This window comes from Centroberyx gerrardi, chromosome 15 (genome assembly GCF_048128805.1).
Source record: "Centroberyx gerrardi isolate f3 chromosome 15, fCenGer3.hap1.cur.20231027, whole genome shotgun sequence".
NCBI lineage: Eukaryota > Metazoa > Chordata > Actinopteri > Beryciformes > Berycidae > Centroberyx > Centroberyx gerrardi.
Window position 1 is genome coordinate 19,653,311 of NC_136011.1, and position 288,358 is coordinate 19,941,668.

General features: G+C 41.3%; 1 protein-coding gene across 3 annotated transcripts; it reads right to left on the reverse strand.

Moving 5' to 3' along the window:
- Positions 1-15,404: 15,404 nt before the first annotated feature.
- On the reverse strand, positions 15,405-236,622 carry grid1a (glutamate receptor, ionotropic, delta 1a). 3 transcript variants are annotated; one of them, XM_078288761.1, is made up of 17 exons: positions 236,544-236,622; positions 234,617-234,772; positions 96,733-97,017; positions 86,165-86,370; positions 57,302-57,355; positions 47,766-47,939; positions 44,791-44,952; positions 43,326-43,445; positions 34,558-34,659; positions 33,082-33,279; positions 31,668-32,002; positions 28,533-28,667; positions 23,285-23,480; positions 20,708-20,874; positions 18,774-19,014; positions 17,320-17,458; positions 15,405-16,185 (listed from the first exon to the last, which is right to left on the reverse strand). In XM_078288761.1, the coding sequence occupies exons 1-17, from the start codon at positions 236,620-236,622 to the stop codon at positions 15,773-15,775; spliced, it is 3,162 nt and encodes a 1,053-aa protein (XP_078144887.1). In that variant the 3' UTR covers positions 15,405-15,772. The 3 variants fall into 3 exon arrangements, with proteins under 3 accessions (XP_078144887.1, XP_078144888.1, XP_078144889.1); XM_078288762.1 differs by lacking the exon at positions 17,320-17,458; XM_078288763.1 differs by lacking the exons at positions 17,320-17,458; positions 96,733-97,017.
- Between the last annotated feature and the right edge of the window lie 51,736 nt (positions 236,623-288,358).

Here is a 288,358-nt window from a genome sequence, read left to right on the forward strand (position 1 = left end):
CTGCATTTTATTCGCACAAAATTGGAAACATCTGTTCACTGGAACACAGGTGGTCGTTCTAGTGTTGCCAATTTCACAAGATTTAAAAGTTGCTTGCCACCCACTTCAAATTAGTCTTTCATCTACTGCTTGTTTTAATCTATTAACTCTATAAAAATGCTGTTTTTTTGTCTGTCTAGCTTCAGAGAGACAGCAGAGACTGATCACTTGCAAAAGCAAATGCTTCACTGGCTAGCAGTGTAAATGAAAAGGGAGATATTGCTGCAGAGACACTAACAAGTACAGATTCTGTACCGTCCCATTGTACATGCGTGGTAAGGATGTAGTATAGACCTCATTAACTAGCAGTTTATTTGAATGTGATCTCAGTTCTGGCTCCCTAGTTAATCATCTGCCTTAATCTCTTCAGTGTAGAATACAGTAAAGTTAAGCTACTTGGCTTGCTAGTTACTGTCAGCAACTGAACAGCTTAGAACATTTTACATACATAATTTACATAGAAGCACTGCATATTCAATAATGTGCTTTCTTATAAAATGCTGTTGTCTTATGCTGCTCAAAGGATTTAGCTAGATATCGCTACACATCATTGTTGCAACAGTCCATGCAAACTAATTGCAACGAAAAAACCTGGAATTAAGTTCTCGTTATGTGATATCATGAGTCAACATCACATCCAAGAATGCCAAGTTGATATCAAGTTGTGTCCTTGTGGAGAACGGATTTCCCAAGGTGGCATAGAGAGAATGAACTTTTCAAGAAAGCACAAAGAAGCATCCTTACAGTTTGAGATGGGCTGTGTGCTCGACAGTGCGCGCGTGATCAATTAAGACGCACAGCTGTTAATTTTCCAATCTGTTTCAACTAAGTTCTGTGCTATAGACTTTTGCACTGTGTGTACGTTGTGTGTCGTTCTCACAATGAATCTTCCCATTCGTTCTCGGCGGCCAAGTCGCCGTGCATCCGATGAACCGTCGGTTAACAAGTAAACCGCCGGCATCTTTATCCTTCCTCTGTCCTCATGTTCGTTTGTTTTGGAATTGTACTTCAGGCGTTAGATCAAATGTGTCAAATGTCAAACGTCAAATGTGTCATGCATTCTTGTGTCAACACAAGAACACATTTTTAGAAAGACCGCATGTGAACAGTGGCAATTTTGGCTGGTGGGGCCCTGCAACACTGCAAGAGACTATAACAACATACACCTCCCTTTTAACACCAGCTGACATTTGACAGTTTCAGAATACACACACACACACACACACACACACACACACACACACACACACACACACGAAAGCAATGTCACCCAAGACTGGTATGTCAGTAGTGGTATCTAGTGATCACATAAACTTCACATGTGAAGCCTCACATACAACACAGACCAACCCATAATAAGACAATAAACTGACCTCACATCACCATTGCACTGTCCATATTCAGTCTAACAGTACAGTACGAACTCGGGTCTACCCAGTTCTTCTACTTATTCCAAACAAACCACTGTTGCTGCTTCTGCAAAACATAAAATGCATTACTTCTGTGCACCAGAGGATTTTCCGCGGGAAAGTCATACCCGATAATGGACGTTAAAAACAACATATGTAAAAACTTTAATGAACTGGGTATAGGTTGAATCAATAGAGAGGAGCAAAACAGACATTTATTTTACGTGAAAAAGTTGCAGATAGTTATTTTAGCACATTTCCAGCACACTTTGGCTTTTGTGTCTGTCTTTAGTGACAATATTTCGGAGTTGTTCCCACCTCTTCTCTGCTCCCACTCAACAGAAGTCCACACTTGCAGAAGCCCTCCACAGGAATTGCATGTCTGCCTCTGACAGAGGGTGTTTTCAGGAGTGTGCTTTACTCTCAATGGGAGAAGAAAAGGTGGCAAGACACTTTCTGTTTCTGTCTGGAAACATTCCTCTTTTAAATTCTTACACCATGGCAGATTTTTTTGCTGCATTAGGTTTCCAACAACTGAATTTGTCAGATTAACCAGAGTAGACTAAATATATAGGCTATGATATATGGATGCAGACCAGGCAAGTCTTAGCCTTTCATTTTCAACTATTTCTGTTTAAGGCTTTAGCCAAATCTGAGACCAATTAATTCACATTAGTTGCATGCTCAGTGTGCTTGATTCACACAGAGTTGATTCAATTGCATTTAACTGATTAAACAAAATTGTCATAACTGGAAAACTTTGAACTAACAATTCTTTGAAATACAGTATAGACAAATGCAATCTTGCATGAGAATGCTGTATCCTTCTGGATATATCAAAAAGCAATTATGTTGTAATTACATTTTGCTTAATGCGAAAATAGTTTGTTTCATGTGGCTAGCAATTTCAGTCATTAATCAGGTTTGGAATGAATTCTTTGGCAGCACCAATGGCAAGTTAGTGTTACAAATTGTATTTTAACATCAGAAGAGAGCTCATATTGTGTAATATCAGTGAGAGAAGAGAGATGCTGTACCCAAGGGAATATGCCTATACAACCACTTTTGCACTGGGTGGAGAATAAATGTACACAAACAAAGCCCCAACAATGTCTTTTAAGAATTTTAGAGAACGCAGTCCTTTATAGAGAAACAGATCTCCTTCGGGTTGTATTACAAAACGATAAAGGCTGCCACTGATGTATGTCTCAGTCTCAGTGGAGAGGCCGGTGTTTTTCTCTCTGAGACATTCTTTGACAGGATGAGACAGGTTGGATTTTCCTGGTAGACTGGTGAAGACAGGGACGATTGGAGCTGCCACAGCTACAGTGATAGGGAATCGATGGAGAGCTGTTATTGGACACTGAAGATAAACAGCTCACATGGATCAGAGTCACTTAGGTATCTGCAGGGAGGGAATGTTGTTAGGCATTCTGCGCTCCTTTTACTCCCAAAGCCTCAAGAGCAAGGCAGCGTGCTGCATTGTCCGTGGTCAAACCTCACAATACACATCTGAAACTGATTTTAAATTAAAATAAAGATAAATCCATTTTGTCAGAGGCTAGACATTTGATTGCTGATTGTGGGTGATTTGATGTTGTGACACTGAAATGCAACTTGTTGAGAACAGTTTCTATGGGAACCGTTTCTATTGAGAACACTTCTTATGGTTCTGTGACGCCTCTTCCACCTCAAGAGGCAGTCAGTTCATAACGAGGAAGATAATCTATGGGGACTAAATTAAAATGGAGATTTGACACTTACAAACCAATCATGCTTTGTGTATCAGTACCTGCATTTGAATGGATGGCCTGATAAATGGTGGACAAACAGGTTTGATTTGCATATTTAATGAAGGTTTTGTATTCTATTATTCATCCTAATAAATCACTGGCAGATGATTAAATCCTCTGGAGATTTAAATGGCTGATGACGTGTGGAAAGCTGGTGATTACCTTGTAAATGGATTCACTGTTTGCACGTAAATATGCAAATGGAGAAACTGGCTAGTGTGTGAGTGTTTGTATTCATGTGACCTCGTGAATAAATCTTCATGAGAATGTCAGAAATGAAGCATTTAGTCAGGAAACTGAAATTTTTAACTCACAACATGACTGAATGATCTATCTGGCGCAATTGATACTGATTGGTTCTACAGTTTGAATATGAACACAAACACCATTATAAGCACAAATTATTTTTACAGTGAGCTTATTTTCGCTTATTTTACAGTGACTTTATTTATGGTAAGTTTAAAGCCATTAATTATGAATTAGTCCTTTTTAAATTTTCCTACTCATTATTTCAGATTGTATAATAGCATTGATATAATGAAAAACTGTTAAATGCTTTAAAAGCAATTTCCAGGGAAATGTCAGTCTAACCACGAATGCAACACTCTATGCATTTTTAATCTAATAATGACAAAATAACTATTTGGTGTATGATAAACAATTTCACAATTAGATACTATTCAGTGTGCACTGGACCATGAATTTCCCTTTTTCTGTTGTGAGGGATCAACAGGGATCTCTTTGTTTATTGTTTACCGTTTATTCATAAGGATCCCCATTAGCTGTACACAAGGGTGTCAGCTATTCTTCCTGGGGTCCCACTAAAACACAATATACATCCAAAACTAATGCACAAAGTTTAAAACCAGGGTACAATAAAATAAAAAATTAGGACCACTTTGTCATGAGCCACAGCACGAAAGACAAGATTCTGACATATCAAAGGCTAAGGACAAGCTCAAACAAACAAAAGTTTGAGTGTATATGTATTGTTTATGTTTTTATCTTACGTATTTCATTTATATTTATTGTTCACGCAAACTAACAGCAATAACAAGTTATGATATGCACAGAGGCAGGTGCACTGTACAGCCTTGGGGAGCACTGCTGGGTAATACATGAACCCAACCTTCGCAGTCAACATACACATTCACATGCATGTTCAAGGCATCGTACGATTTATCATTCTCAACATATGGACTACAGCTTGCTGCTGTTAGCACAGAATCAAGAGGCAAGATCAGAACTTCTGTGCACTTTTTTTTTTGTTTTTGTAAGGTGTTGTGAAGTGAAGCACTGTGTGGCATCATTTGTGAAGATACAAAGACACAGAGACGCATAGACATAGTAATAAAAAGTGAAGACATCTATCATAATACTCCAAGTGAGGAACCTTTCAGTAAGCTTTCCTCATATACGAGCACAGAGGTCCTGTCACTTGGATTCAGATTTATGTTCTCTTTTTTTCCCCAAGAAGCATTTGGACAAAGGTTCCTGAATGAGGATGAAAGCTGTTGATGGGGAGTGGGAGGAAAAGCCTGAGGCTGCCCCATGGTGTGGATGCTGATGTAGTAATGTGCTAATGAGATCTAAGTTGTCTCCTTTCTCTGGTCTGGCCCATATGAGGGGACATCTGCCCTGCCATGGGGACTGCTGTCACAACGCACCGTTTACAAACTGGTCAGTAGGTGTGTGTAGTGTGTGTGTATCTGTATGGTTATACAGGGTATGAAAAACTGAAGACAGGGAGTAAAAAAGTAGTAAAAAAAGTAAATAAAAGAAACCTTTTGCCTGCAGTATACTGTGTCTTGCCTGTAGACAATGAATCTTAAAACAAGGTGTGAATTTTAATTATTGAGCGGAATGGTGTAAAACCCCCAAAATCCAACTCAATTCAAACAAACAAATCGACTTTGGGATGGTAATCCCAGTTTGACATTCATAATTCACCTTAAATCCACTTTGAAGTGCAACTGGCATAGCAGTTACTGAAGCTCACAGCAGTTTAGTTCTGCTTTGCTGGCAGAACTTGCATGCCGGTTATGGAGCTGATGCCTCTTCACACACACACTCACACACACTCACGCATGCACAGATGCACGCACACTCCTCCCAGTTCCCTCCACCCCCCAACCAGCCCCTTGTCTCCTCTGTAGAGGACAGACTGACTCACCCAAACTGTCAACATTGTCTTAAAATGTGGAGAACTTGGACAGTTAGAATGGAGGACTACATGTGAAAGTTATGGCTTGTATTGTATGTAAGTGTATGTGTGTGTGTGTGTGTGTGTGTCCAAAAGACAGTTAATGTGTTTGAGGACGTGTGTCTAAACATGTTGTGTGTGTGTGTGTTTGTGTGTGCATGCGTGTATGTGTGTACATGATTACATGTTCCTTTGCCTGTTTCTGTATGGGAATTGTCTGTCTGTATCACGGCATTTGTGTTTTTTTAGCCACTCCAGAAATAAATGACACTTTTGAGATTAATATTCAAGATATGCGATCATCTCCCTAGGACCATTATTCATCAGGCATCTAGAGCCAGTTTGCACTACAAGGCCTAACAGCGCTACCCAAAGCTTACCAATTATTTCTAGAACTTCTATCTCCCCAAAACAATCCATCAGATGGGCTACAGACTCAAATAGACAGATATTGCTTCTGACTTCATGTAATAAATATTTTGAATTGTCCACGGCTCTGTCAAGTCCCAGCTGGCCCTACTGTGGGAATCTGGCTCATCAGTATGTAAGAAAGCTCTTAAAGGAAATATCTGCCCGAGGGGGAGATAGAGGTTTTATGTGTGTAAAAAGTAAATACCTTTGACATTGATTCCCAAACTGTCAGAGGGTGGAGTCACTAGTTGAGTAGATGCTCAGACAAATCCAGACTCAGTTCAAAGACAAACGGCAGCTCGGTCTGCTAAGTTGACTTGATGTTATGGCAGTAATAGAGTCTTCTTGATAGGCAAACATTGTGATGAATATTTATAATCAGTGAGAAGATCTCAGTGTTGAAGTCAAGCAAGTGAGCTAATGCGCCAGGTTCATACATCATGAATATCAAATATCTTTGACAAGAACATTAGTCTTAACTTGATTCTGGGTTTGATAGGTTTTTACGTTTCATTTCACAATCAAGTCTCCTGAATGAACCTCGTCCACCGCCCAGCACTTGGACAGTATTCTATTTACTTTCTCAAACTCTACATAACATTCAGTACCATTTCTGAGTTGCATCCATCTTGCTCTGTTTGCCTCCTTGACTTTGATTTTGACACATTGACTTTCCGTGCATTCGTGCTGCCTCTACATTTTTTTTTCATGTTCTGTCTGAATGTAGGTTCAGCCTATTTATTTCCCATTTAACAACCAATGACCATCCCACTGGATTTTATTTTCTTAAAACTTTTCAAAGATATATTATTTACAACTATGGATCCATTGCAGGGAATTTGAAGTGAATTCCATACTTTATGTATATTAATTACTTTTTGAATACATATTTGCTTCACTTATTCAGCAGCCATCAATATACAGTAGTGCAATGAAACACATTAAATCTCCAGTATGCTTCTACTTGTGAGAGTGGAACACAAACTGTTGAGCAAGTTAGCAGCATTCTATCACTTTACTATGTTAATATACTTAATACTTAGTTACTTAATATACTTATACTTATTAACACTAAATTACATACATACTACTACCGTTAATGAACTAAACTGTAGTATACAGTATGATGATGTATATGTTGTAATATGTATATATGATGTAGTTTGATATATAGTGATGTTTGTTTATGATTAAGCCCTTTGAAACATGCTTGTGATAATGGGCTATACAAATGAACATGACTCTGAATTTGGCTTCATCTAAATAATAGTAAACAATGATGGCAATATATTTGACAATAAATCACCATTTTTCATGTGTCCATATTAATTAAGTTAGAAATATCAGAAAAGTGTCTGAGTAATCAGTAGCACTCACTATGCGACTCAATCACTGTTGACAAGACAACATTTTTTGAGCGACACCATTTTTTTCTGAGATTGTATTGTTCTGCCACTCCCACATCCTAACTGCAGCCATCTGCTATTGTTTTTTATAAACAAACTGATTGGAATTGGTAGGGAAGGAAACAATATGCTCCACATGAGCATATTGTTTTGTGACGTATTCCCGACTTGGAGAAAAGTACGACCCAACATCACTTGAATGCAGCGTTCAAGTACAATCTGACAACACCTGAGAGATTTGCACATAAAAGCTTTAAGCATAAAAAAATATTTCACAAGCATTCAAACTGGAATTACAAAGACAGATTTTTTTATTTCAAGGTTGGAAAACTTTCTTACAACCACAAACCTTAAACCTCATATTTGAGGTTCAAATTAATTCCTGCAAAGATTCAAAACTGAGCTTCAAACTTTCAAAACTAGTCTCAAGCTTTAAAAGCTAGGGGGGACACTACTAGGATGACAGCAAAGCAGATGAAAATAGGGGCAAACAACAATATTATGCAACTTTCCGCCTTGAGACAGGAAGTGTATTACTAGTCCTCCCCTACTCCTCAGTCAGTTAAGTTCCCGACTTGTCCCTCATCTTGATGAGCTGTCCACCTTGAAATGGCATCTAGCCTGAGGCGATAACCAGCGTCCATATAGCCCGTAGACTCGGCCCCAGTATTTATTTCACTCTGTTTCAAAAGACTGGGGAAACTCGCCTGGCTAGCCTGTGACAGAGGGGCAAAGACCAGCTAGCATGGTGTCATGTCTACGTAAGGGAGTTGGTGGGAGGGGCATTGGTGGTGCACATATAAACATGGGAGAGGTCACACAGACATTCAGGGTGCCACCACCTGACTAGTGAAGATAGCAACTGAAAAACAAACGTGGTTCTGTTATCTGAATCTTGCATTCAATAAATAACAAAAGTCATAAAAAAATAAAGCTCTTTCTCTCTCCCTCCCTTTCCTCCTTTGTGTTCTCTTTCTCTCCTTTTCTGCATCATGGCTTTTTACGGTTTCTCCTAACGTAAACACACACTGAGCCACACTCAACGAGTAGCGTATTCATTTGTACGTTATTGGGCTGTAAGAATAGGCAAGGACTCTGATGGACTGTTCATACTGTTAATTTATTCTATGTGTCCTTGTTCTATTTGAGTAAATGGAAAGAAATTCATAAAGTTGAAAAGTCTATTTAACACTACTCACCCAAATGAGGTTGCTGAAATCCTCAAAATTATAGCTCTGTTATGTATCCACATAAAGTTTGGGTTTTGACGTCAAAAAAACAAATAACGAATTCTGAACGGATAACATCCCATTCAGGAACGTTTATGAGTATCGCACCACTAACAGTGCACCGTGCATCCAGCTGCCCGCACGCATCCGGCTAGCGTTTGGCTACTTTCACTTGTGACGTGGTTCAGAATGTCCTTGTAGCCTCTCCCCATAGGGAGCTTAGTTGTTTTTATCTTGTTCCTTATTGGATGACAAAGTTTGACGGACCAAACAAGGACACGCATGATTCGCTGTGAGATTAGACAATAACCAAGCGATCGCTGGCTCCCAGCGCTCAATTCAAATGGCTTACACAACACAGCGTTTACCAGACATCTAGTCCAATCTAGTATGCTAAAGCTGGTTAAAACTGCTATTGTTAAAACTAGTTGTGAAAACGTACATCATTTTTTCATTCATTCAACCTTTATTTAAATCTCGGGAAACACATTGAGGATGGGTTCCTCATTTACAATGGTGCAGAGAATTACAATGACCAATTAAAACCAACATTATCTAAATAGAATGTCATTGGCTAATTTGACCTGGATGGTTTGGAAATAATTGTAATGTTAACAACATGGAGTAGCTGACTAACATTAGCTAACATTATAAATCAGAATCTTTTTAATGGTAGCCCTTCAGCTGATTTAACTGACTACTTTGGCAGTCATATGTTGTGCAGCCGTATTATACACAATATGGTGATTGCTTATTCAAATAGACTGTAACCAAACGAGGCTTAAACACTGGGACAATTGTCAGAGCATGACCGATTTGAGGAATGTGACTGTGTTGTGTCTGTGTCAAGGAAGAATGTGAATGATGAATAAAATTAAGAAAGCGAAGTAATGGATCTCTGAGGTCTGCTACTTTCAATTTGACCAGATGGTCTTGCAAGCTGCCACTCCAAAAATCCCAAAATAAGCAACAGTCTGTCTATCGCAGACACAGTATCCCTCATTTGAGGATGTCCAAAATCTTGTGCTTTATGTACGGCTTGAGCATATCACCCCCACTGCTTCCACTGCACTTAACAGTAGATAAATGTTTACTTTTAAAGTAGAATACCTGATTAACTGACCAGCTATAGTAGGGAAAGAGTGATATGTGGCTGTACCACAACCTGTTGATGCGCAGAAGGGAAGCACAAACTTAGAAAATATATACACTCGCTACAGGCATGGTGCACAAAGCTAACCACAGTGAAAGAGACATTTTAAATGTATTTGGAGAAACAGAGACAGTGATGGAGAAAAGAGATAGAAAGAAATAGAGAAATATTGGAATTCTGCTGGCTCCCTGAGCCATGTCTGGTATTCGGCGAGAGAGAGCCTCTGCGGCACAGGGCATAAAACTTTCATAGCTCTGTCGGGATGCTGTGTTTCTCCTGGATTATTTATCAAATAGCGAGAAGTTGTTTATCACACCGCTAATACTGCTCTGCTCAGGTAGGAGCCCAGCGACTCCACATATATTAGGCTTCATAATAAATATTAATTTGTTTTCCAGAAACATGAAGGAGAAAAATAGATGTGTCACATTCATTTGACCTAAGTGTGGAATAAGGTGAGCGCTACGCAACTCAGTAGAGAGCTCTTCCTCTGGTGTTGCCTAGAAAAACATATGTGCCATAAATGATTTAATGAAGATATTACAAGAGATGGATACAGTGCAGTGCTGTGATCCATCCATGTTGAAAGACAACAGAATTGTATTTGCAAAGACACAAAAAAACAAAAATACCAAGCAAATGCTGAGAAAACAACAGACAATCCCAGAGAAACAAGATGAGTGGCCTTGATAGCCTGTTATCAAACAGAGCATCTAGTGAGTTAATGATAGGCCTTTGCTAATTGACCCCATTGTGCTTTGGGGGCATTATTTTGGCATCACAACAAGTCATTATCTCATCCTAATTAACCCCATTACGAGCCATGCACAGGTCACTGATGGCTGTATGATGAAGAGAGAGTGAGGTGTCAGCAAGCCAGAACCTCCTGCAATACTGTTATGCCAATGGCCACTTTAGTTTGTTTGCTGGAGACTCTGCATGCCACAGGAGTAAATCTTCAATAATGGGAAGTAAGCTAAGTGGCTGTTGCTAAAGCTAACTAAATACATTATTGATCACAGATGAAACACAAGTTATGGGGTTTTCCCCTTAGGTCTTAATCTCACCAATGTGTTTTATGTGGGGGTAATGGGGAGCGCCTCGCAATATAATAACTAATAGATCTTTGGATTTAACGACTCCAAAGAGCAATCAATCAGCCACATTCAGAAATTCGAGAAAAGACACTCCTGGAACTCTTCTCTTTATGCAAGGGAAAGAAACATTTTTTTTTTTTAAATTCAGGTAGTCAGATCGAGAAAACACCTAAGTGGACAACCAAAGAGTTTAATAGGCAGGGAAAACCTTATGAAGCATGCATTATTTAACAGGAATGCACTTATGCAGCTTTACCAGTATGAAATAACACTGTGCAACACCTGTATTCCCTCAGTAGAGGCCTTTGCTTCATAAAAAATTCAACAATTGTGTTTTCTTTTTACATTGTGTTTCTTAATATAATATTAGGAATGAAGTAAAGTTTTCCTACAATATGGCTCTTTGGTTACACTGTTTGATATTGTTCAGGGCTGGTGGACTTCTTTTAGCCTCCAAGATGTATAACATAGCAGTTTCTACTTACATAATTCATTGTGTGTGTGTGTGTGTGTGTCTGTGTGTGTGTGTGTGTGTGTGTGTATTTTTTTCTTATCCGGGAAACAATTGACTAACCCACTGAATCCATCCATAGGGCGAGGAGAGTTGAGTACAGGGGAATTTTAACACTGCTGATCCAAACCCAAACTGGTTGGTGCTGGTCTACTCACCAATTCATTACAGTGGTTGAAACTGTGGAATAGGAGCAGATATTACCTATGCCATGGTTGCATAAGAGCAACTGATGACAATAACCCAGGTATTAAGTACCAGAGACCCATAGGCTTTGTAAATATGCCCTCTCTTTTTTTACGACCTCTGTTTATCCTCATACCCTTTAATAGAAACCGCTAGCATATTTATTAAAAGTTAATTATAATATTCAATTATTGCAATAGTGCCTGATGTCTGAACTTGAAGACTCAACAGGTTCTGACTTTTTTGTGTTTGTGCATCAAACCTGCATCTCATTTCTAAGTTATTTAACCTTATACCTCTGCTGCTCTTAGAAAAGATTACATTTTTTTACTAATTGATGTACCTTTAAAGAAAAAAAACACTTACATACAGTATAAAGCTTGTTTTGTCTGCAAATAGATAACAACTAGAAGTGGAAGTCCACTGCCGATTATCAAGCACTAAATGCTTTTTCGCTGGCCTACAAAAGGTGTTATAGTTGCTCTAATGGTTTATTTACTGTTGGAGTATTATTATTAAAGGAAAAGCCCATCCTAAAACATCTTTAACACTGTTAACAACACAGCTATTGTCAATGTACCTTGCATTTTAGGGACCCCCGTTTTGTTGTTGGTGATGTATTTTTCTGATTCTTGCGGATAATTGGCCAAACATAAACGATGTGATGTCAAGTTGAGATATTTCCAGTGCATCTACAATGGAGTTTGATAGCAGAAATTTTGATGTACAACATCAACAGTAAATGCCAGGTTTTGGTGTCAGCCCCTCAGAATCAAAGAGCAAAGGCTTCGATCTAGACTTGGGTTCACCAAAAAGATACAAAACTAACAAAATAACTACTGGAATGCATTAAGCATCACAAATCAATGATTTATGACAGTGTAAGATTATCTGATATTGTTAAATTTTGTGTTTATACTCATTTTGAGAGGATGGCCTTTGTATCTGAAAAGTACATGAAACTCTGAACTAATGCCAAGCTAATGTAATTAATGAAGCCTGAGAGGGTATTCCTACGCCAAATATCTCCTCCAACCATGGAAATAGAATAATTTATTAATCAAATGTTAAATCTTAATCTTAATGTTAGGGGCAAAAAAGGAAAACAAATTCCTTCTGGACAAGAAGGCGATAGCCCTGTGTGGCACTAAGGTGTGACGGGCAGGGGGAGGATAATAACCGGGACGGGCTGTGGAGGCAGGCTGGACAGACGGTCAGCGATCTGTCCCTTAGGGAGAATGAGAGTTATTTTACACCAGATTGCCGCACACTGCCCACATGAGCTAATTATACAGACCATCCATGCGAGTCGTGTACGGCACAATTGTATAATTACAAAGTCCCTGTTCCTGTGATAATGTGCTGTGGGAGAAACTGATGAGGATTATGGTTTTACAAGTCCATTAGGCGATTTTCTTGAATGTACAGTACATTATATTTTAAAAAGAGATTTCACTTAACGCGTGAATTTAGTCTGTTTTTTGAAAATTGCATTAGCTTTTATGAGGACTACTTGAACAATCTCTGTAGACAAAACTCATCTCAGTAGCTCCATTGGGGAATTGTGTTTTTTCCAAGCGTCCAAAGTGAGGCACAGCTTCTGTGTGTGCTCCATCCGATGTGGAGGTGAAGAAGGGCATGTCATAAGATGAATCCTGACATAAAGTGGTGGCAGTGGGCTGTTTGTGTTAAGGGAAGACAGGAAGTATGTCCCTGACAGGATTCAGCTCGGCCCTCAAAACAAGGTCAGTGGTTCCTCAGGGCAGAGCCATGGAAACTTAACGGCTCCGCTCAGCACCACTTCTGAGACTGACAGGCAGGGCCACAGGACGGGAAAGGTGAAGAGGGCAAATCAACAATCTCAACACACACATATGAACGCAGACAGATCCGCTAACTCAAGTACGCCCATGTGCGTGCACACACTCAAAACTTGAGAGACGCTGTTCTAAAGTCCCTCCTCCCTCTCTGGAGTCTTGAGACTTTAGAGTCACACTGTAGAGACAAGTGGAGCCACCTGAGAGAACAGGGATGTTATTTAAAGACCCAGTCCAAGTGAACGCACACATTCCTGGACATGGTGTCCAGTGAAGGGTAAGGATAAGTCCTCTGTAATACTTTCAAAATATAAGTAAAAAATAACATCGGAATCAGATCAGTCTTAGGCGAGACACAGAATAGAATGTTCTGTCCGGATTCAATTTAAGGAGTCTTGAGAGAAAGGATATTATACATTTTTTCTAGTCTCCATTATTTCTCTACATCTTCTTCATTGTTCAGTACATAGATTGTGTCTTTAGATATGTGATTTGTATTGATGTCACATTACCCTCTGCTCATCATAGAATTCCATTCACTTTGAAACTCAAGTCAAGCATCTTACAGTCTCTTACAGAAGCCTCATCAATACAAAGGCAAGATCAATCACCTGAAGTGTTCAATTTGTCCCTCCTCAATCCTTTTCATGCAACAAGGTGGCATTGATTTTCTGGACGAGTCATGTTTTAATCAAAGCTTGAAACGGGAATACAGTAGTTAGCATTGGAATTGATAGCTGTCAACTGATTTGTTACATATCTAATATCCGCTGAACACTCAGTGAGTGTTTTTGCAAGGTGTAAATGAGCTCATGTGACTGAACATGTCATGACAGAAAAAAAACAAAACAACCCATCATGATACAATCTTAAGATACAGGCTACAGGATCAAAATCTATTGTCCTTTGGGCTCAAACACCTGTATCATGCCAATGATGTCCTACGATTTGTATACTAAGTATACTAAATTTGTTGCATACTGTACTAGTCCCGTTCCTTATAATCTGCAAGTTTTTGTATTTGTTTATTGAGCTGTTCTGATCCCTCTGGTTGAGGTTAGCTTTTCTAGTTTTCCTACCTTCGAACATCGGATGACGGTTATACTGCATGTCCCTGTAATGGATTTTAAAATAAGAATGTATTGCTCTTGCGCTTATTGTTGAATGAAAAAAAAAAAAAAAGATGCCTTAACCCCCAAGGACATGCTCCTACATCTGGCACTCACTATTTTGATTCACTTGCAGCACTAAACTAAAGCTAATAAATGTTTATTTCTCTCTTTTGAGTTCACTGCCTCTACAGACATTCACGCATCTCTTGTGAGAGTTGAAACATTGAAACTAGAGCATTAAACATTAATCAGCAAACGATCCCAAAATTTGATTCAATAAATCTTTTACATGCAGTGGTTGGCTGTTTGAGGGGACGGTTGAGCGTGAGGTTCAAGAGACTGAGTACTGGCCAGAAGATTGCTCGATCAATCCTGGGTACTAATAGTAACCTGCGTGCTGGGTTTATTTGCTGGGGCTGGTATTATTTGTTGACAGAAATCAAAAGTATTACACTGATTCTATAAGATCTATGTGCACAAAAATACTTAATGGAGAAGGATGACTTGCATTGAAAGGCCACAGGCTAGGAAGATTGGCAAGAGAGTGTGGAGAGCCGTGTTTATCAAGAGCATTGCACTGTTCCTAGAGGCTTCAACCAAATAATCATGGCTTTATGCTTGTAGCAATCTCCCCAAGTACTGCAAGCAGACCTTTGCATAAATGCATGTGTGAAGAAGGTTCATGCTATATACTCATGTCAAGGCGAGATGTAAAAATAGTATTTTTATTACCTTGTGTAAAAGAGAAAAAGGCATTCTGTTATCGTGTTTTGTGTATTCAAACATGAAGACTTTCCAGCCCAGAGACACAAGAATACACAGACAACAACGTGACACTAACATCTTGAGTATGTTTTCAAGGACACGTCGCAATGTTTTTTCTATCATGTTTTTTTTTATTTTTCATATGAAACAGATCAATTCTTCCAGTGTCTTTGAAGTGTGAAATGTCAATTTTTTTTTTTATCATGAATTCTCATAGTACATTCAGGTAAATGTTCATTTGAAAGAAAACATCTTTGAACTTGGCACTTAGAAAACAACCACAAAGAATTGTCACCTTTATTCATTTAGAACAAAATTTACAAAGCCATTCAAACAGTCATTTTTTTAATACTTTTATATCCGTTTTTTAAACTCAACTTTTGAGAATATTCAAAATACACTTTTTTAATGTTGCCTGTCTCTCTCTTTGTACTTACAAATATGTACATTAAAGTCTCTTAAAGTCCTATCGTGTGTTGTCCCACTGATTCCTCTTCTCTGGTAATAAAAATCTTTTTTTGTCCATGTTTTATTTATATCTCTCCATACTGTTAGCACTCTGTGTAGCTCTGCACTGTTCTTTTTGAGCTGGAGTGTCTGTGATTGTTCTGCGTGCTCAGATGGACGTCCCGTGGCTGGGCTCAATGGCTTCTGGGATGGGTCCTCCTGGCACTGATTGGTAGGACATTGGCATGGGTGTCTTGACTGGGCTCTGCCGGAAGAGCCCCCCGTTGGGCGCCCTGTGTTTGCAGCGGATAGAGGGCATGGTGGCGCTGCTGAGGGGCAGGGGCAGGGTCCTGCCAGCGGCTGCGCCCAGTGTCCTTCCTGCCCCATGACCCTCCTGGAGGAAGGTGGTCACAGATAGTGGTGGACCCCCCCGATGGGCTGGGTAGTCCCGTACAGACAAGGCCTCCAGGGACTGGCTGGGCTGCATGCTGCCAATGTCCAGGGCAGAGATCTCGATAGACTGGCCGGGCAGCTGCTTGTGGGCCAAGTCTTCGTCCAGGAGGCTGTTCAAACGCTGGTGGACCTGCTCCAGGTTCACCTCTTTGTCCTAGAGAGAGAGAGAGAGAGAGAGAGAGAAAGAGAGAGGGTGGAACAAAAGAGACCAAGAACAAGGGGAGTGGACAGATGTTTTAGTGGAAGAAGGAATATAAACATAATCAAGTAGGTGGAGTATAACAAAGGAGTAGAGAATAAAAGTAGAGGATGAATGTATAGTAAGAAGAGTAAAAAGGTAAAAGAAGGAATTGGAACAGATAGGAGGAAGAGACAACAGGAAAAACGAGTTACAAACAGTTGTTTAAACATCAGGACCAGATAGCTACATGCAATGCAGTCTACTCAATCATAATTCAATTAAGGAAAGTTTAACACACCTCCAGTTATGTTCATTACATTGTCAATTTGAAGTATGCTAAAATTACACATGTATATTAGCTTCATTCAAGAAACCCAAATATTCAGTCAACAATATGGCAGAATTTCAAGCAGCGAACATCAAGACATTATGATGTTGAGACATTACCTTAAAACACTGACTCTCAAATGTGGGATCGTTAAAGGTAATGTCTCCATTTCTCAAATGAATCTAACAAAGATGTCTCTTCATGCAAGAGCGTTTGAGTTTTCTCAAGGTGTCCATGCACCTCAGCGACTCCATTGCATGAAGAGCATCAGTTGTTCACAAGACAGGCTCTAATGGACGCACAAAGCTAATGAATCAGACTTCATGGGACTGTGATCCAAAGGAAGACAAAAGAGTAATTAATGTGTCTTTTCATCTAAATCATATTGAAGAAACATTCATTTCAAATCTTCTTTCTCTCTTTCTTTGCATAAACAGCCATCAATGGGGCAACACAAATATGAGAGAGGAGAGGGAGAAGCCAAATATAGAGCGCACAATTCAAAATCTGATTAAATTTCACCAACAAATGTTACAGTGCTAGATATTTTGGCTACACCCTGCCCTCCAATACTGCAATTCCATCCCATTCAATCTCCATGCACCCATTTAAGTCGAGCCATACTGAAGACAGACAAGACAAAAAAGCCAAATAACAGGAGAGACCATGGGGTGAGATGACCAATGAAGTGACTGGAATCTACCCCTGCCCGGCCCCATGCCCCGCCCCTTCCGTCTGACACAGCCAATGACCATCCAGTATGTCAGGCCTCTCCTGACCTGTGTCAAGAGCCTCTGCCTCCTCCCAGTCTCTCTCTCTGTCTGTCCATATGTCCCGCCTCCCTTCCGGTGAAGCACTTGTTATGTCATTATATGTCAATGGACCAGAAACCCTTTCCAGACTGTAATCCTTAGTCACCTGCTGGAGATCATAGACAACGATACATAACCAACAGGGTCCCTTGTGTATCCGGACATTGACATATAATTGCAATAAGTCGTCACTCAGGTAAAATGGCTTATAAGTGTATAGGCTTGCAGTAGGTTTTCAGTTGAAATGGCTGTCATAATGCCTACATATGCTTGTGCTGTCAAGGAGGGGAAGTACCAATGATGCTTATAACAATTTAAGACACGTCTAGAAACACAATAATGCTGGAGTACATGACCATGACAATGTTCAAACACTTCATAGTCTAATACTCCATTACTAATCAGACAGTGAATGTTTGCTAGGCTATTGTGTGTCTAGCATGACAGCAGTATGTGGTCATTATGACAGCAGCTACAAACAAAAGACTGAATCTTAAATTAAATCAACACCAGTAACTCAAACTCTCACATGCATCCAAAACTGGCATGGGTGGAGCTTGATTTACTGTCTGTTGAGTCTTCAGGATAGGACTGGGCCTTGAATGGGTGTCTTCGTCCAGTGGCTCTTATTGCATTATTGGATTGTCAAGTCAAACAGGCAGGTCAAGGCTTAGATTATGCAGCATCTGCTTTTGCTCACACTTTAGTTTAGGGATCCATGTCAAGCCTTAGTTGTCTGGACGCCTCATGCAGAGGGGCTGCCCAGTCGATTGCAGCTACATTAAGTCAGAGCTCTAAAGTGTTAAGACTTGAATGGATTAGCTAAAGAGAGCTATTGTACAACTGAAGCACTCATTGACCCAGAAGTACAATTTCAGTATATGGTTTTGAATTTGCCACACTACGACACTATATTTACTGTTATCATTCCAACTGTGGTTCTCTCGCATTATCACAAATAACCATGATTATGAATCCCCTTGTTTGTTCAGCCAAAAATGTTAATTTCATGTTTTTTTTATTTGTTAAAAAATCAGTATGAGAGAGAATCACAGTAACTGTTTTTGAGAGAGAAGCCTCAGAGAAGTCCCTAACAAAGCACCCCAACCTCTCTCCCAACATGAGAAGGAATGAATAGATAGATCACATGATGTTTGAACTATCATCGTCAGGGCACAGGGGCACACCTATTATAACTGGGTGTACTGCAGCTCTACTAAATCGGGGCTGGCGTCAGCGCCTGCTGGATCCATAAAGTAGAGTGTGGCAGTGGCATCTCTGGGCAGGACCGGGGGGCCCGGGGGTCTGGGTCTTGACCGGGGCCTTGGTGGGGCCGGGAGGCCCGTGGTGGCCACCACGGCCCGGTTCTGGGCTAGCAGGCTTGGGCCTGGGCCCTGGCCCGACGAGTTGTCAGTGGTCACCTCTTTGGGCTGCTCTCTCCGGCAGTGGTTGCTGTTCCACCAGGTCTCCAGTGCAGCAACCAGCAGGGCCAGCAGGAGCCCCGCTGCCAGGATACAGAAGACACCGGCAAAACTGTGGAGCCGCAACGCCCTTCCCTCCGGCTGGGCGTCTGCGTGGCTGTCCAGGTCACAGCGGCCTTTCCTCGGCCACCACTTCTGCTTCAGGATGTCCAGGTCTCCTTTCTCCTGAAGCTCAAGAATCCTGGAAAGGAAAAAGAGAATGTATGTGGTTCTTTCATATAGGTGCATGACATTGTGAAATAATAACACTGGACCCTAGACAAATGCTTGAAAAGCATCAATCCAGATACAAATATAACACAGAATAATCATATTGCAAACTACAGAAAGTGGAGAAGAGAGTGGAAAATTAAGTAATTTACATGGACAAATAATGAATGAAAATTAGCGACTCAATAATATTAGGCTACTCTGCCCTGACTAGAGTTACTTGATAATACACACACTAATTAGGTCAATAGTTTAGCTCATGCAATAAAACTAATCAAAAAAAACAAAAACAGGCTTAACAGAATTAGTTTCAGACAGGAAAAACACTCTGAAATGCACACTGTTAATTTATTAGCATTGATTCTCAGCTCATTAATGGACCATAGTTGGTAGAATGCTATTAAATGCTGCAGTTCGTACAGCAGCAGAGGGGAAATATGTGATATTGACGCATTGTTGAAACAATTACTAAACACTAACAAGAGCTGTGAGAGCAGTTCTGCGTAAACAAAGGAATGGAAAACAATAGCTGCTTCAAAATAAATGAGTTTCGTATCAAGTTGTACAAGCTTTGCCACAGAGATGAGCAAATGCTACAGTCAGCCCATTAGTTAGCGTACAGAGAGCAGGGAGAGGGAAGGGAGGAATGGATGGATGCTGTGGAGGAGAATGATGACGGCTGACTGGAAACAGAAGCGAGACAGTGAATCTCTCCCACTGGAGTGGCTGGCTTTCCACACAGTCATTATTCAACCTCTTCAGCAGTGACTGGCACAGACATGCACACACACACACACACACACACACACACACACGCACACACGCACACGCACACGCACAGCGGCCACAACTTTTGACATACACCCATTTATACACTGTGAAACATCACAACCCCAAATCCCTTCACATGTTCGCCCTTTGCTTTCCATAAAAGTAATGCATTTAAGATCTTTTACCAAGGCTCTGTTAGCGATTTACAGGGTAATCAATCCATGAATCTCACATGGCGCTTGTCCTGAATTTATATTTACTTGGCAGAGAAATTTATGTGGCTCTGATTCAAAGTTCAGTGGCTTGTTTATCAATCTTTTGAAGTTGCACTGCAAATATTTTGAGAGAAACATACTTCTGGTTTTTATCTGGGCAAAAGGCAGATGGACAAAAACAATGGGCAATTTATCAGCCAATATAGACTGTGAAAATATAAAACATATCCTTGCATTGCTCAGCCCAGTCTATCTGTCCAAGAGAAATTGTGCTGCGGCTGCTAATATCTTTACATTTTAACTACATATTTCGTTGTATCTTGACAACATCATTAACATCAAAATTAATACTTCATGCAACAGATTTAAAAGTAGCATGATACAAAAACTGGGAAATGTCAGTAGATGATATCACTGTTACGATGCAATATTTGTTAACTTGATAACTAGCCTACATATGTAAAGAAATATATGATGGTTGCACACTTCTCTCCCTGACACTGACACCTTGAAGATGGCATACTGGTGTAAAATGGTGTAAAATAAACATTTTGTATGGAGAGAAGTGTGCAACTGTCATATATTTATTTACTTTGGACCGATGGTTCGCACCTTCTTATGGGTGTGCGCTTTACCGTTGAATTACTTGGTACAATAAATATATAGCAATATACGTACTTCTGAGAGAAGAGGTCCCTGTAGGGGCTGCCGTGCTGTAGGGCCATGCCGTAGCCTCTGGTGCTCATGCTGTTTCCGGTTACTGTCAGTGTGCAGTCGTCGTCTGTCAGCGCGGCATACTCCACCACCGCCATGTCCCACAGGAAGGCAAACGACTCTCTCTTTGCCTGGACAGTGCAACACAAACGCACACACACAGACACACACAGGACAGTTACATGAACGCGTGTGTGAAGCAGACTGAGACACTGGGTTAGCCGAGAAACATTCCTCTATAAGGAGGGGTTCCTGTGTAATTGACTGGTAGCTGTTTAGCTGTTTAATTTCCCGTATAGGAGAAAGAGGATCAGTTCCAGTCTGTTATGTATGGACAAGCAAAAACACATTCATCAACGTATGCATGGACTTTCACACAAATATACTAAAATATCCTCTTAAAGTTAGAATGAAATTGAAAATGACCTTTTCACCTTGTTAGCTAATTCTTCATATCATAACATACACCTAATAACAATTAACAAAAAATGTTATTTTCTCATATTTTCCCCATATTTATCCCGTTTCTACTTCCTGGAAAACAGCGTTTTTAGTGGTTACTTCATGGCGTACATAAAAATTCCACAAAATAACATCATCACAGATTTTTGAACAACTTTAACAGCAACTTTCACAGTACAACTTCAGCGTTTTACCAAACAGTGGAGCTAGGTCAGGTTACGAAATATTTAGACAGAAATTTGCATAAACTTTTTATTTTTGCTTACTCATTACACAAAATACAGAGAGATCAAAGATCAAAATTGCTGCATCCCCTGTTCTAAGTAAAGTTAGCTTTTTCTTTTCCTAGCATCACATTTCTCAGCATGCAGCATATTCTCAGAGATACACTGTTGTGCTTTAGCCTCAAGCGCACACTGTGGAGAATGTCTCGAACCACGGCAGCTGAAATCTGTCTGAAATCCTTTTAGAAAGTGAGTTTGTTTTTTCTGTTGTTGTTTTGCATGTCCTGTCCTGCCTTTCTTCCCTGTGGTGTCCCTCCTTCCTACTTCTGCAGTAAAGCTGTGCTGTCAGCAGATAAAACTGTGAACAGCCTTTTCACCTCACATCTCACTTGGCCTGCGCAGGGTCCTGAAGTTCACCCACCCGTAATAAATAAACTAATAAATAAAAAAATAATGAATGAATGAAAGAATGAATCAATTAATTAATTAATTAATTAATAAATGAATGCACACTTACTAAAATTGAAAAAAAAGGAAAAAAGAAAAAGAAAAAAGTGCACAAAAAAAATCATGCACATTCCAAACCCTCTGAAGTCTGTTATATATTTTTTTCATAATCATTCCGAAGCCAGAATGAAGTGCATACAGTAGATTATTATTATGGTTTATTGTCTATGAAGAGCACTGTAATTAAGTAATCAACTATTTTCATTTGTGAATAAAATGGCTTCTCATCAAATTTGTTTGGAGTTGGAGTTAAAAAACAATAACTAAAAAGCAAGACATTTTCCATTGATGTATGTATCTGAGCAATGCCAACTGGCCTGACTTCACCAAATGCAATTAGCTGCTCAAATAATAAGGTGGTTTAATGACAAGTGTGTATGTCTAGACTCCACTGTGTCTAATTTGCTTAATTATGGATTATTCTGTCTGTTGTGTGTCTGTGTGTGTGTGTGACAGAGAGAGAGAGAGAGAGAGAGAGAGAGAAAGAGAGAGAGCAATAGAGAGACTGTGTATGTTTATGTGCTTGTATATGTATTAAAGAGACAGAGAAAGAGAGGGAGAGAGAGAGGGCATAAAATATTCATTCCAGTAGCACACTGAGCTTGTGGTAATCAAGAACAATTAAAACAGCCGCAGAATTCAATAGATTAAAAATGTCACTTTACTCCCACACCTCTGTGAATCAGGACCAGTAATTATTTCTCTGTGAACTACAGTTTGTTCCTACCTGGTTCTGTGACACATCACGCTACAGTTGATTATAATCAAGGCATTTCCCAGCATTCAGTTCCATTTTTCAGGAAAGATATTTATTTGCAAGCATGTACAATTTGTGGACATCAAAGCAATGTATCCATGTTCTCTATCTCTGCATTTAAGCCCTGCTTCTTTTTGTGAAAGAATAGTTGAATCTATAATTAATATCTTACTTTAATGGGTCAAACTGAAATGCTTTGTTAAATAGTTTACATGACTTAAGTCACCATTAATTTGATAAATTCTGACATTTAATATTGCATATCTTCCCTGAGTTACCCACAGCCAAATGCCAAACACTGTTTAAAAATTGAGTTTTGGAGTTTTGTTTCTTTTTTCCCCAGGTGCAGCCTGTTCAAGAGGAGCCTGCATCAAACCAAAGACATAACATTGAGTACATACTGCATTTAATGTATCATTTTGTAAGGTTTTATGACCCCTGGTCTACAGCCTAATGTGCTGGTTCTTTTAACAAAGGTCAATGTTATACTGGCCAACATTCTAGGTAGTGACACACATGACTAATTACAACTAATTTCATCAACCCTATACATGTAATATGAGTTAAATGTTCAGGCAAATAAGTCGTCACCTTTTTGATGCCCTCAGATGGGCTGGAGACAGAGTTCTCGTGGCCATTATTCTTGTTGATGGTCCTCCACAGCTCAGCGAAGGTGCTGTCCTGCTCCAGGGGGTTGGTGCCTTTGGCCCGGAAATATTCGTACACGGCCGAGTCCCGCACTGTTCCATACACCAGGTCCACCTGCTTGGACAGGTCCTGGAAAGACCTGGAGCCAGGGTCACATTGCCAACAAGTTAGTTTATGAGACTTTATAGAACATTGTAATTGGAAAAGACATGCAACCATGATAATCCAAATTGAATCCAAATTGCACTTTATTTAGTCTCAAATAAAGAACTAACATGATTGAGAGCAAGAAGTATGCATATTGGGGAAATTAGAGCACAAAGACACAAAAACACAGTGCGGATTACTTTGTGTATGCCACATGAATCTGTACATGATGCCACAGCAACATAACGTGTTATAATTAGTACGATGTTTATGTCTTTTGTGCTTTTTTCACTAGCATGACTAATTGCCATTTGTCAATATTTGCTCCCATCTGAGTTGCCACATCTTATAATATATTAGCTTGTAACATGACAACCACGCCTTGTTTTCCTCCAAATGCAATCCAATCACTGACTTCAGAAGTAATTGTGAGTGAATCACAGATACATTTCTGCAATTGAAACACGGATCTAGTACAATGAGACAAATGAGTTCACACCTTATCAGGTAAACATCTTGTCCCCCATACTCTACTAGAGACAGATTAACACTCTAGGTTTAATACAGTCCCTGGTAAATTCCTGTGGGATGTGGGTGTAATGTAGGCTGATGTTATGTATTGTATGTGGGCAGCAGGCAATGTAGGCTCCTTGTGGCTGTATGTTGTATGCCTTCAGTTCTGCAAAGATAATTGCCAATTTTGTGCAACAATGTTGTTGCTAAATGGCAATGTGTCTCTAATTAGAATTTGATTCCAATGTAATTTGAACGGCAATCTGACAGGATGATTACCTACTTCCTTGAATGGTGTTGGGTTGGTACGTTTGACATGTTGGTCTATGCATTTGCTACATTTCTACAGTAAATCAATTAGATTGGAATGTGTATTGGAATGTGTACATAGCTAAGATTGTCTTCCATCCAATTACCTAAAAGGTGAGAGAATCGAATAGCTCATCTGAAGATAACGACATTACGCTAATTCAGCCATTTAATTGGCAGCCTATCTGGTGTGGCTGTAAAAAAAAACAGCATGCAAGAGAAAGAGAAACAACTGATTACAAGCTACAAGCCAGTAACTCCACTGCACTGAGTGTGAAATATTCCAATCTAATTTTGTCTAACAGCTCACATCTATGAGGGTACACAAGCACTGTGGCCTGTATGTGCACTGTGGAACTCCGGAACTATAGATTTAACGTAAATCAACACACACAGACTGAGATTCACCACCTGGAGTGGATAGAGTAGATAAAAGAGGTGAAAGGCCTTGCCTCCTCTGTACCATTGTTAGAAAAATATCAGACAATAGACAGATGGTGTCCCATTTTAAAAATCAAAGACAAAATGTAAACCACCAATAGGTGAGGATGTTGATCCATTTACAGCAGTGATTCTCAACCTTTTTCATATCAAGGACCCCTAATTTAGTCCACATTAGAGCCACAGACCCCCAGTTGATGAGATTTTGTCTCTTGGACCCAAATCTGAGAATATTTCTATTGTCAGACAGGATTTTGTCCAGAATTCCATGACTATCTGTATTGTAGGTAGAGATATAACAGAGAAACTATCATCAAAACAGTCTTTCTCTAATCGCGTTAACTTCTTGTAAATGAAATCATGCTGAAGTTTAACAATTCATCAATTTGCTGGGGACCCCCTGGAACCCCCTCAAGGACCCCTGGTGGTCCCCGGACCCCACGTTGAGAACCACTGATTTACAGGACCAACACTGTTCATCTATTTCCTTTAAAGCCCTCTCTCTGTCTTTCTCTCTCTCATTGTCGCGTGCTCGGCTTTTCTTCTCCATAGCATTGCAACATTCCCTTTGAGAAGTCAAGATCAATACAGAGAGGTCAAACCCTAGCCCTCTGTTCATTAGCTATAATGGCCCAACCAACCACATACACACACACACACAACACACACACACACACACACACACACACACACACACACACACACACACACACACACACACACAGCAATCTTTCAGTGCAGAGTAATCTTTCTTTCTTTCTTCCTCTAAGGTCTTGTATGAATGGAGCTTAACGGTAAATGAGCCCTTATAATTCTCTGCCTGGCTGCAGAGTTGGTGGCTGTAACCAGGTTTATAAATGCAATGTTGCCCTGACATGGATATGATGATTTGGCCCTATCAGCCATCATCAAAACAACAAAACCAAGGGCTAAGTTTAAAATAAAACAGTTACAGCTACTACAGCCAGCCAAAATCTTAAAGGTGTTTGTTAAAATTAGTATTGATTCATGTGATATCTTAGAGGATAAAAGTCATATGGACACATTAAAGAAAGAAAAGACTTCTCTCCCAGTCTGTTTCTCCGGTTGAGCATGTATCTCTGCATGTGTGTGCATCTGCAGATGCCTAAAGGTCACTGACACACCTGCATGAACAGCACTAACTTTGCACGTTAGATTAGTTAGAGAACTACTCTGACCTTTTCTCTCTTGCTTCCTCTCACACACACTCAATTAGAGAGAAAGATAAACGTTTCACACTGATGTGTAGTGGGGGAAAGAACATTACTCCTCATCTCACCTCTATGTCCCAAGGCATAGGCATTAAAGCCTTATTTACAAGAATATTTGTGACCCACAAAGAAAAAATTATATCTCACGCACCCAAGACTACCAAGACCCTTATAAACAAGATTTGGTGGGAGGGCCAAATAAGAATATTTCAGATTTGCTATCATTGAGTTGTTAAAAATTTAGAGACATTAAATTCTGTCTGAGGCAGTTCTTAAGAGTGTTAGTTGGGTTTGGGTCACCAGGTTTTACAGGAGGTATAACTGGGTATCATCTGCATAGAAAGAGACATCATGTTCAAATGATGTTGCCAATTGGGAGCATGTAGAGGAAAAAAAAAAAGATGAGAAGATGCTAGAATTGAGCACTGGGGGACTCCTCAGGTGAAGGAAGATGAAAGGTAGGATCTAAGCCGACTGAGTGTTGAGCCAGAGATATCCACCCAGTGCTCAAGGTGGTCTGTTAGAACAGTATGATCGACAGCCACACTAAGGTCCAAACGAATTAGAATCATGCAATCTCCTGCATCTGCTGTTAATAGGAGGTCCTTTGTTACTTTGGGAAGGACTCTCTTAGTGCTATGTAGTGGTAATCTTATAAGAATTTCTCAAAAAATGATTGTTATTATTCAACAAAGGTTGAACAGTTGAATGAGAACAGCTTCTAAAACTGTTGATAAAAATGGCAGTTTTGAGAAAGGTCTGTAATTGTTGAGATTTGAGGGATCTAGGCTAGGTTGCTTCAGGAGGGTTTAACTATTGCATGTTTAACACTCTAGTGGAACAGACCAGTGGCCAGAGAACTATATATAATAGATGAGTTACTTTAAAAAGCAACAACTATAAAAACATCTTTAAGGATTTCTGTGAGAACAAAATCACGTGGACAGAACAATAGGGTAGTTGGTTTAAAAAGGCTCAAAATGGCAGAATCTTTCAACAAATCAAATAATTCCCATTTGGGAGGGAGATCTGAAGTCTTATGTTTTCTATCTTTTTGTTAAAAAGAACCAAACACTCCCCACACTTCCCTAGGGAGGCTTAAATAGTGTATCTGTGAGAGGGATTAACAGCAGAGTCTATTATCTTGGAAAGTACCCTCGAGTTACCCTCAACAAGTTTTTGATATCAGGTTGGAGAAGTATGCCGCTCTTGCATCCTTAACCACCTTTTGACACCTGAACATATGGACTTTCATGATATCATTAAAGATTTATAGCTTGTTTTTTCTTCCAAATGCTTTCAGCCTTTCTGCATAATGAACACAGATTAGCCAACAGGTGAATCCCAGACATGCTACTCTTTAATCGAGTAGTTACTATAAAGAGAACAGAGAAGTTATGTACTGTACAGCATGTGTCTTTACTGTTCATTCTCACCATCTGGTAACAGTGTCCTCACCCCCCGCCGTCTCTTTACCAAGAGAACAACTTTAACACACGCACATGCACACTCACATAAGTCCAATGTACACACACATATAAAGTACACACATGTCCACATTCAAACAGGCACACACATACGCACACACACACACACGGCCCAGCACCTGGGTGCTGCTTAGCATTCCCGCCCTCGCCTCACATGTCCACATGTGGCTATTTGTTCAACAGTAGACAGACCCAATGCAATCAAATACCTCTCTGCCTATTCTTTGGGGAGAGAGAGCGCACCAAATTGGATTTACTGACAAATAACATTTGGACTGAGGACAGCCTACTTGTTAGGCAGTGCGTCAGAAATTACAGAAAAGCAGACCAAACACTGTGTACCAAGTGCAACTGATGAGAAATGCACACAGATGAACCTTCAGCCTACACTACCACATTTGTCCCTGTAGTTAATATGACACAAACACCTACGCATGTCAACCTGTGTTGTGCAGGATTCATACTACCTTACAGTATGTGCAGGCTCCATACTGTGCAGCATAAAAAAAGCCTGTGAATGCGACCATAAAGGAAAGCTCCTTATAAGAATCAACAAACCTGTATTGAAGCTTTGAAGAGGCCAAATAACACATTTCAAGGTTGTTTGTCAGCCAAACTGCTCGTGTAAAAGGATATAGAAGCTTGTGTTGTTTGAGGCTTTTAATGTTTAGAAAGTCCATACACTAATATTGTCCAACATTGTCCATGTGCTACAAGGAAAAGTACAGTTGAGTAGAAGGTTGCCTCTGTTACTTCAGTGAGTGAGAATGCATTCACATTTATGAATTAAAATATGATATACACCATTTGGAAGGTTTTTTTTTTACAGTGCTATGAATGCATTTGGTATGCAGTGTATATTCCCACAATGGGAAATGATATGCTTAAGACATAAAAGGACCACAGAAAAGATTAATGGACCTAGATCATACCTGGGCAAAGTAGTAGGCGTATTCGTGTATATTTTGAGTACTTGGAAAACATGTGCGGTGCCCCAGGAAGTGCATCTCACTGAGTTCAAACACAGATTTGAAAATGATGATTGAAATTGATGTGTCTTACCGCACAGCGTTGTCCATACGCGACACGGTGAGGTAGGCGGCCAGGTTGGCCGTATAGGAGGAACACACAATGAGGGTGAAGAGCCACCAGCTGCCCATGACAATTCGCAGGGCCACCGATCCCAGTATGGAGTCACTGCCTGTGGAGGAGCAGGTGCAAACACCAAGATGTACACAGGTATACACACAGACGCATCGTCACTATTATATACTGTATTGCCTCATATTAGTTACCACCACACAGGACCTCATGTAACTATCTCTTATCCTTAACCTATGGTGAATGCCAAAGAATAATGTGCCACTGTAATTGTACAAAATATTTGGGACATCTTTCTGATATTGAGTAGCAGCCTCTTTTGTGCAATTCACATCTAAACCTTCTAAAAATCCATCTGCTTCTATTTATCTACATCTTCTCCTTTGTGATTCGTATAGATTTAATAGGGGAAATCAATAAGGATAACGGTTTTTACCTGAATTCACCTCATTAGTGTACTTCATGAAAAGATTAAGTGTCTCTTATATTTTGCACATACAGTGTATATAAAGTGATCATATGCAACTTAATAAAATGAGTGACTTTTTAGTAATAAATGATGTTAGGGGTTTTTATGGCCTGTGAATTCATACATATAAATGATATATTAACTCAATAGCTGATGCAGCTATATTGCGGTTTATTTTTGGAACTTGTAGGTGAGCACCTACATATTCATCTGCTGCAGAGCAAGTTTTAGCTGAACACAGTCTCCCATCATGTTCACCTCCCATGGAACAAAACAAATCATGCTCAAAGTCTCACGGGAAGGGAGACCTTTTGACAGCGAAAGTAGCCCCTGTTAGTTCAAAACAGTAAATAATTTTTGTATCATATTTTGTGTAAATTTTAACAATCTCCTACACAAAACTGACAGAATTAACTGCATATCTTTTAAAATGACATGCCACTTTGCTTTAGAGCTGCTACAAGTCATTTTCTCACTTTGAGATAGTGTTGGAGCACTGGAGCCACCAATCTACCGGGGGCACATGGATGACCTTGGTTTCTTATTTTTTCCATCTTTTATTGGGTAAGTTGACAAACAGGCCGATCCCCCAAAAACTTGCATTCCTTTAATCAAAACCATCTAGACTGGAACGCCCTTTACACACTTGCATACTGTATAATACTTCCCAATTCTTTCCATAACTCACAACACTCATTAATCTTCATTCTTTTTTGGCCTTGTTTAACTCTCTTGCCTTCACATCTTTTATCCTCTGCTTTCCCTGTTTTCTCTGAGGGAGAAAGATGGGTTCGTCACGTTAGCCTCTCCATCTTCACTGTTCCTCTGTCACACTGACTCAGTTTCTCTCTTGCTTTCTCTCCGCATGTCCAAAAACAGCATATGAGGTGGACGAGGAAAATGTCAGCATAGATTCTAATTTTGAAGAGTAAAGCCGTAGAAATGTTATCTGAAAGATTCAGGAGTGTGAAAAGTAATGAAAACATATTTGTCTCAAAGTGTCACAATCAACACAGCTGCACCCTTAGGACAGCTTGGGGAAAAAAATGAAAGCCTTGTCGGTTGTATAGCACTCCAACATCAGTCATTTTTATCACATATGGCTTTGACTGATTTGCTAAGGTCATCCCATGTGAATTGTGCATCTTGAAACTTTTCTGGATGTTGCCCTTAGACCCTACTGCAAAAGTCTGGACCATTGTTCTTCAGTCCCTGTCATCTCTGCAACCAATTGATTAAAGCCTCTGATTATAAGGAAAACACTTCTTTCACTCAATCTCCTGGACAGGTTTGTATTATTTTAATAGAAAAAGGCAAATCAAAATCAGTGGCACTTTTCCCTGACCACCTTATGGGACAAAGCAAGGGCAATCCCCATTCAAAATAACCAGCGAGTGAGGAAAGTCAGTGTGTCTGTGGGCAGTCAGTTTCATCTGTGCTGAACTTACAACAAAGGCCAGCCAACTGTTGGAATATCATTATGAAATCATTGGGGGAATATGTCTGCCAAGTTTACGCCCTCTGACAATGCCGCACTAAACATCAGCAGTCAGATCCCTATCAAAGTGACTTACGTCATCCCATGAAAAAAATGCCATGCCCTTGAGTCAAACAAGAAGTGCCAATGGTAGAACATGAGCCAGAAAAGAGAAGGAAAAAAAAAGGAGAGAAAGAGAGAGAATTCAGCTCTTCCTAAAATATAGTGGGCGTTGGGCTTAAAAAGGCTCACGGGCAGTGGGCCAGACTTTGATAAATGCAGTTCAGGCTTTAACATCAGTTGCTGAAGTAGTCATTTATCCAAATTGGAGATACCTGGATCTCCACCAGACCTAAAGGTGGGACATTCCCCTTGACAAGGACACCTTTAGAAAATGCTAGGGTGGGCATTATGCCTCAGATTGTTTCCCGGTGCTGTTACTGTGTAGCATTCATAATGACATCCACAAATATGTTTCCATTGCATGGACTTGTTTTGATTTAAACTTCTATTACCATGTCTGTATATCTATCAGTCTAATGTGCTACTGTCTTATATTACAGTTTCATATCATGGGATTCTTTTTATAGGCATGCTGCTATACATTTGTGGTCTAACACACGTTCAACCTTCTCCATTATTCTGCTCTTCTTGTAATATGTTACACTATTTTTACAATTTGTTACACTCCTTACAACTTACATCTATAAGATATGCAGATACATATTTCTATCTAATCAGAAACATCGATTTTTTTCAACCATATAAATGGTAGCTATACTTGAACAGTTTGTGTTGTATACTGAACATATAGTTTTTACAAATGTCTCAACCCACAAATCTAAATCTCTGGAACTTGAGAATGCAGCAAAAAACATTTCTACAATTCAGTGTATCAAAATTCCTATCTATAAAATTGAGACTGTAGAAATGTCTCTAATCCCATAAAGTAAAGATTTTTTTTCAGTGGCACTGCTGCCCTTTTGTTCTGTTTTGATTCAGGGTTTTGCTTTTAAAAACTGGATAGCAACAGCCTGATCCCTTATAGTTTAGTTGGAATGAAAATCTACATACTCTTGGTCCTCGATGGCACATGATTGGTAACTGCTGTCCAGTACTATAGGTGGTGGCCACACTATACCCTTCTCACCCACCTTGTTGCACAAAGGCACCGTAGACGATCCAGATGGCGCTCTGAAGCGAAGTGGAGACAGAGGGTGGCGGGTGGCCTCCTGTGTTGTTCTGGGAACGCACTGCCTGGATGCGCCTGAGCAGGAAGATCATGATTCCCACCACAGGGATGGCGGCGGCGATGCACGCCCATACTGCCAAGTCAAATGGCGCCAGCAAGGAGAAAATGTTGATCTTCTCCTCCGACTTGCGCATCAGGATTCCCACTGAGTAGTCCAGGTAGCGCTTGCTGAAATCCACCACGCTCTCTCGCTCCGGGGTGATGGTGATGGCTGATATGGCCAGGTCGGCTCGCTGTGGGTGAAGAGTCATATGTTCTTGTTTCATTTCTCATGTGTGATCTTCTTACATTTCTCTTTCTTCTCCTAATATGTTTGAGTCTTGTGTGTGTGGTTTGATGTTGAAACTGAATCTAATGTGTTCATGAATGGATAAATCTTTAATCGTGAAATAAAAAATACAGACTTCTGTATTATGTCCACACTGCATTACCTTGCCATTTTATGTTAGAAAATATCATGGTCTATTTAAATCATTGTGTCATATAGGGGATACGATACATTTATTAGGCATATTGTGATATGTGTGTGTCAGAGTGAATGAATAAGGATTCCTGTGTTTTCTAATTATATCCCTCTGGTCAGGTTCGCAGCTCACCCAGCCACCAAGCTCTCTCTAGGAATCTATTCAACATGTACGCATAAGGTAGCTTTCAGCTTGCTCTTTTTCTAAACACACACCGCCAACCTCTTACAGGCATATCTGTAGACACAAGCTGGACCTGGTGATAGTAATCATGTTGGGATTGTTGAATTAAGCACCACATTGTTCACTCCACACCATAATCAGAGACGCTCACTTGTGGTGTGAGTGATAGGGTTCCTCTGACAAACAATAGTACAAGATTGTAGGGCTGACAGCTGTTATAGTTCACATAAGGTTACATGATAATATTTATAATTTTCTCCACAGGGTAAATTACAGGAATTTAGTAACCTCTATGAAGAAAATATAAAGGCCTTCTCTTAAAGAATGACGTGTTTATAACGACAACATCAAGGAGCATGTCTGTAAACCTTTAACAACAGTCAACAGTCTACATTAATATATTATTGTTGACCCACAACAGTATTTATCTGAAACTTTCAAAAGTTCTCAAACATTGCTGGAAATCATAAACCATTAATCTGTGATGTCATACACTGGAACAAATTAATAGTTGGAGACTGATTTTGTGGGTCCACACAGTGTTTGTCTGATCTTTTTCATCTAACAGAGCTTTATAATTCGCTCTCTCAGTTCTAAACCAGAAAATGTGGCCTGATTCCCAGAAAATTATCTGGAAATCAATTGACTGAAATCAAAAGACTAACCTTGCCAATGAGTTCTCCAATCATGCCATTCCAGGATCCATTAGGGAGCGCTGAGCCATATTTGCCATCTCCGACTTGGTAGATGTCATACTTGAAGCCCAGGATCTTTGCCAGGGCATCCAGGACGTCGATTGAGAAACCCTTGTATCTCTTAGGTTGACCCAGAATGTTCTCTGCCACCATAACAAAAGGCTCCTCCTGTTCGAATGAATATAGTACAACGGGGTAAGGGGAGTTTTTGGGAAATGCATTACTGACACAATGATAATGCTGAGCAATGTGAATGTGTGTGCATTTTGTCTTTAAGCCCACCATTTATCCTCAAACCCTGGAAGAGAGTAGAGTATATGTGTACTTAATCACAGGCGTGTCATTTATCAAGATGCTCCATAATCTCCTCGGGGAGCAGATCGGCAGCCGTGGCGAGGACGCATTCAGTCATCTTTAGAACTTTAGGGTGACACCTTTATGAAGAGCGTCTGAGGTGGTCTAAGTTAAACTTCATCTTAATAAAAAGAGTTTCCTGGGCGACTGTTGACCTGTAACACATGGCGCCATGGCGAGTGGTGATGCTTCATCAGCCAGAAATTGCCATTCTAAATTTATTGCACCCAACCGTGGTTCTTCTTTATGGGTTGGAAGTGTCAGGGCGGAATTAAATGGGTGGAGGAGGAGGAAGAGGAGGAGGAAAGAGAGAGGGTGCTGAAGAAGATGGGGGTGGGGGGGGTGGGGGGGTGGGGGGGTAAGAGAGGGGGAGGAGTGCTGAACCAGGCTGGGGAAAATGACTTGATTAAACGACACTGCCAAGAGAGAGCTGAGCAGAACTTATGTGAATAAATATGGTGCAGGTAAATCATGTGTGAAGAAGAGGAAGAACGGAGAGAAAGAGGGGGAGAGAGAGAGAGACAGAGAGTTGGAGGAGGTGGAGGGCAGTGAAGTTGAGGATAAGCGGGTACATTGTGGTGTTGAATTTAATGGCTTTCTGATGCTGTAGATTCACTGGCGAGATGGAGAAGAAGGCCTTACAAATCCCTCTTCCCAGAGAGGAATGGCCACTCACTGTGACCAAGCAGTGTAAAGTGGATTAGGAGAGGTCCAGTGCTTCAGGATCGTGTATTGCCCCTAATCAGCTTTCCATTCACCTGTGATAAGCCTGGCTTGCAGATTTTCTAAGAAATCATTGAACCTAGTAGCAACGGGACAGCATCTTGAGACTGGATGCTCAAGAGAAATTAAAAATATTGCTTTTTTAACTGTACAAACAGTCAACAGAGGGACTTTTGTGTATTTACATGTTTGGGTAAATTTTTAAACCAAAATAGAAACTCTCAAACTATTGGCTAATCTATAGGTGCTTAGAGCAATCTCATAAATACTGTATATGAATGCAAGTGCCTCTAGAGTGTGCTGCTTGTTTTCTTAAGATATTTGCCTACGCAGGTCAGGTGTTAATAGATGCAGTATACTCCAACTTACCAGTAATGTTACAATCTTGAGCGTCACTCCCTGCATACCGCTCTCTATCCGACTCTCCTTTAGGCTACCATTCAAACCACGAGTGGAATCCCAAGTTGCCAGCTAAGAGGATGAGAGAAAAAACAGACGGGGAAGGGAAAGAGAGAGAGAGAGAGAGCGAGAGAGAGAGAGAGAGAGAGAGAGAGACAGAGAGAGAGAGAGAGAGAGAGGGGCAGGGAAGAAGAGAAAGAGAACATGGGTGAGGAAAGAAATTGCAGCGGGGGCATGTCTCTGAGAGAAAAATGTACCAAACGTCTCATCAACATCAACTCATCAACAAACCTATCACTGATATAATTAAACAATCAATTATTGTAGTGGGGTCACGAAGGGGCTAAGCTATGACTAGACTAATCATCCTGTCTGACACTTTGTGACTCAATTTGTGGTGAGACTTGACACTGACTGACCAACGACCATGCAAACATCTGAGCTGGTCACCACGGCAACAAGTGTAGGCCATTAGCATGCTATCAGGATCGTCTACTCAACCGCCGCCCCTCTGAATGCTGCAGAGGGCTGCTTTTAGCCACACTTTGTGAAGCAATGTATACTTTACCAGTCATCGTACAGGTGGTGGTGGTGGTGGTGGTGGTGGTTGGAGATGATGATGAAGATGATGATGATGATGAAGATGATGATAATGATGATGATGATGATAGTGAGGAAGAGGAGAGAGAAGAGCAGGAGTATGATGTGAAATAAGTAGAAGATGAAGTTCATGCTCACGCCATGTAAATTAAACAGTGAAACAAACTGAGGACGGCACAAATATTAAAAGTTTGAGAGCGGAAAAGGTATAGAGATAAAAAATCACCTTTCAGGACGTCTAATAGGTAAATCAGACACATCAGTTTGAGTATGTCGCTGGATCCTAACTCATCCCTGTACTTAAAAACCCTCATTCCACACCGTCAACCTTTTGAGCTATGTCTCAAGTTGGGAAGCTGAAGTTTTTTAAATTCTTAATCAGTGCTGCTAGCTGGACAAAGATTTTCGAGGATCTGACGTGTCACTGGGAGTGGTCTTTGAGACTTGAGCTGACAGGACAAGAATGGTGGCCCGAGGCCGAACAGCAGGCCTCTCTAACTACAGCACACCCCGGTCTCCATCACTACACAGCCACATCCACACACCGCCCACGGACACACACTGCGCACTCCACAGCAATGAGAGAGACATGAGTGGAAAACATAGGAAGTATTTAAAAAGTTATGCAAGGGACCTTTCATCCTTTTGTTCATAGAATTACGTTTTAAGATGTTCAGATCATTTTATGTATATTTTCTTTTTATTCTAGCTATGCATTCTGGATCATTGTGGTCTTCTGACTGACAAAAAGTATTTCTACAACACTTTTTTGCTTGCAACTTGCCAATGAGCTCAGTTCTATTAAATTCAGTTTATTCAATATGTCAGCATATATTTCAGTGCAACCACTCAACCTTTTCTTAAGCTTGTGTATACTTGTGTGCAACACTTCTTCTGTAGTTTCTGACTCCACACTACCACAACTTGAATGGATGTCAAGGGAAGTAGTTTCTAATAGGGAGATACTGGACCCCTGTCTCACTTTGGCATCCTGCTGAACCATAACACAGGCTGCCAATACACCTTACTATTCTCAGTGAAAGAAGTTTTATTCATAGCGTTGAAAGACCGTTGGCCTCATGAGAAGATGGCTCTGGACATTCCATTCAACATGAAGGAAAAAAACGGTACCAGAGATCAAAACCGTGAACACAGGTACCAAGAGATATTTTTAAGCTTGAAGATTTCATCACAAGTCCTGTTCTGAACTTTGAAGGTTGATAGCTTCATGAAATATTGAGGCTCCTGCGCTCTATCACACCGCCTTGATTTTGACATAGGCTCTTGGGTTTGGATTTGGAAATAACAGGACCAGAAATCGGGAATGGAGGGGGAAGGGGTGTGGGGGTATGATATCAATTTGTCCTTGTGGTTGCAAAAGCATGGATTGGTATTCTTGTGTTCTTGGGCTAGTAGAGATTGATGATGATCAAAACAAAACAAAACAAAACAAAACAAAACAAAACAAAACAAAACAAAACAAAACAAAACAAAACAAAACAAAACAAAACAAAACAAAACAAACAAAAATCTCTATCATTGATACTAATTGCAGAATGCAAATGGAAACTTGAAATGATAGAACATTATACAATCTGGAGAAAACAACAATTATTGTACTTACACAAGGCAGTGCATGTAACAAAAGCACACAAGGCAGTGAATGGGCCAGACTTGCAATAACGTCAGAAGAAGAATATCTCACCATCAGTTAAGTCTCTTTTGTTCTTCACAACTCAACCGCAGAACCTCTGATCCTTTGGAAATACTCTTGCTCAGTTTCACAGTGACTCTGCATGGCTATGTATAGCTTTGCTGCAGACTGCTATAGATCTATCTATCTTATGTGGGTGTATATAACCTTTTTTTTTTTTTTCCCATGCAGAATGTCAATCGTATGATGTATCCCCTATGGGTCTTTATCTAAGCACTGTCTGTATGTCACTGATATGAAGATTAGCCTGTTCATGAAGCATGCTCATTGTCAACATGATACAAGCTTACATGCCTGTGTGTACCTGATATGGCTTAGCTGTGGCTACACTGTACTTTGCCCAGAACTATGTGAGATGTGATCGTTGGATGATTTGGCAGTAGATCTTGAGCAATATGTGGGTAATGACTACGGTTGTTGGCAAATACAATCTAAACGCATTTATCTGTTGTTCATCTGTGCATATGTGGATGTATGAGAGAGCAAGGCCATGCCGCGTGTGTGTTGAAGTGTGCCGCGTGTGTGTGGGGGGCAAAATGTCAGCCTGCATTGCTTCACAGGGGGCTATTTTCCCCATGAGTGGCTTCGTCCTCGGTGAAACACAGCGAGTTCTCTCTGTGCCATGAACTAAACAACACTAAAGAGGAACACTTCTACTTCACAGAGCTTTACACACCGAGGGGCCACAGGGAAGGTCACACGCTCAATACCTACAGTAAAGTCACACCAAGTGCATACAGTAACATAACATAACATAACATAACATAACATAACATAACATAACATAACATAAGACAAAAACAGCAGTAGTGGACTGGTAACATTGTGATGTTTGATTACCAGCTTTGCAAATGTAACTTGTGGAGGAATAATTGATTTAACTATCAAATGTTAACAGAAATTAAATTTTTTCTGTTGTATCTTCCTGTAACAAAAAAAGAAACATGAGAATTGTCATCTTTAAGGACTTGGCAGTAAAACAGACTGCATGTCTCCAGTGTAGAAGGATATACTGTATATAAAAGGGTGCTTACAAAGTAGCTTAGAAATGCTTAGAAATGCCTGGATGACATTGATTTCTGTCCCATAATGCCAGAAAATCTCCAAAAAACAGTTTTTCTTTTTTTCCCCCTGCTTCTTTCTTTGAAGTATGTGGTTTAAGGTTTGGATAGTATACCTATAAATATGCATAGGAATCAGTCATGAAGACTGAAGACATGAAGAGTGTACCTCAGTGAGATCAAAAGATTCAGTAAATATAATGAGCAAATAAGGACAATTGTTTCCTACTATAGGATGTCTCAGTCGACATATATAATGCCCAATTCAATAAAAAAAATATACTTTTTGAACTATCCCACAGCATGATGGAGAATGTCGAGCTAATGAGGCTGGGCAATATGCCTTTTGGAAAGCCACACAACAATAACAGGACAGCTATTTACAGCTAATGGATATGATGCCTAATACCTTAAAATAACTATCTGTAATGTGACTCAGCAAATGCCAACGACCTCTTGAATACGCCAAAGGGATGGAATCAAATAGTTCTGCATTCATAGCGCCACAATGGTCTCAATTATCTCCTAAAAATCTTGTAGAAAGCACATTGTCCCCTTTCATGGGAGCCATCTAAACTGCCTCATTAAGGACATGGAACCATAGTTTGAGCTAGTTGCAGCTATTTTGCTTCTCCATTTCCCCTGCCAGCTCACTCTGTCAGGTGCTTTCATATTGACAAGCCCATCATGCCACCGAGCTTCTTATTGACCCAGGCCCCTTTGTCTGCCTCACCAACTGGATTTACAGTACATGCATGTGTGTGTGTGTGTGTGTCTCTGTGTGTGTGTGTGTGTGTGTGTGTGCTGAACACATACGCAACATTGCAAGTACCTGCCTCATTACTGCTTATGTCCCTGAGTCTACTGCTATTGTTCCTACGTTTATGTGTGTGCACTAATACTTTATTGTAAGTGTGTATGCGTGTTATGGGCGTGCATGCATGTGTTTATAAGTGTTTGTGTATCTATGACTGACGATCAATTATTGTAGTGGGGTGTCTCCCTCTGTTTATTTTGCATGGTCCCCTTTGCATCCTTTCCCTGGGAGGAAAGGTTGGGCTGGTGCCGGTGGCCTTATCTCAACCCACCTGGAAGACAGCGATAAACAAGCTGGCCATTTGAATGAGTCAAAACAAGAGACGCCTTATCTGTCCTGATGTACCAGAGATGAGCTGGGCAGACATGCCGCCTGTCTGTCACTCCAACTCCCCACAGCAACAAGAGGCAGTGTTCGCTTTATACCGCTATGTCAGACGAAGGAGAGGAAAAGACAAATGCAGAGGAAAAGACTGAAAGACGAAGAGAAGAGAGTTCATTCCTCTGGCAAGAAGAAATCACTCAGAGAAAGCGTAATAAGAGAACTGTACCGTGAAAATGGAAGCTCTATGTTATCACATTTTTCCTCTTTCTCTCTATTCCCACATTTATTTACATCTTCCCTTTTAGATAAAATGAGCTATCCTTGAAAGTAGACCAGACACTGTATCAGTAGTTAGATCAGTGCAGTCGACAAGCAATTCTACCATTATCCTTTTCTCTGTTTCTATGTTAATTATCTTTTGGTTAAAACAAATCTATGATACATCTCTCAAAGGAGGTATTAGCAAAACAAAAACAGTAGGTCTATATACAAATAATTTTAAAATGAGCTTTTCCTTCAATTCATGAAGCGAGACGAACAAAAAACAGATAAGACGATGACGTGCACTGTAATTAATTGAAATGCTATAAAGTTGGCAGCATTTTCTCTGTATTGTGTTTGCATGATGGATGGGAGGGAATCACACGAGATGAGTAGAAATTAAGGCACGTGGGGAAATATCATCCACTTGGACCGCCGAGGTGCTCACAATGATTTACTCTGGCCAATGTGGGTCTCATCCAAAGTAGACCACAGGTAGGTTGTGTGTGCCACTGGTTTGATGGTTTCCCTTTAATGCTATCTCTTCTGAGAAAGGCTCATTCTCACCCAATCACAGTTCACCATATTACATTTTATATTACACATTACAACAAATTTAGAAGAATACTGCCATACTTGCCATACTCCATGGTAGAATAACATGTGCTATTATAAAAATGAGAAATGTAGATATTTATACATCTAACACTGTTCTCAACACTGCTCAGTTAATTATAACTGAAGGGGCATTAAGTAAGTCATAACTTTTATCAATCTCTATCAATAACCAAGGAATTTCAACATTGACAGGTCTCTAGCACATCTTACTGGATGGACAGATATAATGTGGACAGAAATATAAAAGTCATTTTTTAACAATAGAACAAGTAAGCTAGCTCACTACAGAGCAGAGATCCAACAGAAACATTTAGTTTTAGAGAGAGCAAAATATTGTAACAATAATGCTGCTTTGTTGTTATCTTTTTTGGCTTCAGAAAGAAATGTGTTGCAATACCGGTTCCTCGCTCGTAGCACCATCCTTAATGTTTGAGCACCTTTTGTAGGGTGGGGGTGGAGGGTGGGGTGCTTCCAAAACACAGTAGAGATCGGAAAATATTTTTTGAAAGACAGACATCTCATTACCTCACAAAGTAACCGTTAATTCATTGGTACTGATCAACAACCCTATCAAACTCCTGTATATTATGGTCATTTTGTGCTATGGGACACTAAAAATTGTACTTAATGCATCTTTAAATAATACAGTCATATTTACAATAATGTAGGCCGTGTTACTGTGAATACATTTGGAGAAATAACTACTGTATGATGCATGCAAGATACTTGGCTAGGAGGAACAATTACATTCAAATGAATTGACTTTTTTCGCTGAAAATCTTTGTGTAAGCTGGAAGTCATTAGCAATATCTGCTTAGAGACGAGCTGACACATCAATAAGAGCAAACTGGGAGACCAAAACAACAACAACAGCATCGATCACTCTGCAGCAGCACTGGATGGTGGAGAAAACTCACAGAAGCCGTCCAGGAAATAGTATTTCAGTCTTCATTACAGTTTCTAACCAAAAGGACGCCTCATCTAAGAGCCATCAGGCTGGGGAGAAAATGGACTGAATGCAGATAAACGATGATGGAGAGGGAGGAAACCAGGTCTGAAAAATGGGGAGAAATGGATAGAAAGAAGAGAAGAGGAGGGGGTGGACGGGAGACGAGATGAGAGGAGATAAAAGAGAGAAGGTAAAGAGGGAAAAAAATGAGTATGGCTCATAGGGTCGTATGTGGGTTGGGGGGTTGGGGGCATGTCATGATAACACTGTTACACTCCACTCGAAAGACTAACACAGCAACATGGCATTATATTGCAGAGGAAGGATGTAATGGAGTGGCCTTTTTGATGGCATACATGTTCCACAGCTAAATTGGTGCTACACAATGCAGGGCCAGGAACATATAGGAACATCCTATTATAAGGGGCCAGAGGAGAGAGAGGTACATGAGTTTGTGTCTATTTTCTCCCAGTAAATGGCTGTGCCAAGGAGTGGGCAGACATACAGATAGGCATGCCAGGCAATGAACAACAGCACTGAATGCATTTGGCATGCCATTAACTGGCCTTGCTGTCCCCTTCTGCCTCTAATGATTTTGAGATACAAGCGCTCACACACTAGTGTGCTCCCTGGCCTCTGTTCCCTGCCTGCCTGGCTGCATGGTCTCAGTATGAATGCAGTGTGGTGCACCGATGTTTGTGTGTGTTGTGGCATGTATAAATGTGTGGCTGGCTGTGCTGGTGCACCTTAATGTGTATGCATATTCGTGTGTGTGTGCCTTGCGTGTCTTTTCCCAACTAATGCTAATGGCCACATTATGATGAATTGGCTTCATGATTCCAGTTAGGCTGAGTGGTGATTAAATCTTCATTACCGCTTCTGGTCAGTCCTGCTCTACATAGATTGCCAGGAAACTCAATTCCTCTTCATTCTGCAAGAAGTCCCTGACTGAATCAGGACATCCACAACAACAAACAAATTACAGCGAAGAGTGCACAAACAAGGCACTCAATCTCTCACTTGGATTCTATAACACTCACAAGCTTCTTGGGAAATATACTCTTCTCTGAATAGAGTTCACTGGTCAGGTCACATAGCATGCTTTACTTTAACAAAAAAAAAAGTAAACTTCTGTGCTGCATTATGATCGCATAGCCACTATCCAAACATACTCTTAAAGGTTGAATTTACAGAGTGAGCTGAAGGTGGTTTGTTTTGCTCAGCCTGTTTGGCTGTAAGTGTGTCAACAGCAAAAGAGACTAATGTTAACGTACTATCCAAATACTTAGGCTTTCATCTGTTTGATACACCATTCAGACTAATATGAATACTGTCTTGAACACTGCACTGGCCATGGCTGTTGGGTCATAAATAGACACCTGTTTTCCAGTCAAGATGGTCGGTGTTGGTGAAATGGAAGACAACAGCACACAGATCTAACTACTCCAAGAGCTCCAGTAGAGGGCAGCCTCAATCCTGACACCTAACTGAGAAACGTTCAGGTAGTCTATGAAAACATTATTAGAATTGCAGGGCGTCCCCAGCAAAATAAAGAATAGCTTAATTATTATTTCTCTCTCCGTAAGTCATCACAATGGCGTGAAAATTATATTTTCACTGTAGGGGAGAGTGTGGTAAATTGACCCACCTAGGCAACTGTAGACATTTTTTGTCATGTGACGATAAATTTCGTAACTACTCTTTATGGCTGTGATGGAGGAAAGCACATGGGAAAAGTGGAAAGCACATTTTTGCACAAACTGTTACACTGTTGTGTCAATGCAAATTTAGCAAGGTCTGAAAAGATATATCATACATGTTGGTGATTTGCTAAAGTATTGTAAAATAAGTCATATTTCATGCTCCTTTGTTGGAGATGCATACCATTTCAATTGGAAGTAAACATCCTGAAATATGGGTAGATATATTTGTTTTACTTCTTTATAATATTTCCTTGCCGAGAGGACATCTTGAATAAAAAGTGGCTCATCTTACCTCACTCTCCCCTATGCACTGTTCCCTCCACACCAGAATAGACATTAAACAAGCAGTTATGTAACTCTGTGCAAAGTGTATCTACCAGCAAAAAGCTTCTCAGAGAGTTCCGTCAGACAAACTCTTACCAAGTGGTCTGTGGTCTAATGCATATCTATTTGGGACATGGCAAGGTGCCCAAACTTAAAAAAGTATTTATGACATAATGAAAGGGCAGATGAAACGACCCCTGCTGAAGCTCCAAGCTAGACCGGGGTAAAATAGCATTTGCAAATAATTCACAGTATTTGCTTTAATCTACTTGGTACACCACGAGTGCCGTCTACCACATCGGGACATTCAGAGGCTGTCCCATGCGGTGTCAATTACAGACAAGTATACCAAATGCTCTGGACTGACCCGTTTGACATCTTTTCCGAAGGTCTCACTGTAGCTGGTTCCAAGAATCTCAAACTGCACGTGGGAATTGGAGCCCTCGGCGCGGAAGTCCATCATCCCTGTCAGACCACTGATCCGTCCCTATGGCAACAGCAAGCAGAATAGTTACTGTTTGAGAGGTCATGACATAGGAACAGTATTAGTGATAGTGATGTTTCTGTTTGTTTGTGTGTGCACAGTGTGTGTGTGAGTGTGTGTGTGTGTGTGTGTGTGTGTGTGTGTGTGTGTGTGAGCGTGTGTTTGTGTGCCATAGGTGTGGGCAAAGGAAAATAGACTGTAGACATCTCTCTTGGGTGAAAGGATACACACAATGGGTGAATTTCTTTGCATATTGTTGTTTTCATCACAATTTACTGAAACTAAATGTATTCAACTAAGTCATTTTTCTGTAACGATTATATATGAGAGACATGGGCTAACAAACCAGAGCCAGACTTGTGCAATATATGTGTGGTAAATGGAAGTGACATTTTAAATAATGAACGAGGAGGAGCTTTACAACAATATGTCCTTTCACGATTGTTCTCCTCTAACATTTCTAGAAAACAACTCTGTTTATCATTCATACTGCATTATTCATTAATTGAATCATACCATATAATTCATGCAAATGACCCTTTAATTGGCGCACTCAAAAACCTTTTGTGTGTTGTTGATCCAGGCTTGTAGGTACGAGTTACCAAACAAAATTTAGATAATTCTATTCAAATGGTCTTGCTTGTTATGTAAAACCACCTTTCATAGTGAATTCTGATGGATTTTTGGAAACAGTGTGTGCTTTTCCTAAAATGAAACAAAGTTAGAGTAGCTTACAATTTCTTTTGAATGGCAACATGACTCAGATGTGACAAGAGCACTTATTTGCTCTGTTCTTCTTTTATGATTGGTTTGATCAGCTCTTTTCACACATGGGATTAAACCAGCATGGCAGTACAACCAAAGGAAAATTCCATTATAAGTTTGAAATGGATGAAATTAAATCAATGTACTGTATATGTGGGCACATTTCCATTAGAGAACTGTGTGAGTGTTACACAAGCATAAAGAGATCACAGTCAAGAATCTGTCACAGGCCTGGAATCTATCCCTCGGCCAAACACGGGGATCAGAGCTGATAATAAGCTTCCTAACAGTTATTTCACAAAGTGCTGAACTAAATTTCTGCAAGTCTCCAGCAGGGATTATATTGGATCAGTCGACTTTCAGTGGACTTCCGGATATTGTAGATGTGAGGAGCCAACAACTGAACCACACTTGACTTGTGGTTCACTATATACTCTATTACTATTACTGCTCTCATCTCATCATTGAAGCTATTATCTACCGTTGCTTTCAAAATAGTGAATACAAAAGTAATCCAAACAAACCATGAAACAAATAAATAAACAAATCAGGAATCAAATCAAAATGAATAACAAACAAATACCTTTTGTATGGTGTCCAGCATGGACCATCCTCCATTCCACGGCTTGGTGGACTTCCTCATGCAGTTGAGGCTGGCCATGCTGTGCCACTTTCTGTCCTCAAGTTTCCTGTAGAAGGCGTTGGCCAGCATCAGCACACTGTCATACAGGTAGAGGTTGGACACCTGGTGGAAGACGCGAAAAAGATAAACCGTTTCAATTGGATTTTGTTGTTGTTGTTGCTGTTGTTAGTGTTGCACAACGCAAAACAGTACACACACACACACACACACACACACACATACACACACACACGCAAAGGGTGAGTAGAGGTAAACAAGATACAACAAAGAGAAACCTCACTTGAGACAACAAATATAGGCTTTTAGGGTTGCAAGAGATAACCTTTAACCTTCTGGTGAACCATGTGAAGGCAACAGAGAGCAACATGAAAGCAGCAGTCTGCCAGTCTGCCCCTGTGAGGGTGGCTGGGAAATTAAATTCTCAGTGGGGGATAAATCCTTGTCTCTCAGGAAGACAGTGAAAAGCATGGGGACCACCGGTGAGCTGTCCCTCCTCTGTCTGACAATGTCATGGCTGCTTTTGATGAGGAGGAAAAAAGTATTACCGTATTACAGATTTACTGAAGATTTACTGAAGAGTGAAAAGGCCATAGCTGTAGAAGTCAGCAGCAGTCCACTTCTGACATTAGCAGCCCTCTTTTCCCATTTCTACACTTGCAGGAACTTTGCAGGTGAAGTTTTGGGGTTGATTTGCTGAACAATCATGGGATTTGCACTTGCTACAGCTAGTCACAGTGACGGCCTCATTCATCTTTAAAGGTACGTATGACATCTCCATCATCAGCAAAAGGCAAAGGTAATGACAGGGTAAATACAGTGATCTAACATTAAGAGGGATAGCGGGAAAGGAGAGATGATTGCTGGTTCAATCATCTTCAGTGCACTTCAGAGTTGTTGTCAGTTCAACTCTCTCCACTGAAACGTGCACCCAGTCAGCAATCATGTGTATTGCCTCCTGTCTTGGTGTCACGTTATGGATTTGATAGCTCCTCTGGGTCAAGTCAAGTCTTGCCAAAACATAAGATCCATGGAAGCAATACCAGCTGCCACTCCAGGCATTCAGTTCATGACAAGTGAAGACGTTGGTCAAAACTTCTCAGCGGTAACACACTTACCAATCAGTCAAGTTCACTTAAATGGAACTCCTGAGTCGATGGCAAAGTCCAGGTGAAATGCAACTTATTAGCTCTGGGATTCAGAGATTACACCACAGTTGACGATTTGGGGAAAAATTAATACAGGAAAGCACTCCAGTCTTTTCTGTGCTTCACTACACTGAAGAATGATGAATGCTTTAACTGCCATTACCCGATATTTAACCCTCTTTCATGTGAATTATTGAGAATCGTGGGTGCACACACCACATGGTTTTGCCATCTGTCCGGGGTATGGATGAAAAGGAATTTGAACATTTCAGTAGAGCTACAGGGAACACAGTCATTTCACTCCAGATGGATAGAGCAAGAGGACATTTTTAAGACGTGTAAGGGGGCACTCTTAACTTTCTGTTGAATGTAATGAGTGGCAGGGTGAGCAAGGTCACTGAGATGGACCAAGGAAGGAAATTGCACTGTGAAAGAGTGATAATAAAGTTGTGACAATACTGAAGGGCATATCTTCCTCACTGAACTTCATTGTCATGGTGACTTCACAGACTTCATAGAAGCCCTTGGTACACTTGTGATATCTCAGTAATTGTTTGACATATAACATTAAATTTATTAGACCGACCGCAAGGTTATTCACATTTTTTTTTTTTCATGCAGACTGACACATGGATTAGAAATACACTTTTCATAACTATCTTAACTCTTAACTAAAAATCTTAACCTGCTACTACCTCTAAATGCATGTAAATGTCATGATTTGCTATTACAGATTATATTCTATTCTGTTCTGTTCTATTCTATTCTATTCTATTCCATTCTATTCTATAAACCATTCCCCAGTTACACTGAGCTCAAGTTGTTTATATTCATGGCCATTTGAGTCACTCAAAATTACCTATTCTATTGAGCTTAATCTATATTCAATTGCATACATATTCAGTTTATATTTGTATTCACGCTGCACTTGGCAGATGCTTGTGTATACAATGCTAGTCCATGGGTGCATATATTGTATGTCACTATCGTTACAGCGTGGGCGATGGAGGAGGAACCATACTGATAACCCCTTACGGCACAAGTACCATGCGTTGAACAAAACAGGACCACGCCGTATTTGTTTTATGTTTCTGTCACACTGGCTGTCAGGGATAACAAGTGTCCCTCTTGTTAGATGTAGAACATGGATGAAACACGCTGGCTATTATAAATACTCTCCGAAAAAAAAATTGTACAACCTTGCCACTGGGGCAGTTCTCTATAAAGGTACATCCATCATACTTTTATTGTGACAGCAATATCTTTTTTGGATGTTTTACATATTTTAGCACCTTAAGGGCCGTTTTTGTGCCTTAGATTGTGAATTTTAGAGGGTACACTTAGCACATTTGAACCAAAATGTATCTCCATTCCTTTTTGAGTGTATGGCATTCTGTCAATATATGTCACAATATAAACTAGGGTTTTATAAACACACTACCAGTCAAAAGTTTGGACCCACCTTATTGAATGTTCTATGTTTTTCATTATCTTAAAGCCATTTTGATCTAAAGGCTTATGCTTAAATGCTTGAAATTTGCATCAAGACAAAGGGCGGCTACTTTAAAGAATCTAAAATATAAGACAGTTTTGATTTGTTTAACACTTTTTGGGTCACTGCATAATTCCATTTGTGTTATTTCATAGTTTTGATGTGTTTACTATTATTCTAAAATGTGGAAAATAGTAAAAATAAAGAAAAATGTGGTGTCCAAACTGTAGCACTATCATATCTATAGCTTCCACACTAAAATCTGAAACTGTTTGTACCTCCAGGGACTGCAGGTAGCCCTCCTGCGGGTCACACAGCAGGGAGGAGATGCGATGATTGTTCCTCATACAGCGGATGTTTGTGTCCCTCCACATCGGGAAGATCTGACGAATGATGGTCATCCGGCCCAGAGAGCTGTGCACCAGCTCCATGATCTCTGCATCGCTCACCTCCTGAGGATGGAGACAGCAGAGAAGGGAAAGATTTAGCTGAAGTGGCCATTACCATCAACGCAAGTGAAGTATAGTCGCACTTTTTCATCTGATATGAATTTTTGTGTGGTGCTGTATCATGACACAAACCACGAGTGTGCAGTTTTTGACAGAAGTAGTTTGCTGAGTGGAACTTTGGATGAGAAACAAAACTTCTACGGCGCTGCTTTGCCTTCTTCTTGAGCGATTACAATAGCCGATGGCACTTCAACCGCAGGTCAGGGATTTCACCAGAACCCAGAGCAATTAGATGTGAGACGAGGTGAGATAAGGTTTGTTTGGAACAGTAAAATGGTGGACAAGTGATGAGCGCTGGATTTTTGAAATGCCGACCATTTTGCTCAACTGTAGATTGAGCCACATTTTATTTTGTTTCCATTTGTAGGACGTAAACCCATTGTATTTTGTCACTGATCAACAGAAGCTTAGTTCCCATATCATTTCATCATGAACACTGGTTTGTTTAATCACTTGAACCAAATGAATCTGTGTTTTCAGTTGGTATAACAACAACGTAATCAATTATTTTAAAACATCCAAAAAAAAAATCTTATATGATTTATGTAATTTAAGAATAATGTATGTTTTATCATTCTTGTGTTTCACTCAAATTGACAAAGCAATGAAGAACAATATCCTCTTGTCGGCAATATTAGTGGATGTGACCCTTGGCCTGCTTCTGTATGCAGTCAAGCCCAGTGGAGGTCTTCCCAGTGCAGTCAGATCAATAGTCGGAGACCCTGAGCTGCCGGCTAGTCTCCAGAGCAAGACAATGGTCAATGCTGAAGCAGACAGGACGCCTCCTGGGAAATGTTAGGGTCATATACTGTCTGACAACACGGCTGCAGGGTTACCGGCGGGTCAAAACTTAACTCGTTCCGACTTGACATATCCCTTCACCACATGTGCCCGAATCCCTGCTCTCTATCTCTTTTTCTCATCAGACTTTTTTTTTGATCTCTCCCTTTTGCATTGGCCCCTCGGTTCTCATTCCCGGTCTCTGTGCTCCCTGTCCGTCTCCCTCTGTGTTAGGTTCTCTTGATTTTTCTCTCCGTACAGTTCCTCTCCCTCCATCTCTCTCCATCCTTAATGTGCTTTTTCAATCTCTTCTTATCTTGCCATCTCTCCGTCTCAGTCTCTCTCTGTTTCTCTACTTTTCTTCAGCTGGCACTCTGTCTTGCTCCCCACCCTTATTACACATCCTTTGTCTCAGTGCCCTTCTGTCTTCCATTTCCTTTTCTTGCCTTTTTACACTGGCATGCCATCTCTCATGTCCATATCTCATGTCATATACATTCAAGAAATGCAAAAATGCGTAATGGTGAACAATTTGAATTGATAATGCAGAAGGTTCTGTCTCCTAGCTACAGTATTCCCAAATCTTCCACCTGTGTACAGCATGAGTAATGCAGATAATACTCCTCAGGTAATTCTAGCTCATCTAGTTTTATCCTCATATTTCGGACTCTTGACAGTTAGTCAGCTGTAAAGTATGAATATTCATGAGTTGCCATGGCATATTAATCAGAGGAATTATGCCGCATGGTTCATGGAACCGTGACCTCACGTCCAAGCTAATAACTTCCTGTGCCACCCAGTCTGTTGTGCCACCATCACAGGTGACCTTTGTGTCATAACCTGACCTGGCAGTGACACTGACCAATGGGATACGGCTGACCAAACGCCGGCCTTTTAACCTCCCTTTGAGAGGAAAGTACAGACCATTAAGCCACAATTAGCACACCAGTATTACTTATTCCACTTGTATAATAGACACTGACAAAAAACGATCCATCACATAAAAGATATGGAATAGATACTTAAAAGTCTCCTCATGTGACATCATTTCTCATCCCACAGCACAAAACCAGTTCTAATCTGTGGGATGGGCTGGGAGGACATTTCTTTTTTTTTTATCTAGAAGTATAGCAGCATTATTACGTGATAATGATAGCAAGTCAAATGACAATATCATGTCTGAAAACAAACATCACGTCCAACAAATAGCAAGATTGCAGAGTTAATTAGGAGCGTGGATCTAACTCTTTTCAAAATCTATAATTAGCTACAAAATACACGGGGTAAACTCCTTTGAGGTCTTGAGGTACTACTCAATTGTAGAAACAACAAACACAGCACAGCCATGTTTCAATGACAGACAACCACCAAAATACATTAATCAAATCAAGTTCAGCTGACAGATAGGCTAAATTGTCCTCTTTGTGCTGCTCAGTCAACGTTATTAATCTTTCACGAGAAATAAATAAAAAAATTACCGGTAATCACTACGGAGATTTAATTAGAAGTTAAGGTGCTTTTTGAAGCTGCAGGCAACTACACTGAGAAGTGATGGGAGTCAGGGAGGAAGAAGAAAGCGCTGGGGGTAGATTAATATGACAAGAGTTGTTCTAGCCTACAAAATGGGCTATATATATACGGCTGTTTTTATGTCCTTTCAGTGCATTGCTGAGAGAGAGAGAACATTGGTTGAAAATAACCCCACGATGACTCCACACTCCAGTTATCTGTGTTATTATACAGTGATAAAACAGAATAATTGGTGTCCTGTTGTACTTTTGCAGCAGGAAAAGCAACTTCAAACATCACAATTCAAATATCACAAAAGTGCATTGTTGATTTGTGAGACTTTGGCCCGTAATATCTGGGGTGTAACTTTCAAAATGTCAACACTTATATGAAATTGAAGCTATCCTCTTAAACCTTGAACAATACTAATATTAACCCTATATAAATCACACAAAATTGAAGGGTTTTTTAATCAAATTTGTCCCAAGGACCAATCAGTCATTCCTGCTATGGCAAAAAAAATTCATAACATCAAGAATTTTACCCCAAATCACCCAAAATGAATGCGAATGACAACAAGAGAGTAGAGATATGATGATATCTTTACCTGTTTTTCACAGAGAGGGGACAAATGTGACATGTCACTCCTGTGAAATACAATAATATACTATTTGAATACTATCCACTATACTATTCTATGTATTCTTTGAATAATACAGATGTAGTCATTGTCCCACCAAGTCCCACTTTTTACTGGATTCTTGCTTAACTACTGCTGTACTTTGGCTCCATCTGCAAGAGGAAATGCTTGGAAAAATCAAGTTTGAGTGCCATCTGTATTGAACTGTATTCCAAAACTAACATAAATATAAAAGTACAGCATTCAAGAAAGCAGTTTACATTACTGTAAAAGGAAGAGATTAATGTACAAGATTTGTTAAAAAAAATGTACACTTACGGTTTTCCATATCAAAAAGCCATTAGTTCACATTCGTATTACCACAGGTGCAGAGCCTAGATGTGATTACTATTATTTGTTATAACTGCATATGGTAATAAGTCAGGATTTGCTGCCTCTGGTTACTGTGAGATTGAAGAGACTTACATGAGTTTAGGCCTCCAGTCACTTTCTTGATGATCATTCCACCTAATTAGCCTGTTATACTAATGATGATGAAGCTCGGTCTTTATTAATAATGCTTTCTAGCATTGCCAGTACAAAACAGGTTAGTTAAGTAATTATTGCACTTTGTGTAATTCTACTTTTCATAATGTCATTATGTGTTTTTGGGGGGAGGTTGTTTTTTCTCACACTGATGCAGGAAAACTCACTGTAACTGATTTTGTGGCGCTACTCTCAGGAGATTAACGTAGTTATTTTATGTAATATGTCCAATGATGGGCAAATCACTTTCATCCATTGCACACCATGAGTCACTGTTTTCTCCCCCCCAACACCATTTACTCACATTACAATTATTACAGTTTTCGGTGCTGGTACATACAGATGCATATGTATTTCTTTTGCAAATCAAAGCAGTGAAGAATAGCTATTTCTGCATGTCGTAGGTTATTCATTGCAACTTACATAATATAACTAAACACAATGTTCCACTTCAAATTTAAAAGGCTATTCAATGTACAGACAGTCAAATACAACAGCCAAGTAAAATGTACAGTACAGTGGGACTGTGAGAGAGATAAGCACGTTTCCAAACTGTTGCCATGGGTTTCTATACTCTTTCCTGGGATACCTCGAAGCACGATCTGGCAAAACTGCTTAAATGTTCAGCAAATTCAATGACTGAAGATCTACATTACACACAGGTGCTTATTGTTACACAAAGCCTATTGTTGTTGAGATCAATAACGAGTTTAGAAATGATTGAGTAATATCGGGACCTGGAATAAACCCAACTGTAGGCACATGGGTTTGATGTTGGAGTGGTTTTGGGACACCAGGACTTACTGTTGAGCCTTCTGGAGGTGTTGTGGGCCTAATTCAATGAAACATCTGTGATGGGAAGCTCCCACTTGATAACCCCAGTGACATAATCACACTCAAACATTCAACCCTGTAACATTTAGATTAGGAGGCTGGTGAATGGTGCTGCTTGTCTGATGGTCTAGTAGATTTATGACGGTGAAGCCTGATGTCCTCTGTATAGTCACCGTTTGTGGGTTAGTACATCATTCTTTTGACATCTGAATTGGGCTTCTCTATGGATGCTCACTCTGGTTTATGGTACAAAAGATCGTTACATAAAATCTTGTGTTTTGGTAAATGTCAGAACAAACCTTTTATAACTAAATGAATTCCCGCAACTAACTGAAAAGTCAAATGTTTCTTTTGTCAGATGTGGTCTCGTTTTTTTATCCACCTCCCGATCCCAAAGTGTGGTATATAGCGGAGATAGCGTCAACAGAATGGGGTTTCCATCTCAGTTGGTTGATGGGCAGTTACCCAAGACATCAGTCATATCATGGCTGTCCTCCCCGACTCTGTCTGTCACGCCAGGCGCCGCCACCTAATCCATCAAACATTCGGAGGTGTCAACGTCCCGTCTTTGAGGGAAAAAAAACAACAACAAATCCTCCCAGGATGTGCCATCCATCTAGGCCCACTAGACAGTGTCAGATGCAGACACCCTTCTGCGTGCTAGCAGCAGCACCCTGGTTTAGTGGGTGATTTAGGGAGAGGGATGCCTGCCTGTCATCTCCCTGCCCTCCACACTGCTCACATCAAGCCCTGCTGCACTATTACACTCCAATTTTAGCGCTTTTCCGTTTTTTTTTTTGAGAGGGATTATGGAGTTCTTTGTGTGGTGAGTAAGTTTCATGCCCCAAGGGTTCATGTACTCATTCAAAACCCACTGTGTAATTCTGAAAATGCATCTCAAACTCAAAATGTGTCTTTATAATCCCAGAAAAGTTTATCTTTTGGAGATAAGAGCTCTGTGTTTGACAGTAGCTACAAGGGAATATGACATTACATTACATTACGTAATTTACCGACTTACAATAAGTACATTTTGTCAACAGTAGTGAAACCAACTGTGCGTCAGTCTTCATCAGCTAAGCCTTTTAATAGGAATAAGTAGCATTCGTTGAATTTTTTTTATTTTTTTTAAAAGAAGTGTAAGAAGATAGGTTGGTTCAAGACATCTAATGTGTGATCAGCAAAGTTTAATCTATAAGTCTTTTTTATCATGATGTTGTGTCATATTGTCACATTATGTCACATCAGATTTTACTGATTATGTTACTCCCTGCACACAGAAAAATAAAGGTGGGAACTGGAACTGAAAATGGTTCTTCGGAGTGATGCCATAGAAGAACCATTTCTGGTTCCACACAGAACCTTTCAGACCAAGGTTCTTTAAAGAACCATTTCTGCACTCCTTTGCTTAGACACCTGCATTGCATTTTTGTTGTTGTTGCCCTTGTATAGCCTCATTTGCAATTGCACAATATACTGTATACTGTGGAGGGGTTTGGTTATTTCCCACCATTCCCACAATCCAATAACTAAGAATTAAGAACCTTTTAATATCCCAAAGAACCATATTTAAAGGTTCTTGAAAGGTTCTTTGTGAAGCCAGAAATGGCTCTTCTATGGCGTCACTCTGAAGAACCATTTTCGGTTCCAGTTCGAACCTTTATTTTTCTGTGTGTGGATTAGCACCTATCTATATCACAGACTTTCACATTCCCTGTGAGCCAAACTGCAGCCTCAGATCTTCAGGCGGGAGTCTCCTGGTTGTTCCACAGTCCAAATTGAAAACTAAAGTGTCCTTTGAATATCTATTTTATTTATTTTGTTCTTTTACTTCCCTTCTTAATCATTTTGCCTGTATTATCATTTCCTCTGTAAAGCACTTTGCAACTCTATTTCAAAAAGCGCTTTATACAACAAAGTTTGTTATTAATATTATCACATTATGTCAGTGTGGTGAATATAACTGTAAATATAATTACTGTGAATATAATTACTGACTCACCAGAGTGTTGGGTAAAAACTATTTTATTTGTTTTTGTTTGTCTCAAAAAGTCCTTATGCTTTATGCTTTCGAACATTCCTTATGCCTTATACTTTCACAAGCTGCGATCATACGCCCTCATCATCCTCCCCCTCCATCCATCTGACTCCGTCCTATTGTTACACGTCTAACTTGACACCTACATTCATCGCGCCACATGTTGCCGCTGGTGGAAGATTAGCGTAGCTGCTTGTCATGAGTGTTGAACGAGACGCGAGACCTCCCTCTGACTGTGTGGGGTCTCAGGGTTGGCAGGTGCCTGGGGAGCTGATGGGGCGGGCAGGCGGCTGCGGGGCCCCGAAGATTACCTGGTTAAAATGACTGTCACAACTCATACGACTCACTCCACCATGTCCGGGCAGCAGAACTAGAGCAAATGCCCATAGGGACTGTTGGCGCATACGGGGGGCAAAAGGGAACGCAGAGAGAGAGAGAGAGAGAGACGCTAGTATATTTCCCGGCAGGATTTTGTGATACAGCCTGACTAGAATATGTTCTTTTGTTTTTTTTGGTCAGGCTGTCAGGATTTTCGCCAGTTTGGAAAAGATTTTAATGAGGAGTGAGTGGAGAATTCACCAGCAGCTGCTACTAAAGGAGAGTGATTCATAACCAGTTTGCAAAAGACACAATCTATCCAAGACAATATAATAGAAACATACTACATAGTTGACAGTCTTAGTCTGATTAAGCACAGTGTATATATCTGTCCTCTCACTTGTGTGATTGGATTACAAAAAAACAAAAAAAAACAAACAAAAAATAAAACATGAATAGCCTTTGCGCCCACAGCCATGTTAGCAGCTTCTTAGAAATCAAATCACAGCTTAATGAAAACAAATTGGCTTACACTTCCCTTTGTATCCCCCTCCCCCTTTAGAGATAAGCAAGAATTATGGATAAATGATTTGCAGCTAGATACATGCTGGGATTCAATTTACACAGTGACTCTTGTATTTGTTAATAGTATAAGGATTTATGTGGCTCTGTTGGCAAAAATTGGATTTAAGCAAAAGGTGGATTAGTGAAGTGCTCTGAGTTTTTGTATAATTTTTTTCTGTACATGAAAAGCACTCTGGAGGCCAAAGTCTGCAAAACACTGCGACATGAGTGGTAATTGAATTTTTGTGTTAGTCTTTTCAACATGTCTGTGTCATTCTCCATTCAAGGTGATCCTCAGCTTCATGGACAGTTTATCTTTGGTGACAAATGACAAGGAAAGGGAGAGACAGAGAGACAGAGTCAGAGAGAGAGAGAGAGAGAGAGAGAGAGAGAGAGAGAGAGAGAAAGAGAGAGAAAGATGTATCCTTCTCTTTCTATCTTTCTTCTCTCTCTCCCTCTCTCTCTCTCCCTCTCGCTCTCTCTGATAGATACAAACAGGCACATTCTTCCCCATTAACAGTGTACCAGGGAGAGATAACTCTGCAATATGCCACACTGCATCAACCATTAAGGGAGAATTAGAAATTAACATGCCATTAGCTCATACTTTCCCAGACTGATGCTATTAAAGCAAATGTCTCGGTGGCAGTCTGTGGTAATTGACGGAAAGGCACGAATGTGTTTGTATGTGTATACTGCTTCAATTTCAAAAAAATCACAATCACTATTTTGACATCTTGTGTGAAATTATAAAAGCCTATTTTGAAATGTTTTTAGAGGTTTAAATGAAATTAGGTGATTCAAGCTGCCAGACGCACAACAAAGTTTCAACCCCTCTGGGTCTCATTAGCTGCTGTAAATCAGTATTTCTGTATGTGTAAGATGCTGAGATGCTGGGTCGTGACTTATTTAATGATTGAAACATATAAGGCAAGTATTCTATAAAAGCTGGATACTGTCTAAATTGAGATGATTAAAGCTGCCAGACACAAATATTTTGTAGACACACTGGGCCTCATTAGCTGTTGTAAATCAATATTTCTGTATACTGTATGTACTGCACGGCATTGAAAGATGCTGCAATGCTGGAGTTATTTATTGAAGCAGTTAATTTGCTAAGCAAGTTCAAGCAAGATCAGCATTTGTTCAGTATTAGAATCATATTTCAATTTTATATTTCAATTCTTTTCCCTGAATCTCAATAATACTGTGAATGTTGTCTTAACAGGATGATGATCTGAGGTACATACATACCATAAATCAAACGCATTAGTGGGGGATCAATACATTTTGTGTTTAGGATGTTGACCAGAGTTTGAGATGAAAGGTTGCTATTAGTCATGTGCAATATTTCATGAAGATGCATGGACACAGTGATGCGTGTGCATATATGTGTGTGTGTGTGTGTGTGTGAGTGTGTGTGTGCATGCGAGGGAGAGAGAGAGAGAGGGGGGGGAGAGAGAGAGAGAGAGAGAGTGAGAGAGAGAGAGAGAGAGAGAGAGAGAGAGAGAGAGAGAGAGAGAGTTGCATGCATGTCATTTGCTCCAAAGTGCTCCTACAAAGCACAGCAATGCTAATATTCCAGGTGAAGCAACTGGGAACATCCTTTTATCTAATGTCTTTCATCCAGTGCTTTTAGTACTGGGCCAATCAAATGACTTCCACTTCTTATCTCCAAATCACCCTGAATCAATGCAAATGCAGCACTGAGGCACTAAGGCTCCAGAGAGAGTCCACTGTTTTGTATTCACAAAGTGCCTCTGCATTTTACGCTGTTATAGCCACTTTAGAAGACCATTTAGGTCAATGTCAGATACTCAAAGAGCAGGTACAGAGGAGGAAAAGACACACTAACATCAACAGTCAAAAGGAATGCAATTATACAATATGAAATGAAGGCCCAGTCCCTTGGGCAGTGATATGAGTGAATATGAAAGAGTACAGAGTGACAGCATTATTGGTTTTCATCTGTTTCTGTGTGCCTTGGCAGCATATGAGAATCTGCGTTGACAGAAGAAGGGGGCAACCTGACTCCGAGGTTGAAATTCTCTGAGTCTGCTGCATAAAGTGTGTGTGTGTGTTTGTGTTTGGCCTCACCTCATTGGCATACACCCAGTGACTGTCCTTTGATGCCAGGTTAGTTTCCACAGCCTGCAGTGATTGAGGGGGGGGGGGGGGGGGGGGGGGGGGGGGGGAGAAAGAGAGAGAGAGAATTTTATGAAAAATTATGAGAACCACATAGCCTTCAATAGTCCATCTCCGTTAGCCCTCAGGTATCCCACTGTCTGCCAGTCACAGTGCCCTAACACCACTCAGTACAGTTGAAAATAACCAACCTTGGTGTTAAACGGACCATTTCATTATAGAGCTCTTCCACCTGTCACAGGACTGCACACATTTGACATCTGTCATGCTTACCTCTCAATGCATGCCTTCTCCTGCAAATTGCTATCATTAGTGTCTAAATCCCTTTCACATAAAGTGATGAAGACTGATAACTCTGTGGTGTCCTAACATATAACTGGCAGAGCACTGCTGTATGTATTTTTACTCAACAACACCATGCTCATCAATAATAGCTGGTGTGTAGCACCACACCAAAAGCTGCCAATCGATCTTCTAACCTTGGAAGAGCCATGATTTGATTTTAATGCCCCCCTCATTTCCAGATTGATCTCATCAAATTGCAAGAGGCCCCCAGTGAGTGCAAGAGCAATATTTACCTCCACGGTTGAAATGCTGCATCTCTTACTTGAAATTAAAGAGGGAGGCCATACGCCTTCAAAGCCGCCCTTAAATTCAAATGGATAGCCCACCATTGTTGATGGAGATGCCATCATACACCAAACAGCTGCTGGACTTAGTGACCCGCTTCGGATTTATTCAGTAGTGCAAAAACAACAAGATGTGTGTCCCAGGAGCCTGGAGTCAAATCATCTCACTCCTTCTAAATGTAGGCAATAGGGCTAGCCCAAAGAAAGCTGATCACTGTACTCCACAAAATACATTTTATGACACAGAATTCTAATCAATTCAAAAGTACGGGGTCGCATTCGACCGACAACAAGACATGGTCCACCTCTATCTTAAATAAGGTGCTTGTGGGTCACTGGTGAAACCATTTAGTTCAATCAAATCACATTCATACCAAGAAGTTATGGACCTCAAATTTTGAAATGTTCTCTGTAAATGAACCTTTGCCAGAAAAAATTGGGATGGGTCTATGAGTGATTTATCTAATTTAGGTGAGCAATATATCATTGGCATCATTGGAAACTTACTGATTAGAAACTTGGCCTCTTTGTCAGAAAGACAGTTGTTGTCAAGCCCATTTTGGACAATTAACTTCAAAGGATTCAAACGGATTGAAGGTTTATTTTCCATAATATTTTGCATCTCTGAACATTTCTCTTATTTTTTCAACATATGTGTATGTATTTGTGATTGCAAAATCTTTCATTAACCTCTTCTTCCACCAGTCTGCAGAAAGCATTGATTAAATGGTTTATTTGAGGAATAAAGGTGCTTTTTGATTTGAAAATATTTACTGAATTTTATAGAATTGGGGGACTGATAAATTAGGGACAAAAGACGAATGTGGAGTGTACTTGTGTTTGGGCAGTAGTTCATTTGAGGACAGGATGAAGACCTGTCTCAGGAAGCAGAATGATAATTTGGTGCACGGGTCGCTGGCCCTTTCCCCCTTCTGCTCCTGCATCCTGGGATCCTCTTATTTTTTGGATTTGTTCCAATGACCTGCTGTCGATATGAGGGTGTTTTTCTTGTGTTTCTCCAAAAACATTTGGCTGCTTGTTAAACTTCTCACAGGCTGAACTGCTCGACCAGTCACTAGATGTGTGTCTCCTGCGCATCTGCTGTGGGTCACGTGACAGCCGGGGATAAAGCTGCTCATTTTTATAATCCATCGTGTCTCTTGAATTTCTTCAACTTCATTTCCTGCATTTCGTGGTTGAATGTGTTAATCTGTTATTAATCTGGCTGGTTGGCGTTAATGAGACTCTTGCAGTCTGTTGCATTACAGAGGCATTTGGCTTCATCTATAAGGTTTTCAATTGAGCTCTTGGCAACTGCCAGTTCATATCTAGTATGAGAAATGATGATCAACATCAGATTTTTTGAACAGTGGTTGAAGGTTTCACACCATCTCTTGCAGAACTGTTATAGTTTCCTCTAATGGGTTACACTTGTAATGATAATACAATGACAGTGCAACAAGCTTAGGAACGAAAAGCAGCTCACTTAATTGGCGACTTATGCCCATAAACTATTTTATTTTTATTGTTATTCATATAGTATAGGCATTTATCATAAAGGACAATTCAAATGTGATAAAGGTAGAGAAGAAAGGTAGAGAAGAAAGGAGATATCTCACTGAACCCTCAGGCACCAGGTAGAAATATTAGTGTGTGTGTGTGTGTGTGTGTGTGTGTGTGTGTGCGCATGTGTGTGTGCGCATGCGCATATGCATTTGTCTGCAGGTGTGGAACAAAGAAAGATTTGGAGAGAAAGGAAGCCGGAGTGCTCAAGGAAGTGCTGCAGGGAGCACCTGAGGCAAAAGGTGAACAAGAGGATGGAAGAAGCAGATAGATGGAAGTGAAAGCTAAACTGTAGATTCATAGGTGCATGTGTGCGTGTGTGTGTGTGTGTGTGTGTGTGTGTGTGGGGGGGGGGGGGGGGGGGGGGGTAGGTGTATGTCAGCAAAGAATATTGAACAGTTTTTATGTCAAGATATGTAAAGGGAACCTGTGTTTTTTTAATAACAGTGTTTGAGTTTTAGCATTACGTAATTTCACTTGTATTTTTTCTATCTCTCAATGCACCAAAGTCCAAAGAGTACCAAAGTCTTTCATTTTGCAGATGGTGCAAGACTGATGTTTTCACATATATATAATCAACTCAGAATCAACTCTTCACTGAGATATTTATTTTGACGGAAAGCAAACAATAACACAGGAGAAATGTTTGCTATGATAAGAGAAATAACTTGACATTCTTTCATCAGTCAAACGCGGTTTGTGGATCTATGGCACAGGCACAACAATTCACCACAACTCCATACGTTAAAACCAAGAGAGCTGTAATCTGTACGGTGGGAAAATATCAGCGAAATCCTTTCGTGTGTGAGTAATCCATTTATTCAAATATGATAATGTCTTTTTGGTCCTTAGGAAAATGTGACAGTGGAAACTATTGTCTGCCTTGAAGAATAACCTTGATGTTCAAAAGAGAAGACAGCTCCTTGAACTGCATCCATTGTTCCAGACAAAAACTGTCAGATGCCATAATGGAGATGACAAAGTCAAGTAGTGTGGGTTAGTTACGTAATGTGTACAGCACCAGCTGGGATGCAGTGTTTTGTTGGGCTCTTGGGCACAACAGAGCCCAGCGCTTGAGAGGTGCACAACCAGTTCAACTCTTGAAATAGCTCAAGTAAACAACTTTAGTTACTCAAGGAATACAGCCTCAGTAAGCTAAATGCGGAATGAGGTTTGTGAGCTGCTCTTGAACCTCACTGCTGTGACAAGTAACATATTGTGCCTGACTGTGTTGACATGTTTAAGAGCTGCCATGACAAATTGAACACTGTGCTTAATTTATAGGTCACCACCATAAGTCAATCATTGCTCCCCCTTCCTCCCACATCAATCTGAGAGAGCTATAAATGAGACTGGCCACTCTTTTGAACTTCCTGGAATTTGAAAATACAGACTAATAAACAGGAAAACACAAAATGGACTCCCAACATTCATGGCTTGTTTGGCTTCTCCCCTATTTTTGACTGGCAAATGTGCTTTACATTTCCGCATTCAAAATGTGAATTAAGGCTTTAATTGGAATGGGCTGACACAAAACCTACTGCGCTTACAGTACTTAAGGGAGTTGCTCATTAGGATTCAAGACTAGCAGCTCTTAAATACAAAAGCCCCTGGTGTGCCAGTACAATTCCTACATTATTTTGCCTGCTCATGCCTTTCCTAATTGCACATAGGCCTATTTCACTTGAACTAAGCAAGGGTTTTCCCCCTTGCTTAAAATTTGTTATCACACCAAAGCCTCAAAATCCATTCGAGACCTTAAATGTTATCGACATCCTGGCAGTGTAAAATCAGCTTTATGTGTTTTCTTTCTTTCCATTCACTTCAGCAGATGATGTAACAGTGAAACTCTGGAGAGCAATATGGTTTAGAAGGAGGCATAGACAAGAGGCTGGAGTGACATCTGAGGAATATTCTATAATGTTGATAGAGCCGAGGCCTGGCTACAGTAAGATCTATAATCAGAGAAGCAAAGTACCCCCAGGCATGTTCTTATACAGTAGCAATGCCACAAAGACAGCCAGAAAATGCCAACTTCAATTTAAAAGCATGACAGCTGAAAAGGGATTGAGAAGAATTGCAGTTAGGGGGATTTGAAGCATATGTGAAAATGGGGGGGGGGTGAGGTTTGGGCGAGCTTCAAACAACTAAAGACGAGTCCTGGATGCAAAAACTCTCAACATTAACTTAATGTTATTCGCTTCAGTGATATTTTCAACATTTGAGTTTGACAGGCCAATTTGGAATTTTGTATTGCCACCTGTTACGCCACTTACCACATGTTCATTATGTTGGTGCAAATATTTTGAACTCTTGATGTATGTATGAACTCCATGTATGTATGTATGTATGCATGCATCTATTTATCTATCTTGGTATCTATCTACAGTAATTATTTTGAAAGAAGCCAAATAGAACTGTTACAGATCAGACCAAAAATGTAAAGTGATTTAAAGTGATTATATTCCATACACAAGTATCCTTCATGAATTAATAACAGCCTATGATTTTGAAGATAACATGGGAAAGCACATGCAAGGCCACAAATATAACTTTCTTATCTCATATCTATCTGTAACTATTACTTGTTAGATGTAACAGACTAATGATTTGTTGCTCTCATTATAACCAAAATAATGAGACCATTTTTGATAATTAAATTAATTGTGCTTGTAGTAATTAGAACGTAATCAGGGACTTTAATTCCATCAACAGTGCCATCTATATCTTGTAGCTCTTCTTATTAATAACAAGCCATTGTTAAATTACTTAAAGAGCTTTCCTAATCAATGAGTGAATACATTTAAGGTAAGATTGCTATTTAAACTGTGTTATACTTGGATTGATACTTGATTGGAACTTGGGTTCATAAGCTGTTTGCTTGCAGCATCAACTATACACCATCGCCATGATTATTTCTTCAACCTATTGTATTTCCCTTGTGCTGGAATATAGCTTGTCCTTGCAAATTTAGGATGAATCTAGCACCAACGATAAAAGACTATGCTTTGCTTATAGACACACGTACACACACACACATTATCTTATGATCACGACTTTCTCATTTGCTCACATTACAGTGTTTGTTAGATCTTGCAAGCGAAGCAAATCACCACTCCTCCCAAGCAGCATACAGTTTAGATAATGATCTAGATACAATGCATCTGCAATCAACAAACTACAGCCATGTGACAGAATAAGCACCCTGCTTCCCAGCTGGAGAAAGATTTCAACAAATGTATTTGTTCACTGACTGGGTTTGTTGTTAATTGAATGATCGCTTAAAAACTAGTGAGGCTACATTTGGTTGTAAAAGACAGCACTTTTGATGTAATTAAAGTTTTTGATTACCTTTTGATTAATGCAAGCATGCAGGATTTAATGATCATAAATGTTCTCATTAGTTTGATTGTAACCAGAGCAACAAATCTTTAGCCCTTTGCTATTTACAATAGCTGAGATAACTGCATCAATATGGATACACCCATGAATGTAGTTTGATGTACTTCAATGGCATGAAAAAGATGGCATCAGAGAGGAACAGATTATTGTAAGTTCTGTAAATGTTAATGGACATGCACACACATACACACAGAAGGATCCTTCTAATGTGTTAAATCCTGCTAAGGTGGTTTAATGCTCTAAACAAGGTTGAGTAGCTTACCTCACCATGAAGGCTACAAGATTGTATTGCTCTATATTCTATATTGTGTGTGTGTATAATATATCTATATTGATCTGAAAAGACCTTTTATCATAGTGTATTAAGATTGTCATTGTTGGAATGAGGCTCCTTCATAACCTGAATGAACCTGATTCAAAACCCTACTGGCTATAGTCTGCAAAAGATATTTGACAATACACAGCATATTAATGCATCTGGTGATGGATACACTGAGAAAAATCAAAAACAGTCTAATGGATCTGCTCATGTGGCAGCAAACATAAGGTTGTCTTTTATTAAACTGTACATGTTTCTTCTCTCTATCTATCTATCTATCTATCTATCTATCTATCTATCTACTGTATCTATCTATCTATATTGGCACGTTTGGTGTTTGTTGCCACACTTCAGAGGAGGAATAGAGAATGATGTTAGCCAAGAAAGCTTTGTATATGATGAAGTGAGGACAGTGATGCAGAGGCTGTTTAATTTTATCATCACTGAAGTACTCAGAGAATCACTACTAGTAAATGCACCATGGTTTTAAGGTCAGGTCTGGGTGCATAGCAACCAGTGGATTCTGTCTGTTTGAAGTGGGTGCCTTTCATAGAAAGGCTTAGTATTTGGCAGTAATTTGAAGAGGGGTGGACAGTGAAAAGGTTTTTTGAGCTGTCACACCTTCCATGTTCTTTCAGTGCTAGGCCCTCACAAAGAAGCCAGGGAGGAGTAATGAGGTCTGTCATAAAATATTCACAATAGTCCCTCGGAACCCCAGCCTTGCCACAGACAGTGCGCGGTTGCTGTGGAAACACACCTTCAGACCACTTCATCTGCTCCATCGACACAGAGGAGAACACAAAGGTGCCAACTGCCCTCAGAGGAGTACACCTTTAGGCTGGCACAGACAAGCATGCCTTGCCACAAACATACATGTTGACATGCACATACAGGTAATTCACACCTGCATGTCATGTCAAAACATGTCAAATATTTTGGATTCACTCATCTACCATCCTCCCATCAAGCAATACTTGATGCTGAAAAGGTACAGCACTTGATGAAACCAAGGGGAAGGCTTCTGTCACTCAGGTTATTATCTGTAACCCTTAGTGATATCCAACATCTGATAACAAATCTCTCCTGACCTTCCCCTGTCAGTATTCCAGACCATGCAGCCCTCCCCAGAAGATGGCACACGTGTGTGACATTAAAAAAGAATCACTGCTCCCATCTGCCATGCCACTAAGGCTGCGAGCTCCTCTCAGCTTGCGGTTAGCTTCCCACAGGCCAACACTAGCCATGAGTGGAATAGCTAATGCCCCCGCTGGTAGACTCACCAGTTGGCACATTAGCCTCAACATATGAACTAAAATTAGAGGTAGCCTAGGGGCGTGCTTGGCTGCCATACAGTGTGTGTATGTATTGTGTATTATCAGAATGTACAAAAGGTACAATTCACCCATTTTGCATTTTGTTGTTGGCATCTAAAATTATGAACTGGTTAATTGGTGTCTCTATATATATAATATAATATAATATAATACGCATATTCCCTCCCTGGGCTGTTATATGTGTATTGAGCTGGAATTTGTCACTGGGATTTCTGAGACTCACTAAGGGGATTAAAACTAGGTATGAAACTTTATGAATACCATAGCAAAGGTTGAAGGGCTCAGAAACCTCAGAGCAGCCTCCTCAGTTCAGGCATTCAGACAGATCATAAGGACCTTCAGGGTGAGGGTTCTAGAGCAGCCTGCTATTTTTTCACATCATGCAACTGTCATCTTGGTTGCCATGGATTTCAACACATCACACCGACATCCCTCTGTTGCTATTACATGAATTTCCCCCTACTCTTCCCTATACTCCCGCTATTTCCCCCTACTCTCCACCTGTCAAACCAGCAAAACCCCACCGACCTTCACCTGATGACATCAGTACTGCATGAGTCGCACTGTTGCTTGAATATTAGCCATTTAACAAGACTAGATGTGTACAGTGGTGGCTGGGCCACTCAGGTTCCATGGTGAATGAACTGTGTTATTACATGGCTACATTTTATTAGCCTTGATTGTACTCATCAGAACCTAATACATTTGGCATGTGATTGCTATCAATACTTTTTCCACTTTTGCATAATGCTATTAACACACTGTCCCCCTCATTTACTCAATTACTGTCAAAACAAGTCAACTGGTTAACCACTTCATCAGCTACCCACTCACCAATGCTAATTCCCTCTTACTTTTTTCCATCTCGCCTGTCACTTGCCATGCTTTGCTCACAGCAAATACAGAGAATAGAGGATGGATCTGCTCGTCAGCAGAGGCCACTGCTCCCCATATGCCTGAATTTTAAATATTAGGTACATTTTAATAATTACTGCCTAGCTAACTAGCTAGCCAAGTGGCTAGCTGACTCCTAGCAAATTATTCTATGCAATCGATCAGAAGCGCTGTTGTAATTGTGTCACAGTTAAACTCTGCTACAGGCATCACAGGTTCCTGCTGGCACATGTGCATTTCAAAATGTTTAACTTGCTTAAAATAAGACAGACCAACTCTTGGGGCAGCTTGCCACCTATATCTACGCTATCTGCCGGCCCAGCCAAAAACACACACCTTATATATTTTAAAAGCAAGTAATTCAATAAGTGTGTGACATTGTGGGCGAGCACCGGTTTGAGCAGGGAGGGGTACTGTAGCTGCAGGAGGATTCACACTTTGTTAGCATTTTAACAAGGCACGAAGGTACACAACAATACATCTTGGCAAAAGAGGAAGCTATACATTACTTTGCATTTCTACAAGGTGCCCTTAGGTAAGACTAGAACATAAAGTAAACCACTGCACCTGGGGGAAATTTATGTTGTGCATCTTTGATGTTAATTTCAATTGAATTTTTATTGCACAACTGATTGATGTAATAACCCACAGTAATTAACAGAGAAGAAACTGATTACCTCACCAAGAATTATTTTGTTGATCTGTGACTAGAGTTACAGCACAAGGACAAGCAGTTATATAGTCAATGTACTGTAAAAAGCAGCACATTGCAACACATTAACATGGATTTTATATTGAAATAACAACAACAAACACAAAACAAATGTAGTGTTATATTAGGGTACTTATTATAACAACATGTAAAAGGAAAACACACAGCATATGTTACTATTTGTGCACATTATCACATTACAGCCTTTATGTTCTGGAAAACAGGGATGAGGATTTTGTTTTCATACCATGCGGTTGTGACTGTGGTTGTGATCCTTGCATCGGATACATGAACAAACAATCTGCCTTTCAGTATTTTTCAATGAAAAATGTAAGGGAAACATTACTTGGATCCAACCCACTCAATCACTTGTTTTTTTCTATGGTCCTTTTTTTTAAAAAATGTTTTGATTGGATTCCCACTGGAGTAAAGCAACTCTTTGTTGCTGCTTTTGGTCAGGAATGATCACGGCTGAGGAGTGAGACATCATTGGTCCAGGGGACACAGTGACAGATAAATTGAATGAAAGCAGCCCTAAGGACACCTGGGCCAAATCCATAAGTTGCAAAACTCAAAATGAGGTTGACAAGCCAATAGTGGTGAAAATGAAAATCAGTAATTCATGGGACTGGATCCTGGCAAACAGATCAGAAAAAAAAGATTCTGATTTTTAAAATGTATTGGAATGCAACTGAATAATGTATGCCGTCATTCCCTAACATTAGTTGACTGATTTCAGGTGAGTGGAATACAATAATTGTTTTCCATAAAAGCACTCGGTACCATTCCAGGCCCATTAACTCAGAATAATGGATCACAGAACTCTCTTTCATACTGAACCTCACACCCTAAAAAACACATCATAAGAGAGATGTAAGTGATTTTTATTTGGAAACATATGAATAATTAAGCTGCCCCTTTAGTCATTTCTGCATTCAGGGCAGGATGGATAGCACCTTACAAAAGTGGGATAAACAGAAATCTACAAACTCTTTAATTCAAACTTCATATAATTGTGTTTTGTGAAGAATGGCCTGCAAGTGAATCCCAGCTAGTGGCTATTTCAGTTTTGTTCTACAAAAAGACTGGCAAAGTAGAAAGCTTAGACCTAACTGATTGCTCGGTTTTGTACAGCCAGAAATAGACCTCTTTTCTTCTTACAAGTTGAAATGGTTGCACAAGTGTCCTCGCCCGGCATCGCAGTATGGAGGAGTAGTTACTGTGCCTCCCTAAAGCTCGCTACAGTGCCGTGTCCTTGCACAACACTCATGGCTGTCGAAGTCTATCAATCCCTTTGCGCGCTGCAGACTTGTTTCTCACATTGCCTCCAAGGAGGTACTGCCCACCAGGTAAGAACACACACACATAGCCACACACACACACACACACACACACACACACACACATTTACGCAGACACACACTCCTGTAATCCCTGCTTTAGGCTACACAATCACACACTCATATTGCGGAAACTGCCTGAAAGTCAATACTCGAGTGAGGGCTGTCAGGAGAGGAGGGTAAAAACAAGTGAGCTGAGAAACCTGAAAAAAAGAAATGAAGGTGGTATTAAGATATGACAGCTTAGTCAGGATGTGATGAGTAGAACAGTGTCAGGCAAGATTCAACGGCGTAGCATCCACTCCTATCATCTTAGTTTTTCACTCCTTTTTTTCTTTTTTTGAACAGCTGAATGGTCTGTCCAGTGAAGTACACTGGCCTGCATTTCCTCAGGGAAATGCAGCATATGTAGGCGACATTTACTGCAATTTTTGTGAAGTTTAAAGATCAGATGCTACTAACAACAGCGTATAAAGGGGCCAGTTGCTATGCAAATTTTGCTATGCAAATTTTGAACATATATATAAAAAACATTGACATGGATTAATACAAATCTGGACTAATCAGCATTTACAGTCTTTAGCCTCTGTTGGTGCTGAATGGTGATTTCTGCACAGGACATTCTGCTGCACTGCTACTAACCAGAGAAGTTAACCTGACATTAATTCTGCCTCCTTGGAGGCTTAATTTAAGCCTTCAGTTAGTCCTGGAGCATAACTAATCATATTACATACAGCAACAAATGCAGTTATATCAAGACTAGGCTCAAGGACTCATTTAAATTAATTTTAATCTTTGACTAGGTTTAATCCATGTCTGCTTGCCTGTAGCACCTTATGAGGGAAAATAGAATTGACCTCCTTTATTTACTTTTACCAGGGCTTGACACTTCTGGATTCTCTGGAATCCACTTCTAAAAGTGTGAGCATTTGCCTTTATTAGAAACTGAAAATATCTGGGTTATAAACAGCATCTAACACAATGTGATAGACCTCCATTCCTGTCCTTGTGGTCTACAATACATTGACAAAACCAACAGACACTTGCATATGCTCATCAATGTACATCATGGAGCAATTCGTAGAAATCACCGACTTAGTAGTCACCGACTTAAGTGTCATTGGAATTGAAGGATTATATGTCTTTACACGTGTCTGAGGCGTTTGCTACAGTGTGACCCTATCCTTCTCTTTGTCCCCACAATGCAGATATTTTTGACCTACTGCAGACATTTCTCTGTACTGTATCCAGTACTGTAGAATTTATAAGTATTTGTATGTATGCAAGTATGTTTATGTAAGCATTTTCTTAACTTTGTTGTCTTTCTGTATGTATTTGGTGTTGCATATTTTTTTTTCATTTGTTTATTATTTTCTCTTTTTTGCATATCTTTCGTGGTGTACATTACTCATCTGAACTGATCACTCATCCATGCATGGTCATTTGATTATTCCTGTCTTCCAATCCCTGGTGATTCCACGGTGATTGTCTACAGCTCTAGTGACCCATGTGATGTCTCGGTAATACTGTAGGTGCAAGTCTTTTCAATGGATCTTTTACACTGACAAATGGGCAACACAAAATGTTTTGCACTTTATTCACTTGAGCACGTTACTTTATTGGTCAGATGTGCAGTAGAATGAAAATGGCACTTAAATTATCTCAGAAGTTTTTTTCGGCATATGTGAGTGCTCGCTCCCCTCGCCTCTAGACTTCAGGGGAGTAAACAGAGATGTTTTGAAGTGAAAAGACTGAGCAAATATGCTGAGACTAAAAAAAAAATATATATTAGGGTCCAGGAACAGAGTCCATAACAAATGACAAACAGGTACATCTGGGACACAGTGTAATGCTTTGTTTTTCACCTAAAAAGAGAACAACCTTGAATCCAACATTCAATAGAGCTCTATTATAAATCACTGCAATGTGCCCACTGGGTCTACATTAATGCTGTTTCTCTCCCCTTCTGAGAAATCATGGACTTCTTAGTGCTGGTGAGTATTACAGGTCAGGGTAAGTAGACAACCTCTATGCACCAAACTCTTCCTGATCAGACGTAAGTAAGGAAGATAAGTGGGCAGGCAAATAACAACCAAAGAAATAACGAAGAAATGAGGGAGCAAGAGAGGGAACGGTGGGAGGTTAGCTGGGCCAAAGATGAACATGAATCTCATCCTAATTACAACAGCACAGGGCAAGACACGTCTTCTCTGAACACCATGGGAAAGAGGAGGTGTTTGTGGAGAGTGGGAGTGTAAAAGTTTAGTTTTCATACGATGCTAATTCCAAACAGCGCTGACAGCTGAGGAGGCTACAAAGGAAGAGAGGGAGGAGGAGGTAATGGCACATCGCCAGCTACAGCCCCCTAACAATGTTAGAGACCTGGCCTATAGCCAACAACACCAACAACATAGTGTGTGCTTAATGCGTTTTTTTTTTTTTTTTTTTTTTTTAAGTGGGGTTTTATGAAATGTTTTTTTGAGCTCTGAATCAGCAGCGTGGATGCAACAACAACTAGAGGAGAGAGTGCCATTATGGCATGTATGATGCTTGTTCAAGGCCATAAGTGCTTTTACAACAGTTTTATGGACATTAATTCCCAGTAAACAACACTCTGGGGCAATTAGAGCAAAGTCTGAATGGGCTACAATGGTACAGACAATAAATTAGTGAAATGTAAATAAACCCTGTCTGCATGCCTTTTTTTTTTGTATTCCCCTAAGACCAGTGCGGTTGCATTACAGATACAAAGAGACTTTTTCCTTGAGCAGTGGTTTACTGCTTGCTCGGAAGAAATCTAATTTGCCAGTGTGCTCTGGTAGTGGCCGCAAGTAATGGTTACACTGCTTTATAGCTGGCACAAAGCTTTTCAATACACCTGAGGAGCACTTTAATTTAATCTCTCTCATCAAGATCAATAAATGTGTCTGAACTGTGACTCCTCAGGACATACTGTTCGTTAATAGGCCACAATGATTTTAGAGTGACCATTTTCTACAAGCACATATATGCATTATGGCGCTCTCTTACACTAGAAATCAACTCTAATCAAGATGGAGAGCCATAGCACTGTGGGAATATACAAAAGCAAAACCTCACATTAAGAGAAACCCAAGAGGGCCTAATACAGAAATACACCTCTCACTCACACAGCCCTTTCCATATGTGGTGAAGTGCATGAGGGGGAGTGGTGGGAGGAGTGGGGCTGCTAAAGCTGAGGAGAAGGAGGAGTTGGGGGGGGGGGGGGCGGGGGGGGATAGAGGGTGCATGATCAAAGCCTATATTTTGAAATCACTTACTTCTCCATTAGTTTGATTAATGGAGCCAGCCTCACAGTCAGACAGAGGCAAGGGCCTTGAAAAATGATGCAATTACTGCTTTTTGAATAGGGGGCTGAAAAGGCCTGTTTGAGAGAAGGATCTGGAGGAGATTCTACAGGGCATCCTGGACAGCAGACTCCCTCCTCTTCATCCATCTCTCCCCTCTGCCACCCACCCTGAAGCCCCACTGCACTACTATTACCCTTCCCCTCCCGGGCTCCTCTCATCAGGCTTACTGGCATGCTTGACTGGCCCTCCCTAAGCTGGGGCAGCATATTATAAATAGTGATTAATATGTATCTGCAGTATCTTTCAATGTTTGTGTCGCCTTCCGTTTAACATTCACATGCCGCTCTACTCCATTCCCTGAACATATTCTTTTTTTCAATATATCGCAATATGTATTTCAGTGTCTTCATATTCATGTCATTCATATGTCTATAATATCACAAGACACTCATCAGCAGCATAAGTGAGACAACAGCCATAGGAAAAGAAGGTTATGTAAACCTCTTGTGTGAACGGCTGTATTAGCGAAGTCTCAAGCGCCACTTACGGACAAAGACGTTGTAATAAAACAATATGACAATTATCTCCAAAGGCTTTGAAATCCTGTCCACCTTAATTGGGTGGAACTAATTACACATAATACATACCACAAAGGAATCCGCCACACAGATTTAGCTATATCCCCTTTCATGTTGCATCTGAAATGTTTGAATCGTGGTCATACAAATACAATAGAAGGCGCTTTATATTACCATAGGGTGGGTGGGTGAAAGAGTGGGTGAGTAAGTAAGTGACTGAGTGATTGGGTGAGTGATTAAGAGAGTGAGCAGGTGACCAAATAAATGAGTGAGCAAGTAATTGAGGCAGCACAGGATGTAAATTAAATAAAAGCAAACTGGGTCTGTACTATCTCACTGAAATGGTGGACAAAGAGAATAAAAGAAATACACAAGTCCTCCAGGAGAATCCCTTTAAAGATTTTCAAAGGATCACTCAGAAAGACCCAGTTTGTATCTGGACATGACTTGAGGTCAACTTTATAATAGATACTGCTGAAACGGTAACACTCCCCATTGTCCAGCTCTGGATGCTTTTCAAAGCCACTGTATGTGGGCGATAGACTAGAGCAGAGACAGCAGCGACTCTGTCAGTCACACTAAAGAGTGCTGATGAGCTCTATCATCCCACCACTGCTGTAAACACTGGATTAGATGCAGGCTGAGGCAGGGGGAGATAGTGGGTAAGAGGATGAGTGGAAGAGAGAAGGACACAGAGAGAGAGGGAGAGAGACAGAGAGAGAATGAAAGGGCAGTGACAGTATAGAGAGTGAAAGACGGAAAGAAAGAAAAAAAGAAAGAAAGAAATAAAGAAAGAAAGAAAGAAATAGCAGGGGCATGTACTCACTAATGTTGTGGACGAGCTTAAAAGAATTTGGAACTGGCTAAATTTAATACTTGTCAAAAACTTTATCATCCCAAACATTTACATTTTCAGCTGAATGCAGTTTGCAGTATATGGCATCTCTGCTGGAAAGTATAAAGGGCAGGGAAACCTTCAGTTTTTTCCTGTGGTTTTTAAATGCCATCCAGTCTGTGTGTTTTCGAACAATAATTACCTGCGTCTTATTCTCACTCCCCCTCTGTTGTAACTGTGATTAGATTTTGTGCTCGGTGGGGTCTCACAATTATGTCTGGGATGAGACAGCGAATGTCTCTGTTCCAACTAGCCTGGGAGACCCCTGAACTCTCAGTCCCCTTCTCTGCTTGGGGCAAAAACACAGCCACAGCCACAAGGCCAACGGTCAACCACCGCACCACAGAAGCCTGTGAGCGAGAGAGCTGAAGGAAGTGCTGCAGGGACCACCTGGGGCGAAAGGTGAACAAGAGGGCAGGTAGAGCTAAAATGTAGATTCGCCAGGGGATCCTGTGGTATGTTTTAACATCTCTAACAGTGGTTCAAATTCAAATTTAACGAAAGGTTTGATGGGGTGAATCTGTTCCAAATGTCGCAGGACTAGACTAGACTCAAATTATCTACTAGATCACTAGTAACTGCTGGCACACTGAATCAAGAGCCATCCTTGGCAGAGTGCGAAATCTAAAAATATGCGCCTCTTTGCTCATTTACACATTAGCATTTACAGTGATTCTCTCTAGAGAGCTTTTTGGGCTTGGGTTTTTCCCCAAAATCAGTTAAAGATTTAGTTCAACACTCTCATTTGCTTAGCAAATCTTCTTGTGCATTTGCAAAATCACCCACAGCCGTATGAAAAACCCACAGCCTGAAAAAGTCCTCTCAGAACAGCCAAAGTTTCAGCACTAAGCAATTAAAGACCTGTAGAAATAATAGAGTTATTAAATGATTGGGAAGGAATCCATAATTTCCATGAATACGGATATGTGGGAATCCATAATTTTTTGTAAGTTGCTACAATTTTATGAGTTGATCAAATGTCTCACTGGTTTGTTACTGTAAATTGTTTACTGTAAATGTTGTTTGATGAGGAAACTTAGATAAGACAGATACGTAATGATAAGTAATGAAAAGTGCCAGCATAAAATGATTGATGAAATTCAAGATGTTGCCATATTCTTTGAAAATCAAATGCCATCAATAGCTATCTCTTTTTTATAAACTGCACACTTCCTATGTGGATAATGTACATGTAATGTATTAATTCTACCAAGCATGTCCTGATATAGTCATGCATATTTTGAGATATGCATTGCCATATCTTGCAATGTGGGTGTTAACACAGACTTGACGATGACATCAAAGGAACATCTGAATATGCATGTGCACATGTTGCCTACTGACACATACTGTATTTGTGTAAGAGCAAAGTAAAGGAAGAAAAACAGGTAAGAAAAGGACGAAAGGACACCTGAACTTGAGTTTGTATTTATCTTCTTTCCACTGGGGCTGTAATTTAATTGAACATTTTCTCCAGAGCTTTGGACTGTGATAGGCTGTGTGTTGGGTACCAATATAGTACTTGTTTTCCAAGTGGTTGGCTTTGCAATTACCCTCAAAACTCTTACAGTATTTTGAGTCTGCCACTTGGGAATTGGCCAATAATCCAGAGCTCATAGCAACAATTTCACAGAGACAGAACTTTCCAACAACAATATTTAAAAGTTTTGGTATAATTGCATCTCATATTATACTGCAGGAAGATTAAAAGACAGAGCAATAGAGCTATCACCATTTACAGACAAAGCGGCTGTCTTTTGATACTGTATATCCAATTCTACAAGACCAATATGCATCACATTTTTTTTAATCATCAAGGCAAAAAAGATATAAATTACAGTACTGTGCACAAATTGCTGAAACACGGCTCAAGTGGCTCTACAACACAAAAATGAATCATTATCAGAGATACAAGAGTACATTCAGGTGCTACTGTTGCCTGCTTACTAAAACACTGAGAGAGCCGCTCTGCTATTGTTTGAAAGGACTTCTGACACTTGTGTACAACTCTAGAGGTCACCAGATAAATGAGATAGACTTGACTGGGTGCCTTTTATGGAGGTAAACCATTTTCCTTTCCCGAAGAAATAAAAAGTGCCCAAGAGGTTTACTGTTTCAATAATGCTAAGCATGTCTCATAATCACAAACATCAATCAAAGTTTATCACCCTCTGTCAAGACAAGAATACGTTTTGGGTGTCGCCGTTGAAATACACAAATAGAATTCATGGACGTGACTTTTTGTTCTGCGCACCTGACTGTATTAAACATTTCCTTTACCTACTGAGGCGAACCATGAAGGACAGGGTGACATTTATCTCCACCTATGTCAGTAAGTGCGCGTTCATGAATTTATGGTGCCAGTGTTTATAGTGGAGGGTGCAGGCGTTGTATTTTTAGGCTGACATGAAAATTGGATGAATAGTGAGACAACACAGTAGGATTTATACGAACCACAAAGGCTTTACTACTACGATCTGTGAAGCTGCAATGCCACTACTGTTGTTGATTGTCACCCTCATCATCATCATCATCATCATCATTATGATAATCACTGTCACCACTAGTACATCATCGTCATCAACGTCATGATCATCAGTAACACAATGTTGAAGTTATTTGCCCCATGAAGGCCCTTTCTCATATTTCAAACAGTCCCCTGACAATGATTAATGTAAAGAGATAAGCTGCCACCTCAAATACACCACAGTTTTAATTCTCCAATATTACTTATGAAAAGGCAAATTATTTATGAAAAGCTCTTTAACTCAGCAGATGATTCATTCTTCTGCAAGTAATAACAATCCATCAAGTAAAGAGCTTGCCAACTGCCCTGGTTTCAGTTTTAATACCACAGTTTGGATATACAACCATTTCTCTTGATTATTCCGCCCTCCTGTGAAATATGCACCTGAGGAGGTGGTTTCATTTAGATTTTTTTGGAGTAAACTACTTTGTTACAAAGTGCTGTGCTGTTCGGGGTTATCTACTGTACGCATAAGCAAACCCATCCTGAATATTTTAAACTCACTGCCACCGAATATTGCTGAGTTTCCCAGAAGCCCCCTGCAGGTACAATTAATTGATTATGGACAACCTCCACTTATGCATAAATGAGACAGAAGGAGCTATCTATTATTTACTTGTCAAATTGTAGGATTTACTCATCACGAAAGGTAATAATGTTGTTTTCTCTCTATACTCTATACTTTCTCCATGCTCTATGGTGATAACATTCGGTTTATTGTAGAGAAAACTGTCATGAAGTTGCTGAATTTAGTCACAGCCAAGTAAATTGTTTTGCTCCAAGCAAGGGTAGGGATTGGGAATTATTTGAAATGGTTTTTACAATGGCTACAAAACGACACTAACACTCTTAGACGACATGTTTAAGTCCACTACGCATTATGATGACCATTCTCATGTTACAAAATGCATTGCAGGAGGGCACAGACAACTGATGGTGTCATAAGAAGTAGGGAACTATAACATAATGTATGTATCTGTAAGGCAAATGGAAAGATGACAGAACAAATATAGAGAGAATAAAAATATAGAGAAACATGGGTAAACAAGCTGAAAACAAACCGTGAGAGAATGCAGAGAGAGAGAGGGAGAGAGAGAGAAAGAGAGAGGAAGTGAGAGAGAGGGAGAGAGAGAAAGAGAGATGGAGATGAAGACAAAAGTGTACAGTGCAATAAGAGAACAGACACAAGGAGATGAGGTTATGGGGGGGGGGAGGCAAGGGCAGAAAGATAAAGTGCCCGTGTGGAGAAAGACATGAAACCATTAAGATGAGAAAAATACACAGAGAGAAAGAGGGAATGTCCTGTAACAGGGAGAGAAGGGGAGAGAGAGAGAGAGAGAGAGAGAGAGAGAGAGAGAGAGAGAGAGAGAGAGGGAGAGGGAAAGAACAGAGGGCAGAGGAGGATGAGATGTAGGACAATGATAGATCGTTTTCTGGCAGGCTCAATTTGTCATGCTGTTATTGTGAGGGAAATGGAATAGAAGAGCAGCAGTGAGGGTCAGGGGGAGAGGACAGGGGGGCAGGGGTGGAGCGCTAAGCCCAGAGGGAGCAGTGCCACGGGACAGCAAGAGAGATAAACTCCCAGCACCTCCTCACCTCTGGCCTCACACGGCTGATCACTGAGGCTACAGTCCTCTGATGACTCAATCAAACCTGTGTCCTGACATACATTGGTGGACTAGTTGATATTTAAACATAAAGCCATATTGTGTGTGTGTGTGCGTGTGTGTGTGTGTGTGTGTGTGTGTGTGTGTGTGTGTGTGTGTGTGTGTGTGTGTGTGTGTGTATGTGTGTGTGTTGTCATTATGGATTAAGAATTTATTTCTATTTTTATCTTTTCACCTTAGCTTAGATTTGATTCTTTTAATGCAATGCATTTTACTTGTTCTTTTATACATATTTTATCTTTTTATCTGTTTTTTTCATCTGCCATGTATTGATGTAAAGCACTTTGAGCTGCATGTTGTGTATGAAAGGTGCTATACAAATAAAGGCTATTATTTTTGTTATTATTATTTCACTGTATCTGGGCAAACTTTAAGCTTGCTGGTGTGTTGGATGGATGTATTTTCCTCTATATGGGAAACCATCAAGATCAAGCTGTAGCACATAGCATAGCACAAATGAAAAATGTCTTTGGAACGGATTATCAATGGCGTTATCTTGCTCATCAGCCAAAGTGAATGTTTGTTGCAAATGATCTATATTGCCATCAGTAAAAGTGATTTAATTCCCATACTGTAATCATTTTCTGTTTATAAAGAGCGGGGATAATCTTGATACATGCACTCATGCTATTGTTGTGTCCTCGTTTTACTTGCACTCTCCCCTGCAAAGTGCTGGCTAACCTCGAAGTGCTGCTTTGTTTGTCACCTCCAAAAATGAAGACTCTCCCCACCTCCCCTTCCAAATGACGCCACCCAAGCAATAAAACACTGTGGGCCTTCATTAGCATTCTGCGCCTGTCTAATTGAATCTTCTGGGTGGCTGCAAGTGTGTTTTTCCGTTGCGTTTAAAAAAAATTTCAGGCTGAGAAATACTTCTGGAGCTGTTTAATTACACCTGGCCTCACTCATTAGCACTAAGGGAGGGGGTGTAGACAGGACTGGCAGTGATGGATCTGGGGAAGGAATAAGGGGTGGGGCAGTGTATGTGTGCACGTGTGTGGGCATCCTTGCATATACCTGTGTGTGTGTGTGTGTGTGTTTGTGTGTGTGTGTGAGTTGCTGTGTGCGCACAGAGGATGCAGTTGGTGCCAGCACTACGCTCCCCTGCACCAACACCATGCTCTCTGTGTCGGGGTAATGAGTCATGCTGGGATAAACACTTCCAGGTCACGGCAGCCCTTTTCCTTCTCAGAGAGACGGGAAGTCCAGGTGCCAAGACACAAGCCAAACAAATGTGAGAAAAAAAAACTCCAAAAACAAACAGACAAACAGAGCCAGGTGGAAAACTTTAAGAGACATATGAAGTGCTAAATGTATCTATAAATCACACACCTCCAGTGGTTTTCCAAGGTCTGAAAGAGCAATCCAACAGAGAGATGCACCGGCATATTTTTTCCCTCATGGCTTAGAATCGTGTAAATTTAATGCTGTACTGGGGATTTGAGTCAACCGTCTGCTGTCCTTGAGAGCTAGGATGCATTGCAAGCCAAATTTCAGAGGGATATAATGATTGAGTATTATTGTTTCTGATCACATTATATCACATCATATTAAGCTTCGCGCCATCCATAAAACTATAATATACTGTCAGAAAGTGGAGCAACAATAAACAGAGGGTAAAAGTGAGAAAAAAAAAACAGTAAGCAACAGAAAAAGTCTTGGGGACAGGAAATGAAGACAGTCTAGACACAGGGGATATTAGCTGTTACTGCTGAGAGATACAGGAGCTGCGAAATGGCTTTAGACCTGCTCCCCTGCTTGACAACAACTTGAAGTACTGCAGATAATAAGGAGGAACAAAACTTGGTTTGAAAATAGGGTAGAGAATGACTCATTACATTTCGCTCAAAATCGTGCCACATTTTTGTCCATCACATAAGTCTGCAGTGGTTTTTTGGAGCGTCAACAGCTAAAAATGGTGCGCACTCTGGCGCCCTAAAACGTAAGAGGACATCATTTTCAAATACTCGTTTTTCACCCCTACTGTTTTCCACCTGTGACTCACTGACTTTGACGAAACAATTTCGAAGGACACAGACATTTTATTGAGAGCTAACTGTCAAGAGGCATCTATGGCTTTCATGTCAAGATGATGCGCTTGAAGTGCATGTGAGACTGGCAGTCATGCATACACGTTATGGGTGTGTGTGTGTGTGTGTGTGTTTGTGTGTGTGTGTGTGTGTGTGTTGTGGCCCCGCGGGCTGTCATGTCAATGGCGCCGAATCCCCCCAGCAAGAAAAGCTATCGCCACTGTCTGTCTCCAAAGCACCCCATAATAGCACGTCAGCTCGAGCCGCTTTTAAATCACAGTACACAAACGCTTGTGACACTCAGACGGAAGAGTCCTTGGCATCAAAACACAATTCCAAGCAAGGGCAAATGTGTTTATTACATCTCACACTCAAGTGTCAGCAGGGTCCGTTTTTAATCAGCGAGTCACACGGTCTTGCGTCTTGACAAGTGAATCTGTTTCCAATGCCGGAACCTCGTCTGCCATGCAGTCAAATGAGTGCACACACACGTTCTGAAGGCCCTTCTGTGCTTTTGTGCTGTGAGGCGTTTTCTCCTGGACAGTGGGAGAGCCAAACCACTGCTTGGTAAGGCTGTAGGAATAGGAATGTCTGGTCACAGGAGAGGACGTTTGAAAAGTGAGTGGACAATATGGAAAGATGGCAGGAATTATTTATTGAAGCAAAGCCAGCATTCAATTTCACCACTGTGGAACTCTAGCTGACATTATGCTGCGGAAGGGCAAGCACATAAAAGTATGTTTCATTCCACAATTCTGCTGAATAGCAAAGACCCTGACTGAGTGTACACAAACAGCTATATTTGCTTCACTTGTCGGCCCCTCTTCCTATTGAGGTTGAACATCCTATTGTTAGTGATTTAATAATAACGACTTCAAATAATCTGATAAATACTGTAGTGTTGAACAGAATGTGTCAGGTGGCAGAGACAGACTGTACCCAGGCAGGCTAAGATTTTTTTTTTTTATTAGTATTGTTTATAACGTTTCACCCACCCAAAGTAAAGCAAGATATTGAAAAGCACCAGCTACAATTTATCACAGGGCATTAGGAAACTACACGGCACAGTACAGTAATCCACTAGCACCAGTCTGGCCAGTCAAGGTCATCTAGATTGGAGGCGATTTATTGCCTCCATGTCTTGAATCTTCCGGCTCTTCTCAGGGCCACTGACAGTCTCAGATTCTACAGAGCCTGCCTGCTTTAAAATGTGCTTTTATTCAGTACGATAAACCCAATATAATAAAAAAAATATAGAGCCTTATTTTGATCATATAGTGACAAATTCAAAAGATTTGCATTTCAATCTGAGGTTTGGTGACAAAGTTGATATTTTCTCTCAAAGACAGGTAGTGTATACTATATCCCCTATGCACCATAGTGAAATCACCAGTTCTGACATTTTTCCACTCCTGAATAAAAATAACTCCAAAATAAGCAGGGGATTCTGAGCCAAGGCTGGCTGCTGAATGTCATATTCCATTTCTTAGAAGAATCGGAGGAAAACAACGTGAAGAACAGTGTGTGTTCATGAAAATGATTCATACCGTTTTACCAAACCGGTTATTATAAGCTTCTGTGTCTGTGCTATATGTCAGCTTTATACAACAACGTCAGATCATTTTGCAGTTAGTTAGTTCTAGAGGTGGTTATAAGTTTAATAACAGAGAAGGTACAATCTAGTGTTTGTTAAATGTCAGGAAAACATATTGCCTCTCCTTTTAGCTCAATTCATTTTGTACACTGTAATTATGGCAGAAATTCATGATAAACCTTTGAAAAAGTTTTGAACTGTTTTCCAAGTCAGATGTGCAACCTGTGTAGGATTCACAGTTTCAGAGGGCTCAGATTAAAACACTGCGAATGCCTCCATGAATTCAAAGCTTACAACTGTCCATATCCCATGCCAAAATGGAATCTCTTAACAGTGTCCAGCCCTTTCCACTGGTTAGGAAATCCTCCCTTTTTAAGCAACTAGTGTCCCTCAGGTACCAGGCTTTGGCTCCAATTTCTCAGCACTCATCTCCTTTTTCTCCTCTTCACTGCTATCCCTCCCCTTAGATCCAACCACTTATTGTTTCACACAGATTTACTGCTTGTTAGAGCAGCCTGCACTTTCTTTTGTTGGAGTAGCCCCATCTCTTTGCTGTCTTTCCCTCTCTCTGTCTCCCTCTCTTTGTCATCTTTCGTCCTTCCTCCCTACTTCTCTTGCCCCCTCTCCTTCATTTCTCTTCCTCCCTCTCTAGCTCTCTTACTTTCTTTCTTTCTTTCACTCTCTCTATTTCTTCTTCTCTCTTCTACTCTCCCGCCACCCCTCACTGCATCTCCTTGCCCCTCTCACGTTCCCTGGCACCCAGCAGCAGTGCTTGTCACTCTGCTGGCTTGGTGTAGCAGCTACACAGGAGGTGGACCTCACCCGGCCACTCAGTTCCATCCATCAACTGGCCTGCCGAGCTGGCACGCCGTCCGACACCCTACATTCTGTTTCCCCTAACACCAACGACTGTCCCAGGAGCACCGAGAGGTGAAGCAATGGGGACTGAGAGTGTAAAAAAATGACACCTTTGTATGACATATCCTATATAGGAAAACTGACTTCTTATTAGTTATTAGGCTTGTAATAACTTCTAAACCATACAGAGCAAAACGACTGGTCTATCACTGGATCCCTGGAAACACATGTGCTTTCTCACTTATATGTTTGAAGTTAACTTGTAAGTTTTAGACTTCCTTTTTTTGAAAGGAATACCATTCATTTTCAGAATTCACATTCAGTACAATTATTCCTATGGCTTAAAGCATTTTAATCAATTTTGGTGAAAATGAATGACTATCTCCCAAAGCCAGAAACTGGAGAGCCAAAACACTAATTTGGGTGTCTTCAAGATATACAGCCTGGAGCTGCTCCATTGACAATTAATAGGAGAGTGACTTTGGGAACTCATAAAATGTTTCAAGTTTTTGCATCCAAATGGGCATAATTTTATATGAGTGAATTAGCAAATGTTCACTAATACAACCCATTCAATGACATAGAAATAGGATGCATGAAAGCTGAAATTTCACTTTATTGCCCTTTAAATGACTCATGTGAAGCTCCCCATCATGGAGGAAACAGAGTGGTTGGGTGTGAAGAATGAGGAGGCACTGAGCTGACAGGAGTTGCTACATCCTCTCATGGCAAAACTGAGACAGAGAGGAGATGGCAACTGTCTGGTTTCGGAGCATACAAGAGCCCAGAAATTGCAGCATAAAAGCACGGACTCCGTCAATGACCTATGCATCTTGTTCAAAGGATGAGAAGTGACTGCGGCCTGAGACCGTACAAGGGAGAGGCAACTGACACTCATGTTAGGGAAGTGAAGCAGTGTTGTACAGTGATATTGACACCGGCCCACAGGAACAGACAGAAGTCGATCTGATCAATTCATTTAATGATGCATCACTGGAGAGGAACAACATGAACACAGTCAGTGATGTTACTGAGAGAGACCTGTGATCTATTTAGTGGTCAGTTACGTACATGACAGATACATGACAAGACATGGCTCCTGCATGTCTCCATATGTCTGATAGCTGATGTAGCAATTGATGCTCGAAGACGAATGGCCTTGTAAGATATGATAAGATAAGATAAGATAAGATAAGATAAGATAAGATAAGATAGCACTTTATTGATCCCCTTGGGGAAATTCAGGGAAATTCAATTGTAGCAGGAACAGCAGGCACATCCTGAAACTATAGGTCAACTTTGGTCAGCTAACAAGACCACAGTGAGAGTGCCTTATACAATTTCACAGCAGAATAGAATAGAATAGAATAGAATAGAATAGAATAGAATAGAATAGAATAGAAGGGCCGTTCAGTTCCTCACCTCGGTCCTTTCTGTGTGCAGTTTGCATGTTCCTCCCACATTCCAAAGACAAAGACAAGGCAGGTGTATTGGAGACTCTAAATTACCCACAGACATGAATGTGGGTGTCTGTCTATCTGTGTTAGCCCTCTGATTGACTGGTGACCTGTCCAAGGTGTCTCCCTGCTGTCTGCCCAATGCATGCTGGGATATGCTCCAGCCCCCCTTTATCTTGAAAGGAATTAAGCGGGCAGATGAGATGAATGAGTGAGAATGGAGCAGAGCAGGACAGAACAGAAGACTAGAAAATAATGGATGTGAATGGACAGTAACACACATAGAGGAATTAAGAAAAGAACAACATTTAAGGAGAGCAGGCTTCTGTGATAAACAGCACCAGCACCCACACTCTGCTACAGCTTATCAACTTCACACAGCTTCACTTACAATACTAAAGTATTAGCACCACTATGAATATATTTATTCATGTCTTGCACAAATGGACAAGATGACTAACACCATTAATCCCACTAATAAACCGAATTTCTTTAAATTTCCATTACCGTCATGAAAAAAGATTTGTCGAGGGCGATGGATTTGTGATCCAGCATACTGTGGACTTCTAGTCACCATGGCAACTTTGTCACATTTTTTTCCCTCAACCTGAAAGTGTTCATGTGTAATTCTCCAGTGCATCATCATCACTCTCCATTTAGATATTAGCATATTTACGTTTACCACAGTACCACAGTCTCTCTGGTGGGTTGTGGGTAGTCTCTGTGACGATAGTTACCAAGGTATTAATGAAGCTTTGATGAATTAACAAATCTTCACCACGTTTAATATATTAACAAAGTCACAGGAGCATTAGGGAACTGTGCTGAATTTGAAGCTGTGCTTATTTCTTAGTCCCCCAGACACCTCCTGTTAATTGTATAAGGGATGATAAAGAATATAATTGGCACGATTAAATGCAATCTTGTGAGAAGAAAAGATCTGTGCACCTCTTTGGCAGTGTGTGTGTGTGTGTGTGTTTGTGTGTGAGAGAGAGAACTGTAACAGAATTCATGGGAGTACAGGGGAAGATCAAAGCGGCATGTCATTAATGAAACTTGAAAGCCTTGGTGTATTCACAACCTGTGCATTGATTTATTTGTCTATGAGTTTGTTTCAGTTTTAGAATAATTAACAAGTAAGGTTTTTGTCTTGCTGTTAGTTAAGGTCTCCTTCTACAGTATTTAATTTCCATAGATCCAAAGATTTAAATGAGTCAGGGCTGAACACTGAGGACCCACAGAGATGAACTGCAATCCATCAAGAGTAAAACCTTTCTGAAACATCTGAACATATCTCGCATCTTGCTTTGGTGTCATGTGATTCCAAGACAGCCAAGCTACACAGCTTAAGGACAAGATTACATAGCTGTCACTTGCCTCAAAGTAAGATGCCTTCTTATCCTCGAGTGATCTTTAGATGCAATAAAAATGGAAATATAGACATATTCTTTTTTTAAACTCCTTTGGAATAGCATTTCAATAAATAGCATCATTTTTTAGTTCCCCCCCCCCTCTATACTCCATCAGTAAGGCTCATCTCCCTCAAGTGAGTCAGTAATGAATAAGTCAACTTTTGGTGTCCTGAAGAAAGCTCATATTTCAAAGCTTCGGTTTATCTTTCTTTCATGGCAAGTGACATGAAAGGTTCTCCCCCATGAGAAAACACCTTCTCATGGTGCTGCGACCGAGCAAAAGCACTGACAGTGCATAGTAAAAGGAAAAAAACAAAACAAAAATGGGGCTCAATAAACCAATTGTTCCTTAAAAGTAGACTTTTAGAAGAAAGATTTTTGTGTAGGTAGCAGTCAAAGGACACTGCACTACACTGCATTTCATAAATATGTGATATAAAATACTAGAACATCCACACATAAGAATGCACAGTATACAAATCATTATGAAACACTAATGTCTTTCTAAGCGAGAAATTTATGTTCAAGATATATTTTCGTAATGGAAGACGTTTATCCTGATCGCATTCTTTACATTCTTGACATTACATTGCATATTGTATGTGCACATTCTGTATTTTCTGGGCTGGGCTTGAGATACAGTATGAATAAGCCTTCAATTTAACAAAACAATAAGTAGAGTAGTAGTAAGAGTAAGCAATAAGATACTGCAACATAGAAAAGTCATGGTCTGTTACTTTTAAATTAAATGTGTTAATGGAATGTAAGCAAAATCTACTAGTAGTAACAACTCTTAGGCTTATAGTATTTGAAGCCAACAATAGTAAAACCTTCATTTTAACACATTTTCACACAGAAAAAGCCACTCAGCTATCTTTTATATTGCAATTAGTCATGTTTTTCATTGTCTTCAATAGCGCCAATGCCACTGAAGTGTGTGCTTCAATCATGCCAGAGCACGGCATGAAGAGAATGTAGGTAACACTGTTGATCATAATCACAACACATGAATCAGTTCGTTAGCTGACTCACTGTTATTTAGGACATTTATGGCCATGGTGGTTCATCTATTATGTATTGTGTTGGGGAGGAGGAAGCTGATTTGAAACCAAGCAAGGTGAGGTGAGAGAGGAATGGCTGTGAGTAATCATCGGGGGCTACAGTGGACAGTTGAATGCATTAAGTTCCCCAGCTGCCTTGTACTATAAATAGCAAGCATTGTGTTGAAGGAGCAAATGGAGGAGGAGTTAGCGGCTACCAAGTTAGAATAGTACTCTATGAGCTCAGAAAGACGTACATTCTCAGAGTAGCCAGTTGTATTCTGGGATTCTGTATATGTGCAGAGTGCTGCCGGTCAGTGTAGCAAACAAACTCCCTGCATTGGATGTGCAGTGAAGACTGAATGAATGTTGCACTGTAAAAATAATGTTTCTGCTCTACGAAGACATATTTTTAATATTAGATGTAAGCGATGAAAAAGTCGATACCTGAAATGTGGTTCTAGGGGTATAATTCGTTACCTTAACACTCGTCCATCAAGCCTTTACCTCTATCTAATCTCTGCCCACTGCTTTGGCTTTTGGCACAATCCCACACGGGCGCCATCAGGCAGTTACTTCCTGTTTCATCACTCTTTAACAAGAGAGGGTCACTGATGTACTCTCAGTGGCCCCTAATCAAAACTGAGCAGTTTATATGCTATTTTACTATTATTTTGTTATTTTTTTCATTCGCTAGTGAAATCAATGCAATGTTTGTTCAACTCTCACATTAGGAGTCCTCAGCCATATGTGGTTCAGTGCATGGGTCATCATCTTTACTGAGTGAATGCTTGTTTACTGTGCTTGACTTTTGACTGCATCACTGCTTGTGTTATGGGTCCTTCAGTGAAGCAGGAATGGAAGAAGTACTGTTACTTTGCTGATATTTTATTCAAATAGAGGTAAAATTACTGGTGTAAAAATCTACTTGAGTAAAAATAAAAAGTAGCTCATTTAAAATTTACTCACAGTAAAAGTTACCGAGTAACTTTTTACAAAAGAGAACATTGTTGTCTTTTCTTTTCCATGCAATTCACAAAGGGTGCAAGGACAGAGTTCAAACTAGATTATGTTAATTGGATAAAAAACTGACTGTTCACAGCGAATGGCTCCACATTTGGCCAGTTTACAACTAGCCAGCTTCATAAAAAGCTACTCAATTACAATAACAAGAGTAATTGTAATTAGTTACTTCTACCCTTGCCATGAAGTAAAGTGTCAGCGACCCAGCTTACCTGGTGGATGAACACCTGCGCTCCCCGAGGGCTCATGAGCAGCACGGCCCGCCGCAGGGTGTCCCGGTACCGGTTGAGCTCCTCGGTGCGCATCGTGTTGAAGAGGTCGGTGAAGACGCGGCTGACGTTCCGGTCCACCCTCTGCAGGGAAACGTCCAGTCCCAGCCGAGACCCCTGGTCCATGAAGGTCTGCAGACCCCGGATATCTGGAGGAGGAGAGAGAAGGAGCCAGGGAAAGAGAGAGAGAGAGAGAGGGAGAGAGAATAACACTTCAGGCAGGTGCTAAGTTATACAGTACTTTATTCCCAGAGCATTTCATCAAGTCTTTAAGTGAACAACCTGTACTTTCAACACCTGCACATGCACTCAACATTTTCAGGCTTCATTCCAAATGCTTCAAGGTAGGCTCCATTCTCCGCTGCTGATCTAAAGCACGACAAAACATAACAAGCACACTTGTCTCGCTGTTTCCTGGGGTTTAGAGGATATGAAATTGGAGGCAGGTGTTGCTCTAAAATCAAAGGTGATGTGCAGCAGAGGGCTCGCACTAAGCGCACCGATCCCAGCAGCCACAGAAGGAGCAGCAGCCCAGCATGTGCCAAGTCACGCTGCATTGTTAAAGAGAGGTTAGGCAAAACCGCTACGGCAGAGTCTGTTTCTGCATCCACAACGGGAGCTCCTCTGTTAAGTTTAGGAGATGACAAAAGAGAGTGTGTATGTGCATGCGTGAGTGTGTACGTGTGTGCGGGCATACGTGTGTGTGTGTGTGTGTGTTCACATTTTCTCCTGTTGTATCTCTGGAGGTTTGATGAGTCATCTAGTGCCCCAGTGCTTTAGTGCTGAGAATAGACAGTACACAGGGGCATAGATTGGCAGACTGGCTCACGCATGCATGCAGACACACACACACACACACACACACACATACACACACACACACACACACACACACGCACACACACACATGTGTGTGTGGGTGTATTTGAGGGAATATGGCCAGGCAACTGCATGTAGTCTTTAGCTGCTCAGGGCCAAAACAGAAAATTAGGATAATAAGAAAGCCCTTGACCTGGTCTGAGCAGTGAAGCAACATATTGGTACATCGACCCCGTTTCTCAGTGTACACCTTGGGGCAAACAGAAGTAGCTCTATGACTAAGTACCATATGAGGCAAACCATAAAGAATGAGATACAACGTTCGATTTTTCTTGACGCAGTTTTATTGCAATTTATTTTTGGGTAGCATAAATACTCACAGTTGTCGCTGGATTCTCCTCTGAATAAAAATGTTCAAAGGGCAGAACAAAAGTTGAAATTAAAACATTCATCATTTTGAAGTCACCAACTCTCTTACTTCAGAACTCTTTGAGAACTCGCTCTCTCTTCCACACACATCTTTCCAGCTCTTGGGTTTGCTGTGTTCAAAGAGCCTTCCTAGTCTCTAAATTGTTTCCTGAAACCGGAGCACTGTACGGTTGCCCTTGGTACTGTTACTTTGTGTACATTAGGCAACAGCTCGACCACGGAGCAATCCTTCCTAATATTCAAACACTCAACACAATTTACAATTTAATCATGGTTCCTTCCCTTCTGTCCCTCTACTGGACCATTGCAATTAATTTTGTGTATTGACCACAATATTTAGCTTTATTGAGATGACACATGAGATTAGCTTTTTTCGGCAACTCTAAAACAAATGCTATATTGGAGAATATTGGAGAACAGACGAGAGCTTGGTCTTACATTGGAAAAAAGGACAATTAAGGTGTTAAACTGAATATATGCATCAAGCTCAAAGAATGAATCAATATCACCACTTCGTTGGACTACAATGTACTTAAAGTCTAGAATAAATCTTTTTTTTTCCTATGAAAGCCATCTCTGCCAAATATGCTACATTCCAACAGTGCATGTTTAAATAGACTATTTAATAATGTAATTTGTGTAGGCTTGTATGTATTCTTTCCAGTATAACCCAGTTCAGATCAGATTAACACAGCAGGTCTAGAGAATGAATCAAAAATGGTCGAATGTGATTCAGTGGAATCACATCGTCTCTGTTGTGTCTCCCAAATGTCAACTTTACAGTAACTACGTTTTTAAGATTGAGTTCATCCAACGGATTTTGAAAAAGTTTCATAAGCTCAAGGTGTTGTAGAACTTTCTCAACCCATAGCGAACCATGTCATCCTTCAATTGAAGTTAAACATGAAAATCACAAAAAAATTGGAGATGTGAGGTTTTCACACAACAACAGCGGTATTATACTGTTACAAACAAACAGTTTTTAATCCGATGAAGAGGCAAGGGGAGGCTACCGTGGGACAGCTACTCTAGGACCCCGATAGCAACATCTGACTTCAAAGCCAGAGTTCCAAACCCGTAGCAGGCTTTTCCACGGGGCAACCGTGTCAGCCACGGACAGGGCTGCAGAAAAGAGGATTAACGTGGAATTAAAGGTCTGATTTCTGGACATGTTTACCCGAGCGTCACTTCTGAACACAAATCTGGCTCTGAAAGTTTCAGATATCAAAAGGTAACCTCTCACTGACTCTCTCATCAGTATCTCGCTCGCTCACTACTCTCAATTTCCCCATTTCTCTTTCCCTCCCACCGTTTTGCTTTACAGTATGTGTGGATGTCAGAGAGAAAGACAGGCGAGAGAGATAGAGAGAGACGGAGAAATACCCCATGAAGTTGCTCCGACATCCTTTTCAGCTCAATCTTACCCAAGTTATATCTAAAGCAGAGGACTCCCTCATGGATTGGAGCAGTGCAGAAATGAGCATATCATGATCAAAGGGCTCAGAGGTTTTTACTGAGCTGTCAAGCTGTGCCGCAAACCAAGCGGAAAACTCTGAGAAATGGCTATGCTACCCGGCTCTGTTTACTGAATATTGAGATGAGTCTGTTAAAGCAAAGAATCTTATTCTTAGAATAATAAAGCCAGTTAATTACATGCAATATAGATTTTTCGCAAATCTGAAATGTATCAGGCAGTGAGCGCGTTATGCACTGCCACAAGAGCCATTAGAGGGAGAGAGAGAGAGAGATAAAGGAAAGAGAGAGAGAGATAAAGGAAAGAGGGGGGGCGGGGCGGGGGGGGGGGGGGGGGGGGGGGGGGGCGGTCTGAAGAGACCGATTACAACCTTTTTGTTGCAATTGCTATCCAACCTCTTTTCACTGACAACAGTTGAATGCAGACCGATACTCTGATCTCAAGCTAGTATTTTGTTTAAGATAATAATCACAGTATTCATTCTCTGATTAAAACAAGTGCAAATCACAGCAAAATGTGCAAACTCTTAAAGAGATATTTGGATATGAGTCCCGCATGCCATACTCATATTCATCCTACCAATGATCATTTTCATGAGTTGGGGTACTTGCCAAAAAGAAAGTGTTAGATTGTTAATCTCTGTACCATCTTTGTTTACATCCACCTCTCAGCTTGGTATGGGAGGAGGACAAGAAATACCATGGAAACAATATGGCTGCATTTCCTGATGGGAGAACGTTGTCATTTGTGGCCTACAGTGAAGGGCGCAAATGACGCAGTCGATAAATAATCAGAGTATGGAAGACAATGAAAATGGGACTGTCAATGACACCTTCTTTTTTGCTATAAATGTGAACAAATTAATCACAGTTGTTCTCTCAGTCAAATCAAGGCCATTCCCTTCCCATCTGTGATCAGACTCCTGCGCAAAAGAAAGGCTGCTGCCATGGTAGCATTCTGTAGTGTTTGTGTGTGGGCCTGTGTGTGTGTGCATATACATTATGTGTTATGAATCTGCCTGTGACGACAAACATACACAACACCTTAAGAGAAACACAAGGTGAAGAGAAACTTATTATGATGTTAGTAGCCTGTCTATCACACATTGTCCCAACGGCCTCTGGCACGGTGAAAGGTCTCAAAGATATTGTACAGTGATTGCATTTTTGGCATGTAACCACACCTTACAAGTCCAACAGGGACTTAAAATCAATTGCTCCAATTAAGTTTTGCTGACATGCATTTGTGACGATGCAATGCTGCGTGCTTAAAAGGGAGACAGTAGCTTATCTCATAACGCAAGACACAGAAGGGCTGAGAAACTGAAAAAAATAGGTCGAAAAATAAACCCAGCACATATTTGAAATTGGCCCCATGAGCTTGTAACTCAGCCTCCTGCATTCTACTATATTTTGTTGTTTTCCTGCTCGCATTTATCAATTATTTCACTCTTACACTCGTGAATGTAAATACCCTAAGAGCACCCAGAGGGTCTCTTCATTTCCAACAGGTAACAGGCATTTATTAGTGAGGAGAAGAATGAAGGAATATCTATTTTTCCTACTTCAAGCCATCACCGTTATAGTGATTAACATTTTCCAAATGATCCCTGATGAATTTGTCTAGATGTGTGTGAGATGAAGTACAGACAACTAGCGGAGGTAAATCGGTTTCCTGATGGGTATGTGTATCATACAGATGAAAATATGCTCCATCTCCATCGTCTTTCTCTCCCTCTCTCTCTTTCTCTTTCTCTCTCTGTGTCTCTGTGTTATGTAAAGCCAATTAATTGAAGGTCACCTGTAAATTCAGTTCCCGTGAAATTACCTGACAAGTTAGTTGGCAGTGGGATAGACCTTGTGGGCTCAATGTTACATTCATTGAGACGAAATTAAGTTGTGTGGGAAGCCTGGATCAAAACAGCGAGTACTACTTGGATAAAAGTGTTTTCACTATTCTAAGAAAGCTTATTTCATTTTCTCAGGTCATTCAAGTCATTCACTGCCCATTTTAAGAACCTTCGTCCCTCTTACTCATCTCTTTACCTCTCCCATTACTTATTACAGACTTATTACAGACTCTCCAGGATATATCCTCTGTGTTTGTCTATGTTCAGCCCCTGCCTGTGTTATAAATGTACTTTCTACATTAGGATCCTCCTCCTACTTGGGAGCCAAGGCAGCTTAATCAATCTCACACCTAATCCCAGCCTAATTCTCTCCTCCTCTAACAGAGAGCCAGCCACCACAGGGAGGGCAGAGACAGATGTAGCTGCTCCACAGTCATTAGTAAGCTCAGGTAATCTCAGCCAGGCCTGCCAAGGAGCCTACTGATGTTCAACTTGATCCACCTGCATTTAAAATTGTCCTATAGGCTTGCCTCGGTTGACTTTTACGTTCTCCTCGTTATGCCAAGCCAATTTTACAGAAGCTTTTGTTTGCAGATAGTGTCCACCCTCCCATAGAGAATCAATAGCTGGCTCTCTTTCACATACAAAGACCTGTGACTACTGTGTAAGCAAACCTTAAACAGCTTTTACAAAGACATAAAGATACTATATCTCATAGACCTTTTAAAAAGTCATTGTTATTAGCAGTACAACTAGTGTACAGGTACTCTTTGTAAAATGTGTTAAAGATGACCTTAATTTTAGTGCTGAAAGGATGAAAGGAGTCCATTTTTACCTTTTAAAATAATACCTAATTGAACAGTGAGAGGCGTCTCTCATCTAGTATTCAAGGTCCGTAGCCTACGGTTTCAATGGGTGTGAGCCAGACGGTCCGGCATGTGTGTCGGATTTTAAACAAAGTATGGTTTGACTGACTTTTTCAATTTGCTGCCATTCACCTGAACTGAGTCTACTCAAGGATACGGTTGGTTTTAAAGATAAGCACCCTGCAGGAAAGGGACAGCATGACCCTGGTCTGTGTCTGGTCATGGTCAAACACAACATGTAAAAACACATCATCCGATTCACCGCAGGAGCTCACACCACATGTTCAGATTTTGTTAATGTTATTTATATGCTGCGAAAAGACATGTGGAGACAGGGAGGCAATCTGGCCTGTGTCTGAAAGATTCAGTTTGTTTCTGAGCACGCTGACTGGCTTGAGGAGAATCACCACAGTGCACAAGGGGCTGCATGGGACTTGAAGACAAACTGAGAGAAGTTAGTTTTTCAGTGGAAGAGATGAGAACTTTTATGCTCTTGACATGCACTGAATCTATTTTGTCCTTTTCGAATAAAAAGAAGAGGCATCAGGCTACACCCTTCAGCGCTGTCAAAGAGCATGGCTGAATCATCAACAGCAGGATTGTTATGAGGAAGCAGAGAAGTGTTTGTTGTCTAAAAACTCTGACTGCCAATAATAATAAAAAAATAACAGGATAAAAAGCACGACCTATCTATTTGGCCAAGAAAGATGCAAAGAAGCATCATCTCAACATGATTAGAGGGCCTATTGGTTGGCAATGGGCTGTGATAGGATTACCATATCATTTCAACTTCTGTTTTTTGCCTCAAGGCAGGTAAAGCGTTGCTTTTCAGTCATAATACAGTGTTATCCCGCTTCTAGAGCTGCAGTAGCGCAACGATATGGAGGCTATTACTATTAGTTGTATAAGAAGTTATGGAACATGCTCTCTCACAACCCAAATGACTTGCGAATGCACAATGACAAATGGAACCAGATGAGGTGAAGCCTACAAGTTGTTTCAGTAATGTGTTTTTGATGCCACTGATGCATTGGTGGAGATTTGAACGAATTGGCTTTCCCGACACACTTCACTACACTTAGCCACACTTTGCCCCTGAGGTCAGGGGGACCAGCTGTTTGAGCTGTGATAAAAAAAAAAAAAACAGAAAAGGGTTCCTCTCGAAAACTCTCCCTATGTGCTCTCCTACCACAACACTTGTGGGCTGCTCTCACCACCCAAAACCACACTTCCAGTGTAGTTGAGTAATGCGTCTGAATTGAGCCCGAGCAGCTGAAGTTCCAGGGCATCAATGAAATGCGACAGAGATAATAATAAATGTGTAGATAAGTGTAATATAGATAATGAACTGTTGGATCATCCTGCGTGCATAATGCTACAGTGTGATGCCTGGGGCTGTGCAAATAGCTCTTCTATCTATCTGCTTTTATAGAGTAATGTGCTATCAGCAAATCGATGACGCAGCAGCCCTGCAAAACACAGCCTTATCATGTCACATCCACAAATCCATCACCCCAAGATCACTGCTAAATGTTTGATAAAGCTGCTCTAGTGTAGCAATCATGCTTTACATGACCTTGGAAGTGAAATATCCTGGTCAAATTGTCAACACTGCAAAAATTGACAGACTTGTGAAGTTATTTTGTCTTGTATCCTGACTTATCAAGCTTATTTTAGGATTTTTTTTGTGAAAACAAATTTGACTTTTTTTTTTACTTGTTTCATGACACTAAAAGTGAAATTGTCTTGGAGAAAGTTTCTTGTTTCAAGATTGTCCTCATTGTTTTATGGTGATTTATTGAAAGAAGTCATATTGGCATTGTCATATTGAAACCAGACAGATTATCTACCAGTGCAGTGAGATAATGTGACTAAAAATATCATGAAATAAGCTTAATAGGTCTAGAAACAAGATAAAATCACTGGAAAACTTGTCATTTCTGCACTCTTGAACTTGAACACTCCCTTTCCGATGGATTGTTCCTTTGAGTATTAGTTTTAATTATCACATAAAAATGGAAAAATTGATAAAATTAGAAAATCTCTCAAATCTCTGAAAGAAACAAAAAGTCTCATACATTTCTGCAGTCAGTGTTAATTACAGTGGCAGAATTGTCATATATCCACTTAGAATTAACCATTATTTAGCTGAGTAACGCAATTTCAGTTAAATGACACTGGATGGGGATACACAGACTGTATAATCACAGGTCAAAAGCTTCAGTACAGTGGTTTGTCATATCGACCGTCAATCCCACTCTCAGCATAACTGATAATACGGCTAACAAACCAAGACATTCCTTGGCAGTTTTGACAGGATGCTTACAGTTTAGCTCCAACAGCCTTCTGCCTTCCTGTTGTCCAAAATGTTAACTACTATTTGACGGTTCAGTAATGTGTTTTTGACATCACATGCTTGAGATGTCAGCGAACTCTTCGAATTTTTAGAGCATATCCTATATACCTGTGTTATAATTATGTACAGTAAGCTGTAAGCTGTGCTCATGGTTGCTAACAAAGGATAATCAATATATATATATATATATATATATATACCATATGTCGACTAATCTAGTCAGCATGCTTTTCAAACTCAGGCAAAAAAGCTGTCGTACAGCTGTGGGAGATAGCTGTGGCACTGGCAGGTATCATGAAAGGAACCTTCTTGGTGAAGGAGACATCACAGAGTCTTGTACTTCCTGCCCTTTTCACAGAGCAGGAAGTACAACAGAGAACGGAGGACGGCTTTGACAAGATCACACTCCGAGAACCTATTCTGCTCCTGCTCCTGCGCTGTGAATAGAGTTACATAATCTCATTTTTGATTATCACTAATCTGACAGCATGTGTTGAAAGTGATGTGACGTTCAAAACCGATCCGTGCTTTTGAAATATTGGCTATGATGGGGAAAGGTGATGGGAGAACCAGGAAAGAAGGCTGGAGCAGATGTTCAGAACAGCTTGCAATGCAATCCACCCTGCAATTTCCAACTATGGGGATAAAGTGACATAGAGGTCCTAACACACTACGCATCTTATTATGTGAGCCATATTAGCCTGCATGGATTTGTCTTCATTCCATTCAAAGTGTCCCATTTAGCGAGCCACTGGGACTGTTTCTCCACACTCACACGTGTAAAGTTTGAATTCAACATCCAGAGTCTTTTACAACACTAACTGCCAGCACAGCTTTGCATGCAGTACTTCTCTCTGGGCGGTGGTGTAGGTCACTGTAGTACTGCTTCAAGGCAGGCACCACGGGTATTTTGACTGTTCTGTGATGAGCATCCTAATTAGCCGCTACATTCTTTAATTAAACGAGTACTGAGTTAAACAGTGTAACACGAGAACAAATGTCAATGGTGTTGACTTCATAGCACCTAATTTAGCAGACTTAAAATAGGCTATTTTGTTAGAACTGGTATCCCATCCATTATTTCTCACCAGTAGTGCCTTGTTAAACTGAGCCCTGATGCATTAGACATAGACTCCCTCTCACAGGACTTACAGTGTAATTTAAGACTGTAGTCACTGTCCACTGTAGGGTAGTGGGCTGCTATATAAAGATTTCATAATATATGATTCACTGAATGGAAGTGTACTGAATCAAGGTAAAACTGCATGAAATCAAGGTGTGCAAGTTTGGAAATGTATATGTTTCTGTTATAAGTCATAAATAGATAGATAGATAGATAGATAGATAGATAGATAGATAGATAGATAGATAGATAGATAGATAGATAGATAGATGGATAGATAGATCCCTGTATTCCTCATTGGGGGCTAAAATCTTATCCTATCCTATCCCATGCTGGGGTTTCAATCGATCCAACACAATGCTGACTGTGCCCTTTCTACAGAGAGAGCCAGTGTGAGAAAGCCAGTCCAAGGAGAGATCTCTGTAAATGTGAAACACCCTGTCACATATATCCAGATGGAGCACCTTTAAAGTCACATCACAGTCCATATAAAGAGTAGCTGTGTAAAAGCTGAGGGTGGGGAGTGGAGACTGGGGGTTGCAGGCTGCATGGGGGGAGAGGAGGGGTTATATTCCATTGAGAGGCTTCCTTTACTGTACTATATCAACTGCAGTTTATACTGTACTGTGTATCCTTCTATGAGATTAAAAAAAAGAAAAAAAAGAAAAAAGATTTACGCTCCCTTCTAGATTGCACTCTTCTAAGTGGTAAAAAGATTAGGCAGCAGTGGCAGAGTGTCGTCTGAGGAATGCCAATGCAGCAATATACTCTCTTCATCTTTCTACCCTTGTATTCCGTTGCCAATCGTTGCCACAGTCCACAGTCCCTCGCCTAGCGCTAAATATGGGTCAAGAAAGGTCTGGCCCATGGGGGCCTGGTGGTGAGAATAATGAAATAGAAATGGAGAATATCTGAGAATACATAAAGCGCGATCTGCTCACTCCCTCACTCTCTGGTGCCACAAATGAGCCAATTAGGCTAAGACTTGTCTAACCCAGAGAACGCTACTAATGGTGAATGCAGCGATGAGATCTTATTTTTCCCCACAATCTCTGCACTTTGATGTATTTTTAACAGTGTGCACGTGTGTGTGTTGTGTTTTTTTCTTTCAGCATATCTCCAACTCGGTGTACATTACTCTTCAAAGCATATCAAGCGCAAGCCGTTAATAAGGCAGACAGATGATTATTACTTTTGGAGCAGCTTGATCTCCGTTGTTTTTATCTGTCTGTGGCTGACTCTGGAGATGGTTTTAGAACATTTAGAATAGTTTAAAGAGCTGAGATCATCGCACGGATATAATATCACATTTATATAAGATACATTTGGCTATCATCTGCTCGCACAGAAATAGCAAAACATACATTTACAACTCACAGCAACCCCCATGTTGGTTGTTGCAAAGTGTAAACATTGACTATGACAATTCAATATACTGTATGTTTGTTTAAAAAAAATAATTTTGAGGTCCCAACTAAACGCCACTCAATGTAATTTTGGCATAGGACATACCATTCTTGTTAGTACAATGATGTCAAACTCTCAAACGAATACCCAAATGACACACACAAACCCCTACATCCCTCCCAACTCACCATAGTCGCTCTCATAGAAGACGATGAACTTCTGCCAGCGCAGTTCTGAGACAAGGGTGAGCAGGACGTCATTGATTCGGACGGGCGGCCGAGCAGCCAGGGTGTAGCTCTCTCCATCTGGGCTGGGGTTGAGCTGGCAGGCGGTGCGGGGCGTCCCCTCCCCGTTCCTCTGGATGAAAAGGTGGGGGATGTGCATGGCATCCGTCAGAGACTGCAGGGCGCTGGCGGCCGCGCAGCCGGTGGACGTGACCAGGGCCAGGATCCCCTGGTTCATCAGCTCACAGGCTGGAGGACGGAAGAGAGGAAAGAAAAAGGAGATAAAAGAGGGTGGAGGGCAGATGAAGAGAGAAGAGAAGGAAATGAAGAAGAGAGCGATGAGAGAGGAGAGGGCATTACCGGGAAAGGGATGAGCGGTGGAGAGGAGGATTGGAAGAAGGTGTAGGAGAAGATGGGGTAAGGGTGAAGAAGAGAGAAGAGAATGAAAAGATGAACGAGGCAAGAGGAAGAAATATAGAAAGAGGAAAAATAAAGGAAAAGCAGAAATGAGGAGAAAAAATAGAGATAGGGAGAGAGAAGAGGAGAGGAAAAGAGATCAAACATGGTTAGATATGCTTTCCGGGACATTTCAAAATATAATCAAATGCAACAAGATTTTTTTTTGAGTAAGAGTGAATAAGAGTACTGCATGTTATTACATAAAGTGTGTTCAAGTGGGCTTAACAATAGAAGATAGCTCCTTATGTATCCTACTGAGGATTAAGTCTGAGCCTCTTCAGTTGGAAATAGATCACAGAAAGCAGGGGGTTGACATTGGGGTTGTATCATAATGTGTAGATGAGAGAGATGCAGTGGGGGTCAAACTGTAATCCTTGTCCCCGGACAAAAATGAGATAGCAGATAAAAGAGCACATGGGTGCTAGCTAAAGGTAACAGTCGTAGCTTCAAAAAGCAAATTAATCGGAAAGCCACGGGCAGCAGTGTGGTGCTTGGAAAAGCAACAGAATAGCAGTGGAGACACGGGGGGGGGTAGGAGCTGCCAAAATTCAAAGTCAGCAATATTCTTGAATTGGATACAGTAGGATGGCTGCCCAAATAATGACTCCCATGTGGCTAAAATAAATATTATTCTGGTCTCTCTCTCTCTCTCTCTCTCTCTCTCTCTCATGTACACACAGTGAACTTGTGTCACCCAGAGCAAGATAAAGATTAAGATAAAGACAGAAGACACATGCTTGTAATAACTATCAGTGGTGGGTCCCTCCTCCCCTACACGTTTGTTTATACATGTATTTTGGGCAAAATCTATTTTAGATCCTCTTAGAACAGGTCAGCATGTCTGCTGGGACAAACTGCCAAACATAAGTTAAAGATTTACATGCTGTCTTCAAAATCATCGATAGCGCCGAAATTGACTTGGAAAGCTGCTTGTTATAAGTGGTGGTAAATATTTTATGACCGCTGGGTTGAATTGAGGTTGCGTTTCCTCCAGTGACCTTCTGGTTGCGTGAAACCATATAAAGTATACATTATTTGTGCTTTAAAATGTATGAGTATGCATCAATGTATCCCAAAAAAGATGACAAAACTACCATATATTTATTGCATACTAACAATAGCTGTAATTTCTGTAAATATAAATGTAGGGAGGTGCTAATCGTCACATTTTATCCAAGTCTGAGGAGTAAAATAATCTTCTTTCATACAACTGTGCTGTGCAAAGATAAAAAAGTTCATATTATTGTATTATTTCTTTGACAAATAAAAATAGTTGGATTTGAAGTGCTTTTGATGTGTGTTTGCTTGCCGAAAAAAAGATAGTCATCCCAATTTCACACTCCCAGATAAACACACAGACTAAAACCAACTGTGCATTGCATCACAAACCCGTGCAATTATCACGAGACACCAATTCATTCTGAATCAACATTACTTTCTCTCTGGAAACCACAGCCTATATTTTTATCATGCTTCTTATGCATATTTGCAAATATGCATTCCACTTAACTTGACTCTGTTCTATAAGTGTGGCTTACAAGAAAATACAGTAAGCCAAGAAGTAAAATAGATTCTCATCCTCTCCCAGGTTGCAATATGTAAAATAGAGAAATAGTCAATTAGAAAGAAAGATAAAGTGATCTAAAGCTGAATGCAAAACAGTTTAAATGAAGAATATTGAATCTGCATTTAATTTCAAGCTCTATCTCTGTTATGAGCTGCATAATCACAATCCGCTACAGGGATTGTCTAATTTTTCATGTGACATGGGACAACACACAGCAAACGCCGCCTTTAAAATTCAAGTCAACATTTCTTGCACAGCAGGGCTCATATAAAAGCATAAACAGCCAAGCGTACTGTACAAAACACCAATTAAATGTTCTCTTACTGCACTTTATAATTCCATCCAATTATGTAGTCTATTTCAATGCCCGAGAAAATCTAGCATAAAAGAAAAGCATTGCAGTGTGTGCATTATATACAACAAAGCCTTGATGATCGCTTTAAGACGCACAACGAGGAATAAGCAGTAAGAACATGTGATAAACATAAAACAGGCAAAATAACATAAAGGGAAAAGAGCAGATGAAATATATGTATATATATTTATATAGAGAGAGATTTTTTTTTTTGATCCACCATTGCACTGAAGGGGGTGTGAGGGAGGAGGCGGAGAAGAAGGAGAGTGGTTGTGAGGAAAAAGGCATTAGGGATGAGAGGATGAAGCAAGAGGTCTGAGAGGGAGGGATGAGGCTGGAAAGAAAGGGAAGGTGGATGAGAGTGGGCGTTGTGTGAATGGAGTCGTACTGGGAAAGTGTGTGTGTGTGTGTGTGTGTGTGTGTGTGGCAGAGAGGGAGGACTATTAATGTGACAAATGACAATTTCATCTGCTGACTCCCTGCACAGGACTACATTAAGCCACTGTAAATCAGAAGTACAGGGGCAACTAAATAACATAAGGAGGAGGTGAAAGAATCTAAGTACGCCAGAGAGAGCGGAGGTAGAGAGAGAGGCACTGTGGTTGAAGTAGAACTAGGAGGAGGGCACAGGAAGAGAAGGAATGAGTAAAAAAGAGTGCAAGAGAAAGAGAGGGATTATTTGGAGCTTTTTGCATGAATGCTCAGGAGAGTGCGAGAGAGACATTGTTCTTTACCAAAGCAGGCAGTGTGTGTGTGTGTGTGAGAGAGAGAGAGAGAGGAGAGAGCGAGAGAGACTCCTATGTGGATGCTAGGATGTGCGACAGGATACTTGGCAGCTATTCCCTAGTGCAACATGAAACGCTAATGCTCTGCTCTGTGGAATTCTGATGCACTGGCTTTAACCACCCAAAACCTCACGCCATCGACAGCAATACAAAGCTTGCACAAGCTTTGACACAGACTCAATGTGTAAACGTGTCAAAGTGGGTTTCTCTTTTTGTTTTTTACAATAAACGCAGCACTATGTATTGAAAAATGATATTGTGGTTGCAGTCCATTTCTTCAGAGCTGCTGTTTTCCTTTCATGTGGGGTTTTTTTTTTATACAAAGCTACAAATACGACCCTGACAAGGATCAACTGATTTTGAAATGTTTCAACATCAATATCTTCAAGGGAGCGTATATATTCCTATGTGATGTCATACCAGTATGCGATATTAAAATGTGTAAACCAAAAACCCTCTAAGAAACAAGGTCTCATGGACCCTTGCACATCTTCTCTGAATATGTTCCATCAAAACTGGATATGGTGTCTATCTAAATAAATATATCATGATGAAATTAACTGCAATACCTTGGTATAATTACTATAAACAAATGAGACCATGGTTGAGCCGATAGCCTCTAGTTTACACCAGTGGTATTGGCATTTCCCTGGTGTTGCTCAGCTTGCATTTGTTTTCTCTTTTGCTTTACTGAAGAGGATAAACATGTTGATAGCGATGTTACCATATGCCTTTCACTCACTCCACCATCTGCCTTTGAGCGAAACTCTGACAGCTTTACCTTTGTTTGTCCGAACAGCAACCCTCCCTTTCTGCCATGAAACAATTAAGCAGATTTCCTGCAAAATGTGGCCCGGTGGTACACAAAGTAAAATGCAGTGTAGAGGCCAGTAGAGCTGCCAATCTTCTTGCCAAATGGTCTTGTGTTTGTTTACCGGTGATTATATTATAGATATAATGTCTCAAAATTAATGTGGTAATGATTTAGTGATGCTAAAATGCTACACATAGCACCTGTAAACATGACATATTTTAGGTGCTTTTGGAGTGATGCTATAGAAGAACCATTTCTGGTTCCACAAAGAACCTTTCAAGAACCTTTTAATATCCCAATTAAACATATGGTTCTTTGGGATGTTAAAAGGTTCTTAATTCTCAGTTATTGGATAGTGGGTGATGGCATAAATGTGGAAAACAACAAACCTCTCCATAGTATATATTGTGCAATTGCAAATGTGGCCAGGGTTAGATAAACAAAAACACAATGCAGGTGTCTAAGCAAAGGAGTGCAGAAATGGTTCTTTAAGAAAGGTTTTTTCTATGGCATCACTCCGAACAACCATTTTCGGCACCTTCTTTTTTTTTCGGTGTGTATGCCGTATATTCTAAAAACCCACTGGCAATTCTCCATTCAAACATAGTAAAGCCTCTGCCAACACAGAAAAAGTCAAGACAATTTACACAACACCCCTCCATTCTTTTTCTCACCTCCCTTCATCAACAATCTTTGCACCAATGCTTTTTGTAAACAAATGACTAGTCAGTGTTTCAGCTGAATTGATTTCATTCATTTGAATTTCATTAAAGAATTTTGTAATGGATTCCTAGCTTGGAAGGAAACCTGCAACTATCGTAAGACTACTCACTATCACTGTAGGTAAAAGACAAGGTAAGATTAAAGACAGTCGTGTCCCTCTCCATTTTCCTTTGCTCTACCAGCTCATGTAGGTCCCTAGCTATACATCTGGATGCTGACAGACACAAACACACACACACACACACACACACACACACACACACACACACACACTTTCTAATTTTTTTTATGATCCTTAGCCCCTACCCCCTACCCCGCAACCAATCTTAGTAGACTGTGGCTAAAGTGTGTCTGTGTCCATTTTGGCACCATAATGGACACTGCAGGCCCATTACACAGCAGACAGCCCACTGACAAGAAGAGAGGAGGGCTCTGTAGTCATTGGAAAGGATGATAATGATGGAATAATGACTCCTAAATGTTCCCCCTGAAGTGGACAGGGGCCATCACTCATCTCCTGCTAGCTATCTGACACCTAATGTCAGCTTAACTGCAGTCTCACGCACACACACATACCTCAAAGGAATGGCCTCCACTGCCAGGATAATAACGTAAATACATTATTCTGTAATCATACAGTATATTATTATGCTTCTAATTTGGACGGACGGATGGACAGATGGATGGATGGATGGATGGATTGAGGGATGGTTAGATGGTGGGTCGGTTGGATGGGTGTATACACTAGATCAGTACAAATGGATAGATAAATGGATGGGTGGATTTTAAAAAATCCACATCTACTGTAATTGCAGGGTTTACAATGGGGAGATGCAAGTAACAGCTGCTTTCATTGGAAAGAGAGATGGACCAATCTATCAAACCCTTTGAGGACGAGCAGGCATTTGCCTCTCAGTGATGAAATGGATGATGGATGGATGATGAATTCAGTGGAGGTGAATGAATTTTTAAACACACCTTATCAACACTTTGCATGTCTTAAACAGCTGACATTAATACCAGCTCAATGAGATCTTGCATTTTTGCTGAATTGTCAGCAAAATTGAGAGACCGAATTGGGGAAGGAGCTGTGTGAGCAGGAGGGGATGAGCAGAATCTTTCATGTTCCTACGCTCATAATTGAAACCATTAAAAAGGCATCTGCCATGCGGATTAAGGCCAATCAACACAAGCACACAGCTTTTTTGAAATGAGTGTTTTCCTGCAGAAGTCCTCGCCTCATCAGACCAGTTCAGTTCTGCGTGGATGGTCTCGGGAGAGCGAGAATTATCATCAACACACCAGGCTGAGAGGAGACATTACAACTTTCTGCCGTGCAATCTCTTTAGCAATGAAAAGAGGATATCATCGGTGTCTTGCCCACATTTTACCATTGTAATATTGAGAAACAAACCACAACACCACTGCTGTAGTGTATATTGCATAAATTGGGGCTGTCTCAGCGATTTCACAGTCTAAATAATAAGGTCTCATTTGGTTTTCTCTGACTCAAAGCACAATCCACCACTGAGATAAATACTGCAATGCTGTCAACACGATTTCTACCCTGCAGAGACAATGGCATAGCTCTGATCTAATGTAGACAGCTCGTAATATGTAATTCAGACTGAAATGTTATCTTTCCTGTATTAATCAGGGGCAGTTTCAAAGGCGCACAACAGCGATTTTTCCCTTTCCTTCTACTGTCTGTGTTATAATCCCCAATGTGGGTCAAGTTATTTTCAGGATCAGCACCCAGTTATTCCTCCCAAATACTAAAACAAGAGGTAATGAAGGCTTTATACTACATACGTTAGGACATGACCAAATAAAAGAGATTTGGTTTGGTAGATAAGCCATCGTTGATTCAACATTTGATTGTAATCTTCCCAGAAACCGTTGTATAACATGTGGATACACTCCATATCTGCTCTTCCCTTGAGCGGGTATTACCTCAAATTGTTACCAAGTAGTGGGAACCCAGCAATCTTAGCAAAGGGAATGAAGACTTACATGTTCCAACTCTGGATCATATTTCTTCTCTTTCCAGAGCAAATAATTCCCACTGTCCGTCAGCAATATGAGTGATTGCAGCAGGCGATGCTGAGATAGCCTACCATTAAATTAGCCGTTGATGGTGGCTCAAACGTTCAGCAGGGAAAGCTGGCACATACTGCATACGTTAAGTTTTAGCCAGTGGAAGATTCATAACAGCCCTAAATGATCCATATCGTCAGCTAAGAGGAGATGGATGTTGTGTCATTTCCTCGTTATGAATGGGCCCTTGCACTCAGGTTCTGGCAGCTTTCTACGATACAATAGCTCTTCACCACACAGGAGGGAGAAATGGGAGATATGACTATATGGCAACTGGACCATGGCTTCCTTCAACATTTAACTCTCGCTCTAACATTACACCTCCATTTAGAATGAGCAATCCCTCTATCTTGCTCTCTCTCTCTCCCTCATTCAGTCACTCACTCTCCTTGCTCTTTCTTTTGGCAAGATAAACATCCATGGCCTTTTCTCCATGCTTGCACTCCTGCTGTCAGACCAAGATAAGGGTACCTATCCCTGTCAATACTATTGACGCTAAGACTGCCCATCTCGTCTACACTGCGATGGAGTATTTCACTCCTGAAAATTACACCCTCCAGTCGACAGACAGTATGATATGAGAAATAGACTTGAGATATACTGTATATATAATAACCATACACTGTTACATTGCCATATCTATTAGAGCAGATTGATCCAACATAATGTTGAGTATTAGTGCTATGTCTAGTAATATAGATAGATTGACCGTTTTACTCCATTATGAATATTTATGATGGGGCTATTGAACCAACAAAACAAAAAACAAAAAAATGCAAAACACTTTTGTCCCAGTGCAATAACCCAAAGTCAATGGCTCTTGACTTTTACTGTGGAGTCGCTTATTGTTGATTTTAGTGCTTTATGAATTTCTAATAGATGGCTCCTCTCACTTGTGAATAATTCACTTGGATGGTGGCAGAATTTCAGTACAATTGTGAAACTAGCTTTTGTCTTTGTAGTGGTCTTAAACCACGCTTCGCTGGGTACATTGACAGGTCCATTTTCTCTTACCATCTAATTCATAATGCGACTGAACAGGAAGTCCTCACCTTCACAACCAATTTTCAAAGCTAAGGCCTTTTCACCGCTTTCTGATGTAATAGAAGAATTAAAATTCTCACAGCATGCACACATGTTGACAATAAAGGAAACTATTCTCTGCTCACTGAGACATTTGCAAATGTTATCTCACCTGAACCATGCACAGACTGGCGTTAGAAGACCTGCCAAGCTCATTATGTGACTGTACAGAGGCAAGGGCCGCTGCTTTGCTCTGTGTTGGGTGAGCAGAAATCTAATGAATAACTGTATACTATACAGTCATGCAAATGACTTGTATCTTGCTGGGGTGAAGAAATTGTGCTGTGGTTTTCTGGCTGCCACTCTCTTTGTATACGGCTTTGTGCTAGTGGCTGCTGCTTCTTGCTCTTTGCTGCATAAGCTGAAATCAATCAAATTGTATAGAGTATAGCGAACATCAAAATGGTTTGCGGTTTGACAAAGAGATCCAATTTTTTCTGTGCTTTCATGTCTCCCCGCCTGGGTCCCTATGTTAAATATACTGTAGGTGCTGGGACTCAATGTTTCCGACAATGTAACTGACAAAAGGAGATGCCTGGTTTGCTAGCAGAAATTTATCCTGGGGGATATTTTTGACTGCCTGTACCCAAGGGATGCAATAGAAAAAGGCCTGCAGTCTAAATCTCTCCAGCCTGCGAGAAATGCCTGACCTGATGTGACAGAATCCACTCCTTCATTTCATAGGTTCAGTAAACAAGGTAAAAAAAAAAAAATGTTGGTGTTTGACTAGGGAGGCACACCTAAAGCCCAGCGCCTCAGGAAATGCTGAGTCACCGGTTGTTATTTTGCCCCTGAAACTGATGCCACCAGACAATGATATCAGCAACAACCCCAAAATGTGATACGGCCGGCTACCATGTCTGGCGGCATCAGTTTCAGCTGCTGAACAATTGGTGGTGACTTAGCTCTTTCCCCGCAGCGCTCAGCGTTTGGTGTGCTTCCCCAAGTAAACTGGCTGGGGAGTCTCAGCTCACAACAGAAAAAGATTTTGATCTTGACTCATAACACTGTGTTGATGTCACTATCAGACCTTAAAGACATTCTCAAATCGCTTTTAATTATCAACAGCCTTTAAGTTGAATCTGCTGCAGTCACAGTCAGTCTATCTCTCTGTCTCCGGATTCTCTGATCCTCTCTCTCTCTCTCTCTCTCTCTCTCCCTCTGCATCTCCTCTTCCTGACCACTTCTAACTCTCTGTCTTTGGCACTCGCTCTCATCAACTTAGCATAAACAATTTGTTTCAGGGTCCCTCCCAGGGTTATTATGGTCAATCCAATGTGTGTAGCATAGTCCTTTGCATACACAATGACATGTTTTTTTTTTCTTTGCTTGTAAGAGGCTGATTAGCTGTCTTACAATTAACATGCAGCAGTGCCAGTGGAGACAAGGTGCCCCATTGGCTGCTTTGTGCTGAATGTTGAAACAGGGGAATAGGGAGCCCACTTCTTATTTGGCAGACACCTGTTTGGGTTTTGCGATGATTGATTTGGATGGTGTTATTGAAAAAGATTGGATAGCATTGTTGGAGGATAATTGTGACTCATTCACCACTGGGACGCGGACAGCCTCTGTGTTTACTTGGTCGCTGGAATTAGGAAACATCTCACGCTCTGTCTTGGTAATGTGTCATTTGGTCTGATATCATCTCTTTCTTTGTCTCTCTTTGTCTGTACTTTTCTGTCTCTGTCCCTTTCTCTGTCTCCCTTTCTCCCTCTCTACCTATCTCACTCCCTCTCCTTTCTCATCTCATCTTCCTGCCTCCGCTTCTGCTCAGTTATCCTCGTTATCTCTCCTCGTGTCTTTCTTATCACAACCTCCACTTCTCTTCCTCAGCCCATCTACATCTCCATGCTGGAAGCAATACCTCAAACATGCAAGATAAATAATGAAGTAAGTTAATTCAGGGATGCTCACTTGCTACACTTGCAATATATGAGAATACTAGGTTGGAGGATTACAGTTCATGCATTTAATTATCTTTTATAATAAGGTCATGTTCCCCCAGTAAGCAGTTTTAATACTGACTAATTCAACAGCAGTGGACAGAGTCCTATTCAAATCATTTGGCAGGTCTCTATGATGAAACCAAGTCAACAAAAAATGCAAAACCAATGATTGCATAAAAAAAGCTGTCAGTGATCAAGCCTATGCCTTCTCTATGCAAATCAGAGCAAAATGGAAATTGTAGTCTAGATTCAGTCTGGATTTCCAGTTATCCCAGCCCCCTATTCCTTCGTTTCCCTGACATGGCAAACATGTGGTTTAGGCGATAACAGAGTAGTGAGGTAGTTGAGGGCTCAGGAGTGTAGCCTCTCTAAGTGTCTGAGTGATTTATAGTTTTCCCCAGACATCTCAGATACTATTTTTTAAATTCCTCTGGCACCCCTAAGTTCGACTCAATCTGTCTGCAGGAGCTAATGTTTTAGTAGCAACAGCACAGCATTAGCAGATGCTATTCTGAGATGTGGTTTCACACATAGGTAGATACAAATCATTGGCCCTGGGGTGTCACGACCAAGCCACCATTGGGCGAGGCAGTGGGCGGATCTAGAGTTTTGGGGGCCCAAGGCAGGGATCATTCTGGAGGCCCTCCCGTCTCGATCCCACCCCTATCATGGCAAATATTCTGGTAACAACTTGCTCATATGGCTGTCTCTTTGGACCAACAAGAAGCCTTAGCGCTGTTTCAGAAACTACATTTTCTCAGTAAAGGTATACAAGTATGTAAGATGTTGATGGACAAACTAATACTACTAATAATAAACTTCAATTATGTTTTGTGCTTTTCCGAACAACAAAGTGCGTACAAAGTAAAGTCCTTACAAAGTGCTTAACAAAAAAGAGAAATTAATAAATTCAATAAAAGAGCAGATGAAGCAGAAAACATAAATGAGATAAATGAGAATAAAAATAAAAAGAATATGTACAAAATTACAACAAGGATAAAACGGGACATAAAAATTAACATTATAAAAAGGCTTCCCTGTCCTTTGAGAAGTTATTTAAAAGATGATACTGATCTGGCTAGCCTGACTCTGAGCTCCTCTGGCAGGGCGTTCAAAAGACTAGGAAGTCTGTCAGCAAAGGCCTGGTCACTTTCTAACAGAGTCATATCTTCTAACAGTCTAACAAGCACCAGCCCTTGATGATTAAAATCTATGCTTTCTCGCTTTGGCTTTTGCAAAAGCAGCTATAATGTCCCCCAAGTCCAATAGTCTCTTTCATTTTTGCTCAGTGGAGATCAGAGCTAGTCCTGTGAGCCTCTCTTGACACATGGTTGAATGGAGATGAGCCTTCATAAGTTTCAAGGCTGAGAGAATTTTGCATATCCATGATTTAACCTGTGGGGAGGGCAGTAACTTACCTAACGTCCAATAGACTCACCATTAGGAAACTCGGTATGTAGTTAATCAGCTATTTAAAACATATTCCAGTAAGCCAGCTGAATACGTTGTGGTTGACATTGTTTGAATCCTGAGGAATTCTAGTTTCATTTGAGCCGTTGTGTTTTGGTTTACCATTAAAATTTGGGCATTAGATGCAAAACAGCTCAACTACACCAACATGAATCTTATTAATCTTGTAGCTGGGGGCAGAAAATATGGCATCTAACATGGCTGAAGATGCAAATGATTCAACTGATATTTTTTCAAACAAAGAAAAACATGATTGGTTGCTGGGATCACAGTGGATGGAAGGCACTACACTGCTGAAGGCTCAGTGGTCCCTGCATCATGTGACCAGCATTAGTGCATTTTTACAACTTAGTGAGGAGGTTTGTATTTTGTAGCCTTTGGCTCCTGTTGTGGATGTAGCAAATGAGGTCTTTTTACCCTTTGACTGGTATCGGTGCCACACATTGTGGAGATATAGCCTTTGTAGCTTTTATCTAACATTTGTGCTACACTTCATAAGACACTTCAAAGAAATAGTCTTGCCTAATTAGAAAGCACCAGTACTACTCCATTTTACTAATGTTGTAACTCTTGACTAGCATCAATGCTTCACTGCCTTACATGAGGCTAACACTGGTCCTGCACTGTATTATGGGCAGCTAGTCTTCTTTGCAGTATTTGACCAACATAGGGGCTACAGTCTTCAAGCACTGACCAGCCCACAGAGACCCATTTCTGGCACACAAGATCACAGCCACCTGTTCCCACAGCTTGAACAAAGCCGGACATGTGTTAACAGATACAGCTTGATGGCAGATATGTGTTCACCTACTTGGTAGGGTAAGTCATCCAAATCCGCCATTCTATCATTCATTGAGACCTGACTCATAGTGAGAAATGGCCTTCTACTCAGTGTTACCTCAACTTGATGAGTTAAGCTTTTTCTGTTGCTCTTTCATGTGAGTAGGAAAATCTCCTACTCTGTTGAGTTGAGCAATAAATTACATCAATGCATTGTCAAGGTGCCAGTTAGAAAAGCCTGGCGCTGTATAGCTCATTGCATTAATGCTGCCGGGGGTTAGGAGTTTCCCAGTGGGGCCACCAATGCTAAAATTGCATATATGATACTTTAAAGCTCTTTGGATAAAGCATGTGTGACATGTAGATATGAGTCATATTAGTCTGTCTCCTGATATTACAGTAGAGATCTTCTCCTCCTTCATTGATCCTGTTTGCATTAGTTGGCTGAGTGCACCAACAGAATATTATATTACACTGTATGATAGTGACAGTTCATACCATACAGCACAAGTAAACAAACAACAAAATTATTGCCTGGGAATAAATTTGATGTAATGTTTTACCAACTGGCCCTCATAAATTAGCACTTATTGAATTCATGGAGAAGCCATCAAAACTAACTGAGAGAAACTTGTATCCAGCAACAACAGAAAAAAACCAGAGTGGAAATTCATGAGCCTGTTAAGTCTCCATTCATCCATCTTGCCAATGCATTAATCAGACCTGATGAGGCGTTGTCAGCTGCCGCTTTTCCAACAGACAGGCTAGGTGCTGCCGGCTGTTGTCATGGGCATCAAGTGTGATTGTGTTAAGTGTCGTGTCTTTAAAAAATGAACCTGCTCGATCTATCTTACTTGGAAATTGCCGACAAATGGTACAAAACATTGCAGAAATTGATTCATTATTTTCAACCCCAGGAAATGGTTGTTTCCACAATGATAGAAACAACCTTTTGCTTTCCGTTTTGTAATTTGTACAGAAAGTACCCACTGCCATGTTTGTGCCTCACAACTCTTTGACCAACTCTGTCCAATCTGATTGGTCAGAAAAAGCACAACAGAGAGAAGAGCGGGCCAGTGGCAGAGCAAAGATAACAGGCTTACCACTGGGTGACAAACGGTAAGACCAGAAACCTTTTTTTGTGCACTGGCCCAGTTGGCCAACTGGCCCGATCCAATGTCTTACTGGCCCCGGGCCATCTGGCTATCCTTAATGTCCAACCCACCATGTGTGTATACATGTTGTATTTATACATAATGTATGCATGTAAGTCGAAGTGTGTATGTGCATGTGTGTGTATGGATGTGTGTGTGTGTGTGTGTGTGTGTGTGTGAGAGAGAGAGAGAGCAAGAGAGAAAGAGAGAGAGAGACAGTGGTGGGTGCTCTAACTTCTAAAGGCTTTTCACCATGTTTAAAAGGGTTAAACGTAAATGAAATTGCAGTTAAGAGTAAGCTCTTTAGTTGAGGGAGAGTCAGCCGGTAATGGTGTAGACAAAACTAAACCAACATAATTGAGGCAAATAGAAGGTTATTTGTTTTACTTTCTTTTCCATTCTGAATAATTGACAGGGAGTTGGCCTATACAGTATATGTTATTTGGACTGTTTTAAGTAAATTGTGCATTGATCAGCTTATTGATGCAGATGATGTAACGTCTCTCACTTCCCCGACATTCTCTAAGGAATGATAATCTGTTTTAATTTCCCATTGTCAGCAGTATTTTGAATTTGAAACCCCAGAAGTTTCGACAAGCTTATGGTATTATCTCAAATTTCAATGCTCCCTGCGTTTGCACAGTAAAGAATACTTTTAATGAGGAACACCGATTTTGAGAAGCTATCAGCCAACAGCTATTATCCATCATCCATCTGCTGGGAAAAGTGCACACTCTAATTAAGAATGCCAGGGCTTAACTTGTTAATCACCAGATTCTATTTTGAACATAAATAAACCATAAATTTGTATGTTCCTATAATGAGGGTGCACACAAGTATCCATATGGCGTGATTTGAAAACAGTTTGATGAATAATGGATAGCTGTGGTTCTCATTTTTGGCGGCCTTGTATGTGGGAAACATGATAGACTGTTGATGATAGACTATAATAGAGCGCATGGATGCTTTGTTTTTCTCACCTTGCACACATGACCTTAATAATAAAATAATGAGCGAATGTTTTCAAGGATCACATGCGGAGCTACAGCCTTAAAAACAGAGCACAAATTTGCTTGAAGAATAAAAATGCAGTAACATTCTTTGTCATGTTCAGGTGATGTTTCTTTCTCTTTCCGGTAACTCTAAAGCGACAAACAGGAGAGCTGATTTTTCCTTAGTGTTCTGCTCCCTTCTTAACGTTAGCACTGTCCTGTTGAAAAACAAATTAGCTCATTATCCTTGGAAGGCTGGACACATAGGAGCAGCAGGTGTGACGAGCCAAGCCTTTGGATGTGCCAAGCTAAAAATGTCAACATACTACCTTGAGAGTGCACATTAAACCCTGGCGGTAATGGTTGTCACAAGACAGATCCCCATTATCAAGTCCATTAAGGCACCATACTTCTCCCCAATGAAAAAAAAAACACTCAACAAGCAGCAGGATTTTAAAGTTCTGAATGAGCATCTGCTGATAAATGCCAAGGTGACACACTGAGCATTGCACTGCCAACAACACACATTCCTGGGTTTATGGAATATCTATTGGAGGACACTTGTGTGCAGAAAGACACTAATGTGAATATGTGTCTTTACTTCCAAATTGTGTAAGTGTGTGTGTGGGTGTGTGAGGACATCCACAGGATGCAATGTGATATGTTGTTTTATTTGTTGAAAACATGGGAAACATATGTTAGCACCTTAATTACTACTCCCTGGTGAGGTTCAATTAAAGCTACAATCAGTTGAATTTGAAACTTGCTGACTTTGGTGACCCCTCAGAGTCCCTTAGTGGTAGCATTGCCAACTAGGCTGAGCTAAAAGAGCAGTTTTTTTTTGCAATTCATGCATAGAATTCATTAAGTTTGGGCAATGCTAACAATGATACTGAAAGACAGCTAACCTACCAGAGCGTAGCTGTATAGTAGAGTGGATCTCTTCTTCTTGACAATAAATTGACAAGACCCCAGACCCCCACCCTCCACCCAACCTGCACAATAACTTGGAACCTGGACCCTACTAGCCCCTTAGAACCCCCTTTCCCTAACCGGCAATAATAACTTGAACTCTTGACTATGTTGCACACAGATATTAAGTACCTCTGGAATATATCTATGGACTTATACAAATCTGCATTTATTATTTGCATTGGATTTATTATTGCATTTATTTGCATTATTTGCACTCTATTGCCTCTATTGTTGTATATTATGTACATTGCCTCTATTTTATTTTAGTACCTATTTCTTTTATTACCTGTACTTGACACATACTTGACTTCTTTGGCATTGTCCGCTGCTGTGACACCTGAATTTCTCCAAGGGGATCAATAAAGTGCTATCTTATCTTATCTTATCTTATCTTATCTTATTGGTGAATGATGTGATTATCCTGATTATTCCAGGACTGTAGTAACTTCAGCCACAGCAGCAGCTGATGCTTCACACCTAGCGAGGCACTGTAGGACTAAACAGCGAGGACTTGTCGCACCAAATCGTATCCAGGGAAAAATAGAATAAACACATAGAGAGCAACACATATAATTTACACAGCGATGGTCTAATTTTTCTACAGCCATTATACTATGCTATCAAAATTAATTTGAGAATGATATATTGAGGTAAATACTCTAAACAGGAGTGCAGGTAGTGTCGCGGCACCTCTCTCGCTCGATCTGTCTCTCCTGCTCTCATTTGCAGCATTATGCATTACAATACATATCAGTCTTTAAAATGAATAGCTTAGGCAAGACAAATGTATTGCCACAAAATTAGCTATACTACTTTATGTCAAGCTACTTTTATGTTTTTGTTTTGTTTTGTTTTTCAAAGAAGATGTATTTTCACCGGTAGGGATCTCATATCCTAAAAATCTTCTAATAAACCACCACTGTAGTATTTGGGCTTAACATAAGCACATGTGGCTATGAATCACGTGTCCTCTTGGGATTCTTTCTTATTAAGATAAGCTTTTTAACCGCTGCGTTTGAAGTCCCACACTGACATGTTTTGTCTGGCAGATGACAGGTGGCAACAAGAGCTACAATAAATGCCCACACACTGTGATGTGTGTGACAGTTTATTCATCCATCACACATAATGTCTTAGCCACTGCAGATCAGATTTTGACGAAAATGATACACCTCACAAGTCTGTTGTGACATATTCAAAGCTACATTGATTGGCCTAAGGGGTGCGCTACAGTTACAGGTCAAAACAATGTGACATATTTGTTACTGCTTGGCCCAGAGTGGGACTCTTACTGTTGCCTTGTTTTTAATCACAGGTGAGATAGGGGTAAAAGCCATGAGCGCTCTGGCAGGCTGCACAACCATGTAAACAACTTGTAAACCTCTTTGTTCATAGATAGAGTCATTATATATCACACACACATGGCTGCCCACCCTGCAGGGGCTGAATCATCCTGAACATTTGTGAGCTGTCACTCACATAAAGGGATGATTTCTTGTATCTTCAAAGAAACAACTGTTTACTGCTTCTTAAAGTCTGTGGCTTAAAAGTGCCACGTATAGCAATTTAATTCAATAAATTATTACCACATTCATTTTGAGACATTAGCATAATTAGAGTAAACAAACAAGACCATAGAAGACTGACAGCTTCACTGCATTTTACATTACATGCTACCAAGTTGGATTTTGCGGGAAATCTGCTGCATTGCTTGAAAGCACAAAGTTTTTGTAATTCTTTATGGCACGAAACCAGAGGGGGGCTGCTGGTCTTCCACTGCAAACTCAGCTAAAATGTGTTTTGTTAGCAACATCCTCTTTGGGACAGGAAGCAACAGGGTTTATGGAAAATGTGGTCTTCATTTTGAGAAACACACTAGCACTAACGACACCACTGGCGGTAGATTGGGGCTACTAATCATCTGATCTCATTTGCTAAGCGGTAATTATATCAAGGTATCACAATTAGTAATATATTAATGTTTACACAATGCTACATGTAGCACCTTTAACAGAGAGGAGGAATTTATTTTTAGCTTTTTAAAATGTGTTACAAATTCTATATTTTTGAATTTTTGGGTGTGTATTTACCACATAATCAGCTGCATGTCACCATTTTTTCATATGCCTAGAAAAGAGAACTTGTTGTTAGCAGTTGTTAGGTCTTTACAATAATCCAACACAGACTGCTTTGAGTTTTGGTCAGTGCACAAAGCGAGTATCATGGAAATGCTGGTGGACTGTCAGTGGAGATTACAGTTACTGAGGGGAACTACAGAAATGTGCAGAGCAAAGAATTATACTCTAGGCTATATCACACACTTATTATTATGGAATTGGATTTTTTAAAACAATATTGCAAAGGCAAATTAAATGGCCTGTTGCCAAACTCATCATCACTTAAACATAGCCCAACCAACCCTCTGTGTAATAATTCTCCTTCTCAAATCCAAAAAAGTTACAGCAGTTTTACGCATACCATATTCATTAGCATACCACTAATCATTACTTGAATTTGGATCCATTTTCGGAATTGTCAGCCCTTCTCTTGTTCTGTTGTGTTCTGCACTCTAGTTTTTATTCATTTCCTCTTTCGGGTGATGAGCAGTGAGCACAGAAACAACACAACGCCGGAGAGAGGTTCCTCATGCATGAAATGAAAGAGAGCTTTGCCGTCCTTTAGGGGCTGACACTGACTCATTCTCTAAAGGTAAAGCCTGCATACACTCCGCTCACTTATTGCATTTTTACCACTTTGTTGAGATTGGCTTCCACAGCATATACTGTATATTCTCTTATATTTCTACTTCCACTCTATATGGGTGTGTGCATTGTCAGTAGCATGTGGGCGCTACCTGGCAACCACTTGGCAACCATCTGCCTGGTAACAGTCACATTCAAGATGTTAGCAAGGTGTGTGTGTGTGTGTGTGTGTGTGTGTGTGTGTGTGTGTGCATGCGCAATGATTGTGGTTGATGCCTGCTGAGTGGCCATAACCGCTCATGTTCTTTCTGTAATCCAGTTCCATCAGTGGTCTGCAGTCCCAAAAGTCCATATTGTGTGAATTAATTATGATGATACAAACATCATGTCCAAAACGGTTATTTCTGTCCTACCTGAGGTGTCATGGGCCTAATTCAGCAAAACAACCTTCCTGCAATGGAAGGTGCCCACTTAACCCATGACAATGATAATGACATACTCTCTCTCACCCACCCCTTCTTTCCTCTAACATCAAAGGTTTCTAAATAGCTCTCTCAAATAGCACAAGGGATAGCTACATCAAATCCTGTGTACTGTATTGTCTTTTGTCACCTGGGTCTCCATTCACAACTGTGACAGTGTGACTGTGACTGCTAATAACATCTAAATAACTGCAGTAGCAATTGGGAATCCAATAGGGAATCCATACTCCCTCCACATTTATAGGACCACACAACTGTTTACATTCTATTTTTTTCTTTGTTTTTTTTTAAATTATTTCTTACTGTTTTAATTGCTTATTTTATCTTGGTGCGCTTATATTACATTTGTCTTTGTCCCTGCTAAACCCTGTTGCATTTGCTGCTGCACCAATCTAATTTCCCCATGGGGATCAATAAACGTTCATGTTATCTTACCAGAGATTGACCTTAATGTACTACCTTTATCTGTAGGTGTGACTTGAAGAGACAGAATGCCACATATTTGTCAGAGTGAGCCAATACAGACGGGTGGCGCGGGTGGAGCCTCACACAGGCCAGGCCATCTGCTTGTGGATACTGAGGTAAATGCGAGCAGACAGAGGATCTAGTGGAAATATGATTTAGTTTATGTAGTCCCTAAGTAAGCTGTCATCCCCCATAATGCATGAAGGGAGCTGGCTAAAGCAGGTCTATTACCATGTTGATAACATCAATTTGGAGTGTCAGTGCGGGGTGAGCTAATACCCGTCCCGCAAGGCTGCTCTCTCCTCTCCTCAGCCGCAGGGTTTCTGCTTTGATTAAAATCACAAACCAGCCATTCTTCCATACACTGTCCACCTACTACCTCCTACGGCGATTACATTTATTTAATGTCCCCTAAGCTGTTTTTCCTTTCAATTTTCCCTTGTGAGGTGGTTGATGTCGTGTGTGCTAGTGGAAATGTCACATAGGGTATTTGTAGACGGTGGCTTGCACTGTATTTGAGACGTTAGATGGTCTGACTGGTTCTGAGGTCAGAACATGACTGTAGCTGTGATGGGAGCTAGTGAAAAGTCAAGTTTGGTTAGCTATTTCTAGGTTCCTGTCAGACTAAACTAGGCCCCTTGCTGTGTGAGACAGACATGCTCTTCTCTCTGTTACAGCCGAACATGTTCTCAGGGTTCCCACGTGCCTTGAAAGTCCTTGAAAGGTTGTGACCTTAAGAGGAACAAAATAAGGTCTTGAACATTTTTAAAATAGGTGTCAGGCTTCATTCTTTCCATGAAAATGTCCAGGTTTTCTTGGACATGTAGGATCCCTGTCACAGGAAAAGCCCTCAGGCATCCTCTACTAGCAGGCTGTAGTGCTGGTGCATGAAATCCCTGGTGACATACTAAATATTGCATTGCATATGCTTTGCAGTGATTACAGATTATATGACAGTCTTAGAATGAATGATTTGACCTGTATTTTTCAATGTGAAAGATCTTCATAGTTCAGTTGACTATTAATGTAATGTTTAGTAGATTTGATTGGAGACTTTGAAAGTCGTTGAAAACTCCTTGAATTTGATGTTTAAGTAAATGTCTCTCCTCGTTTTTAGACCAGTTTCTTGACCATAGAAGGTAAACACAGTTACACGCTGAATGAAACAGAAATCAGTTTAATTCAGTTTCAGTTTGGGATATGTAGCTCATTTGCACAGCAAACAAAATGTTCTATAGTTAAAAAGCTACTCCATTGACAGTGAGTTGGACTGGATTGTTTGTTTGTATTGTTACACCAAAATAAGCTTCATCTTATGGTAGTGGTAATCGAAGCAGGCAACAGGAAATGTGTGCATACTGTATGACTGTAAACTCACCATGGTTTTCTATAACTGTGTCCTCAAAGTCAGCCTCCCATTCACTGTCAGTGGAGCAACTCTAGAATTTGTCTCATGAAACTTGGTTCTCTTGTTTCTACCTTAGGGAGAGACTTCATGAACTACCTGGGATCACAGGAAAACATATGCATACTGTTTTAGCTGCATGGGTTTTCCATTTTATCTGAACAGCCAATGTCTACCTTATAATTCGCATATTGAAACATAAACATATTGGATTCCCTGTGTCAGTGTTTATTCACAACATACCATGTTAGTACAAGTTATGTTTGTAGTCAATCAGCTAGTTCTTCCTGCACCATTTTGCTCTTTTGTCTGCATGGGAGACACAGCTGGCTTGTACTGCTGAATCGTTGTCTTCTGTACTGTGCTCCAGTGATCACCGATCTGAATGACCCAGCGGACCTGAGCTGCCATCTGCTTGAGGACCGCTGCTGTCACGTCTCGGCCTCTCAGATCTTAAAATGTTCCACGTGGGATGCTTCCAAACCCCCGTTCCCTTTGTCTGCCTGTGTGCGTCCCCACCTTCCTTCTCTCTTGTGCGTATACCCTTTTCCTTGTATATTCCTGCCGCAATCAGATCTCTCTGCAGCCGTATTTATTTACAGTGCTTAATAGTCTCTACCCACAATGCAGTGTAGCAGATAAATCGTCGCTCATTAGCTCTGCAAACATACTTGTCCTAGAAAACTAGTAAAAGCTTTCACAGCTAAATGTTATCCACTGCTACATCTGCTGTATCTCATATAGAGGCTGTATCAGCTGCCAACTCAAGGGTATCGTTACAGTATTCCAGGTCCATTTGGGAATTCATCAAGGTCTATAGTCGACCTCATCATTTTGTGTGTGCATAGCATTTAATGTATGCACACAGTGCCAAGAGAGACATTCTGAACATAGAGATGTACAAGCTGATTAGCTGTGAAGAATATTTTAATAATTGGACGCCTTCCCTGCAGATGCTCTCTATCTTGCGTTCCTCAAAATTAATTGGGCACTGTGAAAAGGTGGCATTTAATCAAGTCAAAAGTATCACAGGGCATGACACTTATTTCTCCTAGTACCTCGTCCATTCATGCCTCCCACACACTCACTACTGTAGCGCCAACTGGACAACTGTTGTCGCCTTGGCACTCACCTCTCTCTTTCTCCTTTCTTTTTTTCCCCTCTCTTTTTACTAAATCTCTCACTGCCCCTTCCTTACTCTCCCATCCTCTCTCTCTCTCTCTCTCTCTCTCTCTCTCTCTCTCTCTCTCTCTCTCTTTCACAAGACCTCTCACTCCCTCTGACTGTACTTTACTCTGCATTCCTCTCCCTCATCTCCAACTCCCTTTTGCTGTCTTTCTTGTGCCCTCTCTCTCTGTATTGTAAATGAGTGGGACATGCTGGCAAGGGCCCGATTTCCCACTGGCTTTGTGGTTGTTTGGCCCCGAGGTCAAAAGTGAGCAGAGAGAGAGAGAGAGAGAGAGAGAGAGAGAGAGAGAGAGAGAGAGAGCAGAGTGAACCAGGCAGCCCAAGATCTGTGCTGCGCTCATCCATTCTCATGGGAGCTGACAGCTTAGAAGATTATTAGCCATGTTTGCACGCTCTCGCTACATATCATCACCAGCTGGGAAACTGCATAGTGAAGTTATATATCAAAAGAGTAAAGAAAAAAATTAATATATCTAATCTGTCAAAGGATTTTTAAAAACTGAACATGTTATGAAGTCAGTCCCTGGAGATATATAATATGGAAATAAAATATAATCTCTTCCCTGTACCGTCTTGATATGCTATCATGTCTTAGTAATAATGTCTCTCACTTATTTTTATATCCAACCTTTTGGAACAAATGCATGAAATAGAAGTACGGAATATTATTTAATGCCCTACCTTAACTGCATGAAAATTGTATCACTTTTATGAAATTCACCTAGAATTGAAAACCACTGAACAATGGTTTGAGGGAAAAGAATCCCGCAGAGTCTCCTACATGCTTAATGAATGCAAGAGTTGATCCACAAACATTTCATCTTTGTTGGTCTAGCTGCTACGGCACACTCCTTCATAGCTGAATGGTGTACACATACATCTGCTTTCAAAGAGAATTTTACAGGAATGCAATTTAAGCACCAATTCATCTAATGATTGATTTAGATTCCACTATAGAATTCAGGCTTAAAAAAAAAAAAGTTGCCAGAGAATGATCATGTGGATCGTCCTCATGAAGAACCCCAGGCCTCAGTCCATATCGAACAGCTAATAAGAAGATGCCCTCCTGCTCTTTCTCCCTCGCTTATGCTTCTCTGTTCGTCTTATTAAATTTACAAGCCTCTAGCGCTCTCTTTATATGGGCCTGGTGTTGCTAATTGGCCAATCACACAGGTTGGTTCTACTGAGAAGCTCCTCCAGGTAGTGTGGAGACCTTGACATGGATCCTGCCTCTCCTCCTTAACCCTTTGATGAAGAAACTATTCAAGTTCCTTCTTTTCCACAAAGCGGGTCTCAAACTGCTGTATATTGTGCAGCATGTACAGCAGATTTATTTTGCTGTAAAGGCATTTAATGAGATCAGTGATCTCTCAGTGGACCTGAGTACACATCTTAGGACATATTTTGATATGTTAAGTAGAATATCACCGGTGTAAAACAGATTTGTGTGACATATTGCACCCGGTGGTACTTTCTTGAACATTTTGGATAGAATATTAACACATCTCAGCTTTGATGCCCTCTGCTGCGTGTCAAGGTGGATAAAGCAAAGCGTTAAGTCTGGAGGCAGTGGGATGGGGCAGCGAGGGGCTGATGACACACAGAGCAAGATGTGGGCTCTAGTAGTAGCATTAACGGATGGAGAGTGATTGACTAGACTATGTCTGTCAGGGTTCTCACCCAAATTGCCCAGATCTCAAGTGTCATTCAGGGCCCTACTTGCTGAGCGACGGGCGGTGCACCTCTCAAGCATGATTGATAAGTGGAAATTAAAGCTCCCCTTGTGGGAGGGACAGCTTTCTTATAGCCCCACTACAGGCCATCTGTTTTAAAGGATAAAGTGAGAAAAGAAGCTGAGAAGTCTGATGCCTGATTTTCTTATAGACCGCCAGTTTCAAAAATGACTGTAAGTTCTTTGTGAGTTGAAAAAAATAAAGAGCAGCATATGGAAAACCTAAATGTAAATTAAAAAAAAAACAATAAATACTAGGGGTCTGCCGAGATGCTACTAATATTTGTGTCTGCATTTGTTCAACCAATTAAATTATCTGTATGTATTTGTATCTGTCCGGACATGAGGGGGGCTTAAACCGAAAGTGGGTGTGGTTTAGAGAGAAGCGTAACGTTTTTTTCCCCCTTGTAGTCATTAAAATGTCAGGACAAAAGCTCCATGCAGCTCCGCTATGCAAAAAACAGTTTACTGCTTAAGCTTTCGGTACATGATCTTCCTCAGGTAACCATTGTAATCATTGCCATTGCTGTTGATGAGATAATAAAGCATTAAACACGTTTAAAATGACCTTTCAATAATAATTAAGTATAACAACAGAGAGTTTGCTTATTAAAGCTGTATTTAACAAACAACAATCTTGATGTTATGTAACCATAAACATAGGCTTTTATAAACACAGCCATAAACAAACATAGCCTTAAACAATTATAAACTGCCCCCTCAATGGGGGACACTGAACGTTTATGAACTGGAAAAGAAGCTTAGAAGAAAAGCTTAGATGAAAAGTTTAAATTAAATAGCACACAGTATTTTTTGTTTTGTTTCAGTGTTCATAGTATGCGTATCAGCCTCTTCTTTAAAACCCTTTTTCATTTTACGTCTACTATTTGTTTAATTTTCTGGTACAAATAAAAATGAAGAAAAATCAAAAGCTTCCTGTGCCCTTACTCTAAATTTCTCTGTGTTGTGTTTTGTGAAGACAAGGGGAGACACAACATCCCTGCTGTACCGACCAGATTCAGAGAACAGAGATTCTTCCTCCACTCCCAGTCAAACCAACTCCGCCTCACAAACTCTATCAGCAGAGCAGAGGAGCAGACCCACTGGGACAAGAAAAGGCCAAAAACCGGCCTCACGAATGCTAAATTAGTAATCAAAATAACTGAACTATTCTCGGAGCAAACAAAAAGCCTCTATTGCAGCACCAGCAGACTGACTGGGGCACTCAAACCAACCCTCCCCCCTTCTCTTCTGAGTTAAATAAGAAAAGCCAGTTCAGTTATTTTCAGTTGAAAATGTTTTCTCCACGGCTATAGGCATACAATTAACACATGCAAATACTATTGAAAAGATTGCGGACAGGAACAAATATTCATTTAAAACACATTATCCCTGCTTTGCTGAATATGCTATTCGATTCAGGAACATCCCTAATAGATACACACACAATTATGTTTGTGGAGACGAAAAAGTCGGCTGCAGAAAGTTTTTTTGTCAGCCTGTCACTGCTTCCTGTGCCATTCAAGTTTTCCAGTCTTGCCTCTGTTCCTTGGCCTACCAATGTATTGCAATTTAAAGGCTTTGGGAGAATTAAGCTTTTCCCCAAAAAAATAAAAATAAAAATCCCCTGCTGAGTTGAGAATTGTAGACTCAATTCCCCGTCTCATCTGTTGCCTCGGGTTTCATTTTACATCTTCTTAACTCATACCTATTCCTAACATTTGTCGCTCTAGGCTTGCGTGTACGGGGGGCTGAGAATCAGATCTTGCGCCAAACACCCATGTGATAAATAACTTCATGTCTAAAAAAAAGAAAAGAAAAAATCGTTTTGATTTGTGCTGTCAAAAATACTCCGTACACGTCTGGTCTCCGTGGAATGCCACACATCAGCTCTGTTTTTATCAGGCTCATATCTGTTTCATTCACTGGCAGTACGGTTCATTCACTATCAGTGAAGAGATCAGGCGCTTAATGTGTGTAGGACTTGGCTATCTTATCCTGTCAAGTCCCCCGGGCCTATTTGTTAACTGTCAGTGACTATCTACCTTCATCTGTGCCCCATTGTGTTTGCTTGCTCATGCCGCCAGGAACGGGATCTGTCAAATGGCCGTCCCCGTAGGGTAATAGCCGAGCTCTGCATTTTGTTAAATCGATCCGGGGAGACGCATAAAGAAAGAAAGAGAGTGAGAGAGCAAGGATGAGAGGGACAGCGATAATACCCCACCAGGAAGCTAGTTAGAGGATGATGCTGAGGAGCAAGCAGACAGGTTTGGGCTGAGGGAGATAAAAAAAAAGAAAAAAAAAGAAGATGGATAGTGGAAATGAGACTGAAGGAGAGAGGGAGTTCTCGCACAACAGATGGCTGGTTGGGGAAAGATGAAATGATGAGGTGAGGGAAGTGAAAAAGAGAGAGAGAGAGATGGAACAGGCTGAATGAAGAGGAAGAAGGAGTAGGAATGCTGTTTTCCTGAGCAGAGCGGCGCTTACGCCGACAGCTGCAGCCGGTCCATTAATATGCAGAATGTATGATTCCCTTTTGACCGACCCCTAACACCTTTTCAACCCACATGCACATACTGTACAGACTACCAAGGAACACACTAACGATGGGACGATGACATATTTTTGCGAGCGTGTGTGTGCTAGTGAGAGAGAGAGAGATACAGAGAAAGAAAGAGAGTGAGACTGAGTCTAGAGAAAACAACAGAATCAGAGAGACCGACTCAGTAGAGGGAGGAATGGAGAGAAAGAGAGAGATAGAGAGACACTCAGTCAAGAGAAAATAAGAGAAACAGAGAGAAAGAGACAGGAGGGACAGAGGGAGAGAGAAAGAGGGAGAGTCGTGAGTGAAATCCTAAGCGCTTCTGCAGCAGGGCAATGGGATGGCAGTCAGCACTGAGGGCCATACATCCTCATTAGGGACCCTGCTGCTGCCCCATACATACATCAGCAGAACCACCATACACACACACACACGGGGGAACACACACCCACACACAATTGGGAGGACACAGATGTGCAATGGCAGCCAGTTAGCTGCCGGTGGAAGTCTATTTGAGTAGGCAAACAACAGAAATAGGCTTAAAAAAACACATAGTGCCAGCCAGAATATGGTGAAACTAAAATAGTACGGAAGTCACCTCTCCAGATCTTCATACCCTGTTCAGAGATATATCTCAGGCAGGGAAAAAAGGGCAGAGTCCTTTAGCCTTCACATCCGACCATGGCGATTGAATCGTGTAACCAGCAGAAGAAGAAGTGGAGAGAAAGAAATGGTGACACTTGAAAAATGCATCTTTCCGTTTTGTCCCTTGATCTTCGGATGTGTCTGCAAATTTCCGTTTCTTGATAAATTTATGACACTCGTATGAAATGGCAAGCTCCTATTTGCATAGAAAAAGGATTTTCCGTCGTAAACATTGTCCTCTCTCTTTGTCTCTCACTCTCAATTTCGCACACACACACGCAGGCACAGGCACACACACACACACACACACACACACACACGCAAAAACACGCACTGAGGGCAGAGTGCTCTTGTGTCTGACAGCAGGTTTGCGGTTACTGGAGTGATGGAAGACAGACTGCCGACCTGACAAGGACAGACAGCGACATCTCTCTCTCTCTCTCTCTCTCTCCCTCTAGCCCCAAGGGCATTGATAAGAGCAGACATTTTAATTTGCTGGGTCAAAACAAATGCTTTGAGACTGTGCTGGCAAGCCCAGGAAAACCTAATGGGCTCTTGAGTACTACACTGGCAGGAGGAATGCGGACACCCATTTCTAATACATCAATCTACTGTAGTTTCTTATGGTCATCACTTTCTAATGGGTCCTGGGCCAAAAAGTTTAATGAACTGAAATAGAAAATGCACCATATAATTAGTGTATCACTATCTCCCTTAAGAGCACTTCCTTGGGCCAGATATAAAAGTCTGTGTACATTCAAGACTAAACGTCTGTGCATGTACAAAATTGGAAACATGCATACACAGTATTTTTGTCAGATTTTTAAAACCTTGCTTATGTGGTGTTCACACAGGGGTCCAATTTACAAATGTCAATCATCGTGAACATGCACGAGCCCAATGTCCACTCCCACAATGAGCCATAAATGGATGTCAACACACCCCTATTTAACCTGGTTTGCACATAAATCACAGTCGTCATCATGGGCCAGAAAGTGAGCACAGTCTCTGCAGACCCGTTCTTGCCTTAGTCTTGCATTGGCAATGTGTCACACACACAGCCATTACACACTGCTGTATATTGTGACCCATAACAGCCTAGTGATTGATAGCAAATGTATTTCTAATTTATCATCTGATATTTGCGTTATTCATATTCTACCATGCTGTATGATTTTGGGTTCAATATGTAAACCTTTGTACTTTCGTTAGAATAAAAAACAGACTTGTAGAAAAAAGGATGTTAATCATACATATCTATAAATGTTATCATCAAACCTAATAGGTGTCAAACACATGGTATTTAACATGGTGTACAAAAAAGCTCCAAATAAAATGTCACCCAAATTCCGTCTTTGACATTAATCTTCTCTTCATCACTTAGCTATGCATCTTTTATACATCTGGCCACTAGTGTATCAAAGTAATGTCCTACAGTAAACCTACACTGGTCCTTTTCCTATTGTCCTATCAATCATCAAAATGAGCAATGTTTCCTATGAAGGCAGTGTAAGAGATTCAGAAAGTTGGAATGTTCACCACAAATGCCACTGTAATGATATGCAGAATTATGTCTTTGCCATTGTAACACATGAGCTTTCTAAGTCTCATGCACTGTACAGAACAAATGCTTATTTCCGTGGCAACACTATCACGCATTTGATGGCATCTGACCCTCCAAAATGACTAATCAAGAATCCATTCAAACTCTGGAGCTTGCACACTGAAATGCACCTACCTCTTTCTCTTGAATAAATGTGTGCATCCAGGAGCTACGAAATGTGTCACCATACCACAAAATGGTGATATGATTGGTGGCAACGAGAGCTCCGTAACTCACAATACACTGATTGCCAACGGTAATACTAAATCATCTTCTTGGTGATAAGTGCAGTCATTTTAGTACTTCATCATAACCTTGCTGCTGTAAATAGCTCTTCTGTAGATCTGAGAAGTGCTCAAACTTCCCAGAGTGCACAACAGCGGCAGATTGCCACATCACGCTCTCGGCACGGTTCACTCCCGCTATTCCAAGTAAAAATATTTGCTCTGTGCACAATATTTTGGGGATATCACCCTCGAGTTACTTCAACATATTTGCCAGCGTGAACAGACTCCAAAACGGCAGTGCACAAAGAGATGAGTGAAAGAGGCAGCATGTGGAGCGAGTGAGCCCAGAAAACTGATCTCTTGAGTTTTCTCTTGTGGAGATAAATGCAATGGCAAAGGCAACATTTAATGAGGAAGGGAATAAAAACAGGATCAGTAAGTTGCTGTTAACAAGGAAGATGGAGCATAATAGAAGATTTCAATAGACACCGCAAGGCAAACATAGGGTTTCTTTGCAGCAAATCTGACCCTCGAAGCCTTTTTGGAGACTTCCACATATTGAGGCTCATACTTTTTCGCCACCCTACTTACAAACCAGGGGCTGATTTGATAGCATTTTGGCAGCAAGATACTCTTTGTCCAGTGAATGGAAACATTTTGGTTACAGTTTTTACTTCCCAATTATTATGTTTTCGGTTCCTTATGCCAGTGGCTCAAAATTGATTTTTAACTCTAAAATATCAATAACAAAGACCACAAAAACACAAATAAAAAAGACCACACAAAAAAGTAAAGCATACAGTGAGAGTCAAGGTGCAAGTGTAAACCAGGCTCTCGTATCAAGGTTTCCATGCTGGTACCTGCTATAGTCCGAGCTCCTCTTGGAGACTAATGCTGCACCCTGCAACCATCAGACATCTGAGAGAGCTGGGAAAGTTCCAGTTTCAATCCAAGCTGATGTAAATATCTGGGGGTGGGGGTCGGGGGGGTAAAGTAGGGCAGGGAGACGGGCTGGTGTTGATTCAGAGGTATTAAGGAGTCAATTTGGAGCATTCTTTGATGTGTCACAGGTTGCCGAGTTTCTTCAGTAATGAGGAGGTTCAAGACTGTGGGTTCTCTCATCAGCGAGTCTTAAAAACCTTGCTTGGCTCACGCTGACAAGTCGTGGAGAAGCAGAGAAAGGTAAGCTCTCGCCCTGTCACTTCAGAAAAAAAGGAGACAGAAAGGGGGAAAATCCCTGTCTTTACCTTGACGCCCTTGCAAGGGATTAAAACTGTAATAACATGAATCGATAACGCCCAAACACAAAGCCTTATCAAAGGACCAGTGTAGATACAATTTTGAAATTCATAAAGAGCAAGTATTGAAGAGACTGAAATAGAAACGAAGGTGGGGGAGTAATACATCTATGCTGCCAGTCTCTTCACGCGCACAATCAATCAGCATCAACCGATCAGTCAACGGATGGCAATCAAGCGTGAATTGACTGAGTTTAAGCTGATTTTAACCGCACATCTAAGTGTGGAAAAGTCTTACACGCGAAATAAAATAAAAAACAACATGGAAAAACACTTCTCTTCACACAAACTTGTGTACAGTGCAATAATAGCAAGTGATTAGATTTGATGACAATATTCTGCGCTGCTCATCAGTGCTTGGGGATTCTTGAGCGTTTGCTCGACTGACAGGCGGTGTGCGTGTGGCGTGCTGGTGTGATCAAAATAGAAGCTTCTACATAATGAAAAACAAGACTCCCTCTCTAATCAAATACTATTAAATAGTCTTATGCACTTCATCTCTCATACTTAGCATCTCTCATTCATCCTTACCCCTCTAATTTAATAGAGTGTGTCTAGGCAAAGAAAACCCAAACACTGAGTATGTCCATCTCAGTTTGCTCGGACTGTCTTTTCCCTCACTCTCTCCATTATCTCTCAATCTTTGTCTCTTCCTCTACTCTCACACTCCTCTGTGTCTGTCTTTCTTGTAAAGCAGAGGTCAAATGTCAACATCGTGGATCGTTTTCATGGCGGCTTCAGCAAAGAGCCCTTTTTTCTTTTTTTTTCCTTATTTAGCAGATTGATCCCCATCAAACTGGGGAGCAGCTAACAACCATTGATCTCCAGCCAGATGGCTCAGGCGTAATAATGGAGCCAGAAACCTCATCATCATCCTCATTCTTATCATCATCCTCATCATCATGTCCAATGCCTGATCCATTGGAAGTGGTTCTTATTGACAGGGCAGTTGTTGATCGCCACAGTCCATCATCTTAACTTTTTTGTGTGTGTGTGTGGAGTGATGCAAAATCTTCACTTGCTCCAAACCAGTGTGTGTTAGTCTGAATTTTTTAAGGCATCTTAGAACACACTGTCACCCCGATCATGTTGTACAGAGCTACCATAGAGAGTATCATTACCGGAGGCATTCTGGTGTGGCTTGGCAACCTCACGGCACAACATCACAAGCAATTAAAAAGGATAATAAAAATGGCATCGAGGATCATAGGCTCACCACTGGCACAGCTTCAGGATATCTATACCGCCCGCTGCAAAAAGAAGGCCCTAAGCATCATCAAGGACACAAGCTGCCCAGCACATACTCTGTTCTCACTCCCCCCATCTGGAAAATGCTACAGAAGCTCGGATCACCCGTCTCAAAGACAGTTTTTATCCTCAGGCCATTAGAATAATGAACACTTCTTGAACACATAAGTGTGCGCACACACACACACACACGCATACATATGCACACAAGCACTATTCACTCCATTGTATTTTATTGTATGTCATTTGTTGTATGTTTATTTTCATTTCATTTTATTTGAATGTACGTGGTACTTTTTGAGTGCACATGACAATAAACTAAACTTGAAACCAGTGGTTTGACTGAGAAGCCACATATCTGATTTAAACTGAGCAATGTTGTGTTTACTGTTTGTGTATATACCGAAATTCAATATATCGCAATACAAAAATGTGACAATACGTACATAATTAATCGTGATATTAGGTACATTTTATTCTGCCCATCACAATTTCACAAGCTCTCCATGGAAATTAGATTATTTGCACTTTGTAATGACATTTTTAAATTGTTGTTTACATTCTAGCAAACCAATGCCATTGCTAGAAAGATTTGTGGCTCAGAAATAAATGTATTGAATTGTATCGTGAGATAAGCATATCGTCCCATCCCTAATGTGTATGCATGTTCACATGTTTTTGTGTGCTGTTGTGTGTGCAAGTCTTTATCTGATTCTGTCAGATCTTGCGCAATCCAATATTGACTTGACTTACTTAGTCACGTTCGCCCTTTCTGAATAAACCTGAATTTAATAAAATTAAAATAAAAACAAGCACATCTAGATCATTGAAAGCTGATGACCACACAAATCTCTCTCATTTTAAACTCTGTTTATGTTTTAGTTTGATGCAACATCTCTTATGATGTTAAGATTAGGGTTAAGTTGGGGGAGAATAATCAACTTTTTAAGAGAAAATTATATCAAATAGTGGTGTTGTAGTTTAGTCGGGAAGTCAGAAGCCCTCTGTAGTGATGGATCTGAGTCATGCCAGAGACCAGCTCCATTGCCCTATCTATAATTCTGCATCCACCCATCCATCCATCCATCCATCCAGACACACACAGGGAGGCTGACAGCCTTCTCAGCCCTCATTGGTGCAGCAGGAAAAATGTTCACTTTCATCCTAATGGGTCAGCAGTAGCAAACTACTGTAATTCAGCATGCGGTTACAGGATTGAGTGGATGGATGGATGGATGGATGGATGGATGGATGGATGGAACACTCAGTCTTCTTAAAATGATAGCAGAAGGGATTGTTTCCTGGGGAAAAGGAGATAGGAGAATCGGTCTACAGTATTTTCATTGTGGACAATGTGTGTAGTAGTGAAAGTAGTGAAATGTGTTTCTCCATGCTATACAATAAGAGCCCATCAAATGATGGACATCCATTTCTACAAATGGATTTCCATAAATAGATTTTGTAAGTGTAGGGTGCGAGAAATGGCCATATGCAGGCTTTTATGTTTCAAATATGTGAATAGTATCAAAGTGAGAGAATCTGCACACACAAAAATGTAGCATGGGTGAAATAGAGGAAAAAATCTCAAAATGTCAGAACAAAAGCTCCATGCAACACCGCCATGCGAAAAAATACCAGTTCATTGGTTAAGCTTTTGGTGCAAAACCTTCATTAGACCTGATGAACGGTTGGGGTTTTCGCGTAGTGGCGCTACATGGAGCTTTTGTTCTGACAAATATGTGAATAGCCAGGGAAAAACAAGAAAATATTCTATTTCATCAGTGATATTTTATATTCAAACATGGACATGACACTGAAACATGTTGAACTACCTATGGTATTATTTGTGAATGAAGTGAACCTCAGTTATATTGGCCAAGGGATGTGCAAATGGTGATAGAAGTCTTTTTTTTTTTTTTTTTAGTTGTCAAGCAAAGAGGGGTAGACAATGACGTTTTCCATGGAAAACTGGGGCGCTGGCCTACTTCATCAGTGTCCAATGTGGAGGTAAGATTGGGAGACACTTGTGTACCACACACACACACACACACACACACACTCACACTCACAGATAAACACACGCCCACACACATGACCCCTTGTCCTGGAGTTGGGGAAGAGACCGAGCCAGATATTGGCTTTGACCACAGGCCTCGTTAACAATGCCAAAACAAAACGCTGCGCTAATCCCAATTAGGCCTCTGTAATGAGGGGAGGCTGCACACAAGGAGGAAGTGCCAGGCTGCATCCCCAAAACTCAATTACACAGCCAGCCAGGCAAACAGTGGCAAGGAGGGCAATGTGTGTATACATAAATGTGTGTATTTGTGTGTGTGTGTGTGTGTAGATGCGTGCAAGTGCATGCATGAAAGTGTGTGTGGATATGGCTCTGACTATAAAGAAGCACAGACAAACACAGAAAGAGCGAGTGAAAGAGCGTAGCGATGGTGTGGGTGTGGAAGTGGCTCTAACTCCAAAAAACACAGACAGTGAGGCATAATTCAATGTCAGAACTGTGCTTAAAGGGAGCCAGAGGTTCACACACGAGGTGCCAGCGCCACTGCAGGCCTTAGCTGTTTGAAACAACCGAGTAAGAATAACTTTGTCACTGAGCTGACACATGAGGTTATTCTCCGCATAGGAGTCAGCTGCAGGTCAGTTTGTGAAGAGATACACAGGCAACTGAGAGAAAGTCAAAGAAAGTAAGTAAGCTGACATTTAGCAGTGCTGACACATATCAGAAACATCGGCATGGGCAAGTTTCGAGGCATTTTTTAATCAACAAGATGGGTTCTGTCAGCACCATATGTCATAATTAATAAAATAAGTATTCTGTTTTTTGTTTTTTTTTTCTCAACATTAATCAGTCGTGGCTGCTATAAAAGAAGATATAAATAGCATTTGAATGCGTATTCATTGACAGGGGCAGGACCGAGTTTAACATGTACATTAGTAATTAAAAACAGAACACTTTTCACATGTACTTGCTTGCATAATCAACAGTTAATATGGCCAGACGTGACCCGTGACCTCACAGCGTGGGTGGAGATTTAGTGAAAATATACCATCATGATGAGCGCGGCCCCCCTGGCTGAAGCTGTCCTCACTGACTCGGCCATGTAGGCCACACATGGAAATTAGATCTTTAAAAGTGCAGAACCCGCTCTAATTGAAGTCTTACATTCTAATAATAATGTTGGAGTTATCAAAGTTGAGTTAATTAAAATACTAAGGGAAAATGTTACGGGAGCAGAAATGAGTTAGAAAATGTCACACAGTTTGGCGAGGTAGACTCAAGGAACAGGCCATTTTCCTCTTCAAGCAGACTCCTGGACACTCACTTATTCCAGCCGACAGAAAGAGTCAAGCTGTGAAACCCATTCACACTTTCATTTAGCAGTTTTACTCTAGGAACCATTTATTGTGAATACCCTCTCGGCTGTAAGGAAACCCTAGCACAGTAGAATGAGATGTGATTTAATTTTAATACAATTACAGTCTCATCAAATCACACAATTACACACCCTGCTCACAAATTCAGATCTATAACCTGCAGGAGCTCTATTCATGATGTATTGCTGATTTGATAAAAGATTGAAATTGATTTACCTTTTTTTTTTTTTTTTATACAAAGTTAGCGGTTGTGCAAAGTTTTATGAATTCTGCAAGATTTCTTTCTCTCTCTCTCGCTCTCTATCTGTGGGTGTGTGTTGGAGGAAGGATGAGAATGTACGTAGTTTTAGTCGGTGCTTATTAGGAGGCTTTGATGTTTTTGCTTCTGTTGTTTACAAGCGAAATGTTTCATTAAAAGGAAAACGTCTCTCAAATGCAATGGGGGGGAATCATTTATGCCATATTACCTGTCGATTTCACTTGACATTTTCTAGCAAAATATATAATGTAATGCCATGGGCCTCTCTCTCTCTCTCCTCCTTAGTGTTTATTCCTTATTATGACGCCCCACTGTGTCTAGCTCCATTTGCATCAGCATGCTATCGACATAAATATGGCTGGAGCGATACAGAAAGTGAGAGACAGAAATGGAAAGTGAGTTTTTGTGTGTGTGTGTGTGTATGTGTGAGAGAGGAGGGGGGGGGGTAATGCTGAGGCACTGAAAGGTCTCTTTTAAAGGTCACCCAGTCCCGATTAGACACATCAGCAGGCTATTAGCAACGAGGGAACTGCCACCCCTTTCCTCCAATCAATGAAAAGGATGCTAAGTAAAAGGACAGCTACCACTTGTGCCAGCCAATACCATTAATTTCCCTCATCACAAATGAGTCTCAATTTCTCAACGATGGGGAAACTAACACTTTGAATAACGGGTAAGCATTAACATCAAGCGTCTTATCACACTGCAGCAATAAAATGGACGAACAAAAAGAAATGAACAAAAAAAAATTAATATGGTATCTGGGTGAATCGGATAATTGTTCGTACTTCCATTACAGAGCCAAAAAGGCAGTGTTCAGAACAAGATTCACATTTGAAAGACTACTGTGTGTGTGTGTGTGTGTGTGTGTGCATGAATTTGTGAATGTGGGCCATTTCCTTTTAATTCTCTTATCATTTAATGTTTCCGTCACCTTACCTCTGAATTTTTAAGCCTACCGCTACCATTGAAATACCTCAAGAATGCCTAACCTCCAAATCCCTTCACACACGCATGCACAGCCATAATTGAATTCCTCCTATTTTTCAGAGTAATCGGCGAGAAGCCCTCACCTCTGGCTATTTTCATGTTCATGTTGGTGCCATTCAAAGTTTGAATGACAGTAGCATTCTGATGATGTGCCCGTATGACTACCCACACACACCTGCACACACACACAGAGACCCACGCATACATACAGTGCACATGTTGAATCAAATTCCATTTCTTTCTGCACCAATAAATCTTTTATCCCCCGTCTTTATCCCCCTATCACCCATTGCTCTCGTCCCTTGATGAATTCATTTGTATAAGGCTCTTGAGGCGAAATAGCAGCAGGAACATTAAGGAGTGTCCGATGTGTTGATGCATGTTTCCATTTCGCCCCCATGGAGTCATTGCCGATCTCCCTTTGTCTCGTCCGTCCGTAGGTTAGACAAACGAATGCCACCATCCAGTCGGTGGTTTAATCATGTCTTTGTCAGATGAACAATCCATCCTGACAGGGGGACGTCTATGGCTTTGTCTGGACAAAAGAGAAATGTGCTATAAAAAATGACAGCGCCTTCCCTGTGTAGTCATGAATGAGAAGGACAAGTGTTTAGGAAATGCTTACATAACAGTCAGAACCAGACAGGCTGACTGGACTACAGCACTTGTTGGAGTTAGTCTCGATGGGCCTATACAGTGACAGCGTGGATTTGAAACCCGGTTCAGGCTCCGCTGTCACCTCTCTCTCCTCCCTGTCTGTAAACTCTCTCGCGAAATACTGGGGTTGATTCCCCATTTTCAACTCTAATGACACACTGCTCTGAAACAGGATTTGCTAACCCTCGATATTCAGCTTTCAATGGTTATATCAAAACATGCTCCTTTTGAACTTCAAGCATTTCAGTAATTTCACTTGGAAGGTTACATAATGAAACCCACACTGCTTTAGACTGGCAAATATCAGACACTTGATTCTATTATCCCAAGATACCCTTTCACCAGCGGGATTACAGTCATTGAAAAAGGAAAAAAAAAAGTGCATTTACATTTTTGGGATGGGTAAAAGGGATTAGTGGCAAGGGTTTACAAATTGTATACCAAGAGCTAATAGTATGATTAGAAAATAGTTTTTTTTTCTTGTTCACTGAACAGGTCAAGTGGGGATAGCAGTCACAAAAGGAGTAATGCAGAGTAAGAGAGACCATTTTCTAATCCTTTTCCTTGCCGTCACTCTGGCTTTGTTTCAGGTCCTGCCTCACTTTCTCATGGTCCGTCATTCTGTGCCTCCCTCCTTCTTTCTCTATCTGACTCTCACTGTCTTTCTCCCTATCTCTCTCTTTGGGGCCTTAATTTCATCAGCATGGAAATGTGGCACACAAGGGCTCCTTTTCATCTCCACCTCGTAAAAATGCGTGACAGGAAACTGGAAGCTGAGAGCCAATCCTTGGACAACAGACAATTAATCTCCCTTCTCCCCTTTAATCTCTCTTTTCTCCTTCTTTACTCCCTTCTTCTTTCTCTCCAACCCCCCCCCCCCCCCCCCCCTCTCCATCTCTCTGCCTTTCACCCAACTAACCCCCTGCACCTCCCACACCCAGTTATCCAAGCCAATAAGGAAACAGGAGCCCAGTGGTTATCTGTAATTCCAATTACAAAGACACAATAATTAGAGGAGAATCAGAGGTCTAGCAATTACGACAGACAGCGACTGCTTCCAATGACTCTCTTTTAATTAGTCCCCGACGCTTGAGAAGAACTGATGCACAATTCACATTCATATGTGTTGAACCACACTTTTTTTTATTGGGGGCAATAATGATTTGCCCCTGTGAAAGACAATTTTGTTTTCTTTTTTCTCCTGAATTTCACAAATATGCAGACAGACCGCCAGCTGGCTCCTTTGCAACTGTGCTCACTAGCGTAATGCAAATCCATGGGCCCTCCTGCAGGGGCTGCCAGGAATGGACCCCTTTATCCATCCATGGCTAAATAGCCTATAAAAAATGTTTATTCTTTTAAAAGCCTGTCCTATTATTAAAAACCAAAGCAATGTTGTCCATATATACACATATTTCTATTTATTAAGAAGCTATTTCAGAGACATCAAGGGGAAAACATTAGGAACAAATGCATTACATTCTTGGCCAGCTCTCTATGGAAAGCATGCATTTTAATTACTGTCACTGCACAATGACATTAGCCTTGGAGCTTATTTTCAGTTGAGCACCATGAGAAAATGGACAATTTAGGCCAAAAACTGTGACCTAAAGGCTAAAGATTTCCAAAGGCTACAGCTGATGAAAACACTTGCATTGAACTCTGCAAGTGAAACATTAAAGCTGGCAACCTGATGGCCTTGTTACAATATCATAAAATTGTGCTGTATGTCTTTGGAAACAGAAGTTGGACCTACAATAGAGTCTATGACCATCAACTCATCTCCTGGCCTTCTTATGCACAAAGACTCTCACCACAATCTTTATGTCAAGATTGTGAGCTAGATTTTTTCAATGCAGTCATTGCTTATAGGATTAACTTTTCTTGGCCACAAACATAAGACATGATTATGTCACATTAGGGCTGCAACTAACGATTATTTTCATTGTCGATTAATCTGACGATTATTTTCTCGATTAATCGATTAGTTGTTTGGTCTATAAAATGTCAGAAAATGGTGAAAAATGTCGATCAGTGTTTCCCAAAGCCCAAGATGACGTCCTCAAATGTCTTGTTTTGTCCACAACCCAAAGATATTCAGTTTACTGTCATAGAGGAGTAAAGAAACCAGAAAATATTCACATTCAAGAAGCTGGAATCAGAGAATTTTGACGTATTTTTCTTAAAAAATTACTCAAACCAATTAATCGATTATCAAAATAGTTGGCGATTAATTTAATAGTTGACAACTAATCGATTAATCGATTAATCGTTGCAGCTCTATGTCACATAGGAATCTTTTCGGGGAGGAAATCATTACATCCACTAATTAAATCATGTGACAAAGAAAGGAAAACGATAATAACGCTAATGCATAGATGCCAGTGATTGTGAGAGTATGAACAGCAGTCAAAGTTGCTGAATGCTTCATCTGCAATCATTTGCAGCAGGGACACTTTAAATCTGCTTAATAATTAACCATTTCAAAGGGGGCACTCTACTAGCATGCCGTGAGTCATCACCGGGAGCTTGAGCTGCCTCAGTAAAAATCGAACACTGAAGGGCTGGACACTGGAATAATCCTTTGTTCAATTTGAAATACTGAGAATTTAGTTACTCGTCATAATGTATTAATTCTGATTTCGCTGGTTTTCCATTCTCCTGCCTCAGATTCCCACCCCAGGGATGAGACATATCTTGGCTTGTTCTGTTATTTGTGTCAAGGCTGAGAGGTGAAAGCTAAGCCGGGGATTTGAGTGCAAAAGCCTGAGGGTGCATGAACTCCCATTCAATTTTTGGAGAGAGGCGCAATTGTAGATCCTCTGAAACAATGCCAAAGTAGCCATGCTTAGTTGAGCCAAGCTGGCTTAGTGCTTTCATGGGGGGATCACATTGCTACTCTTTCCAAGGAAGGCCTGAGCATTAATGAGTGCCCACTCACCATACAAGTGACCAGGCAATGCTGAGAGGCAAACACAGGGCTTGTCCAAGATGAACAACCACAGTGAAAAAGTGAGTTTGTTTCCAAGAAGTGCATTCAAGGTGACATGAATCACCCAATGAATAATAACAGAAAGAGAGAGGACTTTAGAAGTACCCAGCAAAGGACACTGTCCAGCCTTAGCCTACTGTAAGGGCAAAGGTCAGAGACGAATGGAGAGAGGATCAAAAGAAATGCATCCATTACATGTTGAGCGGACTACTAATGTAGCTTCTTGATCAACCATAGCAGGACAGGCACTTGAGGAGAAGGGCAAATCTTCTGAAGGCCATTATAGAAGGTGCACTACAGTCAGGCAATCAATGTCACTTAACACTTCCTAGTGAACCCAGCCCAATTTAGCTGGAGTGAATGATGGTTGGACACTCAAGAACCTTAATTAGTAAAATATTAAAGGGCCTCTCACAGGCACTTAAGCTCTGATAGATGGAGTGGTCCTGTCCCTCCCGTCGTGATGTCACAGCAGTGACCCGCCCTCGCTGACCCGATGAGAGGAGAAATGAAGGAGTGTGAATACGGAGCTGTGGTAGGATTTGGAGAGATGATGTAACATAAGTACAAAGGCAGAGAAGTGATGTCAGATGTCGCCCCACATCACGTCATTGTCCTGCAACTTCTTCTCTCGTATCTCTATGTTCCTGTTACTGTGATTTTATGATTCCTTTTCACTCTCCCTCCCTCATGGGTATAAACATCTTTGTTTCTTTCCTCAGCTCAATCTATTTCTGTTTCCTTCACTCTCTCTCTCTCTTGCTATTCTATCTCTCCCTCCGTCTCTCTCTCTCCACTGAGTTGATGGGCTGACCTTGAGCTGATTGTGCAAGATTGATGGCCGCTCAGAGGGAAGGAAAGGAAGAGGCATAAAAATGGAAGCAAGACTTAGAGACCCGAGAATGAAAGCAGGGCGACACTTGACTTCCCGTCTGCCCCCTCTCTGTGACTCTGGTGATGATGGGCCTCTTTCAGCACCATTGGACACAAGTAATTATCCCTTATCTCAATTTCAACTCAAGTAAAGTGTGAACCCCTTACACTGACACCATCTATCTTTCAGCTCTATGAAAATCCAAGCAGCCTCCAGCCCTCTCCAAGGGGGGAAAAATGCTCTTTGGGAATATTTATCTACCCCCTCCCCCTGTCCTCCCATGTGTACTTATTACTCTTCAGATAACCTCTCATTTTTATACAAGCTTCCTGCAGATGTGTCAAGTGCTCTGCTCCAGGAGTTAAGTTTCACTCTCTATCTTCCCCTCAAGAGGTGGAGGTGTTGATGCACACTGATGCTATTAGAAATAACCCTTGGCCAGCCGCACAGTAGTTCATCCTGGTTCCCAGCCAATGTTAATGTCCCAACGCTGCTGTAATATCCAACAATCCAAGCACTTGTAAAAAAGCATCTTAATGTTAAATGTGATACTCTTTTGATATAGAAATACAATGATCAAATAACATTGAAAACTGGACCTTGTACCATTGTCTAATATACTTGAGTTGTATGTGTGTGTGTGTGTGTGTGTGTGTGTGTGTGCCTATATGGCCACATGCGTGTACCCCTTTGTGTGTCTATCTGCACAAAGACAGCAATCATCCATAGCTGAGCTCCAGCAGAGCGCAAGTCTGATCCACAACCATAAACAATGAAAAAAACATCACAGCTTGAACCAATCACTCCTTTTCACTAACTCTGTTTCTACTGGGGAGAGCACAGTAATGGTGATAAGGGAGTGTGCAGAAGTTGAAAGAAAAATAGCTATAACCACCTGAGGCTTGTCTGTAATGTTTTATGTAAAATGCCTTCACACAAGAGTTGTGTTCCACCACACTGAGCCATTAGGGGTGTGCTGTACTTTGAGATTGTGTTTACTGGGCAAACAGTCAAAACATCGCACATCTCTGTTGACAGAGGGGAGAAAAACTGTTCATCCGAACTGAGCAAAACAATAGTTGAATTCTGAATACTGTGAAATGTAATAAAATGATTCATAAGTGCCGGATATACACTGAATGTACAAAATATTACAGACACTTACTCCTTTCATTAAGTGCACTGATGAGGTGAATCCAGGCAAAACCCATTATTCCTTATTGATTTACCTTATTATATCTGGACCAATCACAAAGGAGGAGATGCAGATAAAGAGAAGCAGACAAGTTAGAGGCGGATTTATAAGCTTTAACAATTAATATGTTGATTTTGCAAAAGGGGCTGCAATACAATATCAGGAAGATGTCCCTAATATTTTGTACATTCAGTGTAGATTAACCATTGGACAATATAAAACAAGCACACCTCAGTTTCAATATTCAAAACCATATTCTCATTCTTGTTCATATTCACATCTGCTGTACATTAATATGCGTAGAACAATGGTGGTCATGATTGAATAACCAAGGTCTCATACATTCAATAGAGCTACTTTCCTGGGTGCTGTGTTGAAATTGAGGTGATATTAGAAATATGAGATTTCATGTGGAGAATTCATTCTAATTCTTACCTGTGGAAGTTATCTCCCAACTGCTGGAACAATAGCTACAAAACTGCTCCGGAGGAAAAGTTTTCTCCATTACAAAGTGGTTAAACCGCTCACAACAGGCTTGTCAGACACACGCAGCGCAGCCGAGGGAGTCGGCTTTTACCAGAAATGGAGAGAATTCCTTGGGTTGCACATTTAGTAGTCTGGGATAAAAATAGCACACCTAGATAAGCATTTGCAAAAAATGTAGAAAAGGTATGAAAAGCAAAAGAGATCATATAAATCACAAATTCGTTGTGCAAAAGCAAATAGATAGTAAAACTAGGACTGTTGCTCAGGGCAAACAAGAGTCATATCAACAACAAATAAAAAGAGGATCTTTTTATAGCCCTTTCAGCCGTCAGGAAAAAGTGAGGCAGTTTAAAAGTTTTATTTCCTTATTATAACAATAGACCTTGGGCTCTTCGGCACTTCGAACACGGAGATGAATGTGTCCTTTATTTAGTCAGACAGGTTCTTATTCTGTGTACACTAAGAGATAAAAAAGGAAAAAGACAAAATAGTCGTGGCCTCTTTTAACGGTGACGGTTACAGGAGATTCATCGTTTGCCCATTCCTCTTCAGTCACAAAATATGTACAAAGATTTTTTTTTTTTATGTTCATGAGTATTCAGTTTTCAGTATTCATGAGAAAAGTTCACAAAATGGAAATCTGTTTTTCTTTCCGAAGAATGCTATTATTGTGGTGAAAAACCAACAATGATACTGGGAAAAAATAAAAACTTGCAGCATTAGAATAAAAAGTATTTTTGCTTTTGTTCAATTAAGACAGAGTTGGTTGTTGTTTGAATTTATTTTTATCCTAATTTGTATCCAGTAGACCCTCAATTGAGCACCCTTTAACCTCTTCATTTTACGTAAGACAACGCTCCAGCTTCTGTAATTCTTTAAAAAATGACATTGAAAGTACCAGAACACTGTGTCTGTGTGTGCATGTTTGAACACTGTGTTTGTGTGTGTGTGTGTGTGTGTGTACGTGTGTGAGTATACATGCATTCAACACCCAATTCCTCAGATTTTGTACAAGAGCAAGCACTGACTCACACCGTACGGTTTGCTGTAACTGTAGTTTCTCACTGTTGCAGTATTTCTTACAGCCCTGATACACGCTAAACACTTAATAAGCAGCGCAGCCAAAAGATCCAGGCGCAAACTGTATGACCCAAAGACACTCAGGCTGGAACATTCATCATGTGTCTGTCCATCCACCCCCCAGTTTCATGGTCTTACAGTATGATTGATAGTCAGCATAACTGTGACTAACGCGTTGTCGGACTTAATTAGCAAAGATGAATAGCGGCGTGTTGAAGCAGTGTCAGCCTTGTTTGTGAAGGGACCTGTGTGTGGAGGGCTGCCCACCAGAAGCAGTGAACGATGAATCTGTAGCACCTTGCCAACACGAGTTAATGTTCACTGAACAGTGTGAAAGACAATGCAAAGTTAAGCTGTTTTGTCCATAAAGGGACAGGCGAGAGCGAAGAAGTGTGTGCAAAAGAGAAATTACACCCCCAAATGCACAGTTACATCTCTATACTGTTCCATCACTCACATGATAACCTTATTTAAACGACCTTACCTGTGTTTTTACATGTTTTAGCCCATTTACTGAACTGCATACAGTGCAGTGCAGTAAATGTAATGCATATTCATTTTTTTTTTTTTTTTAAACGTTCAGGTGATAACCCCACCTTCAAATTCTCTGCTGCTCTGGCGAACATTCGTGCCGGGGTTAGAAGTCATGGACATTTGAATTTAGTTTGTTGTACTATTTTCTAGAGGAGATGTATATTCTGTTGTGTGGGTGTCTCTGCATGGAAAACATTTAGGAGTTTGACTATCAGAACTTTTTTAAAGCAAGAAGAAGAAGCCAAACTGAATAATTCATTCCACAATGTCCATGTTTGCTTATTGTTTTTTCTCTAGGTTTAATTTTCCGACCAAGTAGCACTTGAATACAACGCTGTTTGGCAGCTGACTGAAGTCCCGGATGTCGGAACTTCCCTTCAGCATGTGAACACACCAGAAGATGTGTAGAATTTTCAAATCAATGTGGGCTTCAAAGTAAATTGAAGTTTCAAGTCTCTTGAAATTGATTTTCGTACTGTACTGAAATGAATGGAAACGAATGGCTGCCTGGAAGGTAGGAAAAACACATTTAAACATCTACAAAAAGTATGGTATGCTTTGGAAAATAGTCAACAGTAATATATGTGAATTGTAGTAAATGGGCTAAAACATGCATAAACACTGGCGTGGTCTTTTAACCTTATTGTCTATCATCCTCCATACACAGTTTCTCATTCCTGCAGTTGCCTTGCCCATGTCATCCAGTAAGCTTTCTATTAAATATACAGAAATTGACCCCACAGACAGTTTGACCATGGAGTCCCTCTCTACTCCTCTGATTTCTCACTTTTCTAGTGCCACAAAAATACAGAGCAATACATAAATCTTCATGCTGTTGCCTCTCTTGCCCATCAGAGAGGACAAAGCCACACCGTCCTGTTTTACCCCAAACTACTCCAAACTTAGAACGAGACTGCCGCAAATAAGAACTTCAAATTACCTATTAATAATTCACAACATGCCGGTAGCAGAGGCAAAGTTGCATTGTTGACTCATACTGCAGCCAGAAATAGCAAGTGCTTTTCACACCTAAGCGGCAGAAAAATGTAATCACTTTTCAAACTGACCTTGTGCACCCCGAGTTAAGCAGCCCACTTCAGTTAAGGATAGCAGCAACAACTAAATTAAATAGGAAAAGTACTCTGAGGAAAGCTGCCTGCATGTGCCAGTAAAGCATCTCCACTGATGGAACATCCCAAAGAATGCTCTGATCATTTTAATAATGCATCTTAGAAAGTTTATAGGTTTATAGGTGATGGACTGGCGACCTGTCCAGGTTGTTTCCCTGCCCAATGTATAATGGTGAGTACAAGATCCTACAGTAGTTTTCCTGTCTGTCTATCCAGCAGGATGGGTGTTGTTCAGACTTTTTGACAGGTACATGCTGATTTCATAGACCTGTCTCAAAGTGAAAAAATAGCCTGATATTCAGACTGAATTGCCATTTCCTTACCACTCCATTCAAACTTTAGTCCCGCCCGCAAAGGCGCTGATTGGCTCGATTGTTTGTCCGATTGAGAACAAGCCGTTGGCTAGAGCAACACCAGACTCTGTGAATCGCTTGACAAAATCTGAAGAGTGGGCGGGACGCGATTCAGGAGTCTGAAACCAGGCAAATTACTTCCGACACCCATAAAGAGAACAACGGATCCCACCCAGACATTGCTGGTGCAATGTCTCAAACTCCCAACTCTTTATAATTATACAGCCTCAGTATTCACATTGCTCATTTCTAGCACCTGTGGTAAACAAATACCTAATGCAGATAACAGCTGACTAGACAATACAGATCAGATCAGTTTTGATCAGTTTAGTTAGAAGTGTAAATTATTCTTAGTCATGAAACAGCACATAGCCTCAGTCTGGGCCCTCTCTGCAATGTTCAGACATAAGTGAATTAGTCCCAGCTCAACAAGTGTCAGAATGATATCTCACTATAATTAATAACTTTAAAGGAAATTCATTAATGGATTTTAATCTTGGTCCAGGCCGCTTATGCCCGCAGTGATTCCCTCATCAATATTTATGGGAGAACCGCTCCCGTGTTTTGTTATGGTGACTCACTGGCAAGAGAAAAGAAGAAGCAATGGGAGTAATGTTCCACTTATTTTATGCCAATTTTTCAGACTCAATAACAAATAAAAATCACCCTCTACACAAACCTGATTGATTGTTTCAGAGTGATGCCGTTTCAAATGATAGATTCTTCTGTCAGCATTTCCATATAGCCAAGGTTCATGCTTTTCATTACGCAAAACAGAAAAGGCCTCTGAGGACGCAGAAAACACAATTTAACCAATCTAAATGAGTCTGGATGAAAAAGGTCAGAACAAAGTGAGCTGTATGCGAACATTGCCTCAACAAAAGAGCAGCGATGCAGAAAATCTTCAATAAACATCATCACCACCTTGAAACAAGCTCATTCTGAGACACATGATCCAAATTAAACTGCTGTAGCACACCTGTAGATGCAATTTAGTCAGGCTAGAATGTGTGATATCGGAGAGAGGTGGGGAGGAGGGGTGGATGGATTATTGAATAGAGAGCTCTATTTTCTTTTTATGTTATAATCTATATGTCAAATGGTAAACGTATGAAATGAAAGCCACTGCACCTGAAAGAGTGAGCTGTACAGTGAGGCTGGGCTTTTCCAGAAATCAAGGCACTCTTGTATGGGGAGGATGAGGGAAGTCATTTTAAGTCAAATAAACTGTTGGGAAATCAGAATAGCTGCCAATACATTTCAGCCATCTTGGCCTTCATCAAAGTTTGTCAAAAAACAGATGCTCACAGGATGTGTTATGTTGTCGCATGATGTTCTACTTTTTTGAGTGCAAAAACTATTTCAGATTTTTTGTGTGTGTGTTTTTTGACTTCCCACACATTTCTTTCGCACTCTTGCTATAGAAAGCTCATGTTCTCACATTTTAGACATCCCATCAAAGAGCACCTTGTTTACATCCCTGCTTACACACATGGACCACAGGCACAGATCAACTCTTTTGCCTCTATCATACTTTCTAAGTTGCCCACTCGCTCTCTCCCTCTCCATCTCTATTTCTAGCAAAGTTTAATTGGGCCAAAGCAGTGCCTTGTCACATGTGGCCTTTGAATTGCATTTGGCCCCACTCTGCTTCACCAGCGGTCAATTATTCATTGAAACCTGCCTGCTATCAGACTAGCTTGGCAGGTGGGAGCTGTAAAAACTGGCTACAGCTTCTGATAGGTAACACACTTTGTTCTGAACATTGGCAGAGACCACATATGAAACTACACTGTATATAGTTTATACAGTTGGCTGACAATTAGATCCGCTGTGGCAAGCCAAGAGCATGAATATGCACAGTCATGACATGACAGAGATCAGAGTGTACAGACCTATGGCACACTCTCAGGAGCAAAAAAAGAGTGATGCCTTTTGTCACTGGGGCTTTTAAGGTACAACTTTCTACCTTTGTTCGGACAGTGTAGAATAATTCTCTATCTTGCACATGCAACATGATCTCACACAAATACGTGAAATGAACGTGATCTCTAAAACAGCGATTTACGTGCTGTGAACACGTATTATGGGAAAATAACCACGAACTCAACTACGTTCCCCCGCAACGAATTTAAATAACGTTACGTTTCTCCGCCACAAATTGAATTACGTTCCAAAGCTTGGTTAACGGTTAAATTTAGGCAAGTAAAACGACTTTGATTAAATTTAGGCATAATAAGAATTTAATAAGATAATAAGAAAAATTTAAATGTGACTTATGGTTGAGATGTCCTTTGAAAAAGCTGGGAATCAAACCCCGGTCGCCGACAACCCTGGTCGCCGACATCGAAGGCAAACGTATACGCCCATCCGCCATCCCCAACCACAACACCCTACTTTCCACCGTGCTACTTCGGCTACGGCTGCATTTCAAAATGTAGGGCTCTTCACTTTAAAGTGAACATAATGAGGGCCACGCCCACCACCGCCCTATTGAAGGGCATTCCAATCCAAAGTGTGTAAAACTCGCCCCCTCAAAAGGCCCTATGTAACGGTCGTTTTCGAAGTGAGCAGGCACTGGTCACTTTGCTCCCACAATTCTTTGCAACGTCACGAGCCTAATCAAGAAAACGACAACAACAATGGCGTCGACCGGCAGCGAACAGTTCATGTACAAGTGTAATCATTACAATAATTTGTTACCTTATGGGAGTTATGCAGTAGGTTTATAACTTACTGCGAAACCGATAAATGGCCGGTGAAAGCAGTTTATCCCATGGACAGTGGACAGTCTCACAACACTGATGAGTGTCTGCCTTGTTGACACATATGCGACGGCTCCGAAAAATGACGTCGAAGGGCATTCCAAACGGCCGTTACTTGGAAACCTACTCCCTGCGGCCCTTCAGAGTTTTCACTACGAAGGGAAGTGACTTCACAGGGTGTAGGGCGTAGGGATTAGCCCTCTGGAATGAAAGGTAGCCTACGTCCTGTTTATAGTCGTGTCTCCTTCACGTAACCGTGTCGTGCCGGGAAAACGTAAATGTAACACTTTATGTTCCACCAACACGTAATTTGCTGTTAACATGTCACGTTCATTTCACGTTTTTCTGTGAGATCAGTCTGTGCACATGGCATGGCCTTTGATCCTGCAACACAGTGCGGTCGTTGCGATCGGTGCATGATGGTGGAAAAGGTGTCGGCATGTCTATCCATTGCTGGACACATACATCACAAAGTATGGCACTCTGTAACCAAAGTTGTTTTACTTGCCTAAACCTTACTGTCAGCTAACCTTTTCACATGACCAAAAGGTGAAAAAGGAGAGTCCAATTCATGGTATTGTCACATAATCCTTTCATGGTGGAGGAATTGAATCTTCACACAAGTTGTGTCCACAATATATAATTTGCAGTTCAAGCTAATGTTGCAACATTTTATGAGACAGTGGGCCATGCTTAGAGGCACATGTGAGGCTAATTACCATCATGCACAAAAACTTTCTCTAGTTTAGTGCCTGATTTATTAAGACCACTTATGCAAATCAGTCGGTCAATTCAATCAAGTCAGTCGCAATTTTCCAATTAGAATACCTGACGCACAATATAATACTGAGTGCGCATGTCTACCAGGTGAAACATGTATGGCAAGCAGTTAAAAATTGCACATGTGAGAAAGCAGACTGTGATTCCCCACTGTAGCTGAGCCAGAGGCCAGCAGATGAAGGGTTGCCAGACGTTTTGTCAATGCAGGTGTTGCATGACTCCTCTTCATCTTTTTTTGTTTTATAATAATAATAAATATGACTCGGCAATCTATAATTTCTTCTAATCTCATCCTCTGACATTTGAAAGAGAGTTATTCTCAAACGGAACACTCTCTCTTATTTGTCATCCTCTTATTTGTTCCTGTTCTGCCTTTGAACAAATAACACAGCAGCCATGGCTTTCTCAGGGTGAGAAGTTAGGAAGTGCTTCCTCTGGGTGTTAAATACCATGTGCAATTATGCGCCTTTTGGTTTAGTAAATCAATGGAATTGATCCATTTCAATAATCTCCTCCTCCATTTCCTACCATTGCCACTTCTCAGAATACATATTAATTCAGTCAAACACTGTATTAACTGTTTTAACACCATCACAAACACCTAGTAAATATGGCCCTGTGTTGTATAAAGAATCTGGTTTTGTATATGGCTTTGGTCCAAGAATCTGGATCTCCTCTAGAGGTTAAGGGACACTGATTCTGAGTAGGATTCTGCATTGTAACAACAAAACAAGTCTCTTTTCTTTTTCAAGACATATGCAGAAGGCCACATTTTTCACAAGTGTAAATAAGGCCAGTATGACAGGGGCTGTCTGTCTGTTACTTGGTGTGGGTGGCCCTTGGGAGGACTGCTCCATGTTTGTGACATCATGCTGACAGCTGGCAAACGCCTGAGCTTATTGCTCAGCAGAGGACCTGTATTGTTCATGATTTGGTTATTTGGTTTGAGAAAAAAAACAAAACAGAACACTTTGAGATGCACTTTGTCAAAGGTACACAAGAAGTGATAAACACAAAAACACCAATTAGCATAAAGATGTGCATAAAAACGGCAATGTAAATGTGCCTAGACAAATGCACACTTACAAAAAGAAACAAAAATACATAAAAATACATGCACACAGACATAATCAATTCAATAGTAGCAAGGCTGGAGAGCTCCAAGTATCTCTCTCCTCCAGCTGGACTAGGGGAATGCAGTAGTGAGTAATAACCCACCAACCCCTAACCCCCCTAACCCCCCACCCCGAGTCCACCCCACCCCTCCCCTCCCCCAGCCTGCACCAGCAGGAGTCTGGCCTCACCACCCACAGGAAGTGAGCCACGTGGCAGGCAACTTGCAACTGCCAAACCCTTAGCAATATGGTCCAGCAGTGAGGTCCTTCCATTATAACCATACTGTGTAGCACCATTAACAAGATGGCCAGCCAAGCAGAAAGAATAACAAGCAGCATGGCAGAAGGATGGGCACACATGCAGCCAGTGTGGGCCAGGGTGAACAAAGCCAAACTCGCCAGAGACTGCAAGCACTTTCTGAATTCTGAATTATCTTCCAAAGGAGAAAGTCATAACGGGAGATGGAGGAGTATCTGTTAAACACCAGCGGCACACTGTATAGACATAATGAAAAGTACAAATACGCACATACACACACCCCAACATCTGCACACCTCCACATCCGGCACTCTGTTGCGTCCAGCTCGCCTGGCGGTGACAGGGTCGCGTCACGCTGTGCTAATGGACCCTCCAGCTTTCTAAATGAGATCATGACTCTCTGCAAATGAGGCGCGCTGAGAGGGACAGTAGTGGGTTGCATCAAAAACGCCACCCTGGAATCCTCAGCGGCTTGGGTAAACAAGAAGACACACATGCACGCACATATACACACACAGCTGGGGCTAGCTGCCAGACCCTCATTAAATCGCCACCACCATCAACACCTCCTGAAGACAACTCATCCAGTGGGTGAGATGGCAGCTAGCTAGCAGCACCCCTTCTCCATGCCTCATTTAACCCAACAGGACGGGTGTCACCAACAAAATAAGCACCATGAATATTTACATTATCACAGCAAGGCAGCAAAAACTGTGAGCTATACTGCTGCAGCTGGGACAGTGTTCTGCATGTTAGGTAGTTTTGATTCATATATTTTCTTCCATTCCTTCCTGTGAGAGTGTGTAAAAAGAGCTCTCAGTATTGCAGAAAGAAAAAAGAGAGTATCCCTGATACAATAAAGTGACCTCTACAAACAACATGATGATCTGTGTGTAAAGAAATGAACATCTATAGAAAGATAAGAGCAGAAGAAAAAATGCACCATTTTCTAATTGAGCAGCAACCTGCATACCGTAGCCTGGCCAGATACCCATAATCCACTCTCCAATACCAAGGACTATTTGTTTATCCATTTCACTTTCTCACTCTATTTGTTTTGTCCACAACAGAGGGAGGCCATTTGATGATAAAGCGGGAATCCATTACATGCTTTTGCTCTCTCTCCTCTGACCTGTGAAACCACTTTGGCTCGGTCTCAGAGTGGGAGGGCTCCGAGTTGAAAATTAATCATTTAGGAATGTGACACCCTCTGCCACGGGTAGCTGTCACTGCGAGGGACTGGATTTAGACTTGGCCTGTACCCATGGCAGGGCAGAATAACTGGAGAGACCTATGACTGAAGCCACCAGAACCTGCAAGCTCAGCAATCATGCAGTATCTCCTCCAAAAAAACTAAAAAATCTCCGGGAAATATGTTTCCATACCCATAATCCGCGTTGACAAGTGGCAAAATTTGCATGAAATAAGGATGTGCAAACTGGGAATCAAATCTTCGCAGCACTCAAGTGAGTAATGGAAATGATCTTGGAGAGAAAATCTTATTTCTTCTTTTGCTCTGTGGAGTATAAGTGAGGTGCAGAATAAAATAAACTTAAAAACTGTCTGGCTTGGATCCTTGAGTGGTAGAAGAAAACTCTACTACAGGTTCTCCACTATGGCCTTTTCAACTTCCATTAACTTTCAATAACAAGCCTTTTATTTACTTTCATTAACATCTGAAACACTCAACTTTCATTAACTTCCACATAAATGAAAAACAAAAAGGACCGAGAGTGGTTATTAATTACAAAATTTGTGTTCTTTTCAAATTTTGATTGAATTTCTGTTTTAGACATCCCAATGACAAGAGTGGAGCCAGGTGTTTCCATCAAAGGTGACAGAGAGAGAGAGAGAGAAACAGACTACGGGGCTGAGATGAGTATTGATGGGTGAGAGAGAGACAGAGAGAGATGGCCAATTACACGCATGACATGCAAAATCAAAATGGCTCCATCTAACTGCTTTTCTTCTGCTCCATTCCCCCCAGATCTGCTCATATAATGACTCTGACAAAGAGTGCACATATTAATAGAAAGCCCATGCCTGGCCACTCACTCACACACTTAGTTTTATTAACACATATGTGGAAGTAACAATCATTTGAAAATAATAACCATGAAAGAGACAGGACCTAATTGCTCTTTAATTAGCTAAGACTGGGAGCAGTCACTGCCAGCCATGTAAATCATAGCTGGTGTTAAGAAAGGTCAAAGGTGAGACAGTGGATCTATAGATTTAAGGCCTCTGTGACCCTTATGTAACAAGCCAGGATTAGGTCTTTAGCTAGTTTGTGAGAGAAATAAGGAATCCTCTGTTTTCTCTTTTGCTCTCTTTCCTTAGCTTTCTTTTTTTGCCCTTTGCATTATTTAGCAGCAAAATAAGAACATAACAAAATGCACTTTAATACAACTTGATGCCACATGCCAAATCAAAATTCATTTAACTCAATTAATGTTCGGGACAATACCTGGATTACAAGGAAATGGAGTCAACAGACTCTACAGTAGGCCTAGTACTTGACTAGGTTTACTTAAATATCTGTTTTCAAATCATTTTAGGTCATATTTTTCTATACCTTCTATGAAGACAATTGATTTGGACTTGGACATATTTTAGCACTAAAACAAAATGACCCGTTAGTCCAAAGACTAGGCATGTGATGCTAGAGGGCTGAGTTTGTTAGCTGCGGATTCTGCCACTGCTTGATTGTTCTGGCAGAGCTTGAAATAGCTGGAGAGAACTGCCTATGAGATGGGTAACGGACGTGTGAGGCTGAGTTCCAGCGTCTCAATGATGCTTTTTGTTCTGTCTCTCATTTCCCTGGAGCGCCGTCATTAGGAGTTCTCTTCAGCCAAACCCAGACCACTGCTCTGTGCCTTCAGACCAATCCAAAATGGCGGTGTACACAAACAGCTCCAGTGCTCCACAAGGCCCTTGGTGTGGAAGCTAACAACATATGGCACAGAAGAAGAAACTTCCTCCAAAATAATGTACCAATGTCGTCCCCCTAGCACTTAAATGTCAACTAATAAACTGTTAGTAGTGTTGCTTGGAATTTCTCCTTCTTTTCTCTGAGTGCTAGTTTCAACTTGCACCATCTACTGACCAGAGATCAGTAGTGAATGAAAGTGAACTAGCATCCAAAATGAATGGAAGTCTATGAACAACTGTCCCCCCAAAAGTTCCTTCTTACAGACAACCCAACATACAGAAGCTCTCCACCTAGAAGTGAGTTAAAAAAGAGGACTATGTAGCTGCCTGGTTATAATGGACAGCAATGGGACTATCTGGATAAAAAGTAAAAAGAAAAGTCTGAGATATAACAAAGAATATATCAATATACAAAAAAAACTATCAAAATCACATAAAAGTTCCATAAGCAAGTTAGAAATGTGGACAGACACAGTCCGAAGCTCAAAGTTTTTCTCTTTATGGAGTTTTGTTGCATAATGCACATTTTGTTATTGTGATGCGGTCCATTGGCTCCATTGAGGGAGCCTTGCAGTTTTCAGTTCCCATCTGCATTCAGGATAAGCCATCAACAGCAAAATTAGGCAAAGAAGTAGCAAAGAAGTTGCAAAAATACTCCTATATTGTGCCATATACATTAGAGGCCATCATTAAAGTCTGCCATTATGCAACTATTCTGCATCCATCCTGTATTAGTACTACTGTGGCCACTGAAGCCTATTCTTTCTTAAAAGTTGTAAGATAGAATGGAGGCTCAGAGGCAGAACACTATTGCAGCAGTAATGTTTACGGTTTATAAGAGATGGACTTACAAGAGATGCATGAGATGGTCATACAGATGTGGATAAGGGACATGCGCTATGGGCCCTTCCCTAACTAATCATTTTCTACCACAATAGATATTACATGCTAGATAACAACCATTTAGTTTCTTATATTTTCACACAGTTGAGAAGCACTCGATTGAAAGATTGCTTTTGAGGCATGGGCAGTGAAAACATGTGGCCAATTGTATTTTCCCTGCAAGGCACATCACAACCCCGGTATCATAAAAGCCAATTCACAACCACCTCTGTTCCCCTCTGCAGCAGCAATCACACTCAGGTTAAAAAGTCAAAACAATATCTCTGGACCTTTCATATTAACACTGGCGAATTTGAAACTTTTACTTCCGAGCTACTAAGTGGTCTGAAAAGTTCTATATTTTGAAGCCAAACTGTGAAGACTTTGTGGTAAACATCTGCTTCAAACAAAAACAAAAACTGATTTCCATAATAATCCATGAGGCCCCAACAGTCTGCACTACGTCTTCATCCATGAGATTATTTATGATCTCAGCCAGCAGCCTTGCTTTGGCGTAATCCTAAGAACATGGAAATTCACCAAAGTGCGGTTCTGGGTTGAAATCCACTGGGAAAGGAAGTAGTCACAGCATTTCTTAAACTGTGCTCTTGTTTTTAGTCTGCAGTACGGAGGAAAGAGAATAAAAGATAGAGAGGGAGAAAATATGTATGTGTGTCAGTGTTTGTGTGTGTGTGTGTGCATGTATGTTTCCGCATGTGCATGTTTGTGTGCATACTTGTGCACATGTGCGTGTGCTTGTATGTACTTGTAGCCCCTGGAGCTCAGTCACAGAGACAGAATACTGATAGAGAAATCCACAGTCTTCACACTCCACTAGCTTCTATCTCTCTATCTACCCCGCTGCCTTACTCACTTGCTCCCCACCCTATCACTCATCCATCCCTTCCTCTTTCATGTTTCTTCCATCAGTCTTTATCTTTTTTCATTCACACTCAAATTTCCCGACTCCCCCCCCCCTCGTCCCTGTTTCTCTCTCTGGTCAACATTTTCCAAAGTAAACGGCCCTTTATCTAATCCCTCTCTCATTCTTTACCTCCCCCCCCCCCCCCCCCTTCCCTCCACATTGCCACGTCTCAGTGCCCCATCTCCCTCACTAACCTCATCTCCTTCTCTCCCACTATCTCTAAATGCTTGTTAGCTTAAGCAGGACTCAGGAGTCCCTCCAGCTTTGCCATCTCAATTAAATATCCACAACTCATTCAATGAGCCTGTAATCCCTAGCGAGGAGTAACACGAACACTTTCCCCCTGAACATGTCCTTCTCAACGTGGGCTCAAATTCTAGCCACAGTGGAGTGGGTCGCTGCTGTGCGCTTAAGAACTGAAAAACATCAACTTCTCAACAAACCTGTGTCTAACAGTCTCTATGTAACCACTCTCAGCTCTGTGTGGCTAGATCAGAGCTCCCATGCACCCCTGGAAGAACAGAAGGAAGCACATCCATATGTGAGCCTGTCACACCAAAAACAAAAAAATGGATTGGAAGCTGCTATTTACACCACATGGGCTAAACCTGATGCTGTCAGCGAAATATTGGCCTTTATCAAACTGTACTTATTTACTTTGAATTTACTGTATGGAGGCATCTGTTTTCCAATCCCCTCCAGCTCCCAAGACTGTGCATCTCATTGAAAAGAGAGAAACAACCAGTGCTGCTTTTTAGCCATTCAAAAAATGTAATTATGTGCACATATGGGCAAAGCCTTGAGCCCCCCCAGTGTCGTGGCTTAGTGCAGGATTATGACAAAGTGGGCCAATGTGATTCCATTCAGCTTTCAAAGGCATGTTAGCAAGGAAGACACCAGTGGTGGACTACGCTTGGTGAGTGTTTGGATTTTTTAGGCTAGTGGGCATAAGGCAGAAGTCCAAAAGCTTACACACTGTTTTCTTTTGCAGTGGTAACGGAATGTTTCTGAAATTTACATGTTTCTTATTGAGACCACTGTCATTGTAGTTGACTATGGAATGTGTGTGTGCGCGTGTGCGTGTGTGTAGGTGTGTGTGTGTGTGTGTGTAGGTGTGTGTGTGTGTGCGTATTTGTGTGTGTGTATTTGTGGAAAATAACATAACTTCTCTTACCTGGTGTAGAGGAATGGCAGCATAATTGAGAAGCAAGAGGGAGCAAGAGAAAGAGATGGATAAAGATGAGAAAGGGAGAGGGAGACAGAAAGAGATGGTGAAAGATGAAAGAGAAACACAGGGAGAGAGAACAGAGACACACAGTTAGTTACAAATCTTTAATGCATGCATGCGCAGTACCAATTCAATTTAGGGAGTGAGTTAAAAGCCTCATTGGCGAAGTGACATCTATCAATGTCGCTGTTCTCAAGTCCATATTTGAACAGTCATTAATCATAGCGTATGGAGTGATGTCGGCCACAATGGCACATGCCAGTCGCAGGCTTTGATTGTGATTGGCACAGACACCTGGTTGGAACTCAAAGAAACCCCAGGGTAATCTCACACTGCCAGGCAACTTTCATGAAAACCCTTACCAATCGCCTCAATGCCGGGCCCCTCCGAAGTTATAGCTGTGATTAACATTTACGTTTGCCTTAGAAGTGATTTCCAAGTGTTCCTATAATGCCTACAGTGTGGGAGTCTATAATCATCAAGTCTGTGTTAGATAGTGCTACGCGCCTTGCTTGTGTAGAGAGGCCAGATGAATATTTCAAGATTATAATTTCCTAATGGTCATGCAAAAGATCTGAGTTGAATATTGCATGTTTGTTCAGTGAAGGGCCAAGTAACTTGGACCTTGGTTAAGTGGTGCCAGCCCACGAAGAAACAACTACTATTCAGCATAAATTCTACTAGGGCAGACAGTGGGCATATAATATTCATAAAGAAATTTGAATCCTAGGCACTCCAAAGCGAGCTAAAAACGCTTGTGGCTTATTGTCTCAGAAAATGAACTTTCTTAGGACGATAAGAATGATAAGCCAATATAATTAGGGGGGTTTAAACTGATTCTGGACAGCCTTGAAGTCCCATTTTTCAACGGCTATTGAAGAGCCTTCTTACGCCAAGGAGCAGCCAACCTACATGTTTTATAAACAGTAGAAGCTTAGTACCATTTTGGTCCCCTTGTCCATCCTCATCCAATATTTAAACTTGTTCTTAGACTGAATGTTAAAGTGTGTGTGTGTGTGTGTGTGTGTGTGTGTGTGTGTGTGTGTCTGTCTGTCTGTGTGAGTGATTGTGCATGGAAAACCTTTCTTGGCAGTCCCATCAACCAAACAAAAAAAACCAAAATATGATTACATGATTCCAAGTACTCTAATTGAGAAGGTACAGTGCAGTGTGAAATTAATAACAACCAATTTGACAAAGCTTTATTTGTATAAAAAATATTTATCCTCATCCTCATTTATTGTATCAGCATCTAGAGGGACCAAAAACCCAGTGAAGGTTCAAGTTCATAGATTTTACTTCAGCCTTTTACGAAGGACCACATGATTGAGGAGACGGTCCTGTCACATCAAATTAGATTCAGATATTCTAGACTGCATAGTGGAGCATCTTGTAGGTGTTATACGCTAATGACTGTCACAGCCAATATGTATACATTTATCAAGTTTTGTGAATGAGTTTGCAAAATTGACACAACCATTCTGTTGATGACTGTTAAGGTGTGATGAATATTTCCTAGGATTTAATGTTCACAGAAAGAAGGCAATATATTTTAGAATGCTACAACCATTCCTTAACATACTAATCAAAAGGCAGGGAAATGGAGTTGGATGACAGCTATAAATATTTATGAATTCTTAGTGATAGCAAACAATGCTTTGAAACAAAAAGCGAATCAATCTGAAAGACAATAACAAAACAAAATGAACTCTTTTAATTTGTGTAGTAAAATGATTACCTTGTTCTACTGAATCTGTTTTAACATTATGTACTGTAGCCTGGCAGTCTGCGCTTGAGTAATAAAAGTAGGGAGAAGGGAGCTAAGTGAAAATAGCCTGTAAGGTTAGTGGGTTGAGCCAGGCACAATAAACTGAACTCACTGTGAGAAGCTTTTTGTCAGGAAGGCGAAAGCCATTTTTGACTGGCCTGGTCACACACTTAGAAAGCAGTTTGAGCTCATGCCCCCTGTGCGCTGCTTTAGAGAGCTGAAATCAAGAGTAAAACAACAGTAAATAATCAGGGACTTTTTCACCCAAAGTGCTATAAAATTGCTTCCTTTTGCATACAATATGATGTAGCCTTGCATGCCTGCATTTTGCACTGATGAGCGACTTTTTTTTGTACTGTATTAAGCTACTGACTCTCTTTGGACTTATCAATTAATGTTTGTTTGTATGGTATATGATTACTATGTGGTTTTATTGTAAAAACTGTCTGCAAACCAAATTTCCCTCACTGGACAATAAAAATTTGGATTGAATTCTTATTTCCTCTCACTCTCTGCGTCTCTCCCTCCCTCCCTCCTTCCTTCCCTCCCTCCCTCCTTCCTTCCCTCGGAGTAGCGATAAGATGCTCTGCCTATTTGGACCAGACTATTCTGTTTGCTCTTATCAGCACGTCTGATCACATCCCTTTTAAAATGGGTGGCCTGAGAGTAGATGCCCCTTGCTCTGTTTTTTCCTCACTTGCTCTGTCATTGCAGTGCTCAATTAGGCCCTGTGGGCCCTCGCTCAGCCCACTTTTAGCCTTTGCTTCAGGCGAGTCAGAACACCTTGACTGTGACCTTCCCCACTGGCTGTCTAGCCTGACAGCTGCCGTAGCAGGGCTCACATCGTCTTGCTGCTTCAGAAACACACACAGGTGTATGTGCACACATATGAATGTGCATCTAATTAATCACAATTAGTGCACAATTAGTGAGAATGTGTATGTCTTTGTGCGTGTACGTACATGTTTGTGTGTGTGTATATGTGTCTGCGTATAGCTATGTGTGTGTTTCTGCGTGTCTGTCAGCATTTCAGTCTGTATGTGTTCTCTGACTGCTGTGACCTCTGAGGCCGCCTCTGTAACCTCTCTCAGTGTGACCGCTGCTGCGAATGCCTCAACCTCTCCAATCTGGTTTAAACACAGAATAGAGACAGTGTCCACTCACCTCTCCAGCCTTTGATCTGTAAAACACCTCTCTAGGCTGAAAAAGCCCTGCAGAGTATTATAAACTCACATACAACATGCACTCACAGAGGGCACTCCGTGGTGCAGTGAGCTAAAGTGCATACCGTGTATTCTCGATATATATCAGTTCAGCCCTTTATCAAGGGAAAAATCAGAGATCGGTAGAGTAAAAAATTATCTATGGCTCTCTGACATCAGTAATGATCATGGACAACAATGTGAGCTTCAGTATGGTTTCAACATGTTATCAAATCTCATGGAGCATGTTGATGTTTTTCGCACTACTTGCTGTAATATACTACAAGGTTAGTAGGGACAATGCTTACGATTAGGATTGTGTATGAACTGAATCGTTTTTTTGGGACAAAGCAAGTGATCAGTCAAAATCAATCAATGCAGTGTGCTCATATAAATGGATAGCATGGTGCTATGCAGGGATAAAACATCACCCAAGGACAGCTATTATTAGTTGCTTGTAAGTTTGTGTTGCTTGTTCACCTGCAGTGCCTCCTCCATCATCAAAATCAAAGTGAGACACGAATGCAAATACAACTTGACAACACAAACGCATACACAGAAACACACACATACACAAAGAAAGACGAGCGAAAAACAAAGGGACACCTAAGCCTTTTGTCACCTGCTACGTCTATGCCACTTTACTATATTGGTTTGAAACATCATATAATCCAACCACTCTGAAAAGAAAAATAGCATATAAAGAGCTGGATTTAAATCAGCAGGGTTAGATCACAAACAGTTTCTGGCACTACCCCCTCATTCTGTTGAGATAGTCAAATGACAGGACATTTTGCACAATGGTGGGATGACAAACAGTTTCTGTTTTCCATATCATCCCCTTGCCTTTGTCTACATTTACCGACAGCAGTGAATCCGCAATCCTTTTAGGGGCTTTGCTCACTAACTGAAGCCATGTGAGGACGGTCATCCATTATAGTTGAGGGAGGCAGCATGTATCAGGCCAGGTGGAAATGGATGGGGTGCTGATGAGCCAGAGTAGGAGCAATGGGGGATGATTGGGGAGGTGTGGCAGGATGCTTTAGCCAGCTTTTAGCCAGTTTTGTTGGGAGGGAGGGAGAATTTGTTGAGATGTTGTTACAGACAAAGGGTTGCTGTTAAGTAAGCTTCCGTCTCAGGATATATTCTGCACAACTGGTGGACTCGGGTTCAAGCCCCTGTGTTGACAAGCATCTAGCCTGCTGAAGTGTCCTTGATCAAGACACTGAAACCCTACCAACTCCAGGAGTGCTGTCCTTTAGCTGACCCTACACACTCTGACACGCCTGTGGAGACAGGCAAGCAAAAAGCGAATTTTCCTCTGGGTATCAATAAAGTATCACATCATTAGTTATTATTATCATTTGCCACGCTATTGTCAGTGCTGTAAAGCCAGGCTAATGACAATAATGAGATTATCTGTCATCACTCTGTCATTCAGCTGACCTATTGCTAATACATGCACATGCCCAGGAGGGTATGATGGTACATTAACTTATGGGATATATTATCAAAAATGTAAATTTCTGGGGAATTTTGATATCCAGGGAACGGATAGAATATGCCATGGAACACTGGCCCAGGTCTCTCTCTCTCTCTCTCTCTCTCTCTCTCACACACACACACACACACACACAGAAGACTCTGAGAGAAACAGAAGGGAAGACAGTGGTAACACTATTAAATAAATTAATGGTTGATAATATGTGTGTGCAAATTGTTTTAATGCTTGTGTACTGCTTTGTGTGTGTGTGTTCTGGGTGCGCGTTATGACTTTTGACTGTTTAGTGCACAGTCAGGAGTGAGGATGGGATGAGGCTTAGTTTAGTTTAATTACACACGACAGCCCTGCACATGCACACAAAGACTTCTTGGCCATGGTCCCTCGTCTCTGCGGCTTCTTTTCACTTTCATCTTCTTACATCATGACCCTCCCACACATCCACCCATCCCTATACAACTTACACAGTCTCCTTCAATGGATATGCCTAACTGCCTTTCTCAGTTCTAAACATGCTGCCTGGTTACGTAGTAGAAGAATGTTGCACTACCAGTATTGAAGACCAGTATGAAGAAGCTTTATCATGTGCCAGTGCTGAATGTAGGTCTAAGATAAGTTGTTGTTGCCGTGGTGACCACTAATGTGGATCCAAGCAAACAATTAGGTGAATAAATACACATTCATGCAATACTCTGAAATTCTGATGCAAAAAATATACTCTAATCCTGTCTGCTAAACCAGTTATATTCTCAGTTGAACATCCTACAGTGAAAGGCCTCAACTGAACATGCTGTCAGTGTACAATACAGAGTGAACACATTTACAGTTATTAGTAGTGCCAGCAACCTTAAACAAGTGATAGCTTTATGTCCAAGCAACAGATTCTCACTACTTGACTACTTACAGATGTGTGAACTTGGAACCAATGATACACTACACATTAAGATGTTTTTTTTTAAAGAGCCAAGCTGGAGGTGGACCAACAACACTGAATATTCATGCAGACCCCTCAGTGACTGTGGCTGGGCCAAGGCACTTAGTGGTAGTGCTCCTGCATGCATTACTCTACCTCTCCGCTCTCATGTTGGAAAGAGTTGGAAGTGACCCTTTAGTTTGAAGTGGAAAGTCAAAGTCATTAGTAAGAAATGGGACACGGTTGTTGATTGAAGGATGTAAAGAATTCTATGAGCATAGGTACTGGTTTGCCAGGCTAACTTGGCCTGCAGTGTAGTGCATTAAGGTTGGGATTTTGAGTGGATCACCGGTTTAGTCAGTGGAATAGCGGAATGAAATGATGTCCTTTTCGTGTGTGTTTTCCCCTGGGCGAGATTTGTACACCAGAAGGACTAGCAGTCTTGGCATTCAAGAAAAACCTCAAGTCAAGACATTTAAATGCAAATCCAATCACAATGCCCCACAGTATTACCTAGCCCGTACTAACTGCCAGGTAAGCCTTGCAGGAAAATGCCACTTCAACTGCAGAGTTGTGACATTGCTTAAGTACAAGGTATTGCTTCTCCAAGGGTGGAAAGAGTACCAAAATATTCTACTCAGGTAGAAATGTTAAGTTGGCAAATTTTTACTTACAGAAGTAAAATTACTGGTGTAAAAGTTTACCTGTAAGTAAAAGTAAAAAGAAGGAAAGGAAAGGAAAGGAAAGGAAAGGAAACGGGAAAAAATTGTTGAATGTCAGTACAAAATGTTGGCACTTTTTCCTCAATTCACCATAACCTGATATTTTGTTGTTTAAAATGTCTCCTATTCAACTCCATTGTAGCTGTGCTTGAAATATCTTGACAAGACGTGATCTATGTTTGGCCACTTATCCACGGGAATAAGAACAAGACTAAGAGTCTAACAGCCCCGCAACATAGAATTTTGTGAAAGCGTCCCTGACGAACTCAGGTCTCCCGAATGAGAGCCTTCTGTGTTTAGATTATGTCATATGACTTCTCGTTCTTTTTTATGGACTGCTGTGATATAGTGATGTTTGCAGATATACAGTATATTGCTAAATCTGTTTTTGATTGTAAGAGAACACATATTCTGGCATTTTATGATATAATGATAAATAACAGTTCAGTAAAATTGACTTAAAAATGTTCTCAAAAGTACAAGTACACAAAAAAGCAACTCAATCACAGTAACGAGAGTAAATGTTATTTGTTACTTCCACTCTTTGTCTTTTCCCCATAGAAATTTCCCATTTCTAAATCAAAAGGGCCTTCTACACTGGCCCTTCACAATGCAGAATGTGATAAGATGGAACATGCAGTATGGTTTGTCTTCAGTACAGGCGTTATCCAACAGCACAGCAAACAGCACTCCAACCTGCATTGTCTGGGCTATAGCACAAAATAGGTACTGCATGTGTTTAACCTTTTCAACTATTTGATTAAAATGGAATGCAGTTATTTGTACAGACTTCAGCAGGGTAAATTCACTCCTTCATTTTTAAGTGAACTGCTCCATAGATTCACAGTGCAATCGATTACCCTTTGTAAAAGTAAAATGCTCCTACTTAAAGGGCGCAAACCCAAAGTTAGGCGATGTGTTCTTACTCCCGTCTCACACTGAGGCACATTAATGCCAACCCTATGTCGTCTTTTAAAGTGAACAATTGTCTGAGGTACTTTTTACTGAAAAGCCTGAGAGGCTCCTTAATGCACTTCAGTTCTCTGATGGTACTGCTGTTTTACCACGTTTCACCATTTCTCATTGGCTCTTCGTTCAATAACTTTCCTTTCTTACTGCTCACGACAGGGAGGAAATGGTGTTGCACCAAACAAATTGGATGCACCCAGCCTCAAGCAGAGATGGAGCGGGAGGGTGGGGGCGGGGGGATAAATGTGACGGAGAAGATTCAGCCAGAGTGTTTTTTGTTGTGTTTTGGGACTGTAGGAGTATCCACAATGTGAGAATGTTCTCCACCGTTTGTGAGGTTGGAATTGTGAGGTTCTATCTGACATTTTATCAAAATTGAGTTTGAATGTTACTTTATGCTTGTGTGGTGTTATTGATTTATTTTTTTAAAGAGCATTTTGGGTTAATTATTTAAAAATACATAAAGTCCTACCTCAGAAAGTACATTTCAGCTTGGTAGGCTTCTATAATGCTGCAGTCACACCAGAATTGCCATTGTGTTATTAATTTGACGCAATTAAGTCTTTATTTGCTTAAAAACTGACATGATATCATATTCATCCAGTTTCCCATTAAAACTGAGGTTGCCTCATTGTAAACAGTCAGATAGAACCTTATAGAACCAAACCCAGACTGACAGAATTATAAGGTTCTATCTCTGTTTGGGCCAGAAATCCAGTTTCTAATTGTCCCAGGATTTTGATGTTTTGCATTCAAAGCACTATCGGGGTGCAGGCCTTGCTGAGCTATAAAGATAAATTTCACTCCATTTTTGCCAGCTGGGACATCAAAACTTTGATGCTCAATATCTCAGAACTGTACTCAGATAGAACCGTATAATTCCAAGCTCACAAATTCAAAGTTTCAGTGCAGATTAATCGCAAAGGAACACTGACAGGTGTGTAATGGAGGACAGTGTTTGTTGCCATTTTCTGTTCACTATGGCACATTCAAAGTAACTACATCAATAGTAAACTGCTCATATCAGATACATTGTTTGCATAAAGACATTATAAAGTGAATGTGATTCATATAACCCATTTTACGCTAAAATAGCAAACTGTCATTTGTGTGAGAACTGGATTTGAGACCCGTGTTTGGCAAACTTAAAGACGCAGCAGCAGCATACTCATATCAATGCAGTGCCATGCTCTATCCCATTCTTTTATACTCCTTTTCTGCATGAGAGACCGCTCTTATAATAAAAAAAAAAAGGTTAGGTCCATCCTTACCAAGACGAGGAGACTCCCAGCTTTCATCTCTCTGGGTTTGTTTGAACTCTCAGAAGGTTTTTCCCAGCATACTCTCAAAATGATGTAATGTTTGTTTCATACACAGCACAGGCATGTCACACCATAATACTAATAGCTATTATCCTATCTCTAACCTGTCCGGGACCATTAACCTAACACGAACGCTGGAGATGAAAGCCCATGAAAGGCTGCTCTGGGTAAGCCATTTAGTTATATTCTCAAACAGGTATTTACCAGAGAAAGCAGTGACTCGGGATGTGGCTTTATGCCACAAGGCACTCTCAGGCTCACAGACAGATCATGTCCTGTGATGGAGAGGATTGAGCCTGGGGGTCGTCATCCGTGCAGGTCAGGCTGAGGCTGTGTGAGTCACTTCCCCCCTTGAGTGTCTCCAAGGAGATGAAGACAGTCATGGCAGCTTTCACCACTTTTTACCTGAGGAGCGTCCTCAGCTAGAGGGCCAGGAAGGGAGCCAGCACTGCACCAACAGTCGCTGTGCTGACTCAGCCCATACAAGCACAAGTCCACACCTGTCTGTTTTGATGGGGATGTGGCTGCATTGCTTCAGCTGTTCCAATATGCTGTTTACCCACAGTGCAGCAGCTCAGAGCTGAGTTTTACACTGATACATGACATGGTCAACAGCATGTTTTGGGCTGGAAAGTGAGTTTTGAAAGCCAGAAATCTCAGTACCTGGCAAAGTAATAATTGACTCATTGGTATTGTTCAGCAACCCTATTAAACCCTTGCAAATATGGCAATTTTGTGCTCTAGGATAGTAAAAATCTTGCATAAACCCCCAATAGACAAAGAGGTAAACACAAAAGTTTAGTATCTAAAAACAGTCAAATAAAAACATCAGTGCCTTCTACATATGCTCCAGACAATTACTCCATACAATTCCAGTTGATTTCTATCAAGGCCACTTGCAGTATACAAACTGAACAGTATGATGCATATGGATTGGTCCAAAACAAACATACAAATCCTTTAGAAGAAACCATTAACAATGAGCTATCATCTCAGCAATCATAAGCACCGTAATTATCATGCAATTCTTTGTTGCTGCTCAATACCCAATAAGCTTGTTGTGATTATGCTTTTAAGAGACCTGTTCTTGGACAACAATAGCTATTGTTTATCAGCTATTTGAACAGCTCTTCTCTGCCGCGCCGTGAGAGGTTGAATGAGTTTTTTGCTGTAAATGGCTTCTAAACAGCGGGAGGTACAGTGTGAGGGAGAGTGTGTGTGGTGTGACAGGGAGGGCTGTTTTTGAAGTTTGTTTTTCTGCTCTCATAATCCACCTACTCAAACCCCTCTGGAAGGGGGGAGAGCTCTGTGCCGAAAACGCACAACTCTTTGAAGCTTGACAGCCAAAGAGAGACAACATAGTGCAAAAACTAGGAGATTGGAAGACTAAAATTACTTTAAAAACGGTGCATTTACTCTAGCATCTCAATGTCATTCACAATAACAGGTTAGTATAATGCACAAATAAATGGAAGCAACCAGCTTGACAGTTTTAGGCTACAGTACATTTAAGTTAATATGACTGAAGTAAACATGAAAATAAAATTTAAAAGAATTTTAACAAACTGCAGGGAGATTAACACTTTAAGCACAACTGTCCATTTCATCTGTTGCTGCTCGTAAAGGAGCATTGATCACATAGAGATTCCCCCGAGCTTACTGTGCCATATGAATGTAGCCCTCCATACAGCAATGGCTGATGAGGAGAGTTAATTAGCAAACGGCGGGATGGCTGTAGGGTTTATGTAATGTTACACCCACTCTGTCAGGCCAGATTAGCCCAGTACAAAGGGGAAAAGGGCATGAACAAGCGACTGAACAAGGGGAATGGAAGAACAGATTCCTTCCAGGCCGTGACACAGCCCGAGTACAAACCCCGCAATCCTGTCGGGGTACAGCTGGCCGCGAATCGAGAGTAATTCAGCACAGTACTGCAAAGTCTGAGCATGTGTGGAACAAAAACAAATGGGCATGATTCTCATTCGCAACACTGCTCCTGGGTTCCATCTTCTTTGCTCATACTATCCAACTGCTGAAACGGTTTCCTTCTAGCCGCAGCGCTTAAGTGAAATCCCAGGCAATCGGTTTGACTATGGGAACACTGACACATACAGTATATGATCACGTCGCTGTGCTAGCTCTCTAGTCTGTTCAGTACATTCACTGTCTGGAAAGTTGCCCAAGAAAACTAAAAAATGCCAGCTCCCAGCAAGTCGGGCATTGACTACAAGTGACTTGCCAGTACCTCTGTCTCATCAATGACACACATTATAGGTAGCATACTGTATAAATACATCTGGCGCTGCAGAACCTACCTATTGTGCACTTGACGGGAGCTGTCACATAGAGACACGTTTGACCGCGTATGGCACCTAACAGCAGGGTGCCTAGGATTGCGCCACGCAATCTCCAGTCTGGAGGCTCTTCAGGCTAGTTTATGACAGTCTAACGGCAGCTAACAACCCCCTCTGCACCCAGGAAAATAAATACTTCCAGGGACTTGTCCCTTCGAAGTCTCCCCAATACTTGCCTATGAAGCTGGGCTGTCACGGCGATTACGAGGAGAAAATAATAAATGGGAATGGATTATCATGCTTTTCACTGTTTGTTTATATCATTCCAGAGGCAGTACACAAATGCAAGGCTTTTGTGTGCACACGTTTGTTTGTTTGTTTGCCTGTCTGATGTGGTTGACAGCCTAAAAATAAAGAATTGTTCCATGTAGATACGTAAACTGTATATATACAGTATCTCTGGGCCTGTGTGTTTCAATATCTATTGATGAAAATAGAGAAAGAAAATAGTGGAGAGCAGACGTTTTGTTGGACTGCTGTTAGAATCACAAAAATGAATATGTGAAAATCTGTCACAGTCAAAATCACTGCAATTTTGTCTGCAGACACCTAATGCACTCTCAGTATTGTATCCACACTACACCAGAGGCAGCGCGTCGTTGCCATCAGCGTTGTGTTGCTGTGGCGCTCTGCTACACACAGAGCATTCTGTTATTGTTTCAATGCATTATATGTAAATCATACTGATCTGGGCAACAGATTATTTAACATTTAGCTAGTTAGTTTCCATTAAACTGAAAATACTAGATGTGTATTGCGCTTGGCTATGGGTGAACAACTACTTTTATACAAATTTTATATTCACATTTGAATTTAAAAATGTCTTAGGATTTACATGTATGCTATATGCTTCATAATTGTATTGTAAGCCACGAGAAATAATGTATTGTCGCCTTGATAATTTTTCCCATTCACAAAATGGAATGAACGCTAGTGTCAGCTATCAGGAATTGGATCTATGCAAATCTCGACACTGGACACTCTCCGGTTACTGCCATTGGACGCAACGCAGCCAGTGTAGCAGGGTCAACTGACTTTAAAGGGAGCGTTCACTCAATGGCAATGCTTGATGCCCGATGGATAGCTTGGCTGTTATTTGTTGCTGTGATCACTTTAGCCAGCCTGTTTATAATGAGGGCAATCCACTGAGATACAAGTAGCAAAATGGCAATCCTGTATTATCATTGTATCAGGCACCCGTTCCCAAAATACGTCCACATTTGTATATTATGAAAGAATAGGAATTTGTGGAGTTAGGAGTTGAAGACATGCTATGTTGTTCTGTATTTCAAACTATCCCTGATGGGTTAACTGTCATAAGGATATGGCTAAGTAACATTGTTTAGGAAGGCTCAGTTATATTGGGCTAAATGATTCAGGGGAGGTGGAGCAGACATAATCTGTGCCGCCACCATTAAGCAGTATATTATTACATCTGTATAATGGCAGCACAGCTGGCTGTCTAAAAAATCTCTATCTCTAGTCTACATCAAATTCATAGAGATAATGTCATGAATAATAAGAAATGCTATGGTACGGCACATTCAAACAGTGTTAATGCTTCTAATATGAACTATATACACAGTTACTGTAAAAAAAAAAAAAAAAGATTCCCTTTCCTCTGCAGATTCCCATTGATTTGATGACTAATTGAATGTGTGCAATAACTAATCATAGGACAGGCATCTGTCGAAATATCAGCAGGTCATTTAGCAATCACAGTGAGAGTCATGGCCTTTGACCCTGTGGGTTGAGCGCCACCCACTGTGATAGGTTATTAAAGACAAACCTTAACCTGACTGATCCCGCGCTGCACGGGGGAGGTAGACTGACCTTGGCGCATGCAAACACACACACGCCCACACACCCACACACATACAGGTATACAGATCCCAGTACACAGCAGCTCCCTTCCAGTCAGTGAGCATGGCTCACCAATGACATGCCGCTCCACTCTCTAGAGGTAGAGTACAGAAGAAGGAGCAGAGGAAAGGGTGCACTATTAGGTTGCTTTGACCTTCACTGTCCACTTATTTGAATAAGTTAGACATTAATCTAAGAGAGGGAGAGATAAAAAGACGGACAGAGAAAGCGACAGGCACAGTAAAAGACTGAGAGAGACAATAGAAAATACCGTTACAGAGAGAGAGAAAGACGGAAAGGGTTAATACAGTTAGACAGTGAGAGACAATTTTAGACACAAAAAGAAACGGTTACAGAGAAAATGACAGTTACAGCAAGAGACAGTCACAGAGACGGAGTTACAGGTATAGACAGAAATAGTTACAGAGAAAGAGATAGTTACAGAGACAGAATAAAATGTTTGAGTAAATGTGAGAGATGGAAACTCTGCTCCAACCTGCCCCCATATGAAATTATGCTCATCTGCAGTTGTATGACTGCCAATCTGATAAACACCTTCAGCTAGCTAACAGGAGGGGAGCTTGTAGCACATTAGCAGGAACTAGGGGGAGCAGGCACCTCTCCAGCCACTGGCCCATTCCACCCACACTACCAGCAGCTGAGACATCGTATCAAAACTTACCTGCAGCATATTAAAATGCTAGTTAGGTATTCTGACCAAATACATTCTCATTGTATGTTACATCATTTGTATTGCTTATTTGTGAAACAACTGATTTTCAAATGAAGCCAGCACAACTTATTTGATCATGATACTCTACACATGTACACAATACACTGTGTCAGCTGAACAGGCAAAAATAGTTTATGCCTGTCTTCCTGTATAGTTACAAATTACAGATAAGTAAATAATTCAACAAATACCAACACTAACTTCTTCCTCTAATTGAATAATTACTTGGATTAGCAAATCAACCTCTAATTTTGCAGTTCTTTCAAGGAAACTTTTAGAAAGCTCCACCAAACTGACCTCTTCCATTTTCTATATTACTACATAATTTCATGGTACTCTGTTGGAAACTTCGAAAGAAATTACCAGCTCCACCAACTAAACTCTTCCTCCATTTTCTCTATAAATAGTACATGTCATGTAGTTCTTGCCAGGAAACTTCCTCAGAAGTTAACAGCTACATATCGGCTCCTTTCTAGGAAATTAGTAGGAAATAGCGGACCCGCAAAATAAAGTGTTACCTGATTTCATAGTGATGCCAGTATGCGTGCATGTGGAAACATATAAAGACAAATAAAGACATGTTTACGATGAGACTACAGACATCTAATTACACCAATGCACGGCCTCAAGCTGAGCAATTGAAAAGCTTGCTAAAGGGTAAAAAATAGCAACAGAAAAGGGTTGATACATTCTAAATGTGTTACTGCAACACGAGGACTGCATCTGCACCGCCAGTTTGGTGTGGAATCTTTTTTTATTCCCTCCAATCTTCCTCTCATCCTCACCAGCTGTCTTTGGCTCCTGATGGCCATCCCTCTTTTCCCTTCCTCTATATGGAGCTCATTGATCGGACAGGTTCTTTAATTAAAGTATGGTCTGCTACTCAGGGCTTTGTTTCCCACCTGGGAGTGGAGCGTGAGAGTCCCCCTAGGCGGGTAAGCGACTTGGTGGGCTGTCCAGTGCAGCCGGAGCCTGCTGTGACCAAGCTGTGCAGTCCTTTCATGAAGTCTATCAAAAAGATGCTGGACGCTTACATGTAAAGCAAATGAAAGCAAACGGAATGCAAGTTGCTTCAGAGGCTTGCAGATGACTGAAGGGTGTTTGGTGAAATTGACCACATAAAAACATATAGTGTGACATGCAGGGGCGAGATGAGCGGTAGTCAGAGAGCTAAGAAAGCTGAAGAGCGGCTTAATGAGACAAGTGGCACCCGATTCCCGTCAACTTCCCTATATCTGTCTACTTGTCCGTCTCAGTCTTTCTCTGCTCTGATGTCTCTCCCCCAGGGTTCACTGCCTACTAAAAGGAAAGGAGAAGAGACAGATCTAGGGACATTAATGGGAATCAGGTACTGCTCATTGTTTCATCAGGTCGCCCCTCACTTCTCCCCACCTCCCAACTAACGCTCGACCTTGTGCCTGCCTCCCACACAGATTGACACTATACGGTAGAACGGTGGAATGATTCTTTCCGCTAGATAGCTTCGTGATTCCCACACTTACAATTCAATTACTCTTCCCACTGACTTGTACAATAGCATCGACAAGCAGGGTCTTAAACAACCTCATTTGAATAATCTCATAGCGGAGGATACATTTACATAACCGCGAGTTGGGTTCCACTCAAGGCAGTGGATGCCTTGGCTACATTTTGTGGATTTGTTTCCATCTCATAAAATTGGCCAGGAAATCATACTATTTTCTGGAGAATAAGTACCAAAGTGACATTTTTCTTTTTTTCAGGAGGATCAGTTCTGTACATTGCTTTCTTTCTTTCTATCTTTAGAAAGGCAATAATTTAATGGAACCTAAAATGACAGAACACAAAGCATGGTGAACTGAGATAAAATACTATGAAAAGTCCACTCAAATGCATTGCTCTAATTGTTTGGACATTCCTATATCATGAATCCTTCCAAAATAACAGGAACATCCCTTGGCACAGGCCTAAAACTAAAACTGCCTTCACGCGCGATGCCGTCAACATCTCAGCGTGCTCGAAGAAGACAGTCCAAACCTCGCTGAGACGATGCCGGAAGATCTCCAGATAGATGAATAGAGTGGCATCATTCATGGCAGCGACACAGGGATTTAATTGTGGCTCTTGTATTCGGCTAGCATGGCCCTCGGCAGGCCATCTCTCAGTGGCGCAGCAGAGCCGACTCCAGCAGTCACAAAGAGGCAGGGCTGACTGATTGGCTGAGACGTTAATTTCATAGAACTCTATCCATGGCTACACTTCCATTCCATTTGGAGAGGGCCACTCCTTCATCTAGTAGCATCCACTTGACAGGCAAGCTAATTATCATTGGCTGGGACTCGCCCAAAGATCACCAGATTACTCACTGTTGTTTTGCCTCCCCTTCATAATCCCCGAAAAAAGAGGAAGGGGTGCAAAAAGGAATGGAGAGAGTTTGTCATGTATTTTGTGAAGCTAAGAAAAAATAAATGCGCTCATAAGAGGGTTGTGAAGCAGAGTGATGGATGATAATGACTAAATTGGCATTTTGTACTGAAGTCAAGAACAGTGTGAATACAAATATGATGTCTTTAATGCTGTGATGAATGATAACTTATAGTGAAAGTCTTTGTGTAACAATCACACTGATGGCATCGCTACCACACTTGCAAAGAAGACACACACACGCACACTTTCTAGCCCTGGTTGTGTTTACACACACAGTAATGATACATACAGAGTGGTAAAATATCAAACAATACATCAACACAATATACGGGCCATTTATAAAAGACAATCTTGCTGTCATGTGCGGTTGCTTTTAATGGGTTTCCATTCAAATGCCAAGCATTAAAAACAACATAAAAAATGTATGCAGCCACTGAAAGGTTTTGCGCTCAATCACGATCACTTTTGCTATAGGGTAGTTATGGAAAGCTTACATTATTACAAGCATGCGATAATGTACATGAAACACTTTGCATTTGGGTGCACAGTGTTCTCACTCACAAGCGCGAGTCAAGACCTTTTAAGATGGATATCCCTCATGTGGAATGTAAAATCTATATACGTGAACATGCATGCACATTGACTTATTTCCATCTTCAGCATCCTATATGACTGTAAGTGCTTCAAGCATGCTTGCTGCAGTAGTATAGAATCAAACCTGAGGAAATGAGTGTGTTTATTGTGACATCTGGCATACAAAAGTTAAGTAATCTCTTATGGACTTAAAAGACGAATATTCCAATATTTAGGTGTGGACTAGACGTAACATAAGAATGGCTCTTAATTGCACTGTAGTGTAAATGAAATGAAACCAAATCAATGAAGCCACAACTGCTGTAACTGAAACGATGACAAATTCTATTTTCTAATTTTTCTCATGAGTGACATATCTTTGGTCAAATTTTGTCGAGACGATCTTAAGCACTCAAGGGTTGGATTTCACACATATGGATGATTCTCTTGGTTTAGTGGGTTCTATTACGCCAGGCAAACTTAATCGATGGCAGAAAAGTATTTGAGAGAATATGAAAGTTTATTCAATCACACTCAGTTCAAGATAATAAGATCATCAGTTGAATATAATAGTGATATAACTCTCGGCTCTCATGGCGGCCTCTACTATAAGTGCTTTCTTAGGACTATATATCTCCCACAGATGAGAGAGAAAAAGATAAAGCAAGAGACAGCAACAGAGAGAAAGAGAGAAAATGCCACATGACAGCACAAGGGAGGCCTATTTAATTTGCCACGACCAAAGCATGACCAAAGCTGGGGAACGCTATGAATAAATGACATGCATTATTTCACATAGATCTGCGTTGACTTTCACTGTTTTTGTTAACTTTGTCATTTTCTCTCTCTCTTCGGTCACAGCACCACGCCTGCACAAATGGGAGCTTCTGAAATGAGTCCAGAGTGCCTGCGTGTTCCTCCTCCCCATTGTCTGGCGCTGTAAAAAATGTACCATCACTGCTTCTGTGTAAATGTCCCCTGCTTTGCTGATGGCTCTTCACAGGGTGGAATCAACAGCAGGGTCTGATTGAATTTCCCACTGTCAGATTAATCTCAAGCAGACACATGTAGACACCTGCGGAGATGCACGTAAATTCATAGGGACATCCATGTGCATATAATCACACACATACACACATAAATATAGGTACACACAGGCACGTACGCACACACAAACAGTCACACACACACACATAAAGTCTCGGTCCAAACTGTGCGTGGTTTGTTTCTCTGTTTCTCTCTTCTCCAGGCTCCACGTTTCCTACTGTGTGTAACATCTTTTTAATAAGACGACCATCTAGAATGCAGGTATCTCAAAATATGCTGCTCCTGTCAATTATTCATGCACACACGTGAGTACACACAGCATATGCAGTGCATGTGCACACTTTTGTTCAATGCGCACACACCTATATGCATATATTATATGCCCAGAGACATCTCCGCAGTCATAATATAATCTATCTTAATAATAAAATATGAAGACTCAGGGTCATGGGGTCAGCCAGGTTGCAGCAGATGGGGGTTAAATATCTTGCTCAAGGATACTTTGACAGGTTTGGCCACACTGGGGATCAAACCCAGACCCCTCCAGCTGGGAGACAACCTCTCTAAGCACGAAGCCTTTCTGCCACCCAAGGAGTTACTTTTATATAGAAGGTAACTCCTTGATTAATACATATTGATGAGCCAGCAGGAGAGACATAAAATGAGGTGAATACCTTTATTGTTAATAACATTTTGATTAGTTTTACGGTACCGCCTCATGAAAGAAATTTGCTTAAAGCAATTTCAAAACTAAGAAACTGCTGCTCGTTCTTCAGACTGTATCCCTGATATTGTATTGTGGTTATTGGCAAGAGCCTGTATTTTGTAGATGTTCTATAAATTACAAAAAAGACCTCTTTGGTCGAAACGTCGATCAATAAATGATGGAATTGGAATGAATGTGTGGCTATCTTTCTTTTTGCTTTTGGTTTAGGTTTCTGCTACAGTAATCAACAGCAGGGTTTTGATTGCATTTCCCACCATCAGATTAATCTCAAGCAGACACATGTAGACACCTGCAGAGATGCATGTAAATGCATAGGGACATCATAGGGATATCCACGTGCTTACATGCATAAACAAACACAAATAAATATACGTAGATACGCACTGTCAGATTGTTGTGATGCTTCTGTATTTGCGGTTAACTAAACCATTAATTAACTGAGTGTTACGAGTCACAGCTGCAGAAGGACTATGATTGGTCTTTGTTTTGCTGAATTTTCATGGTTTACAGCAGTGTGTTCCATCTTCCATCCAGTATGCTTAACAGGTCCACAATTAACAGTTTTCAGGGTTAATTTAAGGAAAAAATGAGTTAACTTAAACTTAATCTTCCTGGATCTTCACATAGTTTGGTTGTGTCTGGGCTGGGATGCTGCTTCTGCTGAGCAGTTGCCTCACGATAAGATAAAGGGACAAATAAAAAAGGATATGAAAGGATGTGCACAGCATATACTACAGATCAAAGAGACTGCTGGAGACTGCAAGGAGGTCATCAAAGTTAAAGCGAAAAACTCCACATATATATGTGGTTGTAACCGCACATTCATGCCCGCTTCAACGGCCATACAAGTTCATCGGATCCTTTTTTACATTGAATCCATAGTTCTGGGCCTTGAGTGTGCAGTTACAGCCATATATGCTGTGCAGTTTTTCACTTTAGCTATAAGGTAAAAGTAGTTAGGAGTTAAACCTCCTTTTCCTTGTGCATACAGTTCCCTGGTTTAAGATTAAAAGACCTTTTAGTACCTTTAACAAGACTTCATTGTTAAAGGTTGTGTAAATGTCTCTGCTTGTGAGTGTTTGTGATCTGTGTGATTTAAATTATCTTCTGTTTTTTCATGTCAATGTGTGGGTGTGTTTTTACAGTTAGACAGCACAGTTCAAAGTAAAAGCTTTAAGTTTCAAGTTGAAAGAGTCATTGTTGCTAATTATCTGGGATGGGCTTTTTATTTGGTTATCAGTATGTACTGAGATGAGATAATCAATGCTTTTTTTTATTTTTTATTCTAAACCTGCACGTGTTACAGAGCTTCTCACTCCTTTATGAGAAATGACTGAATAATTGCAGTGTTGTAAGAACTCAAGTAAATTTGAATGAACCAAAATCAATAGTCTGTTTTATTCTAAATTTTATCTGCATTATAGATTATTGAAAATGTACTACTGTTCAGGGAAAATGTACTGTACATCAGACCAGTTTTATATTTCAGTATGAAATCTTCACAGTGAGTAAAGTGGTGGGAACACGGAGCATCTGGCAAACAGGCCTCCCCTAAGGCCGAAAATGCTGTATAAAATGAAAAGATTGGTCATCAGTGGGATGTCCACTTGAAGATATTCCCACAGTGATTGTTGTGCAATTGTCATACCGTTGTTGAGCTACTGGAAGCATTTCAATTGTGCTTCTCTCTGACCACTTTTCTGTTTGGGTTTGACCCTTTTTGCTCCCTGGTTTTCAGTTTTGCTTGCCTTTTGTGGGCTTATTAGTGGGCCTAAAACTTAAGCTTGAGTGATTATATCTCACATCCCTGGCCAAATAATCATTTAATTTTGCCTGTCTATGCAGCTCTAGCGTACAGCTGCTGAATAAGACAGATTTGAGAAAGTATGCCACTAAGATATAGTAAAATACTGTAACCCAGCAGTGGGATGTTAAAGGAAGGAAAGGCAAATTATGTTATGCATTAATGCTTAAGGCAAAGCTTTGCAGTAATGGCGATGGCTTTAGAATGTAGCACAAAGGAGTCAAAATGTAAAATAGCAATGAAAAAGAGGAAAAGAAACAAAGGTTAAAGCTGTATGAGCTAAGCCTGCGGCGGATGACCTTGAATGGCCTCCACCCACCGCTTACCTCTGTGCCACAGAAAGCCATAAGCCCATTTTCACAGACATAAGTCTTAAGGCCCATAACGAGAGGCCATGCACTCTACCAAGTAAAGATGAACAAATGTTAAGATATAAAAACTAGAATATCAGCACATATATTAGAAGCCCGAAGGACCTGAAGAGTCCTGTGGCAGTACATTTCCAGAAAGAGAAACACGTCGCCACCCTGAAATTCTGGAGAATTTAACATGTAAAAACACCCACAAGAGAAGGTGACCTAGACAGACTTTTGCTTCAAAAGGAAACAAAATGGATTTACAAACTGAGTACACTAGCCGCCAAGGGGTTAAATGAGGACTTTAGCATCTCTCTTTTTCTATGAACTATGTGCAGACCCCCTGTCCCACCAGCACACTTTTCATCATCATTCATTTTAACTTGCATATGGACTGCAAATTTAATTCATATTGAGATCTGATGAACACCCAGTACGGTTGAATCGCTGTCTATGTAATTCTATTAAATAAAGGTACCAATGGAGCAGTGTGCAGGTTCTATGCTTCATTCTGTGTTATTTGTTCTGTGCTTTACTCTGTGATATTTTGCCCACAGATCTCCCTGTGCTCATTCTATTAGAGCATCCTTTCATTGGCAATGATTTGAAAGGTTCAGCTTGTCCCTCACGGACGATGAATGAGCCAAAATTATTTTTTCGGGACAACATAAGAGAATATAGCATTGTCGGCAATCTGTGTGTTTTTGATGTTCTATACACTACTCAGGGCGAAATATCCAGGAACTGCATGGTCGACCATAACAGCTGAGGATCAGGGAGGCGTGTGGGTAGTAGACAGCTTTGATGATAGAGAGTGCAGATGGAAGTGGCAGATTTCAAAAGAAATGTATATGCTGTAGATGTCAGAAAAGAATGCTCATATGCGGTTTGAGTTGCAAAAAACAAATGCTAAACAAGGTGGTAGACAGTATGAATAAAATAGTGTGTGTGTCAATACCTCTGGCTACATGTCAGGAAAATTCACAGACCTGTTGATATGGGCTACATACAAGGAGGGACATTTATCTGTCACCATCCTTCTGAATATAGGGATCTGACAGTTAAACTAATCTAAATAACTGTAGTTTAGTCAGGATTTATAGGGTAACTAATGAGGAAACTATGAGATAAACCATTCTAATGTTCAGTGTTAACCTGTACTGATTGTTTGATTTGTTGTTTGAAGTTAAATCTAGCTACCATATATCAAATATCCTGAATCAGAAGTAGGTCAAGCCAGGCTGTGTGTTTATTGCCTGTAATGATATTTGTGATGCTGTGGAGAATTGTGACAAGTAGAAAGAATATGAGGAGAGAGCTTATGGTTATCTTATACGTTGGCTGCCTTCTCTAAGACATTAGTGAGATAGCATAATAAACAATTCAAAATGTAATAAGTTGACAGTTTGTCTATTCAAACAAATACTAATATGTTCCTATCCGTAATATCTTAGAGTTCTTTGACTAACACTCTTGGCTTAGTATAGTCATGAGTAATGTAGGGTTTATGATCTTACTAAAAGTGACATATTTAACTATATCACCAAAATGAGGCAAAAACAGGACTTATGGTACATCATGTTTCCTTACTACCAGTTGCCACTAGGGGCCAGCAAGCATAATTGTGTCACTTGATAAACTTACATGTTTTGCTCTCTCTAAACAAAATGTATTTATTTTCCAAACAGAAATGAAATTGGTAACCTAGCAACAAAGATGCCCTCTGCACTAAAGCTGCCATAAAGCCTGAATATTCCTAAATGCAAGTAGAATTTTGTCTTTATCTAACACTTCTTACTCATAGATGTATGGGAAAATACATGTTAAATGCACAAATAACAAACCACAATATTACTTCAGGGAACAATGACAGTTATCCTGATTCTAGCCAGCTCCAAAATGACCAGCTCATCCAGTTCAAGGCCAGTGATTTGCCATCTATTGGCCAGCATCTACACCCTCAAGGCCAACGTGCCATAGTGAGAGGAAGCACATTTATCATGAATGAATTTAATGTATGTTCATAGGACTTAGTTTGGGGAAGAATAGAAGAGAAGCCCTTGTTAGGGAAGAAACTCAGGATCTCAGCATATGGTAAACACTACTTGCTCCTGGAGCAGCTCGACCATTATGGAGGAATTACTCTCACAGCGCTGAGCTACTGTTGCATATTCACGAGCTGCCCGGCATCAAGCTTAGGGTCATTTTCCCCGCCCTCGTTTCTCTGCTGCTATGGGGGGGTGACGCAGCGTTTTTGGAGGAAAGACCGGGTGTGGACACCGAGGTCGTCGAGGTGCCGCCACTCTCCTGCCTTCACACCAGATGGCAGGCCCCGTCCGACCTCTCTCTCTCCTTCTCTCCCTCTTCCTTTTTCTCAGTTTTACCACGGATGGCAGTTAATGCAATCCTCGCTGAGAGAGATATTGCCTGCTGCCAAAGATGGCACCATGAGGCCCGCCGTCAAGTCAAATGAATGCAGATGCATTTATGAGATGCAAGCTCCTGTTTACAGCCATAATTTCTCTCAATTGGGGTTTATCACTGCGAAGCGTCCTGCGTATAGATCATCTGTTAAACACATCTCATCTCTCTTGCTCTCTCCCTTCCGCCCTCACCAACACGGCGGCTAATTAGTTCTACTCAGTTTTGTACTAATTTACTGCAGTACGTTTGTGCCCCTCCTCTAATCTCAAAAGGTATTTAAAGATAAATGTGTCTGTGCTATTGTTGTCCATTGGTGTCCGTGTTTCTGCTTGTCAGTGTGTTTAGCCAGATGAAGACATGTCCCGCTGGGATGATGTAGTCATGATAAGCAACCGAGTCGAACTGCGAGCTGAATCAGGATTGGAGAGGAAATGGCAGAGAGTGGGAGAGGGAGGGGGGAGGGAGAGAGAGAGAGAGAGACAGAGAGAGAGAGAGAAGAGGCAGAGCCGCCCGAGCCTCTGGGCTGGGTAATTGTAATGGTGTGAAATGAATAAGGTCATTACTGTTAATGTCTTTCGGGGCATTACAGTCTATTTGTCACGTCCTTTATGCACCCAGGCAATGCCTGGATTATGACACAAAGGCTAAAGCATAATTTACATTACTTGAATATATAACAAACAGACAGCTTCTCTTTTTATTTTCTTCTCTTTCTTTTATATTTTAAACTGATGACTTTGCCTGAAGTAATGGAGCCACTCTTGGGTGTGGATTACTGTACTGAACCCATATTAATAGGGTTTTTGGAGAGTTCTTCTGCATATTTTGTTAGTACTTTTTATTCAATTTGATCAAATAACTTGGACTCAGACTCAAATATCTCCCCTACTGTAGCATATTTGATATTGCAGGATATAATTACAAGTCTAATATTAAATGCAAGCACTGACTCTAATAGTACTGACAACACAACCTGCACAAAGAAATGCCAACATATTGACGAGGGCTACTCGTGTGCTAGTACGACTGACTGCTGTCACATGTATCTCTGTGCTGCTAATGACCCTTGACCTTGCTGGGTGCCCCCAGGCCCTGCACAGCCCCATTTGTCTACTTGACGTGGCTGACAGTCTGTCTACCCAGCAGGTCCTCCCAGGCCTTACTTTCGGCCACTGACCCGCACTGATGAAAAACCAGACCGTCTGTTAGCTTTCTCAAGCCAGACTTGTTGGCACATAGAGGGACACGCTGTCACCCACACATGCATACTCATGAACACACATATATACAAACAGTACACAAGCAGACACTGGACAATGGACAAGAGTATATGCACACATACGCACACACACACATATGCACAGTTGCCATCTTAACATGTCTCAGCTGGCACTGAGTGGCTGTACTAACACCATGGCTCCTGCCATATGGCCAGTGACATACTGCTCTTCATTAGGGCTCAAAGCGATGGCCCTCCGGGGCGAAGCTGTAACTCACTAACACATCACCGGCAAAAAGGCTTCTGCCCAAGTGGCCTGAATTACCTTATGAGCATCCATTGTAATGATTGCTCACAAAAACAATGGCTCCAAATAAAGGCTTGACAGATTTATCTGCTAAAAGACAACAGCCAGTTAGTGTTTTCCAAGTATATCCGTTTTAGGAGATATTTCAATATTTGCAGTAGGCTTTGAAAAACAAGAGCTCATCAGCAGAGAAACACAGTACATGTAGAATTATATTTGGCTCTAGAGAGGAGTATGATGGTGATTAATGTTAAGTAATGGTAAATCTCTGAAATGGTCTTCAAAGCATCCACTTTAGCTACTTTTTAAGAGGCAAATTGCACAGACATCTTTTATGGAGATGTTTATCTTTCATGTCTCTACCAGAATCTTGACCAGAACAAAAAATAAATAAATAAATGAAAAAATTATTTTTAAAAATTCCAGCTATCCCAGCAGTCAAAAAGAAAACTGTAGGCAGCAGAGTGTTTTCTTAGCGCAGCTCATTTCTTAGGAACATTCTAACAGGAACATTCTATAAATGTCTTTAAATCCAGGCTCAAAATTATTTTCACTATCTTTTGGCCAACCTTAGCTTTACGAATTTCCTGGCAGTGACTCGTGGTATTTTTGTCAGGCGCACACAGGTTTTTCCTCCACAGTAGTGGGTGTGTCAGTGACGATCAAGCAGCGCAGTGCAATTTTGGTATCGAGGAGGAGCGGGATTTGAGCTTGCGCCGCCCGCCTGATCAGACCGGGTTAACGGCCTTTTTTCGGATGATATGTTGGCCAATTTGACTTTGATATGAATCCCTCAAGCAGGAAAAAATTTGATAAAAAATAATTCATTTTCACTGTGGCTGTGGTGTGAATGATTGTCATTCAACATAGAGCTGTCAGTATGAGCCATGACGCACGTAGGGAGTAGGGATTATGGAGGCGGCTGCATCCTCTATAGATGTCAGGTGCTGGCTGGTGGATGCCCCCCTCCTGTAGCCAAACTGTCCCTGCAGTTCGCCGCCAACTCCTGTTTGGCTCTTCGCCTAATATAATTGACCCATTTCCTACACTGGGCAATGTTTCTGCTAGGACCAGAGCAACACGGTAACCATATGCGTTATCTCCTCCCAAGCTAATTTAATTTAAGGTGCCGTATAGTCGCTCGTGGCAATTCTGCGTCTCCCATCAGTTTCCTCTTGGGAGAAGCTTTTGTGGACTGTTCTCTTCATCACGAAATTGTCAGTGCGGCGTGGAGCAGAGCACACTGCATTTACAGAGAAGGGAAAGAGGTGACTTGGTTGGCCACGACCGATGCCAGTCCCTACCACACCTACTGATAATGTATTCCTCCTAATCCTTTTTTCGTAATTCCAACTGCGCCACATGCCTCTGACCACGAAAATACCAAAAGTCAGTCGCCACACCCTGTGTCGTTGACTGCACTTTGCACCTGCGCCATTGATTCCCGAAAATAGGGCCGTTTGTCTGCCTGCTCTCGGCAGCCATTGCATGTCTGACCATCCTGGAAGGAGAACCCCTCTGTGTAACCCTTCCCAAGATTTCTTCCATTTTCTTCCCTAATGAGGTTACCGTGGGGGTCTTTCATTTTTCTCTTTGAGGGTCTAAGGTTTAGAGATATCGTTTTAATTTATCGTTTCATAGTGTGAGTGTGAAGCCCTTTGAGACTGTAACAGTGATAAGGGCTATACAAATCACCTTGGCAGATCTATTGAAAATTGTTAATTTTGATCCCAGTTATTCTTGTTGATCTGAAAGTCAAGATGATCTGAGAATAACTTTGCTAAATATTCATCCCCACAATAATCTCACCCAATAATCTGTACCCAGAGCGAATGTAAAACACTTATTTAATTAGTCAATTCTTTAATGTGACATTGTCGCCACGTGGGAACATGTGATGGTTTCCACTGCTTGCACCATCAATTCCCTTTGATGGAGATTATTACAGACGCTTCAACAGATTGTTCAGAACCACATGGCTTTGATGTGGGTGGAAAGACCATCCTTTGAAATTCCACTTGAATGCCCCGTCCCCTCCTGCTTTGGTTAACTAAGGCTGGAATTACATAGCAACAAAAAATGTGATCTTTAACAACATGGCTGTAATTGACTACAGTTATTGCTGTATGTCCACACTTGGCCTGAATATCCTGTTATGCGCCTCCTGTGGCTGCAATAATTTAAATCTCTGTATACATTATTTATTTATTTATTTTGACAGGAATATGCAGAATTCTGATCACAAGGTGAGTCTGACCACTCCCATATCTGGTTTTGAAGGTCCCCTTACAGTGAGAGCAAAATCAAATTTTTAAGCATCTAGGCACTGTCACTTAATGCGTCCTGCCATTATTGGATGAGAAAAGCTGCACTGAAACGTCACTGCAGCTATGTAACCATAGTTAAAGTTTCTTTGATATTTTAACACAGAAGAACTGATCAGATCTAGGTCACAAAGGCTTAAAAACAAGAACTTCTGTATAATTCCAGTCTATTCTGCATTTTTCTGGGGGAAAAAAACATATACAGCATATATACACAGTACATACAGTATATATAGCCTACTAATACGTACTGTATATCCTCTTGATCTCCCATGCGTGAGTAAGGCTCCTGTTTGTTTTCCAGGTGCCTTTACAAATGGTTTACATTCTGAATCTTCTCTTGTTAATTTTTTCCAAGATGAAACATCCTGGGAACTTCATCAACCTCATCCAAATGAGCCAGTCAGTAACTATGATTTTGAATCAAAAGGTCAGGACTTTTTCCCGTATCCGATGTGCTGTTGCCGGAATAGTCTGTCCACACATCATGAAAATGATAGTGATAGCAAATGGTGTTTGTTTTCCAGAAGAAATGTAATGTGTTCATTTGTGCTAGGAGCATGGGGATTCAAAGAACAAATGAGACACAGACACGCATGCATGTGCACATTCACACACACACACACACACACACACAAACACACACACACGCTTATGACGCCATGCTATCTTCCACGGCCTCTCTGATAGGTTTCTATGTCCAGGGGGCTTGTCAGATTAATAGGGCTGAAGCATTCTGCCATCCACGTTGCTTTTCTCTGTTTGGCCCCAGTGTAAACGTTTGGACAGCTCCTTTACCGTATGATGAAGTCCCGGCACGAATAGGAAGCTGGAGAGACAGGTGCGGTAGGGGCCAGTTTCCAGTGATAAGGACAGAAAGTGTGGGGGAGGTGGAGGGGGGAGGGAGAAGGGAGGGGGGGTTACCTGTGGGACTATCTAACCTCCCATCAGCCCCGCAGCCCTGCACAGATAACAACAAACTGGGGACCTTTACAAACACCCCTGTCAACTGCACAAGCAAGAACATACCCCACTGAACTGGGAGATAAAATGCATGCAATGACTTTATGATTCACGCTATTATGCTGGTATCAGGGGGTTTTGCTGTGTTGTGTTGACCAAAAATGTCACCATCCGATCAAAAGCAACAGTCAGCAACAAGAATCAGTCTTTTTGGAAACCCTTTAAATTACAGGCCATTAATTATGAGGTAATGACTGGAAATAACTAAGTAATATCCAAGTAGTAGTGTAGCATGTATATGTATATGATGTAGTAGGCGGTGTATAGTATGCATATGATGTAGTTAATGATGTATATGAAGTATGTGTATGACGTAGTATAGGATGTATATATATGTAGTATGTACTGTATATGTGATGTATGTGACATTACAGTACTTTATGCTATGTAAGCCCTTTGAGCCATGCTTGTGATAAAAGGCTGTATAAATAAACAAGACTAGACTAGATTATAAGCAAATAAAAACCTAATGAAAAAACACTGATTGTTTCTGCACAGGTGTAGTCACCTTCTGTAACGAATGAAAGATAAATGGAGACATTGTGTTTCTAATATTTTCAACTTTAGGTTTACTAAGGTTTATTCACCTCCAGCACATTTCTAAGTTTTCAAAAGTGTGTGGTAGTTCCACTTATCTAATACAATCACTGGTAAAAACTCTTTTTTTTTACTTGTATATTACTCAGTAATTATCAGTCAATTCTGATGCTATTACATCTATTTTACTTGGATATCACTTAGTTATTTCTGGTCATTACTGCAAAATGAATGGCCTGTAATTTAAAGGGTTATTGATTTTTTTTATTGATTTTTTTTAAATCATTGATGATTATAAGATCATTGTAATTGAACGTGAGCAGCTAGAGTGTTCAAACAAAACTCTAGGTTCTTGCTTATACACTGTAAATTTTCTTGTGAACTACCGTACTAAATTGTTTACAGGCAATGGATTGGATGTTGTTGTTGTTAATGATAATTATGGCTTGTTTCACAGTGTGATCATAATAAGAACACTACTTATTTTGAAGTAGTTAAATTATGTGTACACATGCACCAATAAATAATTGCTCCGCCTTTCTGTTTTTCAACCTAACTGGCCCATGAACTGTGCAAATTAGGACCATTCTACTCAATGCCATGGAGAACCGTAGAAAGCATTATTGCCTGGAACCATCGAGTCATAGGTGGTAATTGTGTTTTAGATTAAAAGCTTAGTGGGTTGATTATTGGTGCCGGGTGAGTCAGTGTGCGGGCTAGGTGGGAGCGGTGAACATTGCACCCGCCATGGTGATTAACTACATGTTCCTGACTTTTATTTGTGATCAAGCAGGGAGATTAAAAACCATGGTGATCAGGGAGGAAACTGCACTAAAGAGGCACATTGAACGCTGAGGGTCTTTAAGTTCACCGGGGGCTTGCTAGGCGGCTATATCTGCAAACTTAGATCCCCCTGGAGACTGTAGATCCTCCAGCATTGCTTGGAGGTACACAGCAAAACATGCATCTAAAGGGCTCCCCCTAGATTAAACACTATCTTAAATGACTCTTCATTCCCTTTAGCTACCAGATTTGATCCTTGAGATTGCAGCTCTACTCTGGCTGTAAGTCTAGGTTTCTTATGAAATGAGATAGCCATGTCACATTGAGCCATCACACTGAGCTGTTGACATTTTGAGGAATCCCCGCTGTGTTATTCCAGGTGAAAAATGATCTGCAGCTCCATAACAATCTATTATGAATAGGGCCTCATGGGGACACTGAGCCCTAACAATGGGTTATCATCCAAAGGAGGAGGGGTCTGACTGGGTCTGCAGTATGTAGGCCATCATTTACAATATCTACCTCACATCAGATCTGTGGATAAATGGAGATAAATCCGTCTTTACTGACAACAAATACCAGCTAGAACATGAAGCTGTAACAGAGATAAACAGAACATACTAATTCATTTTCAATCAAAATCATTTCATTGAATCTCCATTTTGCTCATGCATAGCAGGCAGTGATGAGCAGAACAATATGCACTTGCCTAACAATATGCTAACCACAGAAAGCAGAGATAAGATTCAAGCTCCCCCGTCCCAACTCCCCTGTGCCTCTGACAGAGTTACAGCAAGATACAAAAAAGCAGGGAGGATTTTAAAAACAATCAGTGGAAAGACCCTAGAGCTGACTTCCTGTGTGAGTCAACCGCCTCTCACAACCTCCTACACATCATTATCATAGCATTCACTGGTTAGGCTGACCAGTAACAACAGGCTGTTGTCAATGACAGAGGCACTGAAAAAACACATTAAGTGCCTCTGTGAGGTCAAGAATTTAATATTCATCTACATGTCATATCCACCTCGGTGTGACATGGCAGTTAGGATTTGACTGAATGGTGGTGTAATTAAGGAAAGGTGCACTTTCCATGGTCAGCTTGGTGTAAATGGAGCTCTACTATGTAAATTCATGGACGCAATAAGGCAGCACTCTGAAATGCAGATTACATGTTGTGGACACAAATTATATGAAGATTATGTTTCTCAATCATGAAAGGATTATGTGACAATAGCATTCACTGGTTTAGGCAAGTAAAGCAATTTTGGTTAGGGTTAGGATTAAAATTAGGGTTTGGTTTAGATAACTAAAGCTTTGGTTAAGGTTAGGGTATGGTTTTGGTCATGGTTAAATAAGAGTTGGGAATTGAACCTGAGTCACAAAGGCAATTTATTTTCCACCACGCTATTACAATGTCTAACCTGCCTGTTTATAGTCCTGTCTCCTTCATGTAATCCGGTTGTGGTGGGAAAACATATTTCTCACACTTTTCGTGCAAGGAGCATCAGCATTGTGCTCATTTCACAGATTTTCAGGACACCAGGCTGGCCTTTGATACCCTGCAGATGAGTCTCCCTGTTGCCATGAATCAACCAGTTAACTGAATATTAATGCCCACCTGTAGTATCCTTCCCACAGACAGAATGGCCTGCCAGCAAAAATGTATGAAAAAGATGCAGCCGCCAGCTACCCTCTTTGACTCAGCAGAAGGTTACATCTAATACAGGGGAATAAATAATGATTCCTATATTAATAGTAATTACTGCTCATTGCCATGTTTTTTGTTGACATCAAAATGTACCCATAACTCACGTGAGTCTGAGTTTGCACAGACCAAAAGTGAAAGGAGTGAGATATTTACATGCCACAGTTACCTGTTTAAGATCGGAGTAAGCCAGGCATCTGAACCGGTTTCTCATGGAGTATGAGCTTACCTGGGTTATTCTAACAGAGTTATTATGTTTACATGTGTCGACCCAAAACTGGGTTACTTGAGTAACCGGGTTAAGAACTGTTTGTAAATGTAACCAATGTGGGACATGCTAATGGCTTTGCATATTGATCTTAAGTGTTTTAAAACAGACTGCACAACATATTCACCTCTGCATAGCTAACAATTTAACTGCGTTCAAAACATGGAAAAAATAAATATATTAACTAGAAGGGCACTCGGAGAGCGCAGACCTCCGCCAAGGTTCGTGCTATTATTGCTTGTTCATGAGTCGGATCCAGATCCGCTCCAAAATGTAATGGGTTCTTCCTTGGCCCATGCTACACCCTTCCACAAAGTTTCATGAAAATTGGGCCAGTAGTTTTTCCGTAATCCTGCTAACAGACAAACAAACAAACGGCACCGAAAACATAACCTCCTTGGCGGAGGCATGGATGTATTAAACTATGGATGAGGCATTCAAAGATGGCGGCCCATTCATTCCAATGAAAGTTGCTCACCCAGCGCATACGCCGAAAAAGTTTTTACGAATCCTACTTCCGTGTCCACAGCACCTGCGCAGTAGTGTTTTTCTTGGCCCCGCCTATCCCACATGAACGAGTCTAGTGGCGTTCTCGTAGCGACCGTGACGACAGCGCGTTCATGTGCAGCTTTCTAGGTTCTAGGTTCTGATTGACTGTTGCTGCTGCAGACTCGGCTCTTCGGGGAAACCATCGTCCAGGTATGACTCTATCATTTATTCAATCACAGAACATTTGCTTTATTTGTATAAATCTTACATCCGATGTGAAGTGATTCAGTCTGGATAAAGTTGAGCTAAGCTAACGTTGGTAATAACGGTTAGCATAACGAGACGGCTAAGAATCTAGAGGCCAGAGTCAGCTAACATATCCATGGGTTAACATCAAACAAGTTAACTTAGTTAACGTAAAGATAGAAATATTCGCTAACGTTAGATCATAGACTAAACTTTGCATTTGTGATTTATGCTCCACTCGTGTTGCTCCACTTGTTGTGTTGAACGTTGTCTTGTGTTTCTCACAGGGAGTCAAGTTCATGCCACACATCGCTAGCCAGGTCCATGTCAAGGGTTTACTTGCTTAACCAGGTGAAGAGATTCATTTTGAACTTAATTTAGAGCATTTTCGACGAGAGATGGTTCACATCGGTCACAGATAGTAATGACTTGGTAGCGACTTTTTCACCTCTACTGGAGCCAGTGCTTCACAAATTAAGTACTTTTCACCCTGTGCTGTAATCATCATCATGATGTATGCTAACTGTTTTCTGTAAGACACTGAGCTGCAGATACTAACTGCAGTTTCTTCTGTTACAAAAAGTCCTGCTCTTCAAGAACCACTGACACTTCTCTGGAAAATGCTCCCAAAGAAATTAACTTATTTATAATGTGTTCTGGCCTTTTCACTAGTTTCTTTCTTTACTAGATTTCTTAACCCTTTGCTTTTACTGAATCTTACCTTGTACTGACATATTACAGCTGCCCTCTGTGGACCGGGGCTCTCTAAATATCCACCTGTTATAAACTAGTGTTCCAGTTCAAAGATGATTGTGTTTTTGTTTTTTTTTGTCTTGTAATGCTTGATATTCCTGAGAATGTTTCACCCACATAAAATGGAATATGTAGAATGGAACGTATTTTGAAATAAATGTTTACTTTACATATAACAGTTTGTCTTGGATCATCTCTTAAATAAGTCTTATTTGTCATCACTCTGTAGTCCATTGCCCTCAAATTACTTTTCTCCATCTTACCTTGGTTATTACATTTTACCAGCATTATGTTTTTCTAGTCACAAATATCAATATTATGTTACTAAGTGTTTTTATTTATACAAGTCTTACAGAATATACACTGATACATTTTTTGAATGTCTCTTCCTTGTGAGTAATTTATGACAATATTGACTAAAGCCACACATCTAGACCACATAGTCCAAGTTAACCAACATGCTGTTGCCTCAGTGTAGAGATAGTATTACTTGTAGCCATTATTATTCTGCTGCATGTATTGATTTAATCCATGGGACTGAACTACACTGGATCAAAGGTGGGTCACCTCATAACATTTAGTCATGAGAAATATTAGTACTCTGATCAAACGCAGTCCTATATAAACAGTGCATGAAGATAGGTTTGCATTCTGCAACTTAGATGCAAGGTTTGCTAGTGAAAAAAAAAATCTTAATTTATTATCATTGGGAATATTCTAGGTTTGTTTGGTGTCACACCAAGGTTTACTTGAGTTTGCAAGTGTTATACTGTCTAGACTCTGTCATAGCAAAATTTCTATAAGCTTGATCTCCCTATGCAGTGCCCAGAAACACACCTGGTTGGAAGAAGACTCAATTCCATTTACATAATAGACATTATCAGTAACTCAAGCAGGTTAACTCAAATTGGACATCTAACTATAAATTTACAGACAGTAAAAGAAATTAGAACCATCAAAGGCCAAATACATTCATAACTTTAATAGGATAAAGAAAAGTACATAGGCATAGTGTGTAAACTGATAATTTCGAGATGTAAATAAATATATAATAGTAAGTAGGTGCATAGAACTGCTTATGCTACATGTAGCTGGTTAACTACAGCAATGTTATAACGTTAGCTAGCTAGCTTGCAAGTGACCTATTTAATCAAGAGAGAAACAAAAACAAAATAGAAACCATCCGTTATTGTTCTTAAGTCTTGCCTGTTAAACCTAAGTGTCGGCGGACCTGTAGGTTGAGTTTAATGTGATCTAGGTTGATCACATACAGCTAAAAGCCTCCGCTAACAATCAGCTAGCTGTATAGCTTGTCAACAGTAGAAGTAGAAGCGGTGAATGCGCACGGAGCGTTCCCGTGGCATAGAGGCGCGTTCACGGAGCTCCAGAAAATACAGCTTTATACGGCTCTTGGTGGCTTCCAAAGAAAAATGGACCCAATGATTTAAAACTTGATAATTCAAAGAGTCGTTTTTGACTTTGAGTGATACCCAGAAAAATTTTCCCGGAGTTTTACAGCTGTGTCTTTCCTCATGTATGTCTATGGGAAAAAGTCTTTTTGGGCCCCATGGCGTCACGTGACTTGCAATACCGAGCTTGGCCACTACGCCAAAATCGCCGCACAGCCCAGAGCTCTTCCTGGGGGCTTGGGCGGAGGTAATAAAAAAAAAACAAAGGACACCATTGATCAAGATCAACCCTGTATGAAAGGGATATTAAATTACTTTTTATCGACTTATATCAATCCCTATCAGCGGCCAAGAAATTGCAACAACATAGGTCTGATCTGGCAGGTCTCTTAATTGACATAAATATAATAATCACATTTTCATGACGAGTGAAAATGTGATTAGATGAGCTAACTAATTAGAGCAGAGCAGATATATTATGGGCATTTTGTGTTATGGGGCAGTAAAAAGTAGTTACTGCACCTTTAAATGGTGCAGGGTGAAGAAATTCTGATGTGTGGTGGCAGAGTAAATTAAATTTCCATGCATATTACACTAAAGTCGACATCCCAAGCCCATTTACAACAAGGTAAAACCAATTTGGTGAGGGACGAAAGCAAGCGGTGACAGTCAGAGTCGGTAACATTGTTCTCTCACCATGTTATTGTCGCGCCCCGGAGCAAAGCCCTAAAGCTGCCCTAAAGTACTGCAGCTGAATTGTTGAGTAGCAGTACAACAATGTGGTAGTGCATAAAAGCTCCCATGCGTGAATGTTGGATGTGTGTATTGTATGTGCATGTGTCTGTGTGCAACCCTCCCACACTCGCACAAACACACACAACCTCCTCCAGCATTTTGCTACAAAAGTTACTTTTCAGTCAAGCACACCATTTTAAACAAGGAGAAAGAAAGAAAGAAAGAAAGAAAAACAGAAGAAAACAACAGACAAGAGCTGTCAAGAGCCATTTTGTGTCAGACAGAGACACTGACCACTCTACTTCTTGCTCTTGAGAGTGTGATCCACACAACAGTTGGATTGACCCCTCTGTAACCTCTCACCCACTCATCTGCCTTCCAACCTGTCTGCAACCTTCCCACAGCTGGTATTCATCCGCATAATGCCTCAGCAAACACACACACTTAACTACCTGCTCCACATAATTTCACAGACACAGAGACATAATGCACACACGCATACACATGCACACCTACACCTGCTTTCCCTGTTCATGACATCCAATCAATTCAATCCCAGTCAATCAGCATTAACAGGAGTGTGTTTTTCTGTGTGTCACGCATACGCACATGTGTCTTTCCAACACATCTGTGATGGCGTAGGAACAAATCTGTTGAGCAGTATGCTAGGATCATCAAAGAGAGTGCCTTTCATGGCAATTAGATGGTGGCTAATTAGTTCATGTTTGAAAATGCCGTAAACAAATTCCCTTCTTTCACCGTCAATCACACTCACCCTCTGCTTTTTCACATTAATTAGGTTGATACACCGTTCAGACACAGCTGCCAAACTAATGCTTATAGGTGTCATGAAAAGGGGGGAAATCCAGGGCGTGTTAGTGGTTAGACTGCTTTCATATAAACAGCCAATGCCTCTTGGCCCATGGGGGACAATAGGTGTGTGTATGTGTGTGTGTGTGTGTGTGTCACTGCTTCTCCACCATGCATTCCAGACAGCCTGCCGCCACGCCGCTACAATTCATCTCTTTATGTAGCATTCTAAGAATAAGAGATGCGACTGGCCTCTCTGGATCAATGCAGAGCACCAGGGAAAATAATTCAAGGGTAAATTTCCTATGCAAGTTGTGATATCTTCATACTTTCATCCATTCATACTCACTTTACAAAATGCACTTATATAGAACTTCCTCGCTCACTTTGTGTGCTTGAAATTTTTTCACAAATTCTCAGCACCTGGGAGGTCAAGGCACTGTGCTGTGTTATGTTTAGCGTTCACAGAGATGGATACTCAGGAATGAAAAATGAGGACATCTTGTCTAGTATTGAATAGGCTTGTTGAATGTTGCATGCATGGACTTGTTTTGTAGCAGGAGGGCGGCATGGTGAGTAGGGAGACCGTCCTTCAACCTAGGACCCAATGTCAAGCCCCGCATGTCGGCAAACATCTGCACTGTTAGGTTGCAATTCAATTCAATTCAATGCACTGAAGCATCACGACACGGTTGTCATTTAAATAATTCTGCTAATGTCACTTAGATACCACAGGTAACAACGTTACCTAACGTTAAAGTTTATAGGGCAACAAAAGACGTGGATGTATGTAAATGAACAGCAGAGAGTGGCTCGGTTAGCCCCAAAGGGACACTAGATGTCTATGTCATTACTAGCACCCCAAAGATCTTTATCCAACTCACCGTTAACGAGAACTTCCAACTTCCTTACCACGGTGAAGTTAGTTAGAAGTCCCGGTTGCACAAAAACTCTTAGTTAAGTTTTATACCTTAAATTCCCTTTAAGGTTCACCTTAAACTCAAGTGAGTTGCACAAAACCCACTTACCCCCCCTCTGGGAATATCCTTAGATAAATCTGCAGATAAGGAAAGATCCTTAAGTCATCCTTATATTATTCATAGTACTCCCAAGATGTCACATGCATTTCCTACCAATATGGCACTTTAAAATACACACAGCTCATTGGCTGTGTTTGTCATTTTATTGTAATCACCTGTTAATTTATTACAATCACCTGTTATGTTCCTACCAAGATGGCTGTGTGGTGATGTAACAGAATACTATGAATTGCTGATGGGTTGCACAAAGCCCCTTAAGGGAATTTCCTTTCCTTAAATGTTAAGGGGCCTCCCAAGTATTTGTGCCATTTTTATATTGCTATTATTTTGAAATTAATTAATGTTACAGTCAAAGGAAATTATGTTTTATGTGTAGGAGGCTTCAGGCTGGCTAGCCAGATAGCCAAATATGCTTCCAGCGTTCTTGTTGGCAAGATTGAAATCCACCAAGCTAGCAGCTTGTTCAATGCATTTTCCCATTAGCTAGCTTGCAGCCAGTCCGTTTCTAGTACACAAAAATGATACATAGTCTGCATGAAATAAGTATCTATGACATGGTTTGGTGTCACAAAAATGTAAACTTTGATGAAATCGCAAGGGGAGTTGTGAGTTTTGTAGATGTTTCAAAATAATCTGATGATCTCTGCCGAGCCTCGCAGATCGCGCAGAGCGGTTGCCACGGTAACGAGGGACTCAACTGCATTGTTACAGCTGACACTACTGTAAAACACTAAATACAAGCCCTTAGCTGAGGAGATCATTTAGGGGCTTCATGCAACGCTCCTAAAGAAACCCCTGGCCTCAGGGAATTATTTGCCTAAAGGGACAAACTTAAGTTTGACACCTATGGTTTTTCATGCAACTGGGACACTCACCGGTTGATGCGCCTTTTAAACGTCAAAAGCTCCGTGTCCTTGGTGGCTCAAACTTACATTGAGTGTCCTTGGGCTTAGTATCATGTACACACCACCATAAAAGTTTCAATAAAGTCCTCCGCTTTCACAAAACACAGCCTTTTGGATCCGGGAGCGAGCAACTGTGTGCTACCACGATGATGACGTCGACTGCACGCACAGGTCGCGTCACTGACTGACTGACTGACTGCCTGACCTGAATTTGGCTCGTGATGCCCTGGGGGGGAAATGGGTTATATGAAAGCATATTATAGATGCATATTTGAACTTATATTCTCAATGCTGCTTGGAAAATACTACAATATACTGCAAAATAGTGCAAAATAGTAGGGTTTTTCACTGAGCAAAAGTTGTTATTTTACTTTTCTAAACTACAGATGTGATTATTTTGTTTTAGTAGATCTATTGTGTTTAGGTTCAATTTCATGTGTTCTGTTACCTGCGAGTTATGTCTAATCAAAGAGATGTGTGATTGATTGTCTTGGCCTTGCAGAGTTGGTCCTGAAGGGAGCGTTGCCTTCTTTCCTCAATACACCTTTGGTCTTGAGGAAGAAGCATCATGTGTCACTAATTCATTGAATTATTCTTCCCCTCTTTTAGAGACTTTTATAAAATGTCTCTAAGTTACTGTAACATGCTCCTGGAGGCTGGAGATTTTAGGGTGGTTGAGGGTGGGTAAAAAAAAAAAAAACTGATTCCAGTCCATGTAACTTTAAGCATGATGGCCTTGTCCCAGCAATTTGCTGTAATTTACCTTCACCAGTGCACATACCAGCTAAGAATACATGAAGAAACAGCTGAATGTCAGTTAAGACTGCAGGCTTTCCAGGCTTGAGTAACAGCTGGCGGTCAGATGTCAACATCTGTCTCCTTATACCCACAAAATTGGGCAGGTTTTGGGGTCATTTCCAGTACTGGTTTGGATTGCATTTTCACTCCTAACAAACTACACTGCAGTTTGCTTGGAAAATCGACGAGACCCACATTTTCAGGCGGTCTCCATATGGTTATTTGGCACACACCCGATTTTGAATGTCACTGTTCTGCCAAACGCACCAAACTAAAGGAGTAAACGCTCCAGAGTTTGATTAAACTGCTCCAAACGTGCCTTTAAAGTGTCCTTGAGCAAGACACTGAAGCCCCAGCTCCAAGGGCGTCCTTCTATAGCTGCCGCTGTGCAAGTGAAAAGAGAATTTCCCTACAGGGATTAATAAAGTTTCACATATTTAAATTAGGCATACAGCTTTTACTTTGTGATAGGAAATATTGTGATATACATTTATCTTACAATATGGCACTTGTATTGTTAAAGTTAATATTTAATATGAAGGCTATCTTGCCCATTGTTGAAGCCTAAAAGAGCAATTATTGGACATGTAGGTTACCTTGCTATTCTTGAACAGCATTTTAGGACTTATAAAAATGTTCTGCAGATAATGGATAGGTTATTTTTCTACTGTTGGGCTATATCTTACCACTTACAAATGAATGAGTGTGAATTATTGTAGTTAAAAATCATCCATGTGTCCCTGATCGTTTGCTCCGGTGCTCCATGCTAACTAGCATGCACTATGTTGACTGATAGTAGGGGACTAGCAGTATCTCACAAGTGCAGCTAGGGGTGTCCCTGAAAAATCGACAATTCGATGCATCGATCAAAAGACCCCATATGGACCACGCTGATCATAGTCGAATCATCACAGTAAATGCATTTATTTAATTCCCCCCTCATTTATGTAAATTGACGGAAAAAGTGTTTGCTGTAAACAAGCGCCATCCACCACTAACGGCAGTGCGGTGTACTGTTAGAAAGTAGCTGGGTAGCTGGGTAGCTGGGTCTGCACAGTTGGGAATCACTTTGGAGAGCGAAAGCAGTCAAACAGCTAATTGTGCTGTTTGCAATGCAAGTGTTGGGGGTGACAGCAGCAGAGCTCATTACAATACTACTAATTTAATCGGGCACTTTAAAAAAACACCATTTGGAGGAGTACAACAAGTTCTCACAGAGAGTAGGCTAGCTCACCGTCTGCACCAAGGCAGCAAACATAAGAGCAAACCTGGGACTACTTTCTCTGTTTACATAGGAGAATGTAGTGGACGATGGAAGACTGATGTGATGTGTTACATCAGCTATGAGTTAATTTATTTTTTGAAATTAATCTAAAGGTCATAAACAAACAAAAAAACTTGTGACAACTTTTTACTATGAAAAGGTCAGCCTTCTTACTTTGGATAATGCTAGTTGCCTACTATTACTCAACATAGTGTATGCTAAAGTGTACTAGAGTGAAAAATCTACCAGGGACACATGGATGATTTCAGTCTATGTACTCATCCCTCAACTGGTAAATTGAGTTAATCTCCCAAAAACTTGGTGTATCCTTATAAGTAATGTGAAGACTTAAATGTTGTCTTTATGTGGGGATATCATACATTATGACTAAAACATTGCCATTTCAGTGTTTGCTGTTGTTAACATTACTAGGCTATTTGAAAACCACATCTTTTTTATTACAGAGAAAAGTGTCTGAAAAGCAACCTCTAGTGTGTGTGTGTGTCTGTGTGTGTTTGTTTACATGCATGAATGTGTGTGCGCAAGCATGTGTGTGCATTTATGCAATTCCATTTCTATCTCTTGTGTATGCGTGATGCAAGTCTATATCAGTATTTCTACTATGATTACAGGAGCAGGGCTGCATTGTAAAAACCCATCATTCTAGTGCTGCTTTTCACTACCAGTCACATTTCCATAAAGAGCTGACAGCCTATTGGACATCATTACAGGTATGCTTTCAATGCCTCCTGGCGCTGTAATGAATACCTCTCTTTGAGGCAAGGCTGTGGAAAAGCAAACAGTACCTGCTGCTCTTTTACACCTGTCACACAAACACATACACACGCTGATACACACTGAAAAATAGCCTGATCTGGCACCTGTAGCTATTCACAAGCATAATATTTCAAGAAAATGCAATCTCTCACACATGCACATAAAGGGCCGGGTTGGGGTGTTTTGGGGGTGGCGTTGGGGTGGAGGGGGGGTAGTGGCATGCATTTGCAGTCATGCCGCAGTAATGGAACTGAAGACTGATGACTGTGCATACCAAGCTATTTACGCTGCCTGGCTCCCAAACAAAAAAAGTCACGATCCCCTCGCTATCTTTTTTCCAGTGGCCCTTCCACCACAGCTCACAACATATGTCCTTCTGGCCCCCTCCCGCTGAACCCTGAGTTAATCATTTAGAAATAATTAAATTCAATAAAGCGGAACAGATTAAATAAGAAACAACGATTGGGCGTTAAGGGGCAGGGTGTGTAGCAGTAGCTTCCTCCCCCACTGTAGGGAAGACCAAATGATGTACTGAGAGGTAGAGAGAGAGGTAGAGAAAGAGAGAGAGAGATAGGAATGAATAAAAGGAGTTACAGAGAGAGGTAAACATGTCTAGGAGCAACACAAAAGTGAGGGAGAGGATGAGAGCGGATGGAATGACAAGAGGAATAACAGGAAAAAAGACAGACGGAAGAAAGGGAAGAGTCTGAAAAGAGAGGAGAGAAGCTTGAGGATTGGTTAAATATTCATAAAGGCTGCGTGGTGATGGGTAGCGACGTAGAGCGATGAGGGAGATAGAGGAGACTGAGGAGAGAGGCGAATAATGAGCATAGAGAGAGACACCCCCATGCTTTACGACACAGCTGGAGGCAGGGAGGCTGTCTAGGCGCGCACACACACTCAATACAAACATGTGCAATTATGCAGAAGCAAACACACGTGGACGCACACACACACACACACATTGGCTCACTCACTCCCACAAAGGCTTAATACACACACATACGTTACGTACAAATATGCAAGCACACATGCATGCAAGCTTGCGCATACTCTGCAAGCAAAACCTCTCCTTATAGTAGATAACGACAGAAGATACAAAGAAGTGAGATCGATTTTAAAAAGAATTACATCAGACGTTGTCCAATATATGATGAATACATGCGAGTTGCCCCATGAGTAAATTGCTAGTGGTTAAAAGAGAAGTAAATGAGTTGGTGTGGGATTCCGGAGAGTGGATTCCTATCGGTCTCTGCCACCCATGAGACAGCAGTGCCATTACATTGATAAACACATCGCAGAGATAGCATGGATCACACCCCGCTTACCCTGCTCTCCGCTACAGAAGCTAATAGAGCTATCTAGGCCTTGTCAATTAAGTTCTCTCACATATGAATAAATAAATAAATTTGAGATTCCTTTCAGACCTTGTTTTCAAAAGAGCTGATTTGACAGTTGAAGTGTACTTTCAAATTACCACACAGGGCTTTTCAATTATGTATATTTTTTGAGTTGGCCCTGGCCCTGGTGAGCCCTGTTTGGCCTTGCTTTGGAGGGAGTAGCTATTGACTGGACTAGACTGGATTGGACATACACACTGTATTAGTGTGATTGGTTGAATAGAGCTGATCCATGCCGGGGGCGGCCTGTCTGCCTGCCTGCTGCTGCTAACCAATCTCAGAGGGAAAATCGGAATTCAATTAGTCTGGCCTTAGGAGCTCCCTCTCTCACGTTTGCTATCCGTTCTCTCATACTTCCTCTCTCGCCTTCTGTCTCTCACTATCCTCCCTTCCCTCTTTTCTCCCCCTCTCCTCTTTTATCCCTATCTTAGGAGTTTCCTCCTGCCTTCTGCTGCTAACCAATCTCAGAAGGGAGAGTGGGATTCAATTAGTCTGGCCTTAGGAGCTCTCTCTCTTGTTTGCGATCCATCGTCTCGTTCTCCCTCTACCTCTCCTCCATGTCCCTCTCACTATCTTCCCTTCCCTCTTTCTGTCTCTTCTCTTCCTCTCTCCTCTTTTCTCCCTCTGACAGGTATCTCCTCCCTTGTCCTCTGGCCTGCTCGGAGTGGCAGAATAAATCCTTAGAGATAGAGTGATGGGCCATGGGGGGAGAAAAGAAAAGATGGAGAACGTAAAAGAGAAAGCTGGAGGGAGAAATTGAGAATGATAGTCATAAGAGGCAGTTGACATCTAGGGGACTATTAAAAGAGAAAGGGAGGATAAAAGAGGCGGGAAAGAAAGAGATGGACCCGTAAAGAGGAATGATGGGATAATGGAGAGAGAAAGTAAGAGGTATAAATAACTGGTTATGATTGCAGCAAGAGAAACAGAGTCCCAGAAAAGAGAGATGGAGGGTGGCAGAGAAAAGAAGGAAGAGAAAACAATAAAAAAAGGATGAGAAAGTGATGGAACAAGAAAAAAGAATGAGAGAAAAGGATATTTGAGATATAGAATGTATTGTGCAAATTAATAGGTATATGGAAAGCCAGAGAAATAAGGAGAAAAGTGACAAGATATAGAGAGACGAGAGAGTGAGGGTGAAATGTGGAAGGATATGAAATGTATTCATCAGGACTATCTGACTCCTGTCACGGCAGATGTTCTGAAACCCAGTCAGCATGTCCCTCCACTCCTCACACTCCCTCCATCTCTCCCATTATCTGCCTCTAAAAAGTCTGTGCTATCCCTTTATCCACGAGCTCATACACCACTATGGGCTACTTTTTAAAACCCCTCGAAACAACTGCAAGTTCTGGCTGCACGGTGTCTCCAAACATCACTTTGTCATTACACCAATGTGTTATGCACCATCACTGCACCCCCATCCATAGACATTTCTCTTCCGCTGCATAGAGTCCTCGTAGGAGGGAAATAGTGAGAGAGTAGCTGCCTGAAAACCACTTGAAGTATAATTATTATTACTATATCGTGATGCGCGCACCGTGCTACAGCGCCTGCCAGCGGCTTGTGCTCATCCACAAATCCCAGGGGCAGCATGAGTACTCTGGTTTCCTTTGACAAGCATCTACTCTCAGTATTTTGCCGTGCAGCATTTCAAGGTTCTAGAGGGTGTAAAGCTACCTATTATAGACTTCTCAAAGAGCGGCAAGTAGTGCTTCATCAAAAGGCAGCAGTGAAACATGCCAGGAGCGATGTCAAAAGATGGTGCTGGCATATACAGTAGATAGAAACAGACTTAAAATGCAACTAACAACATTTTATTTGGTCATACAGTATGATTGTACAGTAACTATTACTCAGGACTTCGCTAAAAGCCAGCCATCAACCATTACTTTTGTTTTATTAGCTCAAGATCTCCTGAAAACTAAGCCACACTAGATAATGCTTGGCAAATGTGACTTTCATTAGAATGCAGTATCAACTTTTCAATTGACTTACCACTCTAAACAGATGCGTGTAGTTCATCCATGATGAAAGCAGGACAGGCAACAGCGCATTTGGCATAATGGTCACCATTCGCACACCTTGAAAAAGGATTCGCTATGCCAATTTCATGACTCTCTTTGTTGGCAGTTTTGTCCAAACCATGTGTAAACCATGGCAACACAACACCTGTGCTAATTTAACAGGTGGTGTTTTTAGGCGTCCATGGCGAGGGCTGAGACAAAGCCACTGATCCCATGGCGAGATAGCAGGGCTCGACCGCTTTTGATTAGCATGCTGTATGGAGAAGATAAGACAGCATGGAGGAGTGGTGGAGGAGTGGTGGACTGGGGAGCTAAAAGGGTTTTCAAGGCCAATCGCTCCTGAAATCTTTTTCCCTTTTGAGGGGAATTGCCTCAGAGCGAGCAAATACAATTTGCGGATATTTTGTTTCAGTGTGTGTGTATGTGTGTGCATGCATATCTGCCAGAGTGAGGGAAAGAGAGAGAGAGAGAGTGAGAAAGAAGGGGAAGAAGGAGAGGTTGTGTTTATGCGCATTTGTGTCTGTGTGTGTGAGCTTTCCGAATCCCCAGAGAAACAACTCTGTTTCTTATCTGTCCTTGTGTTTCAAGGGGGGATGAAAGCAATCATCAAATGGCATCTGCAGTCTAGGAGCACTTGAACCCAATCAGCACCCGTCAGACCCAAATGGACCACAGGAGAGTTGCTGTGGTGAGGGAAGCTTAATGCCAATCACACACACAAACACACACACACACACACACACACACACCAATCAGACACACATGCAGTATGGGGTAATAAAAGCACCAAAATGGGGCACCCGCTGCACCTCTAGAGGGATAACAAACAAACACTTCAAAAGCACACAGCACTTCTTCACCGCAGCATCAGATGTAGGAAACCTGTGGTTATGAGGCGACTCGCACAGGGGACAGCCAGAGGCCTGTAACGGGTAGCTGTTCATTTGTTTCGCTGCCAAAAGTGATGCTCGTCTCCTCCTCGCCCTCCCCTGTGAATGCTGGTGACACTCATGCAGGATACAGAGACTTCACATCCTCCTTCATCCACCCCTATCTGTCCCCTCCTCCGGAAGGTTTTTCAAGCCCTCATTTCTCTGAACTTCAAAGGCCGCTTTGCAAAATCTTTCCAGTGCAATTAAAAACAACTTACGTCAACTGCGTTAGTGGGAGACACCGGTCCGCAGGCCCCGAAACTGAATCCCCCTCTGTTGCTGCAGGTTTGTGACTGCTGCATGTCGAAGTGGCATGCAGCAGTTGGTAGAGAGGAGATTAGGTTTTGGCTCCCTGCTCTGCAATCAGATTTGTTATTCTGGGCCTGAATGATGTTAGATGTCTATAAGGGCTTTCATAGCCAATCCAAGAATGTACTCCCTTTGCCAGAATGACCCAGAGGAATGAAAATGGATGGAAGAAATACTGGCAAAACTGTAAAAGCAACTTGCTACCTCCACAAGCTTTAGAAGTAAATTGAACACTAATATATTTGTGTATGCAGTGTAATATAGGATGTAATGACCACATGAAACCTAATACATTGTATACGTTAAGTAGGAAATGTGTTTTTTAGAACCTAATACTGGTTCTTAATGCTAGCATTCATTCTATGTTGAGCCACCTGTGAACCACAGAATGACTAAGAACAGCTTGGTGCTTGTTTAGAGCAAGAATTAAGAGTTACGTAAAAAATAAATAAATAAATAAATAAATAAATAACCCTAACCCCAAAAATTCCAACTGGGTTCTATAACGACTCGTACTTACCTCCTCAAATGTCAAGCAACCGCTGAAAAGTTCAAGTGGTTCTACAAATAGTAACGAAGTGCCATTTAACCCACAAAGAGTTCTCCGAAGAACAATCAGTGTAGAGTGGTGGATTTTCTTTTACAGCCAACAATAATTCCCTCAACTTCTCTAATAGTGGCCAGCAATACTTTTTATAATGTAGATACAGTGGTTAGTGAGATAAATGGATAGATTTTAATGTGTGAGTGAGTAATGAATTATTAAAGAGATCAATTGTTAGGCTACATTTGGATCAGGAAAGGGGATTACTGTGATCTTATTAAGCTTGTTTATTATAGGTCCATCTTACGTTCATTGCATGGGATGCAATTTGCCTAATCCGCAAAGTGTACTCTGTGTGCGCGTGTGTGTGCATGTGCATGTGTGCCTGTGTTTGTGCGTGTTCCAATGACAAACTCCACCTGTACCCACTTGAATGCGGCTTGGGTGGACATGAAGCGGTCTGTGTCGTTTGGAGAGCCTATCCCGCATGGAAAGCGAAGAGGGGCGCTGCCATGGCCAAATGACGATTCCTCACTGTGCCAACCTCCATCGCCAAGCAACCCAAAAACCTGGCACAGTCAGGCACCCACTCCTCTCAGCTCTGATTTGTACTTTAGGATAAGTAGCAGGGCACAAAAGGTGGCACTTAGGCAAAGACAACACTTAGACGGCGTCACCGGGTGGCACTCCCCTGCTGTGTAACCATGGCAACATGTCAGGTGCGGTATACACAGGCTAAGGGTTGCAGTGCACGGTTGAGTTTCTTCAGGCTTCGGTCTTCAGGCATACTGGCACTGGCTTTCTTGCTGATTCATTTTCAATTCTCTCTCTTTCTCTCTCTTTCTCTCTCTCTCTCTCTCTCTCTCTCTCTCTCTCTCTCTCTCTCTCCCTCTCTCTCAGTATTTGCCATACTATATAATACTGTTGTGAAAAAACTAAATCAAGCGTAACGTGGCATATTTTGACACCAAACCTCCAGACTATGCTTGCACTGTTTTCTCATTCAGCATATGTTGTGAGCTTTACCCAGAGTGACCTTGAAACAACTTTAGATTGCTTAAGAGATTTATGCTTAAGTGAGCCTGATAACTTAATGTACAATAGTAGATTAGGGGAAACTAATTTTCTGGCTGAGTATTGCCTGGGCTGTGTGGAGGATCCAATGCACATCAAAGATGCAGAGCGACAGTGGTTAACCAGATAGTATTGGCTTTCTGTTTAGGTGCTTTAAATAAACAGCATGAAAAAGGAGGGATTGTGTGCATGGGGAAAATAGATATATCAAGGTACCAATATTGTCAACGCTGGCATTTCACTAAAATCGATGCTGCCATATATTTCACAGATAATGCAGGGATTAAATTATCGTGTGTAATGTCTGTGTAAATGTAACGATCCATGACATTTTCATATAAATACATCTCTGTTTTGCTACTCTCTATCACCAAATGACATAACACAATGATTTGACCGAATACCCAGTTTATGAAAGCCTTTATATTTGCTGTTCTACACACATAGGAGCTTTTTCTGGGGTAAAATCCTCTGAGTAAACAAAGAAAACAAGTGCGCTAGCGGGGGGGTGTAATGCCTGGTGTATGAGCGCACACTGTATTCTCTTTGTGCTCTGCATAAAGAGCACATACCGTAATTCCCCTAACCAGTGTGCATTGCAACTTGCCTGGAGCCACTCCCCATGAATCTTTTGGGGTCTAGCTCCAGGCTACATTGCAACAAGTGTTAGACATGAATGAACGAGCGCACGCACACACAGACAGAGCCTGGTCTCATATAGAGGTGTTTAAAACAGTACCTCCAGAAACTCAAACTGCATCAACAGAAAGTTCAAGGAAAAAGAACCAGATTAATTGCTTAGAGGAAGGCAACCATGCTTAATAGGATAGGGACTGTCAAAAGTAGCCAAAAGTAGAGTGAACGTCGGCATTGCCTTTCCAAGATGAAAAGCACTCAAAGATAAGAAAGGACAGAGGAGTGATGTGGCTCTTGGGTTGCTGCTCTTCTTATTATGAACTGGTAGGCTTTGCTATTGTTTATTAGCAGCAGTCTACATTCAGTAACTTCATTATTATGTTGGCCCAGTGCCTACATTGAGTTGCAGCTGGTTAGATCTATTGCTGTACTAAAATAGAGCTATTGCTCTTTTGTTGATGTAACTTTATTATCGGTTTAATATTTGCTTGCGGCTATCGACTGTGATAAATATGCAGTAATAATGTAACTAAACAGTTATCACATAATTTTATAAAACATGTTTGATGTATCTACTGGTCAATTTTGCTCTTAATTATTGATATCAGCATTTGAAAATCCTGTATTAGCTGAGGCTCACACAGTAATGAAATTGAAAATGCGTTCCTCAGGGAGTTTTTGGGCTGCTATCTTCCACTTGGCAATAATAAAAGGTTTTAATGACTCAGTTTGCCACTGTGTAATAGGGCCACATCAATATTGCCATCTTCATCCATTGGAACAGTAGCAGTGTTAACAGCCACTTGCAGAGCAGTGGTACTACAGCTTCATAAGCCAAACTGGATCCATGAGGCAGTGACCTTTGGCTTCTCCCTTGACCAGAAGCAGCACAGTGTGACCATCATCTTTAGAAAGCATCTGAGGCAAGAAATGAAACGGATTTAAAAGTTGAAAGCAAGACGCTGTGACAAACTGGCGAGTCCAGTTTAGTGTTTATGCCTACATATATACAGTATATGTGTGTGTGTATGTGTGTGTGTGTGTGAGAGAGAGAATTGAGAGAGGGAGAGAGAGAGAGCGAGTGTGTGTGTGTGTGTGGTCCTTTGAGATCTTGGCATCTGTGTCACAGTAATTATTAACAGATTAGCCCTGAGAAATCACCAGAGATAGGAAACAGATCCACAAAGTTGGATTACAGCGGCCTCTACATCCTTTGTCTCTCTCTTCCTCTTTCTCTCTCATTCTAATTCATGCCAACATTAGTAAACATCCGCACACAAAAACACACACACATACAACCATGTATGCTCGCACACGCACATTGCCAAACACCAAAACAATTGGATATATACAATTCGCAGTGACACAAAGTACAGGAGTGACACAAAGTACATGTCAGCTCCAATCAAGAAGTGTTTGTGTGCTTTTCTGTTTGCGCTGTGTTTTCCCCAGTGCGGTGTTTATCTCCGTCGCTTCACGGTTGCACAGTCTCATCCGAATCGACTAGAAGTGAGCAGCGCTCTCGGAGTTCAGCGCCTCACACATCTCACAGAGCATTAAAAGCACAAAAGAGGTTCGTAATGAAATATGGATGGAGCTAAACTTATGGCTTGGGACATTTTGACGTGATGGCAATGAGAGCATGCAACCACTTCCTTTCTTTGTCGTTGCTCTCAGACATTTCAGCTCTGGGTCAATTGACACTGTAATGAAACACAAGTTTACTAGCTGTATAAGTAAAAAAGGGTTATCATTTTATATAAGCACCCTCAATTAACACGCCAATAAAATTTGGCTTTCCTAAATTGTTGAATGAGTGAGGGTGTCTCTGCAGTTTGAATCAACTAGCCCTATAATCGTTAAACATCTGTGAAAATTAATACTGCATATCATCAGTGACAGCAGCAGCTTCCAAACATCTAAGTCTCAATTAAAATCTAAAACTGGATTCTACTACAGCGCCAAACTGGGCTCGAGCCAAGGTTTTCACTGAATTCACCCCACATCAACAGTTGAAAATCTTTTTGCATCTTGTTTCCCACCAAGCTAATTTATCTGAAGGAATGGTGTTTAAGATAGACTAATTGTTCTTATGACTAATTGTTATGTAGCTGGCTTTGGTCCCAGCAAGCCCCAGTGGTGCCTGCAGTCAAATGATGTGTGCAAATGATGTGCAGCCCTTAAAGGACTCTCCCATGGGCTTCACTTCATATCTTGTCCTATACTAGTTATCGTTTCTTTACTGCATATTTTATATCCATATAGGCACTTATACACAGAGCAGGGGTATCCTCTCTAGAGAGATAAGCAGGCATATCTAAGCAGGTGGTGGACAAGATCTATCCTATCCTATGGCAGAATGCGCCCATCTTACAATGTGAGATCAGCCACAATGATAAGTGAAATTTTCGTGTTAAATTTGAAGAGATAACACTTTTGGTGTTACCTTGGTTTACTTAGGTTGTTAATTTGGTGATGGACAGAAAGAGCATGCTGAAAATAATTAAATTCATGTTAGAAGAAATCACTTGGTCTAAGGTCAAAGAGGAAAACCAAAATCAGAAAATAGTTTTCCTCCCTATTCACTGCTAATTCCTTGATAAACCCACAGATCAAGGAAGGGACGGATAAAATCGGGGACGAATGCAGGAATATTTGATAAAGGGCAACATTTGCTATTATGAGGCGATCGGGAGAAATGAGATGGGAGATTATCTAACCTCAAAAAGCTGAGCTGATATGAGGTGAGAATGAAAAGCAAAGGGAGACTTTAATAATTATTGTTATCTTCCTGTTCCAGAAACCTAGAAGGCAAGCCAATATTCTGTCATACATTAGTGTACCGTGTGAACACATTTGCCTATGTATAGCACACACACTAACATATTCCCGCTTGCCTTTATTTTCTTTCAACCTCAGCGTTGTACACTCCATGCAGATCACTTTAGACAGCCCACACACATTACCACACACACACACGCGCGCAAACCCGTGCACACACACACACACACTCTCACACATGCATATACACACTCATAGACACTCATCCACACACTACACATGTTGGGCACGGCTCATAAGGAACATCCATCAGCGCTGAATACACACTAGTGAATCTAACGCTCAATAAAGCAAATATAAACCTCCAGTTCCCGTTATCTGTCTTCAGCAGGAGCCAAAGCTGTGACAGAGAGCAGAGAGAGGAGAGGAGAGGAGAGGAGAGGAGAGGAGAGGAGGAAAGGAAGGGAAGGGAAGGGAAAAGAAAGGAAAGGAAAGGAAAGGAAAGGGAATGAAAGGAAAGACGCTCGAGGAAAGAAGAGAGGATAGGTGAGGAGAGGAACACTCACACTGATGTATCTCCACACCAAATTTCCTTTATGGATGTAAAATATGGCACCGCTATCAGAATACCCCGCACTCATGGATACACAGCACATGTACTGAAAAATATAGCCATTCTCATAATTTCATCTAAAACCACACACACACACAAAAGACACCTCCATCCTCCCCCTACAGACAATCCAGCGGGGAGCGGTGGCTCAGCAAATTGCATTAAGCAGAGGCTGAGTCTTGTTGTTATGAGAAGGGAATTGAATCCCATATTTCTCATGTTTCAGTGTCTTTCTCTTTCTGGCTCTTGCTAGCTCTCACCACCTCTCTGGGCATATCATCGCAGAGCATTCCCCCTACATCTAAGATCCTACAAGTTCCACTGTCCTGCCTGTGGAGCTTTATACAATATACATGTACAATTGTGTGTGTGTGTGTGTGTGTGTGTGTGTGTGTGTGTGTGTGTGTGTGTTTGTAGTCTTAGCGCTTGTACATTTGTGTGCATACATATTTATGCATTGATGCAAGTGTGCGTGACGCAAATGTGTGTGTGAGTACTGTAGGTGCACACACTGCTGGTTTGAGTGTGAGCTTGCATATTTGGAAATTTGTGTTTATTTGTGTGCATATGTGTGTGTGTGTGTGTGTGTGTGTGTACCTATACGCGTGTGCTCATGTATGTGTATCACTATATGCAGCAGATACTTGCAGTATCTGTGTGTAAGTCTGCCCAGTGTGCAACTGTTTTCATGTGACTGATTCTCTCCTTCTCAGTGCGATGTCAGCGGATCCTGGGGGTCAGCCATGTTTGTTGGCTGTCCAGCACTCTGTTGTCCCTGCTCCCTCATGAGAAAGGTCAAGCCTGAGTGAAATCAGCCAATGGGACCTCTACTGGCCGCATGGCAGTCGACACAGTCCGTTACGTTTTCTCTAGCTAACCGCTTGACCGTCACTGATTCCCCCGCTCCACAGCCATTTATGACTCTGCCTTGTGTTATCATTGCCCCCAGGTGGGGCCATGAGTCCATGAAAGGAAAGCGGGAGGGAGAGAGAGAGGAAGAAGGAAAGATGAATGGATACAGAGGGAGGTTGGATGGATGTCGATGTGGTGGACGTTGAAATGTAAAGGGAGTGTGAGGGAGTTAGAAGGAGAGAGAAAGAAAAAGACGAATAACAAAAAAGAAAAAGATCAGAGCTGATATTTAAGCCCGTTGAGATTTTGAACCCTTTTCATTTGACCTGTGTAAGTGGCCTCATGAACGGTGCCTCCTCCTGATCGCTGAGGCATTCTCAGCCTGATGTCAGTGACATTTTTATCAGATTCCTTTTCCCAGTCTGCCATACACTTAGTCACCAGGACTCCAAATAAATCGCTCACATTACGAACATCCAGACGTGCACAATTGACCGGGGCTTTTTCAACTGAGACCTAAGCACACAACAGGTTACATTTGCAATAAATTAAAATGCAAAGCGACATGGGGAAAATGGGATGTTCAGGATGCCACAGAACTGTTTAGAGGAGTTAATTAGGTGTTTCTGTGGGAGTGTTGAAGCATAGTGTTTTATCAATATGCACACTGCTGTCTGAGGGGTGAGGATTTCCCTCATGCACTGAGCACGGTCGCAATTGTAACTGATGCTTGTCCATTTAAGTTAATTGACTCCAGAGATTGATGTAATTTTCTCATTTTTTCATTCAGTACCCTTCTTGGACCTTGAGTACATTAGAAGTTCTGCAGCTAATAGCGCTTGAAGCATTACAACTAGGAGTGCACTGATCAATCAGCCATCGACCATAATCAGATGATAAACGTTCTAAATAGGTCATTGTGATCGGCTAATCACCGTTTCAACTGTCTGATCAAAAGAAAAAAAAAAATCAAATTGCTGGATCAGCTGGATCAGGGCAGCAGTTGAATTGAGTGAGTACTGTAAGTACTACAGTTATCAAGCACACACTAACATGTAATTACTATGTTTGGATAAAACTTTTGATTTATTTGCAGATGGATAGGCAGCCATAAGAACAATCTGTTAAACACAGTGCAATATTGGAATGTTACTATTTATGCTTGCTGTGCACTTTCACATGATGTCCCGTTGTTAGTAGATAGTCTGGGTAAAATCATTTCAATCAGTAATTGGGAATCGCCCCCAGGAAAGCTGATCAGCGCATCGTTAATTACAACATATTCAGCGGAGCATCCAGGGATGAAGGTGCTTGAGATAGTGGAAGCTGGGGTTTCCTTATTGAGGAGGTTTGCTGTGCATTGATCCCTAAGCCACAGCATGTTAGCTCACTCCCAGGCCAAGATAAGCATGCCAGGCCTCCCCTCCACAAGCTGACACAGGAAGGACCGCAGCCAACTATGGAGCTCTTAGTCTTCCACCACTAAGCCCTATGCTCTTTGCTCAGGGATACACGCTAAGATAGATGACATTTGTTTAAGCATGTTCAAACAATGGCGGATCTTCTATCGATCCAGCATTTCAAAGGGTGATGTCATTGATATGCATGAGACTCGCTACCTATGCACTTAAATATTTTAAGTAAAAAAAAAAAAAACAAGAAAGACTGAGAATCCAAAAATAAAATATTTAACACTTGTGTTTTTTAGTATTTGACAGGCAGCACGTTAAGAAAATGGAAAGAGAGTGAAGGCACCAGATTACATTTATTTTACTGTGTTCACACTTTCCTGCTTGTGATGATAGCTTTACACAAGGTGTTGCAGCAAATACAAACAACCTTCAAAAACACTGACTTATTTTGGCCTCTTCTCCATTTTCCTGGGAGCTTAAGTAGAGGAGAAGAGTGGTGAGTTACATAATGTGGGTGGTAAATGTTTCCAGGCATCCATAACTCTCAACTACCCACCCTCTGTCTATTTACAGTAGTGAGAATGTCATTGGGTGATGACATATTCATATACTGTACTCACATACAGTAGAAGAGATAGTTGGGTGAACTTCTGCTCTTATGCTAAGTAACTGCCTTTTACACCTAAGGGCTTGTTTACTCTATGCTGACTGCTGATTTGAGGGCTGTCAAATGTCAGGAAACATAGGCCTTTACTTTGCTGTTATTCAAAGATAATTCCCCAGATTGAGATGAAAAATCAGAGGATAATCGTGTGTAAATGTGAAATGGGAAAAGGTTCTGCAGTGATAAAGTATGTATGTCAAGGCAACAGCCTTGACATTTGATACTCTGTCACTGATGTCAAAGGAAGATGCATCTAACTATATTCTGAAAATCTCTCTAAATGGACATTTTTGAAATGCTATTTGATGTCTTGCATTGAGCTTTGCAATTTGGCATGAAATTTGTGTTCCGCATCTGTCTATAGTGGCTTGGTTAGATGTAGCAGCATGGAGGATTTCTCATTCCATGATATTCCAAAATATATGCACAAGCTTCTAAATTTGTGTAAAGTGACACCTTAGTAAATATACTGTTATTTTTATTTCAGCTGTATGTGCATATATGACTTGATATCCCTTGAATGATCCTGTTTGGTTACAAGCAAAGTAAATAGTGTTGTAACTCCCTGAGTCACAGGTATCCCCATTTTTACACTTCTGGGTGAAAAAATGTGGAAATATTTCCCCGCCTAACCTGTCATCGTCGTCAGCATTCGTAACCTGCGTATCACATCATGCGAGGGTTTCTGTTTCGATTAAACTTTGCTCACTCTAGGACGACATTTATGCGAGAGGACGGCTGATATTTTCACACTGTAATTACAGGCATAGGTCAATGAAACAGAGCCAGCTGCTCCATACTCAGTCCTCAATACCCGACAAATCAGTGCAGAGTGAAGAGAACCACCATGGGCCAGTTCTGTATATATCCTCTGGGGGAACAAAACTAGAACAATATGAAGGCTATGAAATTGTCAATTGAATCAACAAAGGTTCCAAGATGCTGAGATTAAAACATTAAAAAATCTTTTGAAAACCACATCAAGAGATAGAGATCATATAGAAAGACATTTTTTTTTGTTTTTTTGTAGTCAGTGGTTATTTTGAGAACTGTTGTCTAGAATGAGGCCTACTATTCATGGTTATTGTACTCACCTGTCATTATGTACTTAAGATAATCTTATTTCAGTTCTTTTATTATGTTTTGCTTTTTTTTCAAAGGGCAATAGCAGTGTTTTTTCTGTGTGCACCAATCTTTTGATCAACATATTTTTCCATTATTGAGATATTTGGTGGGTATTTAGTTGATTCGCCACTGCCATAAGCAAGTATAGTATATCAGAAAATGTACCTCAAAGCCACAATATTCAACTTTTTGCCTTGAGGCAGAAAGTGTATCATTTGTCCTGCCACTCAGTTGGTCAAGTTCCCACCCCAGCACTTGTCACTCATCTTGATGAGCTGTCTACCTTGAAATGATATCTAGCCTGGGGCTGAGGTAACCGGCACAAAGCCACCAGGCACTGAAGAGGCAGACGACCAACTCAGGCAATCTGCACTTAAAAAAAAAAAAAAAAATTTTTCCTGCTGTTTCCTTCTGCTTTACACCATTGTTGTTGTTGTTGTTGTGATGACTTCCCTTGATAGCCACACCCCAGCTTGCAGGAAAAGGTATACAGCCAAAAATGTCCCAAACATCAATGAAAAGCCAATTTCACGCAAACATGTACACGTTTTTCCATGTACACAGATGACATGTACATAGACAGACACAGACTGATAGGTATAATATATCCTATTTATTTATTTTTATTTTGTCACAAGAGTTGCATATTGTAGCTTTAAACTCCTTACCCCCATCCCACCCCAAAGAAAGACAATATAGTATAAAATAAAAGAAAAAGATGTAGAACAATGCTCTGACATGCTAACTCCTTTCAAACCAAGAATGGCATGTGATTCACATGTAAAAAACACTGGCGTTGTTCTTTAATGTACTTCTACTGCCAGCCTGCTATAGTATCTGGCTCCAACTGTGTGTCTTTGCAGCAGACTGTGTGGTGCTGCCACTCACTCAGCACCAGAGCAGCGGGATTTCCCACTGATATTTTCACTTTCTTAGCTACTACGACCAGCAGCTGGTATAGGTTGGTCTGTCGGTCCATCCAAAAAAAATAAAATGCTGCTTTTCATCATCTATATCTATTGATTAAGCTCCTCCCCCTTTTCTGATTTGCTGTATTGATCCTGAATTCACACTGACGTGTGTGATCTGTTATATCTGTTGATCCCATCTGTTGATCTCAAAGCCACATTGAGACGTGTGATCCCCCATTTCCTGACTGGCTGTTTTTTTATTGCTTATATCTATTGATCCTGAAGTTGCTTTGATGTGAATGATAGCATTTGTCAAAATTAGGAGAGATTCATATCAATTAGTCATTTACTGTATGCCTCTTCCTCTTTCCCAGTTGGCAAGATGTGTGTTCATCCCGAGATGTGTAACAGCTCACTGAACTCAGGAGAGACTTTCTTGTTCGTTTGTGATGTCATTTAAGCCCCTCTCCCTTCCCTGATTGGCTGTGTTTTAATTCTCACATTATTAGCACACATCAGACAGCAATGCAGGGGAGGTGTAGTTGGTTTCAAAAGGCCAAATAGGGCGCAGTTTATCATGAATTACATGCTTGTTTTTCTTTCGTTGCTATTGTCACATAATCCAATTCATGGCATTGTCACATAATCCTTTTGCGGTGGAGGAACAGAGTCTTCACATTCGTTTCCACAACACACAATCTGCGTTTCAGAGTTCATGCTCATTTCACAAAATTTTATGAGACTGTGTTGGACAAATGAGACTCATCACATCTGTCCAGTTGGCTCCTTCCCCCACCAGCCGTAGAATGGGCTGAATAAAGGAGAAGTGACTTTTGAGCAGGTAGTTAAACACGTCTCTCTCTCTCTCTCTCTCTCTGTCTCTGAGTGAGCCCAGCTGGGCTAATACGTGTTACAATGGAGCCTTTTCATCAGATGTGGGCTGACGCAGGGAGAAGCCATGTTGGGATAAGGGGGATAACTAGGCAGTCAGCTGACTTCAAAGGGGCAGCAAGTCTGGGCTAACATACTGCCAAATAGGGTGGGAACCATTTTGTATGCAGAACCACCGCTAGGCAGGATGTGTGTGCAGGTGAACCATGACATCGTGAACAAACTTGTAAGTTTGTAATTCCATGCACACAGAAACATAGGCACACAGAAACACAGGCGCAAACATATGCTGATGATCAAGCTGTGATGAATTTCCAACCTTTACTAAATGCCACTAATGCTAAATTGAGCTTTCACAAAACGAGGACTGTTTATCTGCATTAGACATACTCACGACGGAGATCATGTCACGCTTCCAGGAATCACAGTCGGATATTGATGGAGGTGTTGATATTTCTCTCTTTTGGCATAAAGAGGTCTAATTAGCAGTTTATTCTGCCATTGTCTTAATAGACTGTCATGAATCATTCACCATGGCCATCCACATCCCAGCCCTTTTTTAATGGCAAGATGAAATTGAGAGCTCAATGGCTTTATGGAATTCATGCTCACGACACAATGGAATGAAAATTATCTAGATGCCCTGCCTTTCACCTTGTGTATGATCTAATGAAGGAAATTCAATTTGTGGGGAAAACATAAACATACACACACCCATATGCACACATGTACATAGATAGGTACACACACACACACACACACACACACACACACAATGTGGCATTCATACACAATTAGAATTATCTGCACATATGCAGCCCATACATACATTCAGTCAATGGACCAGCACCGCATATGTTAGATACTCAAAGACATATCTTCCCTAAACACACAAGCCATTTCGTAGTTGCCTGTAGAGTATGACAAGGTTGAGGCTGCCATTTGGGGTTATGCTTGAGGGGCAGCATGACCTAATTTCATCTTTGGTTTGTTAGATGGAGTGTTGGGCATAAAGCTGCAGGGTCCTGATTAGCATGCCCAATGCAATGAACAGAAGTGGAAGTCAATACACAGCCTACACAATTCCCTTATAGAGGCCCTCGTATCCTTTCAAACCCAAGTAAATACAGGTAAAGAGTTTACCTTCTACTGATGGAGGTTGTGTGTTGTGTGTGTTACATGCGTATACGCTTGCGTGTGCAAATTCAGAGCCGTGTATTTGTATATGCGTGCAGGTTTGTTTGTTAAATGCTACCTGCCTGTCAGCATGCGTGTGCCTGTTTCCGTTTCTAAGTATCTCAGCTGGATGTGATCAATCCAAAGCCCCGCACACAAACAGGAAATCTATAGAGAATAGACAGGTCCCTATCCAACCCTCAGGATAATTGGCAGGTTGGAAGTTCAACCTGGCAGAGAGGCCTAGTTGGTGTGACCCCAGCGTGCGTAAGCCGCGAACACCCAACATAATAAATCTTTCAATCACAAGTGAATGCACTGTAAAAGAGGAGGAGCAGGCAGAGAACTCAGCAGAGGCAGCATTCATTTCTCCTGGTTAGAATGCCGCATTACTCTAAGGGCAAAAATCTCTGAGGAATAGAGCATGACACATCCCATTCGCCTCCGTTGATGGTCACATACATAGGAAACACAGAGGCGTTGAGAAGGATGACACTTTCATTTCGGCAAGGTAATTTATCAGTGTGAAGGAGCCAGAGATTTGAGGTGTAATGATCTGATTCGCCGGCCATCTTGGGAAAGGTCAGAACTAAGATAAATGTCATCTCTGGTGAATCGAGGGGAGTTGCCAAGACTTTAGAAATAAACCCAAGACAGGTATCGACTTATGATGAGTTTGGCTTTCAAAGGGCCGCCTCTCTCCGCTTTGTAACGCATTGGCTATTGACAGATAACTATAGAGATATTCAACTGAAAAGACTGACTTTCGTTTTTCTCACCGAGGTGTGTGCATAACGTCTGATAAAAATAATAGCACACTGGCCGTGAAAGAAACCGTGACAGGTTATGTAAAATGATGGCTGAGGATGTATTTATGCTACAGGTACCTATGCATAGTGCATCAGATGAATTCCCTATAGACATTATCAACCTCAAAGCACTATTTGTATGCTAAAGCACTGCATTAGAAGCATGGTGATTGATCTCAGCCCCCCACCCACGCTGACACTGGATGATGCAGCACCTAAAGGCTTGACTCGGTGCCAGGCAGAAGGATACGGTTCAAGAGAGGTTGGAGGGAGGGAAAGACAGAGAGGAATGAGGAGATGGAGTGAAAGCGAAAGGAAGAAAGAAACAGAGCAATTGGTGGATAGGGGGGAAATTAATTAAGAGTAGAGACAGATACTATAGATAGATAGATAGATAGATAGATAGATAGATAGATAGATAGATAGATAGAGAGACAGAGAGAGAGGACTATTGCATAGTGTTTTCTCTTATGATATCCCCTTCTACATCCCTTCGAGTCAAAATATATTATAAGAGATAACTGCCATGAGAGTAAAAACAAGCACTGAGTTCAGAAGCATGGTAAAATAATTGTTGAGTGTTATCGTCTTTGGCTGCCTTTGATTTTGACTCACTGGCTTCTGTGCTGTGCTGTGGCTAATTAATTTTAATAAGTGTTTGAACCACGTTGGATGCTGTTTACACGTGTCTCGTGTTTTCCTTACTTAGTCGCAATATTTTGGCAGTGGCAAACGCATTAAAAGTGGAAAAAAAGGATTCAACTGCTAGATTGTTCTTCCACTGGAATGGCCAGCGGTTTAACTGCTGGAGTGTGTATTCAGTGATGCATTGTGTGTGTGTGTGTGTGTGTGTGTGTGTGTACATGTGTGGTGTTATGTTTTGGTTTTTTATCTAGTGATCTGTGTGGTGGTGTGATGCTATGGGTGAAAGAAAATGATGGGATTGTGTGTGTGTGTGTGAGTGTGTGTCTCTGTGTGTGGACATACATGCGCAGTCCTTTATCCCTGCATACTTGCATGCCCGTTTCTGTCCACGTGTGTGTGTAAAGGATCTATGTGGTGCCAACGTGCACGTTATTGTGTGTGTGTGTGTGTGTGTGTGTGTGAGTGTGACCATGATTGGCTGTCAACAGGTTAATCCCTGTAAATCCAGCCATCTAAATGATTAGGGGTCCCATGCAGCAAAGGAATCAATAGAGAGAAAGGGGAAGGGATGAGCCACAGGCAGCTTTTCAGCTCTCACCTGCTTTCAGCCACTTTAAAGCAGGCTCCAGTGAATAGGGAGGAGGGGAGGGCAAAATGGGGAAAGGGGGACTGCAGTGTTGCTTTGAGAAGAGCAAACAGCCTGCCTTATCGTTGTGTGAAGAGAGAGCCGATTGGTGATTCACAGTCACACACTTTCAAGTAGAGAGTCACTTACTCAGGAACACAAACACAATCAAACATGCGCATACAGTATAGGCATACATAGATGTGTATCATGCACACACACGCGCACACACACACACACACCTACACCTACACACACACACACACACACACACACACACACACACACACACACACACATATTCAGACACATGCACATGCATATAGTGTATCATGGGAATGCACATACATGTTCACGTAAGCACTTATGTTAGTATCCCTTCTGGAGGAACTCACCCACACGTATGCACATGCATGTACAATTATAGTTTTGATCATAATTGCTCAGTATTGTTCCTGTCCCGGCAGTTTCATATTAGTTTCCTTTAGGAGTTTTTCTTATCTGTATGTGAGACGTTTCATTAGTAGATTTTCTCCAGTGTTAACATGTGCAAAGCACAAACATATTCACACATGCACATGCACACTAATGATCTCTGTGGATCTGAGTGCATGACCTCTAATGCTAGACAACAGCAGCATCACCCTCAGCCTGACAATTAGTTGGCAGTGTAGAGACAGCAGTGAATACCTCTGAAATTATTATTTTATCTGTTTATTTTCTATCGCTCTACCGAATGTAAACATGCAACTCTGCCTGTCCCTATTAGCTGACAAGTGTGGTACAGAAGATGCTCTGTATCTCTATGTGTTAAACAGTAGCATATGTGCTTAAGGCAAGTGATTATGTGTATGCAGATAATGTACAACGAGCAAATGACAACACTTACCCCACAGCTTCACTGTCATGCCTTGCATTAACGTCAACAGACACAACAAGAGACACAACTGGATAGACTCAACTAGCTCACCCCAACAGTGGCTTTCCTTTGAGCTCATTAAGTCTGGAATGAGTCGATTCAGACAGACCCAGGAGAGACAGAGACTGCACCCAGCATAGACCATCACTCTCCAGCCAGCATCAATAGCTAGAAACCCACAGTCAATAAATGGAGTCAGATCACCTCCAGCTTACATCTACCTACATATCCATAGATCCTAGTCGAGTTCTAAAAACTCCTCTGGGTAACCTTCTCTGTAGGACCAAATGGAGCCAAACGACTCCCACTGACCAAACAGCAACCATTTGTAGCTCTCGCTCCTAGACCTCGCTGCTGCACCGCTCTCTGAAGAAGAAGAGAAGAAAGAAAAGAGAGAAAACACAAGCAGAGCACAGGGCTTGGAGTCTTGGAGAAGGGATGGTTGAAGTGCGACTGGGCTAATCACAGGAGAGCAGAGAAGATAATGGCTGGCTAATGGCTTTGGCCCCCATTGCCACCTAGCTGTTGTCCACGCTTTAATCTTTCCCATGCCCCCCACCCCACCTGCCAGCGAACCAAAAACCACTCTGGATACGGTATACTAGTCCAGTATTCCAGTACATCTTCACGGAAATCTCTGGAGACTTAAACCATGGCTCCCTCTCCTCCACTCAGACCAACTTCACTCAGTATGTGAAAATGTAAAACTAGGATGAACAAGACACTGGACTCACTGTATGCAAATGTTTAGGGTGCATAGCTCCACCGCCCCCCCTGGCAGATCAGATCAGGCCACAACCTGAACCATCCAGGTATGTGCCCATTGCCACCAAGACTGTGAGAGTGTGTTCTCCAGAGTGTATATAAGACTGTTTTCAGTGCATGGGTTAGGATTAAAATGGTTTCCTTTGTTACCATTTTCACTTTTATTTGATTATTCAAAATAGAGAGAGACAGGACAGATTGGGAGAGACAGAGGGATGAAATGCAACAAAAGTCCTGGGCCGGATTTGATCCCGGGACATCACGGTTGCATGGTACGTGCCTTAGACTGAGCCACCAGGACGCCCCGACTACATCTTCTACAGCTTCTGTTTGCACACTACATTTACAATGAAATCTAGGAATGAAAATAGTTTGCTATTTTCCTTACAGCAAACCCTGGATTACGGCATCCCTTCCCAATAGGAATAAGATGGCTTTCAGGGCAGGGTACAGGGAGGAAGTTAAGTCTGTGCAGACGGCAGAGGAGAGCTGAAAAGGAGAATTAAGGAGTGGGATGAGAAAGATTACAGGCTATAGGCAGCCGGGCCAAAAGGCGGAGGGGAACGGAAGGACAAAGCAAACAAGTTAAACATGTTTTTCAACATGTTTGACATCGGGACCCTAGGCGAGCGCTCCACGCCCCCAACTCTACAGGCCAGCCCACTGCACACTTCACAACTGCCCCCCCCCTGCCCCAGACTGTCTGTTACAACAGGGGTCAAACCCACGGCCCCTGGCCCCCCTCCCCAGCTCCCTGAAACATGCTGAGAATCATGTTGTTTGATCTCTCCAGTGCTTTCAACATCATCCACCCTCCTGAACTCCGTCTTAGACAGAAACTCCCACCCCCTCTATGGTGCACCGATGCACCTTCAGCCACCACTTCACCCCCCCAAATGCAACAAAGACCAGTGGAGTCTTTGTCTGGAGTTTTTGATAAGGTAGACAGCTGCATGCACATATGCACATATTCAAATCTGCATGTTCTATTCTTATTATCTCCAGCTGTAATTTGAATGTATTTGATAAGGTGTATATTCTACACATGCATTGTACATATGGCACTGGTAGACATGTTAATGTGAATACGAATGCATTTTTGCACATCCTGTATATATGCCGAAATTTCACATATCGTCCTTCTTGTCTAACTTATTTCCTACTGTACATTTTCATATTTTTGGAATATATTCTCATATTGTATACATTTCTCATTCTTTTTTTCTTTGTCTCAATATGTTCTAGCACACTCCCTTAATGTTGTAATGTATGATGGGTGGAAGTAACAAAAATTAAATGATTAAAAATAGATCTAATGAAATTGCTTGCAAATTGAAAACAAGTGATGAAAATGCTTGTGAACTGAAAATGATAAATTGTCAATGATTTGATAATTTATTTAAAGTAGAGGTGTTTTGGTAAAAACAGAGCTATTTCCATTATTTATCACCACTTTCTATAATTTATCATGTAAACAACAAAATTGCCATTTATTGTTTAAGGTGAGCCCTAGAAGAGTGGAAGTAACACAAATCAATTGATAAATTTAGAGATTATGAAAATGAACGTTAATTGAAAAAGTGTGATGAAACTGCATGTGAAATTAAAAAGAGTGATAAATTGTCAAGTGACTTGATAAATCCAAAGGCGCTTTGATTAGATATGTGGTGATATAACATTTTCCTTTCATTCATCACTTGCATGACAACATTCCCATTTATTGTTTAACACGTGCAGCCTCAAGGTCATTTATCATTTGGCGTGAGTAATTTTTGATACTTCTGCTGTTTTCTCATTTAACAGGAGTAATTTTTGTTACTTGTGCTCTAATACCTAAATGTCAGTCAAAACCACGCCTGCTTACAAGCCGATGAGTCTGTTGTAGGCAGGAAGAGTCGAGCAATTTGAGCTTCAGTGGGCGTGGTTTTTGATTGATTTATTGAGCGCATTTTCATCAGATCTTTTTAATCATTTATTATCAGTTAATTTTTGTTACGTCCACCCCATCCCATCCTAATCTTACAGACATCTTGCTCGAGGACACGTCAGCAGGGCAGATGCTTGTCAACATGGAGGATTGAACTCAGGTCCTCTAGGTGAAGAGTGGTCTCTCCTTTCACTATAACACTCTGCTGCCTCTATATGGGGGGTGAGCAAGTGAGAGGGCATTGTAGGGGAGACTGGGAGGAATGGTGACAGTAACACCTTGTCATCCACCACCTGTTTGGCAAAGATGGGGTGGAGGGCAGTAATTACTGGGGTTGATCTTGTGATTGCCCCGGGGATGTAATTGACCCCCTCCACACCATATCTTTAATGGATTGCACAGGCGGCTGTCCGCTGGGGAAAAGGATTCAGAGAGCCCATATTAGCCAGTGTGCAACCTGGTAATTTGTTCTATATTACGGTGCGATCATGGTGCGATCATGGCCTCAGATTACCTCAAGTGAGGTAATCTGAACACACACACACACACACACGCACACACACGCACACACACGCACACACACGCACACACACGCACACACACGCACACACACGCACACACACGCACACCCACATCTATTATAAAATAAAAGAAATCTTTGGGGTCATGTCTGGATAAAACGTCTATCAGTCTGTGACATGACAATACATTCATTCATTCGCAACACAGTGAGAAAAATGAAAGAAAAAAAATCGAATAGAGTAACTGTGCTGACAGCTCTGTACATTTCATAAATAAGTGAATAAGAATGGTGGTTTCCTTATGCTCTTGTATGCTATTTGTACTCCTCTCATTGTTTTCAAATGTTGATGCCTAACTGAGCTGTTTATTGTATAACCTTCTGTAAACTCTTCTTGCAAGAACATCCATAAAAAATATTGTTCATTTCATCGTGAATGATTTAGTTAAATGGGGGTTAAATAAAAAGTAAAAAGTGGTGAAGAAATAATAGTGATGAATGACTGTTTTGTCTAGAATAAAAAGAAAATCTGCAAATACATATTACAACAAAAGAGAGGCTTGGAGTACTTACACTTTGTCTGTGGTAAATGTGCAACGAGGGAGGATACAAAGCCATCAGTGGGAGGCCGATTTTCAGTTTTGTCTATTCAAATGTGGATATAAACAGTGGTATTGTTTTCCAGGGCCCCTCTGTGCCTCACCATGCCCTTGAAGAGCTCCTGTAGGAGCAAAGAGGAGTGCCAGAGAGAGGTCTAATCAGGCTGTGACAAATCAGTCTCTTCTCCTACTTGTTTTTCATTTGGGTAATGCAGGCCTCCTCTCCTAAGTGATAAAACAACCTCTCTGGAGTGGTCTTTACACAGCCAGATTAAATGTGATCACCTTGCCAACATTCCCGGGGAGATTGCCATGATTAACAGGCAAAAGAGAATAATGATAATCATATGCAGGATAATAGCCCATACCAAATGGCTGCATGATCTGTACATAAATCACAACCCATTTCCCCCCTAAAGGACATGGTTTTACCCTTTGGCTGGATTTACACGAGAACAGAAAATCAGATTTTTTTTTCTTTTTAACCCCTATGTGAAGCAGATCTGATCCTCTCAGTGCCAATTTAAAATGGAAGAACTGCTTACACTATATCTGGCTCACGAAGCGTTAAAAATGAGTTTTTGACTGATTACTGTGCAAATACACTATTTTTCTAGTCTGTTTGATTAGAGGCTATCAGCTAAAGGGATCACACTGAAAGCTGGGACACACACAGCAAGGTTGAGACCTCATGAATGTCACAGTGAGGTTAATAACCCTAGGCAAATATTAGCTCAGCTCCAAACAACACAATAATGACTACATGAGAGAGAGATGAGTACGAGGGGAGAAAATTGTAGAACTGCATTACAGCTTCTTCTTCTGAATATACCCCCTGTGTATTGTGTATTTGTACGTTTAAGTCTGCATATGCATGTGTGTGTGTGTGTGTGTGTGTGTGTGCATATGCTTGCATGTATGTGGGTGCTTTTGGGGGCAGGTAAGTGTGCATGTGTGTTTGCACATTCTAGATCACAGTGTATCCTGCCTTTGGAAGTTTGCCCAGCCGAGGCAGCTAAGGAGCAGTCTGTGTGCATTATGTGTGGGCAGTATGGAGGGAGAGCAAAAATAAGAAGGAAAAAAAACAGATACACAGAAAAAGAAATGGCATTCAATCAACCTCTGATTGAGCCGCATCTGTGTAGATGATTGGACACTTTGCTGATGATGGTAGTAGTGTGTGTGTGTGTGTTTATACTGTAGTCAATAGCTAAGTTTCAACTTGAATTTGAAATTCTCATTGATTTTTAAATAGCTTTGTGGGCTTTTTTTTCTGATTTTACATTTTCATTTTCCGTTTACGATAAAGTGTCTTGTATTGCATTGTATGAAACGTACTATATAAATAATGTTTGTTTGATTGATTGATGTCTTTGTTTACAGTTATGTACATGTGCATCTGAATGGCTGTCATACTCTTCAGAAGAATTCATTTAATTCATTTTTTTTTACCCGCTTATTCCTCTTGAGAGCCACGTGGGGCTGGAGCCACACACATCTCACATCTTACACTGAGTGGAAAGCAGGGAAAAACTCTGGTTAGGTCGCTAGTTCATCACAGGGCAAACACAGATAAACAATCGCCCACGTTCATGTTCGCACCTATGGGCAATTTAGAGCCTCCCATCCACCCGACTTGCATATCTTTGGAATGTGGGAGGAAGTGCTAACCACCGAGCCGAGTTGAAGGCAAAAATCTACAGCCATCCACCACCTGAACCTCCACACCCTTCCTTTCCACTGCACTGTTTCAATGTCAAACTGCTGCCTGTTTCTAGTCACGTCCCCTTCATGTAATCCTTTCATGGTGGGGAAAAGTGTTTCTCTCACCTTCCATGCACAGAGCATGCATTTGCATTTCAAGAAATCACGAAATTGTGGGAAACCAGGCTGATCAAGGTTGTTCTGTCACTCCATAAACTGCAGTGTCCTTTTGCAGCTTTGTTTCATGGATGGAGCAGATTCTACCTAAAGGTACAAGTTGTTCACTGATAACACACGCAACACTGGTAGCTTACATGTCTTCTCATTTATCAGATGATGTCAGTGGCATAGTAAAACCAAATTATATTAATTATGTAGTGATACATGTATATGTACAGGTATATGGAATGAGAGATGCGACTAGTTTCCAGATAGCATTATCAGTAGTTTGTCTATCTTTAGAGCATTGGTGTCTAATATATTCATAAATGAACAACAAGGGTATAAAATATATTTTCTGTAAGCCCCATAAGTCTGCGGTGTACAGAAGCTGGGATTGGTAAAGTGAACAGATTTGTTTGACATAAACTGCGCAATTCTTGGTGTACATATCACTTAATGAAGGCCTAATCACATCACTAAAACTTATGGCACAACATCAGTGTTTTATTCTCCCTTGCAGGCAGATAGGGTATTGAGTATTTACACAGGCTGTATATCCGCACCAAAGAATTGGCAGTATCCCATGAATCCGAAGCAGTTCATGCACAAAGTAAAACACAGTGAAATAAATTAGCATCAGTTTGGTATGTGATCGATGTGGAACAGGCAGAGTTAGTGAGTACCCAGGTAAGACCTCTGACAGCTTTAGCATTACCCACAACCCTTAGGGAAATCGACTCCAGAACTAATCCATATAACAGAAGAGGGGTACATGATGAGAGAGAGAGAATGCAGAAATAAAGCACATTAACAGAGAGAGAGAAAGAAATAGAACAACAGAGAGAGAGCTATAAAGTAATGGGGAAACAAGTGGAATGGTAGACTAGATTTTAACATTAATGGGTGCAATCTGTAATGTCGTTGTCCCTTGAGACCACACGGAAACAGGCAAGTAAAAAAAAAAAAAGCAACTATAAAACGCAACACATCTACAACAAGAAATGAATAGAACCACTCATTTCTCTTTATTCTTGGCAGGGTCAATAACATGCAGCAATGCAGATGAGAAATTGCAGTTAAGTTGCATCTTTACTGCTTTTGCTAACTGTGTGCTGCATATTGTGGAAAGCAGGAAGAGCCTGCCAAGCAAATAATTCAACTTCAGTGTTGATGAGAAGAGATGACATTCTCCCTGTTTTGTCACTGTTACCTTGGGTGATGGAAAGGTCACAATCATCAAATATTTTCCTTTGTAATAAAGCATTTGTGGTAAATACCAAAGCAACCATCTCCCAATAGTTCATTGACCGAATGTGATGATTGGACTGGATGAGTAAAGGTGGGAAAGCCGCTCCAACATTATGGGTGCTGATGGAAGGTGAATTTTCACATCTACACAATAACCACACGATGCCTCCGATGCATCTGTTTTCTCTCCATTTTTCACATTTATTGCAAGGGCAAAGTCAAACCATCGTGATTATGTGTCATAAATTACAATCACACAGGAATTATGGAAGCTATGGCTCTTTAAAAGTTGATTTGCGACCTCTAAAATTTTTAGAGAGGCTCTCCAGACCTTGTAGAAAATCATCATCATCGTTTCTGGTGTGAAATGACAAATGTTAACATCACTTAATGTCTTTAGTTTCGTAATGGGAAATCCATCACCTATTAATTGCTTCCATTTTAAATATTTTAAGATGAGAGACAAGTATTACAAAAATGCCTTATTTTCATGTTAAGAGAATACACTGAACTTCACCCTTAAGGAAGAAACGCATTTATGCATAACAGCACATTTTGACAAAAATATGTTCTCTTCAGCAGTGTTCTCCAAAACACATGAAGGCTTCCTATATCTGTCTTGGTTGCTTGGAGCCAAACAGAAATACACTGGCACCACAAACAGAAAGAGAAAGTTGGATGTGGAGAATTCACGGCTCGGGTTGTGTCTGTAGATGTACAATTATGTCTGAGTACATATGTATGAGTGTGTGTGTGTGCGTGTGGGCGCACATGCAATTATTGCAATTATGCATGTGTATGTGTGTCAGAGTGCCTGGCATGCACACTTATGTTTATGGTAGGCTATAACCTCATCCTAAAATATAGAATGCATAATAAAAAAAGAACTTCAAAGGGCCTTAAATAATTGTGTGGCCTGAACTCTGGACTCTAATGCTTTCTGCTGAGTAAATAGAAACACATCCCTTCTTTGATCATTGCAGCTTTTGGGAGAGGGAGGTGAGGTCATTTAGAAGCCGGATCCCCACAGGGGACTAAACGAGGGCATCATCAATTCAGACAGCGTGGTCAACCCCTGCTGCTCAAATAGTGCTGATCAGACTTAATCACAGGATCGTTACACTGCGAGCCTCTGATGAGTCCAGGAATGAGGCTGAAGTTGGCACCACATACTGACAAGACCTCAGTCAGCTTCAGGGAAGGATGAGCAGGGCCGGGCATTAACACAAGGCCTAAATACCTCTCACGGCTCCACCGGCTCTCCCTGCACGAAGCCCTGCCCCTCCACCGACTCTGTCTACAAAGTCTGCACACATCATTAGAGGGGCAGTGGTCGTCTAAAGGTTAGAGAAGTGGGCTCGTGACTGGAAGATCGTTAGTTGAAATCCTCAGACAGGCAGAGAAAGTGAACGAGCAATCCCTTCCTCTCAACAATTGCTATTGATGTGCCTTTCAGCAAGGCAATTAAATGGGAATTAAGTTCAGTAAAGTTAAGTACGGGCCGGAAAGTGAGTTTTGAAAGCCAGAAATCTCCTGGTGAAGTAATTGGTGAGTCACTGGTATTGATCAATAACCATATGATCATTTTGTGCTGTGGGACAGAAAAATCATACTTATTAGACTTTAACCCCAGTGGCCAACAGTAGAAGAGACAGCTCCCACATATGAATGTCCGGGAGATCCTATTCTTAGTTACTCTATCGACAGGTTTTGCCTGTCTGGCTCCCTTTAGTACTTCAGTATAGTAGGTTAACTACCGCTACAGTGTAACTGCATGAATGTGAAGCAGGGCTTTGCTGAAAAACAGCATGTGTGCTCTGCAAACCTTCCCTGGAAATTAATATACTCTAAAATTGAATGCAAGGCAGCATAATATATGCCTCCGTATACAATTTTGGCCGATATCCAAACCAAACATTTTGCATTCTTTTGTTCTCCCCTCCTGAAACCCACCATTGATCTTAACCAAAACCAATGCCAGGTGTAATCCATTTCTGCTGAAAGCAGCAACCACAAAGTGAAGTTTGCCTTTTTTTTCAGCTGTACAGTCATAGAGTCAACCGTTCTACACATGCAGTGAGAGATACTGCAAAAGAGCTACATTAAGAAGCAAAAAAAGGAGCTGAGATAGGCTATGTCGGATTAGATAGGTTTGGAACAGCTATGGTAGGGGCTAGTTCAAAGGGATAGTGAAAGCTACAAGGGCACTGACAGCACTGAAAATTGAGGATTGAAAAGCATTACAGGATTATTGATGATATATTCCCGGAGCCTATTCTATTGAGATGTAGTGTTCTGATAGAGGAACACGTAATCAGAGATTTTCACTGTTTAAGGCAAAATCCTGCTGGGAGGCCTAAAAGCTGTGTGCCTGTTCCTCACTGAGGGGGATGACACTGAGCCTCTCCAAAGCATCCTATTAAGCCACTTCCCCCTATACAGAGCGGGGATAGGGATTACACACACATATGTATAACCTATGCACGCCCAACCACACACACAAAGAAACATGTACACAACCATGAACATTTACAAACACATGCATAAGTACACAAACGGATGCACTATCCTGATCTAGATCACAATAAAAGCTGCCATTAGCCCCTCAACAAATGGACTTGGTGCCAAGCATGTATTTTCCCCTTTAAAAAAAAGCAAAATCCCTTCCAAATGTTCTTATATCAGTATGAGCAGCTTGTCGCGATGCTGTCTGAAGGTAAAGCAAACAGAGCCATACAATGAACTATGACAATCTGCCCCGAGAGCTATTAAGCATGGATAATGAATTTGAAAAGTGGGTTCAGAGGGGCAAAGACTATTGGCTATTGGGGTTAAGGTCGACTTTAAAGAAAATTCTGATCGTGGCTAAATCACATTAACATTTTGCACGTCCCGTTCAGAGAAGCCCAAAAAAACATGTAGTTAATCACACTCAACAAGCCAGAAAACTAAAACAGATGTGATGTGGCTTTTTTGAGAGAAAATGATAGCAGTCAGCTATCATATCAGCTTCATATCAGACAGAGAACACACACAGAGAACACAGACACACACACACACATTCCACAAAGATTCCATCACCATTCTAACCAGGACAAACAAACTAAACTAAAGGAAATCCTAACTGTCAAAACCGACTCGTTTGACTTTTGTGTTCATTTTCACTCCTCTGGGAACAGAAGGGAATGAACCAAGCCTGCTCATTACGGCTCGCACTCTTTCATTTTCATGACAGAGAACGAAGCCAAATAGTCCTCACTCTGATCCCTGATACCGACTCTGTGATATGCCTTATACAGGTTCATATTATGTCAAGCCTTCAGGAAATGAGAATGGTTAATTATTTGAAGGCAGGGGCGCACTGTTCAGTAAACTAGAGAGTGTGAGTGTTAGGGCAGAAGAGAATATGAATTCCCTGATGAGTGGGCATCGGTATTTTTAAAATTGCTCCAAACATCCCCCTCAAGAGCCCGATTTTATCATGCAGTTATTGAGTTATCGAGAGGGAGAAAGCGGCTGTGACTACGACAGTTATTTTTAACGATGTCTCCCTCCCATTCCTCCACCTACCTTCATTTCCATCCCACCAGCACATGCAATGCATTTCTGCGCCTTTGTCTCTCTGTCTCTCTCTCTCTCTCTCGTCAACAAGTGGACAGTGAACATGCATTCTCAACAGTAGAGTGCTGTTGCCATATCAACCAATGCATCGCAAGACATTGGATTACCCAGTCCAAGTACAGTCTAAAATAAGACACATGGTATAACACGATAATATATACAGTACATCATGTCTGCAGAATATCGCGTTAATCATTTGCAGGCAATTACACTGTCATCTTATTATGGGGAGGTTTTGAAGAATTGTATTTCATTAGTATGACCAGCAGGGACAAGCACTAAAGGCAAAGCCAGTTTCATCTGTTAAATATAAAATCCACACTCACATTCAGTACACACACACACACACACACACACACACACCACATACAAGCGTCTGACAAAAGCGCAGACAGTTTGTGCCGGATGAATGAATATGATTGTATCCAAGAGTTTCCATTTTTGTGGTGTTAAATGGAAGCTTTGTTATGGCAGTGAGTGGGCATGCAGCGATGCAGTGAGGGACAACTGTATTCAACGGGGAGATGTCTCATTTCTCTCCCCTCTCTTCCTGGTTTCGCTGCCTGCCAGGGCGTTGCTAAGAGGAAGTTGGCATCGCCAGGAACGATGACACCGCCTTGATAGACGTTCTCCCACCGTCCGAGAGAAAAGACGAGCAGGATAGATGCTCTGAAACACTGCCACCTCCTACTCCTACTCTTCCTCCGCTTCTCCCCTCGAGGCGATCTACACCTCTTCTCTTCCCACTCATCTCTTTTGTATTTTTTCACATTGCCTGCGAGGCATCATTTTCTGATTGCGATACCACTCTTGTTTGGGAGAGATAAGCCTCTGCATACTGAAAGTTGTTGTTGTGTTCTCCATGTTTGACCTAATCAGAATCTAGCTCTACTAAGCATTTCATTAAATTCAATTCTGGTGTTGCCCGTGACACAGTGTTTGTTATTACTTAGGTAGCGGTCTGCAGTGCTGCTGCTGCGCCACTGGTAAAGGCATTGAAAACATTGCCTCTAAGTGGCTGAGGCACTAGAGCCAATCTTATTTTTGCCTGAGGGTGGGTTGTTTGTTTGCTTTGCTTTGCTGTGTGTGTGTGTGTGTGTGTGTGTGTGCATGTGCAATGTCTGTCTGCACATATGGATGTAAGAGTGTCTGTGTACATATGTATGTGTGTACCTGTATGCGTGTCACCCATGGGCAAAAACACTGTCCAATTTCTAACTGAATGGGGTCTGCCAAGAAACCCTGCTGCTAAGTGCGCTATACCTGAAGGCCAACCAAGTGTTTCTTTGGAAGTTAGTCAATGGAAGTGCCTGTTGCCAGAGTGAAAATGTACTCACTCCCCTTCCTCCCTATCGTTGTAGAGTCTAACTGTGGCTGAATTTAACCTGAAAAGAGATCTGATCTAGACGACATGGGGCTAAATCCTCTGTGATTCTGTGTTCTCATCGTATTAAGGCGTTGAGACACTGTACCTGCAGGTTTTTTTGGTTGTTTTTCATCTCCCCCCCACCACTGGACAAGATTTAAAAGATGATCCTGTCATATGATGCCTGCTCTATCCCTTTCTTTCAAGAACCATACAGAGGATTAGGACACTGTCAAAGGCTCAAATATTTACATGGTATTTATTACATGTATAATGGATGGAATTATGCATTACGCAAGATCCCATGTGTTAATCTACGCATATGCATGTGCATGCATGTCAGCATGTGCCTTCACACCCTAAGCTCCTATATGGCAATGTCAAAAGTTCAAGGTTCAAAATGAAACTAATCTGGACACACAACAGGATATATTATGAAATAAATATAGGCACACTGGAATGGAATGGCAATGGAATACATTGAGTGCACAGTGAAGAGTGAAAGAAAAATAAGTAAAAAATCAGTGAGAAGATATAGTGTGACAGACAACATCAACATCAATATTAAGAAAATGTTTGACATAAAAGGTGGGTCTTTAGTAATTTCTTAAAACAAGGTTTGCCAGTCTAATATTATACTGTACAGAAGGTATTTTGCAAACATAACGCAAAGTATTCACTCACAATACAATCACTAACAATGCATACGCACACACACACACACACACACACACACACTAAATGTAGTTCTATGACATGTAAGCTATAAGTCCTAGAAAACAGATTCCTTTGATTCCTTTGAGAGGAAGGTAATTATGAAGAGTTTAACTGCAAAATGGCATGGAAACATGTCTGAGGCAAACAAAATAACTGTGTCTGAGCGTGACATGCTAATGGAGGATGATGAACGTTCTCTGCCTCGTTCAAGTGAAATAATGAAACGTTCACATTGACTTGGTCTTGAAAAGGCATCTATAAACGTTGCTCAGGTTAAGATCCTCCTTAACCTGTAAAAGCTTCATAATTCATGCAAGTTCTCTAAATGGAAAAGTTCTTTACCTCAGTCACTTTCACAAACCCTTCATGTGGCTGTGAAAGACTATCCTTGCAAGTAATTTCACCTCTAGTTATACGTGCATGAATTAAGTATAAACATATCTACAGCTGGGTCTGTGCTGGATTGATAATTAGCGTGATGGAATGAACATTTTATTAACTGTCAAAGGAGAGAGGATGGCAACCATTAAAAGGAATAGAACATAGCATGGAAAGTTTATCCTCTTTCCTTTTCTAATTGCACCAATTTAAAATCTGGCCAGTAATGACTACTTTACCCTTGCCTGCGGAGAAACATACTTGTCATGGGCTAGAGCGATGGTAAAATTTCCACCCCCGGCTATCCCTACAAGAAGCCATAATAGGGTTGATCAGGGTTTACTCATATTTCATGTCAATTTCATCACAGATTTAATACATTTTTGCATATTCATGGCGATACAGAAAAAAATTGCTTGCTTGGCTGTTGTTCCAAAATTAACAAATTCAGATTGTTTAACATGTTGAATTGGTCCTGTCAGAGTCTGGTTGACCTTGCAGTAGAAAACTCGGTATTAGGTTCCTCTGCTCTTCAGACTGATATTAATTAAAAGGAAAAGGAAGCCCAATGAATATTCTGGCATAAGATTTCACAAGCTTTTATTCACAGCTTGTTCTATTAATGATTAAAACCCAACAAGGACAAGTAGCTTTGATATGACCTGTAGAAAGGATGTACTTGTAATTGGTGGGTACAATAGAAATTAGGCCTAAACATCCCATGAGTGGTCCCAGAATGATTTGTCTTTCTGTGGTAGTGGGATGTGTTTGATCATAATGAACAATCCTGACCTAGTTAATAGTGAAAGGCAAAAGCCGTCCCCCCCTTCGCTCCAGAAACGCTGCTTTTTGAAACATAAGGCATGCTGCAGCACAACACTCAATACCAAATCAATTATTTATCTGAGATTCCCTTCAGCTGAGACAATCTGTGAATAAGACGGAGTGATCTTCAATTTTCTGGCATGTGTGTTTTTTCATCATTCCCATTAGCTACAGAAGTGCATTGTACAGTTCTGCAGGCAATAACGTGTTAACAATAAGAACTTCCCATGTGGTGTGGAACAGAGAGCAACAGCTTGGACTCTCATCTGTGATGTCTTGGATCATGTACTGCAATCAGGGAAAATGTGTTGATCAGTCAATCAATGAATGAAGAAAGCAAGGAACAAGTTGTAGAATAAATCCAATCCAGTCCATTTTCATTATTTTTCTCTCCCTCACTTTTGCCCCCCACCCCACCCAAAAAAAGCCTCTAAATGTATTTATTTATTTATTTTAGCTATGTGATTTTGATCTTGTGCAAAGACTATTGGAATTTGGAATACATGAAGACACAATAAAGTACATAAAAAAAAAAAAATCAGTCCCTCAATCAATAAAGGTAAAAAAAAAAAAAAAAGCACAATAATCATGTAATGGCTTTTCATGATTAGCACTTTATAGTAAAAGCAGAAGAAGTTCGGACACGTCGGTCTCATCCACTCTCAGTGATGCCTGCATGTTTTCCCCTCGATATTCTTCCAGGCTTTCACTCACCAGGTTTAAGCTGGGTTTTGATTTCACTCAGAGAGGGCTTACACACTAGCTTAGCCTCATCTTTGGATAAAATCCACGTTGCCTGGGCATGGTAGAGGACCCGTGGCAGAGAGAGAGAGAGAGAGAGAGACGGAGACAGAGAGACAAAGACTGTAGAGGGATTCTTGTGACAGATGGTCCCACTCGGTGTCCGTGTCCGTGGGCAGCAATGCAAACAATGGCTCCCCAATACATTTTGGCATCTCTTGGTCAATGTGGCCAGCGAGCTGAGTCCATGGTTTCAAATGACTTCACCCTCTTGTCTTCCATCGGGCCTGAGATTTCACAGCCTCTGCTCCTTGTTTACTGTATCTAACTATCTGTTTCCCCTCTTCCTTTCACCATCTCCATAACCTCTCTCTCTCTTTCTCTCTCTCTTCCTCACACTCAGTCACCCACTCAGTCACCCACTCACTCTGTCACCCCTTTACTCATCATTATTCCATCTCTCTCTCTCTCTCTCTCTCTCTCTCTCTCTCTCTCTCTCGCTCTCGCTCTCGCTGTGAAATGAGTGTGAGGTCGGAGATAGCCAAGCAGCATTTCTTTGGCTGACTCCTGTTTAGCCTCTAATAGGATTTACTTGGAGGCTGATTTTCTCCTCCTTGTCTTCCGTCCTGGAATGAAGTCCTCTTGCTGCCAATGGTGCAGGTGGCGGGTAGTAAATTATAAACACTGCCCTCAATGCTGCTCAGCATCAGAAGTGAGTGGAGGGGGTTCCACCAGCACCCCCCCACACACACACCCACACACACACACATACACCCCTCCCCATCATCACTACCACTACAACCTCTCACCAAACTACAGCACTCTCTTTCAACACGCATACAAACGCAACACTCAAACTGCCACAAATACACACATCAGGGCATCTAACCACACACCACATATAATTGCACATATTCAAGCCCACATGCACACAAAGGCACAAACAAACAAACAGCCGCTGCTACCGTTCGAACGCCCACCCCTCCTCCAGCACCCGCCCCACTTCTGCCATCTCTTAGCACACTTTAGGCGGCTCAATAAAGTCGAAGCATAACAGTGTGTACAAAGAGAAATGATGGAGGTAACATATGGGACTGCGATGTATTACAGCAGAGGCCGAGGGCCTCATCAGCATCAATCTGATTGGACAGGACATCTCCTCTGGGCCGCCTCTCTTTCTCTCTCTCTCTGCCTCTCTCTGTCTCTCTCTCTCTCTCTCTGTCTCTTTCTCTCTGTCTCACTCACTCTCTCTCTCTAACAGGTAGAGTAGTATTGATGGCCAATCCCCAGTGGTGGTTCGGGGCTGTTTGGGGTCGTGGCAAAGCACTAACATCTGTCACGGTGTTCTCCACAGCTCGTTATAAATCTGTCACACCAAAGAGGACAGGGACATGAATAAGACATGGGGCTGAGGGACCTGTGAGGGAAAGCATATGTTGTGTGTTCATGTGTATATATAATAGGCAGCTCTTTGAGTTATTTGTGGCGTATGTGCAGGTGTTCTGATAGCCATAAATTCTCTGCTCTTTTAGCCATTTGTCATACATCATATGCTGCTGTCATATTGGAAAATCAATACAGGAGATAACTGTTTTTCAAAGCAAGTAAAAAATCTAGTGTCCTGCTAGTTTGATGTCATTGTCCCACAGTGCACAACATCCAAACATCAACACTCTCTCTTGCCAGTTTCATGCATGCTGGGTACAAGTTGCCTGATGGGAGGAACCAACAGTCTAATATTAATCTGGGGGACTATCATTTTGCACTTTGCACATTTTAAATTTATCCAATTTTCAAATCTGTTTTGTCAACATTTGTCCTGGAGAGAGAGACAACCCAAACAACTGTCATACCACCCAGAAGCCATTAGTCAACCTTTTACACAATAGGCCTAAAAACATCCCCCATCAAACACATGCCAGTGTGAAAAGAGCTGAGAATACTTTGAAATCTGCCCTCAGCTGGCTGCCAATGTGCCAGCGTGGGGAGTGTGATGAATACAAACACACAAAGGCCCAATGTGACTGCCACTCTCTAATTAGCGCAATACAGTCATTCTGTTTACATCGCAGACCAAACATCACTTCCCCATTTCCTGAAAAACCTGCTAAAAATCTGGTGAGGGATTAAGGCAAGAAAAGCAGCGCATTGCTGTCTCTTTATTTATTTATTTCCCAGACTCTGTAAAAACTTGTTTCCACGCTTCAAAAAAAGGCCAGCCCTGTTTATCCAAATTAAAAGATTACTTAAATCCCAGCTCGCGGTGACATTTAGCATGCTGCTGATGACTCCTTTGAATACAGATCAGACTTGGCATTTAAGTGAATTGACATTCTTCTTGAAGTTAATCAACGACCAAGCCGCCTGACTCCAAAGCTAAAATCAGTCTTTACAGGGTTTTTTTTTTCTAATGGGATACTTAGAAATGTCTCTGTGCTCCTTTCAAGAGTTGTTGGCGACTTTCCAAATGAGATATCTGGTGCACATGCCAAGCCCAAGTGACAAAGAGGAATCCCAATGCAGTAGAGGAGAGAGGAGTGACTACTGGTGCTGCTTAGGTTCAGCACAGAGGAAAAAGCCCAGGCGCAGAATAGAGCCAGCATTTAGCAGCAGCGGTCTCTCTCTCTCTCTCTCTCTCTCTCTCTCTCTCTCTCTGTCTCTCTCTCTCTCTCTCTCCCTCCCCTCCTCTCTTCTCTTCTGTTCTCTCTCTGTTCGCTCTGTGACAGGTGCTACTGAGCAGTCACCAGGCAGTGCTGACTCTGGCTATTCCAAAGAAAGGCAAGAGGAATATATATTCTTTAACATGTCTTCCAGACCCTGATGGGCTACAGGTCCCACAGGGCCTCCCCTGTGCCAGTCACACTGCTGAAGTGTGGAGGTCTGTATAATCCGCAAAACAGCACTGTCACTGACATATGGGTCTAATGTCACTCAAAAAATGACCCATGTAGCAAAAATAGCATTATTTCTATGCCTTTAAAAAGCTCTGCCGGTAGGTAACATGAGCTGCAGAGGAGGAAACGTGCTGAGAAGAAAAAAAAAATGATATAGCACTTGAGTGTGAGCAACATAAATAGTCAGCAGGGGGCTAAATCAATAAGCCACTATACTGTACTATCTCCCAAACGCACACATTCCCCTCCCACACACACACACAGAAAAGCACACTCAGCACAGATCAAGTATCAACACATATCTGCATCCTCCCATAATTTGAGAATCACGCATGCTGCACTGCACCGTAGCGCAGCAAATGCATAAACTGTCCCCAGTTATGCAAAATATACATGGCTCCAGCAGCAATGCAGTTATCTGTTATCAGAAGCTCAAACAAGGCAGGCCAGCACAAGTAGCAAGCTTCAACTTGTCAGGCTATCAGGAGGCAGGGGAGCCATTTCAGTGTGTGTGTGTGTGTGTGTGTGCGCGTGCGTTTGTGTGTGTGCATGAAGAAATGTGTGCAACGGTATGTTAGCGTTGTCATTCACTTTACCTAAAAGGTGAATATATTCTACAATTATCTGCAGTATCAAAAATAGTAATGCCAAGGCGGAGGGGGGGGGGGGGGGGGGGTGTAAGGGCCTCTTGCCCAAGATTTTGGATTTTCAATATTCAAAAAGGCTGAGCTTCTCAATTTGAAGAATTTAATTCCACAAAGCAATAGATCAAAATGTCAGATCATTACATCTTCTAAAGTGCTACTTTTTGTGACTGTGTTACATTCATGCCAGCAATCATTTTGTTAGAGTAGGTGTCACATATTTGTTTTGAAATTAAATGGTAGACACCGCTCTTAGTGTTTTTTTTAGCTGACTGCAATGCATAACACTATTTTGCAGTTCTGATCAATTGTTCTCCTATAAAATGTAAAACCTGAAATAAACCTTTGCTACACTATAAACTACACTTGCTGGACTGGGCCACATATGCATTTCCCACCACACATCACTTAAGCATACAATAACCATCCTGCTAAAAGTCAGTCCTGCGAGAATGCTGATTGGTGGGCTTCACAACATGAAAGGATTACATAGTGAAAGGTATACCTCTGCTGCAACCTCACTTAGCTGATTAAGGTACCAGCGGGCCTTTATACAGCCCATTGAAGAGCTTATGACGGATTAAAATAACCATTGGGTAATTAACAGGGGCCGGTAAAATGGCCTGATCATCCTCCTCTGTGTAGAGCCGGTAAAAAGACATAAAAACACAAACAAATCCATTACCAAGATTTATGCAGCATTATTAAAACCACCGGGACAATAATAGTGAAAGGCCAGCATTCCATCACGTTTAGAGCACGGGAAGTAATGAGTTGTCATAAGCGGAGAATCAGGTGGAGGATATTACATTGCCCATGCCAACACTTTCACAGGAGCCATTATTTCAACTTTTGCTGTACAGATTGAACAAAGTGAAAAAAAAAGAAAAAAGAATTGCACTGCAAGTTATTGAACATCTATGGGCTTACAGGAACAGGGGGGTGCTGACAATTAAATTCACCTTGACTTTACCTTGGCAGGGGTTAGATGAAAATGGAGGGCCAGTAGTGGTGTGGTGTGGAGAGAGGACACAGTGGGACAAAGCACTCAACAAATTACTGCACGTTAGGGGACTAGAAAACAACTACCGCTAACCCTGGCCAGATGGCTAAGTTTTCTGCAGCTTATTAACTTCTTCATTCTACCTTTACTTTTGCTCAGTCATCTACTACCAGCAATGGGCACCATCTTTGATTGATTCTGCACCAGAATTTTGCATTCACAAGGTGCATTTTTCCTATGACAGTATCACTAACTGATGACATCTAAATGCCTTAATTCTCCTGATATGTCAAAAAATAGACATTCTTCTGAGTTACCAAGATTCTTGCTCTCGGTTTTGAAATTGCCCCATTAATTCTCTACAGTTGCTGTAGTCTATAAATAGGACAGCATCTGCCAGTTGTGTGGTCAGGCAGTGTATCCAGCCAGCCTTGAGCTGCCATCATTAAACGATAAGAGCGTGGGAGGACTGAATAGTTCTGTGTCGCTGTGTGCACGGTGCCTGTGTGACATCCTCTTTAATGTATGTTCCACCACCGCAAGGACACAGGGAGCCAAATAAGGACAAACATGACACTGCATCTACTCCCTTCACCAGGCTGGCAAGTTTTCCTCATCACCTTACTCCTTACTTAACTCTCCTCCTCCTCCTCTTCTGTCCGCTCATGTTTATTCAACTCTTGATCATAATTCTCTTCACTGCCTCTCCTCTCCTCTTCCCAATTTTGCCCATCTTTGCTGGTAGTGATGATTATTCTAATCCTCATTGCTCTTCTCACCCCTCATCTGCCTCCCTTCTTCTTTTATTCCCCCAGTTGTATTCTCCTCCTCTATCATCTCATCCTCATTCCCCTCACTCTTTCCTCCCTTCACCCCCCTGTCTGCCTGTTCTCCCCTCCCCTTGCCTCCTTTCCCTCTTTGCCATGCGCTGGCAAGGTCCTGACTGCCAGTCACAGTGGGATGGCAGCGAACAAAAGAGCAAAGCAAAAGGTCAACTCATCCCGGATGTCACTCAACACTCACCACCCTCTCTTGTGTCTTGTGCACCAAGAGTCCAGGGCCACCCATCGATCCTTTGTGTCATCGACTGCACATTAGCACCCCCCCCCCCCCCCCTCAAATACCCCCTAATCACCCACTTCTCTGAATATTTGATTACCAGGAGCCTAACTGCGAACAGTGATTAAGCAAGTTAAATGATACCCAATCAAGGCTGACGAAAGGCAGCTCAATCACAGGAGAAAGCTCTGAATAAGTTGCAACAAGGAATAGGAGTTCTGCAATGAATCTTAGTCACTGACTCCATCTCAAATTCCCTGTTGTGTTTTTTCTTGGAGAGTTGTTCTTCTGCTCTGGTGCCTGTAATCGAGAGTCATACTGCGTCAGCTGTTGTTGTGTCCTTCAGCTTCTGTTCAGGCATCAGACATGTTTTGTTAATAGGAAGTATTGTCGTCACAAGAAAACCAACTCAAAGAGCATCAGGTTCAGTGGTACAGGCCAATTGTGAAGGTGTGTACACTGACTAGAAGATGTATATGTAAAAAATCTATGTATGTTATGCATACTGTAACTGTGTATGTCCTACTGAACTACTTATAACACTGCACAAATGGCAATTATTTACCTGTGATTTGTTTAATTGCTAAACTTTTCCATGTATCTAGCTGGGAAACCTCTTCCAGGTCTGCTTTGCACCATACAAACCTCATCAGCCCTGAAGGTTACAAATCTAATGTGAAGTGAAATATGTACATCACAGACACTGTAAAGTGCTATGGCTAAATGACATGGGATAATTATAGCAAAAGGCAGGGCATATTATCATCTGGCTGTAGCTGTCAGGGGCTCTTTGAATAGCAATGAGTCATCGAGGCCTTTGTGCAACTGGGGACAAAAGTACAGGCTGGTGCCTAAGTACAGGGGACATAAACGGCTTTTGAAGGTCCCTTGGAACCTATTAAAGTCTTCATGATTCATTTTAGCAGAAGAATTTTTAATCACTCTTGCAGTCAACAGTGTATGGGTCAGAACACCTTTCAATGATAGAGGGAAATAACCTTGGTAAAAAATAGATTCCATTGCTAACTTCCTTTCTATTTTGTGTGGCTGTAGATTCTGAAGACTTATGGAGAATCCAAATGAGGCAGACAAAACATATCAAGGAAAAAGGTGAATGTTGATGAATGTGCATGAAAGAGGGTGCAGCCTTGTCCTTTAACCAGACACAAAAGCGAAACATATTTCCCCCCACCGCCTTTTAGTCAAGTATTGGTGTTGGAATTATACTTGATCATCTTGAAATGATTTTCTCTCATACAACATATCATTATGTTTCGCTCCTGTGCTCTAACTCAATGCTTCCACCTAGCTTTTCAGCCACAGAAGACACCTTGTTCCGCCACAGAGGCACGGTGCTTTGCAGGTGGCAACACACACAGCCATTCCCTTCACTCGCAGAGAAAGATGGATTATCATCATTGCCTGCTCCGACGTTCCCTAGCCATCACAGTGACGGATAAACAATGTGAAATGAACAACACCGGCTCATAGGCGGATGGCATGCGATACCAATGCATTGAAGACTTTTATCCAATAAATATTAGGCTTCTCGCCAGATCGTAACCACAACGCGGTTAGCGACTCAGCAAAGAAGGCCGGGTTCCTGACGCGCCCTGCGGCCCCGAGTAATGAAATAAAACAGCAGGGCAATCGATTGCAAAAATGATTCCATCGAATAGCACTTACCTTCCTGGACCGCCTGGAAGGGGTTATTAGGCTCGATAAGTTTCACAGAGTGGGTGATTTTCTCGCTCTGCAGAATGTCGTCGTTCAGACTTAGGTCTGAGATGGCAAGTTGGAAAATTTCGTCATCCCTCACAGCGTTTTCTTCGAATATGGCACCTGTGGAATACAGTGATCAAAAGTTACTCGCAGGGAAACGAAACGGTGAAGTGAAGTGTGATTAAATGCTGAAGGTTCACCCAGGGATCAATCCGTTTCACCTACATTGTTGGGGCCAGCGCTACTATAGGGTATATGGTAATGTTATCAATGTTAATGCCAAAAACCTGTCGAAGTGATGGAAAGATTGTCTAATTGTGTGCGAAATTTACTCGTTCAAATCTCGTCCTCATGCGGTTTATTTCTAAGTTGTGCAACATGTGCGCATGCACTTCAAGCGGTGAGCGGAGCGCCTTGACATGGTTTCAGCACCACGGAGAGCGACAAGGCGGCAGGGTGCTGTAGGCTCGTTGGGGAACCGGGTTTTACAGTCTCCACTCCTCCTTTCCCCCCACCAACTTCCAGCTGTATTATGCTTTGCATAAACTAGCCAATCTACAAAATAAATGGCTGTCATATCTATGAAAGGAGATCAGTGGCACCCCATCCAATAAACATCGTGCAGGCCTAGTGTGGGAGGCATACAGCTTCTCTCTCTCTCTCTCTCTCTCTCTCACTCTCTCTCTCTCTCTCTCTCTCTCTCTCTCTCTCTCTCTCTCTCTCTCTTACTCTATCTCTTTATCAAAATGAACCAAGCTGCTATTGGGAGGCTTATATTATTGAAAAAGGTTTCTGGAAACAAGAAGTATAATTGGGGTGACCTAACGTTATTCGGGGCATCAGCCAATATTATCTGGATTCGGTCCCACCGCTGTATTAGCCAGTGATGGAGCACCTGCTGCTTGCCAGACTGTTGCAGTAAACTGTGAGTGTGCAGCAGCAGGGGAACATTGTGACGAATTTGGTCACAGTCACATTGACATTTTTATTTTAAATTACCACGCCATTCATTAGGCAATGTGCGTCAAAGGGGACACGAAAACCCCAGACGCGGAGCAAGGCAATTATTCAATGCATGCGCGCTCTGTGTGTGTGTGTGCGCGCGCGCGCAAAGGAGAGGTCATCAATTTTATTTTAAACGAAACATGTAAGAAATAAGTCCGATGTTAAGAGAAAAATACTATATCAGATTCCATTTGACATCAATGACGAGTCCAAAGGAACCCCCCCCCCCACCCCCACCCCCCCACCCCCACGTCTGAAAAAGGCAGTTGTGATTAGAAGTTTGGGTACAAAGGGGCTCTATGCGTTTTGCATCTCTAACGAAGCCCCATTGACATTCCCTCTGTATGGTTATTGACATTGCAGGCACGTTCCAGTGAAAGTTGAGGCTTGTCGGTTAAGGAGAGGGGGTAGCTTGGTCCAGCAAAGCCTCATCCATTTGGCTATTGGACATTCGTTTCGCCAAAGCTTCAGCGAAATAGGCTTTATGCTACGGCAACTGATGTTTTGAATACATATTGGAATTTACAGGCCGACAGTGCATGACTAACATAACTGCTTTAGACCAGATGCCAACATAAATGCAGTGATATCTACCGTGTAAGAAAAGTGTAAGAAATGCCTGGCCAAATATTACAGAAAACGAAACAGAAAATCTCTCGGGCAATAGAGGTCAGGGCATGTGCATTTACTGAACACCAACTTTTTAACTCGCTTGAGAGTCAAAGTATAAACATAGGGCGCAAACTGAATAGGCTATTTATCCCGCCCTCTCAACAAAATCCACTGATCAACGCAGAATGCGCTGGCTGGGCTTTAGCGCATCCCCGCACGCTTTGCCTTTACACCTGTCTTACCCAAACCGCAGATAATGTCATAGGACCCTTACCGATGTGTATGATGGAGTCCGCTCTGGCAGAATTGCATTGCAATATCCACAGGGAAAGGCAGATCAACAGCAACTCCATCTCGGGATTTCAGCGAAGCAGCTCATCCAAGCTCTGCTCGGCTGTCCTACTATCCAAATGGAGCACCACAAAAAAAAAGAAGATGATCAAAACCACTGCGAATCAGAACCACCGTCTTTCAGAGAGCCTTAAAAGCCGCAAGAAAGCCTACCTAAAAAGTATCACCGATTATTTGGCCACGAAAAAGAACCCGATTGGGCAGGAAGGTGGGATCAAAAAGACGACGGGGACCCGAGGTACGACTGAAAAGACAGGTAGCCCGGTGAGAGAGACCGGCGTTGCCTCTCTCACTCTCGCCTCTCTCCCTGCGCTCCAGTGTCTAAAGCATGGCAAGCAGCAAAAATGCGGAGGAGGGACACCCCTCTAACTACACACGGAGAGAGCTCACATAGACACTCCGAAAAAACACACTCCTTCAGTCCTGTCTCGACCACGTGACTGCAGAGACTTCACGACTCGGCTGCTGTCCCGACAAGCCGGGTAGAAATGGGATTTGGTCTAGCCGGAGAAAGACGCTTGGAGAGCCGATAACTAAAAAAAAAAAAAAAAAAAAAAAAAAGATTGGAGGTTACAACAGAGAGCGCAAATATCCTAACACCCTGTATGCCTAATCCAAAAACGGATAAGTCACTGACCATCGAAAGCTCATACATAGAGCATGCAAACCCAACATACAGCCTGGCTTGAGAAATAAAAGATCGACGGCGATGTAAATAATAAGCTACTTTTGGAGAAGTTGGGTTTTTTTTTTTAGGGAAACATGAGAGCAGAGCGGTTGAGTCACATTTTCAACGTACTTCAATGGCACCGGAGCGCAGCTGATGTGGCAGAGAAAAGGATTTTATACACCATGTTCGTCGGTGAGGGCTGATGGATGACGGACAGACGTGACAGAAGCCAAAACGCCCGAAAAAAGAACCGGAGAACAACTGGATGGAGTTGAGAGGAGGAGAGTTTTGAGAGGAACAAGGCAAACGCAGTATAGTTTAATGCTGATCCTTTGATTATGGCTGTGTGACTTGTTCGACTAATTTATTGATCCCGTTGCAAAACGCTGAACAAATGAATTGATGCCCCCGCTGTTTTTTGTTGCAGGAATATGGCAGAATGCTTCTTGGGGCTAATTCGTGGACAGGCTGTCTCGTATCAGACTATAGGGTGCCAGCACTGCATATACAGGGTGCCGCTGAATCCAATTTACGCCTAACAATGTCTGTGACAAAGCCGTGAAGAAGAAGAACTCGTGGAGGAGACGGAGTTGCTATAGATAGGCATAATCTTACAATTAAAGGATATTTCTCGTGACTGCCACAAAACGGAAATATCTCTTAATTGTTTGGTTAAGTCTGTCAGAAGCGCAGAGCGTAAACTTTCAGCACCGCCGGCAGAGTGGACAGCGCCTCCGCCAAATGCTGCAGAACTGCCGAGGAGCACAAGTCCGAGATATAACGCACCTGTAGAGCAAACACTGCCAACAATTTCACTGTCCAATAAACTTTTTTTTTTTCTGTTGACAATATAGAGAAGTGATGATAGAAATAGACTACTGTTGGAATTAGTTCAAAAGCAATGCACAAAATGGACGGACATGTGGGAGTGTTTTTTTGTTTTTGTTTTGTTTTGTTTCATTTTGCTTTTTCAACAACTTGATAGCAAATTTGGGCCACAACTGCACAAATATATTAATTGTTTTTCCTGCGTGTCAGCCCTTTTATTTATTCCAGAAGCAAAACAGAAATAAATCCACATCACAACAAGCCAGCTTTCATGTCAAAGTCTCATCAGTATCATCTGGCTTTCATTGCAGCGGAGGAATAAACATCAACGCCTCCGATGTCTTAAAGTCGTTGTAAAATCACACACCACCCCTACTGGCCACCTGTAGACACTGCGGCTGTTGTTGCGCATAACATCTCCATCCTTTACGGCGACTCATGTTTCATTTGTGATGACAAGCATCAAAATCTCAGAATCACGCCATTGTTTTCTATGTCATTTACATAAAACATATGCAAAGTGGGAAGTTGAGAAAGTGTCTAGAACACGTTTTTGAAAAAAAAGAAATAAATCTGTGCCACTCAAATCAACTGAAAAATAGCATTAGACCTTTATATCTGAACATCTTGTAGTTAGTACATAAGAAAATAACAGTGCTCAGCAAAGTGGCTGATATCAATGTCTATGGAACATTGGTTTTGAGAACTTGAATAAAAAAAACATCCTGTAAGACACTGGAGTGGAGTTATTGCCCTTTTATCCCAACTACAGTTCACACAGTGTAGCGCATCAGTCTATTTTGGTACCAGAGGGATAAAAACGGAAAGGTTAACCTTGAGATTTGGATTTGGAGCTGATCCACTGGCATCCAAAAAAAAAAACCATGAAAAATTGAAATTTACCAAAAATCCAAACAATCTATTATTATCTTTAATCTTTAATATCTTTTGACAAAGCCATTCAGTTTATGAAAATAGTCATTTTGCTATATGGGTTGATTTTTCCTTTACAGGCCCATTCTGTTATCCAGATGCAAACCAAAAAGTAACCCTTCCAAAAAAAAAAAAAAAACACACATACTTTTATTAATTCTTAAATTTATTGACAGAGCACTTGATGCAAGGAATGACATTTTGAAGATGGTGAATAAGAATGTGAATGTTTTCATCATGTTTGTAGTAGGATGATGTAGCCACACCATAATTTTAGTAGTGAACAGTCCTCTTACTTATAGGCATTAGAGGAATTACATATCAGCAATTTAGGGGATCAATCTCTTAATTTTATTGATCTATGAAGCAATATGTTGCCGAGATGTAACAAGATTGTGCTCAGTATGGCCAAATACCTACACAAATCTGGGTATTTTTTTCTGTGCGCGTGTGTGTGTGTGGGTGCGTGCGTGCGTGTCTATGAGAAAGTAATGCATTTTCACAATACATAATGTGCCTGATTATGCTGAAACTGCATAAAATCAGTTCCACCTGACTAATTATAACACCCTGGCTGCAATAAAGGCATTCTATAATCGTTATATGTTCCCTGCATCTGGGATGTTTGATCATGTAAATAAAATATTTACTGCCTTTCTTTTGTTGCTTTCCAAACCTCTATGATTTTTTAAACAGCTAACACAAGAGGAGCATAATTAGTACAACTAGATCACAGGGTAAAGCATACATGTGACGCTAATAACCAAGGACAGGCTAACTGCATTACATGTGAGATACATTTTTATTGTATCAAGAGACCGTTCTATTTCTGGTTCATGTTCATGTGAGTTGTGATGAAAAAGAAGATGCTTCAAATAGTGAGGATTTATAAGTATAAGTGGGAAGTCTTGCTCTCTTCCCATGTTAGCTATAACCTGTATAACCATGTATCAGATAGACGCATTGAAAAGAATGTATCTTTTAATATTTATTTTCTGCATATAGTATGGTATTTATGAGATGAATAGCAATGTGTCTCGCGCCATGAGTAGGCTGGGACTATGCATTAATAATAAGTAGATTTCATATGACAGAGGGAATACCTTTTCATGGAAAGTAGGCCATTTCTGGGTTTGTTATGCGGTTGATTCATACCTGCTCTGTTTTAGGTCCAAATGCGTCCCAAAATGCTTTCATTATTGCCAAATTTCTAAAGTTGTAGGCGTCTCTCAGAGTGTTTTGTTCTTTCAGCTCTTCTTATGGAGTGCACCTCCGTGGTTGTCAACATAAGTTAGTCTCAAAAGTGCTGCAAACAGTCACAGAGACATTGCCGGTTAGGTCACGGCTGCTTTGAGCGATGAAGGTGGAATTTCACTGTCACACAAACCCGAGTCGTTAACGTTTATGGCTGGAGCAATGAAGTGGAAAGGAAAGACAGGGCTTTTTCTGCTCCTTTTTGGGGAAGGCCAAAAAGTTGATTTAGACAAAGAGAAGTTGTCACAGAAGCATCAAAGCACAACGGATGGAGAAAATAAAATTTGTCTTTAGCCATGCATGGGTAATTACCACTGTAACACAGTGGACCCGTTCTTCTGGCCTATTGTCCTTCGTTAAACTGGCCTCTGCTTCATCCCAAATAAACTTAAGTGCTCTTTTTAGCAAAAGCTTTAGGCAAGATGACTGGGAGATAGTCTTGACATAATTAATTGTTCCTATAGGATGGTGTCCTTGCTTTCTGGGGCCCTCACATCCTTCTGATGTTTCCCATGCCTCCGTTTAATATTCAGTTATTTTCTAATGCATGACCCGGGGCAGAGCAGATGGCTTCCTGTGAAATTACTGTTGTTTACAATCTATTACACATGCCTTGCACTACTGTGACAGGTCTCTGCCTTCATTGATTAGGCCTACTGTGTATTCGCAGCATCTGCTGAATCCAAAAGGACTATACAAATCATTTTGTTCCATTCAGTTCAAGGTAGCCCATAACAAGGGGCCATTGTGAATGCATTTCAACAGTTTGTGCTGATAGGTGCTTATCTCATAAAGTAAAGGGCAGAAGTTGAAGAACTCCTCTTATCTCTTTCAAATTGTGTAAGCACTTCTCCTCTGCGCATGGAAGTGTGATTTGATAACTAGTGATGTGCTGTAATGCAAAGTCTGAGCTTAATCACTTCATTAGCCTTTAACCTTGGCTAAACATATCAGTGGACTGTGGAAAGGAGTGGACAGGGTTGGCCGCATGCAGCCAAATGTGCAACACAATTGTGTGTCAACACAATTAGATCACATCATGGTCCTGCCCCCAACTACCACAGTAGGTCCCTGGCATATGTCTGTGTCGCCTGATATTACCAGTGAGGACTGCAGTATAAGTGCAGCATAATTGCTCCACCATGATAGAAGTGGGTTAGCCTATTTATACAGTAGTTGGTTTGTCACATTCATAGTGGAATAGTCTCACCAGGGTGGATGACACTTTAATATTGTGAGTGCGCAGACAGGAACGGTGTAGTTGGGCTTGTCTGTCGCATTGTGATCCTGGATGTAATCGTATCAGGCCCCTGCACCAATTTGGAAGAGGGTTAAATCTTAGACAAGTTGAAAATCCATTCATGTCAGGCAGGAATGTGGAGGGAATAATAATAACTGTGTGCAGCGCTAGAGGTGAATAAGCAAGACTCTCCCTTCCAAATACACAGCCTGAGGTAACATTATAGATTAATCATGTTATGGGAGAATAAGCACAACCTCCATCACAGTCTCTGCATTTCAATAAGAGTGAAGTGTTGACTCCCCTAATGATGCATCATTATATATTTCAACATTATACTGTACTGTAATCTTAGTGAAATATATATTGGGTAATAAATATATCCATTATGGTATATATGGAGAAAATACACCTGACAATAGAAGCTCGGAAATGGTTGGAAATGTAGGTCTATCTGTATCATCCTGGAGCTGAGAACTTTGACAGCTGCCTAGTGCGGGAGCTCTTCTAACTTTTCCAGCCAGGGACACAACTTTCAGATTTAGTATCACTCAGGAACCCAGTCTTAAAAAATGTAGTTCTACCAATGGAATCCAGACTCATTAAAATATTCCCTTATTTTTGGTAGATAAACAAAAAGTAATGATCCTTTTTTGGTGTGACCCACTGTTTAGTAAACACTGTCTTAGGGAATGGGGCGGTGGTGAAGACCCCTTTTATCAGAAACACACAACCCCTACAGGCCTCACCACAGCTCATATCTATCCTTTTCTAACATTTTCTGTCTCCCTCTAATCGATTCCTACAAACCAAATAGAAAAGGAATGTGAAAAAGTGTATTTTGAAAAGAAATCATACGTAGTAAACACAAAATACACCACTTGTATGAAATATTGGTTTCAGATATTCGGAATTGGTTGCTCTATTTCACACACGCTTCACCCTTTAATGGGACTCTATTGATCTCGCTCATCTAGTTGCCTCAGTGCACTGAAAATTTGAATGCAAGTGCTCAGCCAATCAGAATGAGCCTATACAACCCTATGGCACTGCACCCTATATTAGGCGAGCGCACCTACACTCTGCATCCACTTTTCTTTAGCACCTGAAGACAACAACATTGCCGAGGATGGCTTCATCTGACACTCCGCTAGCAAAGTATTGCCCAACATGCCCAGACTGGTTGCCGGGGGCGATCCCCACCAGCAATGCTTCAAGTGCCTCGGCGCCAAGCATGAGTCTCTGGGGACAGCAGAACCACCGGGATGCGACTGCCGGCCCTTTTTTCTACGAGGCGCCAGCAGCTCTTGAGCCAATTCTGCTGCTCCCCAGAGCTGCAGTGGGAATGTGACGACAGTGAGGCGGAGTGTGGCAACTGCTCTCTGGTCACAGATCTCCTGCTGCCGGCTCTCCCCCGCCCATTTTTCTCCCAGCTCTGCTATTGGTCAGGGAAGCGTATTCCATTGCAGGCCAAGGATAAGGAGACAGTGGAATACTTTAACAAAATATTCCACCTGGCACCCCAGTTGGCACCGGTGGCCACCAACCTGGGACTGTTGGGTGTGTCCCTGTCATATCTGTTGACAGGCAAGACCTCCCTATTGGTCGAGGAGTTTGATATGACTCTCCACCGGCCACATGAGCTCCAGTGTTGAGAGCAGGCTCTCACATATGACCCACCCTTAGAGAACCACAGGGGAAGCTCCGCTGCCATTATTGAACGACCCAGCTGAGAGCAGATCTCGCTGACAAGTCTTACCGCCGGCGAGGCTTGTTTCCCTGTCAGCCTCCCCGGCTCTACAGCCAGGTAGGCGGGGAAGAGCGGGCTGTTCAAAATCACACTCGCTCTCTTTCCAACCTGCTCGCTCTGCTGACATCCGTGCTTTGCTCAAACGACATCCAGGGGCTATTGAGAGCAGGCTGCATAAAGCGGAGGCAAGACGGCCGGTTTTCAGACAGCAATCGCTTGTCATGCCCCCTCCTGCGAGCAGCACATCCGATTGGTCCGGTCTCCCATGAGCATGATCTGCCCTTGCTGGGCTGATCGGCAGCAGAGAAGGCCAAAGCCATGTATGAACCCTTTCTAGCCTCCGCTCCACAGTGCACTCCAGTTTTGTTGTGTTCCACCGCCATTCAACGGAGTGAAACAGTCATTCATGACCTTGCAAGAGAGCACAACTGCTCTTCCACAGGAAATTCAGGAACTTTTACAGAAAGAGGCTATTTCTGTAGCTCCTCCGGAGGACAGAGACAGAGGTCTATACTCTTACTATATGTCCTTGTACCCGAGAAAACTGGAGATATGAGCCCTATACTGGATCTCCGTCCTCTCAGTGTGTGCATTCCACATGCTTACACTAAAAAGATTAGAATTGGTTCAGCGAGGCGGCTGGTTCACCACAATAGACCTGAAAGATGCTTACTTTCACCAGTTGTATCTAGTTCTACGATCCACCTGTGACCATAGAACAAGATCATTATATCATGTTATACATCTTGCGATGTATAATGTGAGTCCAGTTGTTCTGAAGCAAGCCCACGACAAGTCAAAAGAAAAAAATGTCTCTTTTGTTATGTGTTTGCTAGCTTCTTTTTTCTATTCCCTGACCATGTGCCTCATCATCAAGGTTGCTAGTGGGCTAGAGGTTACTCCTTTAAAAAAGAAAAGAAAAAGAAAAAATATGCCAAATGTGGTCAGTGTTTTCTGTCATTGCTGTCCATAATTCATTGTTCAAAGCCTTTACACTGGTCTCCAAATGGTAAATCTAGATATCAAACAGTTTGCTGATTCTATCTATCTATCTATCTATCTATCTATCTATCTATCTATCTATCTCTCACTAGCAACCAGTAAATCAACAAACACACCAAAAATCTGAAATAGTATTTTTTTTTTTTTCACACTACCTAAATTGAAACAATTTCAGTCCTGTTTGTTTAAATAATAGTATCCATATGGAATATTTGCCCATGAATTCATAATGAAATAAAATGTTGTTGTTGTAGCAAACACAGCCGGCTTATTATCCAGCATTAGCAGAATCTGCAAAGATGCTTATCTGCAGAGATGTTTACAATCCATAGACCTAATAGCGATTATTCAGCCATTTGTTTTGGGTGCCCAGAGCAGTGTTATTGAACCCAAACCCTGTGTCAGCTACATTTCACTCCAGCTGTGCCTGCAAGACAGTCATTAGTAGATGAGGTTGTTTAAAAGGGAGCAAATTAATGGAAACACGTTGAAAAATCTACCTGCACTTAGGCAACGTGCACAAAAACAAAATCCTTTGAGTCGTTTAGTTTATAAGAATGGGTCAATCGGGTTCAATTTCAACCATTTGAATTAAGTCAAACATATTAAAGTAATTGGTAGCCAGAGAACACGCACAATGGAAAGACACAGGAGGTCCTATCTGGGGTTGATAAAGCTCTGGTACCACCTGAGAAACAGCTATTTTTCCAATTATCCTTATTTTGTGCTTCAGACCATTAAAAAAAAGTCTCAAAATTGTATCTATTTTGTTTGCATTCAAAAGCATCAGAAAGTTCTTCAGTTCTGTGGTCATTATGCACAAGCACTTTAACTGCAGTACAAATTGCTGTACAGCGCCGGCGTGACCGTTACCGTGCAGAGTGACATGTTAGTTCTCTACTAATACGAAGGCTCTGGTCTAGCAGCCACACGGATCTCCATGAACCCCCTCTGCACCCCACCAACCCACACCCCCTTTACCACGCACTGCACTGCAACTAATTGGACACATGGTAGCGGTGATATTTTTCAGAGCTGTGCTGAAGAGCTAACCACCATAGGTGATCGCCTATGCTTGTGGTCGTTATCATTGTGTACACAACATAAATAATTCCATAGATATTACAGTGCTGTAGGGGAGAGAAAAGCCAGAGTGACTCCCACCAAGCTTGCAGTTTTAATCTATTTATAATGAAGTCCAGGTTGGAGACAGCGCTCTGAAAAGTTGGCCCTGTATACTGAACTAGCAAACTGTCTGACTGTCTCTCACCCCCATCTTCCACTCTCCCCTTTCAACCTCTCTCACACTCTCCCAGTCTCACTCTCTTCCCTTTTTTCCCCTCTCACTGCCACCTTCACAGATGTACCTGAAAAATGTCTCCCTCACATACTGTGTGTTAAAGGTAGAGACGACAAAAGTGTTAGTGCTCAGCTCAATCCCTGGTCTTCTTTTAACTCTATGGGGTGTCACCCTTCCCCCTTGCTCTCCCCCCGAGGCTTACGTTTAAGAACTTAAAGCCTAGAGCCTAATGACAAAATTCAACACAATAAGCACTAGTGATATGAAACCAAATTGAATTTCCTTGCAATTGCTCTGAATTTATGCTTTCCACTCCGCTACTTGCAAAGCTCATCCTGACACTCAGTTACGAGAGTCGCCATGCAGAAATGTCCCCCCGCAGCCGGTTACCACTCATAGCCAAGATTAATTAACATCCCGGTAAATCTGTCACCCCAATGCTGAAAATATGCAGGACTATGCCCCATTTCCTTATTTAAAAGCAGATATTATTAAAAAAAATCCCTGCAGTTATATTACTGGCTTCCATTTGGGTAATTATCCTTCAAATTTGGGGTAAGTGACAGAGTATCCTGGTGGCATCTGATTAATTAGAATGGGATTTAATAGGCCTAGCCAGGCTCTATTGGATTAATTAATTGGCAGATGATATAGTCTAGTGTTGCAGGCCTATTACGTTAACTGTCACACTGCATTTGATGACGAGGTGCTGGGTGATCCATTCAATGACACAAACATGATTGGAGTAGGATATTAGCCCGCCGAGGGAGGCCCTAGATCATTTTAAATATATGCCGTTAAGACTTTACAGTAATGACAAAGTCATGAATACTCCTATAAATGTACATTACTTGATGTGACTGTCATTCAGATTGAAATGGGCTTCCCAGCAATAGGACACCGCTCACACTCAGAGGAGACAGGTACAATAGCGCTGAACTTTGGCACTCCTTTCTTTCATTTGGATTCAATAATCATTCTGTTTCCTCTGTAGCAGAGCAGCCATGATCGAGAGCCAGCACAGGCGGATAGAGTCTTTTTGGCCAGGAGGGATTTGTCTTTGGCTGAAAGGTGGATGTTTGAGTTACCATATGCAACACAAAGGGTACTTTCCAAGCAGAAGCACTCACACAGCCAAGAGCCAAATGCAAGTTCAAAGTGTATGATTTAGTATGCTTTAAAGCAACATAGCAAAGGTAAAAACAAACAAAAAAAACAAAAAAACAAAAATGAAAACATTATTAACAGCCAATCAAGAAAAGGAAACAGTAAACAACAAACAAAGCTTGGACTTCATTGAATCATACCTCCATTTTCCTGTATTTAATTAGATATGAGATGACTAAAAGTGATGAAGTCAGTAAGATGAGTTACTGTAATAAAACTTGCCATTTGAAGCAACTTTATCAAAACCCTTTCATAAACTCATTAAAACCAATCAAATGACATGGGCACCCACATGGCCATAACATATCAAAGAGTGCTTATCAAGAGCGCTCTTGATCAGTTTGTCACAGAGACACCGATGGCCGCTGCCTTTCTGCAAGACATTGGAGATTTTGACATGATTGCAAATTTATTTCTGTTAATAAAACAGATATGAAAAGTGTGCTAGACCATGGGTCTCTTTGTTTTTTGGCCTGCTCCAGGCACTTCGGGGGAGGATAATATTTTATTTTGTCTCTCTGTCTACCTTGGCCGCAGGCAACTTGCCGACAGATGATAACAGCATTACTCACAATGGCTGTGACAGGAAAAACTGTGTGTATGTTCAAGTGTGTTCGTGTGTGTTTGTCTATGTGTATGTATATGTGTGTATGCCTGCAGATTTTTCATTTATACTTTAGGCCGGGAGGATATTTGACTCTAAATGGCTGGTGGGTTGTTGATGAGATTTGTTTAATGTATGGTTTAACCGGATTGCTGTGACAACTGTTTGATCACCATTCAAAAGAAATACTTTAGCAAGATTTGAGCATTCAGTTTAAGCCATGTAGTGGCATGTAATCAATAGCATAAATGGGTTTTCAAATTGCTTTAAAATGACCAAATTAGTAATCGAAACTCATGGACGGAACAGATTCAAAAATACCCTTGTTAAGCCTAAATATTACAGCGTAATCAGGACACTATGTTGTTAATCTCTATCTTAAAATCCATATGAAGTGTAGAATTATTTCCAGCAAATATCTTGATATACCGTATGCAGTTTGGGAATGTGAGCAAAGTATTTGAGCGAGACAGCATTGTTTCATCAGGAAGCAGCGTGTGTGTGTGTGTGTGTGTGTGTGTGTGTGTGTGTGTGTGTGTGTGTGTGGACGTTGCTAAGCAGCAAGAGAATGGTCCAAAGGGTCTACCTTTCTGAACACCTCGCCAGGTTTTAACCCATACTTGTCTCAATGGGGGAGCTGTTTATGATGGTAATATAGTCTGTGTGTTTGTGTGTGTGTGTGTGTGTGTGTGTGTGTGTGTGTGAGGGGGAGAGAGAGAGAGAGAGAGAGAGAGAGAGAGAGAGAGAGAGGGTTAGAGTTTCTTTAACCAGCTCAGGACCGAGCCGGTCCTGCTCCAGTGCTTTAACACTTCTGAGTTTATTCTCTGAGGGTGGTGGACCCCAGCTGTTTCCTATTTCACATTTCACACATATTGTGTGTGTGTGTGTGTGTGTGTGTGTGTGTGTGTGTGTGTGTGTAGAGAAAGCACCAGGCTGAACCCTGGCAGTTTCACATGCAGACAGTCTCTCCAGACAGCGATCTGCTCCCAGCGGCTGAATCACAGCTACAGTCTGCTGGGGCTGCTAATGCAAACAGGTGAATCGCTGGCAGAATCTTGATCATGCAGACGTACACAATGCTCTGTTTAATTGGTACACTGAGGGATAAAGTTGGTTTGGTGATGCTTACAGGTTGCATATCGCTGTTGTCATGTGAAAACCTTGTGACTCCAATTTAGGCAATTTTCATATTTTCATGTTGTAACTTCGCAGTTGAAGGATTACAATCTCCTCTATGGGTTGAGGAATTCTACAGCCCTTGAACTGAATGAAACGAAAGCCTTAAACCCATTAGATAAAGTCAAAAATACATTGGTGGTTAAGCTAAAAACACGCTTCACGGTTTGTGAAAACTTCACATTTTGGAAATACAAAGTTTTCACCTGATAAAACATCCCCAAGATCTCTGATATGTGCAGGTAAAGACTGATACTTGGTCACACACACACACACACACACACACACACACACACACACACACACACACACACACACACACACGTGCGTGCATACAGAAAAACAAATCGGCCATTTAAAGTTCCGAGTTTAAAACAGCTTATTTCCAATCTTCAAGTCAAATAAATCTATGTATGAATAAATCTTGTTAAACTAGAAAAAATTCTTCAGTCAATACACATCCTGGACTGATTCTTCACCACAGCTGGTGAGCATCAGTGCACTGAATAGCGGTTTACAGCTGGATCGAAGGCTGATTATTGTTCTTTGTCTGACTTCTGATGATGAAGAAAAATACAGACTGAGCTACAACAACAGCACAGAAAATGGACTAACCCCTGCCTATCAAAACCATGCTGTGAGTGGAGTTGTTGCCCAATAAAGTCTAGCCAAAACAGAAGCTAGTTTGAAAAGGCCTAAAAGTACAGAGAACTCAATGGGAAACGACAGATTGCGGTTTATTTTCTATAACTGTTCACCTGGCCCTGCCCAAGGAGGGGAGCAACTTTTGATTGACCCGTAATCAGACATTTTCAAGGACTTTTGTGTTTGTGTGTGTGTGTGTGTGTGTGTGTGTGTGTGTGTGTGTGTGTATGTGTGTGCGTGTGTGTGTGTGTGTGCCCCAAACCAGCACTCTCTGTGATGATATGCTCTGCTTCCATTTTATGCTGTTTCCTTATTTGAAAAATTTCTCCAGAGATGAAAACAAAAGAACAATTTCATGAGCTGACTTTTCAAAAAGCATCATATTCTGTGTTCAGACACCTAACAGCCACGCCGCTGAGCTGCTGTCAGGTGGCCAAGTTGAGCTCGCTGAGGAAATGCCGCCGCAGCAATTAGCAGGATCATATTCTACATATTTGAACCAGAATGGAACTGTAAAGAGTATTTGATGAAGAGTGAATCCCTCTGCAACATCTTTGGCTTTGATGCAGCAGAGTGGAGTCAAAGCCAAAATACTCAAGCATTGGAGTTTCACCCAGATCTATATTTGTGAGAGATGCCCCTATTAGAGTTAAAACATATCCATTTAAAATATACTGGATTTAATGTATTATATCCCCTTATGCTATTATGTCAGATGAGTGGCATTTTAGGCATTTGACTGATGAACCATCCAGGGCAACTTACAATGAGTGAACAATAGAATAAGCTTTAAAGTGATGTGGTTTGGTAGTACCTTGGGTTGTGTAGCTTCCTGGCCATGATATTATTAAACCTTTTTATCTTTCAAGTTAGGGTTAGGGTTAGGTTTAGGTGTAGGGTTAGGTTTAGGGTTAGCACCGAAACTCTTCCGACCAAATTTCAGTGTTACACTTGTTGATTTAATAACATAAAAAAAGTGATTCACTTAAAAAAATCATCCGAATGGACTATTTTTTTTAAATATATTGTCAGAATCGGCTTTGTTCGCATTCATTTATGTGCTAGAAGTGTGATTTTCAGACCTGTTTCACCATACAATGGTAGTGAATGGAACGAGAAAAAAAGGCAATTCTCCAACCGTCTCTACCTGAGCCCCGGAGCAACAGATAACAGACAATTATCGATTTTGGGGTTATATCATGGCCAGGAAGCTACTCAAGCCAAGGTACTACCACTATCACTTTAATTCCTAGATGATTAAAATCACAAGCATCCACCAGTGAGAAGTGTACAGTTCTGCAGTGCACTGACAATATTTCTGTGACCATAGATTGACAATGTAAAAGACTAAAGTGCTAAATGCAAATGCAGTAAGCAGGCACTTCTTATAACAGATATTTTGTAAAATCAAGGCCACAGCGACACCTCCAGAGGGCTCAACAGTAAATTCCAGTGTAATGCACTTTAAGGAAGAGGAGGAGACAGAAAGAAAGAAGTTGGTCCATGCAGTGATGAGGCTGGTGAGGACCGGGGATTGACTGTGTAGGTGTTTGATGAACCAGTGGTGAGATTACTCTCTCTCTCTCTCCAACTCCACTCTCCCCTCCAGCACCCAACAACCACCATCACCACCTCCAGACCTGGCTAGTATGAGAGAGAAAAGCTGATCAGTCACGGAACAGTTTGTGTGTGTGTGTGTGTGTGTGTGTACGTGCCTGTCTGTCTATTTCCTGTCAGTGCTTTGCTGTGCGCATGCACGTCTGCATGCCTGTCTGCAGGAGAGTTTCATTATCCAGTAGCTGATCCCCCACAGCAGCCAGATAGCCTGATCTCAGCATCAGACTCTTAGGGGGGCGCAGCTAACAGATTCCCTATATGGTGCTGAGCACAGACGGGCTCAGGCAATCAGAACAGGGATATCCATCACAGACCTGGCCATGCAGTAGTGTGCAGCTCACTGAGCCGACTTTGAGCCTCGTAATACTTTCCAAATCATCACTCCATTAGTCGAGAGAGAGGTAAGTGAGGGGGGGGGGGGTAAGGGTGAGGAGGCGGGAGAGAGAAAATGGGAGGAGAAGTGACAATGGAGACAAAGCTCATTGATTTTTCCTTTAGAGGTGATCATTCAGTCCAGCCAAGCGTGTTTGGTGTTTTTAGAGGTCTTGAATGACAGGGCAATAGAACAAAAACCCCAAGGGCAGGCATCTAACAGACCAGTCCATAACAGAAACAGGTTTTGCTTTATTGTCAATTATGCTCAAAATCTTGAATTCAATGGATTCTTTTCTGTCGCCCGACTTGTATAACGGAAAAGATCCAAGACCATTTAGCAAGGTGTTTAAAAAATACTTTTTTTCTAATGCAGCATCACTACTTTGTGACAACACAGGATGCCAAGTTGCACCACATTACCCGTGACAAATGCTATCTTTACAACGCCCCAATTGCTGGCCAATAACCATTTACAAGCTAGTTTGGTATTTTATGATCGCTGTTTATTTAGATACATTAAATCATAACATGCCATATTCCATGCTTCATAAACCTAAAGAAATTACACTGTTGAGGAGGCCATTCTACTGCTTGAGACATGAACACCAAGATGATTCTTATCTGCAGTTTCATATGGAGTCATGGAGGGCTATGGAAAGCTAGATTATACCATTTTGTTAACTTTTACAGACATGTAAAATGTCATGCCTTCAACTTTATAACATGAAAACACATTCCTAGTCAATAGAGATAGATACAGTATGTATTCCATTTTATATTTCCCTAAGGGAGATTTTGCTCTGCTTGTCTAAGTAGAAAAAAAAAAAACCTATAGAAATGAAGTCAACATAAAGTGCTTTGAGGCCATATGATTAACACTACATCCATTTAAAATACAACTTCACTTGTCAAGGCCCCCCTGGCAGTAACAAATTGGGTACCAGGTGTCTTGTGGGCACCAGCCTGTGGTGGGGAGACAGAACATGGAGGAGATAAGCGCAGCCTTGCCCTCCTGCCAAAGGACACGACAGATTATGAAGGAACTCATGCATATTCTTTACAAGCCACTGCTCCCTCCATCCAATAAGGAGACAGCTACATTTACTCTCTGTAGAAGTCTCCAGGCATGCAATTTCCTCTCCCCTCCCCCCACACCCTCACAGTCCCTGAGATGTGGTCATGAAATAGGATTTCATGGCTCTGGGGGTTACAAAGAGGGCTAGTAATTGTTCTGGTAGTTGTAACCCATCGGTAACACTTTACAATAAGGGTCACTAAGTTAAGGGTTAGTTAATGCTTAATAAGCATTAACCAACCCTTAATTAACAGTTAACTAATGTGTCTGGTAATCATTTACTAATGGTGTTCATGTTAACTAAGGTATTCATTTGTACATTATTTAATAGTCATCTTTATAAACTATTAAATAATGTATAAATGAATACCTTAGTTAACATGAACACCATTAGTAAATTACACATTAGTTAATTAAAGGTTAGTTAATGCTTATTAATCATTAACTAACCCTTATTAAGCATTAACTAACCCTTAACTTAGTGACCCTTATTGTAAAGTGTTACCAAGCCATCACACACATGCACACACAGACGTACATAACACACACAAATATGCACATAAACACACACACGTCATGCACACAGAATGTTCATATACACACTAACATGCATGCCTACACACACACACACAAGCATACACACACACTATCATATCATCATCATTACGTAATGCTAATGCACAGTTAAACCTATAGACACTTCTTTAGGAACCCATAAAGCTAAGATTGTATTTACTTATAATGTATAAATTATGTGTTGATAAGTAATGCATAAATGCATCATAAATTGTTCATGAATGTTAAACTGTTGCACTCTTGACTGCTCATGTTGCACTCATGATTTGTTAGTACATGTGTTAACAACAGGTTTTGTAGCCCATAATCTAAAGTTGAAACTGTTCATTATGTACAAACATGTTTAACTTTTCCTCAGTATTTTGAATATTTTATGAATATGCTGTTCATGTATTCACAAAGTGTTTGCAGTCCCTTATCTAAAGCTGCAGCAATAAACAATTAATTACAAACATTTATAAAGGTTAGTAAGCTATTTATTGACAGCGGCATTGAGGGAAGATAACAGTTGCTGTAGCCTTTGATTTGGGCTTTTTATTCGTCTCTCAATTTCTCAAAACCAGTTGAATTTGCCTTTGTTTCTATCTGCTTTACTGTTTTCTGGGTTGGTTCTCTCACCCCGAGCATGAGGTAAATCAAATATAACTGTCCTGTGAATAAAGCACATTGCTGTTACTGCATCATCATTTCTTTCCTCTATTCTGACATTCATAAACAATTAGGCATTTAAGCATTACTTGTTAATGGTCAACAAATAATTTATAGATCATCAGTAAAAATAACTATGGGTTCCAACAGACGGGTATATGACGGGTAATGATGTACAACTGATGAACTAGTAATAGTATTCCTCACTTATGAATCCAAAATAACATTTTGACTAATGTTATTATGTACAAATATTTATAATATGATAAGTAGCTTATTGGTATTTAATTTGTTAACTCAAAGTTAGTTTAAGGCTAAACTTTAATTATTCTAAAAAGTTACCACATGGATGAACACACAAATATATTTACACACCAACACACTCACCACCCCCACAGCCTCCTCCATCCGGCACAAGCTCAAGATTGTGGTTTTCTCACAACAGTTCGATATTTATGTAATTAACCTTTTCATTCTAAGTGAGTCAGAAGAGCTTAAATAAGCAGGTTGCTCGTCGTTTCAATAACTGCCTCTTCTTGACGTATCTAATGGGGTAAACTGTCTGCTGTACATGCCTCCGGTTGTCCACTAGCAATCACTTATAATGTAGGCATGAGTAGAACCAAAACAATCAATGTTTTTTATCAATGTGGCTCACCACCATATCCTCAGGTCTTCGACCAGCGTCTTGCAGGAGCTGATATTGCATACTGGACTCTTCTTTGCATTTGTGTGAAATGTTAAAAAGGCAGAAAGAAAGATTTATTTTAAGGAGAGTTTCGTTGCACAGTTAGCGCATATTCACCTGAACTTCCACTCTCCTGAATATAACAATCTTGACCAGTAGGACAATCTGTCATTTTGAATAGCCTGCATATTTCATCACATTTCAATACTTACGCACATGATATTTGATATTACCATGAATTTTTAATCTAATGGTTAATGCTTTTAATATAAGGCCTATTAATGAGAAGATGGCAAAAGATGACGGATAACCCTTAGTTGGGAGGTGTCATTATGCAAAATTGTCGGTTGACACCAGGGAATATTGATCCATCCTTACCTTTGGTTTTCTTTCACTTTAATGTTGACAGCAGAGGATAATGCTATAAATTGTTATCATCACTTATTTAAATGTATCTACAACTCTTTGATGTGCACACATGTAGAAGATAGTAGATGGTAATTTGATATCCTTTTGATACTTACTGAAAAATTGAAAATTGAACATCAGCAGGCAATTAAAAAAAGTGTATGTTGGTCTCAGGCAACATAAAATTCCTGATCTGTGATTGTCATATATCTCTGTGGAAAATGGGACCTATTTCTAACGTTGATGTTAGTATATCTCCATCAAGGTAGAGATTGGAAAGAAATGTGTTAATGTTCCTTTTTTAGCCATATCACTGCTTATCAGTCACAGCTATTTCAAAATGTAATGAACTAACACCAGGTGGTAGGCGGCTTTGATATGTATTTAATATAAATATGTCCTTTCCTTTACAGCGGTAATTAAGATAAAGAATGTGTTCAAAATCTGTATGGACACAGCACATGCAGTTAAATATTATGATTCCAGGCATTCCGATAAACCATAATGAAGCCTGATTCTTTTTCTGGTCTTATTTCAACTAACCTGAACCGCAAGCAAATGGCTCAGACAAAAGTAATTCAGCTGGCCTCAAGATAAGATTGAAACTTCAAGTGACTGCGACTTTCTTGATCCTATAAAAGGTGAATCCACTACATCAGTTCGACTACTTTTCAGCTACCTTAGGCCTGTTGCAACCTGAATTTAAATGTGGTCTGTCTATCAGGGAATGGGAGACAGTGTCATCCAGGCTGCATAAACTAAATAATACATAAACTTAAAGCCTTACGTATGTTATATACCATTAATAATTGCAAACAGAAGTACAAGTGTGACGTCCAGCAGATGTGTTCCACATAGTTTCTTATAATAGCCACAATAGACACCACAGCAGGGTTTACATGTATGAAGATGAAGGCCATTTACTGCCCAGGCAGGTTGGTGGTGGCAGTATGAAGGTGTTGATTCAAAAGGTAGATAATTGAAACTAAAAAAAAGACCATAATACTATAACAAAAAGCGGTTGAAAAACTGTGTGCTGGCATCTTCCTAACAAAATTGAAAACTGGCTATACCTGCGACACCATATTGATTACCCACAGGTCACTACAACAGTGACAGGTAAAGCCTTTTCAAAATAAAAGCATCTTTTATGTAGAGGCATTTTTACTATGATTTTTATTTCTATTTATTCTTATTTGTGTTTTACTTGTATTCCTTGTTTCTTAGCTCTATTTTTACTCCATTGATCTTGTTGCTGTAGCCATTTTTTATAATGATTTTCATTTCATTTTATTTATTTGTGCTTATTTTTTGTTTTTGTTTTTCTAGTGTTTTTATTCCATGCTTTTATTCATTGTGAAGCACTTTGTAACAATTGCTTTGAAAGGTGCTATATAAATAAAGTTTATTATTATTATTATTATTATTATTACTTAACGTTATCCATTACATAAATCACATTTCATTAATGCATTTTCTACCTGTCTTTAAATTATATAAATGAACTAAGACACAAACCAAACCACAGGCAAAACAAAATTTGCCAATTTTATCAAAATGGCTCCTACAACAAGTAAAGTACAATTCCTCACAGAGAAAATAACATGTTATTATATGTATTCAGTTCGCGTGAACACAATAGCGTGTTCAGATTCGCTCATTACCCATTTTTCTCTGGAGGTGAGTATAACAAGTAAATCATTTGTGGTGAGAAAAATGGGTAATGAGCGAATCTGACCACGCTATTCAACACGAGAGAAAGAAAGATTAAGAGATATACAGGGAGGGATGGAGAAAGATGGAGAAGCAGAGAGTGAAAATCCAAGGAGAGGGAGTAAGGGAGAAGAAAAGAGACAGTCTGTAGCTCAAAAATTAAAATAAGGGTATGGACCAAAATGGAGAAAAAGACAGTGTGAAACATGTACTCTCCAAACACATCCAATATCAACCTTAATGAGCAGCTGCACAGTGTGGAGCTGCATGTTGAACACTGATGAATCGCAGAGGGCCTTAAAATAAACATGAGGGCGGGGAAGTAAAATCAATAGAGTAATGGCATGGAACAGTAGAGAGGTCAAAACAACATGATAAGCTGGGGTGGGAGGAGGGCAGGCTGGGCACTGACCGCCAACCCGCCCACCCTCGCCCCCCCTCAATTACTCATTCACATTTTAAACTGAGGCCACGGCTCGGGAGGGAGCGAGTAACACAAGCCCAGCGGTTGCTCCAGGGGAGGCGAGAGGAGAGAGGTCATGCAAGAGTTAAGATGATAGCAGTCATTTATGATTATAGGTGAAGAAGAAAGCATATCCTCATTACTTACACAGTGTGCTACTGTGTTTTGAAAATATATCGACCAAAGCCCCGAGGTCTTTCTACTCTCTGAAGTGGTGGAAAACATCCTTTGAACATAGTGGAAATACAATACATTGAGGTATCAAAATGGGTTGCACGGACAGCTAAAAGTCTCCGCAGAGTCTCTGTGTCTCCAAAATGTCTCTGCAGATAACTGGGTTTCCACTGAGCACGTGGCCCGGAGTGCTGTTCATGACATGTTTGCATGAATAACAGACTTGTATCAAACGTGAAGCAGACGCAGCGCATAAAACATGTGTGGTATTTTCAATCCACTTCTACCATCTGTGGCTTGATATGCAACTCGGGAGTGGAGGGGATAAAAGACTATGATCCAAACTGCATCGGGAAGCCTGTCATAGAATCACGCGGGAGCAATAAGATCTGACTTCTCCTATGCTGCTCACCGGGGGGACGTTCTCGCCGCCTGGCTAAGCTTCAGCTGCCTCCCCTCTCCTCTGAGATCGCTCCAAATATATAAAAATATAATCTTGATATATAAAGCCAATAAAACTTTGAAGAAAAATGGATCCCTTCAATGGGTGAATGATGGGAGCTTCCCAAACTGTTCAACAGCGGCGCTGCAGTACACTAAAGTTGCAGCAGCACCCCCAGCAGCACCACGTGAGATCAGTAGTTTGTATTAGGGAGTTGTAGGGTCGCCCTGCGGTTGGAGACAACATCCTTCAACCGCGGCTCTGACCTTCCTAAAGAGGACAGACCAAAAGAGAATTTCCCTACAGAGATCAATAAAGTATCACACACAATCAACCACTCGACTGTGGAAATTGCCTCAGTAGGAGTATTATTTGGTATCTAAAGTCTTTGTTAGGTCATTTAAGTGACAATCCACCCCAAAACAGATTTCACATTTGTCATTCCTATTATCTTAGACAGCCCACTCCATATCAACCGCTCTCTTCCACAGCACACTGAGAAATCCAAGACTCATGGTACGTATGTCATCAAGACACAAAATCTGGAGCTGCTCCATTGACAATAAAATGGAGGCTGACTTTGTGGATTCAGAGAAGGGTTATATAAGTTTTTTTTTTTCATTGTCATGGTTATGAGCCATAAAATGTGCCCGCATCATTATACAATTCCCAGGTACCTCACTGTATCCACAAAGTCTGTCTCCCATTCACTGTTAAGAGCAGCTCCAGAATTTGTCTCCTGATGACACCATTAATAGTTTACTTGTTTCTACTATTTTCTAGTTGTTTCTCCTTTATGTGCACAAATATAGACTGAGCTATCTTACAGTAACTTGTACCACCGCTTGGGGAAAGCAAGGAAGTCTCAGCTGCCGAAGCCCAGTCAAAATTATATTTATTTTATTCTGAAGCCTATTACACAGTATATGCCTCCTCAGTACCACTTCTGGTCAGTGTTTCACCCACATGGAAGCTCGGTCAGCTGAGGTCAGCTCTGCTGGGGGTATCTATATGCGTGTGTGTGTGTGTGTGTGTGTGTGTGTGTGTGTGTGTTTGAGCTCTGCTATCTCTGCTGTGCAGCCCTGCACCCTGGGCTCCAGCTGAGTTGACAGACCTGCACCCGCCACCCGCTATGGAGAGCCATTTCATTCAAAACCCCACCCAAACTGCACACCACCTATCCAGTTACCACACACCCACCACCCAAACTGCACACCACCTATCCAGTTACCACACACCCACCACCCAAACTGCACACCACCTATCCAGTTACCAGACACCCACCACCCAAACTGCACACCACCTATCCAGTTACCAGACACCCACCACCCAAACTGCACACCACCTATCCAGTTATCCAGTCATCCTGCGCTGCCACCCAGTGGACATCGCGCGCCGCCCAGTCGACAGCGCGCGCTGCCAAGCCGAGGTTCACAAATAATATTATTTTGCACCATTACTTCAAAAGATAAAAAACAATCTGGATAAGTGGAAGTTCACTCCATCACCTCTGCATTCAGATCGGTAGGCTATCTGTGCATGTTCAGCTACACTCCCGCCTTCTACAATAATTAACGCGCGTCGTACTGACATCTGATCTGAAATTCTATGTGATGATCCATCTGTATAAATCTGTAAATATGAACTCCATTGTTGTTGCAGATGAGACTTAACTTCCTTGACTATATCTCCTGATTTCTTTCTTTTGTTATTATTCAGTATGCATAGATCAACTTCAGGTTCTGGGATTAGCCATGATGGTACAACTGACCAAGGAGGGCACACATTAATATTAATAATACCAATTTCCTCCGCCTTAGATTTTAGCTTATTTCCAAAGTTTGTTTTGGCCTTTCTCGCTCTACTTCCGTTTTAAGAGAAGCGATTGAATTTCTGTCCAATCGGCGCTCTCCAGCTGGGTAGCGCGCGATGTCCAATTCGACATCGACTGGGGGCCGCACGCTATCGACTGGGTGGCGCGCGATGTCCAATTGGGTCGCTCTGCGCTGTCGTCTGGGTCGCGCGCGATGTCCACCGGGTGGCAGCGCAGGATGACTGGATAACTGGATAGGTGGTGTGCAGTTTGGGTGGTGGGTGTCTGGTAACTGGATAGGTGGTGTGCAGTTTGGGTGGTGGGTGTCTGGTAACTGGATAGGTGGTGTGCAGTTTGGGTGGTGGGTGTGTGGTAACTGGATAGGTGGTGTGCAGTTTGGGTGGTGGGTGTGTGGTAACTGGATAGGTGGTGTGCAGTTTGGGTGGTGGGTGTCTGGTAACTGGATAGGTGGTGTGCAGTTTGGGTGGGGTTTTGAATGAAATGGCTCTCCAAACACCCGCCCCTATGCCACCCATAGAGAAGACCCCCCGCTTGGCTCTGCTGTTTATGTGTGTATGCGCACATGACTGCGTGCCTGTATATGTGCTTGTTTGGACATGCATATGTGTGTGTATGTGTATATGTGTGTGTGTGTGTGGGTATGTATGTATTATTTGTATTATCACTCTGTGTTACCACATACCTTTTTCATGTGAAGCACTTTGTAACTATAATGTGTGTATGCATGTGTATCTGTATGTGCAGGCGCATGAGCAAATGTATGTGTATGTCTGTGTCTATGTCTATGTCTATGTCTATGTCTATGTTCATGAGTATGTTAATGTGCATGAGTATATGGATGTGGATATTGATGTGCATCCATGCGTGTTTGCTGGACCAGAGCAGACTCAGCCTTGAGCCGAGCATGGCTGAAGGGAGGCGTAGGTGTTATGGCCCCCGCTCGGTACCCCAACCCTCTAGTTAGGCCCTGCCAATCCATAATGCGCCCGAGGAAGATCAGCCAACACCTGACCCCTCGCTGTGTACATTACCAGGCTATATCAATACAGCTGTAGCTAGATGAAAATATTGTAGAAGCATGTGTGTGTGTGTGTGTGTGTGTGTGTGTTGGTGAGCAGCACACATTTTGTTTTTTTCTTTTTCCCAGAGATAGAAATTACATGATCAGACATGATGTGACTCACAAAGGTGTTAGAACATAATGATCCATCAATCATTGTACTGCTATTTGAGGCAGCCAAGATTTTAATCATACCTGGAGCATCTGAAATGACAGCAGCAGCAGGCTGAGGATTTAAAATAGAGCTGAAATGGTAAACCTTGCCTCACTTAAGTTCAGGAGGTATTTATTTGTGGCACAGAGATTTCAAAATAGCTGGGTTTCATGTGGTTCCACTCATTCAACGTATTGCACATTCCATTTATCCTATGATGTATGAGGCAAAACATGCAGAAAAAGTCAAATGTACAAGGACTTTATGCATAATGGCCTTTGCTGAAAATGGACTATAAATCCCATAATTTTGCACCAGTGCATGGTTAAGGGTCCAGTCTGCTGGAAGAGGTCACAGACAGTGAGGTCGGCAGTGACAGCGGTGCAGTGTTTCATGCCAGACTGCAAATTAGGAAGTTATTTTTGGCTTGACCTGACAACCTTGGCTAGTTTGATCATTATCTAGCCTCTACATAGCATATAATATAGCATGACAAACCATACTGCAGTGTGCCACTTGTCCAGATGTATAATAATTTTTGCCTCTTCTAACATTTTGTTTCATCATCCTTGAAATAGGACACTAGGGCTGTTGGCGACCACATACTAACTAGCTTATGGGCTAGTAAGTTAGCTCCATAACAGCTAAAACTGTGATATGACTGCACATTATTATCAACAAGTGTATCATCTTTAATTGGTGTCTAGGTGTGAAAATGCACACTCCCACTATTCCACCCACAGAGTCAAGTCATTTCACACCTTTCCCTATTCTGTCCAAGCATCACAGGCTGCCAGTCAGTCAGTGAACTAATGAGAGACAGTCCCACTTGTAATTACCACACACTCCGTTACATACATGAAATACTGCGATATGTGTGACTTTTCCATCAGCCCGGCGGCAATCATGCCAAACCTAGTAGATTGACAGGCTGAGTGCATTTATAAACTAAACCTCTTTAACTGAGGACATTAATGGCTAATGCAGAGGGAGCAAAAACATTTTTACTGAAGGATTCACAATTGAGGGATCATATCTAGATCATTCACAAGATTTTCAGGTTCCATATGTAATTGAATTGATTCCTGCATTGCATTCCCCACACTGCTGCTTCACAGAAAATATTTAACCTTGCGATTCACTCGAATCATGAAACTCACTCATGAAAAATATTCAGCAGAAAAACAAATGACCAATTTTGTCTTAAAGTAGTGCTAGGTAAACTCCTGATGTACCTTTTAAAACTGTTTCCTGCATAAAAAAATGTATGTTGCCTAAACAAGTAATATCCTTATCTTTTCTGCAGTCGGCTTGAAGGTGTTTTAAAGCTCCGCAGTCAAAGCAAATGAAGTGAAAATTACATGTTTCTTCATCCCATTTTCATGAGGCAGATCAAAATGACTGCAATAAACTTTGAACTGCACTTTGAAGAACGGTTCTTCATAGGAGAGACAGAAAGTGTGTTTGTGTGTGTGTGTGTGTGTGTGTGTGTGTGTGTGTGTGTGTGTCAGAGAGAGAGAGAGAGAGAGCGAGAGCGAGAGAGAGAGACACAAAGACGGAGAAAGAGAGAAAGAGAAAGGCAGGAGTGTGTGTATATGCTGCTCTTCATAAAAGTGTTGCCCGGGGCTCTTTCTGCTGCAAAGTCTGTCCTCAGATCAAATAGGATGGAATAGGTCTTCATCAGTAGGAGAAATCATACACGCAGCATCCCCACGAGAGAGAATGGGCTATATTTGCGTTGATGGTGTTGCATTTCACTCACACAGTTGCTTTAAACATGTACATACGCATTTAATGGATAATTGAGAGGAAGTAAATATCCCGACACTGCTGATAACAAAACGTCTTAACCCCCCCCAGTGCTGAAGAATCCTGTTCTGTGCCACTAAGCCCATTAGACCATTAGCCCATTGACACCAAGACTGTGAGAGTGGAGGCTCTGCGGGACTGTTGGGGTGTGGGGAACACATGAAGAACAACAAAGGGCTCTCCCAATATGGGTGGCATAGTGGCTCAGTGGTTAGTACTGTCACCTCACTGCAAGAAGGTTATGGGTTCGAATCTCTTCTTCAGTCCTTTCTGTGTGTGGTTTGCATGGGTTTTTTCTCCAGGTTTTCCTCCTAGAGTCCAAAGAAATGCAGGTCAGGTGAATTTAAGACTCTAAATTGCCCATAGGTATTTGTGTGTAGTGATTTAAATGATCTAGTATATGATGTGAAGTATGTATATAACATAGTATGATGTAGTATATAGTAAATTATATGAAGTGTATAATATGATGTAGTATGGTATGTGACATGTATATGATGACATGTAAAGCCCTTTGAGACTTGACTGTGATAAAGGGCCATATAAATAAACTAGACTAGATTTAAACAACTCTGTGCAGACACTAGAATTTCGCTGAAACAAACCCCAGATTACAAACGACATGAAACCCTTTCTCAACAGAAAAAAAAGGAGGCTTTCAGCGCGGCTAGGTATAGAAGGCAAGTTAAAGGAGCTGAAGAAGAAGATAATGGATGGAAAGAGCACCTGCTGGGAGAGAACTGAGAACAAGCTGCAGGGGAACAGTGTGAGGGAGGTGTGGAGTGGGATGAGAAAGATCACTGGCTATAAACCTGTTTTTCAGCAGGTTGAACACAGGGATCCCAGGCCAGCTCCCGCCCCCCCACCCCCCCCCACCCCCCCACACGCACCCCCAAGACCGGCCTCACTGGACCCCACTTGCACTCACACTGCCCTACTGACCCTCCCCCTTAGTGAGTGACTACCCTCTCTGCTCTAGACTGTCCATCACTCTCCTCTACTAAAGCTACAAATGATAATTTAGTGTATTGATTAAATAGAGGTTTTGCATATTTTCTAACAACTAGTTTTATATGCAAAAGCAAAAGCATCAGAATGGAGACATGGAGCTAAATTTGCTCTTTACAGCAGTGAGCTAATAAATTCAGCTGGTGTGGTCAATGGCCAATTCCCTCCAATTATAAGACAGCATAAGTAAGAGGATAGATTAAAGCTACTACTAATAGAAGCTGAAACTTACTGACTTGGTGACCCCTTGAGTCCCTTAATGGTAGTATCAGGGAGAAGACACAACATGACAGGCATTTTATTTTATTGATGCAAATTGCTTTATTACGACTTTCTGTCTTGTTTAGGTGAGATCCCCTTACAAAGCTTGAGGGTTTTTTTTATCTCGCCCGCACAGTTTTCTTCACGTATGTTTTCTGTCGTGTAGAATATTTGTTTCACTGCGCAAATACTGTAAATAAATACAATGCAATAGTAGGAAATGGTTCCTTCTTCCGGACACACCAACATATAGAAGCTCGGCACTCTCCACCTAGTGGCGAGCTTCAAAAGTATCTTAGCTGGACACCCAAGTGGTGAATATTCACTCCAGAGGAAAAGTAATGTTGAACATAGAGGGCTAACAAAGTCATACTGGGTAAGTGTATTGAAAAATGGAAGTGTTATGTCAAAGTGAAACATTGCTTTAAATGGTTCAACGAGAGACCAATGCTTTTTGGCATGACTGACCCCTAATCTGGGAGACCGATGGTATATTCCAGATAGCACTATGCATTCCTGCCACAGCCACATCGCCACAGGCGGAGGAGATAGAGGAGTGTAACGATGGGTGCCAGACCATGCATATGTTTCCCTTTTCCTACACCAGATATAAAGCCTACAGCAAGACCTCGCTGAGACAATGCCTCCCCAGAGGCCAGGCAGAGTTATTGTACTACTCTTGCTAATGTAATATATCTGCTGAAGGTGATATTTATTACTACTATAACTAAGGGAAGGGAGGGAGCCAATAACCTTCATGTTCCTTCTCAGTCTACAAAGAGGGCCTATTAGGTATCCCTTCTCTACTATGCTTATATTTCTGGTCATTTCCGGTCATTACCTTGGATCATGATGGCGACAAGTCAGTGACAATTTATTTTCTTCACATGCATACATCTTATCTGTCTTATCAATGACAATTTATTTCTTCACATGAACACAGCTTATATGCGTTATCATTGACAATTTATTTCTTCTCATGCATACATCTTATCTGTGTTAACACTGATAATTTATTTCTTCATATGCATGCAGCTAATTTGTTTTATCATTGACAATTTATTTCTTCATATCACATGCATACATCAGTTTTTTTTCTTTTTTTCTTTTTTAAATCAGGAGAAAAGAAAGTTATGGGCTTTTTGTATGTGTGTATGAACGTACTGTATGTATTGTATTTATGTATGTATCATGTATGTAAAATGGGTGAATTAAAGCATATATTATTGAAGGGTTAGGCTCGCATATGGAAAACAAGCTTTTTGTAGTTTTCTTATCCTCATCCTAACAACTCTTTACCTATTTCATGGGACTACTTTGCAGGTTTATTTTGTGTTAGTATTGTATGTGTGTGCTCTCTCCACAACACCCCTCGAGTAGAATAACACACACTTGTCTACATGCAGAATCCTGGTGTTTCATGGGTTAAACGAGCGGGGGAGTCAAGTTAAAAAAGTGTAGGGAAATGGAGAACTGTGAGAAGAATAAGTGTGTGACTGGAGTGGCCTGTTCCTTCCTGTCATCACTCACTGCACACTGCTGCCTTTGGCCTTTGAGGTGGCGCTTTGAATCCAGACCCACACTGTCACAGCTTATCTCCAATTCAAGATGTGTTTATGTGTGCACACACGTACGCATCTGCGTTAGTGACAGTTTGTGTTTGAATGCACGCGCATATATAGTATGACTGAGTGTGCATGCATGCATATACAGTATGTGTGAGTGCAGTGCAGGCAGGTGAATCTGTCTTCATGCATGTGTGGCCTATTTGTGCTCATGTGTGTGTTTGTGTGAGCGTTTCTGCATGTTTTACAGTGAGTCATAAAGCTCACATGCGGCGCTAAGTTAAATGCCACAAGCCATTCAGTCACTATATCCATGTTTATTTTGATCTCAAGACTGTGTAGAGTAAAATTATAGTAATAGCCTCACCAGTATCACGTTTGTACATCATACCATTTCCTAGCAAACTATGTACTTGAGAGTAGCTCAAATTTGGAAACTTCTTTTGTACAAGCACACACCAATTGTCCTTTAAAATAATGTAAGCCATTCCTCATACTGAACATACTAGTTTCCCACAATCATGATAGTATATTAACTAAAGAAAGCTTTTCCGCATAATCAGTGTACGACAACCTGCTTGCAAAAACTTACAAACGTGTCATGATGTCTTGAGTAAATGTCATTTAGATTTCCCAAGAGGACTGAGAGTGGTGAGAGCAAGAGCAGATAAATGGAAGAATAGGAGATATTTAGTTTGACTTATAGGTTTCCTTATATGAAGAGGTGTGTGTATATGAGTGTGTGTCTGTGTGTGTGTGTGTTTGTGTGTGTGTGTGTGTGTGTGCACATGCGCGCATTTGGATACTCCAGTGCATCTTGCATCGATATGTTTGTATTCGTGTGCGTGTCAGTGTCAGCATCACTGTATTTATGTAGCGTTTACATTGAGTTTATGCATAGTGCATCATGTGGGAATTCATACAGTGCATTGCATTATGAGTATGTCTGCATCACGGGACTGAAACACAATCAGTAGTCTGTCAAAAAGGAGGCTGTGATTGTTGTCACATTTCAGACTGTAATCAAGTTAGTACAAAGGTGACTGCCAGTCATTTCCCTTTCCACCATCTGCTCCAAGATCTTCCCCCCTATGAAGCATATTTGCATTTTTTTCACACCACAGTTCAGTGTGCCGCATTGCTGAAGTTGCTTAATAATCTTAATCTTTTGATCCTTTTGCACACGTCTCCTCGTTGTCCTCAGATGTGTCCTCTGTGTTTATGAGGTTAAATCTGCCTAATGGTTTCTGTGCTCTCCGTGTCTCTGTCTCCCCCCTAAGGCCAGTCATTATGTCCATTTTGTCGCCTGTCTTCCTTAGTGTGCTGCCTTGCTGTGTCCCAGTAGCGATAGCTTAACAACACCAAAGAGAAAGGACAGGAGAGGAGAGAGTCTATGGCCTCAAGTATTCTGTTCAGAGCAATGATAAAGTAACACTACTGGGTTATTATTATCATCATCATCACTCCTGGTCAGAAATTGAGATCTTACAAAGCAAAAGCATGACAAGAGGATTTGTGAAGAGAGGAGCCAGGGGACAAGGATAATCTGAATAAAATAGTAAAGGCCTTACAATTGTGTGCGTGTGTGTGTGTGTGTGTGTGAGACTGTGTGAGCATGTGTGCAGGTGGGGTGGCCGGGTCCATGTCTGATAGTGTGCCTGACCTCCAGACATTCTACATAAATGCAGGGTGTGATTCAGCAATTGAAAAACTGTAGCGACCCTGGAAGAGCCTGTTACTGTTACTCCACCAAAAGGGATATTATGTTGTGCAGTGGCAGCACTATTGCTTAGAGAGTGTGCGGTCCTGCCGGCCACTACATTGGTGTCAGAAGTGGGATGTTGTGGTAAGGTAAAGGCTATTGGAGAGGCATCTCAGCGCAAGAGACTTGGGCTGAAGGATGCTGTAGTTTGGTGGGACAGTGTAGCGACCCTGAAAGAGCCTGCTACTCTGCCTGGGTTCATGCTTGATCACGGCAAAACACGCAGAAATATTTTCATTTGGACACGTTATATGTATTGGAAGATGATCATGTTGATCTGAAATTTAAGCGTGCATAAATGAAAAATTTACAAAATGCACTCTCTCCATTTCTCTTACCAGAACAAGATACAAGTATGCAGGTCTAGCACGATTTATCTGTCTTTAAATTGAAAGATTAGTCTTCTTGTGTTTTGCATTTATATACTGTAGCCGTCATCATGTAGTCCCATGCAAACACTAGCATAAATGATTTACCACCGGCAAATTCGTATATTGAAATGCACCACCATCCTGCTTCTCTTTACATAATTAGAATATGCAAACACAGCCTTCATCTGATCTTTCTGTAAATGCGTTAGTAAGTGGCTACAAATGTTTGATTAGGATATTGGAGTCCATTGTCAGACAGTACAAGGTGCATTTGAACCTTATTTTTAATTACCTGTTAAATGTTAGTGTATTTGTTTTTACTGTCAGGTTTACATTGAAACACATTTGCATATATACACAACTGCGCAAACGACAAGGACACAAAGGACACATCAGGACAGACATATACACAGATTCCCACACACAAACACACAGAAAAAGCAGCAGGGTGGGCTGGTAGTGTAGCGTAATGAGTGGAGAAACTGTCCTTCAAATGGACGGCCTTGGTTAAAGCCTCCATAGCAGCATACATCTGCCTTACTGAAGTGTCCTTGAGCAAGACACTGAATCCCTACCAGCTGCAGAGATGCACCTTGATCTCCCTGTGAAGAAGTGAAGTTTCCCTCTGGGCATCAACAAGGTATCACACAAACACACCCCATCCATACATAACGACCATGCATTTTATCGTGGAGTTTTACGTCTGCAATCTGTCTCAAATTTGATGGTGCACTGCTCCGGATGCTGCCATAACGCGGTCACCTGTTTTTTATAAATCTCAGCCAGATGGATAATGTGCAAAGACACCAAAACCATAACCTTGGTGTAACCTGTGAAATCAATGATGTTCTGCCATGATGATCGGCTTTCAAGTTTCCCAGTTGTCAGGGAGTCGGTCAGTCGGTGGGTGAGAGAGGGCTTTTCACCGGGGATGAAATCACGTCCCTGCTTGTTCTATGCATGTGAACACCCATCAGTCACACACTGCTCGCTTCATTATTCCACCTGCAGGGAGATTCCCCGGAGGGATCAGTTTCATCATGAGCCACACGCACACCGTCTCCTCTTCCCATCATTTGACTTGGTACACAGATGCCAGAGTCCCGGATTCGAAGGGGAAGAAAAATGGAGACAGTCAAAGATACAGTATCTCCTTTTCTCTGTCTCTCTCTCTCAATTGCTCTTTGTCACTCTCTCTCTCTCTTCCGCTCTCTGTCTCTCTAATAAATTAGAATAGAACTGCTGATTTATATTTAGTCATGTGATGTAATCTAGTGACCCTCGATCAGCACTCGGCCTTAGAAGCTTTGTTAATACAGATCCGGGGCCACTGTTAGCGCCTGCCTGGGGATTGCTTTCTAGTTTTAGTTTGGCCCTCACCTAATCTCTCCTCTGCACTGTTGCACCCTTTCTTCCCATCTCATCATTCTCGCTCTATTTCTCTTCTGCTCTCTCTTCCTGTCTGTCTATCGCTCTGTTTTTCTGACTCTGACTCTGTCTCTGTTCCTCAGAAGCAGCCAGCGGAGGAGGAGTGTGGCAGCACCGCATGATTATTCATCCAGGGAAATGCAGAGCTTTTCCACTCACTCACTCAGCCCACGGCCAGTTTGCCTATCTGTGATTAAATTCATCAAACCCCCCCCCCCACCCCCACCCCATTCTCCTCTGAGGTTCACCATCAAAGGGCCTCTCTCTGTTAGAAATAGCTCCATACGCACACGCTAACTCCCTTTACATTGAGTGGGGTGAAATTCTACTTCACTTTGCCCATTTAAGCATTGTGTATTCACCCACAACTTTCACTGTAGGAGTAGTAGTTGTAGCTTTGAGCCTTATAGCCATGACCAAAAACATCACTTGAATTGGGCCGATGAATTTTTTTTCTCCTGTTTATGCAAACTTGCAGACTCTTTCCCCCCACTAGGCCATTACAAACCAAATTGATATTATGCAAATTGGGATAGAAAATGAGCGTAAGGGATGAGGGTTGTACTATTGAGACGGTCCAAGGCTGCCAGCAGTATGAATTAATTGTGTCTTGGCATGTGGGGCCAGAGGAAGCAGCAGCAGGAGGGGGTTTTATCCCTCTCAGTGCGGCCTGGAGCTCTGCTGGAGTTTTAGATCTGGTGATTAGGCGGTGAGGTCGAGCTACTCAGTGGAAATCTCCTCTGAATTCTGAGGAAGCGCTGAAGGCGTGTTCTTGACTGAATCAGAAGAGGAAATAAAGAAGTTTTTTTCTGATGCAGGCTCAGACACAGCTGGCCAGCACAATGGAGATGTAAGGACTTCAAGGTCCTTTGATTAGAATCTGGTCTCTGATTGTAAGACCTCTGATTGAACCATTAAGGACAATGCCAGCTTCCTATGCGTGGATCCCGTCCTTGACTGGACTGAACACCGCAGACCATTGCTCAGCATAATTTTTTCCCAGGTGGTTCCAAACACCTTGGTTATATTACTCTGAGATCACTACTCAGGATTGCTTTATGAGAACAATTTGCATATAATGAAAAACTATGATCCCCATTATACAACGCCCAGCCAAGCACACTTGTTTGTTCCAATCTGTACTCTTACTCACAATTCACCTGAAAATAACTGGTTGAAATGCAAATTCCCTGGATACTCATACTGCAGGAAAAGAAGAAAATGCCCAAGGCTGTATTTCAACGTAAGGCACTGCATTATTCACGAGATGGTCTGCTGTGGGTTTTGGTGAACAACATGAAAAAACCCTCCCATCCCTGATAGACAAGGTATAAATCTGACATGCTACACCTACACCTATCCCTCAGCTCTTGCTGCCCTTCCCAAAAAGAAAACACATATTATTTCACACTTCCCTCACCATTTTTTGCAGGCAATCAGTTATGTTGAGCGTAAGGCAGTATCGTGCAAATGTTCACACCATTAGCACATAACAACTGGAATCCTCAATAAAATGCACCCCCGTGTCCTTCAACCTATTGTAGAAATAAATAGGTGTTGCAAATGTGTTTTTCATTGTACAGCACAATAGGCTATATTGTGTTGCAAACTGACAGTCTTCAATCTCATGAGCCGGGAAAGTATTCTATGGTTTAGCAAATATTTTGTTTTATCAAATACACTCAGGGCCGCATAACAATGAGCTGCATTGTAAACTGAAAGGAAATCACAAAATGTTTTTATAAATGATACTGTTCCCATTTCTCACTTGTTTTTGTTTTAGTCAGCACCGCAGTTTTCCAGTGAGGATGGAAAAATTGATCAAGCAATTGGACTGGGGAAGAGGGGTAGTAAATATTGACAGGGGGGCAAATTAAAAAGCTCTAGGCCAAACACAATGTCAGTGCTCACAATAGAGACATAAAAGGGAAGGTTTTAATGAATGAATAGGTATGGAAAATACATTATGAATTACTGAATGAATTAATTTTAAGTTTATTACACACATCTGGTATAAAGCTGCAAGCCATGCTAGCAAGGCTTTATATAGACACCAAGGACATAAGCTTCATTCAAGTAAAGGACACAACACATTTGCTCAAATCAGTGTAAAAGAACGTTGTAATATTCTAAAGCCAGAACTGCGCATCATGTAATTTTCTTATATTTTGTAATCCAACCTGTATTTAATCAACAATTTCACCTCCCAATTATCAAAGCCCTCAGATCAGAACCCTCACATTTTAGAGTAGCCCTAACCCTAATATTAAACATCTCAAAAAAATGATTACTTTGTGTTTTTTCTATACATTAGTTCATTTCCATGGTTTTCCATAAACCCTTGTGTTGCAGGAAAAGTTACAGTGAGGCAGCTAGACTGGAAAGTCATTGTCATTGTCTGGGTTTCTAGGTGAAGACAACACATCGAGACAGTTAATGTTTGCAGTGGGATTAAGTGCATCAAACTAAATGCAGCTTTTATCATACCACACACGCTTCTACAATCTCCAGGTCTACTCTCAGGTGTGATAGATTGGAAGACGTCCATGACATGAAAATGAGCTGCTTCTTATCTTCCATTTTCTTGGTCGTGCCTCGAACGTGCCTGCAGCACAACAGGCAAGTTGGGAATTCTTTAATTGCATCACCTGGCAATCATGACACACTCTGATCCCCTGGGGAATATGAGGGTTTCTTTCAATTTGTGTCAATCAAAATCGCAGTGCTTAACCTCTGTCGCCTGTCACTCATCTGCTTAAACACGGCAAGTCATGAGGAGTGCAAACAGTAAAGCTTTCACTGGGTGTAACAGGCCTGCTATAAGGATTTTCAATATTAATTTATTATAATTTGCTGTGGGAAAGTATAGTATAGTATTTAGTATGAATTCTAATCAGTATGTATGCAATTAGTTCGTAAATTTCTTACCTTCAATAGGTGGCATACAATCAATGGACAACATGTACATTTGTGCATAATTAGCATAATCATTTCCTCAGTCACAGCAACTTGATGAACACTTTTCTACAATCAGAAAAACAGCGTTGTTGTGAGGTTATGCAAAGCAAAGGCCTCAATCTTGAATGTGATCGCTCTCCTCTCCCCTTGTGTGACCCAGAAACCCGTGGCTGAACTGCTCACAGTAAATATTCTGCTTTGTAACCAGAACCTACAGGGATTCCTAATTAGGTAAGGAAACAGCACAACACTGAGAGTAGAGGCTGGGATGAGAGGGGGAATACTGGAGGAAGTTGGTAGGAGGGGGCTGATTGGGGAATGAAGAGGAGAGGAAGCAAATAGCGGCAGCGGGGTGGGGAGAGGGGGAAGACGGAAGGAAAAAACAGGGGGAAGAAGAGAGGAAGATTAGGGACTTATTAATTAATTATAAGGCGATATCAACAAGAGACATTCATGGGAAATAGCAGAGGGGGACAGAGGCAGGGGGATATGAAGAGAAATACAGTGTGACAGACACAGACATTAAGACAGAAGCACAGAGACGGATAGAGAAATTCACACATACATAAATCAGGTATAAAATTGGATCGAGGTAATGATGGAGAGCAATAAAATACCTCTCAAGGGCCTCTTCAGCATGATGTGGCCAGGCGGCGAGGCGGTCTTCCAGACATCACACTCCCTACATACCTGTCTGTCAGCCTGCCAGCGCTGCATGTCCCATGGATGTAGTTCCAGAGGGGCCAGGCTCCGTGCCTACACATCCTACCACAGAGGCCCTTTGAGTAGGCATGAGACGGTGGCTGTGTGGCCAGGGACCAGTCTGGGTCAGCCAGCACTGCAGAGCTAATACGTGCCTAGACTTTTACCACAAAGCCCCTCAGGCCCCACAGTCAATGAGCCCAGAGATTGCCGTGCCTCTTTCACTTTGGGAGCTCGGGATCTGAGAGGGAGAGTGGAAGGGGGGGGCGGTGCCACGGAGTCTTAGAATGAGGAGTAAAACAAACAGACATTTTAGGGAAGGATATGGCTGGCTGCTTCTACAAGCTTTCTAGACCGTGATGTGTATTCAACAGTAGCAGCAACACAAAACAGTATCTCAACAACCAATCCGCTCTGCTACCATCCATAGCTAAAATTTGACTGAATAATAAGACTGAAATCAGGGGTGTTTCGATATGATTTCTCTGTGTGCATCTTTATTTGCAATTCACACCGGCAGTGTAGGCCTCCTCCAAATCATACTTGCAAATGATACAGGGGAGTATTTGTAAGTGGGTTCACAGGGATGTTGGGAGGTAAGCTGGAGACTAGCTAGTCCACCACACCAAAGCAGATGTTTTCTCTGTGAAATCATCATTATCTTTATTCAGAGCCATAAAACCTGCTGTCTGAGCTCCTTCCTTGTGCAAGTACTGTAGTCCATGAAGCAGAGGTGCTGCGTGTCAAACTATAGCCGGCACGATTCTTTTGTTGCCATTGAGAAAAGCGTCACATACTAAGCTTAGATGTGAAGTGTTAAATTGCGAGGACAGTTAAGACACTTCCTTGATGCTGATAGCACACTGCAGTGCCATTCGAGTGATTGATAATGATATATTACATTTTGATAGTGTAAATCGCTGCTCAAGAGAGTAAGACAGCTCTGAATGGCAACAGAGTAGAGAGGCCATGTGGCTTCTTTGGTCCTGGAGGGATTTTGACCATTTATTTGTAGCATAGAGACTATCCCATAGGCTGGATTCTCTGTGGTCTCACATGTTTAATGAGTGCAAGATATTACCAAATGTCAGAAATGGTCAAATGTAGTGAAATCCTAATAATCAGAAAAATGGAGAAATTTTTTTAAAAAAAATGTACTTTTCAAAGGACTTTCTCGTCATTTGATCATCTGTATGTGTTAGTTTACTATTGCAGCAATACTACGACTGGTGAACCTCTAATTCATTAATTGAGAAGGCGAAGGTCAACATAGTGGTGAGACAGGTGCTTGTGTTTGACTGCACATCGCTGCTCTGCAATCCCAGAATCAAAGCATCCCGCATATCCAGGTCAATTTCATGACAGATTCATCAGAGCGGAGTCGGTGTGTTTGATTGAACATCCCAATGCTTCTTGATCATTCCATGGCCCCCGAACCCGATTCTCCACTCTTACACACAGAGTGAAAATGTCAGAGTGTTTTTTTTTCTCCTCTGTCAAATCCTAGTTTACTGCAGGCTGGAAATTATCATCACTGCTTCTGAAGCGTCAACATGAAAGCTATATTTTCATTTCTGATGCCCATTGGATTTTTTTGTGCGTACAATTCATTTCAAAGAGACTCTGTGGTTGAAGACTATTTTGGTCTTACTCTGGGATGGCTTCAGGTGTGGGACCAGAATCACACAGTGCGAGTGTTGCGATAGGCATACAGAGAGCACACCAGAAAAGCCGGGGGGGAGAGAGGGAGAGAGAGAGAGAGAGAGAGAGAGAGAGAGAGAGAGAGAGATCATCTTCTTTCATTCAGACTTATGTTCATATCGAACTTATTGTTACTACTCAGTTGTAGGTACGCAGACCTGTTGGGGCAGAATAAAAATGGAATTGATGAGAGGAAGTCATGAACGTGATAAAAGACAGTCAAAAATAGCAATCCACGCTTCTCGATAGTGAGCGTGTTTTTTGGTCAGCTTCGATCATCTAACTCCATGGCAACAAGAGAGGTTCTTAGTTAAAACTACAGACTTGGATCAATGATTGAGACTCAAAAATAACAGCAACCTTTGACCTTAGCCTATTCCAGATGCTTAGTACATATTGTGTAGGTTATGATAATTAGTCAAGGAAGCTAGTTACTCAAAGTTGTGATCGCTCTGGGGCGTCGGTAAGAATACACTGACTCACTGGTTGTCTTTATTTACCTCCAGTACACGAGGCACTTTCCACTGAATCCGCTGAATTCAGTTGCAGATAAGTTTCTGTGTGGGTGTGTGTGAGTGAGTGTGGTTCTACAACAATACAACAATAGTAGGTACATTACTAAGATACTTTCAAACTATGGAATCTTATACCATGGTCTGGGTGAATACTCGATTCTGATTGGCTGCAGGGTGTCCATTAATTCCTGTTATACCATGGTCTGGGTGAATACTCGATTCTGATTGGCTGCAGGGTGTCCATTTATTCCTGATAATGGACACCTACTAAGTAGTTCCAGTGAAACTGTCTGTTCACCGTTCTAAATTAATGCGCTGGCTACGTAGTATCAGGTATCAGCCTGTATCTAAAATGAGTAACCATAGCAACAGGGACGCAGTCAAAGCTGCGGCCGACAGTACACATGGCCTATCATTTGTTCGTGAAAATCTTGATATTGATTTGGGGACAATGACATGGCTGGATAGCTAGCTAGTCTTGTTGTTAAACATACTGTCAAATTATATTTACTGTTTGTCAACAGTACGCAATGTAATTGACTTTGAATCTTGCTAGCATAACGTTAGCTTTCTGGCTCATAGCTGATAGCCTGGTAAAACCATCCTGATCACGTGACCTCACATTCTGTTTCGCTCCACGGATCAGTCTGGACTTCTGGCCGCCCACATCGATTTCATGAAATTACAATGTAATCGGGCCAATCAGGGACTGCGTCATAGTTGATGACATGAAATACAGGCCGCTGTTGGCAAAACAGTAATGGCGTCTCCTGAAGCAACGAGCGGTAACGTTAACGTTAGTAGAGTAAACACAGCATGAGTGCAGTTATTGCAGAAATAGACTCAATAACAACAATTAAACAAGAACAAGAGTATGCACTAGCGGAGTTTCTCGGCAGAAAAGACGTTTTCGCCGTTCTTCCGACTGGACTTGAATTTGGATTCGCTGATTGGCTGAAGGAGTTTGTCAAGGCTCACTGAAATCGATGTGGGCGGCCAGAAGTCCAGACTAATCCGTGGAGCGAAACAGAATGTGAGGTCACGTGATCAGGATGGTTTTACCAGGCTACATAGCTGAGCCAAAGGGTTCTATGAGCTGAGCGGACTAGAAATATCTCCCGTTGCCAAGTCGTATCTAAGGTTCGTCCTACTTACTGGAGTAGTGAACAACATTTCCATTGCATAAGAACTTTATGGGATGGTAATGATTGTTCCAGGTATTAGTCAAACCCTCAGGTGTTACCAGGGAAACTGAGTTATGGCTTGTGAAAAACTTTAGATTTTGATTACAAAACGCATGAAAATATAAATTAATGGTCTTAATTCTTTTTTCTTTGGCAAGTAACCATGGTATAAGCGGGATAATGCCTGACGAGGTGTCCATTATCAGGAATTAATGGACTCCGCGGAGGCAACCGTACTCCGCTGCGCATCGGACGGTTCTGGCCTCCCCGTCGTCCATTAATTCCTGATAATGGACACCTCGTCAGGCATTATCCCTTACATAACTAATCATAAGTATTTGAGTAAGGCCATCAAGCAAAAGGAAAACACAGTGACGCATCTGGCAACTCACACATTTGTAACTGACCCTAATGGTGCTCAGAATTACTGCAGCTAATAAGATGAGACAACTGACTAGTATTAAGGAAAGGACAGGCAAAGGAAACAAAAGCATTGGTAAATTATTCTAATGCCACAACAACAATTCCCTGAGCAGTATTACAGACTGCTACTGTAAATGACAGCCGTTATGACAGCAAACTGCGATATCATTATAAGCAGCAACAGGGTCGGCAAATTAGCACGCAGGCAAAGGATAAACAGCCACATTACTCAGTGATGTAGTCTTACCTATGCTATAGCTTACTCACAGCAGTTTGGGGCGATGTGACATTAGCAGGTGAATTTGTACTCACTCTTTGCTGCACTCGAAACTCTGGAACGATGAGTAATGTCCATGCTCAACATGATGCAGTCCAGATCTTAAAATATCCAACTCCTGCCCTGAGCTGAGCACAAAAAAATGACTCAAATCTCAAATCTGATTGGCTGCTAGTATGTAATTACTGGATTGAACAGGGGACCTAACCTTTAAGTGGTACCCTTCAAAACAGTCCATAATGCACAAAAAGCCTCCATTACCCTGTTTTTGCTTTACATTCTCCATCCCATCACTATATTTGAAGATTCAGTGGATTCTGCAATCAGTGAGGTGGCGCTCTCAGGACGGATTAAAAATGGTGCATCGTGGCGAAAAATACCGCACTGATTACATGCAAGAGCTTGTTCTACACGACTTTGAAGCAATCTGAGTTTCGTTCCGAGTACAGCATCAAATCCTTGAGAAACACTTTTAGAGGTGAATGAAACTTTTATACCAAAGTTTCTTGTGTTTCACCGAGTAAAAATGTTGATGTATTCTGCTGCATTAGGAATGCATGGGGGCTATTGATTAAAGTTGGCCTCCACATTGGTGGTGTGTGAAAGTGAAGCATGCCAAGTGCTTTATACCTTGAAAAAGCTCTGCATAAACATAAGTCTTAACTCTTACATTAGTCCATCAGTCCTCACTTCCGAGAAAAAGAAACCATTGATCTTATTAAATTTTTCATTCAGGAGGATAATCGTGAGGTTCCTAAGGCAAAGTTTAGGAATTAGATGCTTGATTAGTGATTCCACCCTGCGTAGTGTACATTCGGGTTCTGTCTCGTTAAAAAGGCTAATGAATCGACTGCTGCGCCAAAGCAGAGGACTCATGCATATCCTCCCCAGGTGTTACCCCATATTTAAAATCCAGATCGGTTTTCGCCCTTCACACCACAACAGAAGCGCTGGAGTCTGATTCGCAGGGCTCACAGCGCCATCCATCGGCCAACAGCATCACTAACGCCATCGCTAAACCTCGCCGCCACACGGGTCGGTCCACAGTGCGTAGTCATCATCGCTGTACCGAAATTAGAAGCAGCATCCAACCGAGGGGCCGGGCCGGTGGGGCGGCAGCTCCAGCCCCAGAGGCCCGCGGTCCCTTGGGTGATTGAGCCGATGCTCTGATGGAGAGGGTAATTAAAAGAGAGGAGAGCATTAATAGTGTATGAGACGATGGGATGTGGTGTGTGTGTGTGTGTGTGTGTGTGTGTGTGTGTGTGTGTGTGTGTGTGTGTGTGTGTGGGGAGGAAGGGGAGGATGTAAAGTTGATCTGGATAACCTGTGTTACGTGTCAGTTCTTTCAGCCCATTCTGGCTGACTACAAAAACATACAAAAGGCTTCAGTGTGTGATAGACACGCACACACACACACACACACACACACACACACACACAAACATAGACACGCACAGGTGTATGGGGTCAGTCAGAGGAGCGTGCACCGTTGTCCATCTCTCACATTAACACCCTCCAGTCCTACCGCTCCCATGTCTACCACAAAAGACATACACACACACACACACACACAAATGCACAATGCACACATGCGAGCACACAACACATTCATACGAAAACAAAGAAAACTCACAGGTAGCACAGAAAATAAAGAGCCACACACATAATGAGTATGCATGCACACAAGTGTAAATGCATGTAGCCCTATATGTTTGGACAATAACACATACTTCCCACAGCACATGCACTGTGGACGTTCCCTGTCCAATACATTACATGAATGGAGTTCTTATTTCAGCAGCCTATTATACATCTGGCAGTGGCTTCTCTCTCTGTGCGCTGTCTGAGTCTGAGCGAGGCGGAATAAGAGGAATAGAATATGAGAAAAGAGATTGGCAACACTGAGGACAGAGTGAGTGTGTGAACGCATAAGAATGGGTGAGGGAGCGAGAAATACAGAGGTAGGAGGAAGATAGACAAAAAGAAAGTTATAAGGGAGAAAAAGGAGGGGGAAAAAAATCTTCCCCCAATGCATGATTTGTTCAACGTGTCATATTTCTTTTGTGGTTTAGGTGTAGCTGCGCCTGAACAAGGGAGGGAAATCAGACCAGACTGAGATGCAGAAACTCTAAGTGAACTTTCCAAAGTATACGAAGCACACTAAATACAACCGAGAGCTTAGCCGGAGCAAGGGAGGCACACGTTGTTTGGGATTTACCGTGTGAATGTTTTTAGTCACGCATGGATTAAGGACAACAAAGCCTTTTTAACACTGGGAACCTCAGTTTAAAAATCTTTTATGCCTGGCAGCCTCACCTATTCTTTCAAAAGGTAGCGCAAATTGTCAGCTATTGTATTCTCTTGATTTGATCATGGATGGAAACATTAGATAGATTATAGATAGATAGATAGATAGATAGATAGAGAGATAGAGAGATAGATAGATAGATAGATAGATAGATAGAGAGAGTTACATAGAGAGATAGACACTTAGAGAGATAGATAGATACAAATAATAGTGGAATTAATAGGGGAATTTAATACCAATTCCACTATATTCTGTGTGTAATGAATAGGAGGGAATAAAGGAATAAAGAATAGACATAAAGAATAGATAGATCTATTCTTTATTTAAAGAAAGAATAGATAGATCTATTCTTTATTTAGTCAAGAATAGATAGATCTATTCTTTATTCTGTGTGTAAGGAGTAAAGAGAGTTGGTTTCCCTCCACATTAACGACCTCCTGACTCCTTGAAAGCAACATTGATCTGATATGAAGTTTTATCCAGAGACACGATCAGGATGTTAATTAGACTAACTTGTCATTCCCCTCGCCCCTCGAGGTCTTCTGGTTCAGTCCCAGTCCATATCAATTAACACGTCCCATGCAGGAGCTCCTGATCCCAAGAGCTGCCGTCTGCATGAAGCCATGTAACACTTCCACTATGAAAAAAAATACATTCTTCCATATAATAAGAAGACCTTTCAACCTCCAACATGTTCAGTAATTAGTAGTCACTACAGTGTCTGTTACTGTAACTGTTAAAATTACTTAATAATTGCTGGATAGTATCACTGTGGTATGTAAATGTCAGATGTGATTGGGTTATGGAAAATCAGCAATGCATCCCCCCCACCCCCACACATATATATTATATATATCATTTTCTGCTATATATATTACTATATACTATAAAATACAAATTGGATGAACCTTAAAGGAAATGTCCACCCTTGGATAATCTTAGACTGTTATCAATCTGTGATATTCACTGTATTCCAGAAGTCATGTTCTGATGAAGTGTTGTAATTACTTTTTTAGTGCACCCACTTTCCCTCAACCTGCCTCTTCTGCTTCTCCTTCAGTGAGTGATTTCCTACATTTCCCAGAATGACTTTCAACAACCCCCAGAGAAGGGGCGTGAACGTGTTGCACTCAGCTGTGGGTAGGGAGGTGCAGGTGGGGAGAGAGTGAGGCCGCGGCCACACTGACCCGTAGTGTCTGTCCGTCTCCGTTCATTTCAATTCATTTTCAATGAGAGCTGTCTGTTGACTGGAAGGACGCGTGTCCGTCTCTGTCAGATTTCCATCTGTTTTGACAGAAAGTTCAACCCAGATGAACCTGACGGATTCGTCACCATCCGTTTAGCTAATCAGAGTCATTCCTACGTTTGTTTTGGAAAAAATGCCGGCGAACACGGAAACAACGGTACGACCAAAACAAAGATAAAACAGAGAAAGGCTGGTATAACGTTGGGATGACTGGAGGTTTTCCAGGTCAGTTTCTTATTTAATTTATACTGCATATTCTGTTTCTTTTTTTTTCTTGTAATACCGTTATGAGCAAAGCTGTATATCTGCCTCTCCCACCATGTTGACATTCTACTACAGCCCAACGGACAGAAATCAAACCATCAATAATTCTGTCCTAAGAGTTCTTCCAGTCAAGAAGAAGTTTTGCACCATGGTCTGTTGAGGTTACTGTTGGTGGAGAAATTGATATTGCTGCTGAGTCTACAATGGTGCCAAATGGTGAGTCTAGAAAGAAGACCTTGCTGTTTTATTCTGAGGAACCTGACATTTACTGTTGATGCTTTAGATAGTTGAAAAAATATAAGATAGGGAATAAGCAAAATACACCAGCAAACAACAAACCGGCCCTAGAAATGTCATAGCCAATAGCTGTTTTTAAAGTGTCTAAGGGTGGATTTTTCCTATAAAATATAGTTCACACATTCTTATGACCTTGGAGAGACTCTGGTGAGTCCAATCAACTGTGGATATCACAACAGGCTCAGTATCCAGAGTGCTTTACTGGAGATGTGGACACATTTTCTGGTTCAAAACTATTGGCACTGTAAGGAGATAAAAAATAATTGGGTGTCAAAGTACAAACAAAAACTCCACAAAATCAGTCTCCATATCACTATCAATAGAGGAGTTATAGGATTCGGGCTTTTGATAAGACCACATGACATAACAGATTAGAATCTTAAATCTTTTATTTGTAGCGTTGGGGAGAGTTTGAGTTCATGTTTACAAATTTCTATTAAAGCTGTCCGAGATCATAAAATTAACACGAATTCTGATTCATAATGGATTTGCACTTTAACTTTAATGGTGAAGTGCGCTCTGCAGTGAATTCATGATGAATTTCAATTTTGCTAATAGTATGTTGATGACAAGTGAGAACTGGGAGATTTTGTGACCTGAGGAGAGGACAGCATTGCCATGAGGAGCTGAACTGGTGGTGTAACATGCACACTGTGTAATATCGCTCCATTCAGGCTTTGGAGACCTCACCAACTTCCCCTCACTTACCGCTCAGGCTTAGAGCTTCGAATTTTGCACTTTTTACAAGTTTCCAATTGTCATGAATGCACAATAAACCCTGTCTTTCAAGCTCAATGCACAATAAGACTAGCAACGGGATCCTGCCAATTACAAAAGGAAAAGCAGCACATCTTCTCCCCTGATTCGTTATTATACACCTGAAAGACATTTGGATTGTGACTGTGAATACAAAGAGCTAAAGGTAAGTTCTTCATAGAAATATGAATGGCATGATGAGGACTGGGATGGAAATACTCAGATACTGTGGAAATAAGTTATCCTGTCGTCACGAAGCTAAAAGAAAGTTGTAATCAGTAAGGCTAGAAGGAAAATACTACACTAGGGAGATACTGGCCTGAAAGTTTGCCTCACTCTCAACTGTTAATGCTCTCACAGGGAATTAAATGCTCATGTGCAAGTGTCATCAGCTTAAAGGAAACAGCCCAAAATAATTCAATGTCCCAAAATCCAAAAGTGGGTCCTGAAAAAGTTTCTCTAAGTAAAAGCTCTTAGCAGGTTAGTTCAGTTCAGTGTGTTAAGAAAATCCTAAGAAATCCAGCGAATTAATTCAGGCAAAATAAAATTCAAAACATATTCCATTTAGCCACAGAAGAGACAAAACATTCCCAAATCGCTGCTTTCCTTCGTTTGAGGCAACAACACAAACTTCACGTCACCCGTGGGGGCTAAACTAGCTCTTTTAAATGCAAAAAAGTTTCACGGTGCCTTCCTGCTTTTCCTCTCCCTCTTCCTCTTGTACCTTTGTGGCAGACTAGTTGCATCTCAGGAGTATTGCTGCCCCACCAACAATGTTTACCTATTACCTAAGAATAGGTTTACCTATTTTTCACAATATTATAAACAATGAAGACGTAATATCCTGCATTTCAATTATTATCCACACTAAACTCCATCTTCTTCCCTTCATACAAATCTATTAAACACCTTTTGGTCCAGGCCCTGCAGGCTTGTGACACATTTCCTTTACTACACCCAAATCTTTAGAAAATCTCATTCCCTCCACAGACCATAGTGCATTAGTGCTGTGGAGCTGTGGTAACGCAGCGGTCACAAAACTAATTCTGTATGAGCATTTACCATTGCACAGGATTTGATATTGCAATCCTTTGTGCCATAATCCAAGGTGAGCATTCGCACAGAAGCCACAAACGGAGGCTCTGCCGTCATCACCATCAGATGAGCAGCAGCATTCACCAGCCACCTCATCTAAATGCAATGAAATCTTCATCAAAATCCATAGCCTACATTCTGCATCTTCATGGAATTCCACATCATGTAGCAATCAGATACCCGGCTTACTCTTACTGCTGCGGTTTTAGTCAGTTTAATGCAGCTCAGTCCTATGAAGCTAATAACGCTCTAGATTTATGGAGGATGGTGTTAAGTTTTACTTTCTCTCATCCTCCTCGGAGACCAGGCTCTCCGTGGCTCGTAAGTCAAAACCCCGCAAAGCAGCAGCTAGCTACCTTCCCTATGATGCTGAATGTTCTACTTGAAGAGGATCGTGGCATGTTCTCCCCAGTGTGTCTGTCTGTTCTCCCCCCAGGCTCTACAGCCTCACAGGGCACCCTGCCAGAGGAAAGGATTAATATTAATTCCCTCCGAATTACTCAGAGATTCAATTATGCAAGATAATGCAAATACCAGGTCTTTCAGGTCTGTTGTACTTCCTCCCCCTCCTAAAAAAAAATCTGCCGCTTGAAGTAGCATTGTCTGACACAGCTATTTTTTCCTTTTGTACTATGCTTTTCTTTTCTTTTCCACGCACCTTGATGTATGACATTGCACCTTTAGTGAGTTGGCTTTCTTTCTGTGCTTGTGAAATATCTTGCTGTAAGGGCAATGGCATCTTTGAGGTATTGCCTCTGCTAATGCATAATCCAACTAAAACTCTGGCTTCAAATAGCAGCTTCAGTAGGCTATTGAAAGCCCTTTTCGCCTTGTCATCTTTCAGCGCTGCACTCTAAAGTTTTGCCTAGCTGAGCACTGGCCTCGGGGGATGTATCACAGGGACCATTAGATCGGAAAGTAGGGGTCTTCAAGCTCCGTTTAGAGGCTTGTGTTGTGCTTGCTTTTCCAAAGGCGCTGGAGCCACGGGGGTCTTCGCTAGTTGGGCTGGCACGCCCTCAAATGCTTCACACTGGCACTTAATCACTTAGATCTCCAGCAACAAAACCAGCCAGGCCAAGCAAGAGGGAAATACATTGGAGAGAGGAAAGAACACGACGGAGCGGAACGCGAGAGAGACACAGAGACAGACAGAGAAAGAGAGACCAGGATGTGAGAAACCTTTTGACACAGTGCAGAAAAAGAGACGGAGAGAGAAAGCGGTGGAGTGAAAGATGGCCGCTGCAGGGAAGCGATTGCCCTTCTTCGCCACGTATGCGTTTCATCAATACTGTGTGATGTTTTTAACAGAAAAAATACAGAAAATAGACTTTTTATCTTTTCTTTTTTACCTTTCTAACCCTAACTCTAACCCTATGGACTTTTTTAGGAGAAAAAGGACAATAAACATACATTTAAAGGCGACAGTCCCAGTAAGTAGAAAAGCCGGGGACTGTGGTGTCTTTACCGTCTCATACTGTGTAGAGATGTGATCGCTAGGCATGCTAGGATGCCAGATTCTGGTTAATTTATTTAAATTGAGTATCTTGAAGTTTGTTTTCAATTAGTTTAGGCGCTACTTTCAGTTAGTAGACGCTAGTTCACAGATTTGTGAGGCTTAATTGGAAACCTTGGGTCGCTTATCCAAGTCCCAGGCCGTTTGTTTGGTCTCGTGTTCCTGCTTTCTCTGATTTCATTGAGGGTTCAACTGAGAATCTTTGTTTTTCCAAATCCCTGGTTGTTTATTTGGAGTTGGGTTGTCAGCTACTACCCTTGATCTGTCAGTGCTGAGACAAGGACAAACGTTTGGATTGCAGTGTTTCAGTACGGTAGGTTTACCTCAGTTGTTTATGAAGACAGACAGTGGTCAAATTGTGTATCAGGTAGCTATGAAACCATGGTTTCAGTTTCCAGTCAGTTGCCTATCAGTGCCACCTGTTACATAATAACTGGCTCATCAAATTACATCCCACCCATTCCAACTATATGCTACCCTCAAAATACACCTTGCCGAACATTCAAACTATACATATGCAACAGTCATTACCTTATTACCCCTAGTCTCTCTCTCATATGTACTCATAATCCCATTGAAAGGCCTATCTATCTATCTATCTATCTATCTATCTATCTATCTACATATACTGTATATAGGTTTCTATCTCAGACCTCGATCACAATACCAATCTTATACCAACCCCAACATCCCTAACAACACTACCAAAACAAAAACAATCTACAAGAGCCACATTACCAAAAATAACCACACTGACATAAACCTGCTGCGGTCTGCCTGCTGAATTCATTAGTTGGATATATTTCTACTCCAAATGTTGGCTCTGACTTGACATTTTGATTGTGTGGGAACAAGCTGCCTGGGTAGCTGGCTAATTGCTATAAATGTATTATTTCTGTATATCTGTGGTGTGTTGAACAAATTCCTCTCTCTCTTTCTTGATCTCGTACACAGGACCAGCGTGCACAGACACACACACACACACACACAGAGAGAGAGAGAGATGCTGTGAACGAGCAAGTGTCCCTGAGCTCCCCATAACATTTCTACAACCCAACCCACACACTTAGCCTCTTTTCAGAGCAACGAGCATCAGAGTCAGTTGTGTAAAAAAAGAAAAAAAAAACCTCAATTTAAAAGACTGCTGGCATCATAATAAAGAAAAACAGAGAAAACGTTCTTTTCCAGCCACATGTGTATAAATGTGTATGTGCTGCGTGAACTTTACTGTGTGTGTATGCATATACAGTATGTTTTTGTATTACAAGTTTAGGCATGCAAGGATTTGTGTGTATCAGTGCGAGTCTGCCTGTGTGTGAGCGCGCGTATGTGTGTGTGTGTGTGTGTGTGTGTGTGCGGCGCTGCCTGTTTTGCTATGCAAACACATCATTCTCTGTGCGGTTGACCCAGGACTTTCCACTGGGATCGGTTGAAGGAGCTTGTAATGCTGTTCATCTCAAATTAACACCCTCCAGTCCCCTTTACACACACACACAGCTGCCCTACTCCATATACGTGCACAGTTTGAGTCTCACACCCAAACCTCCACGCTACCACCGCAGACTGAAAGCAGGCTGACTGAGCCCAGAGGTGCAGGATAGCGAGCAGGAGAGGCGGTGTGAGATAGTGGTATACTGCCGCTCTGCTCCTCTGCTCTCTGCTCCTCATCTGGCTCGCCCCTGGACACAAAGCCCATCCGTTAGAGTGCAGGTCACGCACACCCAGGAATACAGATGGGCGAGTGAGTCTTTCTGCCCCGCCACTCAATGATTTAAAGGGTGAGATTAAACAAGAGGCGCTACCTGTGTATGTGTGGACAGCGGAGGGAGGGAGTACGTGTGTGTACTAGGTTTGTTGTTGTTGTGTGTGTGCACTTCTTAAATTGCTGTGTGTTTATGTTTATGTTTTCGTCGCTGTGCATGTGTACTGTTGTTGTGTCTACATTCACTGCTTTTATTGCGGGGGGTTTGTATGCCTCTCTGTGTGTATTTTTGCGTATGCCTGGGTGCCTGTGTGTCTGTGTGCAAATGTGTGTGTGTGTGTGTGTGTGTGTGTGTGAGTAAACAAGACAACAGTGAGAGATCCCACACAGCATCCATTTAAGCTACAGAGCCCGGTCTGCTCTGAGAGCAGGATAGCGTGGCACTAGCGGACAAACAGTTTGAATAAATCCTTTGCGGTAAAAGCAAAATAATCCTGGCCTTGTACACAAATCATTGAACACCGGCTCTGTCGCCGGTCAGCACTGTGGGCAAGAGCAAAGTTCTTCATTCTGTTGACAACGTTACTCTCGGGGTTGGTTGTGGGTTCTCCTGCTGTTCCAAGATAATACTCATTTTTCAGCTTCACTGTTTACTCTCTAACTTAATCTTTCCTGACATACAAATTAAAGAGCAGACGTTAGAAAAAAGGAGCGCCAGTCCTGGGTTTTTCAGATTGCGTTTCTCTGTGCCAAAGTATTCCCGTTGATCGTGCATATCATTTATTTACAGTACAAGGGTGAATTCAGACATCGAGGGAGTAGGGGAGGGTAGCGTTGATGTTTAACATGAAGAAATAAAACATATTTTTGTAAAGCATACTATGTATATTTGAAATGCTGTAATGTGAATAAAATGTTTTTTTTCCCCTTAAAGTATAAAAGGCAGTTTGTGGGAGTCTTTTTCAAGTCTTCTCCTACGCAGTTGTCATCAAGAGCACTCCAGCGTGCATAAGCTCTGCCAATTTAACAGATTTTATATTTGAAAGAAACACGGTTATTCATGTTTTGACTGTGTTTCATGTGTTGGTGCATGGGCGGTGTGTGTGGTACTGCGGTGTGACAGCTTGATTTAAATTTACTGAATAATGGTTGTGATGGTCAGCAAAATAACTACTGCGCCTCTTGATAAATGTTTCACTAGTATTGTCCGGGGTGTGTGCGTGCGTGAGTGTGTGTGTGTGTGTGTGTGTGTGCGCGCGCGTTACTGCTTCAGCGAGACAAGGATGTTTGTCTCTCCAAAGATGGCAGTTATAACACCTTGAGGGGAAATCAGTAGGAAGCACCACTGATGAGAGGATACTTGTGTGCTTGTGTGTGTGAATGTGTCCATGTACTCCAATGTGTGCGTGTGTGTGTGTGTGTAGAGGTACACAGAGATCTATGTGGGTGTGTGCATAGGGTTTACCACTTCAACCATTGAGGCATTACGGTCAGCGGCTGAGTACTCACACCACCTAGTGGCGTGAAGGCCTCCTATCATTCTGTCTTCGTAGGAAACAGCAGGTAGATTGACAGATCGACAAGTGAGCCGGCTTTACAAAGAAGCCCCAAAAATGAGATGGTGAAACCTGCATCACCCATCCAATCTTTTCAAGTAAAACATGGGGGGGGGAAAAATCTGATGCGAGTCACATGGGGGTTAAACGGCTAATTTCTGCCTGTGTTAATCTGGCCAAAGACAAGAAACATACACACTGGGAGACAACAGGTTATTAAAGAAGAGGCAACAGGGGAACAGGGGAGGGGTGAGACTGAAAAGATAAATGAGCCAAGCCAAGATTGACAGAGATTTGGAAGCTACACAGGGAAATACGTGGCCAGAGACAGAGGGAGATGGAAGGATGAACATGGCGAAGCTGGAGAATTGCATTGTAGTTCTCCCCCTTAGGCTGTGCAGCTCGGCGGAGACGCGTCTGATTGACAGGTGGGAAACAATGTTAATCCCCTGTGCTCTGCGTCCCTTCTCCCTCATCCTGCCTTCCACCTTCCCTCCCTCGCATTTTCTCAGCGGGGGACATTGCATCTATCTCATTAGACTACAGGAAATCCTGGCCAACACTCCTCTTTGTCGAAAGAGTCCTTTTCTCTTCATGTTTATTCTTCATCTACATCCTTGGCACTGATCACAGGGAAAATGTGCCGTCTTTGATGGCATTGCCTACATTGGAGAACTGTAGCATGTATAATGTATGGGAGGGGATGAAAGGCGAAGATGCCTGTCAAGCATGTACAAGATTCTTGCTCTTGTGAATTTATTTGATTGTAGCACCCCGATCCTCTAATCATATATCTGCGCACTGGGCGGGGAGACGAACAGACATAATTACATGTTTGCGCACCGTTCACCAAACTTGTTACCCCATCTCGTCAAGTTCTGACATTTCCAGACGCGGGGTTTGTTTTTCGTCTCTGCTCGTCGTATCGCGGTTGACACAGCTGTCGCGTGCATGGGATCAGGGGTGCCAGATACTATTTCACCACACTCCCCAGGCTCCCCTAGCGATTTGTTGGTTTAAGAGTCTGTGGTAGCAACAGCAACAAGAATCCTTTGTTTCCATTATGCAGCAGTCAGTCAAGCCGTGGGGCCTTGTCCACAAACTGTCACTGCTGAGTGCTGTTAAGTATACAGACCATGCTTTAGACTCTCACTCCATCCCAGCGAGTTTGTCAGGGAGGAGAAAGAAACAGAAAGGGGAGGGGACACACACACACACACACACTCTCTCTCTCTCTCTCA

Excerpts from the sequence above, each read along its gene's own strand:
- grid1a (XM_078288761.1), bottom strand. The coding sequence starts at position 236,622 with ATGGAGTTGCTGTTGATCTGCCTTTCCCTGTGGATATTGCAATGCAAT. Across the intron at positions 57,356-86,164 it reads CGCAGGTGTTCATCCACCAG|GCTGTGGAAACTAACCTGGC; the intron begins GTAAGCTGGGTC and ends CAATCACTGCAG. Across the intron at positions 43,446-44,790 it reads TGCTGGACACCATACAAAAG|GGACGGATCAGTGGTCTGAC; the intron begins GTATTTGTTTGT and ends CTGTTGCCATAG.